This window comes from Melanerpes formicivorus, unplaced genomic scaffold (assembly GCF_026170545.1).
Source record: "Melanerpes formicivorus ecotype bairdi unplaced genomic scaffold, bMelFor1.0.p_v2 SCAF_47, whole genome shotgun sequence".
Lineage (NCBI taxonomy): Eukaryota > Metazoa > Chordata > Aves > Piciformes > Picidae > Melanerpes > Melanerpes formicivorus.
In genome coordinates, this window is record NW_027142399.1 from 1,462,292 (window position 1) to 1,743,633 (window position 281,342).

Below are 281,342 nucleotides of genomic sequence, written 5' to 3' on the forward strand. Positions count from 1 at the left end.
TGATCTTTATTGGGAGAGCAAGACCTTGTCTCATTAGTGTGTTTCCCTCTCTGCACGTGAAGCAAAGCAGTGAGAGGTGAGATGAGACCTGTCTTGCAGGTGCCTGCTTTCAGAATGGCAGCTGAAGTGTGATCCCCTTTACTCCTGCCCTTTTTGGATCCAAACAGCCATCTCTGTTGCCTGCAGGTGTGTGCAGAGGAGGAAGGGAGAAGAGGCTGGCACTGCTTTTTACCTGCTGGACCAGAGGGACAATACTTCATAGTATCATAGTATCAGTCAGGGGTGGAAGGCACCACAAGGATCATCTAGTTCCAACCCCCCTGCCATGGGCAGGGACACCCCACACTAGATCAGCCTGGCCAGAGCTTGCTAGGGTACAATGCTGAGCTGCCCCCACGGAGACTTTGCCTCCCAGCACTGTGACAGGTCCAGCATGAGGGACAGGTCATCACCTGCCTGGGTTCAGGAAGGACAGTGGAGAAAGTGTGGCAGCACTTGGGAGAGACCTGGGAACTCCCAGTGTCAGGGAAGGTTATTCTGATTTTATGCACACAAAGCAATTATTGAAGAGGAGAAAAGAGAGGCTGTGTTTCCAGCAGTGGGAACCAAAGCCCTCAGCTTCAGCTGGTTTTATCATGTCTCCCCTATTCTCTCTCCTCAAATCACTCTCTCTGGATAGCAGAAATGAGAGGGAAGCTCTATTTAAATGCAGATTTCAAATGCTGGCCAAGAGCAATAAATAGCCCTCTGCCACACTGATCAGACAAACGTTATCAAATCTCTTTGTGAGGGAGAGTTTATGTTTTCAGACTCTCTTTTGCCTTGATGAGATCCTCTTTCCTCTCAGAGTAATAGCATATTGGCCACATTTTGCTTCATTTTTAAGCAGCACTTTGGAGATGATAATGGAAGCACAATCCCACCTGTTTCTCCACTGGAGCTAGACTTGACAGCCCTTTAATGAGGAGGTCTTCACATTTCATATCCTTTGCTGTATTGACAGCCAGAAGGGTTGATTCTCTGTTCAGCAGAGGGGAAAAGTGCAAAATAAGGCAAACATTTTTTAATCAACTGACCCTCAAGTGAATCTGCAGCCTTCTGGTTTGGGGTTAATGAAGTCAGGAGCAGCTGCAGCTGGGTGGCTGCTGATGAGGGTGGTGGAGGTGGTCCAGGAGCAGGTGGAAGGGGAGATGTGGAGGTCTGAGGTGATTCCCTTGCATCCCAGGGCATCTCCTGAGGCAAGCAGAGCAGTAGTGCTCTGATGAATGGTGTGGTTGTCTGATAAACTTTTGAGGAGAAAGTTCTTCCCAGATAGAGTAATTGGCCATTGGGATGTGCTGCCCAGGGAGGTGGTGGAGTCCTGACTGAAACCTGCTTCACATTTTCAGGAGGCTGCTTGCCCAAGCCTGGAGACTCGAGCACAAGCTAAGGCTAAGGGAGCTGGGCTGTCTGCAGCTACCTGAAGGGAGGTTGTAGGCAGGGGGGTGTTGGTCTCTTCTCCCAGGCAAGCAGCACCAGAACAAGAGGACACAGTCTCAAGCTGCACCAGGGGAGGTTTAGGCTGGAGGTGAGGAGAAAGTTCTTCCCAGAGAGAGGAATTGGCCATTGGGATGTGCTGCCCAGGGAGGTGGTGGAGTCCCCATCCCTGGAGGTGTTCCAGAGGGGATTGGATGTGGCACTTGGAGCCATGATTTAGTTAGTCATGAGGTGTTGGGTGACAGGTTGGACTTGATGATCTCTGAGGTCTTTTCCAACCTTATTGATTCAATGATTTAAAGCATTCCTAATTCTGAGGCTAGGGACTGCTCAGCTCCAGGGGTGGATGTTGGATCTTCTGTGTGCCTAAACCTGATTGAACCGAGGTTGCAGCTCTTAATTTGAGAGTCTATTCATCACAGAAACAGAGAGGATTTGAAGACTGTTTACAGTATAAATCAGAAGGGGCTGTAGATGTGTTCTTACCCTGTCAGAGGAGACACCTGAGAAATATTGCAGATGGCTTTATGCCTTCTTAACTTGGAGGGACAGGTGATCAACAGTGAAATGCCATCTTTACTCAGCCAATGCTTTGCTAAATCTGCATCTTCAAGAGCTTCCCTGAGGTGGCAAGTGTGCTCCTGGGCATGGCTTTGCATCTCAGTGGTAGGAAAAGCATCTGAGGAAAAGGTAGCAATACTTAATTATGTTAGCAGGGAAAGGTCAGCTGCACCCTGCTGTAGCTGTGTATAAAGCTCCAGGTAACATCTGTTCCCTGCTTTTGGTATCAAAATGGTACTTTATTAGATCTTGGTTGCTCATGAATTAGGGAGTGAGGGGCAGTAAAAGTTGCAGGCATGTTAGCCTTGTCAGGGTGCCTCTGTTGGGAGCCTGGCTGGTGGCAGGTTGCACTCTGGGGAGCCACATGGCTTGAGGGGAATGGGAGAGTGGAGCCTGTCTGCTTTTTTAGCACTGGCTGAAACATTGACTGAGGGTGGAAAGGATTCAATTTTGGTGCTGCCTGTGAACTGCCTGCTGCACGTAATGGGATGAGTTGCTGTGTCTCAGCCCAGCTCCAGGAAGACAGCTGTCTCCAGCACTGACAGCACAAAAGCTGACAGCTCTGCCTGTCCCCCCATTCACTGGTTTGGTGAGTAGTAGGACTGAATTGCTTGAGGTGAGAAATAACTCTCCTCCCTCCTCCTGGAGAAGGTTCTCCAAGGTAGGAGGAGAAAGAAAGAGGATAAAGCTTGAGGAGGGTGTTACTGAAAACTCCCTAGGACCAATGAGGTTTAAGATGTTGCTCAGAGCTTTGTTGAGCCTTGAATGTCTCCTGGAATGGGGCTTCAACTACCTCCCTGGGCAACCTGTCCCAGTGTGCCACCATCCTTGTGGTAAAAGAACTTGTTTCAATCTATATCTGCCCTTCTCTAATTTCAAACCATTTCCTCTCAGCCTGTCACTGCAGACCTTGTAAAAAGTCCCTTCCCAGCTCTCCTGTAGCCCCCTTCAGGTACTGGAAGGCTGCTGTAAGGTCTTCCTGGAGCCTTCTCTTCTCCAGGCTGAACAACCCCAGCTCCCTCAACTTGTCCCTGTAGGATAGGTGGTCCAGCCCTCAGACCATCTTTGTGACCTCCTCTGGACCCACTCCATAAGGTCCATCCCTTCCTGTGTTGTTTCCAGACAGTTCTTCCTGATGGAAGCTCAGCCTCTACCAGTCCTTGCTGGCTTCACTTGAAGCTGTTAGGATCTCCCAGGGACTGAGAGTCAAAGCAACCCTGACTGGAGCATCCCAGGCACAGGTGCTCCTGTCTCCCTCTGAAATAGTTTCCTCATAATTCATAGGGAAGGCAAGTCCAGGTTGGAGACATTTATTATGATGGGGAAGATGGAAGTGATTTTTGAGGCCAAGAAAGTTCAAAGACTTTGCTGTAAGTTTTCAGGATGAAAGATTTACTTGCTGCATCTCCCCCTGTTTAAGAGACAGGAGGAGATGAAAGGGAATTTCTCTAAAGGTTTTCGTTCATACTTAATGCTGCAGCTATTAGCTGAGCTTGGGCACCGTGGCCCAAGCCATGAAGTTTTAAAACCCAACCTTTCTCAAACATTAAATGACCTTTCCCATCCACTAGCTTTAATAAAGATTAGTTCAGCCTCATTACCTAGGCCCTTCAGGGCGGGGGGCTGGTTTAATAGTTGGTAAAACTAAACTAGTCTCCCAAAATGCAAGTGAGCTGAGTTTTTTTTGGGCTGAGGAGACCTTTTTGCTGTCTGCAACTACCTGAAGGGAGGTTGGGGGTTGGTCTCTTCTCCCAGGCAAGCAGCACCAGAACAAGAGGACACAGTCTCAAGCTGTGCCAGGAGAAGTTTAGGCTGGAGGTGAGGAGAAAGTTCTTCACAGAAAGAGAGATTGGCCATTGGAATGTGCTGCCCAGGGAGGTGGTGGAGTCACCATCCCTGAAGGTGTTCAAAAAAGGATTGGATGTGGCACTTGGAGCCATGGTTTAGTAGTCATTAGGTATTGGGTGATAGGTTGGACTTAATGATCTCTGAGGTCTTTTCCAACCTTATTGATTCTATGATTCTATCACAAGCCCCACAGGAGAGAGGAAGCAGTGCTGTAGTTTGATTAGTGGCTGTGCTCTAGCAGTGCCACCATCCCCTCCCTGGGATTCAGGCTGTGTTCCTTTCTTTTCCAAACCCATCACTTGCTGTGAGCATTTTCCCCTCATGCTTTTTGCTCCCAAGCTGGAGCTGCAAACTTCCAATTAGAATAGAAAAAAATAGAATAGAATTAGCCAGGTTGGAAGAGACCTCAAAGATCACCAAGTCCAACCTATCACCCAGCACCATTTAATCAACTAAACCATGGCACCAAGTGCCTCATCCAAGTTCTTCCTAAACACCTCCAGGGATGGGGACTCCACCACCTCCCTGGGCAGCACATTCCAATGGCCAATCTCTCTTGCTGGGAAGAACTTTCTCCTCATCTGCAACCTAAACCTCCCCTGGTGCAGCTTGAGGCTGTGTCCTCTTGTTTTGCAGGTGGTTGCCTGGGAGAAGAGACCAACCCCCACCTGGCTACAACCTCCATTCAGGTAGCTGTAGAGAGCAAGAAGGTCTCCCCTGAGCCTCCTCTTCTCCAGGCTAAGCAACCCCAGCTCCCTCAGCCTCTCCTCACAGGGCTGTACTCCAGATTCCTCCCCAGCTTCGTTGCCCTTCTCTGGACACCTTCCAGCATCTCAACATCTTTCCTAAACTGAGGATTCAGTCACTGCTGAGCAGGGCAAGAGGGTTTGGGTTTCTTTGTTTGGTTTTCTTTTTTTCCCTCAGCTGTAGACAAGCTTTCCAGATTTCCAGAAACAAACATGGAAAACCCCACCCTGAACTGAGAGACCAAAAACCAAATCATTCTGCAAAGGCTTGTGCCAGAATGGCCTGGGGGGGGGGGGACGAGTCAAAATGCTTTGGTTTGAACTCTTTTGTTTGCAAAATACATTTAACTCTGCATGAGCAGAAGTGACTTTTGTTTCCAAACTACCAATTAAAGAGAATACTTAAAAAAAAAACCAAAAACCAATAATAATTTAAAAAGTTGCCCTCTTTAATCATTCTGAAGCTCTAAATTAGAAAATAATGAATCTAAGAATGCTGACATCTGCTTCCCCACCATTGATCTTTGCTTTTGCTCCATCAGCACCTGGAACACAGCAGCGTTCTGTGACGCTCATCAGACCCAGTCCACTGCTTTACCCTTTCCTGGAAGCAGGGCTGCACTGAGAAGTTAGGATAGGGTAGGGTAGGGTAGGATAGAGTAGGATAGGATAGAATAGAGTAGGATAGGATAGGATAGAATAGAGTAGGGTAGGATAGGATAGAATAGGGTAGGATAGGATAGAATAGAGTAGGGTAGGATAGAATAGAATAGAATAGAATAGAATAGAATAGAATAGAATAGAATAGAATAGAATAGAATAGAATAGAATAGAATAGAATAGAATGAACCAGGTTGGAAGAGACCTTTGAGATCACTGAGTCCAACCTATCACCCAATCCCATCTAATCAACAAAACCAGGCACCAAGCACCCCATCCAGTCTCCTTCTAAACACCTCCAGTGATGGTGACTCCACCACCTCCCTGGGCAGCACATCCCAAAGGCCAATCTCTCTTTCTATGAAGAACTTCTTCCTAACATCCAGCCTAAACCTCCCCTGGCACAGCTTGAGACTGTGTCCTCTTGTTCTGGTGCTGGTTGCCTGGCAGAAGAGACCAACCCCCAGCTGGCTACAACCTCCCTTCAGGTAGTTGTAGAGAGCAATAAGGTCTCCCCTGAGCTTCCTCTTCTCCAAGCAGAAGTTCATACACATCAGGCAGTTTTTTGTGTGTGAGGACCTCTCTGCCTGCTGCTGTTTTCCCAGAGAAGTGGGGAGTGGAGCAAGTTGCTTGTTGGGGCACTTCAGGCTCCCAGCTCCTTTGTGATTAAGAGCAGCATAGAATGTTAGGGGTTGGAAGGAGCCTCTAGAGATCATCCAGTCCAATCCTCCTGCCAGAGCAGGGTCACCTAGGGCAGGTCACATGGGAACAGAGAAGGAGACTCCACAGCCTCTCTGGGCAGCCTGTTCCAGGGCTCCAGCACCCTCCCAGGAAAGTTTTTCCTCATGTTGAGCTGGAACCTTCTGTGTTCTAGCTTGGACTCCTTGTTCCTTGTCCTGTCGCTGGTCACCACCAGAAAAAAAGTCTGGAACTTTCATCTGGGCACCCAGCCCTCAGATATTTATGGACATTGATAAAATCCTCTCTCAGCCTTCTCTTCTTAAGACTAAACAGCCCCAGGGCTCTCAGTCTTTCCTCATAGCAGAGATGTTCAAGTCCCTTAATCATCCTCATAGCCTCTCTTGGACTCTCTCCAGCAGATCCCTCTCTTTCTTGAACTGGGCAGCTCAAAACTGGATACAGTATTCCAGGTGTGGTCTCACCAGGGCAAAGCAGAGTGGGAGGAGAAGCTCCCTAGACCTGCAGGACACACTTTTCTTGATCCACCCTAGTGCATCAGCCAGAGCAATGTCTTAAACCCCCTGAGAGCCATGCTTCTGGCCTTAAAGGAAAGCCCAACCCTTTTTTTTCTTGCATAATGAGCTGAAGATGAACTGCCTTAGCTTTGCAGACAGTGCTGATGCTTGCATGTCTGGGGAACAGAGGGGATGGTGGTGCCTGAAGGATTGGGAATGTTCTCCAAGACATCTGTGCCTGTCGTGTAAGAAACATTGCTGAGTGTTTCTTTATCAGTGTTCAGTTCAGCTCCATAAAACTGGGGGAGGGGAGGGGAGGATAGGATAGGATAGGATAGGATAGGATAGAATAGAATAGAATAGAATAGAATAGAATAGAATAGAATAGAATAGAATAGACCAGAACCAGACCAGGTTGGAAGAGACCTTTGAGATAATTGAGTCAAATCTATCATCCAACACCATCTGATCAACTAAACCATGGCACCAAGCACCCTATCAAGTCTCCTCCTAAACACCTCCAGGGATGGTGATTCCACCACCTCCCTGGGCATCACATTCCAATGGCTAGTAACTCTTTCTAGTAGGAAGAGAGGTTCTGGGATGGATATCATTGGGATAGCATCGAACCAGCCTTGCTTCACCAGTGGATTTGGTTGCACAGATGAAGTTAGGGTAGGACTGGGAAGCAGAGGTAGGTTGTCAGTGTACAGGAGCATGGTGTAAAACTGCAGGTGGTGATGATGGTCTCCTCCCCATCCTAGGAGGGACTGTCATGAGAGTTCTGTTGTGAGAGAAGGAGATCATGCTGGTATGAGCATAGCAAGGCTGAGCAGAGCCCTAAAATGCAATGCAACTTGGTGGTTGAAACTGGGCTGTGCTTTGAGATTTGGAGTTGGTTCAAAGCAAGTCTCAGAGGCAGGAAAAGCAAAGTAAGAGGAGCCTGAACACAAGACAGGCTTCTTCAGTGTGGCTCTTTCAGAGGCAGTGAAGGGTGATTGGTGCCCTTGCACTGGAGGAGCAATGAGGACCTTCAAGGCTCTCCAAGGAGCATGTGCTGTAGGTGGAACTGAGGCTAGCAGCACCATGCTTCTCCAACAGTGGTCCCACTTAGCTGTCTTCAAAAGGTGTATCCTTGGACTCTGTTCTGCTCTTCCTCTTGAGGAAGAAGGATACCTCCCATTTATAACCACTGTGCTTCAGCTGCTGTCTGGTTTGTGTGGTGCACCCTGTCTGAAAGAGCCCCAAACCCAACTGCCCCAGCACAATGGCACCTTTCAAAGCTTCAACAAAGCACCTTGCTGTGGGAGTTTGTTCCCTGTTTCCCTGAGACACAAAGCAGCAGAGCCCCACTAATCTCTGCTTTGCTAACCTGTGTGGTGCAGGGGCTGATTGGGCACTGAGCTGCGACTCCACGCACACCTGAGCTGCTCTGAATGGCATCGCTCCCCTTGGAGGGATTTTTAAGAAGGGAAGAGAGGCATTGATGCCTTTCTAATGCACACCACAAGCCCCAGTGCTGTTCTTCCCCAGCTGCAACTGAACAGCTGCATTCTCAGAGGAGACCTTCAATTAGCAAGGATAAACCCGCCGGGGTGCAGAAGTTGTGCCGCTCGTAATGAAATGCTGTGATTAATGCTCCACTCCAGTTCCTTTCTGCCTTCCATCAAGAAAATAAAAATAATACCCCATACTATCTCCTTCTGCCTCACACAGATTTGAGTGGGCAGGCCCAGGAGCTGAGTTCAAGAGTCAAGTGCTTTCTGTTTGAAAAATATTTGTCCCTCCCCACCCACGGCTGCCTACACGCTTCCTGAAATACCCCTCCTATCAGCACCCTGCCCGGGGGCTCCCAAACGAGCAAACTGAAGCTATCTGGGGACGTTCTTCCTTTGTTGGGATGGGAGGCAGTGCCCAGACCTGGGCTGCTGGGTGCTGCGCAGCTGGATGCTCCTCTGCGGGAGCAGCCGGGGGGGGGGGGGGGTGGGTGGCTGTGCTGCAGTGGGTGCTGGGCACTGCCAGGAGCCCAGCAGCGTAGGTGGCTGTGTCGTGCTGCAGCAGCACGCTGGCAGGTAAGGCAGCTGCTGCTGCAGAGATTCCAGCACCCACGTGTCTGGCAGGACCTGGGAGGTGGGCGAGGCGGCAGGCAAGGCCAGGTGTGGGAGGGAGGAAGGGAGGGAGGATGTGTTAACAATAGCGGCGGCAGGAGCCCCGGTGCCAAGGCGGCGGCTGCTCGGTGCCAGCGGGGATGGATGGGGAGGTGCGCCGAGCCGAGCCGGGTCCTTGCCAAGCCTAACCTCTGCCCACGCCTTTTGCTCCTGCAGCTGCCATCCTGGATGACCCCATGGAGTGCAGCAGGGGGGAGAGGCTCTCCATCACCCTTGCCAAGAACCGCATCAACCGCGCGCCCGAGCGGGTGGGGAAAGCCAAAGTGGAAGTGGACATCTTCGAGCTGCTGCGAGACAGCGAGTATGAGACGGCAGAAACCAGTGAGTACCTCTCCATCTACCTGCTCCTTCCACTGTTCCTCTCTCTGCTGGCTCACAGGAGCTGTCTGGCACACTGCAGCTGCTGCAGAGCATAGCAGTGTGATAGTCGAGGGAGGTACACAGGGCTAAAAGCATCTCTCTGCTCCTCCTTTGGCACTTAGAAGATCAACATGTGCAAGCATGAGAGTAGGTCCCTGCAAAGCCCTGGGCCTGCCCTCCCTGCTGAAGCACATTCAGGTTTGGTGCAGGGGTTTGCCATGGTCTGGATGTGGGGGCAGCATCCTCCTGGGAGGGGTGTGGGACCTTCAGCAACACTCACACTGTGGCAGCACCATCTGAGGCTTTGGCATCCAATCCCTCACCACTCCTTCTGTAAAGAAATCTTTCCTAATCTCCAGCCTAACTCTCCCCTGGCACAATTCCAGGTAGTATCATAGAATGGGTTGGATTGGAAGGGACCTCCAAAGGTCATCTAGTTCAATCTCTTGCAGTAAGCAAGGACATCCTCCACCAGATCAGGTTGCCCAGAGCCCTGTCAAGCCTGACCTTAAATATCTCCAGGAATGGGGCCTCAGCTACCTCCCTTGGCAACCTGTTCCAGTGTTCCACCACCCTCAATATGCCTGGAAAATCTTAATTGATTTCCTATCCTTCTGCCACCTGATGCTAGAGCAAAGAGACCAACCTCCACCTCACTATAACCTCCTTACTGCAAGAGTGGTCAGGCAGTGGAACAGGCTGCCCAGGGAGGTGGTGGAGTCACCATCCCTGGAGGTGTTCAAGAAAAGTGTGAGCATGGGACATGGTTTCATGGCCATGGTGGTATTAGGTTGATGGGTGGACTTGGTGGTCTTAGAGGCCTTTTCCAACCAAAACAGTTCAATGACTCTGTTGTGCTGCTGTCTGGAGCAGGCTGGATTTCCACCCAGCTTTGGTGGGTTTCTTGCATGTAGCAGCAGGCATCCCTGCACCTGGGAGGCCCCATAGAGCTCAGGAGCAAGTCTCTGAGCAGCTAACAGAAGCAGCTCAACAGGGCTGTGAGATCAGCAGAGTGCTCCTTCATTTCCTGAATTAGCCTTTGCATTATTTATAGCAGCGTGCACTTAATAAAGTGCATTCCAGCAAGTACCTGCATGTCTCTTCCTATAAATAGACACCTGTCACCCATGAGACACTCTAGATTAAGATCATCACACACACAGCATCACAGAGACTGTTCCAAAGTGACAGTGCTTCGCCTTTTTTTTGCATCCCTCATCTCTTTTAGCTCTTTCCCACCCGTCCAGGGTTTTACACATCCTGCTTCGCCCTCACTTGGCACAGCAATAGGGCAAGCAAGAGCTAAAAATACCTAAAGGGTGGGTATCAGGAAGCAGGGGACAGATTCTCCTCAGTGGTCCCCAGGGACAGGACAAGAGGTAAGAGGCAGAAACTTGAACACAGGAAGTTCCATCTAAACACAAGGAGGAACTCTGTTACTTTGAGGGTGGCAGAGCACTGGAGCAGGCTGCCCAGAGAGGTTGTGGAGTCTGAGTCTCTGTCTCTGCAGACTTTCAAGGCCCACCTGGATGTGCTCCTGTGCAGACTACCCTGGGTGACCCTGCTTTGGCAGGGGGGGTTGGACTGGATGATCTATGCAGCTCCCTTCCAACCTCTTCCCAGAGAGAGTTGTTAGCCATTGGAATGTGCTGCCCAGGGAGGTGGTGGAGTCACCATCCCTGGAGCTGTTCAAGAGGGGATTGGATGTGGCACTTGCTGCCATGGTCTAGCAGTCATGAGGTGTTGGGTGACAGGTTGGACTTGATGATCTTTCAGGTCTTTTCCAAGCTTGTTGATTCTATGATTCTAATGTTCTGTGATGCTGTGACCTGCTTTAGGTGATTCTGCTCTGGCAGGGGGTTGGACTTGAAGATCTTTAGAGGTCCCTTCCAACCCAAACCATTCTGTGACTGTGCAATCCAGTCTCATTGGCCAGGCCACACAGAAGGGATGGAGGCTGCCTGGATTTCCAAGTGTATTCCCAATTCACTCCTGGTAGTATCCCAAATCTCATAGCAAGCCTCCTAGGGACTGAGAAAATTACTTATTTGCCTGAGCCTCCTGTCTGTGAGAGAACCAGCAGCATTTTCCTCCCTGGAGGTGTTCGAGAGGGGATCGGATGTGGCACTTGGTGCCATGGTTTAGTCATCAGGTCTGTGGTGGCAGGTTGGACTTAATGATCTTTGAGGTCTCTTCCAGCCTTGGTGATTCTGTGATTTTTAGACCCATTCCCTTTTCCTTTCTCATCAATCTGTGTGCAGCAGCGTTCCTGTTGCTCAGCTTTGCTCAGGAAACAGCCTTGATTGCCAAGTGACCCCAGAGCCGCGGTAACGAGCGTGAGCAGGATTCCTTTCTCGCTTGCACCCCCTGTAACACTGCTCAGAAATGACTCTCTTGGAGTGGTTTTTCAAGCAGAAGAATACTAATTTGCTGAGACTGAAGTACGAGGCAAGAAATTGTTGATTTCACCAAGCATGGTGTTTGGGGAGGACAGGGAAATGGGATAAGTGAGGAAGAGAGACTCTTGCATTTCAAATTATTCACCTCAGGGTGATTCTCTTTGTTTGCTTTGACTTAGAGAATATATGGGGAGGGGGGGAAAAAAAAGAAGCAGAAATCAGAGCAAATTGATTTGATTTTGGCAATGTGAGGATCCACATAATTTTGCAAGATGTTATTTGCCTTTTCCTCCGAGTGAAAAACGTCTTGAAGGATTTCTTGCAACAGGCAAAATCTGGATTCTGCACGGCTCTGCTATTAATGTTGCTCCAGTTGGCCTTGATTTATACTGGTAGCAGAGGAGAATCAGATCCTTTAGCTGAAATTTCAAGGCCTTTCATGGCTTTCAAATGTCTGACTTCTCAGCTTTAATACAGCTCTGCTATTTGTTATCACACGTGGCATTAATGAAAAGCAGTTGGGGTGTTTTAACCTGTGGCTGCAGAGCTGTTATACATCTGGTTAATGCTCCTCTCAAATTTCATGCCCTTTGAATCCCCTCTAGATATCACAGCTAGCATGCTCAGCTGCCTGCTCCAGGAGGGCTGTGATTACACCCCATCAGTGATATTTCATGTACAATTAGTTCTTCAAGAGAAGGAAGACTTTGGAGAGTTAGGGTTTGGTTTAGTGTTGAGCTGCTTTTTTCCCTTCCTTCCTTCCTTCCTCCATCCTGGTTGACTCAGGCATCTCACTTAGTGCTAAGGGGGGTGTGCTGAAAATTCCAATTGCTCTAGCAGGTAAACTATGAGTCAGTGCTAATCACATTCACACACAGTGTGCTATTTCAGCTTTGTATCTGAGTGAAGACAGACGTTGACTGCTCCTGCACGCAGCATCTGTGAAGTCATGGAGTCATAGAATGGGTTGGGTTGGAAGGGACCTCCAAAGGTCATCCAGTCCAACCCCTCTGCAGTCAGCAGGGACATCCTCCATTAGATCAGGTTGCCCAGAGCCCTGTTGAGCCTCACCTTGAATATCTCCAGGGATGGAGCCTCAACTGAGGAGAGGAGAGGGGAGGAGAGGGGAGGAGAGGAGAGGAGAGGAGGGGAGGGGAGGGGAGGGGAGGGGAGGGGAGGGGAGGAATAGGAGGGGAGGAATAGGAGGGGAGGGGAGGAATAGGGGAGGAAGAGGAGGGGAGGAATAGGAGGAGAGGGGAGGAGAGGAATAGAATAAGCCAGGTTGGAAGAGACCTTCAAGATCATCAAGTCCAACCTATCATCCAACACCACCTAATCAACTAACCCATGGCACCAAGCACCCCATCCAGTCTCTTCCTAAACACCTCCAGTGATGGTGACTCCACCACCTCCCTGGGCAGCCCATTCCATTGGGCAATCACTCTCTCTGTGTAGAATTTCCTCCTAACCTCCAGCCTAAACCTCCCCTGGCACAGCTTGAGACTGTGTCCTCTACCTCCTGAGGCAACCTGTTGCAGTGCTCCACTACCCTCAAGGTAAAGAACTTCCTCCTATCATCCAAGCTAACTCTTTAGTTTCAAACCAGTGCCCTTTGTCCTATCACTGCAGGCCTTTGCAAACAGTCCCTCTCCACCCTTCTTGTATCCCCCTTCAGGCACTGGAAGGCTGTTGTTAGGTCTCTTTGGAGTCTTCTCTTCTCCAGGGTGAACCACCCCAGCTCCCTCAGGGTTTTGAAGTGAGTTTGCAGTGAAAGGCTCTGGCTAGAGCTTCTTCTGCCATTAGAATAAAGCTTGTTCTCTCTTTGTTTGATGTTTCAAGTCCTTTTTATGGGGCTCCAAAAATGACTTGTTTAATCATGTCTTTATCTAAAACACCTTTCTCCTTTTGATGTCCAGGGAGGGACAGATTTTCAGCTTGTCACCCTGGCCCCTAACTTCTCATCTGTCTTTTGAACTTCTTTCTATTGTTAATGCAAGCTTCTCAGGGCAGGTCAGTAGCCAGAGCCACTGGAGGATTTTGAATTTTTATTTATTCCCACTGATATTTCAAAGGGCCTCAGACATCCTTTCAGTGAAATTGTCTCAGATGTGCTATTAACTGCCCTACTCCTTTTGTGATCTTGTTGGATTTAATGTTTGAGCCTGCCCTGGCTGTGGCTTCCTGTTGAGAAGCAGGAAGGATGCTGCAGGCAGCAGCCTTGGAGCCAGGCTGCAGCCTCTAAAATGCCATCTGTTTATGCACTTGGCTTTTCCTGTATGAGAATCTCATCCTGGCCAGTCCCTGCCATTCAAGGTCCTCTGATATGTTTTGCAACCATGGAAATGTTGAGGTAATTGCATACCTTCCCTGCTCATTTATTTTCAATTAGAGGCAAGAATCTTCTTTGCATGCTGTTTGAAACTCTGCTATCAGGTATCTGTATGCAGTGAAAGAGCTGCTGTGTCCTGCACCGTGGCTGGATGCTCTCAGCAGAGCACTGTCAGCCGTACCTCGGGCAGGGGGAGTTCAAGTTCAATGCTTGCCAGGTGCCCTGAGATGCCAGGAGGGTGAAAGGCACTGTCTGACCACTAAGGGGATGTGCAGACACACAAAATGTGAGAGCTGCTCCTAGGTTGTGGTCTTTTGTCATGTCCCAAATGAAGCACATTTCCCTCTTCCTTCAAAGCACAGCTGGCTGCTTCCTGAGTGTCCACACCTGTACCTAATTCCCAAAGGCACTTGTGGAAACCACTGAACACTTTCCTTTCTCACACACCTGCTAGTGTGAAAGGAAGGTCACTGGTTTGCACTGCTCATTGAATGCAAACCTGAGCTTGTTTGAGGGCCACCTCCCAGCTCCAGACTGTAGGAGGACAGGTGGCTCTGACCCCACTCCCAGCCTCTAGGCAAAGCCTATAACTGAGTGGACAGAGGTACCAAAGTGGGACATGTGAGCTTGCACAAGCAGCAGAGGCAGAGAGGTCCACATGCAAGTAAAAAGGCAGCAGTCATCAGTTCACATCATCCAGTTGCTTCCCCTGAGTGATGGATGGGAGGGAAGCTTCTGTCCTGTCTAAACCAATGTGGGTCTCAGCACAGTATGGTATGCTATGGGATGTTTCCTTTTCAAAGACTGAGCCACCAGTAGAATAGAATAGAATAGACCAGACCAGACCAGCCCAGCCCAGCTTGGAAGAGACCTTCAAGATCATCGCGTCCAACCTATCACCCAGTATGCACTTGCAGCCCTGAAAGTCAATCACACCTTGGGCTGCATCAAGTGAAGCAGAGCCAGCAGGTCCAGGGAGGTGATTCTCTCCCTCTGCTCTGGTGAGACCCCACCTGGAGTACTGCATCCAGTCCTGGAGCCCCTGCTGTTACAGGAAGGACCTGGAGGTGCTGGAGTGTGCCCATGAGGATGAGCAGAGGTCTGGAGCTCCTCTCCTGTGAGGACAGACTGAGGCAGCTGGGGCTACACCACTGCCTGCGATCACAGCTTGTGTGGGTCTGGAGGATGAGTTTCTGGTAAAGGGCTAACAGGTTTCTACATCCCTGCAAGTGCTTCTCTGCATCCACACTGCCCATGCCGGCAGCAGGGCTGAGCCTTTTCTCCCTGCAGGGGATAACAAGATCAGGCAATGTTCTGCAGTAGGAAATGTGTTTGCATTACAAGAGAAGCAGCTCTCCAAACATGGTTGAAACCTTTGCCTCAGGCACCTCCACTTTGTTTCCATTCATTTTCCTTAATTTTAGTGGATGTTTCACCCTCAGAGTGATAAGCCAGGTTTTCTTCTTCAGACAGTAGTTGCAACTTCGTTGCCATGACTACTTAACCCACTTTTTGCTCTCAGTAAAGCAGATGAGAAGAAAAGTGTTTACCAAACTTTCCCCTGCATGCACAACATTCCCTTCTGGACTTCTGCCCTAATGACCTGTGGATAAAGAGAACTTGGAGCAGCTCCTTATAGAATCGGTTTGGTTGGAAAAGACCTCTAAGATCATCAAATCCAACTGCTGACCCAACACCACCATGGCCATTAATCCATGTCCCAAAGTGCCACGGCCACATCTCCAGGGATGATGACTCCACCACCTCCCTGGGCAACCTGTTCCAATCCCTGACCACTCTTGCAGCAAAGAAATTCTTCCTAATCTCCAACCTCAGCCTCCCCTGGCACAGTTTCAGGCCATTTCTTCTCATCCCATCACCTGATACTGGGGAGAAGAGACCAACCCCCAGCTCACTGCAGCCTCCTTTCAGGGAGCAATGAGCTCTCCCCCCAGCTGCCTCTTCTCCAGACTAACCAACCCCAGTTCCCTCAGCTGCTCCTCACCAGCCCTGTTCTCCAGACCCTTCCCCAGCTTTGTTGCCTTCTCTGGTCATGCTTTTGATAGCTACTGCTTTGCAGAGTACTCAAAGGGTCTGCTGCAGCTGAGAGGGACTGATGAGAGCTGCTGAGATAGCATGTGGGGGTTTGAAATGGCTTGTGCTTGTATATAAAAGGATCTTCTGAGGAGGGCTAAGTGGCTGTAAATTTTTAAGTGCAGAGGAAGAGCAAGTGCTGGATTCCTTTGAAGGTGCTGCAGAAAAATATCAGTCACTCTGTAACAGATTGAGATGGTGGAGGGTGAGGGAGCATGGGAAGAGAAATCCGAGAGAAGATGGTTGCCTGTGTATGAAGTCAGAGCAATCAGCATGTGCAGGGACCCAGCAGAATGTGGAGTTTTTCCTTCAGGTAGGTCTTGGAGGCAAGTCAAACCAGTTCCCCAAAGTGACAAACTGAGCCTTTAGTGTTTGGCCTCACATCCCAGCCAGGAAGTTATGGAGGCTTGTGAAGCCTAAGGCCAGAGATGACCACTTCAGTTGGCTTTCCTGATCTTCTGCAGGAAGCAGGCTGTAGACATTCACAGAATCACCAAGGTTGGAAGAGACCTCAAAGATCATCAAGTCCAAGCTGTCACCACAGACCTCATGACTAAACCATGGCACCAAGTGCCACATACAATCCTTTTTTGAACACCCACAGGGATGGGGACTCCACAACCTCCCTGGGCAGCACATTCCAATGGCTAACAACTCTCTCTGGGAAGAACTTTCTCTTCATCTGCAACCTAAACCTCCCCTGATGCAGCTTGAGACTGTGTCCTCTTGTTTTGCTGGTGGTTGCCTGGGAAAAGAGCCCAACCCCCACCTGGCTGCAACCTCCTTTCAAGGAGTTGTAGAGAGCAAGAAGGTCTCCCCTGGGCCTCCTCTTCTCCAGGCTAAGCAACCCCAGCTCCCTCAGCCTCTCCTCACAGGGCTGTGCTCCAGACCTCTCCTCAGCCTCATTGCCCTTCTCTGGACACCTTCAAGAGTCTCAATGTCCTTCTTAAACTGAGGAGCCCAGAGCTGGACACAGGACTCAAGGTGTGGCCTAACCAGTGCTGAGTGCAGGAGCACAGTGACTTCCCTGCTCCTGCTGGCCACACTATTCTTGCTACCCTCAGTCCCCTTGCTCGCTGCATAGAAGCAGCCCCAAGCACAGCAGAGCTGCACTTCACACCCAGCCTTGATTTAGAGGCTTGAGGTTGATTGCAAACCTGCTCTGATCTGCAATACATCAGTTTGGATGATGAATTCCCTTCACTACAAAATATATGCTCTGGTTGGAATTTTTCTAGCTCCTTTTCTTTCTTTTTTTTCCCCTTTCCCAGCTGCTGAATCTTGATAACTTTTTACAACCATCACAAAAGCTCCTCTGAGGTGGGAGCCAGGGAGCTGCAGTCGGGATGGGGCTCAGCTATTTGGTACTGAGAAGGCAGTATCCTGGAAATCTCAGCTTTGCAATACAATGCCTTAGTTTTTACATAGGAAAATGTTGTGAGCTCCCTCTTGCCAGCACTGATAAGTGGTGGGGGTGCCTCCTTTCTGCCTCGTGCTATCCTCTTTCTTCAGAGAGCAGTCACTTGATGCCAGCTGAGCAAATGCAGCTTTGTCTGTCAGGGGAGGAAAGAGCAGGTGAAGGGCCTGGAGAATGAAACCTTATAAGGAGCAGGTGAGGGAACTGGGGGTGGTTAGTCTGGAGAAGAGTAGGCTGAGGGGAGAGCTCATTGCTCTCTACAGCTCCCTGAAAGGAGGCTGCAGTGAGGTGGGGTTTGGTCTCTTCTCCCAGGCAACCAGCATCAGAACAAGAGGACACAGTCTCAAGCTGCAGGAAAGGTTCAGGCTGGATGTTAGGAAGAAGTTCTTCCCAGAAAGAGAGATTGGCCATTGGAATGTGCTGCCCAGGGAGGTGGTGGAGTCACCATCACTGGAGGTGTTCAGAACCTGGATGAGGCACTTGGTGCCATGGTTTAGTTGATTAGATGGTATTGGGTGATAGGTTGGACTCAATGATCTTGAAGGTCTTTTCCAACCTGGGGTTGGTTAGTCTGGAGAAAAGGAAGCTGAGGGGAGACCTCATTGCTCTCTACAGCTCCCTGACAGGAGGTAGGAGCGAGGCAGGAATCAGTCTCTTCTCCCTAGTATCAGGTGAGAAGATGAGAGGAAATGGCCTGAACTTCCCCCAGGGTGGTTTAAATTGGGTTATCAGGAAAACTTTCTTTACAGAAAAAGTATTCAGGCTGCCCAGGGAGGTGGTGGAGTCACCATCCCTGGGGGTGTTCAAGAGAAGTGTGGGCATGGGATATGGTTTAATGGCTGTGGTGGTGTTGGGTTGATGGTTGAACTCAATGATCTTAGAGGGCTTTTCCAACTGGAAAGAAATCCATGGCTCCATGATGCTTTGAGCTGAGCATGTGGTGATGCTGAGGCAGATCTGCTATTGCAGAGTAAGTTGTAGGCAGCACATGTCCAGACCATCCTTTCCAAGTGCAGGGGCTCAGGCACGAGGGCCTCTTGCCTGCTGTTCATGAGGCTATGCCTGTGCGAGCTGCTCAAAGGGGATATGGTTGATTGGGATAGCAGCAGGGAGGTGGCACCAGCTGGGTGTAGTCCTTGGAGTGCTATTGAGCTAAATTTGTGCTGTGAATTAAAAGGGCAGAAGGTTGCAGTTTAACCCAGGGAGCTTGAGAGGAAGAGATTGAACTTCTGCATTTTGTTATGGGCTTTTGATTGTTCTACTAACCTTGGTGGCACGGAGCTAGGAGATTAACTACTGCCAGGGAAAAAAAAGAAAGATGGAAAGAAAAACAACACATGAAAAGCAGCAACAGGAGCCTGGTGATTAGTGCTGAGCTCTGCAGAGGATGAGGGAAGAAATTCAGACAAGTTTGTTTGCTGCTAGCTGATTCCCCGAAGCTAGGTCACCGCTGGCTTTAGCAACTTCCAGAGACTTCAGCTGATGTTTTGTCTTGGAGGAGAGCAGATGGAGACAAAAAGGGATGTTAAAAAGAGAGACAGGGTCCCACCTTGGAGTCAGAGATGAGGCTTTGGGGAGAGTTCAGGTGGGGTTTAGAAGGCTTGGGAAAAGATGGAGGAGAGAAGGATGTCACAGATACAATGAGGACAGATTGAAGGAGTTGGGGCTGTTCAGCCTGGAGAAAAGAAGGTTCTGAGGTGACCTAATTGTGGCCTTCCAGTTCCTGGGTGGGGGGCTACAAGAAGGCTGGGGAGGGGCTTCTTAGGATCTCAGGTAGTGATAGGACTAGGGGGAATGGAATGAAGCTGGAGGTGGGGAGATTCAGGATGGACCTGAGGAGGAAGTTCTTCCCCGTGAGAGTGGTGAAGCCCTGGAATGGGTTGTCCAGGGAGGTGGTTGGGGTGCTGTCCCTGGAGGTGTTTAAGCCCAGGCTGGCTGAGGCTGTGGCCAGGCTGATCTAGTGTGGGGTGTCCCTGCCCATGGCAGGGGGGTTGGAACTAGCTGATCCCTGTGGTCCCTTCCAACCCTGACTGATTCTAGGATTCTGATTCTAATAAAAGCCAGGAAGTGTGAAGGAGGCATCTGTGTGTCCTTAGGTGCAGCAGGTAGTGTCTGCTGGAAGCTGAGGATGAAGTCTAACTCATGTTTCCTCTCTGGTGCCTGCAGTGTGCCAGATTCTCCCCAAAGGGGTGGTAGGAGTCCTGGGACCTTCCTCAAGTCCAGCCTCGAGCTCTATTATCAGCAATATCTGTGGGGAAAAAGAGGTAAGTGGAAAAGTTCCATATCTGAGTAAGTCTATGCCTACACACCCACTGACTCGGTCCCAGTGCCCTTGTGCCCAGGGCTCTCAGGGGCTGGGAGGGGTAGTGCAGGAGCCCTGGCTCTTCCTCCCTGTGTTGCACAGCAGGCCTGGGGTAAAAGCAGAGCCAGTCACAGTGGGTGAGGGACGCTGGAGAGATCCTGACCTGTTCCCCAGCCCCACCTTCTGCACATTGTCCTTCAAAGTGCAGACACTCTCCGGGGGCTCTGGTGGCAGCAGTGCTTCCCCACTGGTTGCTGCAGGTGTTTCATTTCCCAGTAGACCCAGGAACAATGCCTGCTGTGGTGCATGTCCCATGCAGAAAGGCTTTCTGCAGCCTGGAATGGCTTTGAGACTGTGGTGCCCAGGCCAAGTCCCAGCTGCAGTTGCACAGCTCCCTGCAGCTTCCAGCTCAATGCTTCCTTCAGCCTCTTGCAGTTCTTGTTCAGATCTGGTGCTCTGTGTATGTGCACACCCCACACACCCCAAACCCTCTCCAGCTGATGTCCACAGGCCACCTCATCCCCAGTGTGTTCTGTCCTTGTGCCCCAGCTGCAAGGCAGAGCAGGGACATTGCCCCCAGCAGACAGGGGTAGGGAGGTACCTTCCTATGCTACTCTGGGAGCTCCTTGGCAAAGGTGACTTGCTGTGGTCACCTGCTGGATCACCTTTTCCTGTGCCCCACTGTGGCTTTTGATGAGCAGAGCTGACAGCTTGGTTTATTGCCCCTTCTCCTGATGCACAGACTCTTGCATCTTCTTCCTTCTCCACTTTCTCTCTCTGTTCTGCCAGCCTTGTCCTTTTCTGATCTGTATCACCTTTCACTTCAGCCAACTCAAACTCTATCCCCACTGGCTGAGGGCTGCAAAAGCCTCAGCTTGCCCTGGCAGATGCTTATCCCAGCCAAAGGTCCTGGATGTGGACATGACTTTGTGCACACCCTTGGAAAGCTGCACCCCTTTCTGTTTGCTGCTGCTCCACCAATGCAAACCCTTTTTATCTCTCTCCAGACTGTGTGCCTGATTGAATATTTTATAAGCCATGAGCCATCTTACACTGATCTGGCTCTGCTCATGGGATAGGATAAGAAATTGAGCTCTTCTCTCACAGTTCAACCCTCTTAAAGCCAGATAAAAATCTCTGAGCCTTGCAGTAGCCTCTGTCTGGAGCCCAGCCTGGAGAGAGGAGGAGAGTGCCTGGAACTGAGCACTGTAAATAACTTACATTCACCAACGACTGCTCTTCTTTGTTCCCTGAGAAGTGTTGAAGAGATCTTTTAGACCTAGTGCTTAGGGCTGTGGCAGGATGTGTCTCCTGGGAGTACTTTGCAGTGCTTCCTCCAGTTAAATGTCCCAGCCTGCTCCATCCCAGGCAAAGGCAAGTCTGCACTAAGAGACTGTGTGTGTTTCTCCCTGAAATTCATATTCAGCCCGAGTCTCTGCTCTGTGTCTCTTCAGTTATTCTTTGCATTTTGGTTTTTTCAGAGATGAAAGGTGAGTGCCACTGCACTCCTAAGGTATTTGATTCTCAGTCTTGATCTCAGCTGCCCTCCTGGTGATGTAAACCTGCAGCAGCTCCCTGTGATTTGTGTCAGAGGAGCAGCAGTTGGTGCTGCTGTGTTAAAGGTGATCCAGCACCCAGCCAGAGCTGTTGTGCTTGCAGCCATCCATCAGGTAAAGGAGAGTGTCCCATCTGACCACCGAGTGGTGGAGTGTCTGGTCTGATGGTCACCAGGAGCCTGTGGTAAGACTGATGGATGAACTTGTGCCTCTCAGCCTTTGGCACACACACTTCCTTCCCTCCTGTTTGGAGAGGGGCATTGTGCTGGCACAGAAGGAGCCTCCAGGACCAAACATGAGGTCTGAACCAGGGCAGTGATCAGCTCTGGGGCCTTGCAGGAGCTGCCTTGGTGGCGACTGCCCTCACCTCTGTCTGCATCTCTCTCTTCTCTTGTAGCACTTGTTGCTGCACATCTCAGCCTGCATCTAGCTCCCACCAGTGATCGTCCTGCTCTGGTTAAAGGACTTTGCCTTCCACTTGCAGTCTGCCTCTCTCCCTGTTGACAGAGCCCACAGCAAGGGCTGCAGATTGGAGTCAAGGCAGATAGCAGCTCAGTACTCTTTACCTTTCCTGTTGCTAACCAGACACCTTATGCTGTCAATAAAGCAGCCATCACAACCCACTTATGGCCTTTCCCGAGAGGCAGGAGATGGGAAAGGACTAATAATGGAGGAAAAGAGGACTTGACACTCCTGCAATGAAGCTGCAGCAGATATTTCCCTTTCTCTGTGTTCTATTCCTTCTAAACAGTTCCCTTAGCAAAAGGAAAACAATTTGGCTGAACCCCCAGTGTCTGAGCTTGGTCTGCCTGCCCACTCCTTCCCTCCAGGTGAAACCATGAGGTGTGTAGCAGAGACACCTCGAAGGGAGCCCTCAGGCTGTTCCCCTGTGCTTCCCTTCCCCAGATTCCCTGGGAAGAGCATCCCACTCTCACCTCCTGCCCCAGATTCCCTGGGAAGAGCATCCCCCTCCCACCTGCTGCTCCGCTGCCTCGCTGACAAGCGCAGCATTGTTGCACTCGTGGTTGCGGTCCCGCTGGAGCTTGCCTGCCGCATGGCCACCTGTTAGCTCTTTGCTGATCAAAAAAGCCCAAAGCTTCTGGCTGCTGCATCTGTTCCTCTCTCTCCTGAGCCTTACCAGAGCAGGGTCAGCTTGTTCTTCCCTTCATCTCTCCTAATTACCTGACGACAAATGGGTTCTGCAGGCAGAGGTGGATTTGCAGCACTTCGTCTATCCAGCACATGGCGAACGGCTGAGGGCCTGCAGCATGGGCTGTGGGAGTCCCTGCTGCCTGCAAAGCCTCCCCCCTGGAAGCCTGCAACAAGTGTGGGCCCAGCTACAATCAGTGCCCCAGCTAATTAGGTTGAACTCATCCAAAGTGGTTTCCTATACTGTAATCACAGCCCCCATTGCCTTCCTCTGAGTGGCCCAGCAAGACTTTTCCTGATCCACTCCTTCCTGGGGCTTCTTGCTGCTGCAAGGATGGTTTTCCTCTGCTACTGCACACCTCCCACCCTCCTCTCTTCACTCTGCAGTTATTGGGGTCCTTCACTTGCTGCCTGCTGTGCATGTCCCACCAAAGATCCTTTGTGGTCGATTTAGCTGCTTCTGTTTCTTTTTCTTCTTGAATTATGTTTTATTCCTTCCCTCCTTCCTCGCTTAGGTTCCTCACTTCAAAGTGGCACCAGAGGAGTTCATGAAGCTGCAGCTCCAGCGGTTCACCACCCTCAACCTCCATCCCAGCAACACTGATATCAGCGTGGCTGTGGCAGGGATCCTGAATTTCTTCAACTGCACCACTGCCTGCCTCATCTGTGCCAAAGCTGAATGTAAGTCCTGTGTCCAGTTCTGGGCCCCTCAGTTTAGGAAGGACGTTGAGATACTTGAACGTGTCCAGAGAAGGGCAACAAAGCTGGGGAGAGGCCTTGAGCACAGCCCTGTGAGGAGAGGCTGAGGGAGCTGGGGTTGCTTAGCCTGGAGAAGAGGAGGCTCAGGGGAGACCTAATTGCTCTCTACAACTCCCTGAAGGGAGGTTGTAGCCAGGAAGGTGTTGGTCTCTTCTCTCTAACAACCAGCACCAAAACAAGGGGACACAGTCTCAAGCTGTGCCAGGGGAAGTTTAGGCTGGAGGTGAGGAGAAAGTTCTTCACTGAGAGAGTCATTAGCCATTAGAATGTGCTGACCAGGGAGGTGGTGGAGTCACCATCCCTGGAGGTGTCCAAGAGGGGATTGGATGTGGCACTTGGTGCCATGGTCTAGTTGTGAGGTCAGTGGTGACAGGTTGGACTTGGTGATCTTTGAGGTCTCTTCCAACCTTGGTGATATTGTGAAGTCATTGCCAGGCTGGGGTCAGCTGCCCCTTGCTCCCAGTGCTTGCTCTTCCCTCTCTTGCATGTTTGGTGCCTGTAGAAGGTTCCCCAGGTAGTGTCTGAGAGCTGCCTTGCTGTTGCATCCTGGCTGGGGTGGCACCCTGGGCTCTGCTGGTAGTGGTGCCAGGGTCTTTTCTGTTGGCAGCAGGTGGGCACTCGATCAGAGAAGCCCAAAACAGCACCTTGTTTTCCACCTTGTTGCCCTGTGGAGGTGTTTGTGGTGTTTGTGGGAGGAGGAAAGGGTATGAGGAGAGACTTGGCTGCCTTCTGTTTGACAAGCTGAAGGGTGTTTTGCTTGCACAGATGGGGTTTTGAAATGGGAAGGGGAAAAAAAAAGGCTCAGGCTTGTTTCTGGAGATGATGTTAGCCAAGTAAAGGGTGGGGTTTTGAAATATGCTTTTCCCAAAGCCACGTGCAGTTGGTGGCCTTAAAGCAGGACTTGATTAATAGTCAATCCACTGCACACCCTCTTGGGCTTGCAGCCATACATCTGTCGGTAATTGTGCATCTGGGTGCTGGAGCATTCACCTCAGCAGGACCACATTCATCTCAGCATAACTCTCTTAACATGGCAGGAGCAGGCTCTGCATCATTACAACTACCTGAAGGGAGGTTGTAGCCAGGAGGAGGTTGTTCTTTCCTTCCAGGCAGCCAGCACCAGAACAAGAGGACACAGTCTCAAGCTGTGCCAGAGGAAGTTTAGGCTGGAGGTGAGGAGAAAGTTCTTCCCAGAGAGAGTTGTTAGCCATTGGAATGTGCTGCCCAGGGAGGTGGTGGAGTCCCCATCCCTGGAGGTGTTCAAGAGGGGATTGGATGTGGCACTTGGTGCCATGGTCTAGTCCTGAGGTCTGTGGTGACAGGTTGGACTTGATGATCTTTGAGGTCTTTTCCAGCCTTTTTGATTCTATGATTCTATGATCATAGTGGTTAGAGAGTGAAGTGTGTCCTGTGCTTTTTAAGGTCAATGTGTAGACAGGTAGCTGGTATCCAGCACCCACATCAGTCTGGGGTTTATTATCCTGTAGCCAGATTCATTAGTGCTGGAGTTTGCCATGCAAACAGACCCAGGAGAGGAGCTTTGCAGAAGCATCTGGATCCTGGGTGAGCTCCAGGGCTGCTGGCAAGAGCTTTGCAGTCTGTGACAGTGAGGCCAGGTACACAGGAAAAGCAGCATCCTTCCCAGCTAGCCCCTGGGCAAACTTCACACCACCAGCTGTGCTAGCCACACAGTGTTGTGGTGGACTTCTGCACAGGGCCAGAAGGAATGAGAGTGTCTTTACCTTTTCTTTTTCCTTTATGCACCCTGAGGAGACCACATCCCCAGCTGATGCCAGTCAGTAAATTGCCTTCATTAAGCATGCTCACATTTACCCCAGCAGAGGACCTGACCCAAAATGATGCAATTAAAATCAAGCAAATGCTCTCCAACGTGACTTCCAGGGCTGAAATTATTCATTGTCTGACCTTATGCCAAAAAGAAAAGGAGGAAAGAGAAAAAAAAGGGGGGAGGGAAAGAAGAGATAATTAGGTTTTCTCACCTAGCATGCAGCTTACTCACAGCTCTGTCCTCAAGCTGCTGCCAGGCATGGAGCACACACAAACACACCAGCAGGGCACCACACACCCCTGCCCTTCTCCCCAGTCCTGTGCCAAGACAAGCAGGTGCCTCCCTCCCATTGAAATATGGATCCCTCCCTGCTATTCATGTGATTCTTGATGTAACTGGATCAAAACCTTGGGAGCCAAACTGCCTGCCCCTTTTGACTCAGCCCAGTTTAGTTTGTTCTGATATTCCTTAAGAACTCAGTATTAAGGATGGGACAGGGTAGGATGGGACAGAGTAGAGTGGAATAGGATGGGACAGAGTAGGATGGGACAGAGTAGAGTGGAATAGGATGGGACAGAGTAGAGTGGAATAGGATGGGACAGAGTAGAGTGGAATAGGATAGGATGGAATAGGATGGAATGGAATAGGATTAACCAGGTTGGAAGAGACCTTCGAGACCATCACATCCACTCTATCACCCAACACCATCTAATCAACTAAACCATGGCACCAAGTGCCTCATTTAGGATGTGCTGTGCAGCTTGACCCAAGGAAGCAGTGAGGTGGGTGCCTTTCATGCATCCTGCTCTTTGTGCCCAATAAGGACCTTATCTGAGGCAGGTTTGGAGCTCTGACTACAACAGGCTGCAGAAAAGGCATAATCAGCACCATGTAGGAGCACAAGCTCTCATTTTCCCTTAGGAGAAGCAGGGCTTCTAAGCACAGCCCTTAAACAACTAACTCCTGGTACTCTGGGATTTCAGAAGGTTCCCTGGAGGCAAATAAGGGGAGCATAGGAGCTGTCTGAACCTCTGTTTTGAGGGATGTTGTTATGTGGATCCCATGAGGAAGAGGCATGGCTGCTTTGGTGTAAGTACAAGGCTGTGTGATGGGACTCTTGGGTCCTATCCTGTCATGCTCATTTTATCACTGTAAGGAGTCACATCCTTCCCTTGGGGACCAACTGTAATTTCTTCTGGCAGGAGCAGAAAATGACCCTTAAAATCAATGAACTTAGGCCAGCCTCAGTGTAATGCAGTGATGAATAGAATAAGATATTGTGACTCATTTTCTCAGCGGGGTGGAATAATTAGCTGCTTTATAAATTGCTCTCAAGTCCTTATGTGGAAGGCTTTGTGTGATTCCACAGAATCTTTCACCCAAAAAAGGCAAATACAGGGGGGCACAGCCTTCACAGCAGCTATTCTGTAGGCTCTGATTGTCAGAGGGGAGGAAACAGCCCAGGGCACTGAGGTCAGAAAGCTTCTGCACACCTCAGGGCCACAGGGAGAGGTTTGAAGTGCTGCTGTTGGGTCTAAGAGCGAGGCCGGAGGGTGGGAGTCACCAGTTCTCTTCCCAGCTGTTAGGGTCAAGGATTGCAGCAGCATAAACCCAGTGCAACCAGGGGAAGAGATGATAGTCCCCCTGGGTTCTGGTCAGAGGAGCTCAGAGAGAAGCAGCTTGTCTCTTCTGAGATTTTCCAGGTTCTGCCTTTGCTGCTTCCCAGGAACATTTCTTGGCAGTGGGCTGTAAGGTGTGCCAGGTGTTTGGGAAGGGAGGCCATACCTGCAGATGGCTAGAGGGTGGACTGCTTCTGCCAGCTCCAAACGTTTGCATAAGGACAGGATAAATAAAGCAATCCAGAACAGGACTTCCCACTGGCCAGCTCGAACCAGTGGCCTGCCTCAGGGCGTAGCTGTGGTCCCTGTAAGACTGTTCAGACAGCACCACACAGCATGTGCCTGACAGCTTCTCTGCACAAGGTGCTCTTCCTTTTAGCACTTCAGAGTTGCCAGGAGGGTTCTACAAGCCCTTGCTCCTGCTTGGCTTGCTGAGAAGCCTTGTGAAGCGCCAGTCTGTCAGCAGGAGCATCTCACATCCTCCTGTCATCAAACAAAGGGGAAATCTCTTCAGATAATAGAAATTTGCCTCCATATGCCAAAGAGGAGCTGCAAGCAAAGGCCTGATGAGGCTACAGGTAGGATCTGACATGCTGTAAATTATAGTTCCCTTGAGCCAGAGGAGGAGATCAAACAGAGCAGCAGAGATGCAGGTGCTTCATTCTTCAGCACAGCGCTGCATGAAGAGGAAGCTGAAAGTCTGCTGTGAATCTCAAACTCTTAGCAGTCAGCAGAGGGACGCTCTGCAGTTAGCAAGATTACCTTGCAGCTGAGTTACACCAACCCTTGGTGGTAAGGGGCAGGACCTAACTCTGTTTCTGCAGGAAATCAAACAGAAAAGGTGCATTTTCAGAGGGGGTGGCTGAGGATTTCCCTCCAGACTCCAGTGTCCTGAATTTTTGTCCACTCCTCCCAGATTAGGGCAGCCATGCCTTTTCCTTCAGCCCTGTCCAAAAGCCAAGTCTGAAATTTAAATCATTGTGGGGAAATAAAAGGGCAAATTCCCATGGGTTTGGGGCTTTTGTTGGTTGGGGTTTTAATGCAAGTTAGAAAGTTAGACTAGACTAGAATAGGAATAGAATTAACCAGGTTGGAAGAGACCTTTGAGATCATCAAGTCCAACCTCTCACCCAACACCATCTAATCAAATAAACCATGGCACCAAGCACCCCATCCAGGCTCTTCTTAAACACCTCCAGTGATGGTGACTCCACCACCTCCCTGGGCAGCACATTCCCATGGCCAATCTCTCTTTCTGAGGAACTTCTTCCTCACCCCCTGCCTAAACCTCCCCTGGCGCAGCTTGAGACTGTGTCCTCTTGTTCTGGTGCTGGTTGCCTGGGAGAAGAGACCAATCCCCTCCTGGCTACAACCTCCCTTCAGGTAGTTGCAGACAGCAGTAAGGTCTGCTCTGAGCCTCCTCTTCTCCAGGCTAAGCACCCCCAGCTCCCTCAGCCTCTCCTCACAGGGCTGTGCTCCAGACCCCTCCCCAGCCTCTTTGCCCTTCTCTGGACACCTTCCTTTTTAAATTGAGGAGACCAGAACTGGACACAGGTCTCAAGGTGCTTACTGCTATGTTATGTTATGAGCAATGTTATCTCTTCTCAAATGGCCTTTGGGACCACTTTTTGTCTGGAGAATCACCTGAAGCAGTTCCACTGTTTCCCCTTTCCCGCTGGCCCAAGCAGCAAGCCTGCACTGCAGCCCCAAATCCTTTCCTTAGCAGCGCACAGACCTGCAGGGCTGCTTCCTACCAGGGATGAGCGTGGGCCACAGGGGAAGTGCTGTTTGAACTAAGCATAAAACTTCAAGCTGTCAACTTGGTGTTTTGTGTTTTTTTTTTTCCCCTCTCTTTTACTTGAAGGCCTTTTAAACCTGGAGAAGTTGCTCCGGCAGTTCCTCATCTCCAAGGACACTCTCTCGGTGCGGATGCTGGATGACAGCAGGGACCCCACCCCTCTCCTAAAGGAGATCAGAGATGACAAAACAGCCACCATCATCGTCCATGCCAATGCTTCCATGTCCCACACCATCCTGCAGAAGGTAAGAGTCCAGGAGGTGTCACAGTGCTGAGTGCTGCTGCCAGGCAGTGCGAAGCTGCCTGTTGAATCCTCCCGGAACAGGGGGATGTGTGTTAGGATGCTGCAAAGGCAGTGCAGAAGTCAGGATTGCAAGAAGGGGGTTGTTGAGGGAATAGGAAAGAACTTTGCTGGCCCTTCTTGAAGGCACTGGAGGTTGTGGCTCCTGTGCCAGATAGAATCATAGAATCAATAAGGTTGGAAAAGACCTCAGAGATCATCAAGTCCAACCGATCAGCCAACACCTCCTGACAATTAAACCATGGCTCCAAGTGCCACATCCAATCCCCTCTTGAACACCTCCAGGGATGGGGACTCCACCACCTCCCTGGGCAGCACATTCCAATGGCCAATTACTCTTTCTGTGATGAAATTTCTCCTCACCTTGAGCCTAAACTTCCCCTGGCACAGCATGATTAGGATTAAATGTAAGAGTAGGCAGAGGCCCTGCAATCTCCAGTCACCTCCTGCCTCCTGAGAATGGGACACCAGCATCCTCCAGGTTGCCCAGGGAGGAGGTGGAAGCTTCATCCCTGGAGGTTTTGAAAGGCCAGGCTGGATGTGGCTGTGAGCAACCTCATCTGGTGTGAGGTGTCCCTGCCCAGGGTAAGAGAGTTGGAACTGGCTGACCCTTGAGGTCCCTTCCAGCCCTGACAGTGCTATGATTCTATGATTCTGCGAGAATGGGGTGTAAAAACTCCTGCAGCAAGGCTGGAAGTGGTCTCTGCTGAGAGGGGAATTGCCACTGATGGAGTTGCTGGGGAAAACAATTTGCAGGGTTCTGTGTGTAGGAGCAATGGTTTAATTGCTCTGAGCTGCTGTGTTTGCTTTCTACAAGTGGTGTGTGTGTGGCTCCTGTTGCCCTCAGTTTTGGAGGGCTGCTTTGGGCTCTGAAATTACTCAATCAGTGCAGCAGTGTTTCCTTTCCTTTTTTTTTTCCTCCTCTCCAAGTACATTTCTAATTTTTTTGCTTCCCCCACCCCCCTTATGTCTTCTCATTTTATTTCTTTATGGTCTTATTAAGAGAGATTTTGATTTTAACCCTGTTTATTGGTAGCTGCTCTCTTGCTGCAGGTTTGAGCTTTTTGAGAGCCTGCTTCAAAACTCAGCAGTGGCTCCAGGTGGAGTTCAAAGTTGTGTGGAGTTTCCCACATCCTGGAAGGAGCAAGAAGTGCTTGGTGCCATGGTCTGGTAGTCATGAGGTGTTGGGTGACAGGTTGGGCTTGATGATCTTTGAGGTCTTTTCCAACCTTATTGATTCTGTGCTTCCTGAATGGAGGCAGGATCCAAGCAGTGGGATCCCCCCTTGGCTGTTGGTGCAGGCATTACACACAGTGTCCTGGCTGCTGTTTCAGGGCCATTCAATGGCCTGGATAGGATAGGATAGGATATGATTGGATAGGATAGGATAGGATATGATTGGATAGGATAGGATAGGATATGATTGGATAGGATTGGATAGGATAGGATAGGATAGGATAGGATAGGATAGGATAGGATAGGATAGGATAGAGTAGAGTAGAAGAGAGTAGAGTAGAAGAGAGTAGAATAGAATAGATCAGACCAGGTTGGAAGAGACCTTCAAGATCATCCAGTCCAACCTATCACCCACCACCACCTAATCAACTAAACCATGGCACCAAGCACCCCATCCACTCTCCTCCTAAACACCTCCAATGATGGTGACTCCACCACCTCCCCAGGCATCAGTTTTACCCCTCCTGACAGCCAGCAGCAACCATCAGTGCTGGTTTTTGCTGTTCTTTCCCCTCCCTCAAAGACTTCTATTCCACTGCTTGCAGGTTTGAGGTTTTCTTGGGGCCCCTCTATGCAACAGGGGGGTGTGGGGTGTGGTATTTTGGTTGGGGTTTGTTTGTTGGGGTTGTTTGGGTTTTTTTCCTCACCTGGTCCCTCTTGCATGCTGCCTGACTTCTGAGGGCTGTCCCCCTCCTCTGTTGCTATAGTGACTTCCCACAGACACACAGCAGTGCTCTTTGGGCACCTACAGTCTGCTTTCCTGCCTTGAGCATCCTTCTGCCACCACTGATAGAGATGTCAGAGGTTGCCATGATTTTTCAGCAGCTCAGTAAAAAGCCTAATATAGCCTTCCTGGCTAGAGGATTGTAGGAATGGAAGGTAGTAAATAATGAGCTGCTCATCTGGTAACTTCTTGCAGCTCAGGAGGCTGAAAAGTAGTTTCTTTCTAGAGGTGCAACCCAGTGGAGGGGGTGAGCAAGTTGATGCATCCTTGGCTGCTGCCCACAGGTCACAGGCTCACAGAATGCCAGGTTGGAAGGGACCCCAGGGACCATCTGCTCCAACCTAGAAAGGTGATAGTGGAGTTGAAATGAGCTGGCTCAGCACCCTGTCAAACTGAGCCTTGTGTAACATAGGGGAATCCACTGCTTCCCTTGGGAGATGCTTCCAATAGAATAGAATTAACCAGGTTGGAAGAAACCTTTGAGATCATTGAGTCCAACCTATCATCTTTCTAAACACCTCCAGTGATGGGGACTCCACCACCTCCCTGGGCAGCACATTCCAATGGCCAATCTCTCTTTCTTCCTAACATCCAGCCTGAACCTCCCCTGGCACAGCTTGAGACTGTGTCCCCTTGTTCTGGTGCTGCTTGCCTGGCAGAAGAGACCAACCCCCACCTGGCTACAACCTCCCTTCAGGGAGTTGCAGAGAGCAAGAAGGTCTCCCCTGAGCCTCCTCTTCTCCAGGCTAAGCAACCCCAGCTCCCTCAGCCTCTCCTCACAGGGCTGTGCTGCAGACCCCTCCCCAGCTTTGTTGCCCTTCTCTGGACACCTTCCAGCATCTCAACATCTTTCCTAAACCGAGGAGTCTGGAACTGGACACGGGACTAAAGGTGTGGCCTAACCAACAATGTCTGACTGTTCTCATGGGGAAACATCTTCCTCTGGAGTCCAATGGACATCTCCCCCAGCAGTAACTTGACCTCATCACCCCCTGCCTTTTCCATGGGACTCCTTTTACAAAGGTCACCAAAAGCAAGGAACCTGCGCTCTTGGTTTGGAATTGCCTTGTGTCAGCACCATTGGAGAGGCCAGTCCTGGCCTCAGACAAGGAGATACATTGCAATTTCTCATTTCTTGCCCTCCACATATGGTCTGGAGACACTTGGTTGCTTCCTAGATGAGCAGCCTGTCCCTGCTGCCCACCTGCTCGGGAGCAGAGTGAATGGATGGGAGCCGCGCGCAGGAAGCGCTGTGCTGCTCGCTTTGATTCCCTGCCCTTGAAATCAAATGCACTGGCTTCAAAGTGGGTCAGAGAGAGAACTGACATTATCACTGTCCCCAGGAAGGGGAATGGGTGCCAGGTTTTATTGTGTAAGGGCTTAAAAAGATGAGGCAGCTGTCTGGAGAGCTGGCTGAAAGGCAGGTCAGCAATCCCCTCTGGAATCGTCATGATTCGGTCAAGTGACTTCCCTGTGTCAGTTTTGCCACCTGTGTAAGGGAGAGAGTGACAATGTGCAACCAAAGGGCTGCACACAGCCAGACCTGAGCCACCCTCTAGCCCTCTGTGGGCATCCAAAGCTTTCCTCACTGCCCATCTCCTCGGGTAAAGAACAGGCAAGAATAGGGAGTGGAGCAATCTAAGCCTCCTCTTCTCTATCTTCTTTTTGCTCACTTTCTGTTGTTGCCATCCTTCAGCTTTTGGGGGATATGGAAAAGGACTAAAACCAAGTAAAGAGGGGCTGCATTGGGTCCTTCCCCTCCCCTCTGCTTCCAGGTCCTCTGTGTGGTCTGAGGTGATGGAAAAACCTCTTTGCCAAGGTCTGGGAGCATTATTTGAGGCCAGCTGTGCTTGGCAGTGGAACACAGACTTTCAGGAGGATCTGCAGATTAATCCCCCACTTTCCTGAGCATCTGTTCCCACAACCAGCTCCTCCTTTACTGAGAGCTTTGGGGTTTTTGGAAAAGAACTTCAATGGTCTGCTCTGTCATCTGTAGAATAGATCATCCCAGGGAAAATGAAAACAAAACCATCTCTGTATCTCCATACACTTTTGTCCTCCTCCCTGCCCAGCCTGCTCCAGTGACCCTTGGAACAATCTTCTCTCGATGTCCAACCTCTGGACCTGCAGCCTGGGTCCTGCAGCTCCTCAAGCTCTCAGGTTCAGAGCAGCTCCAGAGCCAGCCTGGGCAGTGCAGAGTTGAGTGGTTGACCAAACCAGGGTGGATTCAACCCAAACCAGCAACCCTTCAGCATCCACCAAACCTCTGCATCGCTCTGGCTCTCTGAAAGCTGTCCCAGGGTAAATCCAACCTTCTGGAGTCTCCTCAGACCCCACCTGGGCACCTTCCTCTGCCAGCTGCTGTGGGTGAAGCTGTGTTAGCAGTGGATTTGGACTCAGTGATCTCTGGAGGTCCCTTCTAGCCCTCACGAGGCTGTGATTCCTCAGTCTCCATCTCTGGAGACATTCAAAACCCACCTGGCCATGGTCCTGGGTGGTCTTCCTGTTTCTGTGAGCATCACAACCCTGTCTAAATGCTGGAGAAGAGAGAGAGCTACTGGGTTTCATTCATGCTAATTAATTTGCAGGGCTGGAGCCCAAATCTGATACATGAGGGAAAGCCACCAGAGGGATGTCTGGCCTGATGCTGTAACTCTAGCAGGGCGTTTTATGCCTTGCTCTCTGAATCACAGTGTTTGCAGTGCAAGGAGGCAAGCCCTGGGCTCTCTCCACTGCTGCTTTCCCTCATGTTCGAAAAGATGTTGGTAGTTGAGCAGGAGCAAAGCAGCAATCCTCACCCAGCCTTGCTGTTCTCCAAACACAAGGACACCTGGGGAGCTCCTCACCCCAGTGGGCTCTGGAGGCCTCGGGCTGGGGCTGCAGGACCCCACCTTGCCTTGCTTAGGGTCTGTGCAGGCTGTTGCTGTTGGGGGTACAAAAGGTTTTGCTTCCAATGGGCATCTTCCTTGCAGGTTGTCCTTGGCAGGGTGCACCCACAGGATGGGGCCAGGTGCAGGAATCCCCAATGTCATCTGGCCCCAGGATGTAGAGGGAGCAGGGAGCCACAGATTCACAGACTGCCTTGGGTTGGAAGAGGCCCTCAAAGTTTGTCTTGTCCAACCCCTGCTGCACTCAGCAGGGAACCTGCAACTGCCTCAGGGTGCCCAGGACCACATCAAGGCTGATCTTGAATGTCTCCATGGATGGGGTCCCAGGCACATCCCTGGGCAGCCTGTTCCAGTGCTTCACCCCTCTCACTGGGCAGAACTTCCTCCTGATGTCCAACCTAAATCTGCCCTGCTGCAGTTTCAAATGGATGGCCACAGGGACCCAGAGCTGCACCCCATGCAGTGCCAGGGGGTTTGTCCCTGCCAGGCAGCCCCTGTGCAGGTGCTTTGTCAGTGCTGTGGCAGAGAGGAAACCTCAGGTAAGCTCAGACCTGCTGGGAAAATTGCTTCCCCAGCCTTTAATTTCACAGGTCAAATTGTGCTGCTGTGTCCCACCCTTCCCTGCCTGCAGGAAGACAGCAGTGCTTGCACAGAGTGATAAGGATGAAAAAGCAAATGTGGCCCAGTCTCTGCCTTGCTGGAGTGGAGGTTGAAGATTGTCAGGCTCTGGTCTAATCTCCTTTCCTCTCCTTCACAGGCAGCTGAACTGGGAATGGCGTCTGCCTATTACACCTATATCTTCACTAATCTGGTAAGACAGTTTCCTCGCCTTTTCTCTGCTGTGCATGTGGAGCCATGTTAATGGGAGCTGATCTCCCCAGCCCTGGGAGCTTTGGGAAAGAGCTCTGTGCCCATGGAGCAGGGCATTTGCAACAGAGGGGGCGGGAAGGGGAAGAGAGGTGTGCCCCTGCAAATCTTAGCATCAGTCACGGAAAGTCCTGGCCCTGCCTTTAGGAGGGGGAAGCTGTCAGGTGCCTAGCAGCAGCCAGCCAGCCAGAGGCAGGGTCTGTAGGCTCTGCCACCAGAACAGCTGCAACGAGGTGTGTGGGTCCTTGGGAGGCACCAGTGATGGTTGGGTTCTGACTGATTAAGGCTCAGGAGGGCCATGCCGGAGGTGCCAGCCCCCAAGCCCCTTCCTCACGCTGGGATAAGGGCAGGGCAGGCTGTGCTGGGGCTCTGGGCAGGAGGCAGAGCAGCCCTGTGCTTTCCTGCCATGCCTCTGAGCAGGGCTGTGTGAGACAAAGGAAGGATGATGCCATAAATGTTGAGAGGCAGAGCAGGGTATATCTTCAGCACGGCCCCCAGTGATTTGGCTTTATAGCTACTAATAACATTAATGGGGGGATGGTGCAGTTAAATCCCCGAGCACTGTGCTAAACAAGGAGTGATGGGGCTTAGGCAGCAGCAGGGGGAAACCCAAAATAAACATCAGAGAAGCTTCCCTGGCTGCAGCAGCTAGGAGGCTCCTGAACAGGCTGCCTTGTGGCATGGGGCAAACGCTGCCACCGGGGAGACCAAGCACCTGCCTGTTAATGCTAGTGTGGGCATGATGGAAACCTGAGTGTGGCTGGATGCTGAAGTGGAGGTGCCTTCCAACCCCAAATGATACTCACAGTCTCCAGTCTCTATTAATATTTATGCCAGGGGGGGTTGTGTGTGTGTGTGTGCCAGGAAAGCTGAGAGCTGAATCACGTTTTGTGTTTGGGTGGGAGAGAGACAGCAATGGATGGAGCCAAGTGGGTAGGCAGGAGAGCTGCAGTGGAGAGGAGGAGGGGGAAGGAGTGAAACAGAGGGGTTGAAAGCCAAGAGAGCAATTGGGTCAGAGAATGGGAAAAGGGTAGGGAAAGGAGATGTTAGAAGAGAGGAGGGAAAAGGAGAGAGAAATAAGAAAAGCCCCAAGCTTCCTACCTGAGCTCACAGCATTCTGAGTTCTGCTTAGTGCTTGATCCATTGGTCCCAGCCTTTCTCAACAGCAGTCCAGCAAGAGCAAACCTCACTGCTCCTCTTTGTGCCCATGCAAACAACTGGCAGGAAAGGCAAAGGAAGGAGTGCACCTGGAGGGACCAGCCAGAGGTGGACACTGAGGGAAGAGCTGTGCCCTTTTGGGAGGTGAAGGCCACTTGTGTCAAGGCAGTGGTGCTGCTCTGTGATTTCTCACCCCTCAGTGCCATCCCTGAGTCAGTGTAGTTCTGCTGTTGCTCAGCTGGCAAGGCATTTGCCATCTCTGTCAGATCCTGCTCACAAGGCTAAACCACTGCAGTCACCTCCCTCCCAGCCAGTGGCTTTCCTGTTGCCATCCAGTGCCAGCCACTGTTTCATGTTCCCCTTGCTGTGGCTGTGCATCCCACAGACTAGGGCTGTGCCCACAGTCAGGGTTTTCTATCCACCTATCACCAGCACACTCTGTTCCTGGATGGGTAGCAGGATAGCTCCCAAAATTAAGCTTCCCACTGCACCCCACCGCTGTCCAGCTGCATTTGAGCATGGGTGTGATCATAGAATCAATAAGGTTGGAAAAGACCTCAGAGATCATCAAGTCCAACCTGTCACCACAGACCTCCTGACAACTAAACCATGGCTCCAAGTGCCACATCCAATCCCCTCTTGATGGGATGGGGACTCCACCACCTCCCTGGGCAGCACATCCCAATGGCCAATCTCTCTTTCTGGGAAGAACTTTCTCCTCCCCTCCAGCCTAAACCTCCCCTGGCACAGCTTGAGACTGTGTCCTCTTGTTCTGGTGCTGCTTGCCTGGGAAAAGAGACCAACCCCCTCCTGTCTACAACCTCTCTTCAGGTAGTTGTAGAGAGCAAGAAGGTCTCCCCTGAGCCTCCTCTTCTGCAGGCTAAGCAACCCCAGCTCCCTCAGCCTCACCTCACAGTGCTGTGCTCCAGACTGCTCCCCAGCCACTTTGCCCTTCTCTGGACATGTTCAAGTCTCTCAATGTCCTTCTTAAATTGAGGAGCCCAGAACTGGACACAGGACTCAAGGAGTGGCCTAACCAGTGCCGAGCACAGGGGCAGAATGGGATGAATGGGATTGGATTGGAAGGGACCTTAAAGACTATCCAGCATTTGCTCCAAGTCAGGAGGTGAAATTTGTTTTGGAAACCCATTCATCTAGTGCAAGGCAGTTATGGCAGGTGAGAAAGAAATTAATTGTGTTGCCATTCACTGTCACAGGATATTAATCTGTTTACCCAGGCTATTTTGCCACTTAGTCCCAAAGACGAGCTCTCAGCAGAACTAACTGGATTCTTGGCAGGGACCATTAAAGAAAGGTGACACTGGGCAAAACCTGTGCAGATGGAAGAGGTGTTTAAGGAAATTAGTAATATTTAAATGGGAATGAGAGATGGGAGTGAGCAATGTAGACTAATAAACCTGGAGGGATTATCGAGCTCCTAATGAACCCTCTGAGGCTTTGCAATCACTGCCTAATAGAAAAGATAAAATCAGAGTGAGCTGCTGTCAAGGGGAGCAAGCAAAAATATGGCTTTAAATGGAGGGAGAGCTCATCAGAGGGCAAAGAGACAGGCTGTGGAGCATTGAGCTGCTTGGGGATGGGAAAATGCTTCAGGGGATTACAAGAAAACCCCCACCCATAAGAAAAGGAGGCTGCAATGCTGACTGAAACACCTGCCCTGCAGCACTGGAGGGGGGAATCCTGTTCCTGTCTTCCAGCATTAGTGTTATTTGATAATCAGAGCCCAGCCAACAGGCAGCTGTGTGCCACAGCTCTGCTCCCTGCAGATCCTCAGGTGGAGGAGAGTCCCCACCACTCCCCCGGCTGCGGGAGAGGGAGGCAGGGTGAGGCTCCTCCAAAGCCAGGCTGCTGGTTGCAGAGCAGCGTGGAAGGCAGGGAGGTGCCTGAAAGCTGGTGGCCAGCCTTGGGCAGGAGGTTGTAAGAGCAGATGAGGAGGAAGTCCTCAGCCCCCAGTGCTTCTCCACCAGAGCTGAGGCGAGCAGCCTGGTGCAAAAATACCCACAGGCTAATTCGCTGTGTGTGAATTCATTATCAGCCAGCTCAAGGAACCCTTTCTGTCAGCAGCAGAAGCTCCACAGATTTTCCAGGCATCCTAATGAAGCTCCCAGAACGCAGCAGGACTCTTGCATTATTCTTCAAGGGAGACCTTATTGCTCTCTACAGCTACATGAAGGGAGGTTGTAGCCAGGAGGGGGTTGGTCTCTTCTCCCAGGCAACCAGCACTAGAAAGAGAGGACACAGTCTCAAGCTGTGCCAGGGGAGGTTTAGACTCGAGGTGAGGAGAAAGTTCTTCCCAGAGAGAGTTGTTAGCCATTGGAATGTGCTGCCCAGGGAGGTGGTGGAGTCCCCATCCCTGGAAGTGTTCAAGAGGGGATTGGATGTGGCATTTGGTGCTGTGGTCTATTAGTCATGAGGTCTTGGGTGACAGGTTGGACTTTGATGATCTTTGAGGTCTTTTCCAACCTTGATGATTCTAGGATTCCCCATGTCCATTCCCTGCATGTGGGGCACTTGTGGCAACTGAGAATCTTTCTCTCCTCAGTCACAGCATCACAGAATGGCAGGGATTGGAAGGGATCTCTGGAGATGATTGAGTCCAACCTCCCTGCCATGTCAAGGCTGATCCTGAATGTCTCCAGGGATGCTGCCTCAATCACATCCCTGGGCAACCTGTCCAAGTATTTCACCACTCTCACTGTGCAGAACTTCCTCCTGATGTCCAACCTAAATCTCCCCTGCTCCAGAAATCCTGGAAACCTGCAACAGCACAGGGCAGGAGGGGTGCTGGATGCCTCCAAAATCCTTTGTTATCTTCTTAATTCTTGGTAGCTCCTTGCTTTTTTCTCGCTTCATTTCCCTCTCTCCTTTCAAAATGCTTCTCAGGAAGATTAGACAGGAATAACTGAAACAATTAAAATGATTACTGTAGGAAGGAAGGTGTAAAGGTGCTTTGCTAGTGCTTTGAGTCAGACAATCTATTCACTGGAAGCAGTTTTGTTCCCTGACAACATTGTGTGGAGGTGTTGGTGCTGATAAAACAGCTGTGCTGTATTCAATTTCCCCAGACTTGATACATCAGCTTTGGAGTTTGGTTTCTGTCTTGCTGTTGTTGTTTCCTTGTTTTGGGGGTTTGTTTGTTTTTTTCCCCCCTTTGTGTAGTGCTTTATAAAGAGGTTGATTTTCCTCTAGGATGAGATTTTCAAAGCCCTGTTGGAAGTGGAGGGGAGAAATTAATGTCCAGATCACCCAGACAGTGTCACATGCTTCAGTGGCAGCTTGTCATTATGGTCAGATCCTTTGGAAGGAGGGAGTGATGTCATAGAATCATTGAGTCAATAAGGTTGGCAAAGACCTCAAAGATCATCAAGTCCAACCTGTCAAGTAAAGCAGAGGGAAAGTGGGATACAGTTCAGTATTTGGCCAGGTCTGTGGAGCTTAGGTTTTTAGTCCTGCTTAGTGAAATTTGAGAGAATTGTCAGGGTTGGAAGGGACCTCAAGGCTTAGCCAGTTCCAATCCCCTGCCATGGGCAGGGACACCTCACACTGCAGCAGGTTGCTCACAGCCACATCCAGCCTGGCTGCAAAACCCTCCAGGGATGAGGCTCCCACCACCTCCCTGGGCAACCTGTGCCAGGCTCTCACCACCCTCATGGGGAAGAATTTCTTTCTAACCTCCAATCTGAATCTCCCCATTTCTAGTTGTGCTCCATTCCCCCCAATTCTATCCCTACCTGACACCCTCAAAAGTCCCTCCCCAGCTTTCCTGTAGCCCCCTTCAGATACTGGAAGGCCACAAGAAGCTCTCCTGGGAGCCTTCTCTTCTCCAGACTAACAGCCCCAACTGTCTCAGTCTGTCCTCACAGCAGAACAGCTCCAGCCCTCTGCTCATCCTCGTGGCCTTTCTCTGGACACATTCCAGCCCCTCCTGATCTTTCCTGTACTAGGGGCTCCAGAACTGGCTGCAGTCATACAATCATAGAATCAATAAGATTGGAAAAGACCTCAAAGATCATCAAGCCATGAGCTGTGGTGTTTTTCCTGGCTGCACCAGGTCTGCTGGCTACAAGCAGCCTCACCCCTCCCTTGTGCAAGTGACGAGGGTGGACTCTGTCCTTATGCTCTGACAAATTCTACCTTGCAGCTCAGCCAGCCTCCCCAATTCCCAGTAGCTGATGCAAAGCTTTGTGTAGAGCCCAAATCATTCCCTGAATTTATGGTTCATATTTTCAGTGGCGTGTGGTAGCAGGGCAAACAAATCAGGTTTTGCAGGCATGCCAAGGCAATTTCTCCTTATTCTAGTTAGCATGAGAAAAGGAGGATTTAGATGAGGCAGTAACTGTAACTCCCTGCCTTTTGCTGCCTGTACTACTTTACCTGTCTTCATTTTCTTTATGTATTGTTCAGGGTCCATCCTGTGCTTGATTTGCAGTTGTTAAGTAAATCACTGCCTCAGATACAGCCCAGACCCTCTGATATCAGAGCAAACCTCTCTCTTTTTCCTCTACCCCCATGTCATCTTTCAGGCTTCCTAACCCTTGTTTTCAGGTCCCAACCTTAGCACTTGACCTCTTTTCTCTGAGGATTTGTCACTCTTCAAGCCTCAGGCTCCCTGCAGAGGAATTGAAGTAAATTGCCTTCACTGAGGGCCTCACCAATGGGTTTCCTAAAGTGCTCTGGTTGGAAGAACAGCTCCCAGAATTTCATAGCTCTCCTTGCATGAGGAGGTAAAAAGCTTCTCCTCAGGATACTGAGACGCTTGAAGGTGTCCAGAGAAGGGCAGCGAGGCTGGGAAGAGGCCTTGAGCACAGCCCTGTGAGGAGAGGCTGAGGGAGCTGGGGTTGCTTAGCCTGGAGAAGAGGAGGCTCAGGGGAGACCACCTTGCTCTCTACAACTACCTGAAGGGAGGTTGGAGCCAGGAGGGGATTGGTTTCTTCCAGGCACCCAGCACCAGAACAAGAGGACACAGTCTCAAGCTGTGCCAGGGGAAGTTTAGACTCGAGGTGAGGAGAAAGTTCTTCTCTGAGAGTTGTTAGCCATTGGGATGTGCTGCCCAGGGAGGTGGTGGAGTCCCCATCCCTGGAGGTGTTCAAGAGGGGATTGGATGTGGCACTTGGTGGCATGGTTTAGTCCTGAGGTCTGTGGTGACAGGTTGGACTTGATGATCTTTGAGGTCTCTTCCAACCTTGGTGATTCTGTCTGCTTCTGTGGTGTGTCAGCTTGATAAGAGCACCCAGATTCTGTACGGAGAGTTCAACCTGAGTTGTCCTTGAGTTTAAGACCGCAGTTCCTCTTTAGCTGCATGAATAGCCAAACATCAATGCCTTGGGTAGATCTCCCACAGCCACTTAACCACTCAAAAGGCCACAGTTTGCTGGAGTGATGACTTTATTTCTTCCAGAGGGATTGATTTTTACATGTGGCCCATTATAAATATATTGACTCTGTCAATAGTTTATAAATAAACTGAGCCTTTCAAGAAAGCCATAAAGCACTTAACATAATATTGTCCACTTGAGTAAATAAATAAAGGCATTGTTAGAGGAGCTTAGGAATGATTAGCAGACTTTGCAGCTCAGCCCCGAGGTCAACAGGATGCAGGGAGGCTAAGGCAGGAGTCACCATCCCTGGAGGTGTGCAAACAGCTTGTGGACCTGGTGCTTAGGGACTTGGTTTAGTGGTGACCTTGCAGTGCTGGCCTGGTGCTTAGGGACTTGGTTTAGTGGTGACCTTGCAGTGCTGGATTGAAGGTTGTCCTAGATCATCTTGAAGGTCTCTTCCAGCCAAAGCTCTTCTGTGTGGTTCTGTGTATTTTCTCCACTCAGTGAAGAAATAGGACCAGGAGGGTGCCTTCTGCCCCTCTGGGCTACTTGTTCTAGTCCTGCCACCCATGGCCTGGGGCAAGACTCCCTGGGGAGAGTTTTATTTGCCCAAAGAACCAAGAGCTGAGGTACTTTATCTCCTCTGGTGAACATTAAAGTGGTGAATAATGATGCAGATTGGCCTCCAGTGACATCAGCAGTGGAGTCACCAGAGCTGTGCTGACTTTGCACTAGAGGAAGGTTTGGCTCAGGCAGCCTCAGCATGAGAACTGAACGTCACTGTTTGGAGGGTGACAGCTTCTCTGAGCACCAAATGCTCTGGAAATGGAAATTTTGCCAGAGTGAGGGTTTAATAGAGAAATGGAAGCCTTGGCCTGGTGTTCTTCTTCCCATCCCACAGAAAAATAGAGAAAGAGCAGCACAGGGTGTTCTGGACCCACAGAGCTTGTGCCTGGTGTAAATCAGCCTCCACTGCTGTCAGAGCCTGGATCCCTGGCTGGAGCTGAGGGGAACCTGAGGTCGGTGCAGCCTGCTGAGCTTACAGCACCAGGAGTTTCTCCTGCTGAGCACTGGGCAATGACAGCATCAGAGGGTGTTTTAGAGGCTGCTAATCCAAAAAGCCAATAAAGTCCTTGCAGTAACTAAGAGAGAAAGATAACCACAAGGGAGAGGAAGGAGGGAGTGGGGCATCTCGCTGTCAGTGGAGGTTTAATTGGACAAATCCTGCTCCTTCCAGGAGCTTGGAATGGGGTGAGGGTGAGCAGGGTGTGGGAAGGTCTTGGGAAATGAAACAAAGCCAACTTCACAGTGGTCTCCAGCATCCAGGTCGTGGTTGCTGTATCTCTGCTCCTCAGGTGATCTGGGTTATTAAAGATGTGATAAGAATCAAGCCAGGGAGCGAGGTTCTGCACACACAAATGGGATGCAGAACGGTATCACCAGTGCAATCAATAAAGCAGGAGGGAGCTCAGTAGCTGCTGCAGAGCTCTGAATAGCAAACTGGCCCTCTCCCTGCTGCGGGGTGAGCAATTACTGGGAGCCACTCGCTGGAGCGAGGCCGCAGCATGGCAGTGCAGGGGAGTCTCCAGGGTTCACAGCTCCACACTTCAAAAAGCACTTGCCTATCAGGCAGGCTGCTGTGGCACTAATCACCCCTTGCTTGACTGGCCTTTTCCATGCAGAAGTCATCTCCAGCCTCTTCCCAGACTTGGGAAGGAGGGTGTGATGGGTGGCAGTGGAGCGAGGAGCAAGAGAAAAGCTGGACATCATTAGGGGAGTCTACTTCAGCCTGTGAGTGGGTCACTTAGGTGCAGATTTGGAGGCTATTCATTAATTCTCTAGAAGCCCTTAAAGACAAATGCTGGCTGTGATGCTTTGCATTACAAGGCACGTTGTTTGCCCAGGTCTCTCATGTGCTGTCTGATTTTTAGTCGCTTGCCCCTTTTAGCGCTGTGCCTCAATTTCCTCCTCTGTGTTGTGGGCACAACAGCTCCTTGGCAGGAGTCCCCACAGGGCAAGGCAGCAGTGGTTCTGTACATTCCCCCAGCTCTGTACTGTGACAATGTGAGGAGCAGCACATTTGCTGTGCTGTGTTGTGGAGCCAGAGTGAAACAAGCAGGGCAGGAGTGGAGTTCCCACCAGGAACCCACCAGTGCCCTGTGGGAGCCGTGTCACCAGTGCAGGCTGAGAGCCTGTGGGTGCCAAGTCCCAGCTGGAATCAGCTGGCACATGATCCAAATGTGCAAGCTGAGAACCTTGCAGTGAGTAACACCCTTGTACCTCATGGGTTTATGCTCCTAATGAAATGGAGGCTATAGCCTGTAAATCTGATTGTAACTCAGAGCTAGCAACACCAGAAAATCCATGCTGCTGGCTTTAAAAGCATGAATTACAGAGCCTGACTGTGTGGCTTTTATTAGCCAGGCTCTCCCAGTGATCCAAACCTTTGGGTCACTGCATAGCTTTTTGCTTGCTGCTGTGAAGGGAGAAGGCAGGTCGAGTGCTGCATGGAGCATGGAAACCCAAGAGTGACTTCATCCTCTAATAAGTCCTCCAGCGCTGTCTCCCAGGGAACCCCTTTCTATTCAATTAGCTAATGTGTGCCTAGCACTTGGAAAATATAGAGTGCCATGCAATTGCTAAGTGTTGTTATTTAACAGCACATATTTAGTGGTTGCAGGCTTGTAGCAGGAAGTCAGAAAAATCTACACTGGAATTGCCTGCTGCTGCTGCTGCTGCAGAATTTGCTGGGGCTTGAGCAAAGCCTGGGGACATCTCTTCTGCAAAAGTTCATTAATTCTGGCTGCAGACCCTCAGGGTCTACTTTCTCTGAGATCTCATGAAACAGAATATTGACTTTTGGTGAGTGCTTGGGGGGAAAAAAATTGCAAAATCAAGTCTGAAAAGAGAGAGAAGGATTTTGGCAACCAGGATCCGTGTTCCTGACATTTACCTTGGCATGATTTTGGATGCTCTTAGTGCCTTAGGTTGCCCTGGTGTGCTCAATGTGCAGAGGGCAAAGTGCTGGTCAGCTATTGAAACTGTGAGAGTGTAGGGAAGGAATAATCAGCAGTGGAATAGGAAATAATGAGGGAGATGCATTTTGCACCCATCTCACCCACCACAGCCTCTTGTCTTCACCAGGTACCTTGATCTCACTTGAAAGTGCATTGGTGCAAAGCTGTGCTTGTGCAGGCTAGGACAAGGCACTGGGGCTTGGAGCCCCCCTTAAACAGAATCTGCTGACAGGAATGAGTGCTTTACCTAATGGCTCCTTGCTGTTAGTGTGCTGGCCAGCTCTCCTCTACCCTGCAACAGCACCAGCCAGCACTGCAGTTAAGGAAGAGTAATGTATGAAGAGAGCAGAGGTGGGTGTGAAGCTGTTCTGTGTAAGCACTGGGTCCACCAGCTCAGGCCAGGAAAGGTCAGGGATGTAAAACCACACTTGTGCTCAGCCTGATTCAATTTTTTCCTAGCTTAGGTGAAAGTCAGCCTCAGTACATCTCAATGAGAAACCCTTGGGTCTTGGCACTGAATCCCTGTGCACTTGCCCCAGAGCCATTCCTGTGGCTTAGTCTTGCTTCTCAAATCAGAACAGTATCTCTCTACCTGTTTGGTCTTGTGAAAGGCAATTGTGTTATTGCTTGCATGCAACACATGGTGCAGGGAGCCATCTGAGATCATGGCCAAGAGCAGGGCTTTCCACCCCTTCTCACTGGCAGCATCAGAGGCCCAGCTGTCCCTTGCTGTTGGGAGGGCAGCAGGGAGGACTAGGGGCTGATGGATGGGCATCAAACTCTGGAAATCGTTTGAGTGGTGCAGGTCTTGAATGGCAAATGAGTTTGTGTTTGCAAAACAGGGGGTTGGAAATGTCAAGCATGGTGAATGACTGCGTAGGAAGGGGAAAAAAACCACCAGATAGGAACAGAAGCTGAGCTGACAGCTACTGGAGTGCCTGGATGCTTTGCCCTTCCTAGCAAGCCTGACCTTACCAAATCTCTCTTAGCCCATTGCAAACAACGTGTGTCCCCCAAGGATGCTTTATCTCCTTCTCATTGCATAGGCAGCTCATGGCTCATTTGCTTCTTTCTGACCTGGCTCCACAGAAGCCTCTTGTGCACATCTGATGGCAAAACATTTGAAGGCAGAGGGTTGGGGCTGGAGCTGAGGGAAGGGCCAGGGAGCTGTGCAGGGAAAGGGTCATGTGCAGGCCATGCAATCCCCATGTGTCACTGAGGTGGATGCTTTATGAGCATGACAGCAGCAGAAATAAGGTTTTCTGCAGCTGGAGGGGTGCCTAGAAAAAGGTAGATACAGAGAACATTTGCTGTAGGAAAAGACCAAAGCTTGCAATGCCCAGCCAGGGCTAATGGGCACTGGGAACAAGCTGCTGTTAACATCTGAACCAGAGCTAATTGTTGACTGGGGGGAGCAGGGCCAGGTCTGCCTGCAGTCGCTTTGTCAGGCAGGGAGCCCTGGCAGCTGGGGTGTGGGAGCTTCCCCCTGGAGATTGGAGTGATGCAGGTGGGAGTCCCTCCTGAAAGCTGCACAGAGAGCTGAGCCAGGGGCTGGGATCAGTGCTGTCACTCCCCCAGCCCGAGCAGAATGGACTCAGGGGTTCAGCTTCGCATGGCTGCTGCTAATTGCACCTCTGCCTCAGTTTCCCTTGTGTGAAGTGAGACTGGGTGTATGTGTGTGTGTGTGTGTGTTATTCCCCCACTCAGGAATAACTAATTTAAGGATTAACCTGCCAGGGCCTGAGCAACCTCAACAGCCTAGAAATGTTTTACTAAATAAAAGCACTGACTTCAGCTGCCTTGAGATTGGGGTGGGCTGGCCTGAGGCTGAAGCCTTGGGCTCCCTGGTGTGGCCATGGCACTTTGGGGCATGGTTCAATGGCCATGGTGGTGCTAGGTCAATGGTTGGACTGGATGATCTTAGAGGTCTTTTCCAACCAAAACAATTCTATGATCTCATTCTCCTCCTGCATATAACAAAGGACACAGTCTCAAGCTGTGCCAGGGCAGGTTTAGGTTGGATGTTAGGAAGAAGTTCTTCATAGAAAGAGAGATTGGCCATGGGAATGTGCTGCCCAGGGAGGTGGTGGAGTCACTATCCCTGGAGGTGTTTAGGAAGAGACTGGATGGGGTGCTTGGTGCCATGGTTTAGTTGATGAGATGGTGTTGGGTGATAGGTTGGACTCGATGATCTCAAAGGTCTTTTCCAACCTGGTTGATTCCATTCCACTCCATTCCATTCCATTCCACTCCACTCCATTCCATTTCCAAGGGGGCAGCTGTTCATGTTGTGCCCCACACAATTTGCCTCCCAGCCCTGGCTGGGGGGAGGTGAATCCTTCAGGGGCTCAAAGTATCTCCTGCTTCCCTGCCTTGCATCCAGGTTCTCCTCAGGTCCAGGTCCTCATTAGCCCTCTGCCCTCGTAGTGCAGGTTGACAGGATGGAGTGGGTAAATGGATAGGCTGTCAGGCAGGCAGGAGGATAATATCATTCAAATGAATCAATAGTTCACAGGCAATTTCATGTTACCTAATGTTAATGTGGCTGTGGCCAAAATGCACTTAATCCTGTGCCTGCTCACATCCCCGTGGGAGTTTGCCATGCTGGAGCAGCCTTGTAAGCCCGTGTTTGGGAGATTTACAGACCTTGTTCCTACGAGCATGCAGGTGCAGGGAAGGTAAAAAATGACTTGCCTGGCTGAAAGCTCCTGGCCCACAGAGCCCAAAGCCATTTGTATTAGTGATAGAGGAGAAGGAGGATCCAGCAGTTGCTGGAACTATGACTCCCACCTTCTCCCTCCGTTTCAGCAATTAGCCATAGAGAAATTAGTGGGGAAGGCAGCATTATTTCCTGCTAATAGGACAGGGAGGGTTGGACTTCTCTCCAGGAAGCTGGCTTTTTCATGGAACTGCTTCCATTAACAGGAGCAGCAAACCAGGGCTCTTCCTTTTTGCCTTTCCCTCCCCTCCATGTACAGTCATTTTTCTCTCTCTGACCACTTTGCTCTTCAGCAATGCAAGAGGATAGGTCCCACTCCAAAGCACCTTGGAATCATAGAATCAACAAGGTTGGAAAAGACCTCAGAGATCATCAAGTCCAACCTGTCACCCAAGACCTCATGACTACTAGACTCTAGCACCAAGTGCCACATCCAATCCCCTCTTGAACACCTGCAGGGACGGTGACTCCACCACCTCCCTGGGCAGCACATCCCAATGGCTAACAACTCTCTCTGGGAAGAACTTTCTCCTCACCTCCAGCCTAAACTTCCCCTGATGCAGCATGAGACTTTCACATGCAGGTCCTCCTAGCTGCAGGGTCTCCCTTTCAAGGGTATACTGAGTGGTTTTGAAGCTTTTGGTGCCTGCTTTCTTCCCTAACCCTCTTCTCTGGTTTGGGTTGCTTTAGGAGTTTTCTCTCCAGCGCCTGGACAGCTTGCTGGATGACAGAGTCAACATCCTGGGATTTTCCATTTTCAACCAGTCTCATGCTTTCTTCCAAGAGTTTGTCCAGAGCCTCAACCAGTCCTGGCAGGAGAACTGTGACCACGCTCCTTTTACTGGGCCAGCAGTAAGTAATATTCATTGCTGCCACCCACAGCCTCCCTGAGCTGGGAGCTCCTGTAGACCACCCAGCAAACCTTGTGGCTGTGGGCTGGTTCTGAGCAGACACTGCCAAGGTTGTGTGAGAACCAACCAGAGGTAGAGACTCTGGTCTCAAATGTATGGGTGCAGGGTACTGACTGATTCTTTAATCCATATAACCCCTGTGCTGGAGAGCTTGTGTGCATCACCAAGCTCTGGCACTGCTGTGCCTTGGGTTGGTTTTCAGGGGAGATGATAGTGCAGGAATGGGAAGGATGGGCCAGACAGCACCTTAGTTAAGTGGTGTCAAGCTGTGAATTACAGGGGAGCCTCCCCATCTGGAGAATACTAAAGCACTCCTGAAAGCCTGTGGTTGTCCAGAGGGGCAGTGGGGAGCTGTGTGGGTGTCGAGCTTTAGAGGGCTTCTCTATGACTGAATGGCTTTAAACCCAAGCTTAATGTTAATTTGAATGGTATTTAGATGTGAATGTAGGGGATGATGCAGCCCTGACTCAGGGTTTCCCTTGTGAGGTTTGTTTCTGTATTTTACCTCTAGGAAGATGTTTGATGGAGAGGGAGGCTGAGTGCAGGGAGTATAGCGAGGGCTGGGCTTGGGTAGGTGCCAAGGGGGTGGGGTGTGTTGCATTCTCTAACATCTCCCTGACCAGTGTGTGGGTCAGCAACCTAACTAGAAAGGTTTGCAGCATTGATTTGCCATATCAGGGATGCACAGGGCTGGGGGAGGGCAGAAAGAGAGAATGCCACCAGCGAAACCCTTTACATCATTTTTAATGAACTCAGAGTCCCCTTGACAAGCTGAGGCAGCTGTGCACTCCTTATTATCACTACAAGGTGATCTCAAGCAGGCAAGGTAAGGAGCTTTCCTCCTTTATGTCCACAAGCTATTGGCTGGACATGGAGCTCTGGCCATGGTTAGTAGCTGCCTGGGACCATCCTGCTCTCTCCCTCTTCCCAGCCCTCTCGTGCAGAGGCAGTTGCAGCGAGCTTGCTTTGTGCCCTGCTAAATCTCTGTAGGATCACTACTAAGAAGCTTCCTATTTGGATGACAGCTGGAGAGGCTGTTTGGAGGCATTAAAAATAAATTTCCCCCTAATAGTAGAAAGAGCAGACAGTAGGAATAGGAGTGCAGCAGGTGTGATGGGGAAATAACTGATCTCATTGCACTTCTCACCCTGTGCTGCCTTGAACAAGCAGCAAAATGTGTAGATGGGAGGATGCAAGAGGATGTCTCATTGCAGGGTTTTTTTTCTTGAAGGAGTGAAGGAGTTCAGAGCTGTATGGAGCTGTTTGGTTTGCAAGCCTGAGCCTAAATCACCCATCAATGTAATATTAAGCCAGCTGGATGCTCCTTTCATTCATTCATAAAGTCTAATCAGCCATACAGCAGGCTGCCTCCCAGGCCAGGGAGGACATGCCTGGAGGGAGGGGGTTTGGCCATGCTGCATCACCCTCATCTAAACCATTCCAGCTGTCCTCAGTGGACCTGCCCAAGGCCTGCAATGATTTCCCAAGCACCCACCACGTGGCTGCTCTTGGCTGTTCTATGTAGCTCCCCTCCTGCTAGGTGGTGGTCAGCTGCTCAGGGGGTGTACAAAGGGGAAATTGAGGCATGAAAGAGAAGTGAAGAGTCTTGGTCAAAAGACTGTTGCTTTCTGATGATGAGAAGGTTCACTCTGTGTTCACAGCCAGCCTCCCATTATCAGTATGCCATGTCCCAGATGATGGGAAAAGGACCTTGCCCTGGCTGATGAAGTGAAGTGAAATATTCTCAGGCAGGGCATGTGTTTGCTTTCCTGTGTCTGAAATGGAAAGCCAGGGCCACTTTGCCCTGCACCATCTCTGTCAGTGGCAGTCTGGCAGATCTCCTCTCCCAGAGAGCATCTGTTTGTGTAAAACCTTCCCTTTTAGTCCAGGGAAGCAGCTATCTCGTGGGATAGCTCATACTGAAAAGAGAAAAGGAAGCTCAAGAGCTGGAAGTGACAGGAGGGAGGTTTCCTGTGAGCTGCAAGATCCCAGGGCTTTCTTGCTAGAGCTGAGGAAGTGTCTGAAGAAAGAGGAGGGAGCTGCTTGCTTCTAATGCTATTCTCATTAATCACATTGCAAAGAAAGGAAATCAGAGAAAATCATTCAAATTACAGATGGCTAGATTAGGTAATTAGAATTTAGCCTAAAACAGATGTTTGTAATTAAGTGTTTATGTCATTGAATAAAATCCAGATTGTAATGTCTGTTTCACAGGATTTTAATGGTTTTCATTCCCTGTGTTATGTTTGGGGGCAAAGATACAGCTGATAATGGGTTAGGAAGACAAGGGGGGAAAAAAAAGACCCAAACCATATGGCCAAGCCCAGACTAGCCAAACCTGTTCATGTTTCCCTGGAGATCAGCTCACCTTTAAACATGGCCTTCACGTGGGAGGCTTCCAGAAATACAAGATAAAGCAGGATCCTCCACTCAGCCACACCTCACCTGCTGTTAGTTCCTCAAGGGACAGATCTGGTGTTGGGAGGAAGGTGTGCAAGGAGCTGAGGTGGACCTGGGTGGAGCTCAGGCTCCATCCCCGCTGCTGAGGCACACCCCACCTGGAGTACTGCATCCAGTTCTGGAGCCCCTACTACAAGAGGGATGTGGAGGTGCTGGAGTATGTCCAGAGAAGTGCCACAAGGATGAGCAGAGGGCTGGAGCACCTCTCCTGTGAGGACAGACTGAAGGAGTTGGGGCTGTTCAGTCTGGAGAAGAGAAGGCTAATGACCTAATTGTGGCCTTTCAGTATCTGAAGGGGGCTACAAGAAGGCTGGGGAGGGACTTTTTAGGGTGTCAGATAGTGATAGGACTTGGGGGAATGGAATGAAGCTGGAGGTGAGGAGATTCAGGCTGGAGGTGAGGAGGAAGTTCTTCCCCATGAGAGTGGTGAAGCCCTGGAATGGGTTGTGCAGGGAGGTGGTTGAGGCCCCAGCCCTGGAGGTGTTTAAGCCCAGGCTGGATGAGGCTCTGGCCAGGCTGATCTAGTCTCAGGTGTCCCTGCCCATGGCAGGGGGGTTGGAACTAGCTGATCCTTGTGGTCCCTTCCAACCCTGACTGATACTATGATACTATGACATCTGATGGTGTTAGTTATCTTGAAGACACTAACAGGGACGGTCTTGCCTGTGCACAAGGGCTGGAGGTCTCCTTCCTGACCCTTTCTAGCTGGTGAGTTGTACCCAGGGCTTTGGGGCACAGCTGTACCCTGCAGCACCACCTTAGATCCTGGCTACAGCCTCTCCCCACGCAGCTGACCAGCATGCTGAGGGAGATGGAGCAGTGAGCCCAGCTGCCCAGCCCACCAGCTGCCCCTTTTCTGGAGCCTTCTTCTCATGAGGCAGCCAGCAAGTGGCAAAGTTCATTAGCAACTTTCCTTGTCAGGATTTAGGCTTAATGGAGAGAGCCCAAGGAACTTGCAGTGGGGATCCACTGCTGAGCTCACCAAGTCAGAATCAGATTAGATGCTAGGAGGGAGTTCTTCACCATGAGGGTGGTGGGGGGTGCTGGAAAGTGTCCACAGAAGGGCCATGAGGATGAGCAGAGGGCTGGAGCTGCTCTGCTCTGAGGACAGTCTAAGAGAGCTGGGCTTGTGGAGTCTGGAGAAGAGAAGGCTCCCAGCAGACCTAGTTGTGACCTTCCAGTATCTGTAGGGGGCTACAAGAAAGCTGGGGAGGGACTTCTGAGGGTGTCAGGGAGTGATAGGACTGGGGGGAATGGAACAAAACTAGAAATGGGGAGATTGAGATTGGCTGTCAGGAAGAAGTTCTTCCCCATGAGGGTGGTGAGAGCCTGGCACAGGTTGCCCAGGGAGGTGGTGGAAGCCTCCTGCCTGGAGGTGTTTGCAGCCAGGCTGGATGTGGCTGTGAGCAACCTGCTGCAGTGTGAGGTGTCCCTGGCCATGGTCAGAACTGGCTGATCCTTGAGGTCCCTCCCAACCCTGACACTTCTATGATTCTAAGTCTTTCTCATGCAGGCTGTTCCGTTGCAGGGGCGGTGGGAAAACAACAGGGATCTGCACAAATCAGATGATGCACACAAAGGGAGAGAATCAATTTGTTAACAGGGAAATTGGCTTCTTGTGACAGAGTGACAAAACTGTGGTTTAGAACGAGAACATAAACACAGTGAGAGATTGCATGGGTGAGATGAAGAAATTCAAGGCAAGGTGCAGGAGAGCAGTGCCAGACCCCCCTTGCTCAATCTGCCTCGAGGGAGCGAAAAGGGTGCTGCCTCCAGCTCTGTCTCCTCTGCTGGTTATGGCTTCCTCTGCAAAGGGAAGGAGGTATGCTGAGGGCATGGGAAGGATAGAATCATTGAATCAGTCAGGGTTGGAAGGGACCACAAGGATCATCTAGTTCCAAGCCCCCTGCCATGGGCATGGCCAGAGCCTCATCCAGCCTGGTCTTAAACACCTCCAGGGATGGGGCCTCAACCACCTCCCTGGACAACCCATTCCAGGGCTTCACCACTCTCATGGTGAAGAACTTCTTCCTCATGTCCAGTCTGAATCTCTCCAGCTTCATTCCATTCCCCCTAGTCCTATCACTGCCTGATATCCTAAGAAGTCCCTCCCTAGCCTTCTCATTCCCTACCTGCTCCTGCATTTCACAACCCTTTCCCCCAACCCCTAAATTGCTCTGAAAATCTGCCTGAAATCCTAACAAATTGTTCAAGGCTTAGGGAGTAAAATATTCCAATCAATAATGTCAAATGCTTCACTAAGATCTACAAGTCTCTTGCTCACCAGCTAATAAGAGATCATTAACTGCTCAGGGAAAATGGAAATGAAAACCCAACAGGAGACAATTAAAAATGCTGGGCCAATCATCTGAGCTGGTGTGGGATGTTGAACTCTGGGTTGACAGGGCTTGTGTTTGCTCTTGTAATAGTTTTGTTTGGCCAAGGGGTGTTAATATGGCTCCTGATGAAGGGAAGCAATTGTTAATTGTGTGGCATCCTGTAACCTGAATGGGATTTGAGCCCCAGGTAAAAATGAAGCATGCACTAAAGAGCTTCGTGGAGCAGGGGCTGAGGATGGGGCAGGCTGGAGAGGCCCTGTGAGGAAAAGAATTCATACTGAAGGTAAAAGAAGAAAGCTGTGGAGAAGGCTATACCTGCTCCTTTAAGAGCTCTAGAAAACGCTTCCTGGGAGAGGAATGTTTGGGTCAGATGGGGAGAAAGCCTAAGCAGGCTTGTCCCTGAACAGAAGAAATGCAGGAGAGAGGATTGCTGCTGTTGCAAAGGGACCTGTGGGATCTCATAGCTGAGGCAGGATAGGAAACAGGATACCCAGCTTCTGTTCCCACGCTGCCACCAGGGCCTCCTGCGTATTCTCAGCTGGCTCTGGTGTTACAGTTTGTCTCCTGCTAAATAGCTGTAATAAAATTTCACAGCTCTGCCATCAGTCAATCCTGATTATCAGCAGGAACTTCTCAGCATACCTGAGCAAAGGGGCAAACAGCTCAGAGGCAAGGCACAAGAGCTGCAGAGGGACTTTTATAAGGGCATGAGGTGATAGGGTAAGGGTGCAACGGTCTGAAAGGAGCAGGGAAGGTTTAGGTCAAACATTAGGAAGAGGATCTTTACTATGAGGGTGGTGAGACCTTGGAATGGGTGGCCCAAAGAAGTTGTGGACACCTCAACCCTGTTGAAGACCAGGCTGGGTGAGGCTTTGTGCAGCCTGGTCTGGTGGAAGGAGTTGGAAGTAGATGAGCTTTGAGATCCTTTCCAATTCAAGATGTTCTATGGCTCTGTGATGATTCTGTGAAGACTGAGAGATGCCACTCAGGTTGCTTAGTGTTCACTGCAGAGTCCCCAGATGCTATTGTGTAAAAACTGATTAAACTGGTGCCTAGAGGAGGAATGTGGCACAGTCAGCAAGAGTCTGTGCTGGGGCTGGAAAAGTGAGGGGTTACAGGTGCCATTAGAGCTGGTTTTGGGGCTAGCACTAGGCTGGAATCGTGCCTTGTGACTTCTGCCAGCTTGCACATGGTAAGATTTTGTTCTGCTTGCTAACTCCCCAGTCCTGGGCCGTTGTGGTCAAGGAGGTCTTGCCACTGATCTGAGTACATCAAGCAGGGTTAGGTCTGGCTCACCCTCATCAAATTAGTAACCCAGCAGAAGCTGAAGCTTTGTTGGTCTGATTGAGCTGGGCAAGACTGTCCCTGAAGGGCCACTGGCAGAAGTGACTAAATCTAATCAGGCTTTGGGGAGAATAGAGGAGGCAGACACTGCTGAACATCACAGACAGGGTAAGATGTGGGAAAGGAGCTCCAGGCTAGAGACTGAACCCAGTGCTGTGATCTGGGATGGTAGGAGGATGATCTCAGAAGTAGCAATGAGGAAGATGTAGCCACGAGGAAGATGCAGCCTTGATAGAAAGGAACTGCAGTGGTTTAATTCCAGCAAAGTCAGGAGGTGACAGTAATTAAAAGTGAAATCTTAGTCACAACAGTGAACAGGAGAGAGCAAATGGCTGATTGTTATGTAGATCAAAAGCACCAACATGGCTGTGCATGGGGTGCAAAAGATGGTTTGTGAGGCTAGATGAGCAAAACAATCTGATTAAAGGCAAAAGAAGAAAGAGAGGGGGGAAAGGAGAAAAAAATAGGCAAAGATGAGAAGCAGAGGGGATGAGCTCTGTGATTCTGCACATTGCTTCTGCAGTGCCACCACAGAGCAGGTAACAGCCAGCAGGAAACTGGAGGTTGTAGCAGGGGACCAGTGTCTGAAAGCCAGGTCTCAGTTTCTCAGGAAGCAGACCTAGCAAAGCCTCATTTCAAAGCACTGGTCAAAGAAGGAGTCTGGTGCCTAATGAAGGCTGAAGAGGCAGAGTCATCTTTCCTTCTGTGGCCCCAGGCACAGGATCTTTATTTTGCCCAGATGCCTATTTTAAGAACTTCACAAACCTGATGCTCTCAGGAGCTGTCCTCCTGTCCAGGAGGTCACCAAAGCACCAAAACCTCAGAGCTTGGTTAGAAAGGGCTCATTACTTTAGGAAACTGAGACAGAAAATAACAAGAAAGGAGGAGGGATGAATAAAGATAGAATGATGGGAGTGATGGGAGAAGCTCTGTGGAGCGAGCAAGCAGAGACATAAGGGGTAAGGAAGGAAGGAAGCAAGCAAGAATAGGAGAAACACAACAGAAAGGCAGTGGAAATAGGGCTGGCAAGGGGATTGCACTTGCACCAGTGAAGCCTACCCAGGCACAGCAGATCAGGGCTGCCAATACTTCTGTCTCCCTACCCTTGGGTGGGTGCAGATGGGGGGCAGGGTGCTGATGGAGCAGCACAGTAGGCAAGCAGGGCTTGTTGTCTGCACAGAAAAGGCCAAGGATCTCTGACCCTGGCTGAAGTTGTGAATAATGCACTCTGCTGCTTGCTGCAGGGTCCTGAAGGTGCAGTGGGAAGCTCAGTTTTTGTCTTCCCATCTCAATGTTCTTCCTCCTTTCCCCACAGCTCTCTTCTGCCCTGCTGTTCGATGCCGTGTACGCTGTGGTGACTGCCGTGCAGGAGCTGAACCGCAGCCAGGAGATTGGGGTGAAGCCCCTGTCCTGTGGGTCTGCCCAGATCTGGCAGCATGGCACCAGCCTGATGAACTACCTGAGAATGGTGAGAAGGGACTGAAGTTTGCTGGTGTGTTAGGAGCTAGTGCCTGGAGCAAAAGATGTGCGTGTGTGTGTGTGCTGGCACAGCTCTCAAGCACAGAGTGTTGGCCTGTTTGAAGGCAGCCCTGGGAGTGAAAAGAGAGGAGATCTGAGGGCTGGTTTGTCACTGGCCTTGGAACAATGAGAAACTCCTTTCTTTCTTTCTTTCTTTTGTTTTTTTTTTCAGGCTTTGCTGCAGAAAAACTGGAATTCAATGAGTTTTTAATGTTTTTTTTTTGTTAAGTATGAATGTTTCTAAGTGATTTGAGCTCTGGTTGGAGTGATGTAAGGTCACGCTGTACAATTGCTGGGAGCTCAGAGGAAAGAAGTGAGTTTCTCTATGGAAGGGGTTTGGGCTGCTTTGAGCCCAAGAGTGTGGTTGCTGGAACTGATCAAACCTGGTTCTGCCATGAGAGCAGACCCTGAAATCTCAGCTTTGTGATCTAATTGGAGTTTGTCAATGTGTATCATGAGAGCTCAGCTTGGCTGTGCAGAAGGAACCTCTTTTCTGAGTATGTCTGGGGGGCAACTGACTCTTTCCCCCTAAAGGAAGGTTCAGCTGAACTTGACCACTTTGCTTCATGTGTGTCAAGCCTCCTCCTAGCTCGCCCTTAGTCAAAGACAAGAAATTCCCTGAGTTTCTCTTGGCTCTGCTATTAGGATGCTCAGTAGCTTGCCCTCACTACTGAAGAGGTGCTCCAGCAGCAAGTGAGCAGTGGTTAAGGTGCAGAGGGAGGCCAGACACTCATCCTGGCTCCTCTGCAAGAAGCTCTTGTCTTAAAAACAGCACAAAATGGTTCGTGGAGGAATCCCCAGCCAGTGGTTCAGTGTGGCACAGCCAAGAGCCTTGGGGTGGAGGGAGGATTTGATGTGGCCCTGGGCAGCCTGATATAGTTACAGTTGACCCTGCTGAATGCAGGGTGGTTGGGCAAGATGAGCTTTGAGGTTTTCCTTCCAACCAGCTGCAATCTGTGAGGAGGTGAGGGGCTGTGGAGATGGTTGTTCTAAAACAGAGCAAAGAAATCCAGGGATCCCTGCACTGGGCACTGATGATTCTCCTGCTCTCCTCCACATTTCTCTTCTGTCCAGCAATGTTGAGTTGCTGGAAGGCGTCCAGAGAAGGGCAACAAAGCTGGGGAGTGGTTTGGAGCACAGCCCTGTGAGGAGAGGCTGAGGGAGCTGGGGTTGCTTAGCCTGGAGAAGAGGAGGCTCAGGGCAGACCTTCTTGCTCTCTACAACTACCTGAAGGGAGGATGTAGCCAGCTGGGTGTTGGTCTCTTCTCCCAGGTAACCACCAACAGAACAAGAGGACACAGTATCAAGCTGCACCAGGGGAGGTTTAGGCTGGATGTTAGGAAGAAATTCTTCCCAGAAAGAGGAATTAGTCATTGGGATGTGCTGCCCAGGGAGGTGGTGGAGTCCCCATCACTGGAGGTGTTTAGGAAGAGCCTGGATGGGGTGCTTGGTGCCATGGTTTAGTTGATTAGATGGTGTTGGGTGATAGGTTGGACTCGATGATCTTAAAGGTCTTTTCCAAACTGGTTAATTCTGTTCCATTCCATTCCATTCCTGTTCCATTCCATTCCATTCCTGTTCCATTCCATTCCTATTTCCTTCCATTCCTATTCCTTTCCTATTCCATTTCCTTCCATTCCTATTCCTTTCCTATTCCATTTCCTTCCATTCCTATTCCTTTCCTATTCTATTCCATTTCCATTCCTATTCTATTCCATTTCCATTCCTATTCTATTCCATTCCCATTCCCTATCCTATCCTATCCTAATTAGCATTGAGGGAGCCAGATTGCCTTGCTGGAGCTGCTGGGTGGGTAGTGCACGGGGCAAGTGGCTGCCAGCCCCATCTGTGCTGTGGGTGGTGGGGTAAGGCACCTTGATGGGCGCTGTAACTCATTCTCTCTTGGACAGGTAGAATTGGAAGGTCTCACCGGCCACATTGAATTTAACAGCAAAGGGCAGAGGTCCAACTACGCCCTGAAGATCCTGCAGCACACCCGCAGCGGCTTCCGGCAGGTAAGAGCAGCTGTGCTGCTCCAGCTCTTCAGCTTCTAGAGACCCAAAATCACTTGCATGAGGACAAATGGGAGAGTTATCCATAAAATAGGCCAAAAAAAAGAGCTCCATGAACCCTTCTAAACAACTGCTCCTGCAACAGAGAGCAAAGGGGACAAGCCTTCATCAGGAGCTCTCTCCCCAGCATGGTGACTGGGAGGAAGTCAAGGCAGAAAGGGACCTGGGGGTACTGGGTGATAGTAGGCTGAACATGAGCCAGCTGTGTGCCCAGGTGGCCAAGAAGGCCAATGGCATCCTGGCCTGCATCAGGAATAGTGCAGCCAGCAGGAGCAGGGAAGTCATTGTGCCCTGTGCTCAACACTGGTTAGACCACACCTTGAGTCCTATGTCCAGTTCTGGGCTCCTCGGTTTAAGAAAGATGTTAAGATGCTGGAACATGTCCAGAGAAGGGCAAGAAAGCTGGGGAGGGGTCTGGAGCACAGCCCTGTGAGGAGAGGCTGAGGGAGCTGGGGTTGTTTAGCCTGGAGAAGAGGAGGCTCAGGGAAGAACTTATTGCTGTCTACAACTCCCTGAAGGGAGGTTGTAGCCAGGTGGGGGTTGGTCTCTTCTCCCAGGCAACCAGCACTAGAACAAGAGGACACAGTCTCAAGCTGCACCAGGGGAGGTTTAGGCTGGATGTTAGGAAGAAATTCTTCCCAGAAAGAGAGATTGGCCATTGGAATGTGCTGCCCAGGGAGGTGGTGGAGTCACCATCACTGGAGGTGTTTAGGAAGAGACTGGATGGGGCACTTGGTGCCATGGTTTAGTTGATTAGATGGTGTTGGGTGAGAGGTTGGACTGGATGAGCTCAAAGGTCTTTTCTGGCCTGGCCTGGCCTGGCCTATTCTATTCTATTCTATTCTCCTCTTGGTTTCCGGTGTGTCTTCCTCTGTAGTGGGTTTGGTTAACTTCAGCTGGTTTTAGCTCAGTGCTTGAAGATTCCCTCAGTCCTAACTCCTCTTCTTGCTTGTTACTCCCTTTCTGTCCAAGGGATCTTTTTCTGGCTTCATCTTCATGTTAAGGATGATGATGTGGGGCCACTCTCCAAGTGGTGAGATTACCTGACAAGCTCAAGGAATTTGGGTTTTACAGGTAAATCCAAACTTTATCCAGGAAAACAAATGGAAGTCCCAGAAAGAGGGTTTTCATCTCTCTTGTTTCCCTGCTGGCAGCTCCACACCTGCCCTTTTCTCAGAGATTGCCACTGCTCCTACATGCTGGCAGAGAACAAAAGCTGTTGTGTCTTACTCCACACCAACAGAGCATTTTTGGCATTAGGAAATCTCTCCTGGTCTGGCAGCAGTGAATTTTAGCTTTGGCAAGGGTGTTGACTGCCAGTCCTTACCTGTCAAGTGACAGCTCAGCTTTGAACATTGCCTTTGGCTGAGTGAGCAAGGGATCAGGACAGCATTTTCCCCACATTAAGCTCTCTCATAGCACCAATGCCCTTTTAATCATTTCCCAGGCCCATCACACTCTGAGCTGAAGTGACAGACCCAAGCCCATCTGCATTAATAAGTGCATGCATTCAGCTGGAGCAAAGGAAGCAGCAGCTGTAAACCTCACTCTGACAGCTATGTGTTTGCTCTGTTGAAACGTGGCAGGGAGCTCACATGAAATGCACAGGTCCTCCTGGAGCAGTGCTTCTCCCAAAGCTCCACAGACAGCTCTGCCTGCAGCCTAATCTGCCCTGAGATGAAAGTCTCAGCTCTGCTCCACACACTTGGCCTGACAGGAGAAAATCTTTTCTGACCTGTGGCAGAAGTTTGGTAAATCAGCAGCTTCGCACTGCAGAGGTACCCAGGAAAGCTGCCTGGGACTAAGCTTCTCTAATTTCCCATTGGAGCACAGTGGTGATAAATCACTTCCAGTCACAATAACAAGGATGGAAGGATGGGGACAGTCCCGTGGTGTGTGCAGCTGCCTGCTGAGAGCCCTGTGGTGGCTGCAAGCTCCCTTCTGTCAGAAACCCATCGGGGAGGACTTAGTCTTCATAATTCTGCTCTGCATGCCTGTGACAGCCTTCCCAGCATCTGCTCTCCCCTTCTCAGGGGTCTTGCCTGACTGATAGCAATGCCTGGGGGGGGATATTATAGCCCTTCAGAGGCTGCAAGACTGTTTCATGCTGTGCCCAGCTGGGAAGGGCATCCCTGGACAGAGTGGTAAACCCAGGGCAGGGTCCTGCACAGGGCTGCCTGCCCCTCTCTCAGTCACTGCACAGGGAAGGAGAAAGCTACTTTTAAACACCCACCTTTGTGGTTACTGTCTTCCCATCAGCCTGGCTTCTTGCAGCAAGAATTACTAAATAAATAATTAACAAGCATTTAATTAAAGCCACCATGAGAGGATGGGGCAAGGAACAGAGATTCACATCCTGGAGCCAGCCTTGTTCCCAAGGGTCACATTAACTGATTTGCTCAGGCTCTTGTTTAAAACACTTCTCTTTCCTCCTTACTTTTAATCAAGCCCATGCTCTCTGCACATTACTCTTTCTCTTTCCCCCTCTCTCTTTTTCTCTTCCCCTTCATCTATCAAAGCCACAGGGACTTCCAGCTCATCAGCTCTGATAGAGAATTCACCAAATTTTGAAGCCAGCCCAGCCAGCAAACAAATGAGAGCCACTTAGGGCTTCTAACAAGCTGCTGCTTTGGGGCAAGGAGGGGCAGGGCTCTTGGACACCCAGTTTTGAATACCTTTATGTAACACACCCCAGGTGGCTTTTCCTCTTGCTGGACTTGCTGGAACGTGTCCAGAGAAGGGCAACCAAGTTGGTGAGGGGTTTGGAACACAAGCCCTATGAGGAGAGGCTGAGGGAGCTGGGGTTGCTTAGCCTGGAGAAGAGGAGGCTCAGGGGAGACCTTCTTGCTCTCTACAACTACCTGAAGGGAGGTTGTAGCCAGGAGGGGCTTGGTCTCTTCTCCCAGGCAACCAGCACCAGAACAAGAGGACACAGTCTCAAGCTGTGCCAGGGGAGGTTTAGGCTGGAGGTGAGGAAGAAATTCTACACAGACAGAGTGATTGCCCATTGGAATGTGCTGCCCAGGGAGGTGGAGTCCCCATCATTGGAGGTGTTTAGGAGGAGACTTGATGGGGTGCTTGGTGCCATGGTTTAGTTGATTAGGTGGTGTTGGAGGATAGGTTGGACTCAATGATCTTGAAGGTCTCTTCCAGTCTATCCTATCCCATCCTATCCCATCCTATCCCATCCTATCCCATCCTATCCCATCCTATCCCATCCTATCCCATCCTATCCCATCCTATCCTATCCTATCCTATCCTATCCTATCCTCACTTAGCTCAACTAGTGGAAATTCTTCCCCAGCCATATGAGAGCTGCTCTCTGTTCACAGGCTCATTCACATGGTGGTGATCCACAGGTCTGACAGGGACTGAGTTTGTACATGTCAGCTTTTTGTTGTTGGTGGTTTCTTCTTTACCTTTCTTTGCCCCATTGCAGCACACCCTCACAGTGATCACACAGTCTCAGTGTGATCACTGAAGCCAGAGCAGAGGTTTGGCAGCTTAACAGGAGAAGGCAATGCAGAGGGACCTCAGTGAAGGCAAATGTGCAGAGGAGAGGCAGGGGAAGCTGCTGGTGGGGCTGGAGTCCTGCCATGGGTGCACTGTCCCCAGCTCTGTCTGTGACCCCTTGGTCTTTTCCAGTCCTAGGTGCAGCTGCTTAGCTAAAGGCTCTGCTGGTGTCCTGAGAGAGAGCAGAGGAAGTGCTGGGGTGTCTAATTGGTATGTTGATGAGATACAGATGAATTAGCAGCCAATAGCTCAGAGACCCTCTGCAATCCCTACTCCATCAAACCTTTTTAACTTAGCAGTGGCTAATCAGTCTCGGTGGGGCTTGCTCCTCTTTAGCTGTTACCCCCAGCAAGAGTTCAGGGACAGATCCTGCCAACATCTGAATGCCTTTCACCTCCCAGGACCTGGCTAACTCAGCATGTGCTCATCAGGTCCTGCCTGGGCTGTGCCAGGTGTCCATCATGCTGTGTGAAGGGGGTGTCTGGGGAGGAAGGGGATCAGGGGGGTTGCTGCCTGGCTCCAGGAGCAGGTTGTGGTTGTACAGCTTTTAAGAGTAGGCACTCTGTATCACATGCTAACTTCTGTAGAGGAAGCTTTTGCCTGCTTGCCTTGCCATGGGTCTGGCAGACCTGTGCAGGGTGCTCTGAGAGCTTTCCTTCCTTTGTTTTATTCCCTCCTGTTTGGGCCAATGAAAGCACTATGTACCAGCAGCTACTAAATTGTATCTCCTCCTGGCATGGTGTCTTTTCCTCCTGCATTGAGACACCTGCTGGCACTGCAGGCATCATGGGGCTGGCTCTCCTTGCAGGGGGGGCAGAGGGCTTGAGCTCAGGGAGGCACTGAGGGGTGCAGGGATGATGCTGTGGGGATCTGCAGTGGACCCAGGCAGCCTGAGGACATGGAGAGAACTTTCTCCACCCAGGCCATGGGCTGTTACCTGTCACCAGGTGGTATAGTGCCTCTCACAAAGGGATTGAGGTCCAGCTTGCAGCCAGGTGGTTGTGTTGCCCTTGTTGGCCTTGTGGGGCAGTGATTCCATCACATGAGCTCCTCTGACCATTAGAAAGCCACTTCTAATTTTCAGCCTGTTTATTCCTGGCTGGTTTGTGTCTATTTATTTTTGTGCCAACGCTATCATTTTAGCTTCCAAAGCTGTTCTACCTCTTTGCTGTAGACCTCCTCCACCTGGTGTATTTATACAGACCAATCATATCTGCTACTAAAAAATCCCAGGCCCTAAAAATCTCTGAAGTCCTGGGCCAGAGCCTTAACAAAAGGATCATCTTGTCCATGCCTGCGTGGAGCCCCTTTGATTGTTTCCTAACCCATTTGGCAGATTGATGTGTTTTCTGGTTTGCAGAGGCTCTTTATATGTAGATAGGGATGATTAAAATCACCTTGACATCCATCTTGCAGGAGAGGGAGAGGTCCAGCCGTCCCAGGCATCCTCTGATACATTACACTTCAGAAACAGCAAACAGTGTGAGGAGTCAATTAGTGCCTTTATCGGTTTTAGTGCGTCTGAGAGGAGCAGTGGGGAGCTGGAGGGAGCCAGGATGGGGTAGGAGTACCTCAGCACACGGGGAGTGTTTGGCTTTGGTGCTGTGTTAAATGCAAGGTCAAACCCACTGCGCTGCCAGAGGAGGAGGCAGTCAATTAGTCTCAGTATGCCAGCAGGGGAGGGACAAATTTGAGAGCAGAGAGGGCTGTTAAAATTAAAGTTAATCTGTCACTAATCTCTGCTCGTGAAATCTGGGAGAAAAAAAAAGAATTAGGCAGCGTTTATGACTGATCACTTGCTCAGAGAGGCAATTGCAGCAGAGGGGCTGGTGCTCAGCAATCACAGCAAGGGGTGTAAGCACCTTTGTGAGGAGCTGGGGAATACAGTGGGATATCTCTGTCCCATCCTGCCAAGGCAGAGTCTGCCCAGAGCAGGTAAAGCTGTGCTTCAAGGGCTCCCCCCCCCATGGTGAATCTGCCAGTTTGGGACTGTTGCTCCCAGAGATGAGTCCTGCACAGTGGAGTTGCTGTGATGCTGCAAGCTTGAGGGCAGTTAAGCCTCAACAAGCAGTCAAGAGAGCAGGATGCCCAAGATCTGTTCCTAGTCTGCTCTGAGACTCCATCACTGTGCCTCCATCCCTCCAACTGCCAGGTGAGGCTAATGACAGCCCAGTGCCTCTCCCCCAGGGAAGTCTCCAAGAGTTCATGCTTCCAATGCATTCAGAGGTCCTTGCCATGACAGGTCCTTTTAGCAGAGCCTCATTAATGTTGGTGAAGGGGCTGGGCTGACAGCTCTGAGGAATAATCTCTGTTGTGTTACCTGCAGGGTAAACAAACCTCCCCCCGGGACACTTAGCTAGCTCTGCCTATGCTGCTGCATCCCTGTGCCTCAGCTTGAGCTGGGGAGGAGACCAAACATGCACATGACTGTCCCCTGCTTTGACTGACTTAATGACTGACTGATTTGATGACTGCCTGCTTTGCTTCTGCAGAGCCACAGAGTGTAAGCTGTTCTGTTTGCACTTCCCACTGCTCCTTGTGCCTAGAGATGAGGAAAATGGATTCAGGACTCCTTGCAGGTGGCCACTTTTGTCAGCTTCTTGGGCTGGATTTGCACTGAGAGCCGGGAGAAGAAAGGACTTGACCCTTCCCTCAATGTCCAGAGCAATTCAGCCTGCTGACAGCATAACAGCCTGGCTGCAGTTTCAGGTTGTGTTTGGTTCAGATGCATGAGCTGGGAAGTGACTCTGAAGTCCTGGAGCCATCAGTCACACCAGAGGCAAAGCACTGCCAAGAGAAGATGCTAAGTGCAAAGAGTCAGTCCTGGGGTGGTGTAAATCAGCCTGCTCCCATTCGTTTGCAGGGGTGCACCCACCTGGCCCCTAGCTCTGCATCTCCCCTCACCTCCCTGAACACAGTGAGATTACTGTTTGATGGAAATCAATTTGTTTCTACCACCCTGACAAGTGTGGCACAGCAAGAGGATAACCTGCCTCAGACCATCAGTGCCCAAGACAGCTCATGGCAGTGTGAGGGAACAGGGAACAGCTTTCTTCTGTCACCATGGCTGGGGAGGAGCTGTGAAGACACTCCTGCACCTTAGGGTCACCTTCTGAGGGCTTCTTTCAGTGGTGTCAGAGGACTTAGGCTGTGGCCAGCAACCCAGCATGCAGAGGGGCTGGGACCTGATGGGGGTAGAGAGTGGAAGGAGAAGGAGAGAGAAGGGACCTCAGAGATGAGCTGGCCTCCCCTCAGCCACCACGAAAACAACCAGAGGCTTTTTCTCCGGGAGCATGAGAGAGTGAGAGCCTGATTTGCATGCTCTGAACTGAGCTGCTGGAGGTGCTGAACTCCCTGCCCAGAGCTCGGAGGGAGGGAGATTAGGCTCTTGAAGTTAAAATTAGATTGTGTTGAATATTCCTCCCCCTGGCTGAAGGCAGCGGCTGGTTGTGTTTGCATGGCAGCTGAGTCACGATGTCCCCCCAAGAGCTGGAGGACTGCCCCCCGCCACCAGTAGTGGGAATTAGGTTTGCTGCAGTGGCACTGATGCTTGGCTGGGTGAATTAGGCTGTCCATGGAGCTGCTGGGGGGTGAATCAATGAGTTTGGAGACATTTAATCATAGTGGCTGGCATCCATCAGAGCAGAGAGAGGAGATGAGTCACGGCACAGCACCTCCGAGAACCTGGCTTCGTTTTGCCACCTGCCACCAAGGTGGAACTGCTGGTCAGGGCTGGAAGGTGTCTGCCCCAGGCCAGTACTGCTGCAGTGAGGGTTGTGATGCTGTGGAGCTTTCCCCCAGGGGGGTCTCAGTGTCCCAGCCTCTGGCTACTGGCAGTGATGTTCACTCTGGGAGGTTTTGCTTGCTTCCAGGCTGGTGAAACTTTTGTTGGAGACACCATAAAGCAGTGCAGGAGTTGGAGGAAGGAGCCTTGCCTCCTCACTGTGAACTGATGAGACTTCAGGACTCCCTGAAGTTCTTCTGGGCTGTGCCTGTGGCACAGGGTGCCTGTGTGAAGAGCCCAGTGCCACCAGTGGGTGTAGAATTGAGCCAGCAGTGCCAGCCATGAGCAGGGGCAGGTTTTTGGCGTTGGCACACAGCAGGGGCTGTGCCACCAGCAGGTTCATCTCTCTGCTGGCCTATTGTGGGGGTGCATTAGAAAGGCAATGGAGCATTGAGAAACACCTCTTGCAGGGCCAGCTTGACAGTTGTCAGTCACCAGAGCCATATGGCAAGTGGGGAGGGTAATTTGCCCTGCAAACTCCTTTATTGTGTTGTTTGTCTCCCCAGATTGGCCACTGGCATGTCTCTGAAGGACTCAGCATGGACAACAGGATCTTCTCCTCCAACATATCAGACAGTCTGTTCAACACCACTCTGATTGTCACCACCATCCTGGTAAGTGAGAGGGTCACCTACAGCTCCCATTAGCTCTTTGCCAGCCCAGCGCTGAGAGACATCAATCAGCCAGGATATTACTCCCTCTTCCTTACCCCCCTTGGCCCCCAGCATGCAGCACTGCAGGCTGATTCCATAAAGAACAGACTGGCAAATCTCTAATTACAGCACTGAGGACAATTCATGACAGTGTAATTAAACTCAAGTTGATGTTTCATATGGAAATGATATTTGATGAATTCAGAAGCAGCTGGGGAGAGGGCTGGGCTGGGGCGAAGTTGCCATTTTACATTAATCTCTGGATGATGTCCTTGTTTGGAGTACAGCTGCTAAGTTGAGGGGACAGTTGTGTCCCTTCTACCCACAGAATCACTGAAATTGGTCAAGATGAGGACAACTTTTATATCCTGCTTGAGAGGGATTAGTTGGGATGGGAGAGACTGAACTGGGTGCCCCTGGTTGTTCAGGTCCCTTCTAACCCAAACCAGGCCAGGATTTCTATGACTTCTCTACCATGAGGCTACTGGAACAGCAGCTGAGGGACCTGGGAGTGTTTAGTGTGGAGAAAAGGAGGCTGAGGTGAGACCTTCTGGCTCCCTACAATTCCCTGATTGGGTTGCAGCTAGGTGGGGGGTGGTCTCTTCTTCCTAGTGGCAAGTCAGAGGATGTGAGGAATTGGCCTCAAATTGCACCAGGGAAGGTTCAGACTGGGGGTGAAGAGAAACTTCTTGACTGAAAGAGTGACCAGGGATTGGAAGAGGCTGCCCATGGGGGTTGTGGAGCTCCCATCCCTGGAAGAGTTTGATTCTATCTCTGATTCTGTCAGAGACTTAACCTGGGCTGATGGTTGAGCTTGATCTTGGAGGTCTCTTCCAACCTTAATGATTCTATCAGAGACTTAACCTGGGCTGATGGTTGAGCTTGATCTTGGAGGTCTCTTCCAACCTTAATGATTCTATCAGAGACTTAACCTGGGCTGATGGTTGAGCTTGATAATCTTAGAGGTCTTTTCCAACCCTAATGATTCAATGATTCTGTCAGAGACTTAACCTGAGCTTGATGATCTTGGAGGTCTCTTCCAACATTAATGATTCAATGATTCTATCAGAGACTTAACCTGGGCTGATGCTTGGACTTGTTGACCTTAGAGGTCTCTTCCAACCTTAATGATTCAATGGTCTCTGCCATCCTGGTGTTGCCAGGGAGCCCACTGACCTCTCTGTCCTGTGCTCAGTGCCCTGCTGGTGGGTTTGTGGTGATTAAATCATAGAGTCAACCAGGTTGGGAAAGACCTCAGAGATCATCAGGTCCAACCTATTACCTAATACCTGACACCTCCTGACAACTAATGGGGGGCAATGATTTGAAACTGGAGCAGGGGAGACTCAGGGACATCAGGAGGAAGTTGTTCACAATGAGAGCAGTGAAACACTGGAAGAGGTTGCCCAGGGACATTGTTAAGAGCCCATCCCTGGAGGCATTCAAGATCAGCCTTGCTGTGGCCCTGGGCAGCCTGACCTAGCTGGAGGCCTCCCTGCTGCCTGCAGGGGGGGGTGGACAAGCTGCCCTTTGAGGCTGCTGCAGTCCATGACTCTGTGACACCTCGGCTAAGATGGGAATGACAGCTGCCCAGTTTCAATGCAGGAAAACCCTTACTTGATGCTGAAGTGGAACCATCAGGAGCTGGAAGGCAATGACCGCTACGAGGGCTTCTGCGTGGACATGCTGAAGGAGCTGGCAGAGATCCTGCGCTTCAACTACAAGATTCACCTCGTTGGGGACGGTGTCTATGGAGTCCCTGAGGCCAATGGCACGTGGACAGGGATGGTGGGGGAGCTGATTGCTCGGGTAAGTGAATTAGCTGCTCCCTTTTAACTCTGCCCTAGTGGGACTTGGCAATGAAAAGCCCTCGCGCTCTGCTAAGTGCTCCAGGATTATAAGGATGGATGAGGGGTTTCAGTCCATTTGTGAGACTTGGGCCAGGAGATCTCCATTTAATGTGCTCCCCCAGGGGCAAATGGATTTGTTTCACCCCTGTGACAGCGTGCAGAGCAGGAGTCAGGACCTCAGGGGCTCTCAGGGGGGCTTGCTTTGTTGGAAAGAGAGGCTTGGACTCCAGCATCCCTGCTTAAAGAGCTCGAGGCTGAGTGGATTATTTCTTTTTCCCAGTGGAAAAATTAATGATCATTTGAAACAGGCAAATGAGCAGGTTCTGGCACAGGGCTTGGGAGGAGCTGAAGGAAGCTTTCAAAAGCACAATGCTTGGGAGGGGAAGCAGGAGGCACACTTCTACCCCGGGGAAGTTTTGGCAGCTTCTTTTCAGCCCCTTGACTTTGAGAAGTTTTTGAAGAGGAACATGGTTTTTTTGCTTCCTTGGAGTGTGTGGATCCAGGGCTTTTTGTTGTGTGGCTCTGCTTCACCCTGGTGCTGCACAGCAGCCAGTCTGAAAGCTGAATGCTTTCGCTGGGTTTGACAGCACTTCTGCCTGTGTTGTGTGCTCAGGCAGCCTGGACCCCCCCTCCCTGCTCTTTCTTTGCCTCTGCAGCTAAAGGCAGTCCTTCCCCAGGGATCCTGAAGCTTAAATACAGTTCATGAAATGCCCTGAGATCCTTAGTAAAATAGGCTTAGCCAAAGCTAACATGAAGATTGATGTTATTTAAGCCATGTTTCCTCACCCTCTGTTTTCTGCCCTGCCTTGTTATTGCCGGAGCACCTGTGAGAGCCCAGCAACAGCTTCTCAGCTGGCAGCAAGCCTGCAGAGAGGTGTGTGGGTGATAATCCACACCACTGCATGAGGGGAGCCCCTGAGCATCCCACCATTCTCCTCACAGCAGTGGCACATCCTCCTGCAAAGCAGAGGAATGAGGAGCAGAATCCAACCAGGCAGGGGTCTGAGGCTCCTGCCACAGCTTTCCTCGTGGCTGCAGGAGCAGGACAAGGGAGGTGATTGTCCCTTTCTACTCTCTGGTTCCCCCAGCACAAGAAGGAGATGGAGCTGTTGGAGCGGAACCAGAGGAGGCTATGAAGATGATCAGTGGGCTGGAGAACCTCACCTGTGGGGACAGGCTGCAAGAGTTGGGGCTGTTGAGCCTGGAGAAGGGAAGGCTCCAGGGAGAGCTTAGAGCAGCCTCCCAGTACCTGAAGGGCTACAAGAAAGCTGGGGAGGGACTTTTGAAAAGGGCTGGGAGTGACAGGATGAGAGGAAATGGACTGAAGCTGGAAGAGGGGAGATTAGAAAGAAATTCTTTCCAGTGAGAGTGGTGAGACCCTGGAACAGGCTGCCCAGGGAGGCTGTGGATGCCCCCTGGCTGGATGAGGCTTTGAGCAACCTGGTCTAAGTGGAAGGTGCCCTTGCTCATGGTGGAGAGGTTGGAACTAGATGTTCTTTAAGGTCCTTTGCAACCAAACTTGAGCACCTGAAGTCAGCTGGGACAACTCTAGGTCCAAAAGACCTGCTGAGGGTCAGGGAGAGGCCACAGTGTGGACTGGAGAGCCCTCCTGAGCTAGCACCCTGTCTTGTGAATCGCTCTTCCCTGGCAGAATGAAAGCTCTCAGCACCAGCTGAGATCCCACCTCCGTCTGCTTCTTCTAAAGAGCCTTCTGCAGGGCTGTTTGCAAATGCTCTGAGCTATTGGCATGGTTCTGAGACCTCTCTCTGTGTAATGTATATGCAGACAGACACAATTACAACGCTGCAACGCTGCTTTGGGGGGCTGAGAGGGAAGGCATAGAGAGCAGTGTGTGATCTGTGCAAACAAAGGAAAGGCACAGCCATCAAATTCTTGGCCTGCTGACCCTGGCAGTGCCTCTCCATTGAATAGGAGCTTCTAGAGGGTTAGCTTTTTTTCTGTAGTGATAAGTGTTTTAACTGCATCTTCACATAGAAACCATTTGTTTCCTCTGCAGCCTGAGCCTTATTTGGGAGGATTTTTACTTCTGCTTAAGCAGGGCAGAGCTGGCAAAGCCTGTTTGAGGGTGAATCAGAAATGGGGGAATAGAAGAAGCTTTCTTTGTTTTGTTCTTCCTAAGTCCTTTAGATTTTCTATAATGGCTTCAGCCAGCTTTTGATCAGTCCCAGGGGCTGACACTTTGGATCAGGTCAGCCAGGGCAGAGCTGGCTGTGTGCATGCTATTGGGTTTGCTCTGGGCTGCTTGGGGTACTGCTTGCTGGCATTCTCCTGCCTCAATAGTCACCCCCAAGGGATTTGTCCCCAGTTGCAGCCCCTTGTTCATCCCCTATCCCACTTCAGGACCACTCAAAGCAGAAGAGCCAGCAGATCCTGTGTTGGGCACACATATTTATCCCTTGAGCACCTTTCACCACAGAGCCTTCAGCACAGATCAGGCATCAGCTGGGACCCAAACCTGTCACCAGGATCAAAACTTTCCAAATCCTTCTCAGCATAAAAGCTCTGCACCTACCTCTTTGTGCAGTGCTGTGTTACTGTAAGGAAATGATTCCTCCTTGACCCTGAGGACAGGCTGAGGGAGCTGGGGCTGTTCAGCCTGGAGAAGAGAAGGCTCCCAGGAGACCTAATTGTGACATTCCAGTATCTGAAGGAGGCTACAAGAAAGCTGGGGAGGGACTTTTGAGGGTGTCAGGGAGGGATAGGTCTGGGGGGAATGGAGCAAAACTAGAAATGGGGAGATTCAGATTGGAGGTTGGGAAGAAATCCTTCCCCATGAGGGTGGTGAGAGCCTGGCACAGGTTGCCCAGGGAGGTGGTGGAAGCCTCATGCCTGGAGGTGTTTGCAGCCAGGCTGGATGTGGCTGTGAGCAACCTGCTGTAGTGTGAGGTGTCCCTGCCCATGGCAGAGGGGTTGGAACTGGCTGATCCTTGAGGTCCCTTCCAACCCTAACAATTCTATGGCCAGCTGTCAGAAAACAAGGTTCCACTTGGTGTGCAAAACTAGAAGGTCAGCAAATTCTCCATGCAAGGTCTTGCCAGTGCTCTGTGATTCCTCCCCCCCTCCCTGTAATCCCCACTGTGGCACTGAACCTCCTCAGGGCAGCTATAGGTTATGTGGGGAAAGTGTTTCATTTTATTGCTTCCAAATTGACCAGCTATTGATTGATTCTTCAGTGCTGAAAACTCTGTTACAGCTAATTGTGCAGGGTGATCTGATTGAGAAGGATGCTGGGTAAACATAAATTTGCTGCTGACCCAAATTCACCTCTGCATATCCTATCAATCTGCTCACAGAACTCATGAAGAGCTAAGGAAGAGGGGGACCAGGGTGGTTGGGGAGGGCTTAGTGGAAGAGCTGTGAGACTCCTGTGTCTAGGTCAGCAGTTTGACTTGTCTGATCAGGAGAGCTGTGTGCTTTGTCATTTGGCTTGGGAAAAATCACTTGGAAGGTCTGGAGGACAGCTCCAGACCAGGGGTTGTTCAGTCTGGGGAAAAGGAGGCTGAGGAGAGACCTTCTGGCTCTCTACAGCTCCCTGAAAGGATGTTAGAGTGAGGTGGGGGTTAGTCTCTCCTCCCAAGGAGCAAGGAAATAGCTTCAAGTTGTGCAAGGGGAGGTTTAAGTTGGACATGAGGAATAAATGCTTCCCCAAAGGGTTGTCAAGTCCTGGAGCAGGCTGCCCATGGCAGTGGTGGATTCCCCTTCCCTAGAGGGCTTTCAAAGCCATGCAGATGTGGTGCTGAGGGACATGGTTTAGTGGTGACTTGCAGTGGTGGATTCTCCTTCCCTAGAGGGCTTTCAAAGCTGTGCAGATGTGGTGCTAAGGGACATGGTTTAGTGGTGACTTGCAGTACTGGGTTAATGGTTGTGCCTGGGTTGGACTTGAGGATCTTAAAGGTCTCTTCCAAACAAAACCATTCTGTGTGAGCCCTTTCTTTAGTGATAGATGCCACACATGCAGAAAAGACTGAGCTAATTGGTCCCTCTGGGCATATGGGGCAGGGAGGCTGAACACCAGGCTCGCTCCTTGAGTGACCAAGGGGGGAAAGCTGCTCTCCAGCCAAGGCAGGTTCCCCCTGCCAGCCTGGCTGCCTCTGGCACAGACTGCAGCCTCCAGCAGTTCGGCTGACACCACACACATGTGCCATCTGTAACAAGCAAACAAGGGGAACAGCAAATCTTCCCATCTCCTTGCTTGTGTGGCACTGAAGCCTTAGGGGACAATAGGACTTGGAAGAATTACATCTTGCTCCTTCCCGCTGCAGTACACTGTCTGGCTCCCCAAAGGCTATCTGGTCTTCCCTTTCTCTCTCTCTCACCAGCACATCCTCGAGCTGAAATGAAATTGCTCCTCTGCTACAAGCCAACAAATGTATTTCCAGAGCCCTGTGACAGCCTTCTCCTTGTTCTGCCCCTCCTGCAGCTGCTGTCTCGGTAGCGTTGTGCCGTGGTCGCTGTGCTCAGTGCCTGTGCATCAGCTCCCAGCAAGCCACCGGTGCCTGGCTCCCGTGCTCCTCCCTGAGGAGATGGGCTGGTGTCTGAGGCATCCCTCAGCAGCACTTCCTGCATTTACCCACCTCGGGAATGCCCCCAGAGAGTAAAGCTGAGCTACCAGGAGGTGGTGAGGTTTGATTTTGCCAGGAAGCTTTGTTGGCAGGAATCCCATGCTGCGGTTTCGCTGAAAGACCTCCCAGAAACCTCCCTCTGCTGCGGCTGGCATCAGTGCCCTGGCTGGCTGGGGGATGGGGTTGGGCCCCTCTGCAGAAGACCTCTCCTGTGGCAGGGTGCTAGGGATGGGAAGGACAGAGCAGCCCTGGCAGGAGCACACCTTGTGCAGGGTAGCTGTGTGTTTGGTGCAGCCTGCATCAGCTGCCCAGGCTTCCTTTGACACTGTTTAAATAGCACAGCACATTTGGGATGGGAGCACAGCAGATCCATGAGAGTTCCCCAGGGCAAGTGTCTTTGGATGAGGTTGCTGCTGCTGTAGCAGGCAGCTTAGGGTGCACAGAGTAAGGAAGGGTTGACTGGGGACAGCAAGCTCCTGCTTTCCCCTTCTGGATGAAGTTGCTGCTGCTGTAGTAGGCACCTTAGGGTGCACAGAGTAAGGAAGGGTCGACTGGGAACAGCAAGCTCCTGCTTTCCCCTTCTGGATGAGGTTGCTGCTGCTGTAGTAGGCACCTTAGGGTACACAGAGTAAGGAAGGGGTGACTGGGAACAGCAAGCTCCTGCTTTCCCCTTCTGGGTGAGGTTGCTGCTGCTGTAGTAGGCACCTTAGGTTACACAGAGTAAGGAAGGGGTGACTGGGGTGCTCTTGCTTTCCCCTTCTGGATGAGGTTGCTGCTGCTGTAGCAGGCACCTTAGGGTGCACAGAGTAAGGAAGGGTTGACTGGGGACAGCAAGCTCCTGCTTTCCCCTTCTGGATGAGGTTGCTGCTGCTGTAGCAGGCACCTTAGGGTACACAGAGTAAGGAAGGGGGGACTGGGGACAACAAGCTCCTGCTTCCCCCTTCTGCCCAGGCTCATTTGGGGAATGGGAAGTTGTGGAATAATGCTAAACCTCTGGTGTCTGTGTCAGTGGTTTGAATCTGGGACCAGTGGTGATCACAGTTCTTTGTAAAAGGAGGGAGGTGAAGCTGTCCAGCTCATGGAAAGGGTCTGACCTCAGCACCAACCACATCAAGAACTTTTAAGCTTTGGGGTGGTGTTTTTCCCCAGCTTCTTGGCAGGTGACCAGGTGGTGCTTAACAATTGTAGGCTCTCCCCCTTCAGCTACTCCAAAGATGGGGATTGGCAGGAAGGGGAAAGGAGGGAGAAGGTATTTACAAACTGGCAGAGTCCTGCTCTCCACTTGGCAGTGGGTGTTGGTGTTCAGTGAGAAAAGCTGTGTGTGGGTGAAGGGAGGGAGGGGGAGTCTGTTTGCACTCCATCCTGCTGGCAAGTGAGACGTGGAGGGGCTTGAGAGGGTGGGGGGCGAGGGGGAGCGGGGAAGTGAGGGAGCGTGGGCTGTTGAGCAAACACAGCCTGAGTATGGGCAGAGAGGTTTGCATCACACTGCTGATTTTGTCAGCTTCACAGGCAAGGGGGTGGGGTGAGCTGGTTGGGTCTTGCCACTGGTCCCCATTGCTGGTGCTTCACCTTAACTGGCTTTTGCCACGGGCACAGTGAACACCTGGCAAGAGACTTCTTCCTCTGACTCCTAGAGACAGGCCAGTGAAGAAAGGCGAAAGCAGACTTGAGGCTGACATCTGCACTGGAGGTTGGTCTTCGTGTTCCTGACCCTGGCCTCAATGGAGGGCTGCAGCCTCCAGGCTTCCAGGGCTGTCACTTTTCATATGGCAGAATTCATTCCTGGCCTTAAAAAAAACCCCAACCACCAGTTTTGAGTGACCCTTCTCCTGCCCTGCCTTTAAACCCAAGTCTCTGCATCTGAGCCACACAACCCAAAATAGCTCCTGCCAGCTCAGATGGGCAGCTGGAGCAGCAGCACTCAGGACATTGATCCGGCAGCTGAGCTCTCCCTGCAGTGCTGTGGGACAGATCTGCAGAGGCAGAGAGGGTGACCTGGCAGTGCTGCAGCCACACTGCTGTGCCATGGCTGCTGCTGCTTGGTTTGCAGAGTTGCATGGAATAGCAGAGGCCCCCTTGGAGATCCTCCACTCCAACCTCTGTGTCCAGCCCAATGCTCAGCACTGCATCCAGATGGCTTTCCAGTGGGGCAAGCTGCAGTGCTGATGCTGATGGGTCTGCAGGGGGGGGTAACAGCTGGCAATCAGGTGGGTCCTGAAGGGTGAACAATGAGTTCAGCTTTCTAGAATCATGATCACAGAATATCTTTGGTTGGAAGAGACCTTCAAGATCATCTAGTCCAACCTTTGACTCAGCATTGCAAGGTCACCCCCAAACTATGTCCCTAAGCACCAGGTCCTTATGCCTTTTAAATACCTCCAGGGGTGGTGACTCCAGCACTGCCCTGGGCAGACCATTCCAGGGTTTGAAAACCTTTTCAGTGAAGAAATATTTCCTAATATCCAGCCTGAACCTCCCCTGGCACAGCTTGTAACCATCTCCTCTAGTCCTGTAGCTTGCCACAAGGGAGAAGAGGCTGTTTCCCTCCTCACTCCAAGCTCCTTCAGGGAGTTGTAGAGAGCAATGAGGTCTCCCCTCAGCCTGTTTTACTCCAGACTGAACAACCCCAGCTCCCTGAGCCACTCCTGGCAGGACTTGTGCTCTGGGCCCTTCTCCAGCCTCACTGCCCTTCTCAGAGAAGGCTCTGTAAGCACAGGGACTCTGGAAGGAGTCACCTCCCCTGACCTTGGCCAGGCTGTCAGTGCTCTGTGGGCAGCACTAGCGTGACACTCATGTGCAGCCAGGCAATACAGCACCCAAGGTGCTGTTCAAGGATGCTCCTGCTCCTGGGAGGCATCTCAGTGTTGTGGTCCCAGAGCTGTTGCTGTCCAAGGCAAGGACTCCTGCTCCTGGAAGGAATCTCAGTGTTGTGGTCCTAGAGGTGTTGCTGTTCAAGGCAAGGACTCCTGCTCCTGGAAGGAATCTCACTGTGGTCCCAGAGCTGTTGCTGTCCAAGACAAGGACTCCTGCTCCTGGAAGGAATCTCACTGTGGTCCCAGAGCTGTTGCTGTCCAAGACAAGGACTCCTGCTCCTGGAAGGAATCTCAGTGTTGTGGTCCCAGAGCTGTTGCTGTCCAAGGCAAGGACTCCTGCTCCTGGGAGGCATCTCACAGTGTGGTCCCAGAGCTGTTGCTGTCCAAGGCAAGGACTCCTGCCCCTGGGAGGCATCTCACATTGTAGTCCCAGAGCTGTTGCTGTCCAAGGCAAGGACTCCTGCCCCTGGGAGGCATCTTGCATTGTGGTCCCAGAGCTGTCCTTCAGGCTTCTTTGACACAAAGGCAGCCCAAAGCCTTCTGCCAGTTGGCCTTTCTGCCTGTGGTGCGTTTCTGTAGCCTGACAGGAGGTGGTGAATCACTGTAGGACTGGAGCAGGGCTGGTACCCCACAGCGTGGGAGGCTTTGGCGGGCTCCTGGCTGCCCTGGCTGGGGGCTGACGTCAGGCTCCATTCATCACCATTAGCACCGAGCTGAGCCCTGTCAGCATCCGCAGCGAGGAGGCGGCTGCCTCCTCCGGGCTGGCAGGCCCTGCAATTTGCTTCCCAAGGCTGCCTAATTGTTGTTCCTCTTCAGGAGCCCAGCTCAGCCCCCGTGTTTCACGTCCCTTCCAGTGGCAGTGCGAGTCTGGCTGCTAACGCAGGCAGAACCCACAGTCAGTGCCAGGTATGGTGGTGGCAGCTCGTGCTTTTTATCTCAGACACCAGCCCACCTGGGCTTCCTCTCACACAGCCAGTTTGGCCTTGCTCAAGCAGTGTTTTGTTAAAGAAATGTCTGTCTCTACTCCCCAAGTGCTCTGGGTCTTCTTTTTTTTCTTCTTCTAAGCCTATTTCACACTGACATTTATAGCTGCAACTGTGCTGGAAGGATTAATATCGAGCAGTGTTTGCCCTCTCTCTCTCTCCCCTCATACTTTGCCTCCTGTTCTCCCTTTCCCAAGCACCCAGTTGTGGACAGAGTGCACAGAAGCACCAGGAAAAATCCATTTCTTTCCCAGTGCATTCTGTAGCCTGTGAAATGCCAACTCCAGCCTGTGCTCAGGTGGGACTCAGGTTTGCAGAGCTCCTCTGTGGCTGAGATTTGCTGACCTCAGTGAATCACAAGAATTTTTATGGACATCAGGAAACAAAACCAAAAGCATGAAATGGATGACACTCAGGCAGAGAATACATTCCCAGATCGAAGTTTATTGCTGTCAGAAATCAGGTTTTAATTTGCATGACTTCTGAGCCTACAGAGAGACAGAGAGCACAGCCCCAGCTAAAGCCACGAGCAGCCTGGGCTGGGCTGCAGGAGCTCTGCCCCAGGGGAAGGCAGATGTGCAGGTTAGAGCAGCCTGCATGCTGCTGTAGCAATGATGCTGGCAAAAGTCCTGAAAGGACACAAGTTGGCCAGGCAGAAAGAAATTGACTTTAATGGAATGACAGAACCCTCTGGAGATAAGAGAAGGGAGCTGGGCACAAAAGCTACATGCCCAGGGAAGGTAGCTCTGCTGGACTGTGTGTCTGCCCAGTAGGCAAAGGGAGGGGAGTGGATTTGCATTCTGTTTTGCTAAGGAAGAGCAGTTTTCAGGATGTGGCTGCCTACATGATCTAGAAGGACAAAGGACAATAGTTGGGGGAATAACAGAAGTACACCAAGTTCCCTGCTGGCATCCATGTCCCACCCTTGAGAAGCGGGACCCAAGCTTCTGAGCATCTCCATCCAGCAGGAAGTGTGTCCAGGCTGGTTGCTGGCCCTCAGCCATGGTTGGAGAGTTGGGGCCATTCATGACCCTGGTCTAGTGGGAGGTGTCCCTGCCCATGGCAGGGAGGCTGGAACAAGATGATCTTTAAGGTCCCTTCCACCCAAACCATTCTACGATGGGGGCAGGCCAGGGATGGTGACTGAGCTGGGTAGACCTGGGGGCAGCGCTGCTCCTTTCAGCAGTGCATTTGCTTTGACCCCTGGACAGCAATGAAAATGTCCTTGGAGCTTTGCATGAAGCACCTTTGATTGCTGGTAGAATTGGATTCAGTTTGGAGGACTGGGAGAAGCAATCCCTTGCTAGAACAAGCTGCACCTTCATGAGGGGCTTTGCTGGGAGGGCTCTCCCCAGGACTGCAGTAGCTGCAAAGCCTTTTAAAGTCTAGACAAGAGAGGTTTAGAAAGCTTTAGGCTTTTCTTGTGGATAAAATTCCTCACATGCCACGTTCCACAGATGAGCTGATCCCATCTTAGTAATTTGCTGGTGTTTACACAGGGCTCAACTGCTTACACACCACGTTGTGATAATTGGTGCCTTTTAAATACCCTGTGGGTAAACGTCTGGCTAGGCAGAAAGTCTCCCTAGCTCATAATTCATTCCAGCCTGAACCTCCTAGAAACCTGAGATAGCTGCTTGGAAACAAATGAAAAAGTCTAGCAGTGGGCTTCACAGTGAGGCAGTCCTGCATGGACTGGGAAGTGTCAGCTTCTCCATGCCCCCTCTTGCTGGGCATGCTTGCAGATCACTTTGCTTTTCTCTTCCCTTTCCTTTGTCCTGCAGGCTCCAGCAGTGTTTCTCTTCCCTCTTGCAGCTCCAGCCTTTCACTAGCCCTTGCTCCCTGCCTGCCTTTAAGTGGGCAGGTCTGTTGGGGCAGAGTGAGAGGAAAGACCTCTTGGCCAAGCTCTGCTAGGGATTAGTCCTCTTTCTCTCAAGGAGAAGAGAGCAGCAGTGTCAGAGAGCGTGGTAAAAGTGATGCACCCATAAGTTTGCCTCTGTGTGGTGTGTTCATAACTAGCACATGGGTCCAAGGAGATAGACTTCATATTTCACTAGGTCCTGGGGCCTGGCTTCTGCACAGCCCTTATGACACTTAGGGATGACCACCACGAATAGCTCTTCTTTCCCCCATCCCCTTCTCCTTTTCTCCACTTGCACAATCACCACCCTGCAAAGCAGGCAAACAAATGTGTAGGGGATTGGAGGAGGACTCCTTTTTTCCCCAGAAAGCAATCACAGACATTAAAAGAGCTGTAGTAATAAAAATAATATTTAGGATTCAAATCCCTTATCTCTATTACAAGATATTGACACTGGAAGAAACTAGTTAGTTCTTCCCTCTCCAATCTCAGCTGCTTTGCAAGTCAGGCTGGGAATTTTTATGCCACTCCTCTGAATTTTTTTCTTTTTTCCCCTTTTTTTTGGATCTGATCTGCACTTTTGGAAGTCTGGGATTGGCAGCCTTGCAAACTCCATGACTTGGAGCAGAGGGGATAATGGTGCTGCTTTGTGATGCTTGCCTCCCTGTGGCACTTGCAGGTCTTGTCTGGAAGGGGACAGCTGTGTTCCACGGGAGGTTTGGAAGGGGGGAGGGTGGATCTTCTTTGGGTTAGTACAATGTTCCCTGTCTGGATGGCTCCTCTCTTGCCAGGCATCCCATGAACAGAAGTGACAACCAGGCTGTGAGCACTTAGGGGCAGGGGCTGCTGGCTTGTTGGCTCTTAGTACAGCTCCCAGCACACTGAGCTCCCCAGGAGGAGCTGTCTTTCTTTTCCAGCCTTTAGGTATGGAGACAAAAACAGCCAGGTGAGGAAAGGAAAAATGAGGAGAATGGTCCAGAACACAAGGTGGATTAAACTTCAGAGTGTATTTGAGCAGGGCCTGTGTGAAGCCCACCCTGGCAGAGGGACAGAGCAGCACAGTCTGAACATCACCAGCAAAACTCCTTTGGCTGCCGCAGAGCCTGGGGCTTGCCCTGCAGCAAACGCACCCTTGTCCATCCCGCAGGAGCAGGTGGTGTGTGTGTGTGGCTTTGCTGCTTTCCCTGCCTCCTGCCTGTCTCAGGCTGAGGGTCCTGATCTTCTCTGCTCTCCTTTCTCTGCAGAAAGCTGATTTGGCGGTGGCAGGGCTGACGATTACTGCGGAGCGGGAGAAGGTGATCGATTTCTCTAAGCCATTCATGACCTTGGGAATTAGCATTCTCTACCGAGTTCATATGGTAAGAGACTTCTTTCATAGCCATTTATGTCCCTCCATTATTTGCATGCAAACATGCCTAGTTAGAGAAGAAAAGGGAATGACTCATAAAAATATTTTGGTTTCTCATTTAAACACAAACGAGCCTGACTTTTATTTCCTTCTTTTCACTGCCTCTCTGCCTTGTGTCAGCCTGCTGGGTTGGATTCCTCTTCTTCAACCCCTTAGCCTTCTTGCCTCCCCTTCCCCATCCTCCCCAGGCACACAACGCTTCCTGGCCAGGTGGGGGGCCCCAGGCAGAGCCCTGCCAGAGCAGTGCTACCAGGGAAAGTGTGGGCAGATGCCAGCTTCTCTGGTTCTGCTTCAGGCCCAGTAAAAGTCACAGGGTGGCTTTAGCATGGCTTTGAGCTCTCTGTGGTGAGGTGTGATGAGGGGAGGCTAGGCTGGAAGGCTGCAGCACCCAGCAGTGTGTCTGAGTGGCTCCACAACTCCACTAAACCTGGCTTGGAGTCACCACCTCCTTGCATCCAGTGGGGACACTGCATGGGAGGCTGAGCTAGGACACCTATGGGCTCACCTAGGTCATATTGGACCCAAATGCCCAAATCTCAGCTGTGTTCCTAACCTCTGTGTGAGCTAGGACACCTATAGGCTCACCTAGCTGATATTGGATCCAAATGCCCAAATCTCATCTGTGTTCCTAACCTCTGTGTGAGCTAGGACACCTATGGGCTCACCTAGCTGATATTGGGACCCAAATGCCCAAATCTCAGCTGTGTTCCTAACCTCTGTGTGAGCTAGGACACCTATGGGCTCACCTAGCTGATATTGGGACTCAAGTGCCCTAATCTCAGCTGTGTTCCTAACCTCTGTGTGAGCTAGGACACCTATGGGCTCACCTAGCTGATATTGGGACTCAAGTGCCCTAATCTCAGCTATGTTCCTAACCTCTGTGTGAGCTAGGACACCTATGGGCTCACCTAGCTGATATTGGGACTCAAATGCCCTAATCTCAGCTGTGTTCCTAACCTCTGTGTGAGCTAGGACACCTATGGGCTCACCTAGCTGATATTGGGACTCAAATGCCCTAATCTCAGCTGTGTTCCTAACCTCTGTGGTATGCAGCCTTGTTGCCCTCTCACCTCTGAGCACAAGATCAAGCCAGAAAGATATCTGGGATTGCTTTCTTTGCTGTGACCTCTTGCTAATGCTCTACCTGCAGATCAGTCTTCTGCTTTCTAAATCACAGGCAGGAAAAGGGTAAAATGTCACTCCCTGTGACCCAGGGCACTGCCCCAAGGCAGGCAGGGTGGCTGCTCTCCACTGTGGGCAATGAGGTCCTTGCCCAGGTGGGCTCTGTTTCTGTGCTCTCAGCCCTTCTCATTTGCCTCCTCTCAGTTACCCTCCCTAGAGACCAGCAGGCCCTGCAGCCCAAGGAAGGCTCCTTAATTCTGGAGTGCTCCCTGCTTTGCACAGGTGCTCTCAGACCCCCTGGCTTCTGCACTGGCCAGGGAGGAGCGAGGAGGGCACAATGCTGTTGGTTAGCAACTAGCTCTGGTTCTCGCTCTGCTGCATTCAATCATCTTCTGCAAGTCCAGTGTGCTTAGCTGCTGCCACCCAAAAGGCAGGTCAGGGATTATGTGATAGCTGTTTAGCAACTCGTGGGCCTGTGGTTGAGAGCAGAGCAGCTGTGAGCCTGCCCAGGGGATTCACCTGTGCAAGCATGTACATGGCATCGTGTCATGTCTTTGTTTGGACAACACTTGTTACCTTCAATTCCCACAGACCCTCTTGCATTCCCATCCTCTGTTGTTCTAGCTTCTTGCTAGAAGCTCAGGAGAGGACAGTTTTTTCTCCAGCTATGCCCACAATGGCCAGGCAAAGCCCCTGGTTCCCTGGGATCACAGGAGGTGAGCTCTGGCAGGCAGGTCCTTTGCAACAGCGCCGTCAGCCTATTCCCAGTCTGGGTTTTGGAAGTGTGCTCTGTACAGTGCTGAGTGTGATGCAAATTACAGTCTTGGTTTCCCATCAGCTCAACAATAGCAGCCAAAAGGATAAAAACAATTCAGGCTGCCTCTTGCAGCTCCCCCCACTCCATTTAGAAGGCTGTTAAGGATGCAGGGTTTGGTAGGGACACAAACGACCCTGTGCATACATCTCTGTGTGCTGAGTGGCTCCTGCCAAGAACAAACAAGTATTTACAATCCAGTTACAGCTCTGTTCCCTCTGCTACAATTTAGGATCAATGACTTGACTGACCAAAGAGGGCCAGAATCTTCAAGTTCCCAGAAATCAGATGAAGGACACTGAGTTGCTGGAGAGTGTCCAGAGCAGGGTAACAGAGCTGGTGAAGGGTCTGGAGAGCAGGGCTGCTGAGGAGCAGCTGAGGTTGTTCAGCCTGGGGAAAAGGAGGCTGAGGGGAAACCTCATTGCTCTCTATAACTCCCTGGAAGGAAGTTGCAGTGAGGTGGGGGTTGGTGTCTTCTTCTCAGTATGAGGTGGTAGGATGAGAGGAAGTGGCCTGAAATTGTGCCAGGGGAGGTTTAGCAACAATTCCTTTGCTGCAAGAGTGGTCAGGGATTGGCACAGGCTGCCCAGGGAGGTGGTGGAGTCAGCATCCCCAGAGGTGTTCATAAAGGTGTGGCCATGGCACTTTGGGACATGGTTTAATGGCCATGGTGGTGTTGGGTTGATGGTTGGGCTTGACCTTTTCCAACCAAAACAATTCTCTGCTTCTGTGATTTTCAGGGCCACCAGCTGCCCTGTGCCAGTTTCTTTCTCACATTCATGTCTCAGGCTGGGGGTCTGGTTGCAGTGCCTGCTCTGCCCTCCCATTTGCATCATAACCTTCAGCAAGTCCCTTAAGGAGTCACCATTCCCTGAGCAGCATGAAGCTGATGTTGCTCTCTCCAGAGGAGCCACAGGAATGTTGGTGCAGGGTTTGCATGTGATCTGCTCTGGAGGTGCAAGGCATTTGCTGCTGCCTCTGCACGAGCTCCATATAAATGTGTCTGACACATCTACTTAGAGTGGAAGTTCTTCAGGGCAGGGACCATCTGCTGCTTGTGCTGATACCAGAGTAATGCAACACAGCCACGTTCCTGCCCTTCAGGCATTTACCAAACTGAACAGGATTAATAATTACAGTCTTAAAAGTGTTTGGCAAACAGTCCCCTGCCGTCGGGCAGGACTTGGTCTTCCGCTGCCTGACGAAGGACTCAGGGCTTTGAGTAGGGAAGCTCCCCCGTGAGCCAGGCAGGCATCTCCCAGCTCAGGTCTTAGGATCATAGATCTCCTCTCAATTCTTCTCTTTTATAGAATCAGAGAATGGTAGGGGTTGGAAGGGACCTCTGAAGATCATCTAGTCCACCTCCCCTGCCAAAGTTGAATCACCTAGGGCAGGTGACAGAGGAGCACATCCAGACAGGTCTTAAAAGTCTCCAGAGGAGGAGGGAAGGAGACTCCACAACCTCTCTGGGGCAGCCTGCTCCTGGGGTTCCGTCACTCACAGGGAAGTTTCTCCTCATGCTGAGGTGGAACTTCCTGTGGTCCAGTTTGCATCCATTGTCCCCTGTCCTATCACAGGACACCACTGAAAGGAGCCTGGCCCCTTCTTCTTGACACCCACCCCTCAGATATTTATAAACATGAATAAACCCTGCAGCAAGCCCTGCTTTGGTGCTTCAGGGCTATGAGGAGTGATGGCAGGGGCAGCCTGGGCTCATGCCCTCCTTGGGAGCAGGGAGGTCTCCCCAGCAGCCAAGCTCAGAGCTCCCATTTCTCTCCCTAGCAGTTGGTCCCTCTTTGTCCAGACCTCTCCTGCTTAGCTTTGAGGAGCATGTCTGAGAGCTGTGCAGCAATTAACTTCTTAAACTGGTAAATATTTATTTAAGAAGGCAAGGCAAGACAGCTAACAGCTCTGGTGTTCCTTTAAGGATGTGGTTTGCAGCGCTCCTCCACTGCTGTCCCCTTCCCTCCCCTCCCTTGCCCGCCCCAACAAACATCTCTGCGATGTCAAAAACTGCAGCTGACGTCTGTTAATCACACCAGGGATCAGATGCAAGCCTAATACATAACCACAGATGCATCTTCTTGCTGAGGAGTTGCCTCCACACCCTGGTCTCCTCCCAGTGTGATGACACTTTGTTTTCATCGCCATGGAACTCCAGTGGTAAATGATGTGCCCCCACCCCCCGCTCCCCCTTCCTTTTCTCCTCCCCCCTCTGCCAGCTCAGCCACCACGGTGTGTGTGGCTCTTATCACACATAACCAACTCTGGCAGCTTTAAATGGGGCTGTCATTTTTCTCAATTTCACTTGTTGTGATATAATCAAGGATGGATTTCTGACGTGGGGACTCTAATAGGGCTGCCTGCTTGCAGGCTGTTAAGAGAGAGAAAAAAAAGCCTTGCTTTGTTTTATTGCCTTCCTCTCTCTGACTAGCTGGTGGCACCTGTGGAAGGCAAGAGGTAGCTGGCAGGTCCTGAGCAGTCACTCTGCTTGGCAGAGGGCAGAAATCAAGTGTCCAGTGCCTTTTCTGCAGAGGGGGATGCTAAATGTCAGGCTGGTTTGCAGCACACCCAGGCTTTTGCTCACATTGATGAATAGAATTATTGATTGATTAATACAGAATTAACCAGGTTGGAAGAGAGCTTTGAGATCATGGAGTCCAATCTATCATCCAACACCATCTAATCAACTAAACCACAGCACCAAGCACCCCATCCAGGCTCTTCCTAAACACCTCCAGTGATTGGGACTCCACCACCTCCCTGGGCAGCACATTCCAATGGCCAATCTCTCTTTCTATGAAGAACTTCTTCCTAACATCCAGCCTGAACCTCCCCTGGCACAGCTTGATACTGTGTCCTCTTGTTCTGGTGCTGCTTGTCTGGGAGAAGAGACCAACCCCCACCTGTCTGCAACCTCCCTTCAGGGAGTTGTAGAGAGCAAGAAGGTCTCCCCTGAGCCTCCTCTTCTCCAGGCTAAGCAACCCCAGCTCCCTCAGCCTCTCCTCACAAGGCTGTGCTCCAAACCCCTCCCCAGCTTTGTTGCCCTTCTCTGGACACCTTCCAGCAACTCAACATCTTTCCTAAACTGAGGGGCCCAGAACTGGACACATGTCTGCTTCTACAGCAGGGAAGGAGGACCGAGCTAGTGCATGATTCTGCCTTATCAGTCCTGAAAGTCCTTCCTGTGCCCTGCCTTGAGATGAGAAAATGTAGATTTGGTGAGTACACTGGAATAGATGAGTTTAGGCCAAGTGAACTGAGGCTTAAAGTGTTTCCACTTGATTGCCACAGAAGATACAAAATGGGAAGGAAGGAATGAATAGCTCCCTTCATTCCAGCCAGAGGAGGCTTGACAGCTGAGGCAGAGGAGCTGAGAGGAGCTGAGCGCTCCTGACAACCTGTGCTGCTCTGCCAGCGAGCCTCCCACTTCACTGCAGCAGGGGTGGGAGCAACTCCTGGCCCCAGGCATGCTCAGGATCATGCTATGGATTGATTTGTCCTTTGTGGACCATCTGGTGACCCTGAGTTAGGCTCAGAATTCACAGCTGCCTGTGCCTGGGTTTTGTTTATTGACTCCAGGGAAAAGACTCTGGAGGGAAAGGGCTCTGGACCTGCATCTGCATCAGACATGGTCCTCCTAGCTGTGTTTTGGTAATGCCAACTACACTGCAGTGATACTTAGCACTCATTGATGTTCCTGTCTTTTCAGCCTGAGCTTTCTTGCTTTCCTTCTGCTTTACAGAGGCAGAAGAGAGTTCTCTTGCCTGCTTTTTGTGAGGACCTGTGAGAAATGCCCTAGGTAGGGCTAACTGCTTCTGCTTGAGGGGGCACTGTGATCCCTTCTCACTCTGTGTGTGTGTGTGCAGGGAATCATGGACCTGAACACAGACAAATTCATCACCATGCCTCCTCCTCCTCTTCCCAGATGTCCTTCACTTTCAGGCTTTTTGGTCACGAGTATCAGGCCCAGAGAAACTGACTCTCTCTGGCTGAAAATGGAACCTTGGCAGAACGATCGAGGAGGGGTAAAGGAAACTCTCCTGCCTCCATCTGAGGATTTGCAGGAGGCCTCCATCAATTATTGGGCATCTTGAACACTTCTATTCCAGGGAAAATAGCTCTTCCAATTAACAAAGCTGTATTGGGAGCAGCTAAAAATATCTGACAGACTCCAGATATTGTCATTCCCATCTTCAAAACAGACAGATAAGAGAGAGTTTGTGGCCTCCGTGGGCACAGAATATCTTTATTCTTATCCACAACTGTGAATGAAAAGAATATGTAGCAGCAGCCTGGAAATGACTGTAGCTGAAAAGAAGCAGAACTACTACTACTGTAAAGTCACAGGAGAGAGTCATTGCCAAGCCTCAGACTTAAAGCTTCCAACGCAATTTCCTTAATGAGCATAATTTATTGACAAACTGCCCCAGAAGCGCGGAGAAGACACCAAGGCCTTAATTACAGAGAGGAAATTTGTTACAGGAGCATCTCATGAAGGAGCCACAGCCAAGGCATCACCAGTGCCTGGGAGTTTCCTGCCAGCTCTGGGATGCCAGGGAGGGATAAGCCACCTGGAAGAATCCTGAGCTGCAGAAGCTCCAGCTTGTGTGGCTGATGTCTGATGGATGTCCTTCACATCTTGCAGGTTCCCAGTGCCTCGTTCCATTCTTGAGTGTGGAGGTGCCTATGGAAGAAGAGAGGCAACCGAGTTGGTTTAGCTCTAGATGAAAAAGGGAACCAGGTGCACATGCAGCATCAGTCTCTGGACAGAAGAGCTTTGACAGTGAATGGCATGCATTAATTAACAATGAAAGGGAAAAAAAAGCTTTGACAGTGCCTACCTTTGGCTTCCTGTTGGCATTGGGAAGGCCATGATCTTCTGGGTGAGATCAGCAAGAAATGCAGAGGGAGTGCACCTTGGAACCTGCAGACTCACGAATCATAGAATTGTTTCAGTTGGAAAAGGCTTCTAAGATCATTGAGTCCAATCATCAACCCAACACCACCATGGCCATCAAACCATGGCCCAATGTGCCATGGCCACAGGTTTCCTAACCACCTCCAGGGATGGTGACTCCACTACCTTGCTGGGCAGCCTGTTCCAATGCTTTGAGCTAGTGAGAGGAGCTCCAGTAGAGGATGTTGCTGGTACTCTGAGTTTCTCCAGGATGCTGGGAGTGCAGTTTCCAGCTCTGAAGGCCCAAATGTGGGCTGTAGCAGCCATTTGTCTTTGTCTGGGTCTACAGGAAGAATATAAGGAAAAGAAGAACACAGCAGCAATTGACCTACAAAGGGGGAAGGACAAAAGAAAAACTTCATCTCTGTCACTGTTTGTGCCTCACCTGCTTACACTGAGCACAGTGAGATAAGCCAGTATGGAAGAGAGACCTTCTCTTAAGGAGAGGCTCCAGAATTGCACCCAGGAGTCTGAATCTTTGCTTGGGAAGTGACTTTAAATTAATCTGGAAATGGAGGCAGGTTCACCTGAACCATCAATGCCTAGCTCATCCATTTGCTCAAAGGCTTTAATAAGCCAGGCTCTCTAAAAATACTAACGTGGATGCCAAGCTCAAACTCATCTTGTCCTTCAGGACAGAGGGATAGGATGTTCTGGTGTGGTGGTTCTTTGCTTCATGCAGGGCAGAGTTTGCTGTGGGAAGGTTACTGAGATGTTACAGTCCCAGCTGGTGACTGGAGCTGAGAATATCACAGCCTTCTGTGATATTTTTAGCAGAGGAAGATTTTTGTGTGTGTGCAACAACTCTTGCCTTTTCTAGCAACAGCTTAATCTTCAGAAGAGCCACCAAGACCTTGTGAAATTCAGATTTCTGTGTAAGATAGGAATACTTCAGTAGTAAAACAGTGGATTTTAATAGAAATGGTATTTAAAGTGCTGCCCTGAGTCTGGGGAAGAGAAAGAAAGGAGAAAAAAAAACAACCAACAACCACAACAAAAAACCCAAGAAGCCAATAACCAACTCTGCTTCCTGGGGAAACAACAGAAAATTGTTCACTGCCTTTGGATTAAGCACAACTCTAAATTTTCAGGGCTCAGGTCTTTGATGGCTCTAGGTGTGTCGTGGCAATGGAGGTTAGGGGTTATTTGTTACCAGCTATTGGCAGTTTATGGGATGTCACAGGCAGGCAGGGTAAGGCAGTGGAAAAGGGGAAAAATGAGGCCTGTGTGTGTCAGAGATGATCCCCAGCAGCAGCTTTTGTGTAGAACGAGCAACCTACAGCAGAGCAGCTGCTGTGCTGCAAGTGCTGGGAAGCGGCTGCTGGGGTGAGCTCCATTGAGCAAACAGTGATAGATGTTTTCAGCAGAGCAAGGTGCCAGTAAGAAATACACTGACAGCCTGGCTGGGATGTGATAAAAGGCTGTTTCCACTCTGACTTTACAGTAAAAGCCTCTGCAGGAGCTCAGACTCGTGGGCAGCTTCCCGGTTACGAGTGCTGGGGGAAGCTGTGGAGCTTGAGGTTTTGCTGTGCCAGGACTGATGTTGTGTTTGGAGCAGAAGATGCAGGCTCCTGTGAGCTAAGGGCTCAAATTCCCATGGGGCTAATACAGCCTTTAGGACTGTGTTGGGAGTTGCTGGGAGTCTTTCAAACCAGACAGTCAGGAGAGAAGATGCTTGAGGCAGACGAGCATTGCTGGGCCAGCTGCAGCGTTTGGGGTGGGAGATGTGTTAGGGCTGCACAGCGCTGAAACAAAGCACTTTCTGCTCTACATGGACATCATAAATTGCACAGAAAGCAAAAGAACACTTCTCTAGTCCTGTGCCTTGCACTCTATTTTCACCTCTGCCCTTTTCCCTCACAGCTGTGTTGAGTGGAATGTGCTGCTCAGGGAAGTGGTGGAGTCCCCATCCCTGGTGGTTTCAAGAGGGTATTGGATGTGGCACTTGACGCCATGGTTTAGTTAGTCACAAGGTGTTGGGTGACAGGTTGGACTTGGTGATCTCTGAGGTCTTTTCCAACCTTATTGATTCTATGAGTGTGCTCAGAGGTAAACCAGGGGCTGCTCCTTGCCCCCTGGGGCAGGCTGCGTTGGCGAGCAGCTGCAAAGGCAGAGCTGACGGTGGCAGAAGGACGCTCACCAAAACGAGAGCTGAGCAGCCTTTGGGAGGCCTCTCCTAGAAATTAATGCTCTCTTTGCACAAACTTTGCTGCATTTGACGAGATTTCAGTGGTGGCAGTGGCCTTGTGAAAAATTTAAGGTATTCTGAGAGAAGACCCAAACCTGTTTGGTTTTTTTTTTTCCTAGCAGTGAAGCTTTGCTTTTTGAGGGGAGAAAAAAAAATAATGGTTTGATGAGAGAAAAAAATAAGGGGAAAAAAAAACCCCTCTGATGCATCTTGGAGATAAAAATACCCTGTTCCCTGAGTTAAAAGTAATAATTCTATGGAGTTTTGTAGAGAAGAAACATTTCAAGGCTGAAGAAAGAAGGCCAGAAATATTGCAAATGTCTCTCTTTTTTTTTTCTTCTCCTTGCGCACAAAAATCTTTTCTCTCTGCTCTGCTTCGTGCAGAGACTCACACCCACCTCTGAGCTCAGCCCTGCTCTCCCAATGGGGCTGCCCCTGCCCAGCACAGCAGTTTGCAGTCAGCTTGAGTGGACAAGGGCTGCAGATGGGGACAGCCCCTGGGAGGCCCTGCAGGCGAGGGTGCAGCACGTCCTGCAGTGGGGAGGGCAGAGTGCGGCAGTTGGCTCCATTTTTCTAGCAATTCACCTCCTCCTTTGCCTGGAGGATCAAAAGTGGTTGAGGTGGGGAGAAGAATGGTCTTAAGAGATGAATCCCAGCAGGGAGGTGCTGCAGAACTTGGTCATTTGTTGCATGTGCTGTCCCCTGGTTGCCTTCTTTTGCAGAGCTCCGTTTACTTCATTTCCCTTCTGTTGCTCCCATCCGCCGCCAGCGCTGGGACAGGGGTGGATTTTCTCTGCTGTTTGCAGGATGGACTACTGCATTTGTGGGAATGCAAGCAGGTCAAACTCCTTTGTGTTTCCCTTCCAGGGCCGCAAACCTGGCTACTTCTCGTTCCTGGATCCTTTTTCCCCTGGTGTCTGGCTCTTCATGCTGCTCGCCTACCTGGCTGTCAGCTGCGTCCTCTTCTTGGTGGCTCGGTAATGCTGCTGACGGTGCCTTTCCCTTCCTCACGATGCCATCTAGCGTCATGCTCCCGGACCCGTGGGTGATGGGTGGGTAGGGGGACACAGAGACATCCCCCAGGCCATCAATGTGGAGGGAGCAGAAGCATCTCAGCCCTCTGCTCTTTGCCAGCTGGGGAGCGGGGCATTACTGCTGAGTGCCCGCATAGGCACGTTGCTGGTGTGTATCACAGGATGCTAGGTCACCCCAAGAATCATCTGGTCCAACCTTTCTAGGTGACAGTGGAGTTGAAATGAGGCAGACCAGCACCCTGACAAGCTGAGTCTTCAAACTGCCCAATGTAGGGAAATCCACTGCTTCCCTTGGGAGATGATTCCAGTCTCTAACAGTTCTCATGGGGAAATATTTTCTCCTGGTGTCCAATCTCCCGGACAGTAACTTCTCCCCATCGCCCCTTGTCTTTCCCCTGTGACTCCTTGCAAAAAGGGAGTCTCCATCCTCCTGGCAGCCCCTGTTTCTGTACTAGTCCATAGTAATGAGGTCTCCCCTAAGCCTTCTCCTCTCAGGGCTGAACAAACCCAGCCCACTCAGCCTGTCCTCACATGGCAGGCCTGGAAAGGCCCTTGGCGTGGCTGTCACAAGGCAAGCAGGAGCATGGTTCAGGAGTGTGCTTGGCCACGGTGGTGGGGGCCAGTGCTGAGAGCTCTCTGAGAAGGGTGGGAAGTTTGGGAGTAGAGCTGGTGCTGTGCAAATGGTGCTGCTCCCCACACATGCCTCATCTGCAACAGATGAACCAACCACTTGTCTTGAACAGGAAGGGTGGAGGCTGCTAGATATAAGAGAATGAATTCAAAGATATTTAATGCCAACTCCAGCAGTGATGTTTGGTTCCTCTGGCTCTTTAAAACCCAGTGTGTACAGAAAAAGAAAGTTCATTAACATCTTTCAATGACCTCTTGGTTGATGTGCAGAGCCTCACTTGACAGCACTGGGTTCTGTTTCCCTATGATTAATTTAAATTAGCTTAAAAATATATCACTGAGTGCTTGTCCAAAGCAGGCCCAGGGTCCATGCTCACTGCTGTTTTCCCTGACCTCCTAAGAAAGTGCTTATGGTTGGTGACATGGATGGGCCCCTTCAGACAGAGACAAAGTGTGTCCTGGCAGTGTGTGCCAAAGGCACGCTCAGGGCTTGGCAGCTCTTTCAGGACATGCTTCATGCCCAATTCTCATTACAAAACCCTGAAACTGTGCTGTCACTTGGTCCTTGGCATGGCCCAAGTTGTCACCCTGGCAGGCCTTTAATGGTGTCATCAAATGCTGTTACAGCCTCAGTGATGTGGTTCTGGAGAAACCATTGAATAATGCAGACCACTCCCTGCAGACTGACATTTGGTGCCTCTTTAGTCCCCTCCTCGTGGTTTAAACAAGATCCTCCAGAAAGGTGCCTGTGCACAGCTTCCTGCTGGAGAGGGAGGTTTGAATGCTGCTCTCTGCCTTGCTCAGCAGGGAGGAGCTTTTGACCCTCTGAATTGCAGAAGATTCTCCCAGAGCAGTGCTTATTACTGCCAGTGCTTGATGCAGATATAGAGATCCTTCAGGAAATAAGCTCTGCCTCACTGGCATCACAGTGAAGTAGGGGATGCAGGGACAACAATAAGCACCACATTTTGGTGAATTCTGTGTGAGCTGCCAGAGCCTTTCAGCTGGATGGCAATATCCCCCAAATGACCCTCCCAGGCACTGGCTGGGTTAACCATAGCAATATAATGAACTGCAGCAAAGGAATGAGAAAACTTTCTTAGCAACCAGGGAGGTGATGATTTGAAACAGCCAGACAAGAGAGCTAGGCTACAGTCACTCCAGTGACAGGCTGCTAGTTAGTTCAGATTGCCACCTCTGTCCTGTCCCTGTGATGCTCTGAAATATCAGCACTTGGCTTCAAACTAGACCTGGGACCTAGACCTTACTGAGGCAATCCAAACCTTCTCAGAGCAAGCATTTGCAGCAATGCAATGCATGACGGTGTGCTGCAGTCAGCTCTCACACATGGCACCTTTGAGCTTCCTACTGATGTCCCTTCTCCATCAGGGAACACAGCCAGAGGTGTTTGAGTTCAGTTTCAATTCAAGGCCCTGCACATCTGGAACGATGGTTGTGGTTGTCTCTGGTATGAGTTTGCACACAGGGCTCCAGCCTCCCTGCAGCCTACCCATGCTCAAATTTTCCACAAAGCCTCTCAAAACTTTTGCAAATCCTTACAAGGCAGCCTCTGGCTTCGGAGTCTTAGAGCAAGCACTTCACACAGCTCTGAGCCCTGGGCATCAATTGACAACAAAGAGTTTCCTCCTCAGGAATATCTCCCTCCAGGAGATTGAGGGCTTCACAGCTTTGCTTTGCTTTGCTTTGCTAGTTTTCCCTGAAGTGCTTCATTTCCCAGTGAATTACCTGAACCATCCCTTTCCTGTCATTTTAGATTGACACCCTACGAGTGGTACAGCCCTCACCCCTGCTCCCAAGGCAGGTGCAATCTTCTGGTGAATCAGTACTCTCTAGGCAACAGCTTGTGGTTTCCAGTGGGAGGATTCATGCAGCAAGGCTCCACCATTGCCCCCCAGGCATTATCCACCCGCTGTGTCAGTGGAGTCTGGTAAGGAGCTCAGCCCTCCTCCTGAGAAAGGCTTCTCTGGGGGTCCATGAGAGGCAGAGGGTGGGGACAGAGGTCAGATTCAGTCTGTGGGGGAATCTCAGGTCACTGTCTTTGCTTCCCTTTCCTTAGGTGGGCATTCACCTTGATCATCATCTCCTCCTACACAGCCAATCTGGCTGCCTTCCTCACGGTGCAGCGGATGGACGTCCCCATCGAGTCGGTGGATGACCTGGCTGACCAGACAGCCATCGAGTACGGCACCATCCACGGCGGCTCCAGCATGACCTTCTTCCAAGTAAACCCTGTTCTTTGCTAACTGGGGCAGGGGGTGCAGAGGCCACCCTTTAGTCAGATCGGGATGGCACCCCAGTTTCTGTCATGGAGAGGACCTCTGGAGTGACCCTTGGCTGCTTTGGGTACACAGAACTGGCTGAGATCCACACTGGGTGATGATGGAGTGAATGGTGGAGGACAGGGAGGGCAGGGTTTGTAACACAGCAGCTGGGGTGCTCTTGAGATGCTGGAGGACTAGGGTTAGGACACCTGTGGTTGACCCTGGACTTAGAAAGCAGCTTAACACCTTGGGTGTCACCATGTGGTGACATGTGTGGAAAGTGCCTCCCTGCACCACAGCAGTGACACCACACAGTCTCCATAGGTCTCTATGCACTTCGGATGTGATCTCAGCTTTTACGTGGGGGTCTCAGGTTGGGTAAGCAAAGGGATGCTTGCAGCCCTGAGGTAGGCTGGCACATGTCAAAGTGCTGGAGTCTTGCAGGTGGTCAGTGGCACTGAGAACAAGTCAGACAAGTGTATGCAAAACTATGCAGCCCAGTTAGCCCAATTTAATTTTTTCCCTTCCCTGCTCTATCCAGAAGGGAAATAAATGAGTGAATCTTTTTCTGCTGTGCTCTGAATGCACAAAGAACTGCTTGAGGATTATTTATTTATTACTTGTTGAAATTCTGAGAGGAGATAAAGCTTTTCTCACTTTTTTTTTTCCCCCTCTGAGTCTGAACTGAATTAGAAAGCTTGAGAAATCTCTCGAGTGAGCCTGAGCTTTTCAACCCAACTTTACACCCTTCGGGGGGTTGGCAAAAAGCTACTTTTAAGCATAGCATTACATTTAAAATAAGCTGAACAGAGCCCAAGTGACTGAGGTGGTTGTATGTGAGGCACTTGCTTAGTTCTTTTCAGGAAGGCTTTCAAGTCTGAAAATCCTGACTGTGGCTCTCTGCTGCCTACCAGGTGCTGGAGTTGCTGCTACCACAGAAGGAATTAGCAGGAGCTGTTCTTGCACCATTTGCAGTGCTTTAAACTATGCTGGGATCCACTGGGCCTGTGGTGTGATGCTGGTGGGTCAAACGTAGTGAGGAATTAAGCAGATATGGCTGAGGGTGTCTTCACCACCCCTCACTTCCTGGTGCCCATGAGACATTTGTCCACTGCTGAGGCATCTTGCCTTGTAACCTGTCCTGGCAGCTGTTTCTCCTGGCACTAACACACAGGGTTAAGGTTTTAAAGTGCAGTGAATCAGTACAAACACACCCCCTGCTCATCTGTCTCTTGCCCAAGTGACTGCACCCAGAGGACAGAGCTGGACAGATGAGGGCAGTAATTAGGTCAACAGCAGATTCCCTGAGGCTCTCCAGCAGCACTGGCCAGGCACAGAAAATGAGCCTTTGAAAGTGTGGTGGCAGGAGGGGTCTGACAGCATGGCTCATAGCTACCACCTTGGCCAGGAGAGGAGGTGGTGTAACGGTTTCTGTGTACTGCAGAGATGCAAGTGTGAGGGGGAAAGCAGCAAACTGAGAAATGTGGACCTGAGTGTGTTCATCTGCAGGCTTTGTGCACACAGGTTTCTCCCTTTGCTCAGCACAGGGAAGAGACATTGAATGTAGTTGGCTTTTCTCTCCATCAAACCAAGCTGGGTTCAACCACTAGCAAAGTCTGAGGATTTGGGGGCTGGTTTGGTTTGGTTTGATTGACTTACAGTTTGAGTTCAGTCACTAATAAGACTCCAGTTCTCTTAAGCAAGTACTTTGATTTGCCTCACAAGGGGGGGAACCCAAATCTGGATTTAGAAAGCAGCAAACCCCAAGGAGCTTTAATGCTAACCCCAGCCTTCAGTGCCCTTCTCAGGGTGATGATGTCTGGCTCTGACACTGTCAAGCACAAGGTTCTGGTGACAGACAGCAGAGGGTGAGCTCTGTGGGGAGCACTGGGTGGTTTAAGGCAGGCAAGCACAAGCTGTTTTCTTCTGCCTTTTTTTGTGTGTGGTTTTGATATGAGGTTATGGAAACTTATTTGTCCAATATTGAATTTATGCAAAGAGTTTTGCTGGAACCTATTGGCATTTCATGCCCAGCTTTGCCAACAAAGTCTCACATCTGCAATGGCATTTGGGCCTCTAAATCTCATTGAAATAAATGGAGGTTAGGCATCTAAATCCCTTTTTAATCTGGTACCAAATCTGCTTTGACTTCTTTCCACAGATTGCATTGGGTTGGAAGGGACTCTCAAAGGTCATGTTGTCCAATCTCCCTGCAGTCAGCAGGGACACCTCCAATTAGATCAGGCTGCCCAGGGCCACATCAAGGCTGATCTTGAATGTCAACCACATCCCTGGGCAACCTGTTCCAGTATTTCACCACTCTCATTGTGCAGAACTTCCTCCTAAATCTCCCTTGCTCCAATTTCAAGCCATTGCCTCTTGTCCTATCACCACAAGCCCCTCTAAACAGTCCCTTCCCAGCCTTCTGGTAGGTCCCCTTCAGATATTGAAATGTAGCTTTAAGGTCTCCCCAGAGCCTTTTCTTCTCCAGGCTGAATAGCCCCAACTCCCTCAGCTTATCTTCACAGAGACGCAGTGGAGTCTCCTTCTCTGGAGACTTTCAAGCCCCACCTGGAAGCGTTCTTATGTGACCTGTGCTGGATTCTATGGCCCTGCTGTGGCAGGGGCGTTGGACTCGATGTCCAGAGGTCCCTTCCAACCCCTAACATCCTGTGAGCCTACGCTGATCCTTAGCTGAGCCTGCCCCTGCCCTCTTCCCGCCGCAGAACTCTCGCTACCAGACCTACCAGCGGATGTGGAACTACATGTACTCCAAGCAGCCCAGCGTCTTCGTCAAGAGCACGGAGGAAGGGATCGCGCGGGTGCTGAACTCCAACTACGCCTTCCTGCTGGAGTCCACCATGAACGAGTATTACCGACAGCGCAATTGCAACCTCACCCAGGTCGGGGGCCTTCTGGACACCAAGGGCTACGGGATTGGCATGCCCGTCGGTAGGCAGTGAAGAACAATTCTCTAGTCCTTCTCAGCTTGGCGGCAGAGGACCGGAGCGTTTGAAAGGCTTGAACCCGGCTCTAAAGCCAATGTCACGTCTCACGGCTCTGCTACCCAGGGGGGGCACATTGAGTTGCTTTACCTTTTTCTTTCTTTTTAGATTTAATTTCATTCTCTTTATTTACTTGTTAGATTTAATTTCATTCTATTTCTTTTCTTTTTAGATTTAATTTGATTCTATTTCTTTTCTTTTTAGATATAATTTCATTCTCTTTATTTTCTTGTTAGATTTAATTTCATTCCATTGTTTTTCTTTTTAGATTTAATTTCATTCCATTTTTTTCTTGTTAGATTTAATTTCATTCCATTTCTTTTCTTTTAAGATTTAATTTCATTCCATTTATTTCTTTTCTTTTTAGATTTAATTTCATTCCATTTATTTCTTTTCTTTTTAGATTTAATTCATTTTCTTTTTGAAATTTAATTTTATTGATTTTATTTTATTTTAAATTTTGATTTTATTTTTTATTTAATTTACAAATTTAACTTAATTTTATTTATTTTAGTTTGAAATGTGATTTAATTTCATTTTTCAATTTGATTTTACTTTAGTTTTAAATTTGATTTTATTTCTTTTATTTTTCCATTGCATTTCATGAATTTTCTTTCCTTTTCTTTGAACATTTGATTTTATTCCATTTATTTTATTTTAAAATATGGGTTTTCTAATTTTATTGTATTCTTTTATTTTAGTTTTAAATTTATTTTCATTTATTTTATTTCACTTTTAAATTTCATTTCTTTAATTTTTAAATTGTACTTTATTTTATTTTCTTTTAAAATTTCTTTTAATTTAAAATTTAATTTTAATTATTTTATTTTTACAATGTATTTTCTGTTTTCTCTTTAAATTTAATTTATTTCATTTTTTCATTTTCTTTGATTTATTTTAAGTTGTATTTTATTGTATTTTACTTTCAAATTTTATTTACTTTTACTAATCTTATTTTCCTTTTCATTTGTATTTTATTTGATTTTAAAATATGCTTTTATCTTATTTTACTTTTAATTTGTATTTTATTTGAAAATTTAATTTACTTTTATATTGTTTCACTTTTAATTTGTATTTTATTTGATTTTAAAATTTAATCTACTTTTATCTTGTTTCACTTTTCATTTGCATTTTATTTGATTTTAAAATTTAATCTACTTTTATTTATCTTATTTCACTTTTCATTTGCATTTTATTTGATTTGAACATTTAATCTCCTTTTCTTTATCTTATTCTACTTTCAATTTGTATTTGACTTTATTTTAAAATGTAATTTACTTTTCTTGACCTTATTTTATTTGTTAATTTTCTCTTATTTAGTTTATTTTTCAATGTCATTTTCTTTTATTGATTTTTATTCCCCTTCCCCCCTTCCCCTTTAAAATTCTCAGGTGGAAAACTGTGGTGGGTTGAAATTACCACCTCCCCACACTACCCCCTGGCATCATATTGCCAGCCCAGCTCAGGTGAAAGCAAATGAAGCTGTGTTTAGAAGCAAAACTGCAATCTAAAATGTGGAATGCAATGAATATGTAAAGAATAGCCAATATCTACCACTTCTAGCCAATATCTACCATTTATAGCCAATATCTACCATTTATAGCCAATATCTACCACTTATAGACAATATCTACCACTTATAGCCAATATCTACCACTTCTAGCCAATATCTACCATTTATGGACAATCTTTACCATTTATAGACAATATCTACAATTTACATGCAATATTTACAATTTATTTGTGACAGATAGATAATCTTTACAATTTATAGCCAATAGTTGCAATGTTTACCATTTATATGCAATATTCACAGTTTATTTACAATATATACAATTCATAAACAGCACAAGAAGCCCTCCCTGGACAAACCGGGGGGTTAGGAACAGCTTCCCCCTCCCCGCTCCCTTCCCTCCCCCTGTACACAGGACAAGAGAGAGAGCAGGGAGCTGCTTTGTCAGTACTTAGCCACAACAAAGCATCACAGCCAAGGTCAGCAAAGCCAGAAGAAGCCAGAGCTAGTACCTGCCAGAGTGAAGGAAAGGGAAAGAGAGGAAGTTAGTTTACAGATCTAACTTTATGTTGGTTTTCAGACCAATGGGATTATTTCTTTAGACCTTATCATTATTTTCCTTTTTACCTCCAATGGCAATTTATTTACATTCTCTCACTTTCTGTTCAAGATCTGTGGGAAATTTTCTAGGCACAGCCTAAACCTGCCCCAAACCTGTTGCATTTGCCCAAGGTGCCCACTCCGAGCTAGATGTCCAAAACCACCCTGCTTTGGTCCAGAGCCCTGTGACACGTGACTGTGGTTCTTGAAATAATTCATGTCAAAGATGTTTCCAAATTGCTGCTTTGTTTTCTGCATACCTGCTCTTTGCTGACTGTTTCCCAGTGGTTCTCAATTGTTTTGTGCTCCTTATTTTGTCTTAGAGGTGCTGTAAAAATGATGCTCTTGTAGTTTTTAGCACAAGGCTCTTAGCGGCTGGTGGGTTCCTGTGGTGGGGTGAAATGATACCACCCTCCCCTCAACTAATTTGGAGAGAGTAGAAATAGAATTAGAATTAGAAATAGAATTGGAATTAGAAATAGAATTAGAATTAGGAGTTAGAATTAGAATTAACCAGGTTGGAAGAGACCTTTGAGATCATCGAGTCCAACCTATCACCCAGCACCACCTAATCAACTAAACTGTGGCACCAAGCACCCCATCCAGTCTCTTCCTAAACACCTCCAGGGATGGGGACTCCACCACCTCCCTGGGCAGCACATTCCAATGGCCAATCTCTCTTTCTGGGAAGAATTTCTTCCTAACATCCAGCCTAAACTTCCCTTGGTGCAGCTTGAGACTGTGTTCTCTTATTCTGGTGCTGCTTGCCTGGGAGAAGAGACCAACCCCCACCTGGCTACAACCTCCCTTCAGGTAGTAGACAGCAATAAGGTCTTCCCTGAGCCTCCTCTTCTCCAGGCTAAGCAACCCCAGCTCCCTCAGCCTCTCCTCATAGGGCTTGTGCTCCAAACCCCTCACCAGCTTTGTTGCCTTTAAAAATACCCCAAAATAAAATTGCCAGGCTAGCTCAGAAGGTATTGGAAGCAAATGAAGCTCTATTGACAAGCAAACTGCACTCTTGCAATATGACATGCAATGAATGTGTACAAAATACACAATAAATGTGCAGCACAGAAATATATCTACAATTTATAAACAACACAGAAACTCCTCAGACCTCCCCTGGATGGATCCAGGGGGGCTCTTCGCCTCCTTCCCCACTCCCTCCCTGCTCCCTGTTATCTCACAGAGTAGTCAAAAGAGACAACCCCTAGCAAGGCCACAGAAGAGAGAAAGTTGCAAGCAGAAGAGGAGAAGAAACGAGAGAGAAGTGTTGATGCCTCTGCTCTATATTCCCATTAGCAATCCAATGAATTCTATAGACCTTAGCATTATTTTCCTTTTACATCCAATGGTAATTCGATTTTGCTTGCAGCCAGGGACAAGGCTAAATTTCCCCTTTCCAACTGTAACAGTTCTGAAAACTCCAGGACAGAAAATTGGGCAATTCAGTGACTATCTTTGCTAATAATCAGGTTGAACGAACGCAGAGGTTTTGCCTTTCAAATATGAGAGCTAGAAAGAGAACATCATCTCCCAGGGCAGCATGGAAAAAAAGAAGAGGATGTAGCAGTTGTTCTTCCAAGCGATCTGCTGATCTTTTGGCCAGTCTCACAGGCTCAGGAAGCTGTGCTCTTGACCTTTAAGTCCCTGCACTTAGCAATAGGGAGTTAAGGTGACTTGCGTAAGAGCTGTCACAGACACTGCAGTTTAGCTAACATGCGTAAGCTTGTAAAGTCACAGTAACCTGATCAGGAGTACAAATCCTCACTTTCAGGACTAAATTTGTTCTGACATTGTCTTGTTGAACAGTGAAACTGTAGCAGATAAGAAGAGCATAAAGCTGCTTGCTGGGACAATAGTGCAGGGTTACCAGGAGAGCAACAGTCTTTCCCACGGCCCTTCTTTGGGATCTCTGGGAGCAGACACCATCCAGCGTGCAGCTGAGGTTGGTGCTGAGCACAGGAACAAACCTCCTCTACTCCAGCTTGTGTAGAGCTTGCATTTGCTGTTGATGCAGTGCACCACTTTGAGGGATGGAGTCTTAGGGCAAGGTTGAATGACAGGAGAAGGACCTTCATGGTCTGGAGGAGCAGCAGCACCAAACTGCACAGACCGTTTAGACCCTGCCCCTGAAGCCAAAGCTCCCCCTTGTAATGGACCTCTTCAAATGGCCTGTGAGGGTCTTGGTGGACAGGTGACATTACCATCTGCAAGTGACATGCACCAGTTGGCAGTCCCAGCAGGGAGGCTGCAGGTTTTGGTGGCTTACATGGACTGAAGCCCCTTCCAAACCATTCAGATGAGCTTCTGTAGTTGGGCACACTGGCAGGGCATGGTGGTGGGGATGAGTGGGGAGGAATGCTGGCTGAGGCAGGGCCTTACCATGGTACCTCTTGCTACTGCAGGCTCTGTGTTTCGTGACGAGTTTGACCTGGCCATTCTCCAACTGCAAGAGAACAACCGCCTGGAAATCCTGAAGAGGAAGTGGTGGGAAGGAGGGAAATGCCCCAAAGAGGAGGACCACAGAGCCAAAGGTAAGCCACAGTGCTCTCTGGCAGCATGCTGAAGGGACCAAGCAGTAGAAGCATCCTTGCCAGCAGTGGAAGGATGAATGTCCATCTGCATGTGAGCACTGCCAGGATTTCTGCCCAAGAATTGTTTTTTCCCCTTCCTCTGACCTGAGATTCCTTCCTTCACAATTCAAGGAGAAAACCAAACAGCTCTGCTCTACCTCATGCTGTGTGTTTTTGCCTGGGGCAGAGATAGCAGGAACAACCAAATGACAAATATTTGAGGCATATGGAGGGAAAATTAGCTTCTAATGAATGTCTGGGAAAATGGATGGCTAAAGGGATCAGACCAAAATCCTGGGTTCCTTCAAGGGAGATGTATCTCCACCACAGGCCCACTGGTTAATGGCTCCAAGTGAGAGGGCCTTTTAAACAGCCAGAGGAAGGGACACAAGGACATTATTAGTACATCTGTAGACTGAGGAGCAAATTCTTCTGGGTAATGATATGCAAATTGCCAGAAAAGCTGCCACATTAGGCTGATGTCCTGGCGTGACAGCAGTTGCCAGCTTAATGCAGTTGCTGCATTCCTTAGATTTGGCAGCCACCCTTTCCTCAGTGAGTGTTTTCAGAGAGGCCAGCAGGTCCCCCAGATGAAAGGACAATCTTCTGACCTTTCTGAGCACAGAGATGGGGAGCCACGGTGAGTCCACCTTGGCTCTTGGGTTTTCTTGCCATTGCAGCAGGTATAAGTGTGTGTGTCCGTGCAGTTTGTGAGCTAGGCTGGATGAGACTCCATGAGGACATTGAGCCTGTCCTCCTTGTTGAGCAACTCTGCAACTTTGGGTTGTTAATCTCAAGACAGAAGGTGTTGGCCCATTTTAAGACATCAGACCTCAGGCTAAAACCTTGACCTATTACAGAAGTCACTTGTGAAGGTAACAGAGGAGTCCTTTTTTCTCCATGGACTGTGCAAAAAGCAGCTGTAAAGTCAAATGTGGTCTTTGGGCTGTCTCGAGATGGCTTTGGATGGAGGTGGCTGGGAAGCAGGCTCCTGGGCTGTTTCTGGCACTAGCAGGTGTGCTCCGTGAGCCTGGACAAGTTCTGCTGTTTTCTGCCCTCTGTTATGGTTCACTTTCTCCACCTGGGAAATGAGGAAGGCTGTAGTCTGTTGGTCTGTGTATATGGAGGAAGCAATTACTTCTCAGGTGAGCTTGGGAATGGGTGTCTGAAGTGGCACTCAGGTAGAATGGCAGAAGGATAGACAGAGAGGTTCTGGCCCTAAATTCCAATTTGAGAGCTGCTGGGAGGATGTCCTTTACCTTGGGTCTAAACTATGACTATGGGCTATGTTTTCTGCCCTGCAATTGATGTCTTGGTGGAAACATCTGTACAAAGGGCTGATTTACAGAGTCACTCCAATGCTCCAGAGGCAATGCCAAAAGAATGACAGAGGAGGAGGGAGAAATGTGGCCTCCTAAGTTTTAGAACAAAACAGGTCAGCGATTTACAAGGATTTTGGTGAGATTTTATGTCTGAAAGCCACGCAGAGATTAAGGCAATAAATCATTGATACTTGCACTTTGATTTAATGTTATAGAGGGGAGAGGAAGATTTTTATAGATATTCCTGTTGAGTAATGGCCTCATACAGTCACCTCAGTGCAAAACATGACATGCTTTTTAGTAATCAATCCAATAATCAGGGGCTCAGTCCATCTGAGACCCAAAGCCAAGAGGCACAGGAGAGAAGAGCTGTTTGTTAGACTGTGTGTGCTGAGACCAGCCCTGCTCCCTGCCTCCTCTCATGGTCCTGTTCTGCAAGGCTTGACAGAGGCACAGGCTGCATTTTGGGGACAGAGGTCATGGTGGGAAGTGAGGTGACAGCTTCAGCTCGTGAAAAGCTCAGGCCAGGTTCTTGAGGGATGCCTTTACTGTGCAGCTGGTGAGGTTTCTGGTGCACAAGCTGTGGAGGAGAGGGCTGGCAGCCGGGGGGTTTGTGTGCAATTTAGTCCCTGCTCTAAATGAAGCTCTCTGCATGCACAGCATTTGACCTAAGGTGGCTGAATGGAGCCCACAGTCAGTAGTCATGGGAGTCATCCTGTTACAAGCCAGTTGTCTGAGACAAAAATCACCCCTTGGAAGGAGCTGTTTCCTCCTCATGAGCCAGAGGGTGCTGGACTTAGAAAGCACCCAAAGATTCATAGAATGGTTTGGGCTGGAAGGGACCTTAAATATCATCTAATTCCACCCCCCCTGCCATGGGCAGAGACACCTCCCACCAGCCCAGGTTGCTCAAAGCCTCATCCAACCTGGTCTTGAACACCTGCAGGAAGGGGGCATCCATGACCTCCTTGGGCAACCTGGGCATCCAGTGTCTCACCACCCTCACTCTAAAGAATTTCTTTCTAATGTCCAGTCAAAATCTACCCAACCCCTAGGTGGCAGGGACTCCATTTGGTCCATTTGGTGTTGGGTCTTGGTCTTGGAACCTCTCCTTGCTGCTGCAATACAAGAAGCTGTAATCATTTTTCACCAGCACTTTGTAATGCAATCAAAGGAGGTTTTTTTTTCTCTTGGTGCCAGCTTCCTTTAAAGCCCTTTCTTGTCTTCTTCATCTCATCTTCTTTAACAACATTGCTCATCTTCCTTTTCAAACTTCAAAGCAACCAGAGCTGGGTGAATAATTTGCAGGGATTAATGTGCCCAATTGATCTCTCCTTTCTTCTCTCTCCTGTTTTCAGTTTGTCCACAAATTGCTTTGTACTCTCCTTCAATGTACTTGCTGTTTATCTGCAAAATCATCACTTCTGAGAAGGCTCCTTCGATTGTGCAGTTATTGCAAGTCACTCTCAGAGTCATGCAATTGGCTATTAATAGGACAGTGCTGGCTGTGTGGTTTTGGTCCCTGGCTGGGCAGATTTTTGGTCCCTAGCTGGGCAGATGTGATGCCAACTAAACAGCAAAGCATTGGGATTTCTCTCCAGTGATGCTTGCTATTTCTGTTGTGCCTACCCTCTCCACAGCACTGTCCCTTCTGCTCTGTTTCAGGCTTGGGAATGGAGAACATTGGTGGAATCTTTGTGGTTCTCATCTGTGGCTTAATCGTAGCAATCTTTATGGCAATGCTGGAATTTTTGTGGAGCCTTCGGCACTCTGAGCAGTCAGAGGTAGGAGCTGAGAGTATCCTGATGGGATAGACAGTTTTAATGGGTGTCTGCTGGGTGCTCAGCAGGGCAGTGCTCTGGAGCAGGTAATGCACCCAGGCTGAGCTGAGCATTGCTAGTAATGAGACACACTAGGTTAAGTGCATTGAGCAGGGTCTAAAATGCACCAGCTTCTCATGCACTCCTACTAAGCCTGAGGCTGTAGGCTTGCTCCAAGGGCCTTTGGAGGGTACAGGGATGTGTATCATGTCCAGGTGCACATGTCCAAGATCCCATCTTTCCTGGAGATGGGATCACCTGAGAATTCTACCTGCAGTGGGTTTGGGTCTTGCATTGATTTGGGGACCCAGAACACAGGAGGGTGTCTGGCAAGAGGCAGACTCTGTTGGGTTAAATCAGGTGTAAATGCCCAAGCACTGGAGTCAAAGCGCCCAGATCAATGAACCTGACGCTTTGGCACCAGAACACAGAGCAGGCACAGCACTGCTGGGCACAGCTGGGTGAGCAGTACATCTCGGGTCTGCCTTCCAGGTGTCGGTGTGCCAAGAAATGGTGACGGAGCTGCGCAACATCATTCTCTGCAAGGACAGTTTCCACCCTCGTCGCAGGCGAGGGGCAATGGTTCGGACTCGCCCTGTTATCCCCGAGGAGCGCCGAGCCCGCAGCACAACCACGCTCAGCAACGGGAAGCTGTGCAGCGGGGGCGAGCCAGATCCCCTGGCACAAAGACTGGCGCAAGAAGCCGCCCTGGTCGCCCGGGGGTGCACGCACATCCGGGTGTGCCCCGAGTGCCGCCGGTTCCAAGGCCTCCGGGCGCGGCCGGCCACGGGCTCGCCTGCGCGGAGCGAGGAGAGCCTGGAGTGGGAGAAGACCACCAACAGCAGCGAGCCTGAGTAACGCTGGCACCTGGGTGGGGGGTCGAGCGGGAAGGGCGTCGAGGTGGGCCGAGAGGGTCCTGTTCCATTTTACAGAACATGGACTTGTACAATGTCAACCTGTTTTTAAATTCAAAGCAGTTCCCCAGAGCAGCTTCTCCAGGGCAAGGCGGACCTTGGGGCTGGCGCAGGCTTGGCTTTGGTTTCGGTGTCCAAGAGGATGAGTGTCTGGCCACAGCCCAGCACAGCAGGGGCAAGCTCCTCCAGCTGGCCTGTCCCCAGCAGCTGTCTCGGTGCCACTGTGGGGAAGGAGGGATGTGTTGGGTTAAAAGGTTATAGCGGATGCTGCCCACCGAGGGGCAAGAGTGGTTCTTGCAACTTCTCGACCCCCCAGACCAGGAGAAAGGACACTGGTGCTGTCTCCCCATCATGCAGACTTACCAGGGGATGTTCTCAAAGGGTGGGGGTGGGGAAGGGTGGGGAGGGTCTTTTTATTTGATGTGGATAAGGGAAGGGAAGGGAGGAGCCATTCTTTTGTTTCAGTTTATTTGGGGTACGTCAGGACCTAGTCTCCAAGGCACCAGGTTTCAGGTGCTGAACTCTTCGTCCTATTCAGAGTGTGGCAGGTGGACTGAGGGGGAGGGGTGGGACACACGCCCCTGTGAGAGGCAGCATTTGCTGAGAGTCCACCTGAGGAGCTGTTCAGACACGTATATATATATAAATATATATATATGCATTGAAATATATCTATTAAAATGCCAAAAAAAACCAACACCCAACCAAGGAACAGAGTGAACTCAAAGAGGCCTTGAAACGCCTGGAATTTCAGGGGTTCTGTGTCTTGTGTTTAGTCCTGGGGTTCTCTTTTGCCATTTTTAGTTTAATTTCTGATTTTCCCTTTCTGTTTTGGGGCTGTGGGGTGGGGGAGGCTTTAGAGGAAGGCGAGGAGGGGAGGCTTTAGAGAAAGGTGAGGTAGGAGCAGGAGAGAGTGGGGAGTGCTGGGGAAGGCTGCCCTCCCTGCCCTCGAAGGCAGGTGGCATTTGCAGCCCACTGTCACTCCCCAAAGCATCCACGGCCAGCGCTCTGCACGCTCCCAACGAAGTTACTCCAAGCTCTGCCCCCCAGGCTCACAACCTCCCCTTGTCTGTGACCCATGGAGCACCCTCCCCTCGCAGGCTGACTTTACAGCCCGTGTCCTAGCAGCAACGATGCCACCCAGCACTTGAGACAACCATAAGCCCCGGGATCCGATGCAAGGAAAATATTTACTTCCCTAGCAACGACAGCAGCTCGCCCTCTGCTTGGTACAGACGTGGGTTTTACATTGATGACTTTCATTTTCTGATTGAAAAAAAACCACAAATTCTATGCAATTTCTGATTGTGAAAGGAAGGAGATGACAATGGAGAGGGGTGGGGGGGAAGATAAAGCCTTGAGTGAAGGTACATCCTGTTCTTGAATTGTTTTCTTTTCTTTCCTGTTTCTTTTTCTTTTCTTTTGATTTTTTTTTTTTTTGGTCTTTTTCTTTTTTGTCTTGAATGTACTGAAATAAAAGATGTCCTTGTATAATCATGCCTTTTCTTCCCCAACCCCGCCCCTTTCCCTTCCCTGTCCACATTGACAAAAGTCAGGAGACAGTTCCAGGCCTGTCTGCTCATGGAAAAACCCAGCAACTCCTACAGGAAGGCTGAGAGGGACTTTTCATGAGGGTGTCTAGAGATAGGACAAGAGAGAATGGGTTTGAAGCTGAGGGAGAGCAGGGTTAAACTGGAACTGAGGAAGAACTTCTTCCATACGAGGGTGGTGAGGTTCTGGAATGGGTTGCCCAGGGAGACTGTGGATGCCACCACACGGGAGGTGTTCAAGGCCAGGTGGGATATGGTCTTGAGCAGCTGAGAGGAGTCCCTCCCCATGGCAGGGGGATTGGAGTAGATGATCTCTGAGGTCCTTTCCAACCTAAGCCATCCTATAGTTCTCTGATGTTCCTCTCTCCCTGACTAGACAGAGTATGAGATGAGGGAAGGCTTTGCCAGAGCCCAGGAACTGGGGCTGTGGGATGTGTATGAACTGGAATCACCCAAGCCAGCCACGACAGGTAGAGAGGGACCTGGGGGTACTGGTCGATGGTAGGCTGAACATGAGCCTGCAGTGTGCCCAGGCAGCCAAGAGGGCCAATGGCATCCTGGCCTGCATCAAGAACAGTGTGGCCAGCAGGAGCAGGGAGGTCATTCTGCCCCTGTACACTGCACTGGTTAGGCCACACCTCGAGTACTGTATCCAGTTCTGAGCCCCTCAGTTTAGGAAGGAGGTTGACTTGCTGGAACGAGTCCAGAGAAGGGCAACAAAGTTGGGGAGGGGCTTGGAACACAGCCCTGTGAGGAGAGGCTGAGGGAGCTGGGGTTTCTTAGCCTGGAGGAGGCTCAGGGGTGACCTTATTGCTCTCCACAACTACCTGAAGGGAGGTTGTAGACAGGCAGAGGTTGGTCTCTTCTCCCAGGCAGCCAGCACCAGAACAAGAGGACACAGTCTCAGGCTGTGCCAGGGGAGGTTCAAGTTGGATGTTAGGAAGAAGTTCTATACAGAGAGAGTGATTGCCCATTGGAATGTGCTGCCCAGGGAGGTGGTGGAGTGACCATCATTGGAGGTGTTCAGGAGGAGACTTGATGAGGTGCTTGGTGCCATGGGTTAGTTGTTTAGGTGGGTTGGATTGGTTGATGGGTTGGATGCGATGATCTTGAAGGTCTCTTCCAACCTGGTCTGGTCTGGTTCTGTTCTATTCTATTCTATTCTATTCTATTCTATTTGAGGGGTAGATTCTCAGCCAAGGTGAACCAGCAAAACCTCCATCCCCACACTCTGCAAGGAGCCAGCCTTGGGCCTTCAAAGTCCTGACAGCAGCACCAGAGCCATCTGAGCGTGCCTGTGTCGCGTTTAAAGGCCGACACATTTTTACGAGCAGCAGAATATATTCATCAAAAAGCTGCTTTTTAAAATTTATTTACAGATTAGCAGAACAAAAGGCTTCATGAATCATTTATCAGACCTGATGTTTTTTATCCACCCCTTCACTGCAGCGAATAAAGAGCAATCTTGACAGAGCCAGACATTATTCCTCTGCTTCTCCAAAGACCTTGCAGTCATCTGCTCAGACAGAGGATGTCAGGGAGAAGGGAGGATGGGGGGGGAATATCATAAACCACCTGGTTTCTCAACGTCTTTGCTTTTAATCTCTCCTGTTACCTTGCCCCACCTATAAGGTATCTGGGTCTGTATTTTAAGGTATTTTTCTTCATGTCCCTCTTCCCCTCTTTTTTCTGTTTTAATTTATGGGTGGTTTCTTTTGTATCACCCAAACACAGAATGTTAGGGGTTGGAAGGGACCTTGAAAGATCATCCACTCCAAACCCCCTGCCAGAGCAGGACCACTCAGAGCAGAAATGGACCTCAGAAGAGGAGTGGATGGATAAAAGCTGCTGTCATTTGGATGTCTTTTCTAGTGGCTCTGCAGGTCCTGTGTTTTCTGCTCCCTGGTAAATGCAGGTTTCACACGGGAGGGAGGTGGAAGCAGACAGCATTATGCATATGTCTGGGTTTGTGCTCATATACATTTGCATGCCCAGATGGGTTTACATCTCACATGTTCTCTCTCGTGCCAGTTTTTGCTCTCATCTTTGAAACTATTGTGAGGGCTGTCTTGCTCAGCCAGTCCCAATGCTAATGCAGTTCAAGATCTGGAGTGGTTTGCTGTCCAAAAGGCACTTTCCCAGTATTGCTGTCTCCTGATAAAACTGGAGTAATTCTAGTAAGATATCTCTGCAAATTCCACTGGGAGCCAGAGATTAGATCGATTAAAATGTAATACTTTGCTTTTATCCCCTCTAACTGTTCTGTTTGAACCTGCTGCTGCCCCCTCTATTCGGGGAGCCCAGCAGTGGGCCAAGGGCTCACATCCCTCCCTGCCCTCACAGCCACTTACTTCTCCAAGCCCAGCTGGGTCCACAGCGGTCTGGCAGGCTCCAAACTAAAGGGCCTGGGATCTGTCCTCGTGAGCTGTGTTTGTGGTGTTGTTCCAGCCAGTTCCATTTCCAGCTAACGATAAAAAGCTATTTTCTCCCCAGAGGCTGCATGGGTGAAGGTATTAACAAGGCTTGGACTAGCCTGGGGGTATTTACTGAACTGAGTGGTGTAAGTAAAATAGAAAAGAGTTGCTCTGTGAACTGTGAGAGCCCACACAACTTTGGGAAGAAAGACAGTGAGCTATAAATAATAAAATAGAGACTGAACCCTTTGGACCATAATGGTCCTGAGGCAGGAATCTTTTTAACCAATTCAAAACCACAGAAACCTTCCCTGCTCCTGCCCTGCCAAGTCCACACATCTCCTTGAACCCTAAGTGCCTCATCAGGTAAGTGACCCAAAAGCTGGAGGAAGAGGGAAAAGGGAGCAGCTGCTGTTTTGCTTTGCCTTGTTTTTTATTGCAGAGATCTTGCATTACATAAAGGATCTGGAAGGGATGCAAGTCCCAGCAGTGGTGTGTAAGCTGCTGGAGACACCTCCAGCACTGGTAACTGCAACTGTGGGCACAGAGTGACAGGGGCTAGACACAGGAGTGTGGCTAACTGGTTATGATGGTTCTTGGGTGATAACTGTTTGAATGGTTAGGATGTCCCTTGGGAAAGGAAAGTGTCCCTGTTCATGGCAAGGTGGGGTTGGAACTATATGATCTTTAAGGTCCTTTTAAACCCAAACAATTCTATGAACTAGATGATCTTTAAGGTCCTTTTGAACCCAAACAATTCTATGGATCTATGAAAACGATGGGACCTGTAGGCAAGGTCTGCTTGGTAGAGACCTGGATGATGCCTGGTGTCAAAGCTTATAAAAAAGGAAGAAGCCAAGATGGGCTGCTTTGGTGTTGGGTTTGGGGTGAAGCTGTCACAATTTCGCTATGCAAAGGCTGGCATGAGTGATCAAAGTCCCCTCCACTGGCTCTAGTTTCATTCAGGTCTGAGATTAATTACCTGCAAGATGTGTTTCTCTCTTCCACTTCACTTGGATATTCAATGAAGGTGATGACATTTCTCATGGTGGCTTTGACTGTGTGGCTCTAACTGGAGGGGGAAAACACCACTGCCCATCAGGAGCAGAGCCTGCTCCAGAGCAAAAATAGCCCAGATGACCTAGAGGCATAAGTGGAGGCAGAAGCAGTCCAGTGATCCACAAAAGAAGCTGCAAACTGCCATGAGAAATGGTATAAAGACAGCCTGGGCTCACACTTGACACTTGCAGGTCTGCTGAGTTTTGTCTCTCCTTGCTGAATATCTAACCGGGAGAGGCCAGCAGAGCCGCCTGGAATGAGTTGCAGCAACTTGAAGAGAGAGTGAGCAGAGCAAGTGGCTCAGCATGCTGCAACGCCTGCTGAGCAGAGGATAAAGCACCCACAGTTCCACAAACCCCATTAGAGTTTCACAGCCACTAACTGATTGAAAATACAGAGCTGAACTCTTCTGGGTACAAAGTAGCACTGATGAATTCAGTATAAATCGACTCCTCTGGAACTTGAGACCACACTGAGGGGGGAAAAAAATCAGCCCTGTATCAGCTGCATCAGACAAGGGGCAGGTTTATGCATCCTTCAGGGAGATTTTTGTTTGGTTTTTTTTTCTTTTTACCCTCCAAGGGAGACTCTGCTGTGCTGCAGCTGAGTTAAAAGTCTGATTTGTGGCAGGACGACAACATTTCATCCCAGCCAGGCGATGAGGAGCGCCTGCCTCGCCTGCCGCCGATATGCAGCTGTCTGAGGGGGTGTGTGGCATGCAGTCCATCACTGGCACAAAGGGCCACACAGCAGTGGCTCTCTGGAAGCTCTGCTGAGGCCAAGCCAGGAAGAAAATGAGGGAAATGAGCTTAATTAGCAAAGGCTTTCTCCTCTGCTGCCGTTAGGTCTGCAGTTATCGGCGCAGCTGCCAGTTCTCAAAGACTGCAATGACAGTAGTTGGGCTGTAAAAGAGATAACTGTCAGATTAGGCAGTAAATATCTTCTGCCCAGGTTTTCTATATCATAGCTATCTTGAAGCATCTCCATGTATCAAAGGGACTAGTTGGCCATTTGCCTTTCAAAGGGACCCTTTGCAAGGTGATAAACGAGGGTCTATTACAATGGGAGCCCTAACATTTCTTGTTTCTTGACTCGGGCTGCTTTGGAATAGTATTTTCCACACTTTGATCAATGTGTACAGGCTAATCCCTTCTGTTGTTTCTATTTCCTGTGTCTCATGTATTGAGCTTAGAGTGCAAGGGAACAAACATGTCTGTTGGGGTGTAAAGGCAGTGAGAAAGGCCGTTCCTAGCAGCCAGAGGTGCTTCTCCTGGCCCCTCGGGACCCTATGGAGTCACATCCTCAGCTCATCTAAGTCAACTGGGAGCTGTGCTGGGCTGCATCTGCTGGGCAGCTAATCCAAAGTGCCTGCTAAAAATTCTGGCTGGTGCAGCACGGACAACAGAGAGGACTTGCTGCTTTGTATGGGAGAAAATGTCAACCGAAGTAAGGAGGAATTTCACTGACACTAGTGAGAAAGTGACAATTTAGACCAGTCTGGGGCAGGCCTGTGCCTTTTCAAACCTATTATCTTCTGTCTTCTCTATCTCTGCCTTCCAAGCACTTTTCTCTTTCATATTCATCCCCCAAATACTCCTCCTTGTGCTGCCTAGTCTCAGAAACAAGGTCTCAGATTGGCTTTTGCCTGAACTCTCAGGAAATGTTCATGACTGTGGGTTTCTGGCTTTTCAGGCTTAGCTCTTGCTGAGCTGAGATTTAAAGCAATTTATTTCAAAGCCAAAAGTGAATGCAGATGAAGGGGGGAAAAAAAACTAGGGGAAGAAAAGAAGAAAGACCTCTTATTCCCAGGTGAGCACTAAGATGTCTGATCTACCTACCTGAAACTGATTGTTCTTCCAGAATGTACAGCAAATACCCTTGCATGTTGGGGAGCAGAGCTGTAGAGAATGCTCTGATTATTGCTGCTGAACTAAACTGGGACAAGGAGGTGAACACACAGCCTCTGGTTTTATTCCCAAGCCATTGATCAGCCACAACATCTTGAGCCCTCAGACAGCTGAAATGGAGGTCATGACGTGGTAGGGAGCCAGACATTAGCTGGAGGTTTCCAAGTGTCTGCATGTCCTGTGAGTCAAGATTGCTCTCTTCTGTGTGGAAGGGCTGTTTGCTGGCCATTGCCAATGACCCCAGCATGCTGCTGGCTGTATCACTGGGTCAAATGGATGACTTTGAATGTTGAAACAGAGTTTTGTGGGGCAAGTCTGCTGATTTAGCAGACCTAATAGTTACTCTGACCAAGTTGTTTCATTACAACTCCCCACGTGGATTATGTGTTTCAAGGGGGCATCATCATCATTCTGGAATGAAGCCCTCTTTTGGTGGTTTATTTTTGGACAGAATCATCTCCACAAGGAGCTGCTAGAAAGGAGCAGCATGGCTGGTTAAAAAACAGAGCAAGCCACCAAGCCATAGCAGGCCAAGGGGAATCACAGAATGGTAGGGGGTTGGAAGGGACCTCTGGAGATCATCTGGTCCTAATGCTCTCACAGAGGATGCTGTGCTCTGGCTGGGCAACAATTAGCTCTGTCTGTGGTGGCCATTGTGTCCTAGCAGTGAAAAAGCAGCTTGCTGACCTGTTTCTAAGCCTGGGTCCCTTTCCTGATTGGGCTTTCTTGACAGTGAGAAATGGATGAAGACCTGCTGAGCAGAAGAGGATGGTGCAGGGTTCAAGGTGCTGACTGCAGGGTGGGAGGCCACAGCCACTATTTCTGCACTGGCAGTGCTTGCTGGGGCTTTGGGAACAATGCTTTACCACTCTGGGCCTCCTCTCTGCCTTGTACAATGGGTATGGCCTCAGTACTTCCCATCCTCACTGTGTTTGCTAAATGCCCTGTCAGAGAATAGAAGTGGAGGAGATTCTTTGGATGAATATGTAGGACTGGAGGGGGTCTGGCAAGGTTTAATCTGTTCATGTTTGCAAAGGACTCTGAGAGCTCTGGATGAAAGCAGGTGGAGATTTGCCAAGTGTTTGCTAACATTAATGGTTAATTATTATGAACGCTGGCAGCCTACATTCTCAGCCAGCATCGTTCTCTGCATGAGATCCAGACCTGTAATGGAGTTGTTAGCCACACAAGACAGGAAGAGACAGCTTCTCCCTCTGTTTTGCTCTGTTCTCCTAGCCAAAGTCCCATTCCAAATTCAGACAGCAACGAGCACTTTTCTCTCTCATCCTAACAACTAGTTACAAACCCAGAGCATTTGGCAGAGGAAGACTAAGGCACTTCCATGCCTGGACTCATTTCTAGCTGTTGGTGCCCTTTTTGTCTGACTGAACAGAGTGGAAAACATAGTCCAAAATGAGATGTGTCCTGAACAGGGAAGCACACAGGTGCCAGGCTATGCTGTGCAGCAGGGACAGATTGAGAGTCAACTGGAGAAGGGTACTGGGGATAATCTGTGCCCAGGTTTTCCCCTTCTTGCTGCTCAGGCTGGGTCAGCGAGCACCTGGCCATGCTGCAGCACTCCCCAACGTGAGTAATGCCATGCTGTGAGATCAGAAGGGAGAACAAGGGCTGGCACAGCAGATCACAGGTGGGTTTGGGAAGTTTCTTGAGTGCAGCAGGTCAGCTGAAGAAGAGTGAGCCTAGCCATGTGCACAAGCTCAGGAAAGATCTATGTCATGATGAAGAGGGTGAGACAGCAGCCAGCTGCGTGAGTCTAGCCCCAAGTGTGTAAGATCTGATTTGCCAGACTTAATTTGCTGGCCAGTACCACTGCAGCAGTACCTGAGGAAGCTGCCTTTATCTAATAGTAGCCATCCAGAAAATGAAATCAAATGAATAAAAGGCTCAAGGTCCATTTGGCCCTATGAACATGCCTAGCAATAGCCAAATTATGAAAATCCAATAGATCTTCAGACTGCTCCAGCACTGCTTTATTTTTCATTTGGACATTCGAATGTGCAGCCTGAATTTCTGAAGTCCAAAGCTGCATTGTTCCTATCTTTTGGCCACTGATGATATGCTAGAATTATGACCATGGAGTAATGTTTGCTCTTAAAGGTAACTTCAAGGTGCATTAGTCTCAGATAATTGACAGAGACTTGAAGTGATTTGGGAAGTGCTTAAGCGGAACCAAAGATCTCGGTGAATTGTTACCTTAAATTAATGGTGTGGTGAGAAGCTGCCTGGATTTGATTAGCTGCTGGTACTACTAAATGAAGCCAGGCTTTAAAGTTATTAGCAAAATATCTATGAGACGGCACTGCTGTGGATTTATACGCTGGCATGGTGTCTAAAGGAGCCCAAACCTGCAGTGTGCACTGAGTCCTGACTTCCCCGGGCTCAATGGGAGCAGAGAGCACTCAGGATCAGGCTCTTTAGCATGCTGGAGCTCAGGTGAGGGCAGCGTGGCTAACAGGATTCGCACCTTCACCTCCTCTCTTAATCCCCAGATGAAATGAAAGGTCTTCTCTCAACACTTAGTAAATCTCCAATTTTATTTCTCATTATTAAATCATGGGATTGGCCATAAATGTTTAAATTAAGTGAAAGGAAGAGAGATTTGTGAGAAAATTGAAGTCTCTTTGAGGAATGGAAGACTAATCTCCAAGGATGAAGGAAGTTGCGGTTGCCAAACCCAGGAGCTAAAGGATCAAAAAGCAACAGAAAAGAAGTAGGAAATTGCATGTGTTTCAAATCCAATCCCTCCCCTAAACCCTGTGGTGATTAAAATATAGGGAAAATTATTCTGATAAGCAGCAGAATCTATTAGATGCCCTTTGCTGCTGCTGGGATGGAAGCTAGGGGAGTCTGTGGCTTGTATTCTGGCTGCTAACAGTGGTTCCTCCTGGCCTCAGTATGTATGAACCCATGAACCTGTTTGGTTCCTGGGAAGGGCCTCCCTTGGCACTGGAGCAGGCTGCCCAGAGAGGTTGTGGAGTCTCCTTCTCTAGAGATTTTCAAGATCCATCTGATGGGTTCCTGTGTGACCTGCCCTAGGTGATCCTGCTTTGGCAGGGGGTTATGGACTCAATGATCTCCAGAGGTCCCTCCCAACCCCTACCATTCTGTGATTCTGTGACTGATTGTGGTGCATTAGAACCATAAGTAATGAGGGAAGGATTGTGGCTGGAATTTTTTGCAGGTACTGAGGATGTTTTTTTCTTGATGCAGTTGATCAGGTCCAGCTGTAACAGTATGAAAATAATAAACTCGGATTTGGATTGCTCTCACGTAACATGGACACATCACTGCAGTGAGCGCCTCTTAAGAGGCACTTGTTCTGCTTGTGTGAACTGCTGAGTGCCACTGCTGGTATCCCCTGCACACCCAGAGTCTGAGGAAGCAAGTAAAGAGAAGACTCCAGTTCCCATGGCCTGTTTAATCCCAGAAGAGGTGGTGGTGGGAAAGAAGAGAGCGTGCCAAGGAGGGGTCACCCAGGAAGGCCTAGCTAGCAAAAGCTGCAGCAAGGGGATACTGGTCTGCCAGGGAGGAGTAGGTTGAGACCCATCAAACTTAGTTCACTTGAACAATGAGGCAGCCAGCAGATGATAAGCACATTCAACCAGCCCTAGCTCGGGCTGAATTCAAACCAGCCCCTAGAGGTGAAAGACTTTATTGTGTTAACAATTCCCTGACTTGTCCCATCTCCCTTGAAATGGTCTTGAATGGAGGCTAGGGGATATGCCAGTCACTTTCTCACACTTCAGGACTGACCCAGCAGAGGTTAACACGGACATCTGTCATATCCACTTGATCTGTAACTATAGAAAGCAGCAACTGGAATGCATTTCAAATCAAAACGTAGCCTGCTGGTGCCAGTTTCCAGCTGAAGTGTGCTCTGTCTGCCTTCTAGCAACTAAATAGCACAGGTAAGCTGTGCAAAAACCTTGAGGATTGTTAGTAAAAGAGCGTAGCCTCTGAATGCAATAGACTTCTTTATCTCACTGAAACAGATACGAGAAGCAGTGGGGGGAGGAAAAGCAGAGACAAAGCACATGCTCCAGAATCTATTAAAGGAACCAAATAAGACATTCAGAGCATGCAGGTAGATGGCTTTTTATGAAGCAAGGCAATGTTCATCTATGCTGGCCTGCATAGGAACAAAATAAAACCAATGTTGTGTCAACAGGGTAATAAGAAAGAACACCAAAGTGTTTTTTCTCTCTGTTAAAAGGGAGAACAAGCCCGTGAAAGCCATGCACATATTTCAGTGCTGACAGCCTGGGCTGCTGGTGCTCTGCTGCAAGGGATCTGAGGACAGGGTGAGAATTAGAGCAGAATCCTGAGGAGATAATGTATGTGATTTGGACTTTGCCATTAGAAACCCCTGAACCCTTCTGCATAGCAGCAGTGGTAGAATTTGCCCCAGGATGTACAGCAGTAATGTGAGTCTTCCATAATCCTGCATCTGGCAAGGCTGACAAGCCAGTCAGGCTTTCTCCACCCAAGTCTGGAAGATACATACCCAATGCTTCATTAAAAAAAGCTGCTGTGTGTGAACCAAGACCCAGCACCAAGGAGATGCAGGGAATGGGAAACAGAATAGCTGAATTTTAGGAGCGGTAATAGCTTGCAGCACTTCTGCCTAAGCCTAATGCAGCTTTTAACTCTGCAGCTGGGGTTTAGTTAATGTGCTGATGGCTCTAACTTTGCCAATGGGTGGCCCGAGGCTCACTTTGCTTCTTGGGATGGGTATTTTCTGCTGAGATATCCTTAGTCAAACTTGTTAAGCACTGGAGGATCCCAGAAGAATTTCCTCTTTGACCTAGCTTGAGTTGTCTATCTCCTGCTTTAGCCTCCAGGTTGTGAATCTGTGGTGCAAGCCTACATGGTCAGTCCAAAGAGAGGATGGAAATAGATGGCAGAGCAGGAGTTAAAGCAGTCCCTCACCCTCTGGGCTGATGCCGAACACATTTTCTCGTCCTTCACCCGGGGTAGCACCCACAATGCTGCCATTGTATCCTGCTGCCTCAGTGGATTGTGCAGAGATCAGTGTGTAAGTAACAGGATCGAGTTGTCCCGATGATGTTACAGGGTGGGCAGAGTGTGTGGATGTGCTGCAGCCGTTTGGCCATGACCAACGCAGCTCTTCTCCGAACCTCCCGTCCAGCAGCAGGAACGAGAGGCCACGTTTCAGGCGACTTTCTGATTCTTATCGTGTAACCCCAGCAAGGACGGAGATGGGGAGCCGGGCTGGCTGGTTGCTAGGCAGGTTTGCTCAGCACGATCTCACTCCCTGCATGATTCATTACTCGTGCTTCTGAGGTCATGACCAGCCACCGCAGAAAAGATGGTGCCACCAGCCAGGGAGTGCGCAGGCTAGGCACAGGCACACTGTGCAGGGCCGGCCGCTGGCAGCAAAGGGATGCAGCTGCCTCCCCCCAGGGCTCTCTGCCGTTCCACGCCAGGGCAGCCCCAGGTACCGCTGGCGTGCGGCTCAGGGCTCTGCCGGTGAACTCTCCCCAGCCAGGGCTTCCCCGGAGAGGGGCTCAGCGCCCCACGGGAGACCCAGGGCTCAACCCCGGGGCTGCGGCCACGGGAGCGCCCCCTGTCCCCACCGGCGCGTGACGTCACCGCCGAGGCTCGGTGACATCGCGGGGCGGCGCGGTGCATGCCGGGCCGCGGGGCAGTGGGGAGGCGGCGGCGTCTCCATGGGAACGGCGGCGCCGCCGGCCGGGCTCGGCACGTGACCGCCGCGGCTCACGTGACGCGGAGCTGTTTCCGGGTCAATGCGGGACGCGGCCGCCGGGCCTGGGTGAGCGGGGCCGGGGGCGGCGGGGGGCGCGCGGGGTTGCGGCGCTGGCTGCTGCCGGCCCTCACCGCCCGCCCGTGCGGCGGGGCCGGAGCCGGGGAGGCCGCTGTCACTGGGCGCGAGCCGTCGTCCGGCCCGGCCGGGCCGTGTGAGGGCAGGTAGGGACACGGTAAACGATCGTGTTCGAGGTGGCCTGGCCGGGAGTGGCTGCAGAACTCGGAGGGAGGCCTCTCGGGGTTCGGGGCTGGGGGACCCGCGGCTTGTCGTACCCCGCCGTGGGGCCCAGCAGCCTGGGCAGGGACCGACAGACCAACCCCCCACCGGCTTCTGCGGCGGAGTTGTTTTTCCTCGCAGCCCCTGAGGGGACTGTTGGTTCAGTAGCGTAATGTGAGTGTCTGGGCCGGGAGCACGGCAGGTGGCACGTCTGGCATCTCTGCTGCGGGTTCCAACCTCGGCCCTGCCATTAGCATCGGCTGCTGTCAGCGGTGTGGTACTCTGATGGCTGATCAAAGAGTTACGCTTGCTCTGATGAAGACCCTGACAGCGTTTCACATGCTTGGGTTGCTTGCCCTGCTGGCTCAGAGCTCAGTCTGCCCACCCTGAGAGTATTCACCCCTCCATCTCTCAAGATGACCTCAAAAAAAGAATTTCCCTGAATCATGTCTTAGGAGAAGGACAGAGCAGCTCCTTTCAGGCAGCTGTTTGTTCTGTTGCATCCATTCCTCATGCTTCATTTTTCATGTGTGCAAACATGTCAGAGTGTGTTCGGTGGGTGACTGGTTAGGACCTGCTCCAAATGGCACTGGAATTCATTAGAATGCCATTAATGCTGTAAATCTCCTGAAAGGTCTCATATTTTCCTCACAGGCTTATGGCATGAGGAGAAAAATATTTTCCCTGTCATTTTTAGTGTGCTTTCACTTCACTTAGCAGTGGCAGCAGCCCGCTGGGTTTCCCTTGGATCTCGAGTCAGTGTCGTGTCATGTTTTATGTCACTGGGGCCACAGGCTGCCAGCAGAGTGCTTAAAAGTAGACAACAAAGGCTGTTCATTGACATCTTTCAAAGGCTGAGCACATCTCTTGCAATTTAGGCTGTCATTTAGAAGCCCTAAAGTTATTTTGGGGTAGGCATCGTTCCGTGTGCTGTCAAGTAGGGAAACACTCAAGAGTTGTGCGCCTTGCAAATCATCCTGTCCTGCCCTTGTGCAGACAACATGCACTTGGAATGGGGTCATGCTTGCTTTGAATATTCTCTCAACCCTGGCTCTTAAGCAATTGTTGTGATTCAAAGAAGGCAGTTGGCAGGGTGGGTGGTTGTAGTGACCGTGAAGTCTGCTGAGAAGGGAAGTGGAAAAGGTGACTGCCCACTCCCTGACATTGGCAGTGGCATTGGCATGGAAAGGTAAAGTTTGAGAGAGAAAATGTTTGTGGTTCCAAGTTGTTGAATGTAGATGTTGTGAGGGGTTTTTCTCAGTTCTGAGTTGCTCTTGCCTTGTGGCTGAAAACCACAGTTTTTTTTGCCTCTGATATGATGCTTGGCTGATGTGCTCATGTGGAATTCCCAGCTGATGTTTGCTTAGTAGATAAAGAGGAATGGAGCTGACTGAAGAGCAGTGTGAAGGACAGACAGCTTAGGCATGGGGGGAATTCCAGAATTGCCAGGCCAGGAGGTCTGAATGTTCATTTAAAAAGCAGTATCTGTCTGTCCTGCAGTACTGAGCTCCCAAACCACTCTAGAATGAGGCCTTTCAGCCTTATCTGGCAGTGCAAATTGTTCCTGAGGCATGCAGAATGCTTTAGCATAAAATTAAATGCTGTAGGAAATCTGATTGCAGCTGATTCCTGCAAGTTCATGCCTTGTGTTGTTGGACTGGGTGGATGTGGAGATCTGCAGCTGATTCCTGCAAGTTCATGCCCTGTGTTGTTGGACTGGGTGGATGAGGAGATCTGCAGCTGATTCCTGCAAGTTCATGCCTTATGTTGTTGGACTGGGTGGATGTGGAGATCTGCAGCTGATTCCTGCAAGTTCATGCCCTGTGTTATTGGACTGGGTGGGTGTGGAGATCTGCAGCTGATTCCTGCAAGTTCATGCCCTGTGTTGTTGGAATGGGTGGATGGGGAGATCTGCAGCTGATTCCTGCAAGTTCATGCCTTGTGTTGTTGGACTGGGTGGATGGGGAGATCTGCAGCTGATTCCTGCAAGTTCATGCCTTATGTTGTTGGAATGGGTGGATGTGGATCTCTCCTCCATGTTTGTGGTGGGTAACAGGCCCAGCTTGGGAGTACAAGATCCCTGTGAAACATGGGAACAACATAGTTCTCTCTACATGCATCAAGCTTGACTCCTTTATTATGCAGGAAACCATAGGGTGCCAAGTTCAGAGTATGTGCAGGAAAGCAGCACAGATAAGTGTGGTTCCACTTAGGGCCTGGCAGAAGGCTGGCCATGGTGGTATCTCTCTGCAAGTATTCTTCCAGCTGCCACTCAGTATCTTTCTAGGCACAGCAGCAGCCTACAGTGTGGTGAGGCCTTTTTCCTGTGCTGTGCCCTGCCATGTGTTGATATGAGGGCCATGTTTATCTTCCAGATACATTAAGCAGCTGCAAACTTAAAGTTGGCAAAACTTGCCATTTGGACTGGCCAAATGATGTGCTCATGTGTGCTCCAGAGTGTTTTTGTGACACAGCAGTTGTGTTCCAGTTAGAAGCCCAAGCAGGATGGAAGAACTGTAGCTCTTTGCCGCTGTCAGAGTAGAAGCGATGATGCTCCTTTCGAGGCCCAAGCTTGCTTCCAATAAAGGTGAGGGCCCTGAGATATGCTGAGTGAGCTTGCTCTCAAACTTGAGTATTTTCATGGCACTCTGTGGGCCAGAGGCTCCAGCCTGTTTACAGCATGGCTCTTGTCTTACAGGGCCAATCTACTTTGTGTGGTGCTTTGTTATGAAGTTAGGGAGCAGCAGATCCTTCTTCCTTTTCTTTTTGCCCCATGCAAAAAGCTGATCCTGACTGAGAGCCCCAAGTTAGACAAAAGGGAAATTACAGGATGAGAACACCCTTTTGAGCTCTCTTACTCATGAATGACTCTTTGCTCTTTGCCCTCCTAGCTGGAAGTGTGTTTGAGTATACTCTTGTGAGGTACAGAAATCACCTTTTGCACTCTGGGGCATATTGGGGACTGTCCTGTAAGAGCATGCTGGGCAAGGTCATCTTGTGCTTGTCCTGTGATGGTATGATTGAGAGCATGTTTGTGTAGCATGGGCCCTCTCTCTGGCTTTGGGTTGTTTTCAGTCAATGCTTTACTGTACCCAGGACTCTGAAATCTGACCTGTTAGACTAATCTGGAGTTCAGAAGTCAAACCCATGCCCCATGTGGTCACTTTCTGTCCTGTGTTCCCAAGGACCACTGCTGGAGGTGATTATTAGCTGCTGATTGTTTATATGCTCTGTTCTTTTCTGCATTAACTAGAAGTCCAAGAAGGGAGCATGGACCAGCCCAGTGGAAGGAGTTTCATGCAAGTTCTTTGTGAGAAATACAGCCCTGAGAACTTCCCATATCGTCGTGGACCTGGTATGGGGGTGCATGTCCCAGCAACTCCCCAGGGCTCACCTATGAAAGGTAGGCTGCTGGTTTTCCTGAGCATCTGTGGAGGGGGCCCTCTGTGGGATCAGATTGTCCTTGCCTGAGTTGAAAGAAGAAAAAGAAACCTCACAGTGTTTCTAAGTGAAGAGTTGAGAGACTGGCCTCTAAGGCAGAAAGTTCATCTGTGACTGAACTGGGGGCTGTGGAAAAAAAACCTAAGTAAAGTTTCTCTGCAGTGTAACAGAATCAGCATCCTGGCAATGAAATATGGAAATAAAGCCCTGGGCAGTGCTGAGGTTTGAGGATTCAGCAGTCCTTGGAGCTTATTTTCTTCAGATTAGTGATGCTGGTTTGTTATTGGGTGCAAGGAGAGGTATTTGGGCAGAGCTGGCCTAGCAGATACTTGCCTTTTGATCTGCCTTTGAGGCTGGTCTGTGTGGTGGTGGTGTTGTGCAGTTCCATCAACTTGCATCAATGCCTGCAGGTACAGGAGGCCAGCACACACAGGGGTGGACCATAAGGCCAGGTTGGATGAAGCCTTGAGCAACCTGATCTAGTGGAAGGTGTCCCTGCCCATGGCAGGAGGGGTGGAACTGGATGATCTTTAAGGTCCCTTTCCAACCCAAAGCATTCTGTGATACTTTGAGCCAAGTGATGAATCTTTATCTAGGCTTCTTTTGTGACAAGCAAAATGAATTTGTGGTTTTCTTTGGTTCCCTTCTCAATGCATCAAATGCTCTCTGACTGTTCTTGTGCTGACTTAGTGGAGAAATGCTCTCTCTCCTTTGCTTCTGACCTTACTGCCTTGAGGGAGTTCCAGATAGATGTGTCTGAAGTGCTGTGCTGCTCATGGACGTCCTTGAGCCTCCTAGGCTGCAGAATCTATGTCACTCTTTCCTGCTCTTTGACACCCTGTAGTCTTCCCTCACCCCCTGATGTTAGCATTTGGTTCTTGCTTTGTGCAGAGGAGTCTGGGGTTCACATTTATCACCCCAGAACTTTGTGTATCCTTTTTGCCCATCTCGATCTGTTAGTTTAAATTCCCATCAGGTCTGTTTGTATCATAGCCAGCCCCAAAGGGCAAAACAACTGTGGAAGTGGGCTGGATGGAAGTGCACAGTAACTGAGTTTGACAGAGGAGAGAAAAGGGCTTGAGGTCAGTTGAGGATAAAATGTACTTCATGTCACTCAAAATTAACACAGGGAGAAAATTGGCCTGCTGCAGTACTCAGCCACTGCCCCCTCTCCTCTGTGTGACTACCTGCTTGGCTGAGCTGTTTGGACGCTGAGGACATGTTTCTAAGTGTTAAGATGTGACTGAGACATGACTTAACCCCAAAGAATTCCAATCCTTTAAGGAAGCTGAGGCCTTCAAGCATCCAGGAAACTTCCAAGCTCTGATCCCTCCAAAGAATTGTCAGCTAGACTCCCTTTCTGGTCACGTAGATGACAAATAGTCATGAGACAAAGGGCCACCTTTTCAGGGAGTTGTTAGATTTGAACAGCTTCTGCTACTCCACAGCAGTGGGAGAGGTGTATTGTATGTGAGAGAGTGTAAGAGTGATGTCTTGCCTTGCCTAAATGTGGATTTCTTGTGTTGAAATGCTTTCCTGTTATAAATCCACAGTCTTCATCTTGCTTGTGTTTTTGCCTTAGGAGGTCAGGCTGTGACTGAGATCCAAGTCCTTGTCTGTGACGTTTAGTTGCATGAGAAGGATCTAGAGCCAAAACAAAGCAGAGTCATAAAATGCAGAGTAAAGACTTAGGGTTTTCCAGGATGTAAGAATAAATATTCTACATTACTGAAAAGGGAAAGCTTAGGAGCAAAATGTTGGAGTGCATCCTTGCTGTTAGAAGTCCAAGTGGGTCCAAGTACAAGAGGGGAAGGGAGTCTACCCCTATGCAAGGTCCACCTAGTCCTGTATTCTATCTGCAGCAGCAGATGCCTGCTGGGGAAGAGCATGAATTCTGGCAAGAGCTGATATGAGACATAGTGTGAACTGCAGAGCACTGGCCCATCCTTGCTGCAGTGTGGATTGAAATGCTTGGAGTAGCTGAGGAGTGCTGATAGTGAGTGGCACTCCATGGTTAGACACAAGCAGACATTCTTGATTGATGCTGGTCATTAAATCCATGCTTAGTGTGTGTAAATTGTGGAGTCCCTGGTAGATCTTTGCTGAAGGTCCTGTTTGGTTACAGTGTCACAGTATCACTAAGGTTGGAAATGACCTCGAGGATCATCGAGTCCAACCTATCAACACAGACCCCATGACCAGACCATGGCACCAAGTGCCACGTCCAATCCCCTCTTGAACACCTCCAGGGATGGGGACTCCTCCACCTCCCTGGGCAGCACATCCCAATGACGAATGACTCGCTCGGTGAAGAACTTCCTCCTCACCTCGAGTCTAAACCTCCCCTGGCACAGCTTGAGACTGTGTCCCCTTGTTCTGGTGCTGGTTGCCTGGGAGAAGAGACCAACCCCTTCCTGGCTGCAACCACCTTTCAGGTAGTTGTAGAGGGCAATGAGGTCACCCCTGAGCCTCCCCTTCTCCAGGCTAAACAACCCCAGCTCCCTCAGCCTCTCCTCACAGGGCTGTGCTCAAGGCCTCTCCCCAGCCTTGTTGCCCTTCTCTGGACACCTTCAAGTGTTTCGATGTCCTTCTTAAACTGAAGGGCCCAGAACTGGACACAGTACTCAAGGTGTGGCCTAACCAAAGCAGAGTACTTGTCACTTTCTGTGTCTAAGGCATTCAGTGCTGAGCAGAGGGCAGCTCTCCTCGTTGTCCTCTTTCAGATCGCCTCAACCTCCCCAGCGTGCTGGTGCTGAACAGCTGTGGCATAACCTGCGCAGGGGACGAGAATGAAATCGCTGCCTTCTGCGCTCATGTGTCTGAGCTGGACCTCTCTGACAACAAACTGGAAGACTGGCACGAGGTAAAATGCTTACATGTCTTCTGAACAACTTTGATGGCTATTGTTGTGCCTGCCAAGCTATGGCAGGTTGTAGGAGTGCTTTGTTCATTCAGAGGAGAGAGCTTTGCAATTTTTGTGCCTTCTTTCCCATCTTTGAAGCTGATGCTTATTTCCTTTGACAACAACTGAGCAATAAAAAGTGATGAATTTAATCTGTGGGGGCAGTTCACTCCATTTACCTCCTGACTTACAATCTTGCCATGCAGGTGACACAGGTATTTCTTTTTCATCATGCAAAAGCATCAGAAGTGGTGGTCCTGACGTCAAGAGGTTAATGAGCAGTGCAGCTTTCAGCAGAGTAAGAACTGCTTTGATAGCAACAGCTGGTTCCCAGCTTTGCCACTGCTTCTGTGATGCTGGGCAAGGTGTTTATCCTCTCCCTGCTTTGGTGTCCCTCTCTGCAAACCAGCTTGAATGATATTTACCTCCAAGGATATTTTCTGAGGCCTCTTTAATTAGTGCTAAGTGCTATTGTAAACTCCTCTGAAGTGCTTGGATGAAATAAGCTTAGATAAATGCAATGGAATGTGAGTAAAAGCAGGGCAATCTGTTCAGGTGTTGTTAATAGTTCCTCACTGCCTTACACTCTGCTTTTATGTTAGTGTTTATTGTTGGGAATAGGAGGAAGAGAGCAGGCTGTGCAACATGAATGTGTTGTGAATAAACTGTCATGTGTTTCGGTTGCATCAGACTCCTGTGCCTGTAAACAGGGAGTGAAAGCAGTGTCTGCAGGCATGTCCCAGCTGGGGCACAGGGGGCACAAAGCCAGAAGTGGGATGAGTTTCCCTGTTCCTGTTATTTTCTTGTTAGCCTGAAAGGTATTAGCTTGGTGGGTGGGAGAGGGATCTTAAGCTTGTGTGCTGAGATGAGAGCCAGGGAAGATGGTTTTATGCTGAGAACTGGGATGGTGTCTTCTGACTTGTTTTATTCTGACCCCAAAAGGCCCCTCCCACAGTGATGAGGTGCTGCTCCCTCTCCGCTCCTGTTGTGCCTCTTAGTGGGGCTGACTTCATGTCTGGTAAGCAGCTGGCAGAGCTGCACTTCCACTCCTCACTGGCAAGCTGCATGCCTCTCACTCTGCTGTTTGCTCAGTCTCTTTAGGCCACCCTGGATGGCACAATTTGCCAGCTTCTGCATGAGCCACAGTAAAGCAGGAAATTAAAAGCTTTTCCATGTACCTTTGAGAGAGGATTAAGTTCTCACAGCCCATCCACAACAGATAAATATCTACCCAACTCTTACAAACTGCCAGTGATGGAGATTCCAGATGCCTGGGTAGCCTCCTCCCATGCCTAGCTAATAACCTCATCCTCTGAACTATGTAACCTAAGTCTCTTATGCTGCAATTTAAGCCCTTTGCTCCCTGCCCTGTTGTTAGCAGGTGTGGAGGAGCATTCATCTCTTTCTTACATGACAGCCTTTTACACACACAGAGAAGAGCTTTCTCCTTTTGCTATTTTAATATTCCACTGGGGTAAAAAAAGATCTACTTCTTTGTAGGCCATTGCTTCTAAATCCTGTGTTGGTTTTGTTGCTCTGAATATCAGCCCAGTTTGTCTACTTCCTTCTTAAGGTGTGGCACCCAAACCCATGACATCACCCAAGATGAGGTGTGCAGTGAGACAGACTAATTGTCTCCAGCAGCACGTGTGCAACACTTGAATCCAGCTCTGCATGAGACAATTGTCCTCCTTTGCTGGCAGCTGGGCCCTGTTATTGACCTGTGTATGTCATGGTCTGCTCCATCTCCTCCCACCTCAATTGGTTTGTGGAGTGGTGCTCTCCAGCCAGGTGTCTCTGACTCAATTATTCTCTGGATGAATGTCCTTTTCTCCCAGTGTTAGTACTTTGACTGTCCTTGAACTCAGCTTCTGTTTTGATGGCTTCACTTTGGCCTCTGGTCTTGTAGCACAATGTCATGGCAGCCTTTCCCACCTCAGTGTCACCTCAGAGTAAGAAAACAGATAGTGTTTGAGTACTTTGGCCAATGAAAACATGATGAGAGTGCTGCCTTGGTCTGTCTGCTGACTTTTTGTGTTGAACTCTTAACTTAAACTGTCCTGGGCACTCTAAGCCCCCAGTTTGCCTACATTACTGTGTCCAGATGGTGTCAGAAGCTGCCATTCCCTTATGTAATTCCCACTGGGTCAGTTTCCCAGTCAAAGAGGAAAATTAGGTTGATCACAGAATCACTCAGGTTGGAAAAGGCCCTTGAGATCATCAGGTCCAATCATCAACCCTCCTCTACCAAGCTCACCACTAAACCATATCACTTAGCACCACATCTAGAGGACCTTTAAACTTATCCAGGGATGGTGACCCAACCACCCTTGCAGTGGAAAAAATTTGCTGTGTCCTTTACAAATTCATGCTGCCTGGTGGTTCTGTTCACTTAATGATTATTAGATAGCTACAAATTGATCACCTAAATAACTTGTCCCCTTAGCTTTCTGCGTGTCAGCAGTGCCTTGGTCAGCACCCCCCCCCAGCCACACAATCCAGAGCTGGAGACATCATGCCTGGCTTTTCTTTCTCTTCCTCAGTTTTTCTTCTTTACCTCTCTGCTGCTTTGCCCTCAGGTGCACATCAGTACACACAACAAGAGAAAGCAGCCCCAAGCAGAGTCACCTGAACATTTGGATTGGTTGTAAGAAAGGTGCTGTTTTCAGTGAGGGAATCATGTAAGAAATTCATTGTCTGTGTCCAGGGAGCTGCTTTCTGGGCAAATGGCAAGGTCTATGGCTAGTGGGGAGCAGTGGGAAGCTGAACAAGTAGTCAGAGTGTTGGCCATAAGCTCAAGAGATGTGCCCACAGCATGCTGGCCCCTCTAACATGCCGCCGCTTCAGCTTGGTGTGGAGGTGGATTTTGTGATCTCTTCTAAGAGTCTGGCTTTCTTTTATCAGGCTGCTTGGAGAGTGTAACTGAATGGACTCCTGAAGTGAATGAGCAATTAACCAATCAATCTAGATCAGTGCAGAGCTGCAGTATCAATTACAAGTAGTTATGCAGAAGTCTTTTTTTCCCCCCCATATAATTTCTTTGGCTTGTGGTGATTCCGAGGAGCCCCCCTCAGGAGCTGGGATTTTACTGCCTGGGGTCTGATTACTGCCTGATACACATTGCTTTTTCTTTTTCCTCTCTTATTTTTTTCTCCATTTCTCCCTTCCCACTTAGGTCAGTAAAATTGTGTCCAATGTTCCCCACTTGGAGTTTCTCAACTTGAGTTCCAACCCTCTCAGCCTGTCTGTGCTAGAGAGGAGGTGTGCTGGCTCTTTCGCTGGGGTTCGCAAACTTGTGCTCAACAACAGCAAAGCTTCCTGGGAAACAGTCCACACCATCCTGCAGGAGTTACCAGAGTAAGCACTTGGGGACTTTTGGGTGAAGAAAGGGGTGCTTGTTGCATTCAGGGCAAGGCTGGCTTATCAAATCCACATGCTGAGGGATGAGAGGAGCTGCAGGGTGCAAACGTGATCAGTAGAGGGGAAAAAGGATTTTCTTTCTCCCTTGGGTGCTTGGCAAGGTGAAAGCTTTACACAGCCTTGAAAGCTGAACTTGTGTGACACTGCAAAGCCTGGCTTCTACTCCAAATCTAAACCCAAATATGGATTATCATCCCCAAAATGTAGGAGCTCTCTGTACCCAAGAGAGCTGCTGTTTCTTGAGCTGTGTTGGGCTGCTGATGTGATCTTTCTCCCCCCTGTGCAGCTTGGAGGAGCTCTTCCTGTGCCTTAATGACTATGAAACAGTGTCTTGTTCTTCAGTGTGCTGTCAGTCTCTCAAATTACTCCACATAACTGACAATAATCTTCAAGACTGGACTGAGATTCGAAAACTGGGGATAATGTTTCCATCACTGGACACACTAATTCTGGCTAACAACAACCTCACCACCATCGAAGAGTCAGAAGATTCCTTGGCAAGGCTGTTCCCCAACCTGAGATCCATCAATTTGCACAAGTCAGGTGAGAGCCTGGCAGCAGCCTGCTTTTAGTGTGCTTTGTGTGCAGTGTGATGGACCAGGTCCTTCCTCCTCAACAGGTGAAAAAACACACTTTGCTTTGTGCTCTTTGATACTTTGGCCTCGGGGTGGTTGTTTCTTAGGCCTGCAAGTAGCCTGCAGTCAGCATTTCTTCCTGCAAAGTATAGAGGGAGGCAGGTGAAGGCAGAAGTGCTGAGCAAGAGCTTAAACCTTTGGGATGGTTCTGTTGCTGTAGCAGAGATGAAGATGCCCAGTGACCTCTGTCATAGTATAGTATCATAGTATCAGTCAGGGTTGGAAGGGACCACAAGGATCATCTAGTTCCAACCCCCCTGCCATGGGCAGGGACACCCCACACTAGATCAGGCTGGCCAGAGCCTTGTCCAGCCTGGTCTTAAAACACCTCCAGGGCTGGGGCCTCGACCACCTCCCTGGACAACCCATTCCAGGGTTTTACCACTCATGGTGAAGAACCTCCTCCTCCTCACATCCAGCCTGTCCCAGTCTGTTCTGGCTTCTTGGCAGAACTGAGAAGCTGTTGATAAAGGTAGTCCCAACAGACCTGTCTTACTGAAGGCCAAGTTCCTAATGGTGCTAATGCAGGGCCATGCAAGCAGAGGTCCTGGAGTGCACTGACCTGAAAAAGTTAATGTTAGGAGAGGAGAACAGGCAAGAAATCCACCTGCCTGTCTGTGTGGGCTTCACCTGCTGCTTCTGGGAGTTAGTTGTTCTCTAAAAGAGGAGTTAGGGGAGCATGGACTGGCAGTTACTCAAAGTGGGGTGGTGATAGTCTCTGACATTAGTAGTTTCCATCTGTTTCCTGTCCCTGCCTCAGGTGCTTCTAGCTGGAGGAGGATGAATAAATGTCTGGCAGTGGAGTGGATGAAAGAATCCCATTATGCCTTTTATTCCCTGTTTTATCTTGGGTAAAATGAGCATTTGTGTAGGTCTGTGGCATGTAAGGGCTCAGCATTCAGCAGCAAAAAGCTGTCTGTCACCTGTGCTCAGTTATTGGAAGCTTACCACAAGGCTACTTTAGCACTTCATCCCCAGAGGATTTTCCAGCCAACACTCCAGACAAGGAACAAGCACTTGGCAAATTGGGAAGGGCACCCTCCCCTCAGAGAGAGAGGGAGCTGCAGGGCAGCTGGGGAGGGCTGTGACGTGCTTGTGAGATGCCACTTCTGCAGGGCTACTTAATGCATCATCCTCTTTTGTTCCTCACAACTTTATGTGCTGTGCAAGTGATGGTTAAGTGGCAGCTCAGGGAGGAGGTATTTTATTAGCGTGCTCTGCAACGCAAGCATCAAGGAATCCCTGTAATGAAAGCTTAAAGCTAAACCAGGGGAAGCAAAGCCTGTTAAGCTGGGTTGGAAAGCAGTGTCTCACTGAGCAGCAAGTGCACCTGTGCTAAGCAGTTGTGCAGTTTTGCTGCCAGGTGTTTTAAGAGCTCTGGATCCTGCGTTGCATTTGATGTTCAGGGAGCCGAAAGCCAAACAGAAATCCCAAGGAAGATGTTCAACAGTTTTGTATTGTTTGGTTTTATTCCCCTCCAGGGAAAGCTGCTGCACTCCCAGCTCCTGTCATGTGAAGACTCCTAACTGGTGTCTCTTTTTAGCTCTTTTAGCTTAGTGGAGATGAGAGCTGAGCTAAAGCTAATGGTTTTTAGTGAAGTCACAGCAGAGTGGGGTCATGAGGGGACGAAGAGTCTTTCCTGCCAAGGCTGATGCCCTGGCTGACAGCAATTTCTCCTTCAGAGGTGGTTGTCTCTCAGGACTAGCTTTTTCCCAGCTATGACAGCTTCTGACCCTTTCAGAGCAGTGTGATTCAGAGAGGTACTGGATGTTTTTTGGTGACATTGCAGCCTGGAGATCAGATGGAAAAGTTCTTCTCCTGTCACAAACTGCTGCTCAATTTGTCACAGTGTGGCTGCTACCAATAGCCAGAGGATGGCTTTAGGCTTAGGTGACACTGGCAGAAGTGTTCTGAGTGCTGTAAGGAAAGGAAACCCTCTCTACCTGTCTGTGATGCTTAGAGCAGTTTTGTTTGAAACTCTTGTTGCCACTGTAAGCTTCTGGAACAATCAGCAGAGCAGCTTTGTGGTAAACATTTCAGTGGTCACAACAAAGGGAAGCCAGGACAAGTGGTGTTGAACTTGTTGTGTAGTCAGGGCTCAATCCTCAGCTTTTGTATTTTGCCCTCTCTGCTTGCCTTGTGATGCCAGCTCTCAGGTCTTGAGGGGCCTCCAATTGAGAGAAAGCCTTTTTCATTCAATGGCTGGATGGCTTCTGGGACTCTTTTACCATTGGGTTGTGAGCAGAAATGGGACCCAAGGTGGTTGTGTGTGTGAGGTAGAGCTGTTTGATGGCTGTTTAGTGATGCCTGGAATGGCCAAAGTCCTGGAGACTTTAATACTACTTGAGGCAGCATCCCTTTATAGATACAGCCATCATAACTGGTGCCAGTCAATCCTCAGCAGTGAGGCCAAAGGCTGAACAGTCCATAAAAGTCTAAGCTGCCTAATCAGCCATGGAGATCATCCTTCTAGACTCCAAGAGAGAATTGAAACTTCTGTAAGCCAATGAAGGAGGCTTTTTGCAATACAGCATGAGGAAGCATCAGACTTCTCAAAGGAACAGCAGCTGACACTTGCTTGTCTCATAGGTCCTTTGCTGTGTCTGATTATCTTGGATACATGATGCATTGTCTGTGTTTGTTAAGCAAATCTTTTCTTCTGAGCAGGGCTGCATTGCTGGGAAGACATTGACAAGTTAAATTCTTTTCCCAAGCTCGAGGAAGTGAAGCTGTTAGGAATCCCTCTGCTGCAGTCCTACACCACCGAAGAACGCAGGAAGCTCCTAATAGCCAGGTCTGTTCTTGTTTGTTCTGCTCAGCAGGAGCATGACATGGCAGTGAATGGCAGGGAGCAGGAAATGGGAGGAAGAGGCTGTTAGGAGATGGGGCTTTTATGAAGTCATTGCCCTGAGAGACTGTAGCTTTTGTTTGGTTGTGTGGGAATGTGGGGGCAGTGGAAATGTTAAGTCTAACTTCTCCTTAGAGAATTCTTTTGAGTCTCATACCTGCCTGGGTGCATGTGTGGGGAAATGACAATGCTTAGTTTTGAATGTGCTTGGAAGAACTGCCTGGAATTTGTCCTCTTCAAGCCTTGGGCAGCCAAGTCTAGTTGAGAGGCATCCCTGCCCATGGTGGGAGGTTGGAGTGGATGATCTCTGAGGCCCCTTCCAAGCGAAGCCATTCTGTGAATCTCTTTTTTTGAAGGAACTAAAGCATTCTGGCCAGATTCTCCTGCTGTGGCACTTAGCTTTTGATGGTGGCTGTCTTCTTGGTGCCTGGGTTTTCTCTTCTTGCTGACTGTATTTCTTGGGCTGTCTGCATGCAGGTTGCCATCTATCGTCAAGCTCAACGGAAGCATTGTGGCTGATGGGGAGCGAGAGGACTCAGAGCGGTTCTTCATCCGCTACTACATGGAGTTCCCAGAGGAGGAGGTCCCCTTCAGGTATGGGTCCCCTTCAGGTATGGGTCCCCTTCAGGTATGGGTCCCTTCAGGTGTGGGCCCCATCCAGGTATGGATTCTTTGTCATGGAATGAAGAGGAGGGGCAGAAGAGTGGCAAGGCAAAACAAGAGGTGACTGAACAGATGCTGTTGCATGGCAGATCTGGGCTAGGTGTTCCATGAAATAACCATCCCTCACCTTCCTCCTGTCTTGCCTTCCTCAGCCTGTTTTAGTTACTGTTGTTGTCTGATGACTTGCAGAATGACTTCTGAGTCAAATCTGGCCTCAAGTGTCCACATCAAGTGCCATTAAACAACAAGACTCCTCAGTTTGTGATCTTCCTGGCCTCCCTGATGGCTAGCTTCATAATCCACCTGTGTTTAGGAGCCCCCAAAAGCCAGTACAGATCATGCTCTCTGGGGCCAGGCCAGGCCATCTAAATCTCTTGACCATCTGGTTTGGGGAATGTGCCTGGTGACAGGAACCTGTCCCCTGACTTTCAGGCCTGCAGATCACAACTCTGATGGCTTTCCTTTGCCAGAAAAGTATGGCCAATGATCTGTTCATCTTGGTAAACTAATGAACTTTGACAGATGCTGTTCAATTGCTATCTTCTCAGTGCCAGCATCTACTTACTGCTTCTTAATGGGCTGAGGAAGGCTCATGGAGCCTCAAGGCACTGCATTTATGTGCCTTTTGCCCTAGAAGCCTCGTGCACCTCTCAGACCACAAAGCTTCACAGCCCTTTCTTTGCAGAAAGGGAGTAGAACAAGAGCATGTGTGTGTGTGTGTCTGGGGGGGACAGCCAGAGGTAGGGACAAACAGAGGGAGAGAAGGTCAAAGCTATGGCCCAGTATGGAGGACAAAGGTGCAAATGGAATCTGGTCACTCTTTGTGTTCCTAGTGGAACAATTGTGCTGCCCTGAGCTGAGGAGGAAGGATTTGGGCTTGTGAGAGAAGGTAAACAAGTAGCTGGCAGGCTCTGGATCTTTTTCTACTGGACTTGTGTCTCTGAGTGTTGTGCTGAGAGGTGCCCTGGATGTCCTGGATGTTGTTGGGAAGGACACAGTGGGGTATAGCTACTGCTGGGACAGGGCCTTTGGATCCAGGCTGTGTGCTCTTACACAGTACAGCACACAACTGGGATCAGTTTCCAGGTGGGAGCTCATGATTAGAAATTAGTAATAACTCACCTCTCCAAAAAAGGCTGGGCTGCTCTTGTGCCCCATGCTGGCTTTATGCTCTTTTGGTGTGGTACAGGAGAGTTACCTCCCCTCCTGATTCCCTAACCTTTAAACACTGGCACTGCCCCCTTCCTGCTCAATGGGCTCTTTGTCTGAATCCCTTCATCTGTGCAGGGTTTCCAGGAGACTTGTGCAGTTGCTAAAGAGGGTTGTTCTGTTCTGGAGGAGTTGTGTGCCACCACAGACTATTTTCTAGGGAGGCTGCAGATGGCTAAGAGTGTCCCCAGTGCCAAGGGCTGGGTTTCAGTGTCTGGACCCGTACGCAGCAGCCCTTGTAGGAAGGGAAGCCAAACATTCTTTGCAGAGGGGTTGTGTCTGTGCTCGTTGCTAAAGCTGCCCCTTCTTTGCTCCCAGATCTAGTGTGGTCTCTCCAAAGGTGGTTTGTAATCTGATCAGGACTCAGGCCTGTTGTTGCTGGGGGCACAAGCATCTGCATTGCAGTGCTGCCTCAAGCAGAGGAAGAAGATGCACTTGGACATGGATAACTTAGGAGTGGAAGCAGCCCCCTCAAGCCTGTCGAGGTGTAGCCTGTGATAAGTGAGCAGCATGCTCTCTCCTGGCAGCCCCTCCTGCTTGCATTGCATGTCTTGATGGGCTGCAGCTCGAAGGGATTGGGAAGGGAGGGGAGTGGACACAGTAATTTCTCTCTCTGGATGTCTGGGGTTAGAAGGCAGTGCCAAGCGTACAATCCAATACTGGCTGTCTCCTTGAGTGATGTCTTTGTGGCTGTGGCTGTTTTAATGAGTCCTCTGCTTGTCTGGCCCTCTGTTTATCTGCAGAGTATCAGAGACACTTTCAGCCAGGTTCAGTTCTTTGGCATCCTCTGCTCTGGCAAGCAGCATCTGCCAGGCTGCAAAGGGTGATTAGAAAAGTCTCCAGGGTGCCTATTATCGGGGTTCCAAAGAGGCAAATGAGCAGTTTGCCTTCAGCCTTATTGATCTGAGGGAAGCCGCTCATTCAGACTCCTCCTCATCTTTGCAGGCTGCAGCTAGCATGCAAGGAGCAGGCTGCCAAGCTTGTTCTGCCCTTCCTCAACATGAGAAAATTTAAGACAACGTTGTAGCCCCCTGTGTGTATTCACAGCACACATCTGAGCAGCCTTAGCCCACTTATACCTCTCTCAGCTTCTCAGCTTGCTTGAGATTTGTGCCCCTCTTCATACTCTTCCCACCATCAGCCCTGTTCACTGCAGTTCCCCTTAGCACAGGAATCATGACAGCACTTCTGGGTGGCACATGAGGAACTGTTACTGGTCTGCAGTGGAAACTGTGCCACAAGGAATCCCACCAGGTTGGCTAGCCCTGGCTTTTGCTGCAGGTGGGAGCCCAGTGGACACAATGTGAGGAGGACATTGTCTCCTCTCAGCACCAGTGTCTTCTCCAAACAAATAGGCCTGATCCTATCAGCCTGCGCCTGTGAGAGCAGGGCACTGGCCTGCCTTTGGACGCTCTGCCCTTGGTGAAGGCTCATTTTGTCTGTGAGAGTAGGGAAATCCTAGTGTGTTGTGGCCTTTACCTCATTTCCCATCAGACAGAAGGTCTGCTGTTCTCCAGGAACATTCTTGCCTTCAGCAGGACTCCCTGGGGTGAGCCAGCCTGCCAGGTCCCATCAGCGCTCGACAGGGGCTGTGACACAGCACCGATCGCATTCAGCTCAGTCTCAGACTGGGAACAAAAAGAGCTTTCTGTGCAGCACAGACTGGAGAGCCTCTGAAATGTTACCTTTCCTCAGCAGCTCTCAGGCTTTGTCATTTCAGTCACATTGTGTTCTGAGCTGCCATTTCAGCTCTTTCCCAGCCAGGCAGGGCAGATGCAGCCTTGCCTGATCAGAGCGATACCCGCTGGAGGCAGCAGGAGGGTGAGAGGAGCTTTGCAGGGCAGGGGATGGTTCCCCAAGAGAAACCTTGTGAAGGACAATTAAAGAACTTGGCTCCCAGGAGCAAGTGACCATGCAGTGTGTGGCTCTGCTAGTAAAATTCCCACTGTTTGTTGTCAGCTTCCAAACTGCAGGAGCTCACCTTCAGTCAGAGTCTTGTGCTCAGTGGGGTGTAGCATTTGGACCTAGATGGCCTCTTGGGAGACAGCAGGAATGCCTGAAAACCAGTCAGACTGTGAAGCCACAGGCACTGGGAATCTAGACTGAGGATTGCACCTTTTGTGTGAGCAGCACCTTGGCCTGGCACCCTGTAGTGAAGTGTTTTCACTGGAGCAGGAGTCATAGATTCCTGTCGGTGTGGTGTCCTCTCTTTCTTCCACATCCCACTGCAGCCACAACTGGAGCTTCTTGAAATGGTAGGAGCCCAGTAGCGAGCTTCACTGTTCAGTTTTGGTCAGGAATCTCTTTTGAGACCAGTCAGCTCAAATATCTTAGATCAATAATAACTTCACCTTCCTTAGCTAGTCAGATGGTCGCTTGGGTTTGTGTTGGTGCCACAGTGCAGCCTGGGGACTGTGAGACAGTGACTGGAGAGGATGGGCTTTGTGGGTCTTGTGTGCAGCATCCTGCCTGAGAAACACATTGCCCTGTGCACAATTGGCAGGTGAGAAAACAGGACTCTAACCTGTCAGATTCATGCCTCATGGATGCCTCTTTGGGTCATCATGGCCAGCCTGATCTAGTGTGGGGTGTCCCTGCCCATGGCAGGGGAGTTGGAACTAGATGATCCTTGTGGTCCCTTCCAACCCTGAATGATACTATGATACTAAGTGAGGAGATTTGGTGGCAAATGGAGAAGAAAGCTGAGGTTTCCCTTTAGTCACTGCTGGACAGGAGAGAGGCACACACTTAGGGGCTTTAGATGCTAGCTCAGTGATACTCTTTACCCAGGAGAGCCTCATCCACTCTGCTGTTTAAACTGTGAGGTGTTTCTGAAGAGCCACAGGCCAGCTAGTCCCTGACACAGAGGCTGAGGCCAGCTCATCACTGTCTGGGTTCTGGCTTTAGCTCTCATCAGGGAGTTTTGAGCTTTAGAAGAATTGCACCTTGGACCCTGCCCTCAGCCTCTTGGCATCCACTGGATAAAGACAAAATGTGGGGTATTGTCATGAAGCAGAACAGAAACCTACTTCTGCAGTGGGCTCTGGCTGTAACTCTGGGCTTGTTTGGTTTTTCAGGTACCATGAGCTGGTCACCAAGTACGGGAAGCTGGAACCTTTGGCAGTTGTGGACCTTCGGCCACAGAGCAGCGCGAAGGTGGAGGTCCACTTCCAGGATAAGGTGGAAGAGATGTCCATCCGGCTCGATCAGACTGTGGCAGAGTTGAAGAAGCACTTAAAAACTGTGGTGCAGCTGTCCACAAGCAACATGCTGCTCTTCTACTTGGACCAGGAAGCTCCTTTCGGTCCCGAGGAGATGAAGTACAGCTCGCGAGCGCTGCACTCCTACGGCATTCGGGATGGAGATAAAATTTACGTGGAGCCCCGAATGAAATAGCCTCTTTTGACCTTGTGAGTGCACACCCACGCACACACCCCCCCTCCCACCCCTCATACACACACACACACCCCCACACACATGCATTAAGGAGTTCTTTGCAAGGCTTTTATTTCAGTTGGTTGGGCGAGGTTTGGTTGCGTTTCTGTAGCAGGTGATTTCTTAGCCCGGAGGAAATGCCCTGATGTGAGAACCATGCCCACCATCCACTGCAGGGGACCTTGAGGTGACAACTGACTTCAGTGCCTGTGTCTCAGTGTGTGCAATACCTTGCTGTTTCCTTTGATGCTCCGATATACTCGTGATTTGGCATGAATGGTCACTTGGTCAAGCTAAGGAATGCTGGGGTCCCGAAGGGATGAGAGAGCTCCGGGCAGAGTTTGGTTGTTTGGTTTGCTTGGGTTGGTTTTTCTTTCCTCCTTCTACATTTTGTTTTTTTGGGGGGGGTGGGGTTTGGCTCCACCAGAGCACCCTTTTGGCCTAGCTATCTGATTGTGGCTTGAGCTTGCTGAAGTATTTTTTTGCAGCTGGGTGCTGTTTCAACCTTTTGTTGTGCTGGAGTTCACCGAAAAGATCTCAGAACAGTATTCCGCTTGATTCAGAGCTCAGGTACTTCGTGCATCCACTTAACTCTGCTGGTTTGGTTTGTAGGAGTGCACAAAAACAGGGGGATAAAGGGAGATTTTAGTAGAAAGAAACCATTTCTCTTCGACATGCACGCTGTGTGTTCTCCCTGTCCTATTCTGACTTTATAGGGGATAAAACAAAAAGCTTTGATTTCCGTACCCATCTCACCCAGTGTCTGCAAGCTGTAGCACTTGGCAGTCTGGAGGCAACAGGGCCCTTGCCAGGCAGGTTGCAAAGTGGATTTTGGAAGGCAGTGGATGGATGTTGCGTTGGAAGGGCTTCTAGAGGAAGAGAGCAGAAAGGAGCAGGCCATGATTCACCCCCACGATGCTGAAGAGATCCTCCAGTGTGCACTTAACCTTCTACCAGTTTGTACTGAAAGTGGAATGGCAAAAATTGCTCTCCTGGAAGAGAGTAAGAATAAAGCTGAAGTTTGTGTTTCTCGTTGTTGTTGCACCAGAAATGAAACCTAGCACTTTCCCCAGGGGGCCCCTGGCTGTGGGGTCCCTGCTTAGGGTCCAAACTAGGAGACTGTTGGCTAGAAAATGAGTAACAGAGCAACTAGAGTCATCTTTATTGTAAAGCAGACCTTCACTATCTGTATTGGCTTCCCCCCCACATGCACCTTGTAGGCATCACCTGCTGCTGCTTAAACTAGCCCCAGTTTTCTCCTGCAGGGCAGATTCCTTTTCTTGTGTGATGAAATCCTCCTTTCTTTATCTTCCTTGTTTCCCTTTCCCATGTCCTCCTTTGTTACTCTGCCCCCCCTGGCAAGTTGAAGACTTTTCAGATTCCTTAGTTATAAGCAGCTGCATCAAAGTTGGTGAAGCTGTGCAGTGAGGGCTCTAGTTACAGGTGAACTTCTGACCTTCCTTTTGAATTGCCACCTTCTCCCCACATGCACTTTCTTTCCCGTGATGCTTTTTGCCCACATCACCAAACTCCTTTATTTATTCTTGGAGTTGTGTATTTCCTCTTCATATTTTACCTAGGTTGTGGGCTGGGGTAGGGTGGGGAGGGGATGAAGTCTTAGCTCCTGGCTTTCAGGTTCAGAAGGTTGTGACTGTTTGGAGGGGAGTAGTTCCACATCCAGATTAATGACTAATTAATGGCAGGATTCTTAGGACAAGGTTGTAATTTGTGCCTCATCCCCATGCCAAAAATGTCAATCTCCTGTCCCTGTTGAGATGAGGACCTTGAGTACTGTGTCTAGTTCTGGGGCCCTCAGTTTAAGAAGGACACTGAGACACTTGAATGTGTCCAGAGAAAGGCAACGAGGCTGGGGAGAGGCCTTGAGCACAGCCCTGTGAGGAGAGGCTGAGGGAGCTGGGGTTGTTTAGCCTGGAGAAGAGGAGGCTCAGGGGAGACCTTATTGCTCTCTACAACTACCTGAAGGGAGGTTGTAGCCAGGAGGGGTTGGTCTCTTCTCTCAGGCAACCAGCACCAGAACAAGAGGACACAGTCTCACACTGTACCAGGGCAAGTTTAGGCTGTGGGTGAGGAGAAAGTTCTTCACTGAGAGAGTTGTTAGGCACTGTGCTGCCCAGGGAGGTGGTGGAGTCCCCATCCCTGGAGGTGTTCAAGAGGGGATTGGATGTGGCACTTGGTGCCATGGTTTAGTCATGAGGTCTGTGGTGACAGGTTGGACTTGGTGACCTTTGAGGTCTCTTCCAACCTTGGTGATTCTGTGATTCTGTAATTGGAGCAAGACTCTCCCTAGGCAGTGCAGAGGCTGTGGCACATAGCTGTGAAACAATGGAGCAGGGGGCTGGTGGCAGTGTACCATAAGATGATGCTTTTATAAGCTAGAGCTTTACTGAAGATGTTATTTTCCATTTGGGCAGAGCAAGGCTTTGGCTGCCTTAGAGCAGAACTCTGAAGCCAACACTTCTGTATGATATATACATAGGTTAGGCATTAGAAAAGTTGTGTTTAATGAGATATTTTTGTTATGAAGCAAAGTTTTATGAAGATAGGGTGGTTTAATATTAGAAGCCTATTGCTCCCCTTGACATCCACTTGAAGTAGGTTCCTCCCTCAGTCTCAGAGGTAAGCAACCAACAGGGACACAAAAATATCTCTGACCTGATTCTCTAGGACAGCTGCTGCCTGTGTGAGTGTCCTGGTGGCATTGTAAGTGGTGTTAATTAACGAGATGCTGTAAATGTTCACCAACCTCCTCAGCCCAGTTTCAGAGGAGGAAAGAAGCAAAGAGCATTAAAGCGTGGGATGGGCTGGTAAAGCAGCCTGAAGTATGTGCTTTTAAGTTTGTTTGCCCACAGATGGTTAGCCTGCCCTCACAGGGAGCAGTGCTGTCACTGTGCTGGCTCAGAACTGTCTGTACACCATGCCTTTGCTTAGGCAGGCTTGGTGGGAACTGGAAGATGGAAAAAGAGAACATTTACTGGCACGTGAGGTCAGCAAGCTCCACGCAGCTGTCAGGGATTTGGTGCTAACAGCCCAACTGGCTCCTCTGGTCTGTTTGTGTCAGCAAAAGTCATGCTGTGAGTACCACACTTTCCCACTTCATCAGGGGAAGGTTTTCTAGATGGTGTTTCAAGCCATTCAGCTTCTGTGCAGCTTAGCAGAGCAGTCATGGGGTGGAGACCAGAAAATCTGGGTTGGCTTCCCGAGGAGAAAGAGCCAGGTCCAGAACCCAGGGGAAGTTTCTGCCTTGAGATGGTGAACTTTGAAAAGCAGGGCCAAGTGCAACCAATGTGGCAAAATCTCCCAAGCTGTCTTGCTTTCCTTTTGTAATAGCTTTTGAGAAAGGGTCTTGCATGTGTGCTTCCTTACCACTGAGCAGAGGACCTTGTCTTGGGGGGCCAGGGGGTTTGGGGCCTGTTGAGAATGCAGGAGGGTCCCGAGAAGGTGAGCGGTGTGACTGCCATCGCTGCCACCTCACCAGGGGCTGTGTGCTGGTGTTGTCAGCATCTGCCTGCTTGAGCAAAAGAAAAACAAGCCAGAGCTGCAAGCTTCTCTAGCTTTTGTGTCCTGCCATCAGAGGGCTGCTCCTGTCCAGAGCTCATTGTTCCTGCAAGCTCATGCGGAGAAGTCTGCTGCGGGCAGCCTGTGCAGCGGGCAAAGCACCTGGTTCGGGAGGAACTGGGTGACAGCTATATACCAAAGTGTGGCACAGCTCCCTGTGCTGAGATTGGATGCTGTGCCATGGTGTTTTTGGATCCATTCCCGTTGAATATCCGTGTTTTGACCAGATGTTCCAGGCAGATCGCTCAGCTGGTGATGTTATGAATATGCATGGCCTGGCGACTGGCCTCTGTCCCCTCCGTGGGATTTGTAACCCCTTTATTGGGAGCTGCTTACATCCTGGTGGCAGGTGACAGTGTGGCCTGCAGCGGCTTGGAGCAGCTCAGAGGAGCTGTACTGGTTGCTGCTGCGCAGAGGCTCTGGGTTTGCCCTCACCTGCTTGAGTCTGCATCCGTGGAGGGCACGGCGGCAGCTCTGCCTCCGTCGCCTGCCGGTTCTGCTCGTAAATGAGATTCCGAAGGTTCTGTTGGTGTGAGGAGTGGAAAATGGAAAGGAGGTGCTGAAAGCAGCCCAGGGGATAAAATCCACATTCCTGGCAACTCTGCCTCCCTCAGCTGAACGTGGCACTTTGGTAGGCAGTAGAGAGACGCCTTCCCCAGAGCAGCGTTCGAGGGGCTGTAGCCGTCTGGGGCCTTTGCCTCTGTGATTGCTTTTCTGCAGTTACTGGAAACTTCACACCTAATTTAAACATGAACATCTCTTCTTGCTCCCTATTAAAGATGCATCCATATGTAATTTTAAAGGGGAAAAAAAAAAGATATCAAGAACTGTAAGTCCATCTTGGTTATTTTTTATCCTGGTTTCTCTCACAGGGAATCTAATCCCCACTCCCACGACTTGCCTTTGGTTTGCTCGCAGACTTAGTGGTGGAATTCAGGCCAAATAAGTACTTGGTTTGGATCAGTTCAATAAACTTATCTAAGTTTTTACACAAAAGAAGTGTCCTGAGTTTTGCACTTTTGGGTCCCCCTGCAGTGCAGTGCTTCCCTCTGTCTCACCCACACGCCTAAACACGCGCCTCTGGGAGGTGTTGTTTTGTTCTGCTGTCCGTTCATGCTGGCTGTGAGCTGAGGCACAGCCACCTCACCTGTGGAGATGCTGCTTGTTGAAAGGAGAAGTTGCAGTGCTTGAAGCCCTCCTCCTCTTCTGGACTGTATTTCTCTGTGGCAGTGACTCATCTCCGCTTCCAGGTGAGGAACAAGGCTCCACCTTGCTCTCTGTTCCCTGCTCTGTGTCCTCAGTGGGACTGGCTTTGGGGTCAAAATGAGTTTTACCCTCAAGCAAAGGTCTTTAGCTGCTGCTAGGGAGGGCAGGATGCCACTAAAGCAGCTGCTGTGGGCTTAGCCCATGCTAGGTGCACCAAATGAATCTGGGGAAAGGCAGGGGAAGGGAGATGCCCCTCCAGGTGAGACACAGAAGCTAGGCAAGCTCCTCACCAGGGCATCTTCCTTGACCTGAGCCTTGAAATGGGAATGAGCCAAGGCACTGCCTGTGGTTGCCCTGCTGAGGTCAAGCAGATGGAGACCTCCTTGTCTCATTTTTTACTGCTTGTTTTTTCTTGAGGTCAGGCATGGAAGGAAGTTTTCTGCTAGAAGGCAAAAAAAGAAGAAATGGTTGAACATGCAGCTCTGATGTGCTTAGCACTGCATGATGGGAGCATCCTTGTCCAAAAGAAAATAGCCTAGAAGACAAAGATGTCCCCAAAGAGACAGTGAAACCTAATCAAACATCATCAGTGTAGATTTGCCCAGGACAAACAGGAGCAGAATATTAAACTGACAAAGGAGCAGAAGGAAACCTATTCTCACCAGTCTTCTGTGCCTTACAAAGCAAGATGGGAAGAATCCATTGATTTTCCTGTGGCTGGGAATGCTTAAAATCTGTATTGAAGGGAAAGGAAGAGCTGAGTTGCATGGACTGGCAGGCTGGAAGTCATCTGCCCCTGAAAGGTCAGTCAGTGCTTTATATTCCCCCTGCTCTCCTGAAGTAGTTGAGTTAAAAAAGAGGGAAAAAATAACTTCCCAAAGCAAGCTTTCTGCTAGCAAGGCTGTGCTTGGAGGATGAAGAGAAAGCAAGCCCCAGAATTTGCTGTGGAGGTGGTGTGCTGCCCACTGTCCTCAGGTATTGAACTGCTGTGGTGAGCTGCAGCACTTTGAGGGTGAACTCACTAAACACAATTCTAGTAGCACCCAGGGCCCTGGGGAAAAAATGGTCTGGGCTTTTAGGTGCTTCATGTTTGGCTGTTGCCGTTCCTGTCCTCTCTTTGCTCCTGTTGAAGGGCAGGGAGCAGGTGTATGAGGAGTGCAGAAGGAAAAGTAGTAGTAGTAAAAGGCCCCCACCCAAAAATTCCAAAGGGAAAATCCTTGTGCCAAGACTGGGCTGTGCAATTTTGTCCATGAGAACAAAGCTGTTTTCCTAGGACAGACTGCTGGGGTTGGAGCACTGCCTGTCTTAGCTGAGCCTCAGTGCAGGCAGTGAGAGCTCTCATCAGGGTTCTGCTGATTGCTTCCTTCACCCCTTGGCCACTATTCTGCCTCTTTCTCTCTCATGAACTGAACTAAAGCAGTTCAGATCTTTTCTCAGGCTACAGATGGGGCTTGAATGGAGAGCTGTGGTCTCTGTAACAACAGTTTGAGACTTACAGCCCATGCAAACCTTTGGCAGGAGCCTCTCTTGGGCACCAGTGGTGGCTCCACACACTATCAGTGGGGGCATGTGGGAACCAACCCATCAGCACAGGTGGAATGTTCAGCATGCAGCAGCTGCCACCAAGCCCTGAGGAACAGCAAGCATCCTCAATCCTTGCTTGGGTCAAGGGGCCATGGGGCATGGGCAGAGATGGCCAGGGCATCCTCTCTCAGCCCCTTATATCCCCATCCCACAAGCATATAATTGCACACTTGCGGGCAACACGTTCTCACCTCAGCTACCCCCATAACCCACAGTTTTGAGCACCAGAGGCAGGGCTGTGGAAACTGCAGGATGTAGGAGTGAAAATTGTGGATGCCCCCTCCCTGGAGGTGTTCAAGACCAGGTTGGACAGGGCCTTGAGCCACCTGGTCTAGTGAAGGGAGGGAGGTTGGAACTAGATGATCTTTAAGGTGTGTTCCAACCCAAGCCATTCTAGGATCAATGCTTACAGCTGTGTCCCAGTGAAACTCCCCACTGCCTTGAGAGAAAACACCAGTCAGCCCTTCCAGAGAGGGTGGAAGCAGGAACAGCAGCACTGAAACCCTCCCCAGTGGAGGGAAGTGTGCTGCACTGGGTAAGTTTTTCCTCTTCCAGCTGTAAGAGCAGGAGTCAGTTGTGTCGCAGAGAGTAAAGCAAGACCTGGACTGAAAAGTAACTCCATTGAAACTTGGGGGCACTGCCTTTGAACGGTGCTTTAAGCCTCGCACTGTTTAATGCTAATGCTGTAACATTATATAGATGGGCTTTTTTTTCCCCTCACACAAAGGAGGAAGGGGCTCAATTCTTCTCAGGGTTTCTTTCTTTTTTTTCCCTTCCCCTTCAACGAGAAGCGAAGCTGAGCAGCACAGCCGCGAGCTCAGCTCTGCCCCGCTGACATTTCCATCTGAATCCACCTGAAGGGGGTGAAGAAAGAGACTTCTCTCCCTCTCCAGGCCAGAATCTGATCTCCAGATTAGCTTGTTGGTTATCAATAGAGGCAATAGTTGTGATTGCAACTCAACACTCCTCCAGCCCTGCAGCAGCATTGAAGAAAACTGACTTTTGAATTGGAGGAGTGAGGGGACTGAGGCAGCGTTTCAGTCATCGGCAAGAATTGGCAAAGGAGGACCGGCATGCATTCGCCATTGACATAGGATTTCTCCCTGCTCCACCAAGGTTGGTCTAAAATTTCAGACCAGATTGCTCTTCTAGTCTACAAAACAGGTTGGTAAATTATTATTATTGTTAATTTTTCCCCCCCATGCCTTTGACTGTGCAGTGTGAAGTAATTTACTCTTGACTGCCTTGCCACGTTTCCCAAGCAGCGCCGGGCTTGGTGGGTCTCGGGGCTGCCATAGTCTTCACTACTCATTGTCTGTCCCATTGCTGCCCAGGAATCTGCAACGACTCAGATTTGTGACTGTAGAAAGTTCTGCCACCCTCCTTTTGTCTTTCCAAGATAGGCAATGTGGTGAAACTTTCTTCCCTTGGTGGAATGAATTTTTCTCAAGGCAGAGCGCAGCTGCTGGAAGCAGGCTGCGGCCGGCGCTGATGCCAGTGGCTTGCTGAGGAGCAGGGAGGCACTTTCCTTCCACTTTTTCATGCTTTCTGAGCTCCCAGGAATGGTTGTCAAGTGGAAGTGGTGTGGGACAGACAATGGTATGTCCCATACTCCAGTCTTGGGGGCATTAAGTGTATTCATGGGTACTCTTTGGAGTTGCAGCTGGTGATCCCCCTACACTATAGGGAGAGCATCACGAGACTCTGGGGTTTGTAGCCATAGTGTTCATCCAACTGCAATGCATGGGTGCTTTCCTTCCACTTTTCATGCTTTCTGAGCTCCCAGGAATGGTTGTCAAGTGGAAGTGATGTGGGACAGACAATGGTATGTCCCCTGCTCTAGTCCTGGGGGCTTTAAGTGTATTCATGGGTACACTTAGGAGTTGGAGCTGGTGATCCCCCTACACTATAGGGAGAGCATTACGAGACTCTGGGGTTTGTAGCCATAGTGTTCATCCAACTGCAATGCATGGGCTGTAGAAAGCTGAGAAGGCAGAGGGGCTGGTGTTAAAAGTAAGGCTGCAGGTAGAGTTTGTGTCTGAAGCTGCTCATGTGCTTTTCTGGTGAGCACACACATGCTGGGAGCAGACGATGCCTTCCTGAGAGCTCTGCGTGAGCTGTGTCACGAAGGGGAACAACAGGCGAAGAAATCAAAGCAGGTGTTTTAGTGATGCTCTCATTGGATTAATAATGAGTAACAAATTGCATTAGGCACAGGAGGAATTAAAGCTGGCACAGGGTTTTGCTTGCATTTCCCAGCCCTGTGTCTGCTTCTCTGTCTATCATTGATTGCTGTACAACAAGGAGTTGCCCACCTGTGTAAATGTTTGTGCTTCTTCCACGCTCATCCAAACCAGTCAGTGGCTGTGGGGTTGGCAGCCGGCGCAAAGGATCAGCTGAAGTGGTGTCTGAAGCCCCTTAGCTGAGAGCACACCACAGCTCTTGTGGTTGGAGCCACACAAAGCTGTTCCCTATGAAGCCAGGCAGAAGCCTCCATCCTTGCACTAAGCAGATCAGGGAGCAATTGCTTTTGAGCTGTGGGGAGAGCAGAGAGCTGATGGAGAGCTGGGACCGTTCACAGCTTCCAAAGGCCGCATGAAATTAGCAGCAGTTGGAGTGGTTCTGGGCTCACAAGACCTGCAGGGCACTGTGCTATTAGCACCAGGGGAGTCTCAATACATCACTTAATGGAGTAGGGTGGGTGCAGCACCTCCATCTCTGAAATGTCTGCGTGTTGGCAGCAGTCGGGCAGCTTCGGGAAGCGACAGTGCTTGGCGTCACCCAGAGTTTACTCAAGGATGTGGTTTCCTACTGATGTGATGCATGTCTGGGTGCTTTTCTCTCCTGTAGGATGAACAAGCAATTGTTTCTCAGAAGCTGGGTGGCCCTTCTGGTGCTAACTGTACAGCAACAAGGTGAGTAGCTCCAGCCCAGGTGCTCAGCAGCTGTGCTGGGGAAGTGATCTTAGCGTCACAGAATGGTAGGGGTTGGAAGGGCAAACATTAGCTTCCAGAAGCTACCTGAAAGAAACAGGGCATGAGATGACAGCAGAGATCTGGTAGGGGCTGAAACAGGAAAGAACTCAGAGCTGGTACCTCTGCACTGGCTTGAGACAGACTTTGGCTGCTGGCAATGCTGGGGTTTGGTGCTGTTTTCTTCAGTGGCTGTGATGCAGAGTGTGGCATCATGGCCAGGTACAGGCTTGGCTGGACGCTGCTGTGCTGCTACCTCAAGTGCACAGCAGAGATTTTCACCTCCACCCTGAAGCCTCCCATGGCTTAGGGGCAGGCTGGTGGCCAGCAGACCTTTAGCCTCCCCAGTGCATCTGCACCAGGAAAAGAAGTGAGGGCAAGGCAGCTGCTTCTTTCTTCACAGGAGGTCAATATTTGGGGATGGGCAATGGCAGGGCCTCTGCAGTCAGGACTGGGCCTGGCATTGCCGTAAGGACTCTCTTCTCCCTCTCCTTCCAGCTCACTCCATGGCAAGTCTGTATCCATTCTGGCAGAACGACACCAGAACGCCCAAAGTGGATGATGGAAGCTCTCCTGAGATCAAGATCTCAGTCCCATTCATCTTTTTTGGAGCCCCATACAGAAGCATTTATGTAAGTGGAGAAGCAGACCTTCCGTTTGTTCTTTCCCTTGCCCTTAGCAGCTGCATTTTAAATGTGCTCTCCCCAGCAGAGGATTTGGAGGATTTATTAGCATCTACCTGATAAGTTCTTAGATTTCATGAACTGATAGGTCTTATGATTAAGGAAGTCAAAGGTATATTTAATGGGCTAATGTTCATTGGGAAGGAATAGAAAAGGCAATAAATTTTCTTTGCAGGTGATTAAATGATACAGCAAAGCTAAGGCCTTGACACAGAGGACATTATTCCTGTTGCATGACAAGAACCAAGAACATGTAGAGACCCACAGGGAAAAAAAAAGGGTCCAGATGATGGCACAGCAGGAGCCTAGCAAAAGGGACACCAGCTCCTCCAGTCTGGGCTAAGAAAGGATTCACCTGAGTGCATTAAAGCAGTGCCTTGGATAGAGGGTAGATCCCAAGCTTGTCCATGTTTTGTGGTAACCTGGTCTCTGTGGATGTGCCTGGTCCAAAGCCTGCCAGCCCTTCAGGAGAGAGGCAAAGACTCCCTTGTTTCCCTGCCTGCCTGACTTGTGTTTGTACACAGCAATCCTGGGAAAACTGTCATCCAGAGAGGGTTTCAAGCCCTTCTGTGGTGGAAGATTTCAGCATCCAGGGCATTAGGGCCACTTGTTTTTCACCCTTTGCAAAAACAGTTGTTTTGGGGAGCATCTTCAGCAGGTCTGGAAGAGGCTGCCTGTGTCACCCTGTGTCACCCTGCTCTTGGGGAGCTGCAGGATCTGTTGGAGATGACAAAGCCAAGGGCAGTGGTCTTGATGCTTTATCTCTTTCACTTGAGAGCCCTTGTGCCGTACAGCCACCTGTGTCATACAACCAGGCAGCGCTGCAGAGCTGCTCCGCAAAGGCTGGGTAAGGCTGAGGCCCCAAGGCAGGGTACCAGCCAAGCCAGGTGCATGCTCCCTCTCCTGTGTTGGCCCTTAGGAGCTCTGTTCTGCAGGCATTTCAGTCTTTTGTCTCACCTGGGGCTTCCTGCACTCGGCCTGAGGCCACCACAGGTGAGCTGAAGCCGAGTCTCTGCCGGGGCAGTCCGGCTGTCAGAATAGAATCCACCTTCTCCCAGAGGTCACTCACCCCATGCTATCTGACAAACCAGCAGCGTTCTGCTGGCTGCAAAGGCTGGCTGCAAAGGCTTGCTGAGGCTCAGGCGTGTCTGTCTGTGCAGGTGAACAACAATGGAGTGATCTCCTTCAACGCCCTGGTCAGCCAGTTCACGCCCGAGGCCTTCCCCCTGGCCGACGGCAGGGCCTTCCTGGCTCCCTTCTGGGCGGACGTCCACAACGGCATCCGCGGGGAGATCTACTACCGGGAGAGCACCGACCCCGAGCTGCTGAGGAGAGCCTCCAAGGACGTCCGCAAGCACTTCAAGGACATGGCCTCCTTCTCTGCTCTCTGGATCTTCATCGCCACCTGGGACGAGGTCACTTTCTACGGCGGCAGCAGCACCACTCCGGTAACGGCGATTGTCTGTGCTTCCGGGCAGGAGGTGTTTGGTGGTTGAGTGTGTCCCCGTGGCTGTGGGGATGTGGGCTGCTGAGGCCTCACCTGGACTGCTGGGTCCAGTTCTGAGCACCCCAGCTCAGGAGGGACAAAACAATTGCTGGAGAGAGTCCAGCACTGGGCAGCTGAGATGCTGAGGGGGCTGGAACAGCCCTCGTGAGGAAAGGCTGAGAGCTGGGGCTGGTTAGCCTGGAGAAGAGGAGGCTGAGGGAGGATCTTATTAATGCTTACAGATACTGCATCCAGTTTTGGGCACCCCAGTTCAAGAGGGAAGGGATCTACTCGAGAGAGTCCAATGGAGGGCTATGAGGATGCTGAAGGGACTGGAGCACTGCCCTATGAGGAGAGGCTGAGAGCCCTGGGGCTGTTCAGTCTGCAGAAGACTGAGAGGGGATTTAATAAATGTTTATAAATATCTGAGGGCTGGGGGTCAAGAAGGAGAAGATGGATAGACTCTGTTCCATTGCACTCTGTGATAGGACAAGGGGCAGTGGATGTAAACTACAGCATAGGAGGTTCCACCTCAACATGAGGAGAAACTACTGTGAGGGTCACAGAGCCCTGGAACAGGCTACCCACAGAGATTGTGAGGTCTCCTTCTCTGAAGGCTTTCAAGCCCCATCTGGATGCATACATCTGTGACCTGTGCTAGATTCTATGGCAGGGAGGTTGGACTTGATGATCTCCTGAGGTCCCTTCCAACCACTAAGATCCTGTAACCTTGTGATCTAATGGGTGAGTGTCAGGAAGATGGGGCCAGACTCTCCTCTGTGGTTCCTTCCCTGGTAGGGCCTGGGCAGAAGCTTGGGTGCAGCTAAAGAGTGAGGGATCTGTGCTGTCCTTTGTGGAAAGGGTTGTTCAGTATTAGGCTGTATAATGTGAGTGCCAAAAAGGTGGCTTCTTCTGTCTTGAGGGGTTGGCTCTGATAAACAGTTCTGCTCTTTTCCATTTGTTAGAGAGGCTGGAGATTTAATGCACTTTTCTTTTGCCACTCCTGGCAGTGCTTGCAGAAAAAACAACCACCCCAAATGTATATATATATGTATTTGCAGACAGCAGGCAATACAGAGATTCATGCATTGCCTGAAGAATGGCATTTGCAACACAATGCAATTAATTTTGTTGTAGAGCAGCCTCCCTGTTTCAGCAGGCAGCCAGGGCTCAGGGCTGCCACGTGGAGCAGCACAATGCAACTCAAGCAGGAGATTCATCGCAATGCAGAAAAGCTGCAGAGAGCAACTTGCTGAACGTGGCCTCCCCTAGCTGCAGCTGCTGTCCCTCAGTGACACCCAGGCAAGTGGGTTCAGCTTCCAAGAGCCTTGTTAGATAGCTGGCATGTGTGAGCAGTGAACAGGGAAATCATGGAATCACAGAACTGTTTTGGTTGGAAAAGGCCTCTAAGATCATCCAGTCCAACCATCAAGCCAACACCACCATGGCCACTAAACCATGTCCCCAAGTGCCATGCCCACACATTTCTTGAACACCTCCAGGGATGGGGACTCCACCACCTCCCTGGGCAGCCTGTTCCAAGCCCTGACCACTCTTTCCTAATCTCCAACCTAACCCTCCCCTGGCATGATTTCAGGCCATTTCCTCTCATCCTATCACCTGATACTAGAGGGAAGAGCCCAACCCCCACCTCACTGCAACCTCCTTTTAGGGAGCTGCAGAGAGCAATGAGGTCTCCCCTCAGCCTCCTCTTCTCCAGACTAACCAACCCCACCTCAGCTGCTCCTCATTGGCCCTGTTCTCCAGACCCTTCAGCAGTTTTGGTGCCCTTCTCTGGACACTCTCCAGCACCTCAATGTCCCTCTTGTAACGAGGGGCCTAAAACTGCCCACAGTGGTTTGTGCAAGGGCTGCTAACGAGGAGTGCCAGTCATCTAAAGCCAGCGACCAGATCAGCTCCTACCACCCTCCAAGAGGTGCCTGACCACAGGAGGGTTTGTTGTCCCATCAAAGAACAACACCAAAGTGGTATTGCCTTTCTGAAGTTGCAGTCATGAGGAAAGACTTGGCAAAGCTGAGCAAGCATTCTGAGGTGATGAACAGGACACCAGGAAACGTAGGAGGCAGAATCCCAGGGATAGAATGCAGGATTGGAATGGTGCCTTCCAGATAGCTTGCTCTCTCCCTTGCCCTGATGTGAACTGTGCCATTTGCAGCTGCCATGAGGCAGCTCTGCCCACACCTCTCGCTCTCCCTGACAGCTTGTACAGGCTGTATTGCCTCTCTGTTCAAGGTTTCTCATGGCAGGAGCCTAATGTGCCTTGGAAGTGCTATCCCTTGTGGTATGCAAGTAATGAGTGCAGCCCTGAGGTCCTCTCCTCAGTCTTCAGGCACTCATGCTCACCTCAGCACCAATAATTGAACCTGTGGGTTTGTTGTAGGGGATTTAAAGTGCTGCCAAGTGACCCCCAGCCCCTCGATTCTGGCATCTTCCTTTTGTCCAGCAGCACATGGGACCTGTTGATGCAGAGCAGCTCAACTCTCTCTGTTCACGGTGCTTGGGGGGTTGCTGGCGGCTTCCTACTGTGAGACAGTTCAGTGTCCTTTCCTGTATCACCTGAGAATCGTTTCTGTGGCTGTAGTTTCCTTCACAGCCTGCAGTACCCAGGTAGCTGAGCTCATGGTATTGCTCTTGAATAATTAAAAGAGGGGCAGCCCATGTTTTGTCCCCTGCTAAAATCCTGCTTGCTAAAAGTCAGGATCAGCAGTTGTTTATCATGGTGTGGTCCTGGTGCAGGGCAGTGTGGGATGGACAGGGATAGAGAAGGACAGGAATGTGCAGAAAGCTGGAGAAGTGATTGACTGTCAGTTCCCAGTGATGAGCCCTGCTGCTGGATCTGCAGGGACAGAAGGAGATATCTCAAGGGGAGAGGCCTCTCCTCTCTTGCTGTGCAGCTGTAAAAGGGAAGAGCTCTGGGCTATGCTGCCCTCCTTGGCTGGCAAAGCATGGCCCTCCTGCCTGGGACATGGGCTGGCAGTTGTGTGAAGGTATCTGGAATGTGGGGGCTCGAAATGTGGAGTGAAAGGAAAGAATGCAGGCAGTAGACTGAGCAGGTAGTGAGGACATTTGGCAGCCAAGCAAAGAGCATAAGATCCATGTCTGACTTGGATGTAACCCACTGTTAACAGTAGTGTAGGATGTGAATGTGGAAGGTAAGTGGGAAAGCTAACACGGCAAGGAATAAAGCTCAGACAGGGTAATGGCAGACAACCGGTGGAAACAACCCAAAACCTGCTGATTGCCTTTTTTATCCCCACAAGCTCATTCTTCTGCTGCCATCTATTGGTGTTAAATCGGACTGGAGAAGGCTGGAGAAGGTCTTGTCGTCCTCCCAGGTGGAGGTGGCAGCAGGGATGGGAGCTGGCCGGGTTGCAGCAGCGAGCACGAGTGTGTTTTGGGTCTCACTCAGCTTCTGCCTCTCTTCACTGTGAGGCTCCCACATCTCATCCATGACAGGAATGACTGTGGCAGAAGGGCCAGGCAAGCAGTGTGAGCAAAGCTGTCTCACCTTGTGAATCTGCTCATGGCTTTCCACAGGTGAACACTTTCCAAGCTGTCCTGATCACGGATGGAGTCTCATCTTTTGCCATATTTAACTACCATGAAATCAGCTGGACCACAGGGACAGCCAGCGGAGGGGACCCCCTGACTGGTCTTGGTGGGGTGATGGCACAGGTGAGGCTCTTTGCTCCCATATCCCTATTTCTTTTTCACATCCAAGCAGCTTGAAATCTGAAATTCATGAAAAGCCCCTTTGAAATTAAAGATGATGTACACAGGAGTTCTTCTGAAGGGGGCAGAGAAGTGTGGAAATGCATCTCATTCCTGTAGCAAAGATGTGTGATGACATTTGCACTCTCTCTCTCTCTCTCTCTTTGTTTTAGGCTGGCTTCAATGGTGGCAATCTCACCAACTTCTTTAGCATCCCAGGCTCCAGAACTCCAGACATAGTCAACATTGAAGAAACAACCAATGTCAACATCCCTGGGCGCTGGGCTTTCAAAATAGATGGCAAAGAAATAGATCCAGCCAATGGCTGCAGCCTGAGAGGTAAGGGGAGACAGCAGTGCTGCCTCTTCAAGCTTTGGGGTGCACTGTAGCAAAAGGTGATGCTGTTGGGCTGCTGGTGGAGAGGAGCCTGACTGCCCTGGCCTACCACATGATTTGGTTTTTCACTAAGGCGCTCCTTCAAGCTGCAGCTGCAGGGGCAGAAACACACCAGCAGGGTATGACAGGTTCCAGGCACATCTCTGAGTCACTGCACAGTCTCTGCAAAGTCCAACTTCTGTGACAGTTGTCAGTCTGCACACACAAAAAGCCCTGAAGAGTGGACAGAGAGCTTTGCCATTTGTGTCAGGGTGGGCACATCCCGTTTGGTGGCACAGCATCCTCGGCAGCCTGCATGAAGAAGCTTTCGTCAGCCACTGTGTGCCCTTTGCTGTGGTTGGCATTGCCTCTTCCACAGGGCTATCAGCACAGCTCACATGCTCCTGGCTCACAAGGAGTGTTTGCAGCAAATTCTCACTGTGGCCTGGCTTGGCAGCTCTGAGAAAACTGAGAAGGGTCCATACATACCTGGGAGTCTTCTCTCCTCTTTCTTTCAGCCAGCAGTGCACAAACCTGTCGTTGCTGCTGGCCTTTCTCCTTCCTGGCATTTTAGCAGTGTGGTGTTGCTGTAGGCCTCCATTTCTGCCCCCCAGAAGCAGCATCCCAAAGTGCTGGGTAGATGGAGCTTGAGTATTTTGCAGGAATTGAATGCCACTGAGCCATCACCTCTGTTCTTTTCTGTGATGTTGATAAGGGCAATGGGTAGGCCAGGGGACAGCAATTTCCTTTTGCTCCCAGAGTAGGACAGCTGATGGAGTGGTCCCATTTCCCTTGTTGCTGCTGGAGGAGTAGCAAAATTTCCAGGCAGGACAAATGCCATGTCCCTGCAACAGGAGTGCCTGTGTCACTGACAGTGTGGGGATATAAAGGTATTAACAGATGCACAGCATGGACACTCTGCTGCAGAGAGAGTATTGCACTACCATGAGAGAAACAAAATGATCAGGAACATTTGTTGTGCTCCAGGAGTCTTTCTAACAAGAGAGGATTGTCACAGCCACTGGAGGTGTCTCTACTCTGAGACATGTGGTGTCTTTATGTCCTAGTTTAGGACCATCCTGAAGAAGACCCATGAGGCTCCAAGGCTCTTGCAGCCCCAGTGGAGGTTTCAGCTCCAACTGCTCCAGCCAGTTCCAGATGCAGACTCTGGGAAGAAAGGCTGGACTTTGCAATGGGGCTGGAAGTCAGTCTCAGCTTTGCAGGTGACAAGGGGAGCATGGGTACATCCCACCACTGGGTTTGTACTTCACAGTGGACAGCTGGTTGCCCTCCATGAGAGGAGGAGATGCAGCATGAGGTGCTGAAGGCAAAGGAGCTCACTGGATGATGGCACTCACTTGCCCAGATCCCCTGCAGCAGGACCATTGGCACGAGAGCCCTCGTAAGTGGGTCGTGGCCAGGAGGAGATGTTGTTTGTTGCAGAAAATAGCTTTTGTGGTAGGAGGCAGGGAAGAGAACAAAAAGTTTAGAGGAGGTAAATTGAGGCAGCACACATGGCGGAAACCACGTGTGAGAGGGGTGTGAAAGATGGCCAGATGGAGGAGAGGGAACCTCTCACGGGTATTTGCTACCCTTGTTCTGCCATCTCCTCTCTGCCTCTCAGTCTCTCACCAGCTTGAGCTGCCTCCTTTTATAGCTCCTGTGTCACTCTGCTCAGTCTGTTGCTGCGCCACCACTCAGCGTTTCCCGTCGCCGCTGCTCTGTGCTGTGAAGGTTCCTTACCAACAGCTCTTTGGTTTCATGGATGCTCTCTGAATTAGACTGAATCGCCTCTGGGCTGCTGATGGTGAAGTTGCTCTTCAACCAGCAAAGTTATGTGAACACGGAGATGGCAGCAAAGCTGGAGGACAGCACAAATACAGTGACAGTGCTGGGAATGGTCTCCAAATGCTGTGAGCTTCACTGGGGGACTCTGAGAAAATTGCACTGACAGCTCCTGTGTCCTGCAGTACTGGAGCAGAGCAAGGGTGATGGAAGGAATAACGGAAGGAAGAGCCTTCAAGTTAGCCTGCCTGCATGGTACAGCACTGACCCTACTTTCACAACAGGACTCTCCCCATCCAGTGGACTTGTGGCACAAGGAGTCCCCAAAGGGGATGCGCCACACATGGAAAAGGAAGCTTGTGATCACAGTGCTTTGCTGTGAGACTCTTGCCAGGGGTCTGTGCCAAGAAAGCAGTCAAGGGGGCTGGTAGCAGGCTGCTTTGGTGGTGGTCTTGATCACTGGGCTGGCAGAGCTCTCCAAAGGCTGCTGTGGTGGTGCAAGTAGAGGACGTTCCTCTGATGAGAGAAGTGATGTAGTGTGGGTTTTTCCCTTTCTGTCTTTCTAGGACAGTTTCTCCGTCAGGGGGAGATCTTCTGGGACAACGCCAACTGCACCACCAAGTGCCGCTGCCTGGACTTCAACAATGAGATCTTCTGCCAGGAGCTGGCTTGTGGCCCCTTTGAAGCGTGCGAGCCGAAGACCAAGTTCTTTCAGTGCGTGCCGGTGGAGAGCAGCACCTGCGTGGTGTTCGGAGATCCACATTACCACACCTTCGACGGCTTCCTCTTTCACTTCCAGGGTTCCTGCTCCTATCTCCTCGCCAGGCAGTGCTGGCCAGGCTCCCAGCTGCCCTACTTCAACGTGGAGGCCAAGAACGAGAACCGAGGCGGCTCCTCCGTCTCCTGGCTGAGGGAGGTTTTTGTGGATGTCTACTCGCATAGGATTGTCCTCCCCAAGGGCAGCTTTGGGAAAGCAATGGTAAGAGCCCCACTGAAAGGGGAGAATTAACCGGGTCAGCTCCTCTAAAGGTGGCAGCAAAACCGTGACAGCAGCCTGTGCAGAGTGGGACGGCACTTCTGGGCCTGCATGTCCCTTGGGGAATGAGCATGGGTGACAGGCATGGTGGTAAATGCCTGTGGCTTACTGACAGCTGTCTTTCTGCACACATCCCTAACCCTAAGACCCCCATCAGAGGTCTCATATGGCTCCTGTCTTTGTCCCAGCATGAGAACTCTACTATTTAATGTGCCAGCTCAGTTGTCTGGTGTTGTTCCCACAGGTGGATGACTTGGTGGTGTCTCTACCCATCTCTCTGGAGCTGGGTGCAATAAGAGTCTACCAAAGCGGCTTGTTCACATCTCTGGAGACTGATTTTGGCCTGATGGTGACTTATGATGGACAACACTATGCCTCTGTCTCTGTTCCGGGCACGTACATCAACGCCACGTGCGGCCTGTGTGGCAATTACAACAAAGACCCCGAGGACGATGCCCTCCGCTCGGATGGGAGGTTGGCCGTGTCCGTGCCGGAGCTGGGCGAGAGCTGGCAGGTGCCGCACCCCGAGCGGAGATGCTCAAGTGGCTGCTTGGACAACTGCACCTTCTGTGACGCTGCCACCGAGGCCCTCTACTTCAGCCCCGAGTACTGCGGCTTCATCAACAAGAGCGGGGGGCCCCTGTGGGAGTGCAGTGCTGTCCTGGACCCCACCGCCTTTGTCCACAGCTGTGTCTACGACCTCTGCAGCATGCAAGACAATGGCACCGGCCTGTGCCAAGCCATCCAGGCATATGCTGCAGTGTGCCAAGGCCTGGGCATCTCAGTGGGAGAGTGGCGCACCCTGGCGGGATGCGGTAAGTGTTTGCGTGCTCCTGCCGGAGGAGGGAAGCGATTTCAGGGGTCTGCCTGTGTGCTCTGCAGTGCATGAGATGAGGGGGAGGAAAGCCAGGGGAAGGAGTCAGATGAGAGTCCCTCCTCTCCCTCTCCTCTTGTGCTAGCAAAAGAATGGCATGACTCAGGCATGAGGCAGCAGCTCTGCATTGATCTGCAGATGGTCAGCTGCTGTGCTGAGAGATGGAGGCTGGACCAGACAGGGACTGGCCAACACTAGTGCACCTCTTGGCCAGCCCTCCAGCAGACAGCTTGGTGCCTGTTGGCCTGTTTTGGAGAAGCCATTGCTTGCATGAGGGGAATGTCCAGTGAGGTGCAGGAAGAAAACAGAGGGGTCAGATCCACCAAGGAGGGCTCTTGGGTCGCTCTGTGTTGTGTCTGCTGTGGGTCAGTGGGAAAGAGGTAACTGCTCCCAAACCATGCTGTAATATGCACCTCCTCTTGTTTGTCTCCCCCTGCACCCACAGCGACAGTTGTGCGGTGCCCAGAGCTCAGCCACTACTCGGTGTGCACCAGCAGATGCCCTGCCACATGTTCAGACCTCACAGCCCCTCTGGCCTGCAGCTCTCCCTGCGCCGAGGGCTGCGAGTGCGACGAGGGCCACGTGCTGAGCAGGGACCGCTGTGTGCCCGTGCAGCAGTGCGGCTGCGACGTCGACGGTCGCTACTACGCCATCGGGGAGGCTTTCTGGGCAGCAGCAGACTGCACTGTGCAATGCCACTGTGAGGAAGGTGGGGAGGCTACATGCTTCAACACCACCTGCCCTGAAGGAGAGGTCTGTGCCATTGAGAATGGCTACCGGGGCTGCTACCCGAAGCGGCGGACTCTGTGCTTGGTGGGGCAGAGCCAAGTGCTGCAGACATTTGATGGAGTTGCCTTCCCCTATCCACTGGAGCACTCCTACACACTGCTGAAAACCTGTCCAGAGAAACCAGACTTCATCGAGGTGGACATCAGCCAAAAGAAGCCCGGATCTGCTCCCAACGGGCCACGTGTCATACGGATCCAGGCGGCTGGCCAGGAGGTGAAGATTGGAGGCACCAGCCTGTTGGAGATCAAGGTAAAGGTGCTGTTGTCAGGACATCCCACCTCAGGGCCAGAGTGGGAGGTGGGGGCTCATGCTGTGATCCAATGTCTCTCTGGAGAACAGCTCCTGGGTCTGTCGCCCTGGGCCCTGGTTAGAGCATCAGGCACCACAGTGGCACTTCGATGGCCCAAGCAGGCTTCCTCCCTCTGTGGAGGCCCTCTAGGTGCCTGTGAAGTCGTCACAGCACTGTTATTCCTGTTTGGTTGCTGAGTCAGCTCTGGTGGCTTCCTTGACATTGCAGTTAACTCTCACAACTTGTTTTTCCCTTGGGAGAAAAAAAATTCTCTCTGGGGCAAAAAGCATGGCAAGAGCTGCAGGCCCTCTCTCAGATGAGGCTCTGGGCCTTGGAGGGTGAGTTTGGGTCAGGAAGTGTTTAGTGTACTCAGTGCTGTGGGGCCAGCAGAGGGGAATGGCTGTGGAAAGTTGCACTGCTCTCTGTGAAGCCTCTTGATCTGCTTGTAACTTGTCAGGTGAATGGTTACGACGTGGAGCTGCCCTATTTCCACCCCTCTGGCCGCCTGGAAATCTACCGTACCGACAACAGCACCGTGATGGAGTCAGAGGGGCTCCTGGCTATCGGCTACTATGACTCAGGCCTCCTGGAGATCCACCTCTCCACTGCCTACTTCAACTGCACCGGGGGCCTGTGTGGCTTCTTCAATGGCAATGCCAGCGATGAATTTTGCCCACCCAAGGGCAAGTGCACAGACAACCTGGAGCTCTTCCTGGAGAGCTGGACCACGTTTGATGAGATCTGCAATGGGGAGTGTGGGGACCTCCTCAAGGCTTGTAACAACGACTCGGAGCTGCTCAAGACCTACAGGAGTCGCTCCAACTGTGGCATCATCAACGACCCCACCAACAGCTCCTTCCTGGAGTGCCACAGTGTGGTCAACGTCTCAGCCTACTACAGGACTTGCCTCTTCCGCCTGTGCCAGAGTGGGGGTAACCAGTCAGAGCTGTGTGACTCAGTGGCACGCTACGCCAGCGCCTGCAAGAATGCTGAGGTGGACATTGGCCAGTGGAGGAGCCACAGCTTTTGCCGTGAGTCCTCCAAAGCTGTTAAGTACCTTGGGCAGGGAGGAGGGGATGTAGACCCTGCCAGCCTCAGGCAGAGTCTTTATTTTTTGGGAGCATACAGGTGTGCAGAGGTAAAGCAGCTGTTCTTACAGGCTGCTGAAAAGTATGGACTCTTCCCCTTACCTCTTCTCTTGTCTCTGGTGGGTGCCCCTTACCCACAGAGTGCTTCTCTGTGGTCGAGCTGGCAGACACTCAATAGCAGAAGGATTGCTTGGGAGGGAGGCCCTGGTCTGACATCACTAATGGCAGCGTTGGATGTTCAAAGTCATACAGAAGGGTAGGGGCACAGATGCCTAATCTGGGGCAATTTTCTTACTCTTTCCCTAGCAACTAACCAAAGATGGACTTTGCCAAGGATGATGCCTGGTAGATCTTTCTGCCACGAGCTCCCACAAAGCATATGGAAGGGAAAGGGGAACTGGGGTTGGAATGGTAGGAATGCAGCATCACTCTAGCTCAAAGGCGAGGGAGTGCTGCTCCACATACCAGCAGGAGTTTCTGTGCGGTGCCCGTGCCAGCAAAGACAGATTTCCCAGTGAAGCAATTTCAAGGTGGCATTTCAGGAGGCATCAGAAGTTTTATCATGCAGTGTAGGAGCATTCCAGAGCTGCAGATGGTGTCTGGCAGTGCTGTATGCCACCACCAGAGGATAATTTGAATCACGCTTGATTTTAGCTGTCGCTGTACACTTGCTGTTGATGGGAAACATTCATAATTCAGAAGGCAATGTGAAAAATCCCCAGCATGGGAGATAGCCCACAGATCCACTGCAGAGGTTTGAGGGAGATGTCCATTTGGGAGACCTAGCCTCATACTCTTCAAAATGCTGTGAGCAAAGGCTGAGAGAGCTGGGTTGGTTCTGCCTTGAGAAGAGAAGGCTTAGGGGAGACCTCATTGCTATGGACTACTATTTAAAGGGTGGATATCAGGATGATGGAGACTCCTTTTTGACAAGGAGTCCCATGGAAAATACAAGAGGTGATGGGGACAAGGTACTGCTGGGGAGATTGTACTCCAGAAGAAAATGTTTCCCCATGAGAACAGTTAGAGATTGGAATCATCTCCCAAAGGAAGCAGTGGATTCCCCTGCATTGGACAGTTTGAAGACTCAGCTTGACAGCTGAGTCAGCTGGGGCAGCTCTTTACAACTACACTGTCACCTAGAAAGGTTGGACCAGATGATCCTTGGGGTCCCTGCCAACCTGGCATCCTGTGAAATAGCAGGAGGAGGTGTCACTTGGCACGTGGCAAAGCAGGGCAGTGATGCGAGGAGCGCAGTGGACAAGAGCAGAATGGGTTGCAAAAGGGATGAGAGATGCCAGCAGCAGGCACAGTGCTGGGACTGTTTCCCCTTCTCCTTTTTCCCCCTGAGTCAGTTGCTCTTCACCCTCTTTCCACCTTTCGCCCGTTCACCACCCGTGCTGCTCCAGAGCTGCTGGAGCTGGGAACTCACACTCCACATTTGTTGGCCCTGCAGCTCTCTCCTGCCCAGAGAACAGCCACTTTGAGGAGTGCATGAGCTGCGTGGAGACCTGCGAGACGCTGGCGACGGGCCCTGTCTGTGCGGACAGCTGTGCGGAGGGCTGCCAGTGCGACGAGGGCTTTGCCCTCCGCGGCAGCCGCTGCATCCCCCGCGGCGAGTGCGGCTGCAACTTCGAGGGGCGCCAGCTGGCCACCAACCAGACCTTCTGGATGGATATCTCCTGCCACTTCCTCTGCTACTGCAACGGCTCCGACAACAGCGTCTACTGTGAGAATGTCTCCTGCAAGGACGACGAGTACTGCCTGGAGGAGAATGGCCTCTACTACTGCCACGTCCGCACAGATGCCTCCTGCATCATCTCTGGCTATGGACACTACCTGACTTTTGATGGCTACTCCTTCGACTTCCAGAGCAGCTGCGCATTGGTCCTGTGCACCACAATCACCCGGCCCATGGCAGAGCGCTCGGACACTTTCCCTGCGTTCACTGTCACAGCCAGGAACGAGGATCGGGACACCTCTCTGGCCCTCTGGGTGAAGCAAGTCGAAGTGGAGGTCTTCAATTACAACATTGTCATCCACCGTGCCTACAAATACACTGTGATGGTGAGTGCAGGGGATGAGGGCTGTGGTCATTTCTCTGTGCTGTGGCTCCCAAACCACGGAGCAGTTCCCCAGGCATGAGATCTTACAGCTTATGAGGTTTTCTGGAGGTTAGGAAGGGTGCATGCTTGGGCTCAGCTCTAGGGTGCTGCCATGCCCATCTTTTAGACAAGGCTTCCGTTTTGGCTGCCTTGTTTTGGATGTCGGGGTGAAGCTGTCAGGAACATTCCTCTGAGAGCTGAGCTGCCCTCATTTGTGTCCTCCCTGGCAGCTCCAAACATCCTTCCCACTCACAGCTTGTCTTATTTCCTCACAGGTCAACGATGAGCGTCTTTACCTGCCCCTGAAGCTGGGCCAGGGCAAAGTGAACATCTTTGCCTTTGGCTTTCACATTGTGGTTGAGACAGACTTTGGGCTGAAGGTGGTGTATGACTGGAAGACCTTCCTCTCTGTCACCGTCCCACGCAGCTTCCAGAACCTCACCTATGGCCTCTGTGGCCGCTACAATGGCAACCCCGAGGATGACCTGGTGGCCATGGGCGGTGTGCTGGCCTCCAGCATCTCTGAATTCGTCCAGAGCTGGGCGAAGCGAGATGCATTCTGCCGCGTGGGCTGCGGCGACCGCTGCCCTGCCTGCGGCAAGGTGGAAGGCTTCTGGAAACCCCAGCAGCTCTGCAGCCTCATCCCGAGCCAAAGTGGCGTGTTTGCCAAATGCCACAGCAAGATCAGCCCCAGCTTCTTCTACAAGAACTGCCTCTTTGACACCTGTGTGGATGGGGGAGCCATGCAGACAGCCTGCAGCTGGCTGCAGAATTACGCCAGCACATGCCAAACACAGGGCATCGCCATTACTGGCTGGAGAAACTTCACCTCGTGCTGTAAGTACCACCCAGTCTCAAGCTCCTTTAGAGGTGCTTCCTGTCATTGTCCACCTTAGCTGTAGCACTGGCTGGAGCTCACCCTGTAGAGAGGTAGCAGAGTACCTCATGGAGCATGAATGGGCACCTGCTACTTCCAGGCCATCGACCCAGACACATCCCAGGTTCCCACAGTCAGCACCTGGAGATGGCCATGGGGATTCCCTCCTTACTTTCCAGACAAGGGAGCAGTCAATGAAGTAGTGAGCTAAAGTGGTGTGGTAGCTGTGTGTGTACTCATGGCTGAGCAAACCAGATTGACCTGTCTGCAGATGAAGGAGGGGCAGGCTGATGGGCTGGCAGCATCCCTCCCATGGTGTTCTCTTGGAGTCAATGTAAACTGTGTGTGGTACAGCACAAGCAAGGATGGAAAGCAGGAAGCATCAAGTTCAGAAGGTATCAGCCATCCCTCCATTGCTAAACAGGAATGACATTAGTCAGCTTCCAAGGCAGCAGTGTGTGTTTGCTCTAATGAACCTCCATGCTCTTGTCAATAAGATTACAATGTGATGCTCAATTAGGCTCCCAAGGATGGGAACCATAGGTCTCTCTGGCAGCAGATCTATCTGGCAAATCAGATGGAAAGCAATGTCTTAGCTAACAAGAGTGAAATTTTTGTCATTATTCCTTCTAAAGAGCAAACTCATGGCTCAGAGGGCAGCACTCTCACAAGGCAGGGGTGGTGAGGCCATCCAGCAAGGCACCCCAGATGGTTCACAGCAGGGCATGGGGAGAAGCAGCCTAATCAGGCACAGGCAGCATCCCTTGCAGGCTTCATGCTCTGGTGGCCCAGCAAAAACATGTCCCCAAACAGAGGAGGGCATGGCCTGAAATCCAAAAGGCTAGCACAAGCATCTCTTCTTAGTCTGGTGTCAGTATGCAGGAGGGCAGGGACCACAGGGAAGGGGCTCTCAGGAAACTGGTGTGCAGGAGCTCAGAGATGGTGGTGAGTAAGGAAGGCTTGTGGCTCAGCTTGGACTGGGCAGCTGGCAAGTAGTGTAGGACAGAGGGATGAAGGCTGCCTTTTCCTTCAGTTGCATGCCTAGGAGCTCTGGGTCCCTCTCTGGGTAACATGATCCCTGGTTACCACTTTGTCAAGGGCGTTCACTGCTCAGGGACACTAGCAGTGGGGATTATGGCCCCATGTATGCCTGGCTGCCAGGTTGGTCTGGGGAGCTAATCTGTGTATGTTCTGTCCTCTGTAACACTGCAGCCATCAGCTGTCCTCCCAACAGCCACTACGAGAGCTGTGTGTCCCTGTGCCAGCCTCGCTGTGCTGCCATCCGGCTGAAGAGTGACTGCAGCCACTACTGCGTGGAGGGATGCCAGTGTGACCCTGGGTATGTCCTCAATGGCAAGAGCTGCATCCTTCCCCACAACTGTGGCTGCTACTCTGATGGCAAATACTATGAGGTACGCTGCTTATGTCCTTCTCCTGGGGCTTTCTCCCACTGTCTGTCTGGTATTACTGGGCAGAGGCTGGGCTGGTACCAAGTGTTGTGCTATGTCCACTTGTCAGGGTCATAGCCTCAAGTCAGAGTGCTCAGCAGGGCCTGGAGGGGCAGGTTCTCATCAGCCTCATGTGTGTCTGCTAGTCCGTGGCCATGCTTGGGAATTGCTCTGAAGTCTGGTGGTTTGGCACCAAGGAAGAGAGGGGGGAACAAAGGGCAAAGCAGGCAGACATGGATCAAGTGGAGGCAGAGAGAGGCAAAGCAGGCACAAGAAAGAGGTCAAGGAGGTGTTTAGTGTGCTGTGATTTCTGTGCATGTCCCAGAGTCGAGGAAGGTGTGGTGGTGGTAGTGAAAACATGCAGTTGCCTCATGCCTGCAGGTAGCAGAGATGTTGCAAGGTGCAAGCTGCCAGTGTGTTCTTGGTGCCTTTTCCTCTGTCCTTGTTGCCCACTCTTACTCGCCCTGAGACAGAGGAGCATGAATCTTGGCCCAAGCATCTGCAGAGGGCAGGGCAGGGGTCTCTGGCCCTGATGGCTGGTGACAGGTGCCTCCTTCAGCCCAAGCAGCTCTTCTGGAACGGGGACTGCACGCGCCGGTGCCGCTGCTTCCGGCGCAATCTCATCCAGTGCGACCCACGGCACTGCAAGTCCGATGAGGAGTGTGCCCTGCGCAACGGCGTCCGCGGCTGCTTCAGCACCAGGAGCTCCTTCTGCCTGGCGGCTGGCGGCGGTGTCTTCCGCACCTTCGATGGGGCCTTCCTCCGCTTCCCTGCCAACTGTGCCTTCGTCCTCTCCACCATCTGCCAGAAGCTGCCCGACTTCTCCTTCCAGCTCATCATCAACTTTGATAAGTGGTCCTCACCCAACCTCACCATCATTTCCCCTGTGTACTTCTACATCAACGAAGAGCAGATCCTCATCAGTGACAGGAATACTGTCAAGGTAAGGTCTTGTCAGGGGAGTCTGTCTGCTCCAGTCAGCCCTGGAAGGCTCTGTTGGTGGCTTTGCATCCCAGTCAAGGCACTCTGTGAGTTGAAGATGGGCCTGTCATCTCTTGGGCTTTGCAGGATGCCAGCCAAGACATAAGGGCTGGCAGGAAGCAAGATGGTCTGCAGCCCAGGAGTTCATAGTTGCCTACCTGTCCACCTCTCAGTGGTGCAGGTGAGGCTGCCCTTTTAAGTGCAGGGGTACGGAGGGCTGGCCATTGCTGCAGTGTCACTTGGTCTCTGAAAGGTGTTGTCTGTGGCCTTTTCTGGTGACTAATGAGTCCCAAGCTATAGGCTCTGCATGTAAGTCAGGTTCCTTTTATGGTGCAGTCTCATGCAGGCATTTAAAGGAGGTGATACAGGATACAGAATTAACCAGGCTGGAAAAGACCCTTGAGATCATCAAGTCCAACTTATCACCCAACACCATCTAAGCAACTAAACCATGGCACTAAGTGCCTCATCCACTCTCTTTTTAAACAATTCCTGTGATGGTGACTCCACCACCTCCCTGGGCAGCCCATTCCAATGGCACATCACTTGATGTGCCCAGATGGATCCTCAGGGCTAAAAGGAGAGGGACTTGCCAGCCCCTACCAAAGCCAAGGGGCTGTGTTTTGGCAGCTGCTTTAGTGGGAGGCAGTTGCAGAGCTGTCTGTGGGTGGCTCACACTTCCATCCATAGGCAGATGGGTGAACTGTCAGCCTGCTGTCCTCTCCTGCACCAGGTGAACGGCAGCCACGTCAGCATCCCCTTTGTCACGGGGCTTGCCACAAAGATCTTCAGCCAGGAGGGCTTCCTGGTTATCGACTCCAGCCCTGACATCCAGATCCGCTACAACGGCTTCAACGTCATCAAAATCACCATCGGGGAGCGGCTGCAGAACAAAGTGTGTGGCCTCTGCGGCAACTTCAACGGCGACAGGACGGATGACTACGCCACGCTGCGGGGCAAGCCTGCGGTCAGCAGCGTGGTGCTGGCGCAGAGCTGGAAGACCAATGGCATGCAGAAGAGGTGAGCCATCAGACGACCCTTCCCAGCTAGCTGGAAGCGGGGCCAGTCACGATGAGACCCCCCACAACATATCTGATGCCCACAGCTGCAACGAGCTGCAGTACTCACAGTATGCTGCCTCCTGCGACAACGTCCAGATCCAGGAGTTGCAGAGCGACAGCTTCTGTCTGAAGCTGACAGACATGAAAGGCTTCTTCCAGCCCTGCTATGGCCTCCTGGACCCCCTGCCCTTTTATGAGTCCTGCTTTCTGGACGGCTGCTACAACCACAAGAAGGTCCAGCTGTGCGGCTCGCTGGCTGCCTATGGCGAGGCCTGCCGCACCTTTGGCATCCTGGGCACAGAGTGGATCGAGAAGGAGAATTGCTGTAAGAGAGCCAGGGGCTGTCCGGGTCAAGGGGAGCCGCGTCCCAGCGGGACCGCAACCAGCGGGAGAGGGGCAGCTTGGGCAGAGGCGGCCCTTGGCGGTTGGAGGTTCCCGCCCTGCGGTCTGAGGGTAAAGATGATGTTTGTGCTCCGTCTTGTGCTGTTTAGCAGGAGTGGTGGAAGATCCCTGTGTGGGTGCCGACTGCCCCAACCGCAGCTGTGAGCTGGACAACGGCGGGGAGCTGTGTGGCTGCATCGAGCCCCCACCCTATGGGAACAGTGAGTCCTCTGATCCTGGCCAGAGAGTTAGCATTGAGCAATGTGGGCACACCTTAAGCTGTCATCACACTGGGGCTTGGGAAAGACTTGTGCAGAGGGCTGAGATGTGGTATTGCAACCATGCGTGGTTCAGGGTGGGAGCAGGTTTTCCCTTATGAGCATCTCTGGCTTGGGACCACTTTGAGCAGCAGGGACATTGGATGGGCAGGGGATGCTGCAGGAGATGAGCCCGACCTGTTTGTGGTAGTGGGGAGGAGGGCCAGGCAGGCCAGCAGCTGGGGTGTGCAGTGCCATTTGTTGTGATCTGAGGCTGTAACATCTTCTCCTCTAGCCACCCATGACATCATTGATGCGGAGGTGACCTGCAAAGCTGCCCAAATGGAGGTGTCCATTTCGAAGTGCAAGCTGTTCCAGCTGGGCTTTGAGCGCGAGGGGGTGCGGGTCAATGACCGCCACTGCCCTGGCATCGAAGGGGAGGACTTCATCTCCTTCCAGATCAACAACACCAAAGGCAACTGTGGCAACCTGGTGCAGGTGAGCCAGGCATGAGCCACGTGGGGCTGGGAGCAGAGGTGAGCGACACTGGGGTGGGGGTTGGGGAAAACAGTCAAGTCTTGTGGAGTAAGGATGCTGCTCAGCAGTTCCTAGCCCTGCCATGCCGTACCCTTTCTGGGCAGAGGTGGTGGAGATGCAGCAGGGCCCTCGGTGTCATGTGGCTCATTCAGGAGCCAGGGTGTTAGGAGCAGGGTAGCAGGGAGGGCCAGTCTCCAGCAGCACTCTGTGCTCTGCCTGCAGTCAAACAGCACTCACATCGTCTACAAGAACACGGTGTGGATCGAGAGTGCCAACAACACCGGCAACATCATCACCCGCGACCGCACCATCAACGTGGAGTTCTCCTGTGCCTATGAACTGGACATCAAGATCTCCCTGGATTCGGTCGTGCGGCCAATGCTCAGGTAGGAAGCTGGGGTGAGCTGTGTGACCTCTCCTGTCACACAGGTGCAGGAGCAAGGGTCCCATGTGAGGTGCTGTGTTGGGGGGTTGTAGCCTTTCCTCTGTCTGAGTCAATATTTTTGTGCCCGTGTTAGCGTGATTAACCTGACGGTGCCAACGCAGGAAGGGAGCTTCACGACCAAGATGGCTCTGTACAAGAATTCTTCCTACAAACACCCCTACCGACAGGGTGAGGTGGTGCTCACCACCCGAGACGTGCTCTATGTGGGGGTCTTTGTTGTTGGGGCTGACTCCAACCACTTGATCTTGATGCTGAACAAATGCTATGCGACCCCCTCAAGGGACAGCAATGACAAACTGCGCTACTTCATCATCGAGGGAGGGTGAGTGATTGTGGGCCAAATGGTCCAGCATGCCTTGGTGGTTTTGGTCTTGTCTGTTGGGGAGGGTCCTTCTGGGGGTGGTGTTGTCATTTGAAGGTCACTGAGATGGTTGACAGAGATCTGGAAAGGGTAGGGAACAGGGCAGGTTGTGTTGTTAGTGGAGGAGGTAGGTTGCTTAGTGTAAAGGTAGCCAGAGGCCTCATGTGTAGTAGAATTTTGGCTGTGGAAAGAAGCAGCCTTCCTCATGTCACTGATGCTCTGGGCATTGGGTTGTCTATAGGAGACAAGGGGGATGTGGATCATGGTGGATGTGTCTTGAGAATTGGGAATACCACAAAGTCAGAAGTGCCAGAGGGAGGTCATGCTACAGAGGGAGGGTGGCGGTAGGCACGGAGGGATGTATGCGTGCTGCTGCAGGACCCAGGGCACAGGACCTTATGGGAAGAGGGGTGAGCGGTGTCCCTCAAGGGAGTGGTCTCGGTTGTGAGAGGGCCAGGGCAAGCATAGGTGCTTTGTGCAGGTGCCAAAACATGAAGGACAACACCATTGGCATAGAGGAGAACGGGGTGTCATTAACCTGTCGCTTCCACGTCACCGTCTTCAAGTTCATCGGCGATTATGATGAGGTTCACCTGCACTGCGCCGTCTCGCTCTGCGATTCGGAGAAGTACTCATGCAAAATAGTAAGTGGGGCAAGTGCTGGGACACAGCTTGCTGGCTTTGCAGGGCTCTGGCAGAGCATGACGAGCTAGACTGACACAGTGTCAGAGAGGTGGCTGGGGATGTAGCCCCGAGGGCAAGACTGGGAGGGTTTTGTTACTCTCTAGGCACCAGGAGGAGAGCTCTGCTAGGCACAGGTTGCCGCAGGATCTACACTCCTGGTTGCAGGATTCCTTTGGGAGCTGGGCTGGATGGAGAGGTGTGGAGGGGGCTCAGGGAGGCACTGAGAGTGATGGAGGTGGTGTTTATCCCCATGTAGAACTGCCCTCAGCACACGAGGATGGCCGGCACATTTGCTGAGGAAGCCAAGGAGCAGATCCTCTCCGTGGGGCCTATTAGGAGGAAACGTGAGTAGGTGTGACCCCGAGGAAGGCTGCAGGGTTTGTCTGTCACCCAAGCTGAGCCTGGTGGTGTGCCACGGGGCAGGAACCTGGCCATGGCAGGATGCTGGTTTGCGGGCTGCCAAGGATCAGGGGCTTGGGGCCTGGCAGCATCACTCAGGTGTCCTCCTTTGCTTTCTGTATGCAGGATCAGACTGGTGTGAGGACAATGGAGGCTGTGAGCAGATCTGCACCAGCCAGGTGGATGGACCCTTGTGCAGCTGTGTGACAGGGACGCTCCAGGGGGATGGCAAGAGCTGCAGGGGCAAGTATTAGTGATGGTGCAGGAGGAGTTGGAGTGTGTGTAGCACAGGGGCTTCTGCACCAAGCCGAGGGGCTGTAGGGGTGAGCAGTGTGGGGAGGCTGAGTGGGGTGTCACAGACAGGAGGGAGGCAGAGGGCAGGGAGATGAATGTGTGCTGTCCCCAGAGGCTCTGCCTAATGGTGAGGTGTCTGCAAGGTCATTGGTAGCAGTCTTTGAAGAGATGGCTGGCAGGCACTTGCAAGGGTGGTCATGGTGTGTAGTGTGGGCCACCAAGAGGGCTTGTTGGGGGTGGAGGAGAGGCCCAGTGATCAGATGGGGTCCCCCAGGAGGATGTGGGACTGGTGCAGTTTGGGGGGATGGTGTGAGGAGGGAGGTGTCTGTTGCATTTGTGCAGGGACCCTCAGCTCACATGAGCCTTGTTGTTGTGTTGGCAGCCTCCAGCTCTTCGGGGGAGCACTGTGCCCAAACGACCCTTTTGGTGGCAGCCCAGCTGTGGCTGTGCGCAGCTCTGCGGGACCTGACCTCGTAGGCGCGGCTCTGCCGCCCAGCCAAGTACTGTTCTCATGTCAGCCTGAGTCTTTGTAGGGTAGGAGATGGCACCCCCACAGTGGACAAGCTGCCACTGATCCATCCTGCTGCATGGAGGCATGAGAGGGACTTGACCTGGAGAGAGATTGGATGTGGACCCAGATGTGAACGTGGCACGTGGCAGATGCGGCGACAGCGACAGCAGGGCAGAGCTAGAGATTTGTTGGCATTAATGTGGGGTTTGGGATTTGGGGTTTTTTTGCAGGTTTCTGGCATTGATGTGGGACTTGGGGTGGGTTTTTTGCAGGTTTCCATCACTGATTTGAGGCTTGAGAGGGGTTTTTGTAGCTTTTTTCCAAGGCTTTTCCTTGTAGCACGTGCTGTAGGCAGCCCACACCCCTGTTGGTAACGTGGGACAGGCAGGAGCTGCCATGGTCCTCAGGACCTGCTGTCAAGTGTCTTGTGAGTGCATGGATTCGGCTTGGAGGTAGGTGTGACACAGGTCACAGGCTGGAGCAGCACATTGTCATTGTGGGGTGTGGTGGCACCTGGGGAATGTGTTGCCCTCTCCCTCTCTGGAACAGAGGTGGTGGTGGGGCATGTGGCCAAGAGCCAAGTTTGTCCCTGGGTGCCTGGGAAGCCTGATAGTATCCAGTGGGCTTAACAAGCTGGTCCCAATGTTTGGATAGAAGTGCTTTCTGTTGGGCAGGGGGGAGAGCCAGAAAAATGGAGGATGGAATTCCTACCCATGCTTGTATAATGGGCCCTGGCAGTGTTTTTTGAGGGTTAGAGGCGTGTTGGAGTCTGCAGATGTGGGGCAGCATCGGGGCACCTCTTGGGAGCTGAGAATGGCCCTGGAGTGCAGGTGGGTGTGTGGGGGGCTGTGGTGGTGTCCTGTCTTGTGTTTGTGAAATGGCTGTGTGGGAATAAAATGTGTTGTATTCCTTCTTCGTAAGTGGTGTGGTCCTGTGTGATGGTGGTGAGGATGGGGAGAGGCCAGCTAGATGTTGAGGCTGGGGATGGTCCCCAAGAGGGGCTGGGGAGCAGGGATTTCAGGGGTCCTGTGTATGGGGTATGCTAGAGCTGAACGCCTGGGATGAGGCTGGATGAAGGAGATGTGCCTGTGCTTTATCTGGTGGGTGGTGATGGGGGAGCTCCAGAGGAAAAAGAAACTGAATGATCTCTGCAAGTGAGGTCAGTTTCTGTGGGAAAATGACAGAGCTGCGGTATGCACGGGCAGGGAGAAGGTGGGACAGCCCAAAGCTCTATTAGAGTTGCTATTGGCCAGTCCTGTCTCAGGTAACAAGAGGGCTTTTTGAAGTACGTGAGAGAGGGTGCGAAGGTAAGTTTGTACTGGTAGTTTTTGAGCACAGTCAGCCAATTAAAAGGGATGAAGAAAAAGCAAAGACACTTAACATGGTTTTTTGCCACAGTCTTTACTAATGCTGGTAGACCTTGGGTTGCCTGATCCCCCGTGCAGGAGCAGCAAGTTTTCATTTGTGGACACAAACCAAGGGGCCAGCTCTCCCGGCTGTAATGTGCACCTTCCTGTAACAAGGTCACCGCCCACATCATGGGTGGTGGGAAGGCTGCGGATGTAGCACGCCCATGGCATGACCCTGACCCTGCCTCTTCCCTGCCCCAATATTGTCACGGGGCTCCTGCACCTGACTGAGGAGAGGACCCCAGGCTGCTGGCTCCAATGATGCTCCCAAGCCTCAAACCCCACCTGCAAGGACACTTGGTCTTGCCAGGCCTTTTGCTCCTTGGCATCCAGCGAGGAGGAGGGGGGACGGGGTGCCAGGAACGCTTTGCCTGTGCAGCTAGCTGGACCTCGACCGCTGCGTTACCCAGGAGCCCACCTGTGCCCAGCCACCCTCGTGAAGCCACTGTCCCAAGCCAGATGCCAGCCCCCCCTGCCCGCACACCTGTTACACGCTCGCTGTCTGCCCACACACTAGCGCCGGGCTCCAGCCGGCAACTTGCCGCACGGAGGGCAGGCTGAGCCCCGCCGCGCCGCGTTCCCCGCGGCCGCTCAGCAGCGACAGCGTCAGCGCTTCTCCCACCGGCTGTGGCTCCGCTCCCTGCGGCCAGGCCGCCGCGGGCACGGGCAGCCGGCTGGGTCGCCCCCCCCCCCGGCCCGCGAGAGGTGCCGCGGTGCGGGGACAGCCCCGCAGGCTCCGGCCGGCCCCGGTCCGAGCTGTCCCCGCCCTCGCGCGACGTCAACGCCCGCGGTGGCGCGAGCCGCTCTGGCGGTGACGTCGCGTGGCGCTACCGGGCGGTGGCGCCGCCCCCTCCCCGCCCACCGCCGCGCCAGGACCCGCAGCAGGTACCGGGGTACGGGGCGCGGGGATCGGGGGGAGGGACGCGGGACACGGCGCGGATCGGGAGCCCCGCGGCTCGACCCAGCACGCAGCTCCCACGCGGGGCGGCGCCGCGCCTGGCTGTCACCCAGCGCTCGACCCCCGCCGGACGCTCCGCTCCCCACGCCTCTGCACCGGGCCGCGCCCCCGCCTCCAAAACAGACTGACTCCCCCGCGCCGGGCACAGCCACCGCCCGAGGCTTTCCGGGTGCTGCCCTTCCTGCCGCCCGCGCACAGACCTGTCTCTGCCGGGGGCTTTCCGTGATAGCACCGGGACCACTGACAGCTCCGTTGGAATCGTCTCACAGGACCCGAAAAACAGGCAAGGGGCCCCGGACTGCCGAGACGGCTGCCGCCGCGGTCTCCAAACCCCCGTGCACATGCTGCCCGGGAAGGAGTGCTTGCTCCCCAAAGCCGTTCCCCAGCGTGGGTCCCTGCCATGCATGCCCTCTCCCGCTGTGCGAGCACCCGGAAACAGGGCAGCATCTTCCACGACCCACGCTGCATTCTCCACAACTTACGTCTCCCAGGCACGCCTCGCGTGGCTATGGTGACCTGAAGAGAGGGCCAACCTCTCCACTGGCACAGCCCTCCAGCATCCTGCTCCCAGCCACTCAATCTTCTGCACCTTCAACCCCAGGGACAGGCAGGGACACCTCCTGCACCCCTTCTGCAACTGGTTGCACTGACTCTCTCTTTTTCCTCACAGGAGTCATCATGGATCTGGTCCTGGAGGCCGCTGACCGGAACCTTCTCACGCCCTACGTGTACCCCACCAGCTGGCCTGAGAGTGAGCCCTTCCGCCAGCTCCTCAGCCTCTTTGTCATCACCAACCTGGGAGCCCTCGTTCTCTACCTGCTTTTTGGCACCCTCAGCTACTACTTCATCTTTGACCACAAACTCATGAAGCATCCCCAGTTCTTAGAGGTAGGTGTATTCCATTGCCACCACCCTGGCACCCTGCCTCACCTCAGCCCTGTGTCACTAGTGTCCCCCTTGCTGCCCTCCAGCTGAAGGCCATTCCAAACAATGCATGCCAGTGCCTGGCATGGGCTGGCTCTGCTGCCTCTTTGCTGCCTCCTCTTTCTTCAGGGATGGTTTTCTTCTATGTACCAGCCCCTGGCCTGCATGTTGCTACTGAGACCCTACCTCCACCATGCTGAGCCCTTAGAAATCCCCTGAGGACACAAGCACACTAATAACAGCTCAGAGCCCTCCACTGACCTTGGGGCTGGTGGAGATGCTAGACTGCTCACTCTTCCCAAGGCAGGGACTTCTCCCTCTGGATGTGGGCAGCCATGCTGCCTGCTAAAGACCTGGTCCTACATCTCCACTTATCACATCCTGCACACCACCCGTTCACCCAGTCCCTCACCAGCTGCAAACTGCCTTGTTCCAGGAATGCCAACAGCCCCAGTGTCTCTGGTACCTCAAAAAGCATGCCATCCCTGCATCCATGCTGCCTGCCCTGGCACCCTGCTTCCCCTGCACTCCTCACTCCATGGGTGACAGAAGCCCAAGCTCCCTCGCTGCAGCAGTCAACCCTCACACACTCAAAAGCTCAAGGCCAGGCATGGACACGTGTCTGTGTACCACTGCCCATCTTGGTGCCTCACTTTTGCAAGTCAAGGTCTGCCCACCCTCTGACAGCAGCTGCCCCTCTCAGTGCTCCAGTGCATGCCCATGCTGGGTTCTGTGGCTGGCTGGGCACAAGTGCTACCTGCACAACATCCTGGGCTCAGCAGAGGCACTACTGTAGGTGAGACTGTCCTCAGACAGGCAGCACATTGTGCCCCACGCCAGAGTGTGGGTGCCATGGCAAAGCGCTCACACCAAAAGCTGATCAGCAGCCCAAATGCCAGCCCTCCCTGCCTCTTCAGGGGCCAGAGCATCCTAACTCTTGGGTCTCTGCCCAGTTCCTGGTGCATTCTCTCCCCCTGACCCCTCTCTTCTACTGCCCCCCTGCAGAACCAGGTGCGTCGGGAGATCACCTACGCGCTGCGCTCGCTGCCCTGGATCAGTGTGCCCACTGTCGCCCTGTTCTTCGCCGAGGTGCGGGGCTACAGCAAGCTCTATGACAACATTGAGGATTCCCCATATGGTGAGCAGCCCCCCCTTACCCTCTTGCCTGGCTGGCACCCTCTCCTCACTGCCCAGCTCACTTCTCTCAGCCCCCCAGGGATGGATGATATGCCCCTGATTCTGCCAATGTCAGCATACCTTGTGTGAGCCCCCAAAAATCCACTGGGGTTCCTCCTGCCTTGAGCTGGTCCCATCTATTGATTGCAGCCTCACATTCCCTTCATGCTGACAGGGAGACACCTGTATGCCCCAGCTCAGGGACGGGGCACAACGGCCTGCTTGATCCATACCCCCCTTCACAACAGAAGGCCTTCCCTTTCTTGGGCACATCTCCCAACAGACCAGCACCCAACTCACCTTCACTGAGGCATGGGAGACTGTCTGACCCTTTCATCACTTCCCCTCAACAGGAGGGATCTTAACACATCTTCCCAGCCCCTACCTGGCCCTTGCAGCCTTCTGGCACTTGTGGGGTGACACCCATATGTCCTTGTTCCCCCAGGCTGGCCAGGTGTCTTTCTCAGCATGCTGTCCTTCTTGTTCTTCACCGACATGGGCATCTACTGGATACACCGTGGTCTACACCACAAACTGTTCTATAAGGTATGAGACCCCACAGTGAGGGCAAGAGCCCTCACACGGAATGGGGCCCTGGCTGCAGCTGAGCCCTCCTTGAATGATGGGCTGGGCTTGGTCCCCTGCCTGAAGGGTCACTCTGGCCTTGGTCTTCGATGTGGCAGGAGCTTAGAGCTCTATGCAGCATGCGTTCCTCTTCTGCCCTTCAGGCAGTGAGGGTCCCTGGTCCCCTTGGCTTCTAGGCACCTGGTCTGTCCCTGGCCAAAGGGAACCCTAAAAGGGGCTGACCCACACAGGCCCTGTGCCTGCCCCTACCTCAGGAACCAACTGTGTGTCCTCTCCTCACAGCGCTTCCACAAGCCCCACCACCTCTGGAAGATCGCGACGCCCTTCGCCAGCCATGCCTTCCACCCCGTTGATGGCTTCATGCAGAGCCTGCCCTACCATGTCTACCCCTTCCTCTTTCCCCTGCACAAAGTCACCTACTTGGGCCTCTACATCTTCGTCAATGTCTGGACCATCTCCATTCACGACGGTGACTACCGCGTCCCCCGCCTCCTGCGGCACATCATCAACGGCTCAGCTCACCACACTGACCACCACTTGTACTTTGACTACAACTATGGGCAGTATTTCACCCTCTGGGACAAGATTGGGGGCTCCTACAAGAGCCCCTCGGCCTTTGAGGGCAAAGGCCCCCACGACTACTTGCGCAAGCTACAAGAGAAGGGCCAAGGGGCACCCAATGGCTCCCCAGTTGCAAAGACCGAGTAGGGCTCCCCATGGCTCAGCCTCTCTCCAGGATGAGATTCTTGGGCTGGACCTCATCCCCTTCCTCCCCAGCCACTCAAGACTACTTCCCTGTGGACAAAGAGCCCCTGCCCCTGACAGCACAAGCAGCACAGGGTGATTCTTGGTGAGTGCTTTGGTCCCAATCCTGAAGCAGCGGCGTCAGGCCTCGCCCTACGCTGTGGACCTGCCCTTCCCCTATCAGTCCCCCTCCCGGCCGCCTTTGGATCTCTACTGAGCTGCCTGCACTACTTCAGGACTGTGCTGCTGCTTTACAAAAAGAGCAGCACTGTGGCACAAACAGAACAATGATGTGGCACAAGCCGAACAGTGACCTGGCTGCTGGCAGGGTCTCCGTCCGTGCCACAGGTCTCCGTTGGCGATTGGGCACTGCAGGGTCCCTCAGGATGAGCTGAGCTGAATCAAGTCAAGAGGCTTTTTTTAATTCTGAGCTGTATTTTGCAAAAAAAAAGCCCAGCTCCCAGCTACACCTTTTGGAGATGGCGTGGGTCTTCAGGATGGCTTGGCCTCAGGACACGGTGGGACCCCTCGGTGCTCAGCCTGCTCCCCTTCCTTTTGCCCAGGGACTTTCTGTGGGGTGCTGACAGGACAGGTCCCAGCCTGTGGGACAAAGATGTGTTTTTAGGCCTGTGGGTCCCACAAGCGCTCTGAGACCACAAGAACTCTGAGGAACAGGTGACCTGAGGCAAGGGGTGGGGGCTTCTCCTCACTTGAGGGTTTGTGGCTGGCTTTCCCCCTTAATGCCCGGTGTGTTTCCTGCTGAAACCTGGCTGCCCTGCCTTTGGGTTCTGCTTGCGTTCATTAAACTGCATTTGCCAACCTGGCTGCCTTTTGGTCCCTTTGCCCTCACTCCCGATGCTGTGTGAAGTCTGCCAGGGTGCCCTCCCTTCCCCTGCCCCCTCTGGACAATGCTTCCCTTCTCAGGGAAACCAGCACTTGGGCACACAGTCACCTGAGTGGTTGCCAGAACTGTGCTGCCTACACCAGGGACAGAGGCTCCTCTCGTGGTCCCTTGCAGTGGCAACTGTGCCCTCTGCTCCCCACCCAGCCTTAGCCCTCCTCTGGGCAGCATAAAGCTTGAGGCCATGCCATGTGGCACCAGATGATGTCGAGAGACACTGGTGGCATCCCTTTGCCAACAGCCCCTGGGGGCCTGTTGTCCTGCTGGCACAGCCCCCTGCCCAGACTGCTCTGATCTCCCCACAGCGGTTTGTGCTCTCCCATGTGCACAGGGGTTTGCTGATTAACCTGGAGCCTGCATAACTGCCAAGGGTCAAGGCAAGGCCCAATTGAGCACAGTGACAACATCACTGACATTTACAAACCACTATGCTAACCAGGGACCCAGTTCCTTCACAGCATTAGACCCTTGGGAAGAGACCTGCCCCTTACCGCACCATCTCTCTGCCTTCGCTGAACCTCATACACAGCAATGGTCTCACCAATGCCTGAACTCCTTGTGCACAAAACCATTGCAAGTAACAGCCAGGAGGTTCATGCTCACATCTGGCTTGGGATATCCAGTCCTTGGGACCACACCTGGGGAACAAGAGGCAGCCAAACCCTGCTGCGCCGGAGCCAGCAGGTGACGTGAGCCCAGCGGAGTCATCACCCTGCCCAGCTTCATGGGCTGTGAGGTAAGATGTCCTGGGGGCTGCTGGTCTCTGCCACCCTCCTGCAGGCAACCTGCCTGCGTCTGCACCCTCTTGAAATGCTGGCAGGAGGTGTGGCAGGGTCTGTCCAGCTGTGACAAATCCCCTCACTTCTATTGCAAGTTGTGCTCTGGTTTCTATGCACTACACAAGTGGCCCCTTCCTCTGCCTTGCTGGCTCCTTGGACAGCAGCTGACCCACACCAGCACTCACATGGCTGAATGTGTTCATGGACATTCTCAGCTCCTAGTGGCAGCTCCATGCCACTGGCACACATGGACACAAAGATGCCTTGAGCACCTTGATTATTGTGCTCGCCTTCTTCTTTCATCACCTCCTCAAAGAGCTTCTCCATGTTCAGCCTGTCCCACATGCCTGGTGCTGGCCCTTAGCCTTTGTGCAAAGGGCATCTCCTCACTGGGCTTTGACAACCAAAGGCAGTTTCCATTAGCTTGCTTCCCTGCAACTGCCCATGGTGGGGGACAACCACTTGGTTCTGACAGCTTGAGGGACAAGGCACCTGAGTCATGTATTCATGGTTGGACTTGACGACCTTAGAGGTCTTTTCCAACAACAAAAAACATCTGTAATTCCCTGAAGGGAACTGCCTCACTTTCCAAAACTCTGCAGAACAGGTAGGTGTAGGCCCCCTATCCAGAAGCCATAGGAAGTGGTGAATTTTGGAAGCCAGCACCCTGTGGGAAATTCTTCCAAGTGAAACCAGCGTTGTCCCATGGTGTGCAGAGACTGTGCAGTCTCCCATGGTCTGTCTCTTGGTCGAGTACAGTCTGAGCACCTCCTGTGCCTGCCAGACAGCTCGAGAGACTGTCACAACTCCACAGCACAAGGAGATCAAGACCTCCTGGTCACGCATGTGCCATGCCAGGCACTTGGAGGAGTCCTGCCCTGCAGGATTGGAGCACTGTGCCGCAGGGAGACACCACACGGTGCCTGGGACCCTGCTGCTGCTGTCACCACCAGATGGAGATGTTGCTCGCAGCACAGAGGCAGCAGGAGCTGCGCCTGGGGACAGGCTCCCAAGAAACGTTCCCCCCTGAGACACCCCCTCCAGCCAGCGAGTCTCTGCACCTCTCACAAAGCACACGCTAGGCAGCGTGGCACCGTCCTTAGCCAGCTGCGGGTCCCGTCTGCTGCAAGCATGAGACTCTCCTCCTACTCTGAGAATCTTCAGCCCTGCAAGGGACAGGGCTTTCCAACGTACTATGTCATGAATTTGACAGATGAACTGTCCCTCTCCAGGTATGGTATCCTTCCAGGCTGTGTCCCCAAACGAATATGCTGTGAACCCTCCAGAAGTACCTTCTGCTCCATTTGGCAGGCGTGCTGCCCTACAGAATCAGATGGACCTTGTGGTTATCCTTCCCACATGGTGCTACCTTCTTCTGAAGGTAGCTGTGACTGCTCTACTTTGGGAGCTATAAGGAGGCCAATCTGCTCAGAAAACAGCTCCCTCGTAAAAGCCAGCACCTTTCCATGCCTCCATCTCAAGCATACTGCTTTTACCTCTGGCTACATCACAGATTAATTAAAACTCCTCCCCTCCTGCTGAGCATCTTCAGGACCCTCATCAAGTCCATCTTGGGGAATTTGGGCCCTGGGCTTGAAATAGAGCCCATTTGTTTGGCATTTGAGCCAATCAGGGATGCATTCGCACAGGGAACCCAGCAGCAATCCATGCAGCCTGGCTTCCAGGGCCAGGGAGCAAGAGCTACATGCAGGAACTGAGATCTCCCACTCCTGCCATTGGGCTGATGCAGCTCCAAACACCCCTGGCTCTTGCCCACTGTGCTTGCCAGACATGGGAGACATGGACCTGGAGGGATGTATTGTGGCTTCTTGAGCACAGTACATGGTGCAATGTGACCTTGCCAGGCTCACGCTGCTGGCCACGCTGTCTTTTGCCCTAGTTTACATGGGCTTTATTCCCAGCCTGTCTGTCCTTCACCAGTCTGCAAGCACTTACAGGTAGGACAAAGTGATGGGTGGCTGGGGGTGACACAATCACCCTCACTGCTGTCACCATGCAGCAGGACAGAAAGGTGCAGTGACCCACCCAGGGTCCCCAGGGGAGCTGAGCCATGGGGCTGGCATAAACATCTCTGCGTTACCCTCAGTGCCAGCCAGGCCATAATCCAGATTACTCTTTTCCTCTAATCTGGTTATTAAACCTGGGACACAGACCTCCCTGCTTGCCAACCCCAGCTCTGCCCTGGAGTCCAGCTGATGAGCCCTGTCCCAAAGGTAAAGGTCAGCACTGAAGAACAGCCATGGCATGGGGCACAGCTTCCCCTGCCTGCATCTGCTGACAGCCTTTGGCCTTAGACAGAGATAGAGAGAGGGAGAGAAATGCAAGCCTGAGCAGGTCCAGCTAAGCCCAAATCATCATCAACCTGCTGGCCAGCACTATAGGGTAATGACAGACCTGGGGTTTATCCCATCCTGTCTGTCTTCCCAGTCAGCTGGTGCCTCTGTCCCTGCCATGCTCACCTCCCATTCAGGCTGTCTCCTTTCCCTCCATGGCTGTCTCAGGGGACTGCTTACCCTTGCAGTGCTAACAAGCAGCTTTGCTGAAACTCTGTGACTGGCAAGATATGAGAGCTGTAAGAAATTATTATTGCTCGAGATTTTGAGCCAGAGATTTCTGGCTTGAGAGCGCAGAGAGGAGAAAGAAAAGGATTAGTGACTGGCAGGGCTCAGTTTCTGTCCCACTGAGAGATTTGGCTCTTCTGGCAAAAAGGCTGCCATTTGTGCATGTCAAAGCTAGCAAGGCTACAGACCAATATCCAAGTGGCTGCTCAGACCAGTGCCTTGCCAAACTTCCCAAGGCATGGGCACTGTGGCACACAGAGCTCCCTGTCCACACTGAGGAGATGGCTCCCTGCATTCTGTGATGCTACAATAAGGAACAACTTCCCCAGGAGGAAGCTGCTCTCTCCCTTCTCAGGTAAGCCAGAACACAGGCACATTGCCAGCCCTGTGCAGAGCCCTGCCTGCTCAGCATACACCTTGATTTACTTGCTCCAGCAGCCAGCCACACGTGCAGGCCTTCTTCCTGCAGCAACAGTCCTTGGCATCCCTGTGCTCTGAGCTCTCCATCACACTGGGACTGAGATCAGACCACTGGGACTGAGATCAGACTCCAACAGCAGGGCAGCTGTTTTACCCCCTGATCTGATTAGAGTAACATGCAATTCATCCTTTAAATACTTCTATCTGCTGTCTAAGTGAGGCTCTGCAGGGGATGGCTGCTCTGGACCCTGTGGTCTCTAAACCCATCCAGGACCTCTAGAGCTGCAGTGAGGAAAGGCAAAGAGGAGATGGGAGGAAAAACCCAGGGGCCAGGGGCTCCCTGCCTTGCTCTCAGAGTTCACGGCATTTGATGCTGATGAAATCCAGATGGACCTTAAAATAAACTCTGCTCTGTTCCCCCTCCCCTTTACACCAGGAGACAAGCTCTTTCCTTTTTTTTTTTTTCATTTTCAAGAAAAAAAAAAATACCTTGGCAAAGGAAATGTGTACTTCCCTCTGCAAATAGAGAGCCATTCATCTGTTAGCATTTACCAGTGCTAGGTTCACCCAACAGATCCTCACTACTGCTCCCTCCCTCATGGCCACCAGAGCACCCTGTGAGGAGCATGACTCAGAGACCAGGCAGAGGATGGTGAAGCCTTCCATGCATTTAGAAGCCAGTTCCTCATGTCTTGCTATTTCTTCTTCTGCTCTCCCTGTGTCCCTTATTTTGGGGGGAGATTGGCAGGGCAGAGTGGGTCTCTTCACAGGCATCAGGATGGACACTGTGGTGCTTTTGGCCTTCTTGGGTCCCTCTCATCTGCCCACCACGTCTGCTCCAGAGAGAAAACAGCTGTAGGGATTCTCTTGCAGCAAAACTCCCTGATTGACTCTGCCCTTGCCCACGGTGACCTCTGGTCCTCCGGTGGGAAATTGTGCTGAGTCAAGACCACTAAAAGCTTTATTAGGAGGGCTTATAATTGTATTGACTTGATAATTGAAATACACTAACTAGGTTTCTAGGTGAAAGCACCTTGGGGAAAGCTCTGGACAACATTTCTGCTAGTAGAGTAAGCAAAATAAGGGGGAATGAGACTGCCTCAGGGCTGTCCATAGGATTTATAAGCTCCATTCCTTTGCTGCTGGGTCACATCAATTTTCTCTGACGATTTCCTGACAGTGCCAGAAACACTGGAATGGCTCACAAGGCAGAGAAGACACAGCCCATCAGTCTGCTCTCAGTACCTCTGACATGAAAGAGGCTGAAAAAACAGGTAAGGGCTTTTCTCAGTGCCATAGACTATACCCAGAACAAGGGCCACATGCACACATGACCTCTGCTGAATGTTTTTTTGGAGGAGCACACAGCTATAGGCACCCTGACCCTGGGCAGAAAGAGTCACTCCCTTAGTACAGCTTGAAATCTCCTGCTGGGCACCATCCTGGCAGGACTCTAAGGGTCTCTGGCTTCCCACTCCCACTAATAGCTCAGGTGAGACAGTGCTCACTTTCTCAGCTCTGCCCAGGCAGGAAAATGACAATAACTAAGACAGGGAGCTCTGGGACCTACCAGGACCACAGCACAGGTAAGTTTGTCACCATAATGTATGAAATCATTGTCTTTTTCTCTCTTGACATCCATTCACACCTTCTTCTTCCCATTCAGAGGCAGGTGCAGCTCCTCATCACACCCAACCCAGCCTCCCAGCAACAAGGACCTGAACATATGTTACTGCCCACGAAACCACCCTGCCAGCAGGTCCCTCACTAGCCTGTTCTCCTCGTGCCCCAGCAAGGAGCTCAACCTCACAGCAGATGTCAACAATTGCCAGGAAAACTGCTTACCTGCAGCAGCCACCTGGCCTTGTAGCAGTGCTGGACAAAACCTAGACACAAAGCCCTCCTGTTGACCCCCAGGGTAATCTCCCCAATGCCTATAGACTGCATGGATCTATACAACAAACATGGATCTATATAACAAACTCTCTGTTACAGGAAACAGGCTTCTACCAGCTGCTCTTCTTTCCCATGGAATGCAAGACACAGCAAGGAGCCTCAAACCAAGACATGGAAAACCATCAACACCCTTATCGTGTGACTGCACAAGGATGGTAGAGGTTTAAAACTGCCAGGGACTTCCTGGGGATGAGTTTGCATCTCAGGAACTGCCTGAACTGCCAGAGAGGCTGGTTACAGACTGCCTTGGAGCAAAGGACCAGGTGCAAGTGCTGCGTGTGGGACCTCTGGTAATGGACACAAGCAGCAGAGAGCTCCCACAAGTCTGAAAAGGCTTCAGAACCACTCATGAAGCAGATCCCACACTGTGGGACACCCTCCTCATAGTCAACAGTGGGATTAAAATGCCCAGAACAGCTCTGATCCCAAAACAACCACCTCTCCTGACTCACTTGGCATAAGACACCTGATTCCCACAGGGAGTATGCCAGGGGTAGGTAGCACTCATGGAGACCGTGGGTTCCATTTTTCCCCCCCCGGCAGGCTCTGCAGGTCCTGGTGCAGAAAGCCCTCCTAGCTCCCAGGACTGAGGCTCAGCAGGACCAGGGCCCCCCTGTTGTGACAGATTCCTGTGCACATGGCACACAGTTACTTTGTGCACATGGCACACAGTTACTTTGTGTACACACCACAGCTGCTGCCCTGGGATACATGAGTGTAAGGCCAGAGGTTTGGCACCTAATTTCCAGCATCCCAAAACTCATAAACAGTAAGAGCAGAAGGTCACCAGGACAAGCTGCACATTGCTAGGTGCAGCATTAGAGAGGACTCAGGCTTTGCTTGTTGCACCCGGACCATGATTACCTCCTGCGACCCCTTGCTTAGCTCACTCAGAATCCAGGGGTGTGCATGGGAGAAGAGCAGCCAAGGCTTTTTTTTGGGGGGAAGGGGGAGGGTGGTGGATAATCCTCATGTATCCCCCAGAGAGAAGAAATGGCAACGCTTTCATTTCATTTTACTTGTCTTTATTTTATTAACTTGCATTCTATTAGCCCTTATCTCTTGCCATTTAATCTCAGCTGACTTCACGTAACCAACTACCTTCCCTTTGCTTTCGCTGCCCATCCCAAGGAAAGAGGAGCCACACTTTGCCGGTGGCCGCGAAGCCGCTTTTCGAGGAGGGGGCCCCGGGGGGCGCGGGCGGCGGGGGCGGGATGCGGAGCGGAGGGGGGTGGCGGTGGTGGGGGGTGCCGCGGAGCCTCGCTGCTGCCCATTGCACATTCTCTCCGGGCGGCGGCGCGGCGATCCGCTCCGCTCCGCCCGGCCCCGCTCCGCTCCGCTCGGCCCGGCCCCGGCGGCACGAACATGGCGACGCCGAGCAGAGCCGGGGCACGCCGGGCCGCCCCGCTCCCCCGCTGCCTCCTGCCGCTCCTGCTCCCGCTGCTGCTGCAGCCGGCGGCGGGCGGCCATTCCGCGGTGCTGCTCCGCGCCCCACCGCCCGCCGCCGCCGCCGCCGCTGCCGCTGAGCCCCCGCGGAGCCGCCGCGCCGCGCCCCGCCCGCCGGAGCCTATCCAGGTGTACGGACAGGTGAGCCGGGCCGGGGGGGAGCACCACCTCCGCGCACCCCCTTCCTTTTGCCCTCCAAAATACCGCGTTACATCACCCTGCGGGGCGCTGCCCCCCCGCCACGGGCAGTCGCGGTGAGCGCTTGGGAGGGGACGAGGGAAAAGCACCGGCCCCGCGCACCGCCGCTCGTCCCCGGTGCGTCCCTTCCCGTTCCCGCTGCCGGTGCTGCGAGTGGGCTGGAACGGGAGTCGGCCTTCGGCGACGGCGCGACGCGCTGCAGCCCCCCGGGGGTCTGCTGCAGGGTGGGGGCGGGTTGTACACACGCTGCGCGGAAGAGAACTTCCGCGCCGTGCGGGGGTTCGAGCGGGTCCCGCGTGGGCACGGCCGGCATCCCCCCCGGCAGGGAAGGGGCGGCTGGCAGCGGCGGTGCTGCCGAAGCAGCCCTGGCTACGTCTAATAGCTCCTTAGCTGCCTGCAACTTGCCCCGTGCAGAGCGGCAGGCATCTAGACGTGAGGAGCTGCTGCTCAACGCTTGCACTCCGCTTCCTGTGTCTCCCAGAGCCACCTCAAACTAGCGGCACGGTGACATTTCTGGTTTTATGCTTGCGGGTTCCTTTCCAGCAAGATGAGCAGCGGTAGCTGCCGGGCGGCCAAGGGCACGGCTAGCGAGTGGTCACCTTCGCTTAGCTCTCCGCATGGGAAAGCGAATCCCTCCGGCTGGGAGGGCAGCAGCCCTGCACCTAGAGGTGCTCGCTGCTACTCTCGGAAGCTAAGCTGAGGGAAGTGACTTCTGGTTGAAGGCATTGCCGTCTGTGAGGCACTGTGCCCTTCTCTCTAAGCAGGGCTCCTCTGTATGTTTCTGATCCATCCTCCATTGCTCCTTAGAAAAGATGGGGAGAGGAGTTGCTCATCATAGAAAAACACAGAATCTGCTGTTTCTGAGAGTATCCCTGCTTGGGTTTAATTCACTGGCAAGTTGTGCTGGCAGGACCATAAAGGTACCCCCTTACCCCTCTCTTCCAGACAACCATCACTTCAGGGGGAATGGGGAATTACATTTGGGTTGCCCAGGTGCCTGCTTTGGAAAGCATCACCTTTAAAGAGTCTGCTTTATTTTTAAACTCCCTGCATGCTACACTGTGCTGTGTTGCCCCACTTGATCCTCTTTGTCTGTGTCACACCATGTGCCAAAAACACTGCTGGAGAGGTGGAGGGGACCAGCCCATGGTGGGATGAGGCATGCTTGAGGCAGGCTTCAAGCCTTCAGTGCCATCTGTGTTTGCTTTCTCATCTAGTGCTTTGCTTTATGGGTGCCCTATAATTGCTGCTTGTAGGCAGAGAAAGAGCCAGCCATGGGGCAGGCTGGTTCTAGAGCTGCTGGAGGGGCATGTGTGGGAGTGGTGCTGCTCCCAATGTCCTGTTCCTGTTCTCCTCTAGAGAATGGGAAAAGCTATTCTTGCTCCCCTTGAAATCTGCTTTGCCTCCTCTACCTCCTCAGCATTTGGCTGTTTTTAGCCTAACACAGCTACCCTATTTTAGAAAAAAAACCCCAACCTCGTCTCTCGTCTAGAGAGAGACATTTGTAGCACTTTTCCTTCCCATCTCCCTGTGGCTTTCATCCAAGCCACCTGCCTGGGTCAGGTAGAGAGCTGCTTTGGCAGGAGCAGCCTCTGTTGCCTGGACATGCAGCCACAGATCTAAGAGGGTGCGGTAGCCCTGGTGCTGCCTGGAACAGGACTTGGAGGAAACAGTGAGAGTTTAACTTTGCCACCTTTTGGGCTTTTCTCATTGCCTAAAGCTTTCAGAGGGGGTGTGCCTGGAAAACAGAGTCACTCTCCTTGGCACCATGGCATGCAGTTTCAGGGTAGTGTACAAACCCCAGCCCCCTCCACTGCTTCAGGGCAAGATGCACAGATTTTGAAGCCCAGATACTGGGTGCCAGCAGGAAGAGTTTATTTGCACTACACAACAGTTCTGCCTTCTCCCAAGTGACTACAATGCTGTAAGTCAGGATCTGCCCTAACAAAAAGGACAAGAGGGAGCCCGTATGTCCTAGCCTACATTACAGATCTGACCACACTCATGCCTAGGAAGTCGGAAGGCTGCAATGCAATGCTCAGGGGGCTTGTGCCTCATCACGAGCACCCAACAATCCCCATGTCTCCCCTCCCCCAGGTCTCTGCTGCTCTAATACCAGCAGAATATTATGCAGTCAGAAAAGTGCTCTGCTTTAGGGGCATCATCATAAGGGGCAGCACTTGGACAGAGCATCCTAGTGCCATGCCAATGCAGTCCCTTCGCTAGGATGCATCCTGCTCCCCTGTGTTTGACAGGTCGCTTGGCCATATGCTATGTGCTGGCTTGTGCCACGAAACTCCCTGCCCTTCCACAGCTATCAGCCACGGTCCCAACACGACCCTGTAGGACAGCTAAGAGCCCAGGCTCAGCTCAGAGGTGAAGGAAGATGTGGCAGGAGAGATTGGTGCTGCCTGTCACCGCTGTGGCTGAATTTGCCGTGGGAACATGGAGAAATGCATTGCACCAGGGGCAGAAAGTCCAAACCCTTTGTGGCTCCTTGGGAGCCAAGTGCAGCTTATTCAGCAACATCAGCAACAGGCTTAGACACCAAAGACACAAGCACAAAATATTACTTGAGATTCCTCATCCAGATCCTTAGCACTTACTGCGTCCTTGCTGGGCAGACTTGTGTGTGGCTACAGCAAAACATGTCAGGAGCCCCAGTGAGCTACAAGACTAGCAGCCTGGAGTCCTGTGCCTTTGTAGCTTTGCCCTGGCTTTCCTGACTGAGAGACCAAACACATGACTCCAGAGACTGTCAGCTTTCAGACAGAGCAGGTTTTGTTCCCTTGCACAGCCCTCACCTCTACAGGACTCTGGTGACTGTTACAATGGACAGACCATAATGAAGCAGGCACCAACACGTGACGGGTCTTTTCTAGGACGCTGCTAACAGCCAGAAGCATCTCCAGGGCAAGAAAATTGCTGCCTACACCCCTGCGGGGCTGATGTGCTCCCCAAACCCCTTCTGGCAACTGCAGCACTGCACCTTGCCCTCCTCTTCCTGGCTGCACCTGCAGCCCACCCTCCTGGGCCTTGCTTTTGCCCACACAACTCTGCTCAGACCTGGACACAGGTACATGGCTCCAGGATTTTATATTTCTAGGTCTTGTCTCCATCATCCCACATAAATCCTATGCCCTCCTGGGGGAAGACCAGCCAGGAACTACATCTCCTACAAGGACTTCAATTAATGCAACAAAGAAAGGAAAGAAAACTAGCTGCTTCAGCTGCCTAACCTGGGTTGAAGCATCTTCTGTGAGCTTGGGGTTGGCTGTCTCAGGAGCATTGTGTTGTAACCACGGTGGTGAGGAGATACACTGGGGCAGGAGGCCACCCTCCATCTGCCAGTCCTGAAGGGCAGGAGGGAAAGTCACAGTTACAGAGAGCATTTACACTGCTGGGCTGCTAATACAGACATGCACATCTAACCTTTATCTGCAGACATCCCTTTCCCTTCTTTGGAAGTGGCTTATCTGAAGCCTTCCCCAAAAGGGTGCAGCTCACAAGAAACCTTTGCCTTAAACCGTACCGGGACAAAAGTCCTCTTATCTGGCTGTGGTGCTCAGCTGTGCTGCTACCAAGAGGCCCCAAGCCTTCTAACCTGTGCTCAGCCGTTGCCTCCGTGCCTTGCTGTCCCCTGAACAGATGTTATCTCCTGCCCTAACATCAGCTCATCTCTCTCCCTTCCGGAGAGACCTCCTTTCTTTGCTCTCAAGCTTCCTGTTTCTTGCTGATAACCAGTCCTGCCTTTGAGGTAAAGGAGCGGGTTGCCATCATTCCCATGATCTTTTGTCAGCCCACCTGCTTGACCTTGACGCTTCCCACCCCTCTGCACAGATGAAGACCTAAGATGACCTCCTCCTCAGCTGCTCTCACTTGGAGTACCACATGCTACTGCAGCAGCCTGCTTTAGATTAAAACCCACACCACACCATCATGCTGCTCAGTGATCTCTATCTGAGAAGGAAGCTTTTCAAGGCAGGCAGAAAGAACGTCTGCCTTTAACATAACCTCACAGCGATGGCTTTGTGTGGGGGTTGTTAACATCCCTAGGGCTGCAGCATGCTTGCAGAGTACTGAGAAAACTGAGTACCCTCCCCCTGCTAGCATGAACTGGCACTTGGCTGGCAGCTGTGCTGGTCACACCTTCCCATAGCCCTTGTGCTGGACCTGGATTGTGCTGGAGAGCTACACAAAATACTGTTAGCACAGGGTCAGAATAGTCCCCGAGCGGAGAGGGCTGAAGCTTCTCTTCTTCTGAGGCCATTAGCACATGCCAGGTAGAAAGCCCATCAGAGCTCCCTTCCATCACAACTTGCAAACTGGCCAAAGAGCTTTTCTTCCTTCAGATAGGAAAGTGCTTCACAGGGCATATGCCATCCAGCTCTGTGAACGGAGATGTCAATCACGCTGCGTTGGAACTGAACCATGCTTAATTCTGACCTAGTTTGCCAAGCCAGCAGAAACCTTCCCAGATTAGGCTTTAACCTTCTGGGCATGGGCTGCTGGACCCTCATGGTTTTCTTCTTTGTCTGGTTGGCAAATACCCCTCCCCACTGCTGTGTCTGCCCGGGGCATGGGCATCCCTGCCCCTTTCTTGGCCACCCTGGAAATGTTCCCTGCTCCCAGCACTTGCATTTGCACCTGCGCTTGCCAGGAGAGACAGGTCTCTGGAAGCCACACTGTTCCTGCTCCTGGCACCATGGCAGCCAGGAGAGGTGTTTGTGTTTTTCCTCATTGTTTACCCTTTGGCAGGCTCTTCACAGATCCTGCTATTGGACTGAGCAAGCATTGCAGTGTCCCAGGGGCATGGCTCAGGCTCTCTGTAGCTCTAATGACTAGCTCATGACACGCTTCACTGGCAGTGCTTTAGACCTTCTCTGCAGCCTTCCTCTGTGCCTTGGTTATGGGGGAGTGACTTTCATCAGTGCTTACCCAAATATGCTGGGGCAGCCTTGACTCCCCATTACCCCCAACTCCACTCCTGTCCATTTAGAAGATGCTGCCATCTCTGGGACCCTCTTGCTGAGCAGCCTGCTCGCATCTGGCTCCTGCCTTGACCCTGATCTTCCTCCCCCACCCCCCACCTTTTCCCTTTTCCTTTCTCCTGACAACACCAGCTACCAGAGCACTCTGTTGGTGGTGGCAGGCAGCAAACAGCCCTGCAAGCAGATGATTTCAGCATTAACAAAATTAACATGGGCCTGGCGCTCTCCGAAATGAGTCACCCGTGTTTCATATCAATGATTTCAGACCCTGGCATTTTCAGTCCAAGCCACAAGCAGCGTTACAGCAGGCACAGGCTGTGTTTCAAAATACCATGGCAGGGCTAGAAACAGATGCTGGGGAGCGGAGCAGAAGGTAGGGTAATGAAGCTTTAGTGGGAGTGCACGGGGGACGTGGCGTGCCGGGAGTGCAGTAGCCACCCGTGACACTCGACTCATCCCTGATGCCGGCCTCTTGCGTAAGCCTTGCCAGGGGGGAGGCAGAGGAAACGGGGACACAAAGGCCTGGGGCTTGTCCACTGTAGCTTCCAGAGAGCTGAAATGATGAGGAGCCTGCTGAGAGCACCTTTCCTTTAAAGCCATGTGCTAACTGAGCTGCAGCTTCCCTTCTGACTCCCTTCAGCAGTAGCTTTCTTTAGCTCCATCCTCGTTCCCCCTCGCCGCTGGGTGTACAATGTTCAGCAATTCCTCTTCTGCAAGCATCTGCTGATAGCCTTCAAGCCAAGGTCCAAGCTGCTGGTGAATCTTTGATGGTTTTGAAAGCCTCAGAGGCTCATTGCTCTCCTGTACTCTGACTTACTGAGACTTAGTAATAACCTAGGAACTATAACTTGGCCTTCCAGTACCTGAAGGCGGCTTACAAGAAAGCTGGGGAGGGACTTCTTACAAGGGCTTGTAGTGATAGGATGAGAGGGAATGGCTTTGAGCTGGAAGAGGGAAGATTTAGACTGGAGATTAGGAAAAGATTTTTACAGTGAGGGTGATGAGACACTGGAACAGGTTGCCCAGGGAGGTTGTGGATGCCTGGAGGTGTTCATGGCCAGGTTGGATGAGGCCTTGAGCAACCTAGGCTAGTCGAAGGTGTCCCTGCCCATGGCAGGAGGGGGTTGGAACTGGATGATCTTCAAGGCCTTTCCAACTCCAACCATTCTCTGATTCTATGATAAGTACTGTGTGTGTTTGTAGGCATCCCATTTTCAGTTACCTGAGCAGAGAGGAGTCCTTGTTCTGCACACCCTCAATTTTACAGCATCCCTCAAGTAGTCACCTCCTGATGAATAGCAAGCACCAGGTTTGAGCTGTGGTCCATTTCCTATGGCTGGGGCACTATTTTTTTTGACAAAGCAAAGCCATTGGTGCATACAGTTAGCTCCTAAGCCCCCTCAATGCCAGGAGCAGCACCTGCTGCTGTCCTGCTGGCTGTCACCATGTGCAGGTGCCAGGTTCCATTCTGAGTCAGCAGTGTGCAGTGTCTCTGCCTGGGGTTCATCACAGCTCACCGTGGCACTGCTGCGTTGGCAACTTGTGCTTCCCACACAGAGCAGCTAGGCCTTGCTGGTGGCTCAAAGGCTGGGATTTAGAGTCCTCTGGAGATGGGAAGGCCTGAGCTGCTGCTGTTCTAGCCAGCCAGCAGCTGTGTGAGTAACTACGGTGAGATGGCCAAGCCAGAGTCGCTCATCTCCTGGTCAGCCTCCACCGCTTGAAAGCTCAGGGCTTTATCTAAAGATGCAGTTTGTCACGTGTGAAGGGTGAAGCACCACTTGCTGAGCTTGGCAACCAGATTCCTGCCTTGACTTCTCAGTGCTGGATAAACAACTGAGAGGGATGCGACAGGAAGGGGAGCTGCTGCCTTAGGCATTGCAGGTGCCAAGAAATGTTGGGTTGGGAGCACTTCTAGCCTCGTGCCTCCCAGCAGCACATACTACACTCTTGGGTCTGCTCACCTACCCATGGGCATCCCCTCGGTAGGCTTGGTGAGGCAATGCTGCTGTCTCAGTGCAGCACTGTGCATCCAGGCAGCATTCTCCTTCCCAGCCTCATCCTTTTAGCCAGGAGGGAGCTCATACTCTCTGGGGTATGCTCCCGTGGGAAGGCAGCTCCAGGGGCTCTCTTCTCACCCCATTTCTGCAGGGGATTCATTTCTTCCTAGGAAGAGACTGTTACAGAAAATAAACATAGAGTGTGAGCAAAGGTTAGCAGCATTAGCTACGTCAACTAGAGATACAGCCAGCCTCTGCTATGTCTTGGCTCCAGTTCCCCCCTCCCAGACTTCCTTTGGCACCTTACCTATTAGGAGGACAAATTAGAATTTCATGCATATTTCATATACACTTAATCACTTGGCAAAGACCAAAACACTTCCCCATTAAGTGGAATTTATGCTAAATGCTGTTTCCAACATTACCCATACAGAGGTTAAACCAGTTCTTGAGGGAGGTTTCACCCCTTAGGGGAGGCAGGGGAGTCTCTGACAGTGGGCTGCTGCCAAATGAGCCTCGTCCCGGCAGCAGTGAGGGTTACTTGTGTTGGTGATAACAACAGTTGTGCTGCAAAGCTGAGCAGCCTGGTTGGTAGAACAGCAGGTGCTTGTCATCTGAGGCACAATGCAGTGCTGCTGCACGGACAGCAAAGCCTGGGGTCCTGTTTTCCATCCCCTTCAGGTCCCCACAAAGCTCCGTGCTGGGAACTGAGAGAGATAAATGTGTGAGGGTCCTACACCTGAGATGATGCTGCAGGAGCCCTTCCTGGGGGACTTAAAGCATAAGGCATCCTTCTGGCAGCTTTGCTTTCTTATACCCCTTAGTAAGACTTGCTCCTAAACCTCCTGCTCAGCACAACCCCCAGCACTGTGGGGGAAGCCAAAACTTGTTCATGGCCTGTCTGGCCTTCACGCTGGGGCTCTGTGCTAATTAGGCTGCCTAATGAGTAAGGAGACCGAGCTGGCTCCTCCAAGCCCAAACGTGGTGGCTCTGTGCTGTGCTTTTGCTCCATTTCCTAGGTGTCCCTGCTCTGAGGAAGGGGTTTGCTGTCTCTTTCAGATCATGGGGGAAAAGCTGCAGAGGTTTCTTAGTGAGATTAATGCAAGGTGCAGAAGTTTCCTGTGTTTTTTCTGGGTTTGAAGCTGCCCTAGTGTTGGATTTCTTGCAGAAAGCAAAATAGCAAAGTGCTGCTAAAATTGCCACAGAGGTGGAGGGGGTAACAAACCCTTTTGGCTGAGGGGAGCTGGGGAGGGCATGTGCAGGGCAGGTCTGTCACACCTGGACCTTGGCTTTGCTTGTGGGGAGCAGATGATTTCCATCTGGAGGGGCTTTCCTGAGGAAGGGAGGCTGGGCAGGGTTGCTTGCCTGTCTCTGAATGCAGTGATGGGCTCCCCCTCGCTTGCCCCCTCCCCACCAAATCACATCAAAACCTTAAACACAGTCCTTGGCTTGAAGCCAGCAGCCTCAGCCCCATGGAAGCTGCACCCAAAATACAGATGGAGGAGGTTTGGCTGGGGTTGTTCTGCTTTGAAAGGAGGGGAGGGGTTGTGGGGCTGGGAGCACAGAGCTGCTCTGGATGTCAGGCTGGAGGCTGTGTGCTGTCTCAGTGGGTATCAGCAGTTCCTTCTTCTCCGTCCTGTTTCCCTGCATCCTCAAACAGAGTCTCTGCTCTCTTCCTGGTGGGTGTACAAGGCTACCACTGCCTTGCTTTGTAGCTGCTGCTGCCTGACCTACATCCCTGCTGCCTTTGCTCTCTGGGTGCTACAGCAGGGTTTGCCCGCAGGGGGGTTCCCTGACAGGGCAGACAGGGTGCAGCTGGGGGGCACTGGCCCTGGGGGCTGCTCCTTGCTGCCTCCCTGCCACATTTTGATTTCTTTCTTTTTTTTCCCCCCTTGTGTGAGCCAGTTGCATAAGAGGGATTGAGAGCTTCTGCTTTGCTTGCCCCCCCTTCCAGAATAAAGACCTTGTTTTTTCCAAGTGCTGTACTTAACTACTCAGTGCTGGAGGTTAAACCAAGCCCCTTACCCCGGGTGGAGCTCCTCACTGATGCTGGGGTCAGCAGGAGCCACGGGGCATCAGGGGCCTGAGAAAGGCTTAGTCCTGGATTTTTACAGCTTCCCCAGGCCATGAGCCTAGGGGTTACCAACCACCATCTGTGGTGGCATGCCAGGGTCCAAGCACATGTACCCACTGCTGCAGCCACTGGGGTGCCTATCCGTGGCCAGGCTGTGGCCACTGCCAATCTACTTTGCTCAGCTTGCCTGGCAGTGCTGCCTGTGCCTGCAGTCGCTCCAGGCATTGTGTTTGTGCAGAGGCTCTGCAGCTTTGGCTCCTGTTGCAGCGATGCTGCGATAGCTTCCCCATAGGAACAGGCCCCTTGCAACCAGCACTGCCAGGCCCAGGGAATGCACAGGGAGTGCTGGCTCTGGCTGTGTTTGCATTGGAAACCAGTGTGTCCTTCAGGGTAGAGAAGTCCCTGTAGAAAGGTGGCTGTTTCCCTGTGACCCTTCACCTAGGCAGCCTGCATCTGCAACCACTTCTCATTCCTTGGTTTTAGTTTTCATTCTCATTGTCCCCCAAATCCTCTGTCTTTGAGGAAGAATAAAGGGGAAAGTCAGCCCTTAAAGCAGGTGCATTTTGCTGACAGGACCATGAGAGATGCTGTTTCATGTGGGGCCATGCCAGCTCCCCAGGGAAGCTTTCTCTTTAACTGTTGGCTTGCAGTGAGTGCTTGCATACCCCACCGTGGTGGTCTTGGTACAAGTGATGGCAGCCCTGGCACTGTCACACTGGCAGAGGTTTCCAAGCCCTGTTATTCTGAGTGGCCTTTGATTTGCTTGGCTGGGCTTTAAATGAGGAGGCTTTAAATGAGACTGCAGGGAGAAATGGAAGTGGGACAAAGGCACAGCAGCCTTGGAAGATGGAGGTGGAAAGATAAAGCCCTTGACACACATCTGACAGCTGGGGGGCTGTTGCATTTCAGCACTCCAGGCTGGAGCTGAGCTCACCCCAAGTGTGTCCACGAGCACTTCCCCCAACCCCTCCAGGATCTGGATGGGATGAGCACAGAGTGCTCCTTTGCTCTTTGCCTGCTGCACTAACTTCTGCCCCTGGTTTGAACAAGTCTCCCCACAGTCTGTGTATTTCTGAGGAGGGGTGATGGGAGTGGGTATTTGCTCTCTGGCTGTGCAAGGCTGTGATCAGGATGCCCTTTCCCTTGGTGTTGCAGGTCAGCCTCAATGACTCCCACAATCAGATGGTGGTTCACTGGGCAGGAGAGAAGAGCAATGTGATCGTGGCATTGGCCAGAGACAGTCTGTCTTTGCTGGGACCCAAAAACAGCGACGTAAGTAACGCAGCCTGGCACTGGCATGGGGTGCCTGCTCTGCTTGTGTGCCAGGTAAAATGGCAGTGGCTGCTGAGCTGCAGCCTGCCTTCCTCTCATGATGGGAAGATGAAAGAAAGGCCCAAGAGTTTTGAGTTGGGAGGAAAAAAGCCTCATTTCCTATCCCCTGTGTTATCCGTGGGGTTGAGCTCTGAAAGGTTTGGCTCAGGCCCTCTCTAAGGCTTCTTTTAGTGTTCTGAGTGTTGACCAAATCTGTCAGAAGGGAACCCAGAGCTTTATGCCTCTCACCTTTCTCCTTTGCAGGTTTATGTGTCTTATGACTATGGGAAGAGTTTCAAGAAGATATCAGAGAAGTTCAGCTTTGGGGAGGGGAACAGCAGCGAGGTGGCCATCGCCCAGTTCTACCACAGCCCAGCTGACAACAGGAGGGTAAGGCTGGCCCCAGGGGGGCTCTCTGCAGGCCAGCCCCAGTTTATTCTTTACGGTAAAGGTGGTGAGACACTGGAACAGGTTGCCCAAAGAATGGATGCCCCCTCCCTGGAGGTGCTCAAGGCCAGGTTGGATGGGCTAGTGGAAAGTGTCCCTGCCCATGGCAGGGGGCTTGGAACTAGCAGTGGGGAGGAACAAACCCATTCAGCAGATTGAGACTAAAGGTCATTTTTGCATGGTCCTCTGGCTTTGCAGAAGAGCCCCTGGGGCTGTCTCAGGGGTCCCTGGGCAGAGTGGAATGTGCTGGGCACACTGCTGTACCTCCTGTATGGCTCTGCGGTGCTCAGGAGCATCAGAGCGTGGTAGGAGAGGGGGTTGCAGGCACAGGTCAATATCTCTCCTGCAGAGTTTGTCCTCCCAAAGCCCTCTCCAGGACATGTGCTTTGTTACTGCTAGGCTGAACTCTGCTCTGACCAGGTGGCTGACTGCCTGCTTCCCTTCTTCCTCGTTGGTCCCTCTCTTCCCAGTATATCTTTGTGGATGCCTTTGCTCCGTACCTCTGGATCACCACCGACTTCTGCAACAATGTTCAGGGCTTCTCAATTCCCTTCAGAGCAGCAGACCTGCTCCTGCACAGCAGGGACCCCAGCCTGCTCTTGGGCTTTGACAGGTCTCATCCTAAAAAACAGGTGAGTGCTTCTGCTTAGACAGGAGGGCAGCATCCTGCCTCTGCCCTGCTGTGGCATTTCCTCTGGCCCATTAGGTGTCCCACGGCCCTTAGAGTGGGCTGAGAGCTACCCTGACTTGCATCAGCACCACCTGGGTTTGTGCTTTGGAATCCCCAATACAAGAGAGAGACACAGATCTGTTGGAGGGGAGCCACAAAGATGATCAGAGGTTGGAGCACCTCTGCTATGAAAACAAGCTGAAAGAATTTGGGCTGTTCGGCATGGAGAAGAGGAGGCTCAAGGGAGACCTTAGAGCTGCATTTCAGTATCTGAAGGGGACCTATGGGAAGGCTGGGGAGGGATTGTTTAGAAGGGATTGGAGGGATAGGACAAAGGGAAATGGTTTGAAACTGGAGCAGGGGAGATTAGATTGGACATCAGGAGGAAGTTCTTCACCACGAGAGTGGTGAAATCCTGGAACTGCTTGTCCTGAGATGTGGTTGATGCCCCATCCCTGGAGACAATCAAGATCAGCCTTGATGTGGCTGTGGGCAGCCTGAGCTAGTTGGAGGTGTCCCTGATAACTGCAGGGGGGGTGGGCAAGGTGTCAGTCGAGGGTCCCTTCCAGCCCAATGCGATCTGTGAAGCTGTGCTTTGACCATCCATGGTGTCTGATCTTGGATTGCTATGTGCAGAGCTGTCCCAAATTGTCCAGGACACTGCCTTCCCCTATGGTCCATCTGGTTCCTGACCTCTGGAGGGATGAGGATAGAGTGCCTGCAGGATGGCTACCTTAAACATGTCCTCTCCCTTTTCCTGCATTTCTGCTGGTCCTTTATCCAGGCTGCTGCTGACCGTATTGATCTCTCTGACTTGTGGTCGTAACTCACCACCAAGTGCTGGCAGCTGAGGCAGGACTGACCTCTGCAGTATTTCATGTGGGCATGTGGTTTGGCTTTGTCTTATTTAACAAATTGCCTCTTGAAAACAAAACTTCTCTTTCCCCTGAAGCTGCTGGGTAAAGATGGTAAATAATGACAGCACCTTCCAACAGGCAGCATAAGCAAAACCTGAGGGTGAAACAGCTGACCCCAGCCTGTGAATGGGGGATATTGGGCAGTCAAGCAGGGTACACACACATCAGGGTGCATGCTGGGCATGGCTGATGCCTTTTCAGGGGGACAGAGGTGTCTGGGAGTGGTACCTTCCCTGGGTGGGCTGCTGGGCTGAGTGTTGGGGCTGGACCCTGGCTGGCTGTGTCCACACAGCTGCAAAAAAGAGGCAAAAATTGCAGCTCAGATGCCACCATGGTGCTTGGAAAAGAACAGGCAGGAAGATGAGGCTCTGGAGGGATGGGATCTGCAGAGGGGCTGGCATGTTCATGGCTGCTGCTTTGGTTGGCACAATGAACAATGCTATCTCTCCTCTTGACCTTTGCCATGCTAATGCCTGCAGATCTGCAGCAGCAGCCCTGTCGCTGTGCTTGGGGTTGTGGTGGCCTCTGAGAGGGAGACTCAGATATTGACCTTTGCTGTCCTGCTCCACAAGTTTGTCAGAACAAGCTGGTTTTATTTCTGAGCTGATGTATAACCAGGTGGATCAACAGAGTGTGGGAAATCCCTGTTAGAAGACTAAAAGGGAGTGGGTTTCCTGTTGGGGTTATTCTCCTGTGGCTGGGAAGGTTGCTGTTCCTTCAGGCAGCTGCCATGTAAAGAGAAATCATGAAAGGAGCTCATGGTTTTGTGGTAGACATAGGTCCATCCTGCTTCTGCTGCCAGAGGTTGGGTCTCTTAAAGGATTGGGTCTGTTTGGTTGCCCAGTCCCACTGGCATCTCTCACTTGTCCTTGTAGCTCTGGAAATCAGATGATTTTGGCCAGACCTGGATAATGATTCAGGAACACGTCAAGTCTTTCTCTTGGTACGTACCACACCTGTGTGCTACACCCAGCTCCTGTCTTCTCTCCCTCCTTGCCTCTTGCCTCATTATCTGCCATGCACAAACCAAGGATGTGGGTGCCAAAGTGAGCTGCAGCCCCCCGCTCTCCTTGCCCATGTGGGGGTGATGAGAGACAGCCCTGACACAAGCATCCAGGGGTACTCTGCATTGCCCCCCACCCCGGTCCCTAGTTGCCCAGCTCCTGCTCCTTGGTACCTGCTGCTGTCTGCATTGCTCTGTGAGTGCTGAGGTAATACCACCAGCACCTTTGTTGTTCCTTCCAGGGGGGTTGAGCCCTACGATCAGCCCAACACGGTGTACATCGAGCGGCACGAGCCTTCCGGGGCGTCCACTGTCATTCGCAGCACTGATTTCTTTCAGAGCAGAGAAAACAAAGAAATCATCCTGGAAGATGTTGAAGACTTCCAGCTCAGGGACAAATACATGTTTGCAACAAAGTCTGTGGTGAGTATGACACAAGCAAGGCACAGGGCGGAGGTTGATGCTTGGCTACGGCACCGCTTCAGCAGGCTGGGCAGAAGTAGGTCAGGCTGTGAAGTGCTGGGACCTGGGAAAAAAAAACAGAGGATGCCTGGGAAAAGCAGTGAGGCAGGGGACAGAGGGGTGGGGGTGGCATGGGAAGGGAGGATGTGGCTGAGCAGCTCGGTGGTTAGGAGGCCGCTTGTCAGGAAGGATTACCATCAAACGTGGCCTAGGTTCAAGCAGCCTAACGTGCTCTGTCCTGGGAGGAAAGCTGGGGTTTCAGTTTGCTTGCTGAAGAAAAGAGGATGTGGGTGAGCAAGAATGGCCTTTTGGTCCCTCTGCAGCCAGAGCTCCCCTGTGCTTGTGCTCAATTTCAGGCAAACCTGAAAGGAAGCTAGAAAGCATCTCTGCTTTCCCTGAGGGCAAGTCCTTTCTTGATGATGAGGGACGTGCCACCAGAGGGGCAGCTTCTATTCCATATGGATTTTGAGGAGCAGTTTTCTTTTTAGAAGGTGCTGGCATTGCTTTCATCCAGTTCTGCTGCCATCAAGTCTGTGTTCATGAGCAACCTCTGCCATTTAGGGGTGACTCTGCAAAACCATGATGCAGGGTGTCCCAGGCAGTAAGCAGTGAGTCACCTCCAGCCCCCTGGACAGCCTTAGTGTTGTTCTGTGCCGGCAGGGGATGTGTTTGTAGAGCACCCTCAGCTTTCTCTTTTGCAGGCTGAACAGCCTGCCACTCTTAGGGCCCATCCCTTTGGCTCCAGGCCTGATCTGAAGTCTGCTGTGGTTTGCAAAAGATTTTATCTTAGGCTTGCTGTTGGAGCTGGGTGAGATACTGGGGGTGGTCTGTGTCTCTGCAGAGAAGTCATAATCATAGAATCAATAAGGATGGAAAAGACCTCAGAGATGATTGAGTCCAACCTATCACCCAACACCTCATGGCTACTAAACCATGGCACCAAGTGCCACATCCAATCCCTCCTTGAACACCTCCAGGGACAGGGATTCCACCACCTCCCTGGGCAGCACATTCCAATGGCTAACAACTCTCTCTGGGAAGAACTTTCTCCTCACCTCCAGCCTAAACTTCCCTTGGTGCAGTTTGAGACTGTGTCCTCTTGTTCTGGTGCTGGTTGCCTGGGAGAAGAGACCAACCCCCTCTTGGCTAGAACTTCCCTTCAGATAGTTTTAGACAGCCCAGCTCCCTTAGCCTCTCCTCATGGGGCTTGTGCTTAAGTCACCAGGCTTGGGCAGGCAGCCTCCTGAAAATGTGAAGCAGGTTTCAGTCAGGACCTTCCCAGAGACTGAGAGGGCTGCTGGCCCAGCTGCAAACCCCTGGTTTGGAAACGATATCCCCAGATCTGGAAGTGGACACTTGGCTCAGACCTTGGCTGCAGCAGGAGCAGCACTGGGGAGAGAACAGGCTGTGTGGCAGAGGCACCCAGGGCTCTTGACTCCAGCTCCTTTCCGTGGGAGGCATGGTTGCTTAGCTATACAGCACCAGGGGGAAAAAAACCTCAGGCTGCTTATTTTTGGAGCCTAAATCTGGGTTTAGGTTCTTCCCATTAGCATCCTGTGCAAAATAGCTTGCCCACGGCTTTTTTATGCTTTGGGTTCCCAGCTGGTGTGTTTCAGTTTGCACAAATCATTACAAATTGGAAGGACAGGATGGACTGCTCTGCAGAAGGAGAAAGACTTAAACCCAGCCTCCTTACCTCCACCTAATTGGCCAGCAAGGGCAGTTTCTCTCTCTGCTGATGTAAACCTGGAGTCAGTCCTAGGCAGCTACCATGCTTTGCCTGCACGCAGGGCGGGTGAAGCCCCAGGCAGGAGGTTTGTGGTTTGCCCCAGTCTGCCTTTTGGCTACCACTGGGGATGAAGGTGATTTTGGGGTCAAGAGCTACTCCTAATGTCTCCCTCTGCTCTGCTGCAGCGTTTGCTAGGCAGCTCTCAGCCCACTTCAGTCCAGCTCTGGGTTTCCTTCAACCGCAAGCCGATGCGCGTGGCACAGTTCGTAACCAAGCACCCAATTAAGGTAAGTGTTGCTTGCCCAGAGGAACTCTCTCCCTGCTCTGCCAAGGACGCCTTCAGATGTCAGCAGCTCTTTTCTTGCCTTCCACCACACACTGTGGGAGCTGGAGCTGGGAAGGGATCTCGTATGACCCCACTCGTGGCGGGGGTTGGCTGAACATCCACAGGACGATCCTGTGGTTCACAGGATGGTGCTTTGCTCTGACCCTCCCTGCCTGTGGGGAAGCACAGGAAGGTGTCAGAAGGCTGTCCAGAAAGAGCCATTGGCTTCCTCCCATGCTGCCGATAGGGGCTGGCAGCAAACATCACATACCCAGAGAAGGGCTAATGATGATCTCAGTGCTCTGTGCTTTGGCTCTGCTTTTGGGAATCTTACCTCATGGTGTGGGGTGCCAGGTTGCTGAGCACACACTGGTGCCACAGGCATTGCCTGGAACATCCATCTTCTCTGCAGGCAAAGAAAGCATAGTGGGAGAGCCAGGGTGTGCAAAAAGTCAGTGATCTGTGAAGCAGATATGCTGTGGTGCCCCCAGGCTGGTGGGGATGGCAGGGAACACAAGGAGCACTCTTGGCATTCAGCAGAACAGTGGGGGCATGCTCTTGGCTGCAACATGCTCCTGGCCTCAGGAGAGATCAAGAGCAAATGGACCTTGATACTCAGTGCTGCTTCTGGGGGACTCTGCCAGTGGGTTGTGGAGGGCAGAGGAGAGCAGTTCAAGAGGGGAAACACAAAAGTAAAAGCAAAGGGAAGAATCTTAATTGCCAAGTAGAAAAACTACCAATGAGTAGAGGGAGGAAAAACTTTGAGTCATCTAAGAGGAAATGCTGAACTGGCCTAAATGTGAACCCTGCTTGTATGCCCACATCTATGAAACCTGCTTGCCTGTCATTGACATCCCAAAGGAATATTATGTTGCTGATGCCTCGGAGGATCAGGTGTTTGTGTGTGTCAGCCACGATAACAACCGGACCAACCTCTACATCTCGGAGGCAGAAGGCCTGAAGTTCTCCCTGTCGTTGGAAAATGTGCTCTACTACAGCCCAGGAGGAGCTGGAAGCGACACCTTGGTCAGGTAATGTGGGATGCACCTAACTGGCTGCGCTAAAGAGGAACATCGGCCAAAGCCTTTGTCGATGCTGGCTGGGGTTGCTCAGAGCCTTGCCGTGATCTGTGGGCTTCGCAGTCCCTCCATCCCCAGATCCACGGAGGCTGCACCTCCCTGACCCCTTTGGCATTTCCTTGCAGATATTTTGCCAACGAGCCCTTTGCGGACCTGCACCGGGTCGAAGGCGTGCGGGGCGTCTACATTGCCACCCTGATTAACGGCTCCTTCAGCGAGGAGAACATGAGCTCCGTCATCACCTTCGACAAGGGCGGCACCTGGGAGCCGCTGCAGCCCCCGGCACAGACGCGCTACGGCGAGCAGATAGACTGCGAGGTAGCGTGGGGCAGGAAGGGGCAGGGCTGTGGTGGGTTGAAATTCCCTCTCCCCACCCCGGCCCAACATTAAATTGGCCAGACCAGCTCAGCTGGAAGCAAATGGCAGCTGTGTTTACAGGCAACACTGCAATGGAATGCAATGAATATGTACAAAATACACACCTTGAGTACTGTGTCCAGTTCTGGGCTCCTCAGTTTAAGAAGGGCATGGAGGCACTTGAACATGTCCAGAGAAGGGCAGTGAGGCTGGGGAGAGGTCTCGAGCCCAAGCCCTGTGAGGAGAGGCTGAGGGAGCTGGGGTTGCTTAGCCTGGAGAAGAGGAGGCTCAGGAGAGACCTTCTTGCTCTCTCCAGCTACCTGAAAGGAGGTTGTAGCCAGGAGGGGGTTGGTCTCTTCTCCCAGGCAAGCAGCACCAGAACAAGAGGACACAGTCTCAAGCTGTGCCAGGGGAAGTTTAGGCTGGAGGTGAGGAGAAAGTTCTTCCCAGAAAGAGTAGTTTGCCATTGGAATGTGCTGCCCAGGGAGGTGGTGGAGTCACCATCCCTAGTGGTGTTCAAGAAAGGACTGGACATGGCACTTGAAGCCATGGTTTAGTTGTCAGGAGGTATTAGGTAACAGGTTGGCCTTGATGATCTCTGAGGTCTTTTCCAGCCTGATTGATTCTATGATATTTGCAATATTTTCGGGTATTTACAATTAATAATTAGCACAAGACCCCCCCTGGCCAAAGGACCAGGGGAAGCTGCTAGCTTCTCCCTCTCTACCTCTCCCTTACTCCCCTGTACAAAAAGGAGAAGAGAAAGGAGCAGAGGGACGTTAGACTTACTCAAAACAATGCAGCCAAGGTCAGGCAGAAGCAAGTTAATATCTCTCCCAGGGTGAAGAAGCAAGAAGAGAGAGAAACTGATTTGGGAACTAAGTCTTCTGGTAGATGTGGGATTGTTTAGAATGATCATTATTTTCCTTTTTTACACCCAGTAGTGGTTTGTTTACATTTTACTACTTTTCTGCTCAAGATCTGTGGAAATTTTTCAAGGCATAGCCTGAAACTATCACAAGGGGGCAAGAGGGGGAGAAGCCTGCAGCAAAAGAGGCTGCAATGGCGATCCCACCACGAGGGAGTCCTTGCTCCCTTTTCCAAGTGGAGAGGGCTGGACTGGGTGGGATGAAGGCATGGGTAAGTGAGGGGCAGAGGGGTGATGCTGCTGTGTTTTGCTTTTCCAGTTTTCCCAGGGCTGCTCTCTCCACCTGGCCCAGCGCCTGAGCCAGCTGCTGAATTTCCAGCTGCGCAGGATGCCCATTCTCTCCAAGGAGTCGGCGCCAGGACTCATCATTGCCACCGGTGCTGCTTTCCTTCTTGCAGCTTGGGGGGTGGGGGGGAGGGTTGGGGTGCACTGTTGTCCAGGCAGGACAACCTTGGCAGAATCCAGTTTGTGCATGCAGCTTACAAAGATGCAGCTAAACTCTATGTTTTGCTGCCTTTTCTCCCTGTTCAGTAGCTCCAGCATCTCTATTCTGCTGCAGCACAGTGATGTGAGAAATCCTGCCTGCTTTATTTGGATCCTCTTCCCTGCTGCTGGGTTTTTTTGAACACACAGGCAATCTGATTCCTGTTGCTCTTGTACTGAAGAAAATGTTTGCACATTTTGCTTGAGCATGCTTCCAGCCATAGGTTTTCCCCCAGCTGCATTTCAGGCTTGTTAATAGTCTTACAATATTTGCTTTTGAGGGAATTAGTTTATTGTGTGGAGAATCAGCTCCTCAGTCACTGTCATTTTGCTCACAGATAAAAATAGCTTAGAGGTGTCTGGCTTTGTTTTAAGCAATCATTTTGCTTTCCTCACAATTGCTCCCAGGCTCCATTGGCAAGAACATGGGAAGGAAAACCAACGTCTATGTCTCGAGTAGTGCTGGAGCAAGGTGGAGAGAGGTAAGGCTGCTTTTCTGCCTGCCAGCTCAGCCAAGGCAGTGGTGCAGCAAGTAGAATATTGGCAGCAATGTAGCTAAGTGATATGTAGCCTTAAGGCATTAAAGATCACCTCCAGCTGGAGGGTGATCATTATCCCTTGAGACCAAGGCAAAAATAGATGAAGGCCTAGGTGTGTGTTGGCATGGAGATGGGCCTCATGGTAAAGGTGGTGGGGTCCAAATCCAGGAGAGCTCCCTCCTCTATTCATCTTCTTCAACTAGCAGGACTTGCCTCTGGCTTGGGGCATCTTTTAGACTGTGCTGACAGCCAGGGTTTTGTATGTGAGAGTAGCTGGAGAGGCTCCAAGGTCTTCCAGAAAAATAGGATGTTGCCCTCGGTTTGTGGGGAGTCTGATCCTGTTTACTAAGAGGTTCTGGTCTGTGGCAGTACTTGTGGTCTGCCTGTGCCTTCTGCTGTGAGTGTAAGACAGTGTTTTGACATCTGCAAGCTATTTAAATGCTGTGAATTAAGTGACCTCCTTTTCCTCCCAGAAGTGCTGCGCGGTCTGCGTTAAGGGCTGGGCAGCTGCAGCCAAAGCCGACCGTGGTTCAGAGGCTGGCCCTGGCTGAGAGTGGCTGCCTCTGAAATTCAGCTGGAGAGTGACTGTAGGGAGCTGTGGGTCTCCCTGCAGGAGCTGTGTGGCAAGACAGGAGTGCTCAGAGCCTGGAAAGCTGAGGCTTTGTGGTGCCAACCTCCCCTGGCTTGCAGGCAGGTTTGCATTGAAGTGCAATTAAAACGTGCTGAACACTGACCCGTGGTTTACAGTGCCAAGCTCCTGACTTCTTCGGGCCCTTTGTCTCATGAGTGGAGGTGCAGAATGACCCAGCAGTGTAGTTCCTCAGCTGAGCAGCAGTAACACAACTCCCTTCTCTCAGCTTTGGCAAGCAGCAGACTGAAAGGCTCGCTGCTCTCCAGATTGCTGGGGTGATCTCACAGCACAGAGAAGAAAGAAACAATCCATTCAGTGCCCCACCTAAGAACGTCCCCAAGTGCATTAATGTGTCCTGAGAGCAGGGGCAGGCACATTTGTGCTTCCTCTCTTCATCCTGAGCTGCACTGGGCTCCCCAGATAGGAAACCAGAGGTGTGGTGGTCACTAAACAGAGCTGAGAGTCAATGTGGTATACAAGAAGTTTCTTTCAGCAGGATGGATGAATGAACTGTCTCTGGGGCTTGTTCCTGCACTCCATGGATCTGATCTGCAGTCTTAGGAAGGCAGTGAGTTCAAGTGGAGTGTTGGGAAAGCCTCACAGGCATGACAAAGAGCTGCAGGCTGGGATGGGGAGCAATGGACTCTGATTTCATGTGGTGGCTTTTTTTATACTGATTTTTTACCTGCACATGGCACAGGAGGAGTCTGAGTCCAGGGCACAGTGCTGCTCCTAAACACAGCTACACCTTTAAGGGGTTTGGGCTGGCTGCTCATGTCTACAGGTGCTGCCCCATAAACTCTTGAATCTGGTGCCTCAAGGTACTTGGCTCAGCCTAGGCAACCTGAAACATTAGCTCTGGTCAGGCAGCATTTCTGACCAAGCATGCTTTCCAGCCAGACTTTCCCCTTATTTTGGCACAGCTCTGAGGTACCTCTCAGCACCATTTCTCTTCCAGGCACTGTCTGGACCCCACTATTACACCTGGGGTGACCACGGTGGCATTCTTGTGGCCATTGCACAAGGCACTGAGACCGACCAGCTCAAGTAAGTGGTAGGGGAGTAAGAAGGGGATTGTCAGTGACGCTCAGGCTGGGGCTGAGAGAGTGCCCTGTGATGGGTAGCACCTGGCCCTGGCAGCCCTCCCAATCTCCTTTCTCCAGGTACAGCACAAATGAAGGGGAAACCTGGAAGACCTTCACTTTCTCCGAGAAGCCAGTGTTCGTGTACGGCCTGCTGACCGAGCCTGGCGAGAAGAGCACCATATTCACCATCTTTGGCTCCTACAAAGAGAATGGCCACAGCTGGCTGATACTGCAGATCAACACCACTGACGTGCTGGGTAAGGGGACAGGCGGCATGGCCGTTGTTGATGCCGGTCGTGCAAGCGGCAGAGCCACCCTGTCTGCACCGCGCAGCTTTGCAGGCTGCACACACTGATAACCCATCCGCTCCCCACGCTGCACAGCCTGCCTCAAGCAGCTCTGTGTGTGCAAGTGAGAGCCTGACATACCCTCTCCAGGGGGCTGAGACTGAGGAAGGAATGTGAGAGAGGTTTTTCAGATGCCTAAACTGACCTAGAGACCTCAGGCTGTGACCCAAGCAGTCGAGTCCTCTAAGGCTTAGATTCCCACCGACTAGCATGGGAAATTGGGCACATAAATATGAACTGGGTGCAGGAGCACCTTTGCTGCTCTTACCCTCTGCCCTATTTTCCAGAAGGGACTCAAGAGAGATGCCCTCAAGTCCTGTTAGCAGGAGACTGACCTCATTGACCTGGCCATCCCCTAGAAGTTAGAATAAACCTTTATTAGAATAAACCAAACCAGGTTGGAAGAGACCTTCAAGATCATCATGTCCAACCCATCAACCAATCCAACCCACCCAAACAGCTAACCCACGGCACCAAGCACCCCATCAAGTCTCCTTCTGAACACCTTCAATGATGGTGACTCCACCACCTCCCCGGGCAGCCCATTCCATAGCACAATCACTCTTTCTGTATAGAACTTCTTCCTAACATCCAACCTGAACCTCCCCTGGCACAGCCTGAGACTATGTCCGCTTGTTCTGGTGCTGGGTGCCTGGGAGAAGAGACCATCATCTGCCTGTCTACAACCTCCCTTCAGGTAGTTGTGGAGAGCAATAAGGTCACCCCTAAGTCTCCTCTTCTCCAGGCTGAGCAACCCCAGCTCCCTCAGCCTCTCCTCACAGGGCTGTGTTCCAAACCCCTCACCAACTTTGTTGCTCTTCTCTGGACTCGTTCCAGCAAGTCAACCTCCTTCCTAAACTGAGGGGCCCAGAACTGGACACAGGACTCAAGGTGTGGCCTAACCAGTGCAGTGTACAGGGGCAGAATGACCTCCCTGCTCCTGCTGGCCACACTGTTCTTGATGCAGGCCAGGATGCCATTGGCCCTCTTGGCTGCCTGGGCACACTGCAGGCTCATGTTCATCGACCAGTACCCCCAGGTCCCTCTCTGCCTGGCTGCTTTCAGCCACTCTGACCCCAGCCTGTAGCACTGCCTGGGGTTGCTGTGGCCAATGTGCAGAACCCGGCACTTGGATGTGTTCAATCTCATGCCCTTGGCCTCTGCCCATCTGTCCAGCCTGTCCAGGTCCCTCTGCAGAGCCTCTCTGCCCTCCAGCAGATCAACTCTTGCCCCCAGCTTGGTGTCGTCAGCAAATTTACTGCTAATGGACTCAATGAGGGCATCTCCTGTGAGGGCTGTGGTTCCTCTGTCCACCCTTGGGTGCCCTGTCCCTCGTGTCCACACGGACGTGGCTGCTGAAGGCACTCAGGTCCCCTGTGCTCTCCCTGTGTCACTTCTCACTGAGGGCTTTGTTGAAAAGGAAAAGGGAAAAGAGAAAAAAAAAAGAAAAAGTCCTCCTGAAGGCTTGTGCCTATGAATGTTTTATAACCCATTTCAGCTTTGATTGCAAGGCAGCATTTTAATCAAAGAGCAGTTAAACCCAGCAGAGGAATTTGCTTGACTACAATTTATAACCAATTCCCCTGACATGCTGCTGGAAACAGATCTGTTTGGTAACCAGAACGACTTCATTAAAGTGAGGCATCACAGCTTCACTGTCACTGCCACAGAGCTGCTTGTTGCCTCCTGTCACCGAGCGCTGCTGCACGCTCAGGGATGCTTTCTGCTTTGCCTTTTCTCTCAGGGCAGTGCTAGAGCCTGGCAGTCAGGGGGAAGCTGCTCATTTTGTGCCATGGGTGGCAAGAGGAAAGGGGCAGTGGGCATTATTGTGGTGCATGGCTGGGTGCCAGGGTGCCTGCTGGGTCTCGATGCCACGATGCCAGTAGCTATGGCAAGAAGCTGAGGTTTGATGGATTCCCTCAGAGGCTGGGCTGACTGCTTGGCTCTTGCAGCTGCCCCTGGGAGGCCTTTTGGACCTCTTTTGAGCTCAAGGCTCTCTGCACCCCTGCAGTCCCTGCAGTGCAGCGCTGGTGCAGGACGTGGTGCTGCGCTTTGCACAGTGCTGGGCACGCACCAACAGCAGAGACTGAGGAACATCTGCAAGCTCTCATGGTTTTAAACCCTTGGTCTAGGGTGCCACAAGGACTGCACCTTTCTTTTATCCCAACCCTGCTGCTTCTTTTAGGGGTCCCTTGCACAGAGAATGACTACAAGCTGTGGTCACCCTCCGACGAGCGAGGCAACGAATGCTTACTGGGGCATAAAACCGTTTTCAAAAGGAGGACTCCTCATGCAACCTGCTTCAATGGGGAAGATTTTGACAGGCCTGTCATGGTCTCCAACTGCTCTTGTACAAGGGAAGACTTTGAATGGTAAATACCAATTAATGTCTTTTAGTCTGGGTTGAAAGTCTGAGATTAATATCTGTGACCGGTCGCTCAGAGTGAACAAACATCCAATTTACTTAGCTCTGTGTATTGCTGCTGGATTTTTATAGCAAAGGGGAAACTAAATAGACTGAAAACATCCTTTCATTAATAACAGGGCATGAGACTTAATTAATGCCTTTAGAGCCTTTTGGGAGCCTCTGAAAGGTTCCATAGAAGAGCAAAGTATTGTTAATCCATCACCACCTTTCAAGTGACGGTGGACAATTTCCCGTCACATATAGAGATCCTCCACTAAAAAACCTTTGTGACCCTTTAGCCACAGGGGTGCCACAGGCTCTGCCATATCATTTTTTCTGCAATTTGCTCATTACTGACACTGCACAGCTCTCAGGATTTGGAAACATGCTCTGGCAATCTGTTGCAAAGGTTTGGGGTTAGCAAGTGAACTGCTTTTCAGGGACTGGGCTTTCAGCAGCGCTCACAGCCAGACTGCTCGAGTGCCCAGTACATGCAGCTAAGGACAGGGGTCCAGACCTGCCTGGCCAATGCTGAAACAGAGAGGTGAGTCAAGCTTGTCATGAGCAGGCTGAGAAGAGGGCTGGTGGGATCTGATCTCTGCCACAGAATTGCAGCCCTGGGCTCCCTGCAAAATCAGCTTGACATAACCTCTTCCACAGCATTTTGCAAAGAACAGATGCACTGCAACTCCCATTTTACCAAGAGGAGAAGCCAAGAGACAGAGCAGTGACCTCAGCCAGCTAAGCAGGAGAAATGGGGCTTGTGGCCAGATTTTCAGGGCACACTGGCTCAGCTGTGCCTTGCTTCCTCACCTGCCCATGTCTGCTCAGGCAAAACATTTACAAAATAGTCTTGAGACATCCTGGAGACAGAAGCTGTCTGCCTACAAGCTATCATTATGCAACTAAATACTGCTAATGGACCTCTGAGATTCTTAAGGTTCTTAAAACTTCTATGCAAAACCAGAGCAGAGTAATAAGAGAGCATGGCTGCATGTTTGTCCTTCTCCCCTGTCCCTCCCTCCTTACATCTCTTTTTCTCCTTACACCTCTTTTTCTCCTTACACCTCTTTTTCTCCTTACACCTCTTTTTCTCCTTACACCTCTTTTTCTCCTTACAGTGATTTTGGCTTTAAACTGAGTGATGACTTATCACTGGAAGTTTGTGTTCCTGACCCTGAATTTGCTGGGAAACCATATGACCCCCCTGTCCCTTGTCCTGTTGGCTCAACTTACAAGAAGACTCGTGGGTATGTGTTGTACTTGGGAGGGCAACTTGGTCTTCTGATGCTGAGATTTGTCCTATTAGTGATGCAAAAAGCCCCAAACAACCACAAAACCTACACACCCCATAAATGGCAGTGAACAAATTATGTGTTTGGATGTATGTCACAACATCTAATCTATAACTAAACACCATCTAGCTGCTCATGGGGGTGTGTTAGCAGTTGCCATGGAATAAACTGCCTGGCTGTGTCTGTTGCAGCTACCGAAAGATCTCTGGGGACACTTGTGCAGGTGGAGACATTGAGTCACGGCTGGAAGGGGAGCTGGTACCTTGTCCACTAGCTGGTGAGTCTGAACAGGATTGCTTCAGGCACAAGGGCTTCTTTCTTCAAACCTTTGGCTGGTGCCTGAGGGACAACACAAAATTTACCAGGAGGCTCTCAGACAAAACCTATGGTGCAGGAGATGAAATGTCTCTGTGGGTTACAAATTCATCATCTCCTGGTCATGTCTAGGGGCCAGAGAATTGCTGAGGGACCTGCTCAGTTGCAGCCTCAGCCTGCAGTGCAGAGCCTTCTCTTGCTTCAAAGTCCTCAGAGCAGGCTGAAGGCAGGAAGCCTCTTATCCCCATTGCATCCTTGCTGTAGCAGGCTTGAACACAGCTAGAAGGACAGGAGATCAAAGATAAGCCCATCCCAGAGAAACCCTTGGGAAGGTACCACCCTAAGACAGGCCACCGTATACAGGTGAACGACTGCTTGGGGCCAGACTGAGGCGGAGGCTGCCCTTTGGTCTTCATGCCTATGCCTGCTAGACTACACCTCCGTCCTTATTTCCTCCTCAAGCACATGAAGCACTGAAACAGCCTCTTGCTGCTGTGCTGCCAAGGTTATTTGCATTCTGCTCATTAGAGCTTTAATTTAATCTGCCGTCACGAGCTGCGTGATTAGCATGCTCCACACAGCAGCTCCACACAGCAGCTCCACACAGCAGCTCCACACAGCAGCTTCACACAGCAGCTCCACACAGCAGCTCCACAGCCAGCCCAAGACAGGGAAGCAGAAGGGATGGGGCGGCTGAGCCGGTGCTGCAGGCAGGGTGAGCCCTGGGGCTGTAGCTGAGCAGACCCTTCAGAGAAGCCAGCCCTGCCAGCAGGAGGTTTCCCTGCACCTACCTAGGGTGCAAAAGCTATTCCAGGTGCAAAATGTCCTGGTGGGTGCCTGGGGAAGCGTTCCCTCTGCTGGGATTCATGCCAGCGTTGTGCTTAGTTTTCCTCCTCGTTCAGAGCCTGACATGTTATTCACCCCTCTGAGCCCTCTTGAGCTATTTGGAGAGCTGTGTTAGTCATGCCGAGAAGAGCCCTGCTGATTGAAAAACAAACCTGCAGTCCCCACCGGGCTGGGCTTTGAAGTGCTGTGCTCCCAGAGTATTTGCTGATCATCCTCAGATACGTGTTGGCTTGCACCATGGTAACACTTTCATGTACAGTATCTGTTTCGTATCTCCGTATAATCTCATTAGGGATGCACAGCCAGAGTTACTTACTGACATTAGCTTTACTCATTAATAGCATTATTGGACTTCAGTGGTGGTGTGCTAATGCCCAGGAGACTTTGTCCCAGCCCAGGATTCCATTACATTGGATTCAGTGCAATTTAGAAGCAAAACCTACTTTGGAATATTTGCTGCGGTGCCGCTGTGCCCTCGGACTCGCAGCTTTACATCACTGCCATCATTCTGGTGAGCTTTCTGAGGGACAGGAGATCAGTGTTTCCTTTCTAATTGGCAGCAGACTAATGTGTGAAGAAAAAGGTCACAACAGCTTTTGCTGTCCTGACCTCCTCCTCCTGCCCCTGGAGCAAACAAGGGCCGCAGTGTGTTCCCGGGCACGAGTGTGCGCAGGACCGCGTAAGGCTATTAGCCTGCTCTCATTAACCTAATCCCAGAGACAAAGGGCCTTTGCCTCCCCTATGCTGAGGTGCTAAAATGCATGGTCAGAGTGAAGAAAAAATACCTGGAATTCTTCTTTTGCCCCTTGAGTAGCCTAAACAGGCCAGAGGTGTCTAAACAAGGCGCTCCCTGTTCTTGCAGAGGAGAATGAGTTCATTCTCTACGCCACTCGCTACTCCATCCACCGCTACGACCTCGCCTCTGGTGTCAGCGAGGAGCTGCCCCTGGCTGGGCTGCGAGGAGCTGTGGCCCTGGACTTTGACTACGATCACAACTGCTTGTACTGGGCTGATGTCACCCTTGACATTATTCAGGTGAGCCAGGGAGAGGAACGGTGCCAGCTGCCCAGGTCATCGCTGCCCTGCACCAGGGGTGGGTGCTGCATACACACCCTGACAGGCATCTACTCGAGAGAGTCCAACCAGGGTGATTAAGGGACTGGAGTACTGCCCTATGAGGAGAGGCTGAGAGCCCTGGGGCTTTTTATTCTGGAGAAGAGAAGACTGAGAGGGGATTTAATAAATGTTTATAAATATCTGAGGGCTGGGGGTCACGAAGGAGAGGACAGGCTCTGCTCAGTTGCACTGGATATAAGGGACAATGAATATAAACTACAGCACAGGAGGTTCCACCTCAGTATGAGGAGGAAGTTCAGTATGAGGAGGAAGTTCTTCACTGAGAGGGTCACAGAGCACTGGAGGAGGCTCTCCAGAGAGGTTGTGGAGTCTCCTTCTCTAGAGACTCTCAAGACCCATTCCTGTGTGACCTGTGCTGGATTCTATGGTCCTGCTCTGGCAGGTGGGTTGGACTGGATGATCTTCAGAGGTCCCTTCCAACCCCTAACATCCTATGATCCTGTGAACTACCCATGTTTACCTTGGGTATGGCTTGCCTTGCATACCTGATGGCCCTCACCTTGAGGCTGTGGAGGTTCCTCATCCTTTTTTTCTCTTGTTTCCTTTTTTTCCCAGCGTCTCTGTCTCAATGGCAGCTCTGGCCAAGAAATAATCATAAGCACCGGGCTGGAAACAGTGGAAGCTTTGGCCTTTGAACCTCTCAGTCAGTTGCTCTACTGGGTCAATGCTGGGATTCCTAAAATTGAGGTACAGTTATGGCCACTCATGCTACAAAGAGGTGTCAGTACCTCTTTGGGACAGCCAGGCCTTGAGCTGGCTGCTGCCCTGATGTCTCATTGCTGGTGGAGCATTACTGAACACCAACCCTTGCCCCACATGCCGTTTTATTGGATCTAAATTGCCTCATGCCGCTTTATTGGATCGAAGTGCAAACAGTGGATGGTAACATTCGGCCCTGTATGCCTAAAGCAGGGTCAGGTTGTGAGGTGGAGCTGTGCAGCAGAAATGGGGAGGAAGAAAAGCACCATCCACGCCCAGCACGCTCAGCCGGCATGGGGTGCAGCCTGAGTGCTGCAGCAGCCAGCTGTGTGCCCAGTCCCAGGGCATATCAGTGGATGCACCAATCTGGCCCCCCTTGTCACCTGCCTCACAGGATGTGCTCCCTGTGCCCATGGCAGTTATGTTATGAACCTGTGCAGCTGCCCTGCCTCTTGCCTGCAGGGAGCACAGCCCTCTTGGTTTTGCTTTCGGTTCTAGGTTGCCAATCCAGACGGAGACCTGCGACTCACCGTCCTCAACTCCTCCATACTTGAACGGCCCAGGGCCCTTGCTCTGGCTCCCCAGGATGGGTGAGAAAGCATCACAAGCAGTCAAGTGCCCTGTTGTTCCCCAGGGGAACCACACCGGTGCAGTCCCTCCTGAACCACTACACCTATTAGAGGCAAACACAAGGAGGGTGCTGCATGGAAAGCTTTGTGAGGCTTGGCCCTCAAGGGTGTGATGAAGGGACAGGGGTGGGGGTGGGGTACAGCTCACAGTCCTGCCCTGGGTAGCCCACTCCTGCCATTCCATGCCCAGCTAAGGCACCAGCTGCCTTGGAGCAGAGGTCACAAACTGGTTTGTACTGTCAGTTCAAGTGCTGTTTTCCTACCCATACATACCTACTAGTAAATAACTATTCTTGCCAGTAAAAACTGCTCTGGTCAGGGGAGAAAGCTGCAGTGATGCACGAGGAACTGAGCCACGCTCAAATCCAAGAGCCAGATGCAGTTTACATCTTCCTGAGCGTGGTTTTGTGGCGGCTCCTGCGCTGCAAACGTAGCACTGCCAAATCTGGGCTGCCTTCAGCCGGCGTGCACTGACGCAGAGCAGTTCAGCACAGGGTAACCCGCGGCTGCACTCTCACCACAGAACCTGAGGCTAAATCAGCCTCGCTGCTGCTTTGTAGATCTGCTGCTGGCCTTCATTAGAATTGCAAAGAGCTCCTTCTCCAAAGGCATGTCTTGCAAGAGATGTGGAATGTAAAGCCTTCAAACCTCTGCTTCCTAACCTGTTTCCTTTTGATGAGCTGCTTTGCTATCACTTGGAGTAACTCCCCCTCTGCCTGTTGGCAGGCTGATGTTCTGGACAGACTGGGGAGACTCCAGAGCTGGCATTTACAGAAGTGACATGGATGGGTCAGCAGCTGGGTGCATCGTTTCAGAGGGTGTGAGGTGGCCAAACGGCATTTCCGTGGACGAACACTGGATCTACTGGACCGAAGCCTACATGGACAGGATCGAGAGGGTTGATTTCAATGGGCTGCAGAGATCTGTGATCCTGGACAGCCTCCCTCACCCCTATGCTATTGCTGTATTTAAGGTAGGTATGCAGGGACTCCTTTCCTCTTGGCATGTGTTTCCATGGCATGCTTGCTCTGAGGTTGGTCTGTGTAAGAAACAGGTGGCAGGGGGGTGTTGAGCATGCTGGGTTTGGAGGGTAGGAGTGGGTGTGATGCTTGCCTGTTTTCTGCTCCTGGCACCTTTCCACAAAGCCCTGAAATGGGCAGGCAGGTGCAGCTGAAACTGGGACCAACATCCTTGGGATGCTCAGCATGCCCCATCAGCAGCACTGTGCTGTCTTCCCCAGACTCTGTGCTCAGCAGATGCTGCTTCCCCTCCTGCTCAAACCCCAGTTCTGGTTTTCCTCACCTTCTTTCCCTTGGGCTGGGGAGACTTCACAGTCTCTATTGCCCCACATACCTAGGTGGTTGGGGTGCAGGTAACCACTGATGGCCCTGGCAGTGCTAAGAGCAAAGCCTGTGTTTCAGAATGAGATCTACTGGAACGACTGGTCACAGCTAAGTATTTTCAGAGCATCCAAAACCAGCGGCTCAAGAATGGAGATCTTAGTTGGCCGATTAAATGGGATCATGGACATGAAGATCTTTTACAGGGGAAAGACAACAGGTAATGGCATGAGTGTGCAGATGTTCTTTCCTGCAGTTTCCACAGGTTCCCAGGCCACTGGGCCCTCCTGGCTCATGTCTCATCAGGCTGAATATGTTCCTGCAAGGTTTGAAGTGCCCAGGTGCCATTGTAAGGCATGCATTTCATGAGCAGCACACCCTGCTTTTGGGCTGCCAGGAGAGATGCTCCCTGCCAGGGACAGAGCCTGTGGGGCAGTTGGCTGTAGTGGCACCTCATAGTTTAGGGTACAAACCCTGGCCTTTCCATGCAAGGTGCAGTGTGAGTGGAAAAAAGGAGGAAAGGAAAAAAAGAGTCTCAGAGCTGCACCACCTTTGTCCTCCATTTAGTCATGAGTCTGGGCTGTGATAAGGAGGCTCCTGCACGATGAATCCGCTGAAGGGATTGGCTTCATTGTCAGATGGTTATAAGACCATCAAAGGGCTTTGCCAGTCAGCAGCCTGCAAGAGAAAGGGAGGACATGTAAGGCACTTGATCTCCTTGGAGCAGATGGCTCTGTGTGTTTCTAAAGCCAGCCTCAGCACTCAGTGCTGCAGAGCTGGCTCCTGGCAGGGGTGTGAACACAAAGCCTGGGGTGGCAGGTAGAGCTGGGCTTCCCGCAGCATCTCCAGCTCTCTGTCTTGACAGTGTCCCCTTCCTCTTTGCCCTTGTGCCAGGAGAGAATGCCTGCATCACCAAGCCCTGCAGCCTGCTCTGCCTGCCCAAGTCAAATAAAGGCAGGAGCTGCAAGTGCCCCGAGGGGGTGTCCAGCACTGTGCTGCCCACAGGGGAGGTGAAGTGTGACTGTCCTCATGGCTACCTCATGAAGAACAACACTTGCATAAAGCAAGGTAAACCCCTGCTTGATTCTTAAGGTTTTTACCTTTTTGAAAGGTCAGCATGACCTCTCCGCTGCCCTTTGAGGGAGGAGGGGTAGGGCCTGTCTCCCGAGAGCCTCTCCTGCCAGCTTGTTTTTGTTTTCCCTTTGGCACCAGAAAACACGTGTCTGCCCAACCAGTACAGATGCTTCAATGGGAACTGCATAAACAGCATTTGGCAGTGTGACAACGACAATGACTGTGGGGACATGAGCGACGAGAAGAACTGCCGTGAGTGTCCTGCCTTGCTGCTGGCCCCTCCAAAGCTGGAGCTCTGCTGTGTCTGCCCTGCACCTCAGCCCAGGGGCCACGCTCCCTTCAGAGTCAGTGAGCACCACACTGAATCATAGAATCAACCAGGTTGGAAAAGACCTCAGAGATCATCAGGTCCAACCTATTACCTAATACTTAACTCCTCCTGACAACTAAACCATGGCTCCAAGTGCCACATCCAGTCCTTTTTTGAACACCTCCAGGGATGGTGACTCCACCACCTCCCTAGGCAGCACATTCCAGTGGCCAATTACTCTTTTGGGGAAGAAATTTCTCCTCACCTTGAACCTAAACTTCCCCTAGCACAGCTTGAGACTAGGTCCTCTTGTTCTGACACTGGTTGCAGGTACAACTTCCTCCTTTCAGGTAGTTGTAGAGAGCAATAAAGTCTCCCCTGAGCCTAAACAGGTTAAACAACCCCAGGCTAAACAACCCCAGCTCCCTCAGCCTCTCCTCATAGAGCTTTTGCTTCAGACCTCTCCTCAGCCTCGTTGCCCTTCTCTGAACATGTTCAAATATCTCAATGCCCTTCTTAAATTGAGGAGCCCAGAGCTGGACACAGTACTCAAGGTATCCTCCTTTGGTAGACATCCCAAGCTGGTCAGATGAGTCTTGTCCTGCAAGGACCAATCTTTCCCCATGTACATGTCTAAAATTGAGAGAGACTGGTGCCAGCTCTCATGCAAGGGCAAATCTTTGTCTCTTGCAGTAATTGTTCTGAGGCTGATTGATGGCACAGCCAATGCTGTGGAAAAGAGTGCAGATAAAAAGTGACTTTCTGTTCTGCTTCATGTGGATGTGTGCCTCCTGCTGAGCTGATCCCCAGAGAGGTGGCTAGCCCCTCTCTGCTTTGTGCCCAATAATGTCATTGAAATACAGTAATAGCAACTGGGGCTGCACTGACAGCAGCTGGCAGGGTCTGCTCCTCTCCCTTCACTCTCCTGCACCAGGTACACAGCCTCAGGCAGCAGGAATCGTTTTCTAACCTCCACTTTCACCACCTCCTCCTTCTCTCCCTCCCTGCTGCATTAGCCACCACCGTGTGTGATGCCGACACCCAGTTCCGCTGCCAGGGCTCAGGGACCTGCATTCCACTGTCCTACAAATGTGACCTGGAGGACGACTGTGGGGATAACAGCGATGAAAGTCACTGTGGTGAGTGCCCTGAGTCAGACCTGCAGTCCTGTCCTGTGCAAGGGCAGAGAGCCAGCAGTGTTTTAGGGCAGGGTGCTACTCACAGACACTGCTTTACCTGCTTATCCTGCCTAACAGCCACCTCCTCCCATCCTTTACTGGGTCCTGGGAAGTGAGGGATGAGAGAAGAGAGAGAGGCCATGTGCTAATTCTGCCCCTTGTTGTGGTCTGGCAGGGACACCTCTGTGTCAGCTCTCCCACTCTGCTTGGCTACTGCTGCGACCTGACCCCAAATATTTGGTAGAGGTTACAAGCTGACCTTAGGCAGCTGCCCAGCAAGCTCATGGGTTGCTCAGTGGTGCCATGTTTGTGGCCATCCACCTCCAGCTTAGCCAGTCAGAGAGCTGGGCTGTTGAACTGAAAGACAGAAGAGGCTGGGAGTCAACTCTTGGTCATTCAGGAAACCATGCTGTCAAGATGAGTCTGCTTTGCAGGGCAATTGAGTCTCACTTCTAAGACACCAGCCTCCTCTCCTCAGTCAACAGCCCATGTGAAACTTTTTCTCCTCCTCTCCCCTGGCCCTGACATCTGACCTGGCTGTGCTTGTTTGCAGAGGCTCACCAGTGCAGAAATGATGAATTCAGCTGCAGCTCAGGGATGTGCATTCGTCGCTCCTGGATGTGCGATGGTGATAATGACTGCAGGGACTGGTCTGATGAAGTGAACTGCACTGGTAAGCCCTTTGATGTGATCAATAGTCTGTTGCAAACATTCCTTACTTGCAACCTGAGGTGCTATAAGGCATCAGACGATGTCTTGTGCCTCAGTTTCCCTGCTAGGTAGCTGAGCCACCCAGCAAGGTAGCTGGGCAGCTTGCAGCTCAGCTCAGGGTGGTGTCATGCTCTGAAAGTGAAAGGTTTCTTCACTCCAGTGCCTTCAGCAGGCCTTGGGGCTCACTGTGAATTTGCTGACAGCTTTGTGATGCTCACAGAGCGACCCAGCATTGCCTTTTTGCTGACAGCTTTGTGATGCTCACACAGCGACCCAGCTTTGCCTTGGACTTGCAAGATTGCACTGACAGGCGTGCCTCGCTGTGTGATGGCCACAGGGCCACCCACCTTCTGTGCACCAGCCAGCAGTGGCTGTGCCTCTGAAGCTCCCTGGAATGGGAGAATGAGTCTGTGGCTGCTGGGCAGTCAGGGAAATCTTCTGTGCCTCAACCTCCCTGGGCAGCCTGTTCCAGTGTTCTACCACCCTCGTAGTAAAGAACTTGCTCCTGATATCCAATCCAAATCTCTTCTCTAGTTTGCAGCCATTGCCCCTCGTCCTGTCACTGCAGGCCTTTGTAAACAGTCTCTCTCTGTCCTGGGGCTCTGGCACAAGGAGCTAGGGAGATCCCTTTCAGGCCTCCCAGCTCCCTTGTGCTCACCCCCTGTGGCCTTTGCTGTGCCTTGAGCTCACACAGGGTTTCTAGCACGGCGCTGGAGCTCCTGGTCGTTAGTATTCCGAGCGCGCGGCTCCAGGAGCAGGTTTAATTTCTATTGGTATCACTTATCTCTCATATGAGTTTCTCCAGAGAGAGAGAATTACTCAGGAAAGGAAGCTACTTGAGGAGGGAAGGAAAAAAAAAAATAAGAGCCCTATCAGGTTTGTAAAGCTGAAAGCTGAAATTATCTAAGAGGATCACAATTATTTGAGCAACATTTCATTTGACTTCACCGGCTGCAATTATTGCTCTTATCTCAAATAATTACATTTCACACTGCATACCTAATAGAATATTACTGCCACCAGATTCTGCTATTTTGAAATATCTGCGAGTGCATGTCACTCTCAGACCTGAAATTCCGTAGCAGGCAATTTAATTAAGTTGAACATGGCTTTTCTTCTCGGGAGCGACGAGTGCTCTCCTGCCTTGAAGAGCGGCATTTGTCTGCGAAGTGACAACGCAGGCTAGGCGTCAAGCGAGATGTCCCACAGGCAGAGAGTTCCTTGACAGGAGCTTAAGGAAAGCCAGAGCCCTACTGCCAAGGAAAGCCAAAGGGAATTGTATTTCTAATGCGTGTTGGCCACACGGAACAGCCTTGCCTGTGTTAATTAAAGGCTGTCCCTGAGTCTCTGCTGCCCTGCACAGGGCGCTCTGATGCTCTGCCAGGTCTTGCAAAACTGGATAGGATAGGATATGATAGGATAGGATAGGATAGGATAGGATAGGATAGGATAGGATAGGATAGGACAGGATAGGATAGGATAAGATAGGATAGGATAGGATAGGATAGGATAGGATAGGATAGGATAGGATAGAAATTAGAATAGGATAGAAATTGGAATGGAATGGAATGGAATGGAATGGAATGGAATGGAATGGAATGGAATGGAATAGAATAGAATAGAATAGAATAGAATAGAATAGAATAGAATAGAATAGAATAGAATAGAATAGAATAGAATAGAATAGAATTAACCAGGTTGGAAAAGATCTTCAAGATCATCAAGTCCGACCTATCACCCAACACCATCTCATCAACACCAAGTGCCTCATCCAGGCTCTTCTTAAGCACCTCCAGTGATGGTGACTCCACCACCTCCCTGGGCAGCACATCCCAATGGCCAATCTCTCTTTCTGGGAAGAATTTCTTCCTAACATCCAGCCTGAACCTCTCCTGGTGCAGCTTGAGACTGTGTCCTCTTGTTCTGGTGCTGGTTGCCTGGGAGAAGAGACCAACCCCCACCTGGCTACAACCTCCCTTCAGGTTGTTGTAGAGAGCAATAAGGTCTCCTCTGAACCTCCTCTTCGCCAGGCTTGCTTGCTTGCTGTGACATTTCTTGCCATCTCTGGCAAGGTGCTGCCACCATCACCTTTGCTCTCCCACACCAGGGGCTGAGATTGAAGGCAAAATGCCTTCTGCCTTTGAGAGAGCTCAGGGAGGACTTGACTAGCCTCCAAAAGCCATTGCTGAGGCACAGCAGGCTTGTAAGCGAGCATGGCATACAGAGACAAAGACCCAGAGAGAGCCTGGACCCCAGCAACCTCTTGCCTGGGGCCCTTGGGATGCTCTGAAGCTGCACTCAGAGCTGGACCCTGCCATGCTGTGCAGTCCTGGTACGGATGTGCAGCAGCAGGGCCTGGCTCAAGGTATGCCACAGTGCATGGGGAGGCAGTGGTGCCCCAGGCTCAGGCAGTCCCCCTGGCTCTGGTTTCAGCAGTATATCACACCTGTGAGGCCTCCAGCTTCCAGTGCCACAATGGCCACTGCATCCCACAGCGCTGGGCCTGTGACGGCGACGCCGACTGCCAGGACGGCTCCGACGAGGACCCTGCCAGCTGCGGTAATTGTGGAGGGGGCTCTGCCACGGGGTGGGAGGCATTCCTTCAAACTCCCTGAGGTGAGCCTGCAGCAGACTTGGGGATGATTCACAGGTTGCACTGGGTTGGAAGGCACCCTCAAAGCTCATCTTGTCCAAGCCCCTGCAGTTGGCAGGGTCACCTCCAGCTAGATCAGGCTGCCCAGGGCTGCATTGAGGATGATCTTGAATGTCTCTAGGGACAGAGCCTCAACCACATCCCTGGGCAACCTGTTCTAGCATTTCACCACTCTCCTTGTGAAGAATGTCCTGCTAATGTCCAACCTCAATCTCCCCTGCTCCAGTTCAAACCTTTGCCTCTTGTCCTATCACTCCAAGTCCTTCTAAGCAGTCCCTCCCCAGCCTTCCTGTAAGTCCCCAAAAGCAGGCAGACACAGGGAGAAGGCACCTGGGGCTGTGCCGTGGCTTTTTGTAGCCAGATAAAGGCAGCTTTAATAAACAAACCAACCACAAAACTTCCTCCCAATTCTGAATTTCAGAGAAGAAGTGCAATGGCTTCCAGTGCCCCAATGGCACCTGCATCCCAACCAGCAAGCACTGTGATGGCATCAATGACTGCTCTGATGCCTCTGATGAGCAGCACTGTGGTGAGTCCTGGGGCCATGGGGAGCTGGTGAAGCCCTGGCAAGAGAGGGCTGACAGCTTCCATGGTCTGCCAAGCCTGTCTCTGGCTCACTGGGAGAAAAGCCCTGCTAGGATAATGGGAAAGCCTTAGTTAGCGTTCCCAAGCCCCCTGGGAAATCAGCTGGTCTGCAGATGTCAGCGAAAGGCACAGTAGGCAGGGCTGTGAGGGCTGGGGAGGCTGTGCTGTCAGGAGCTGTATTCAGGGAGGTCACCAAACCCTTCCTGACATCTGTGCCAACCCACTTGCACCCCAGTGTGTTACCTGAAGAGGGCAGGGACAGAGCTCAAGCGATTTGTGTTGGGAACTTCCTGTAACTTCCTCAAATCCAGTTGCTGCACACAGGTCTGTGCAGATCACAGCGAGTGGCATTCCTGCTGCCAAGGACAGCAGGGGTGCCATCCCCTCTCCTCCTCACCCCCCATCTCTCCAGAGCCCCTGTGTACCCGCTACATGGATTTCGTGTGCAAGAACCGGCAGCAGTGCTTGTTCCACTCCATGGTGTGCGATGGCATCATCCAGTGTCGAGACGGGTCAGATGAAGATGCCAACTATGCTGGCTGCTGTAAGTGTGATCCTGGGCATCTTGGTGAGATGAGGCTTGGATAGAGCATGAGACCAGAGGCACAGAGAGGAGAATGCACTTGTCTGGTTATTTGAAAGCTGCCAGATCTCTGGCTCTGAGCTGTAGTGCTCTGCTTACAAATCCATGATTGCCTCTGAGTGTTCTGCTTCCTTCCTCCCTCCTCAGCAATAAGCTTCCCTCAAAGCTTTGCACTTTTCACTAAATCTCTGATGTCTCCCTGTGCTGTCCTGCAGCCCAGGACCCCGAGTTCCACCGGACCTGTGACCAGTTCAGCTTCCAGTGCCAGAATGGTGTATGCATCAGCCTGGTGTGGAAGTGCGATGGGATGGATGACTGTGGAGATTACTCTGATGAAGCAAACTGTGGTGAGCAGTACCTCAAGGTCTCTTGAAGGCATAGCTCCAGCCTGCTTTGAATTTCAGGAGCACAGAGCACACTCTTGTGTGTGTGTAGCATTCTGCTTGCACATTGCAGGGTGTCTTACATGGAGACCAGTAGCATTTTCCTCATACTGCAGGTAGGTTAACTAAAGCACAATGAACAATCCAAAACAGCTGGCACATACTGTGCTTGCCTAAGTCATATGTGACCATATTTACTCCACAGATTCCCAGCTTAAAGCAGACAGGCAGTTTGCAGCCAAACTCAATATTTGCTGCTGTTCCCTGGGTAGCTGCAGGAGCTGTACCCAGCCAGATGAAGCAACTCTGTCTTCATTTCAGAGTTGCAGGGGTTGCTTCTCCATTTCTGCCATGCTCTGTCTGGGTTTTGCTCTGGTTCTGAGATCATAGGCAGTATCTGGCCATGAAGCACCCAGCACGCAGACATAATAATAGTGGTGGCCACAGGCTGGCAAGGGCTGGAAGGAGTGGGGATGCTGAAGATAAAAGGGAAGGACCCTGCCTGTGCTGCTCAGGCAAAGAGAGTGATGCTTTCTGGGCTAGCTGTAGCCCAGCCTGAGACACTCCCATGCCTCAGCTGTGTTGAAGACTGGTGAGGTGACTCTGGGGCTCACAGGGCTCTCCTGTCCTTGTCAGAAAACCCAACAGAGGCCCCGAACTGCTCCCGGTACTACCAGTTCCAGTGTGGGAATGGGCACTGCATCCCCAACAGGTGGAAGTGCGATGAGGAGAACGACTGTGGGGACTGGTCTGATGAGAAGGACTGCGAGGGTAAGGGCGCAGGGCACACTGCTCTGCTTGTGGGAGCCCAGGCCAAGGCTGGGTGGTGGCACACAGAAGGACCACTCTCAGCATCTGCTGCTTGGGACAGCCTGTTCCAGCCTGCATGGCTCCAAATTCTCCACATCAATGAGCTGTGTGCACTCTCATGCCTCTTTTTACTCTGTGTTTCTGGCAATCCTGATCAGGAGCTGTGCAGATAGCACACAGGTGAAAGCATTGGGCCTGCAATGCCTTACCTGCTGCCCCACCTCCCTCCGCTGACAGTGGCTCTTGTTCTGCTGGGAAGAGCACAGCTTGGAGCAGGTGCAGCAGAGCAGGCCTCTCAGATCAGCTCTCACTGGTGTACTTTCAGGCTCTCCAGTTCATCCCATTACTACCTCGACCCCACCGACCTGTTTGCCCAATCACTTCCGTTGCAACAGCGGTGCCTGCATCATGAACAGCTGGGTCTGTGACGGCTACAAGGATTGCACCGATGGCTCGGATGAGGAAGTCTGCCCTACTTCACGTAAGTTTTTCTCTTCCCTACCCCTTCCCTTTTTCTTTGGGATCATAGAATTGTTAGAGCTGGAAGGGACCACCTCAGAGATCATCTAGTTCCAACCCCCCTGCCACAGGCAAGGACACCTCACACTAGATAAGCTTTCCCAGAGCTACATCCAGCCTGGCCTTAAAAACCTCCCGGGATGAGGCTTCCACCACCTTCCTGGGCAGCCTGTGCCAGTGTCTCCCCACCCTCATGGGGAAGAATTTCTTCCTAACATCCAATCTGAATCTACCCATTTCTACTTTTGTTGCATTCCCCCTAGTCCTATCACTACCTGACACCCTAAAAAGTCCCTCCCCAGCTTTCTTGGGATCACATCTGCAAGGCCTGTCAGCCTTTCAGTCTCAGAGTGTCGACAGATTACAGGGCTAAATTACACTGTGGTGTAAAAGCCCTCCTCTCTCCCTTAAGTCAGACCCTCTGCCACCTGCTGGGATGCTGCTCCAGCTTCACATGTGGTATGAATTACTGCTGCAGCAGATCCTTGCTTTAAATGTCACATTTTAGACTGTATTGGGTCATGGGGAGCAGGGCAGCAGAGGGAGTTTCTAACCCACACCTACGCTGAAGGTCAAAGAGAGTTTATCCTCGCTGCAGTCCTTGCTAAGGCTTTTAGAGCTCTGAGCTGGAGGAGGACATCCCCTGCAAACCAAGTTGCTTTTCCATCCCTCTGCAGTCAGGAGAGAGGATGGCTTAGGCTCATCCCAGCCGAAGCCATCCACCTGCTGGATGGGAAGAGATTGCCATCTAGTGGAGTTGGGACCTGGGGACAGGTTTTAGTCCTTGCTGGAAACAGCGGCAGCCTGGCTGTGCCATGGGTGGTTTCCTCACTTGCTGCTGTGCACAGGACCCAACGCCACAGCCACCTCCCCAGCACTGCCAGGACGCTGCAGCAGGTTCGAGTTCGAGTGCCAGCAGCTGCACAAGTGCATCCCCAACTGGAAGCGCTGCGATGGGCTGCGGGACTGCAAGGACGGCACAGACGAGAGGAACTGCCGTAAGTGTGAGCAAGGGAGAGCAGGTCACAGGATGTTAGGGGTTGGAAGTGACCTCTGAAGATCATCCAGTCCAACCCCCCTGCCACAGCAGGACCACAGAACCTAGCACAGGTCACACAGGAACACATCCAGATGGGGTTTAAAAGTCTCCAGAGGAGGAGACTCCACAGCCTCTCTTGGCAGCCTGCTCCAGTGCTCTGTGACCCTCACAGTGAAGAAGTGTTGAGGTGGAACCTCCTGTGCTGTGGTTTATATCCATTACCCCTTGTCCTGTCACAGGGCACAACTGAGCAGAGTCTGTCCCTTCCCTCTTGACACTCAGCCCTCAGATATTTATAAACTTTATTAAATCTCCTCTCTATCTTCTCTTCTCCAGACTAAACAGCCCCAGGGCTCTCAGCCTCTCCTCATAGGGCATGAGCTCCAGTCCCTTAGTCATCCTGGTAGCTCTCCATTGGACTCTCTCCAGCAGATCCCTGCTGGGCTCTTTCCTTTTGGAAGCCCTTTGTGATGACAGGGAGGACACCAAGGAGTTCACTGCTGGTGAAACCCTTACAGTAAAACAGAACTACAAAGCCCAAACAATTGGTGCTATTCCCATCAGAAGTCCATTTGTTGTTTTCTGTGGGATAAGCTCCAGGTTCTTCTGATGCCACCATGCCAGAAGATGCAGCCAGAACTAGACAGCCCCATCACTGACACACTCTGCCTGAGTTCCATCCCTGTCATGTAGCTACCAAGGTGTCTTTTGAAGCAGCACTGGCCTTGCTAGGAGCCCTGTGCTGGTAAGGGAACTTTCCTGCCTCAAGCCCTAAACCCATTCTCCCATTTCTGCCATTTCAGCTACACACAGCACCCTGTCATGCCCTAATGGTTATAAATGTGAGGATGGAGAGGCCTGCATCCTGCTGACAGAGCGCTGTGATGGATACCTGGACTGCTCGGACAGCAGTGATGAGAGTAACTGTACTGGTAAGCAGCAGCCCTCTCCCATTTCTTGTGCCCTGCTCTGTCCTGGATACCTGACCTTTCATTCACAACATCCTAGATGTATCTGCCTCTGTTCAGTTGTCCAAGGAACCTCCTCACCTAATCATCTGGGTGAAGCTTCCCTAACACACGGACAATTCGTCTTTGTGCAACCTCATACAGAAAAACAACTTTAGGATGGGTAGGAGCAAAGCTGCCTGATTTTCTGTGGCCCACGAGTGAAGCAACAACCTCCAGCTCTGCTCTCCTTTGCAAGGTGACCCTGGGAGCCATAGCACATGTCATGCTGCCATCCCTGGCCCTCCCACGCTGGCCTTTGGTGGCCCTGCGGAGGCAGGCAGGAGGCAGGCAGCAGCCCGCCCTGGGCAGATAACAGCAATCAATCACTGCCTCTGGCCAGCCACGAGGTTCAGCCGTGTGCCTGCTGAACTGCTTGGGGGTTTGAGCATCAATCAGGGTGTAGTTCTTTAATTAAGTATTGATTGGGACAAGCTAGCAGGTTCAGGGAAAGGGGAAGGAGCTGCCAAGATTCACAGCTCAGCTGCTAAGCCAAGGGGAAACCATCTCATTTCCCTTGGACAGCTTGTTCTGCCGCGCCAGTCCATGGACCTGCATGCCTGCTGGGTTTCATTTCCAGTTGGGTAGGGAAAGTGAAGCAGCAGCAGCTTGGCTTCACTCCAGTTGGTTTCTGTACAGCACTGGGAATGAAGCTCAGCACCCTTGCAGGGCCAGGCCACAGCACTTGGATGCAGGCTCCAACATGCAGTCCCCAAAGGGAGAGAGCAGGGAGGGGTCTAGCAGGAATAGGGCATGGGTTTGGGCCATTTCAAACAAACACCTCCAGTATCCCCCACTGCCAGTGCTGGACTTCATGGTGCTGTTGTCCCCTAAATGCCTTTCCCAAGGTCAGATGGCAGATTCAGCTGCAGAGCTCATGTCAAGGCAATCCCCAGACTACTGCTTAATTACCAGCTTTTGCCTGGATCCTTCTGCTGCACACAAGATATGATAAGGAAAACCACACAAAGGCCCTGGGTGGCTTACAGTGACAGCACAGATTCAGTGCACAAGCAGAAGATTACCTTGGTTTGCACTGATCAGCCTTCACTCATGTACTTCCAAAATGATGTTTAAAAGTATTCCATCAGCAGCCACACTTTATCTTTCTGTAAGGGAAAGGGCTTGCTTGCATGCTAAAGCATAAGGGCAACCAAGATATTCTGGGGAGAACCAAGCTCCAAACTGCCTTCTGATGAGCCTGCTCTTCTACACCCACATAAATTACACATCTAATTTGAACGGTTCACATACTCCAGTCACACTTTCTACCTCTACAAGTTGTTTGTGCCATGAACATAGCTTCTGTTTCTGTTCTGGGCAAAGAGCTTATTCCTTTCCAATGGAATAACTTTCCTCATTGCCTGCTTAGATGACACCATCGTGTACAAAGTCCAGAACCTCCAGTGGACTGCTGATTTCTCTGGTGATGTCACTCTGACATGGGCTCGCCCAAAGAGAATGTCCTCAACCTCCTGTGTCTACAATGTCTATTACAGGTACCCTGTACATGTCTATTGCATGATCCATTGCTATTTGTATCCAGCAAAGGGTAGGAAGGGCACAAGCACAGGCATCAGGGTGCCTGCATTTACAGCAAAGCTCCACACAGAGCCGGGCCTGAAAGACTGCAACCCAGTTCTGCTTGGAAAATCTTTTAGTACTTGGTTGCAAAGGAGATCCAGAATAGCTGTAACTAGGGGGCATTTGTGAAAAGCTGTGTTTGTTTCCTCCCTGGTTGTTTACTCAGTCAGTAATGCAGCTATATTTGGGGTATTTTTCCACTCGGGTCTTCTCTTTGTGGGATGGTTAACAATGAGAACAAAGTCAAGAAGAAATTAGAGCACAGCAGTTACAGAAAACCTCAGAGGACAGTCACTAAGCTATGTTTAGTTCAGGCTGTCAAAGAGCATCTTTTCCAGCCCTTGGTGTGGCCTTACTGAAAACTGAGCAGCAAGCTCTTAGGGTGCAGTGGATGGTTTCACCTCCTGACTGGAGGGCTGGGACTCTCCCGTGCAGGTTGGTCGGTGAAAGCATTTGGAAGGTTTTGGAAACCCACAGCAACAAAACCAACAGCATTTTGAAAGTCCTCAAGCCTGACTCCACCTATCAGGTGAAAGTGCAAGTGCAGTGCCTCAGCAGAGTCTACAACACCAATGATTTCATCACCCTCCGGACACCTGAAGGACGTAAGCAGACCTGCGTGGTCCTATCAGTCACCTAATGCACTCCACTCCAGCTCAGAAAGTAGATCCCTGTTATGAACAAAAGGAGTCTTTCCACAGGCCTGGGAATTGTGTTGGAGCTGGGGGCTCCCTGCCTAACGTCAGTTCTGCACTGAGTTACCAACCTGCCCATGACTTAGTGGTTTAATGTCACTGGAAAGTTCATCTCTTCTTACAGTGCAGTGAGGAGTCTGTGGGGCTGTCAGTACTGCCTGCTAGGAGCAAGATCTTTCTAGCTACAGAATGGAAGTCAGGCTAAGGAAGGGGTGCAAAATAAAGCAAAGAGCTTAGTGAAATTCCAGCTTCACATTATGAAGAAGGTTTCCTTTCTCCAGAGCAGGGGAGAAAGGAACTTGGGACACAGCTGCAGGAGTGAGACATCTCCCATGAGCCAGAACCACTTGGCCATTCCCACACTGTCTCTACTGTTCAGGGAGACCCTGCTTTCCCCTGTGTGATCCAGACACACACATATGACTAACACCTCTGTTTCTCTTCCTAGTACCAGATGCTCCCTTTAATCTTCAGCTGTCCCTGAAGAAAGAAGCTGAAGGAGTGGTGATGGGCTGCTGGAGTCCCCCCGTGAATGCCCATGGCCTCATACGGGAATTTATCGTGAGTCCTGCTGCCCAGCTGGGGCCGGTCCAGATTGGTGGCGGGACAGGGAAGGCTGGTGGGACTCACAGCAGTGTGGACTGGTCTGACTGAATACAGCTCTCTCTGCACAGGGGTGCAGGCCACAAACAGGGCATTTTGTGTACAGGAAATCTGCTGAGAGCATTGAGCAAGTTGGGAGAAGAAATGCTGCAGGGCTGTAGGTAGTGATGCAGCCCTCAAGCTCATCATTTCATTTCTGTCTTTCCATGGTGGGAACGGAGACAGGGATGACAAGACTCAATATGACTGATAGAAATCATCCAACTTTATTGTTCCACACTTCATTATTTATAGTCTTATCTTATGCATAGTTAATTCTATTCTAATTTAACACATACAATTGGTTTATCTCTGAAAGGTTACATTTGTTTATTTCACAACTCTGTGGTTTTTTTCTACTCAGTCTAGTTCCTCTTCTTCCCAGCTTTTGCTTCCTCCTTATCTTGTTTGTCTCTTCTCAAGGTCAGCCTGACCTTAGCATGCCAGGCAATCAGCACTTTTCCACAGCCCCTACTCCATTGCTGTATTTTCAACAGAAAATCCTTCAAGGCCTAAATTACACAGATGTGCCTGGGACTCATGTCCTTTGCCCTTAAGCCAATCCTCAACATTTCCAAGCTTTCATACTTCTTTCTACTGCCATTTTGACACAGAGAGAGAGCTGTAACCTTGTTGACTATGGAGCCTTCATTCCTTGTTTTGGTGCTCCTAGGTGGAATACAGCAGGAGTGGGTCCAAAGAGTGGTCATCCCTTAGAACCACCAGGAACTACACCGAGATCGAGAACTTGCAGGTCAACACCCTGTACACCGTTAGGGTGAGTGTTTTCAGAGCTGTGTCTGTGCATGCTCTCATCACTGTTCACTAATTGATACAAGCCCTGCACTGTCAAGTACTTGCTAAGAAATTATGTTGTTAAAATCCTGCCTTTACTGGCAGCCCACAATGGGGGCTTGGCATTTGCTTTGCTAACATACATAGTTTCAAGGCCTGGACTAAGGCCCTTGATTTTCTCCTTTTCCCAGAAGGCCAGGCTGTATTAAGAAATCTGCACTGCTAATTGCCCATTCCAATGTCACTGCAATTGCACTGGATCTAGGCCAGAGATAAATTTGGTCCTCACTGTGGCACTGGGAAAAGAAGCAGATCTGCCTGTGGGGAATGCATGCATATGGGAGAGGCTGGGTAATTATAGACAGAAGTAATAAGAATAGGAAATGAAAGCCTGCACAGTGAGCCCTGGGAAGTATTTGCTGTGCCATTGTCCATCCTTCCTGTGCTGCATGAGCATGGGTTGTTGGGGGAGGTGGGATAGCAGCCCCCCACTCCCCAGGAATCACTGTTATTCTCACAGACAGTTGGAACAAGTCCTTCTTTCCATGGTATTCCTTCCTGTACTAATCCCTTCCTGAATAAAGCTTTAGACCTGGATTCAGTGCACAGGCTACTCTGGCATGGTTCTTACCTATGCTATGGTCATCAGAGTCCAAAGCTCCTTATCTTGATGGACCCCTCATAAAGATCTCATGAGAGAGCAGTTATCTGCAATGAGGACACACCACCCTCCTCTTAGATTCCTTTAATTGACTTAAAGTAGTCTGCTTTATCTCTGTAATAAGCATTTTATTGCCAAGTAATTAAGCTATTGTTTGCTTCAAAGTCCTTTTCCCAAGAGCTCTGCCACATCCATAACCTTGCTTTAACCTCCTCCTCTGTTTGCATTATACAATGTTGGCTCATGTTAACCAACCTTCTTCTTTGAAAAGGTTGCTGCGGTAACTAGTCGAGGAGTGGGGAATTGGAGTGATTCCAAATCCATAACCACCATAAAAGGCAAAGGTAAATGTTGCTGTTTCAGTCAACTTGAACAACAGAGCAAAAAGGCAGAATGTGTGCCTGAGGTGTTAGCTTCAGCATGCACAACCACCTCCTGGTCCTTTATTCTTCCCTACTGAGCATTTTACACTGTTTAACACCTTGGCTGTGCTATTTCGCTTAACTTGGGCTGCCTCAAGGTTCAGTGGCAAGTGTGAATGGGTTGCTGACTCTTCCTCTGAGCTCTGCAGCACATTGGGTGGAGGTACTGCGCTGGAAGTGGGTGAGAAGCCTGTTCAGGATGTGCCCCTTTCTCCTAGACTGCAGGTGGATTCCTTCTGACTCATGTAGGCTAGATCCTACCTTCAGATAGCCAAGGTGTGCTACCATTAACTCCTTTGCTGCCTCTGGCTGAAAGGCTGCTTCTTCATTCTTCTCCTGTGATTCTCCCATCCCTATGATGGTTTCTGCATCTCACATAGGTTAAAACATCACAAGAGCCCTCTAGCTCCCAGGTGCTATCACAGTATTGCAGTCTGACAGCAGGTACATTCAGACAACACAGTAGATAATTTCTTTCCAAACTGTTTCTAGAAAAGCCATTTGAAGCCATTTGTATTCGTGCCAAGTTCTTCTTCCAAACCTGTATCCTGATGTCAAAATAGTCTGCTAGTTTGTTAGATGAAAGGGCATCCTCCCTGTGGTGGAGGGAAAGAAAACACCATGCAACCTGAATTGCAGGATTCAGATAATAGGAAGTACAAGAGTACCCAGTGCTCAGAAAAACAGAGGTAGAAAGAGGCATCCTAACTTTCCCCTCAGGTTTTGCATGAGCATTTGGCAGCTAGCCCCACCAGTAGCTCCTGACCTCTTTCACCAGTTCCTCAGAAGGCCAGAGCTGTTAACTGGGGTATGGGCTTGTCCCACTGAGTTCAGAAGTAAAACTCCTGTGCCTTAACCTCTCTGCTTCCAGCCTGTGCCTAGCAAGGCACAGATAAGGCAGGTTTTGGGTGGTTGACTGAAAAATGATGGAGGAACAGCAGCATGCCAATGCCTTCTCTGAGGGACATGAAGACAGGCAAGGTTGGGGCTGGAAGGATGGATGATGCCTGGTCTGAGGGATGGTTGTCATAATGAAAGCCTGTATTTTACCTGTCCCCTCTGACTAAATATTTCTCTGTGCTGCACTAACAGCTACTTCTCTTTTTCCTTCCAGTCATTCCTCCACCTGTCATCCACATTGAGAGATACAGCGAGGACTCCATAAGTTTCAGCCTAAAAATGACTACTAGTGTCAAGGTAACAGTTTTACCTTTACTTCTGAAATTAAAACAGATTTAAAGAGCAGGCCTGCATTGGGTTAACACTGGATGGGATAACCTATCACCTAGTTAAGTATTGCAGTTACTTCTCTTGAAACTACTCAATTCCTGCCAAGTCATTTCTCCCTACTCATAAACCACCCCAGCTCTCTTAATTAGGATGGAAAACACAATGCCAAGGCTTTCAGCAGTGCCTCTTTCCATGCATTCAAAGCCAGCTGAACTGAGAGTTTGCATTGTGGTGCTCTTGCTGCTTGACAGGTCAGCGGTTACGTTGTGAACATCTACTGGACATTCGATACACACAGGCAGGAGAAAAGGACTCTGATCATAGAAGGAGAAAAGTCCATCCAAAAAGGTAAGTGTTAAATTCTGCTCTGGTCAGCCCCAAACAGAAAGGTTTGTGGAAGGCCATAGGATTATTTCCCCCCCTCTCACTGCAACTGGTAGTTTCTGTTTAGGAAAGAGGAAATCGTGAGAGGACAAACCAGCAAATCCTTGGCCTCTCTTCTTAGGACCTGGAGATTTCAAGGGGATTTGGGATTTATCCCCCAGAGCTGCAGTAGCCTTTTTTTCATCACACAGGATTTTGTTTGTGGTTCCTTATCTGCTCTGCAAAAGGTCAACAGTTTCTTGGGCTTGTATGCAGAGCATGTCCCTATTAATCAGATTACTTTCTTGTTTGGAAAAATCACTGGTGTGTACAGTCTAGATACGGGAAAGCATCCTGGCACAGGAGAGCACAGGCTGGGTTAGATACCAGAGTGCTTCTGGATGGAGGAAATTACTCAAAATGAAGGCAAACACAAACCAAGAGAGGCAGGCTCCTGTCTAAGACTGCTTGATGCTGCTGACCATTTCATAGCGCTCTCACCCTGCCTTGGCAGGACTTTGCCTCACCTAATAGTGCACGTTTCTCTTCTTGCTCAGTGACAAATTTGACAGCACACACCCCCTATGAAATTTCTGCTTGGGCTAAGACAGAGCTGGGTGACAGCCCTCTGTCTTTTGCACATGTGGTGACCAGTGGGACAAGACCTGCATCACCGAGTCTCAAAGCCAAGGCCATCAACCAGACTGCGGTGGAGTGCAGCTGGACGGGACCGAGGAATGTCGTAAGGCACCAACGCTCTTTTCTCAGCAGCTAGGATGGGGTCTAGCTCTGAGCCTCTAAACACAAGGAAAACCTTGAAATCAGGATTATTTGTAGGGATTTAACTGAGAGGCCCTGAGAATGGTATGCTCAAAAAAGAAAGGAAAGCACCTACTGCCCCTTAGACAGAATCAAGGAAAGTCTTCTCGCTGTCTGTTTGTTCAGCTTCTACTCCAGTGGCTGAAACACAGATAGCATGATGCTGTGATGGGTGTTCAGCTGACTGCTGTGTTGCCAGAGCTTAGCCCAGGATTTTAGGGTGGGGAGAGAGAAGTGAGTGGGTAGAGTGAACCTGAACTTGGACAGGAGAGAGTGCCCACAGGAGAAAGGGTCTTTGTGTCCTGTCCCTATAAAGTGACAGCCAGTGAAAGTTTGGGCTCTGGGTCATGCCAAACTCTGTATTGTCCCTGTTGTGCTCTTCCTCCATAGGTCTATGGTATCTTCTATGCAACATCCTTCCTAGAGCTGTACAGGAGTCCTCACAACATCACCACGACCTCCCACAACATCACTGTGCTCGTGCAGAGGGACGAGCAGTACCTGTTTCTGGTAGGTTCCTTTTCTTTTCCCCCTGCTACCTGCACTGCGGGCCCTAGTTTGGTACTGAAGGGTGCAGGCACAGGCTTAACTGCTGTGTCATCCCTTCAAGGTCCGTGTGATGTCTCCCTACCAAGGGCCACCGTCTGACTACGTTGTGGTGAAGATGATCCCTGACAACCGCCTTCCCCCTCGGCACCTCCACTCGGTGCACACCGGAAAGACGTTCGCCGTCGTTAAGTGGGAATCGCCCTACGACTCACCCGACCAGGACATGGTAACACCTCACAGTGCCTTCTCCTGCCCCTCTGCATGCAAAACCCTGGCCCCAAGATAGATCCCTCGCCTGCTGCTGATGGAGAATGGAGCCTGAGATAGGTCTGCTCTCCATCTAAGTAGCCATCCTCCAGATACTGACACCTCCGAGCCCTGTGTTTCCTCTTCCCTTAGTTCAGGCTTGTAACATTCACAGTGTGTTTAAAAAGACTCAAGGTCTGGGACTGACTGAGCCTGGAAGCAAACTTGGGCATGTGCTAAAATACTTCTCTGGGCTTTGGCTTTGCCCTGGAGCCCGGGCTGGCAGCAGGACAGGCGTTGGGCCAGCCGGGCTGCAGGCTCTGCCTCCCTCTCCAGCCATGCCCATGCAGCCCCAACAAAGCTGGGTTCTGTTTTCTGGCGCGCTGGCGTTCAGTCAGGTCTCGCTCCATTGAAGGAGAGTCATTTTCTCAGCAAGCTTTCTGCTCCCAGCCTGGTCCAGAGACTTTAATGGCAAAGATTTAAAGGTATAAATCTTCCTAGCAAAACTGGAAACTTTGACAGGGCAGGAGCTTGCATCGCCTCCTTGTGATTCATTGAGGAACACAACCTGAGAGATTTCCCTCCTGCCCTCCCTCAGCTGTTCCAGTAACTGCATTTGCTGTATCTGTAAATACTGATCTTGGGCAGGGATCCAGCTGGGCTGGAATTCTTACTTCCCAGGCTTTCTGCAGAGTGCAGGCATGGTTTAACTCCCGGGTTTGTTCCCTCACATCTCATGCCCTGCCATTGTACGAGATTGCCAGCACCAGCGTGCAGGAAGGTCAGGGCTTTCACTCTGTGCCTTTCCTCTCCCCCCCCCCCGCAGTTATATGCTGTTGCAGTTAAAGATTTAGTAAGAAAAACAGATAAAATCTACAAAGTGAAAACCCGGAACAGCACAGTGGAGTACACCATTAAGAAACTGGAACCGGGAGGCAAATACCATGTGATTGTTCAGCTGGGAAATATGAGCAAAGAATCCAGCATGAAGATCAACACAGGTAAAGGAAGGAGCACTGCGAGGTGGGTGCCGGGGCCAGTCCTTGCAGCGCTGTCCACTAGAGGGAATCCAGCGTCCGTCCAACGCACCTCGCATCCCACCCCTCTGCTAGCTGGAGGCTGCTGTAGTGTTGCTGCTTTGCTTAGTCCTCTCCCACAGCCAAAGCCAAATTTCTGAGGGGCCTCCCGGCAGCTTCCTGGGAAGGCAATTAAACCCCCACAGAGCAGCAGCAGAGAGGAAACCTCTCAAATGATAGCTGGGGAGTTTTTCTCCTGCCTAGACGGAGATGAGTAAGACACCTGCTTGGCTGCCTGTGTAGTGTAGAATAGAATAAAATGGAGTAGAATAGAATGGAAGGGAATAGAATGGAATGGAATAGAATGGAATGGAATAGAATGGGATGGAATGGAATAGAATAGAATGGAATAGAATAGAATGGAATAGAATAGAATGGAATAGAACAGGTTGGAACAGAATAGAATGGAATAGAATGGAATAGAATAGAATAGAATAGAATAGAATAGAATGGAACAGGATGGAACAGGATAGAATGGAATAGAATAGAATGGAACAGAATAGAATGAGATTCTAGATTATAGAATAGAATAGAATAGAATAGAATAGAATAGAATAGAATAGAATAGAATAGAATAGAATAGAATAGAATAGAATAGAATAGAATAGAATTAACCAGGTTGGAAATGACCTTTCAGATCCTTGTGTCCAACCTCTCACCCAACACCATCTAATCAACTAAACCATGGCACCAAGCACCCCATCCAGTCTCTTCCTGAACACCTCCAGTGATGGGGACTCCACCACCTCCCTGGGCAGCACATCCCAATGGCCAATCTCTCTTTCTATGAAGAACTTCTTCCTAACATCCAGCCTAAACCTCCCCTGGCACAGCTTGAGACTGTGTCCTCTTGTTCTGGTGCTGGTTGCCTGGGAGAAGAGACCAACCCCTACCTGGCTACAACCTCCCTTCAGGCAGTTGTAGAGAGCAAGAAGGTCTCCTCTGAGCCTCCTCTTCTCCAGGCTAAGCCATGAAGGACCATTGTGGTCCTACTGACAAACTCCCACCAGCTCAGATGCCACAATATCCTCTCCTCCAGTACAGCCCTTCCCTAAGCAGAGTACTGTGCTGCTGGCTCAAAAAATGCTGTTCCAGAAGTGCCCCCATTGCATAAGAAGAGTGTCACCAATGTTGCAAACCTGCCCTTTTTGTCCTCCTTTGCAGTTCCCCTGTCTGCACCAGACGCCTTAAAAATCATAACAGAAAATGACCACATTCTGCTGTTTTGGAAGAGTTTGGCATTAAAAGAAAGTAATTTCAATGAAAGCCGGGTAAGTTGTGCTCCCTGCCCCATCCCTGCAGGCAGAGGTTCAGAAAACCCTGGGCTGCAAGGTCACTGCAAGGCTCCTTTCACAGACACCTTCAAACGCTCCAAGTACACTCTGCTCCCCTGCGTGTCCTTGAGCAGCCCTCTGTGCAGAGCTCACTTCAATTCCTGTCACACCTAAGGCACTAAAGCTAACAGATCCAATTGGGCACCTGTTAGGAACACAATTATCCTCCAGGAAAAGGTCAACTGTCACACATATGAAAGGCCTGGGAATGGGACACTGCCCTGCTGTGCTGGGAAGCACATAAATAGCATCTGAGAATTGTCATTGTTTAGACTTTGATGGAAAATGTGAGATATGTTCTCTCTCAGGGCCTGGGCAGGCAGCAAACTCCCCCAACCCCCACCCCTAAAGCCCTCACTGGTACTGGACTCAGTGTTCTGAGTGGTCTTGGGTGGATGCTAGGAACAGAGTGAACCAGACAGACCAAAATCTTCTCCCTGAACTGGCCAAGGGTAATACACATTCACAGGGATGCCTGGAGGAGGCTCCACATTGCTCCTTCCTGGCTGATAGCCCAACACATCACCAGACCTACACGCTGGAGGAGAAACAAGTTTCAAAGCCCTGTCAGAAGAACCAAACCCATCCTCTGCAGCTGAGTGATTTGGGGGTTGTGTCTTTGTTTCCACAACTCTCAGGGCTACGAGATTCACATGTTTGACAGCTTGATGAACATCACAGCTTATCTTGGGAACACCACAGAAAACTTCTTCAAAGTTTCCAACCTGAAGATAGGTCACAACTACTCATTCACTGTGCAGGCCAGGTGCCTGTATAGTGGGCAGATGTGCGGTGAGCCGGCCACGCTTCTCTATGATGAGCTAGGAACTGGTAAGCCCCTGGTATTTCCCCCTCCCTTCCTTACCAGAGGGTAATGAAAGCCTCACAAATTCACTAGAGAAATGTGCTGTTGGTTGCAAATGGCACTTACAGAATCAGAGAATTGTTGTGGTTGGAAAAGACCTCTAAGGTCGTCCAGTCCAACCATCGACCCAGCACCACCATGGCCATTAAACCATGTCCCAAAGTGCCATGGCCACACATTCCTTGAACACCTCCAGGGATGGTGACCCCACCAGCTCCCTGAGGAGTCAGTTCCAATCCCTGGCTACTCTTGTAGCATTGACATTTTTCCTAATCTCCAACCTAAACCTCCCTTGGCACACAATTTCAGGCTGTTTTCTCTCATCCTATCACCTGGTACTAGGGAGAAAAGACCAACCCCCACTCACTCCAACCTCCTTTCAGGGAGATGTAGAGAGCAATGAGGTCTACCTTCATCCTCCTCTTCTCCACACTAACCAACCCCAGTTCCCTCAGCTGCTCCTCACCAGCCCTGTTCTCCAGAACAGCTTTGTTACCTTCTCTGGGCACCCTTCAGCACCTCAATGTCTTTGTTCTAGTGAGGGCCCCAAAAGTGAGCCCAGTATTTAAGTTGTGGCCTCCTTAGTGCTAAATACACTTCTCTCCCTCCCTGCTCTTAGGGGAAGACTCCTCTGCAGCAAGAGCTGGTAGATCTACAGACGTTGCTGCCATCGTGGTACCGGTGCTGTTCCTGCTGCTGGTGACCCTAGGCATTGGCTTCGTGCTGCTGTACATGAGGCACAGGCGGCTGCAGAACAGCTTCACTGCCTTTGCCAACAGCCACTACAGCTCCCGTCTGGGCTCGGCCATATTCTCCTCAGGAGATGATTTAGGTAAGTAAGTGACCCTTGGTCTCACGCAGGATGGTCTTAAGGATGTGAAATCAGCACAAGACCTAACTCCTCTCTCATGCTTTTGGCTGTGTTGGTGAGACACTGGAGGAGGTTGCCTAGGGACATATGGATGCCCCCTTCCTGGAGGTGTTCAAGGTTAGGTTGGATGAGACCTTGGGCAACCTGTTCTAATGGAAGTGTCCCTGCCCATGGCAGGGGGATTGGAATCACAGAATCAATAAGGTTGGAAAAGACCTCAGAGATCATCAAGTCCAACCTGTCACCCAACACCTCATGACTAAACCATGGCACCAAGTGCCACATCCAATCTCCTCAATTTAAGGACATTGAGACTCTTGAACATGTCCAGAGAAGGGCAATGAGGCTGGGCAGAGGCCTCAAGCACAGCCCTGTGAGGAGAGGCTGAGGAAGCTGGGGTGGCTTAGCCTGGAGAAGAGGAGGCTCAGGGCAGACCTTATTGCTGTCCACAACTACCTGAAGGGAGGTTGTAGACAGGTGGGGGCTGCTTTCTTCTCCCAGGCAACTAGCACCAGAACAAGAGGACACAGTCTCAAGCTGCACCAAGGGAGGTTCAGACTGGATGTTAGGAAGAAATTCTACACAGAGAGAGTGATTGCCCACTGGAATGTGCTGCCCAGGGAGATGGTGGAGTCACCATCCCCGGAGGTGTTTAGGAGGAGACTTGATGGGGTGCTTGGTTGCATGGTTTAGTTGATTAGGTGGTATTGGGTGATAGGTTGGACTCGATGATCTTGAAGGTCTCTTCCAACCTGGTCTGGTCTATTCTAGTCTAGTCTAGTCTATTCCTAGTCTATTTCTATTCTATTTCTATTCCCTTCTCCTTCTCCTTCTCCTTTCTCCTTTCTCCTTTCTCCTTTCTCCTTTCTCCTTTCTCCTTTCTCCTTTCTCCTTTCTCCTTTCTCCTTTCTCCTTTCTCCTTTCTCCTTTCTCCTTTCTCCTTTCTCCTTTCTCCTTTCTCCTTTCTCCTTTCTCCTTTCTCCTTTCTCCTTTCTCCTTTCTCCTTCTCCTTCTCCTTCCTATTCTTTTTTCCCTTCCTATTCTTTTTTCCCTTCCTATTCTTTTTTCCCTTCCTATTCTTTTTTCCCTTCCTATTCTTTTTCCCTTCCTATTCTTTTTCCTATTCTATTCTATTCTATTCTATTCTATTCTATTCTATTCTATTCTATTCTATTCTATTCTATTCTATTCCTAGTCTATTTCTATTCCCTTCTCCTTCTCCTTCTCCTTCTCCTTCTCCTTTCTCCTTTCTCCTTTCTCCTTTCTCCTTTCTCCTTTCTCCTTTCTCCTTTCTCCTTTCTCCTTTCTCCTTTCTCCTTTCTCCTTCTCCTTCTCCTTCCTATTCTTTTTTCCCTTCCTATTCTTTTTTCCCTTCCTATTCTTTTTTCCCTTCCTATTCTTTTTCCCTTCCTATTCTTTTTCCCTTCCTATTCTATTCTATTCTATTCTATTCTATTCTATTCTATTCTATTCTATTCTATTCTATTCTATTCTATTCTATTCTATTCTATTCCTATTCTACTACAGCAGTCTGGCTTTGTGTTTTTTCCAGGAGATGAGGACGACGAAGCCCCAATGATCACTGGATTCTCAGACGACGTTCCCATGGTCATCGCCTGAAGCCTTCCTTCTGACTGTAAAAAACAAAAACCACAAAGGCAAAAAGAAGACAAAACAAAACCAAATGGTGTAAAGATTTTATTTGATAAAAAATAGTCGATGGTTTATTTTAAAAATGCACTTTTGAGTTGCAATATGTTATTTTTATATGGGCCAAAAAAAAACCACCCCCCACCCCCCCAAACCCCAACGACGAACAACCAACAAACTGAAACAGCAAAGAGGATTTTGCAGCCACACTTTGTAGTAGTCAGCTGTGAATTGCAGGCTAGGTTGGTTCAGTAACAAATTGCTTTGGTTTAACATTAATTTAGTCTTACAAGGCTTGCTGGGCATGCTTTTAAAGTCTGTGAGATCTTTTCTGTTGACTAAAATTGGCTACTCCTTTTATTTTTCTAAGGCAAGAAGGACTTTATTTAAAAGGAAAAGAAAATTCAGGAGATTCTATATTGTAGAGAGAGAGAGAGATAAGTAATATAGTCCCTGAAAGTTTTGCTTTTACTTTAAAAAACAATCAAACAACAACAAAATAATAGTAATAATAATTCCTTGGGACTTTGTTTTCTATGAAGGTATTTTTGTTGTGTTAATTTATTGGGAAGTCTGCTCCAGAACAGGTTTCCAGAGTCGTCAGGCTTTGTACACATTCTTGTGTAGAACATGTGCCACTTTATCTTGCAAGGCAGTAGTATCTTGGCATCTCCAGCATTGTTCTTGCCATGGTAATAGAAAGCCTTATTTTTACATCTTTTTTTCTTCTTTTTGGGTTGTTGTTCACCTTATTAAAAGACCTTTCTGCCCTCTCAGAGCCCAGGTCAGGATGCTGCAGCACGTGTGTTTAGCTTCCTTGCTGCTAGAAGCGGCCAGGCACCACCACACCCTGGTGCCAAGGGTCATGTAGACCCTTGCACATGAGTGTGACACTCCAAGAGGAGTTCTGGGGCTCCTGTCTGCAGGACAGGGCTTACCCCTGGGCAGCAGTAGTGGCTTTGTGGCTTTGGCCCTCCCTTTCAGGTGTGCAGTAACAGCAGTGCATGCCCTGCCCTACCCTCTGCACCTGCAGTTACCGAGCTGCTGCCCCTGCCCATCACACGTGGCCTAATTAATCTGTAGCTTACATCAGTAACATCAATGGGGGAAAAATCTGCCACTACTTGAAGTGCAAACCTTAAAGCACAACTCCCAGCTGATCAGGACCTCTGTGGAGCTGCTCTAGCTGCCAGTCCATCAGTGGGACAGAAGGGGGAGCATCCTCTGTGTGCAGCTAGGAGGCAGCTCCACAGACAGATTTTTCCACAGTCATACAGGGCAGTAATTACTAAACATCTAAATTCATTTGGGTTGCAGCAGGGACTCCATCCCCCTTCACTGGCATTTTCCTGAAAGCACCTCCAGTTGTCCCTTCAGCTTTAGAAGCAACAAATAGATCCACTTAGGTCTTATTTTCCCATCACTAGTCCTGTCACGTTTCCAGCAGGCATAACACTGGCTACAGAGCTAAGCAGCAGAAATGTTTGGCTATCAAGATCAAGCTTTTATTTATCATTTTGTTTTTCCTTTTGTGATAGCAAAAGATGTGAAATCTCACCACCAGTCCAACTACTTGCCAACCCAAGAGAGGGTGTTCAGGGGGTCTGTGCCTGCCTGTGCTCTATATATGCAAACCTTTGCCCCAGTAATGTGAAAGTCTTCTCACACCCTTTGTTCAAACCTGACGTATTTTTGCTGGGTCAACTGAGGTACAAATGCAGTCTTCCTACAGATGAAAAGAGTGAGGCCAAACCTATGTTTTGATACACAACTGATCCCTTTAGTTTCACATGCAGAAAATGGTATCAAAGGTTCTGAGTGGTTTGATAGGCTATAGAAATATTACCTCTATTTTCAATTACTGGTGTTAGCATTCCTGGTGACAGGTGGAGGGGATTTTTTTTCCCCCCTCCCCTCCTCCCCCCACAAAGCTGGGACCAAACTATAATCAGACTTTTATAACTAGCAGCAAGCTTGCAGAGCAGGAGTATTTTTACCTTGTTAGTGGCTCAGGTGCTGTTCAGCAGTCAAAACGTTGAGTAAATCAACCCAGCAGGTATAGCTCCACTTGACTAGAATTACAGCTGCATAGAGCAGAACCTGACCCAGAGGCCAAACTATTGTAAAGACAAAAATAACAAGATTTTATGCAAGAGGGGAAAAAAAATAGCCTAAAAACAGAGGTAAAGAATATTGAATCCTTTCCTTATTAAGCAAATTTATGGCACAGGTAACTGAAAAGTACAGGATAGTATCCTAGGAGCTGGTACCTCCCTGGAGAGAATTACTGTTGGTTAAATCCTGCTGCTTTCCTCCCCTCAGGGTAAATCCTGCTTCAGTTATGCAAGTAGAATTTAGCCCATCTCTGTCTGGAGGAGAGATGCCAAGAGGGACCCTTTGTAACTTTATATTCTGCAGAAGCCCCTTGGTTGGCTGCTTTTGGGCAGCAGCCTGGGCACTGGTCACTCTGCAAGGCTTGGTAGCCACGGCTCAGTGATGCTGATGGAGCTCAGTGAGGCATTTTGTTGTAACACTGCACTCAGAACACTTTTGGTTACCTGTGCCTCACCAACACGACCTGGGCACAACAGAGCAGAGTCACCCAGCATTGCCCAGGGCTCTGGGGCCCTGCAGCAGGCAGGCTTTGTGCAAAGCTGAATTCACCTTCTGTGGACAGTACTGTAACCCCACAACGTGCCCTCCACTCCCCTCCCCTCCCCTCCCTGACCTTCCCTTCATTGCAAGGATCACCACTGTGCTCTCGGCAAAGCAACTTCACAGGGCTAGCGTATTTTATATAGAGATAGAGAAGTCTAAAGCCCCAGGCAGGCAATGAGCAGGAGAGATGCAGTTCTGGGTAAAGTGTATATTTTTTATGAACTTTTGAAGCACGAAAATCTTGTTCACAGAGATGTATAGGGGGTGGGAGGGTTGTGGTGTAAATATGGTACACGGATGGGGATGCATATTTCGTTCTGCTTTTGTTTCAGCGGCCTTATGCCATGGACGTGGTACCCTAACTTGTGGCGAGTTGTGTCTTGGGTTTCACTTTGCAGGAGCCCAGGGAAATGTTTGGATCCATGCAGAATAAAAGGAGTACAGGAAGTACCCTGGTTAGAAGGAATTTCTTCCAGTTAATTTGTGTTTGCATCCATTTCAGAGCTCACTGCAGATGCTTGCTGGTAATCTTAAGTCCATTTGAACAAGAGACTAAGGTTGAAAACTAAGATCTGGTGGGGCTTTGGGCTGTGAGGCTTATTGTACTTTGGCTTGGGGGTTTTAGGCATTTGGAGGGGGAGTGTCAAAAAAAAAGAATCCCTTTCAGCCTGGATAAATCCCATCACTCCTTTGCTCACTGGCATAAAATGGCTGTAGTGAGCTGCTCACCCCAGTGCCCTGCACACACAACCCCCTCCTCAGAGTCCAGCACCCACTGCAGGAGCTGGAGCAGGAGCAGGAGCAGGCTCCTTGGAAGCTTGGCTGATGGCCTGAAAGGCATTTCAGAGAGGAGGGAAGCTTTGTTGTATTGACTGCAGGGGAAAGCTGTGCATGTAGGTATTTCATCTGCAGAGTAGCTGGCGTGCTGCACGTTCATGGCCTGGCTAACTCTGCCATAACTTGTTCCATGTGCTCCCACCTTGACACAGCATTAGCAGGAGAGAGCTGCAGATTGAGTACTTGGAAAAGACCTAATTTTCTTGGCCAGAACTCAAGTTCCATATGGATGTATAGGAGCACATACCCGGCCAGAAAGGGGAGGAGAGTGTTTGGGAGCGCGTGCTGTGGCAGTGCTGGCAACCAACATCCATGCCATTGTCTTTTGGCCTCATGAGCAAAGGATCTTAGTCCTTCTAGGTCACCTTGGTGGCCACAAAATGCTATTGCTTCCTGCTGGCTTCTAGAAACTCTGTGAGAAGTGACTTGAGGGCTCCTGTCTGGGTGGAAAGGGACAGGCAACCAAAGGGACAGGATTCTTTGCTAATCCTGTTTCTGGAGTCATCTAAAGCAGCCCCAAAGTCACATTAGCCACCAGGGAATCCTCACCTGATACAGCACACTGTTTCCTTGCAGGGCAGACTTTCAGTCCTAGCATCTGCATGCTTGAAATGTCTTTGTAGAGACAGAGTGCTGTTGGATGGCAAACTCCACTAATTTGCTGGTGGAAGTGTAAAAGTGTGTTCAGGAAAGACCAAAAGAACATTTTCCAGAGCAACTTTCAAGTCTCCTTCAAATGGACTTCAGAAGGGGAAATGGTGCAATTGACTTAGTTACTCTTGGACCCAGAGAGCATCTTCATTACTGGAACTAGCTGTAATATTTATCATTAATCCTCCAAACTGTGCAGCAGCCTACAAGCAGCCAGTCTTATAATGAGCTCTTTAGAGGTAGTGTCAACTTCTAATCTGGTTCCTTAAGTGGAGTTTAATACTGCACCATTTGAATTGCTACTCTATGTCCTTTTCTCTCTCTGTTTTTTTAATCTTATTCACCTATTTCTGTTATTATTGCACAATTTGGAAGGAGTTTTTGTCTGTCAGGTATTGGTTTGGTTTTTTGTTTGGTTTTTTGTTTGGTTTTTTGTTTGGTTTTTTCCCCCCACATACTTCATGATAATAATAAAAAAGGACTGGGTAAACAAAACAATTCCTGGTTTCCAAAGTTATTATCTAGCCTCTCACTGCCTAGTGCAATAAAAAGGAGACTTTTCTGAGCTGGATTTGATTTATGTTTTGCATTAGAAGGACCTAACAGGGTGACCAGAAAGAGAAAAACCCTGAGCTTTCTGCAGAAGGAGCAGCAGAGTCCTACTCAGAAGGTGCCACTGACATTCATAATGCAGTCACGTATCTGGCTGGTTCTTCCTTCCTTCAAGGTCAGCACCAGTCAGCCAGCAACACCCTCAGCCACCAGACAACGTTTTGAGCCTTCCTGTGCTTCCCCTCCATGTTTGCAGAACAAGGTCTCCGGTGCTAAGCCCAGCTTGCTGCTCACATCACACATTATTTCCCTGGTTAAAAATCCATTTCCAGCACAGCCCCATCCCCACTGCTGCGTGGTGTGTTTGCACTGGTTGGCTGTTGCTGTCTGAAACCCTGTGTGTGCAGGTACACCTGGTAGGAGAGCAGAATTGCTGCTCGCAGGGAGAGGTAATGAGCAGGCAGCGGTTTCCTCACACGTACCTCGTTTTTTAACCTACATAATTGGGAAGGCAATGTGAGCTGGGTGGACATAATTGAGGCATGCAAGCTTCTTAAGTGTTGCACTTCATTAATGCTTAGCTTAAGGCAACATTAACAAACAGCCATTCCTTCCTCCCCGTTGCCCCCTTCATGAATGAAGCTGATTTTCCCCTACTGTTGCTGAAGTAAATTACTCCTCCAGGAGGTGCAAGGAGTTAACACCTCATTCCCATGCACCTACTTTCTGCTAAAGCAGACGACCTGCCTCTAAAGCTTCAACACTAGGTGACACAGGGAAACTCTTAACAGAGTAAAAAGCTTGAAGGGAAAGAGACATGTCCGTGCCTCCCATCCTAACAAAACTTGCAGGTATTTGTATGTATAGGGAAGATTCCTCCCCCTTAATCCTTCACTGCCTTTGCCAGACCTGTGTTTATCAATTGATCCTGTGATGAACTGAAGAAACATTGCTTTGAGTGACCCAGCTTCTCTTGCCCACTGTCTCACTCCCAAACCTTTCCCTGGGCTGCCTGTGGACTTTTTATATCAAGACCCCAATGGATCTCACCTGATCCTCACCTTCAGATCCACTGCCTGGAGAGCAGCCAGAAAGTCACAGGTGCAGACTAAAGCCACCTGCCCTGGATGTCTGCATTGGATTTTTTCTCCCCTGTCTCTTTTCTTTGTGTCTTCTCCCTTTCTACTGATTTTATGACCTTTCCTTATTGTCTATCATCTAAACACCACAAGCTCCTGAAAGTTCAGCATGATGCACTCAATGGGAGCATGATGCTCTCAGGCACTTCAGAGATGGTATTAAGCAATGACTCCTAACCAATAATGGTATCTTCAATACTACTGAGCATGTTGACAGCTCCCAAATAAATCTCCCAGCTTTGCTCATTGTATGACTTCATCTTCTTTTTGAGACCCCAGCTGTCTCTTGTTTCGGGTCTGAACCCAAGCGTGTCACAGGAAGCATCCAGCTGCCTTTCCCTTGCTCTTTCCACGCTGGAGAGTCAGGGTTTCATGAAGAAACACAGTTAGGTGTGATTGCATTGCTCACACATGTTTCTCCAAGCTTCTCTTCCCCCTAGCACCCTCTGAATGAAGGACATTTGGCAAAGAGAGAGGTCTCAGAAGACACCACTGTTCCACAGCGTTCCTTGAAAACAGGCAGCTATGCAGGGAGAGATCTGAGTGAGCTGCAAAGCATTTTTCCCTACTATGACACACACATGAACCCCTCAAGGAAGAAAATTCCAACCACCAGAGGAGCTTTGGTTGAAGCACATGGCACAAATACAGCTCAGAGGCCTGGATCCAGGCTCCCTTTATTCTGCTGCTCCTGAAACTAATCTCTCTCTGCCACAACTAATGTCAGGGCCCTCATCCAGTGGACAGAACACAACCACTGATTTAGGACTTTGTGAGCTGCCTGCAGGAGTGAGGGAGCCAGGTGGAAATACAGCAAGGCCAAGACCACAGAAGCACTTCCCAGCATGGGTTAAGCATTTCAGCAAATAGATCTTGAGAGAGAGCAGCTGAAGTTCTGGCTCACTGCTCCTCTTTTGAGTAAGCAATCCGAGTTTCTTCTGCCAGACTCCTGAACGTTTGTGTTTAGCCTTTCTCAGCAGGAGAGATGAAATGACTGAGGATATTTCACAGCAAAACTCAAGCTGGAATTTGGGATGGAGAAGCCAAGAGCTCCCAGATAGCCCAGCCTCTGCTCTAAGGAGGAAAGAGAGGGTCTGTGGGAAGGAAAGATTCATGCTAACCATCAACATCTTGGCTCCTGGAATAAACCTCTCAATCTGCCAAATGTGGGATGCATGAAAAATGGCAGACCAGGGCTCTTGCAGGATATGTGGTTTGTTCCTTCTCTGTAAATTATAGCCAGCCAGAAGCCCACATCCCCCAAAGCCTCACAGTTGGGCTCATGTGATGCCCAGCAGATTTGCTCTCTCTGTGCCCTGCAGACCTGCAGAGCAAAGCAGGAAGTGGACCTGACCTCATATTCAGCAAGAGCACCTGTGTAGGCTTGGGCTGGGAAAAATCCCACTGCTTTGGAGGATGATAGAGGGCTGTGAAAAAAGAACTAGACAGTGATTTGGGAAGGAAAGTCAGGAAGGGAGTCAGTGAATGGCAAGTGAGCATGTGAGCTAAGCAGGTGTTAATTAAATGCATCCTAAAGCTGGCTACAACCTGACACTGGCTACCACTTGACACTTCTACAGGAGAGGATGTAGAGATGGAGGATCGGAGGCACAGATGCACAAGATGAGCAATTCACATCACCAAGCCTCATATCTCCAGGGTTTCTCAGCCAAATAGGAAGGTTTATTTCCCCTGGATCTTTCTGTAACCTGTGGAGGGAAGCACACCCTCTCCAAGGAGAAATTCAGAACCTGAAGGAGCCATTCTCAAATGTTTTCCTACACTTTTCCATTCCCCTCCCATTGTGAGAATGGCTGCCTGCCATTTTGTGTTTCCCTGAGTCTGACATCCCAAAGAGGACAGATAAAAGGCTGGAGGCACCTCCTGGCCTGGACTCTATCTAATATTAGGCAGGATTCATCTTGCCTGAGCTGAGAGGGTCACTATCTGCAGCCAAGGACAAGGCACATCAGTTCAGAGAGTGCTTTCCCTCATCTCAAAATAGGTCAGGCACTCTTTTCTATAAAGGGAACTCAAGGTGACTACCTCACACTGAGTCTTATGACTGTAAGACACCACAGCCTACATGAAATGAATCTTCAAACCCATGATTTGTCTAAGAACAGTCCCCTACCCAGGGGCTGACAGCAGCCCCTTTCTGTTCCTGCAGCACATGCACTGCCTTTGGATCCATACACCCCATGCTGCAGGCTGGAGAGAAGACCTTGCCAAATATCTCCCTTTTTTTAGCACCCCTTCCCCAGGCAGCTTCCTGAGACTCCCCTCACACTGCTGGTGGAGAGCAGCATGGCAGCTCTTCTCTTAACACCCTCCATGCTCTCCCTTTGAGGGCAGCTGGCCCAGCATGGGGGCTAGGCTGGCTTTCTAAAATTACACAGCTTTCCTTTCCCCCACCCGTGGTTTTCTGAGAGCCCTCGAAAAGCCAGAAACAGAAGCCCAGAGGCCAATTCCTAGCTGTATGTTCAGTCACAAGACCAGCTCCATTTTCAACCTAGTTCCACTTTGCAGTAGCTGTCTGTACCTCATAGCCAACGCGTCTATGTACCCAGGAAACTACCAGGGCAGACTGGGAGCTGGTAAAGACAACAGCAGGCCGGGCTCATTCACTTGGATCAGCACCCACTCCAAATGTACTTTTCCTCCTAAACTTATTTACCCTCCCAACCGAGAGCCACGCCGATGGCGAAGCTGTTTGTTTCCAGACCAGCTCTCCTGGGAGAATAGGCACAAAGAATAGCAGGCAGCCTGGAGAGATGGAAGAGAGAAAATTGAGAAAAGGGATTCGAATGCATCGCCCTTGGAGACCGTGCCAATGACCTGCTGGAGAGTCCAGCCATCATAAATAAATAGACTCCGTTTATTGTCTCGCCAGTCCGGCAAGCACGGTAATGCTTGAGCCGCTTCCAGCGGGTGGGGCCACCGACCGGCAGCGCTCTTTTCGTGCTGCGCTGGCTGAGACAAAACAGATGTCGGTCACCCAGCCTGGGTTTTGTCGTGTGATTTGCGATGCAGCCACTTTTGCATGCAGCCGATGAGGGGCTTTGTTAACGGCCCCCCAAATCGGAGCCAAAACCTTCTTCCGTGGTGGTGAATCCTAAAAGCGAGCGGCGACACAATGCCAAACCTGCGGCAATTGAAGCGCCCTGGTTCTGCTCCCTCTGGCACAGACCCCACCAGATGCTCCGCAGTGGTTAGGGAAAAGCCCGAGCCAGATCCCAGCTACGCTCATGCGAAGGAGCTGTGAATCTGCTCCATCCACACCAGACCAGAACCGATAATTTGCTCTTTAACCTGTTTAGGGACTGGTGGGCTTTTAAAGCGAGCAGCTCCCAGCTGGCCTCACTGCCACCCGTGTGCAGTAGATGGCAGCAGCAGCTTTAGTCACCGGCCACCAACCTCACCAGGATTCCTTCCCCCTCCTCCTCCTCCTCCTCCTCTTTTTTTTTCTTTCACTTTTTACTTTTGGTGGCCTCAAAAATTATTAGTTCCAGATGAGCTCCTGCCATTGTAATAGTCCATTTAACCCGATCCACTCTGAGCAGAGTCAGTGCAAGTTCAAATGCAGCATTTTCACGTGTAAACTATACATCAGAGGCATATTTCTGCACGGCTTTGGGCATTCCTTGCACAGCCCCCCCCCCCCCCCAAAAAAAAAGGGGAAATGCAGAAGGTTAAACCTCACACACACACACACACATGCACAGCCCCAGCCATGGGCAACAATGGCACTTTGTCAAGAGAGCGCTGCCAGAGCCCAGCTGAACTTATGAATTGAACCAGGAACCTCAGGACTGCTTCTGCCTTTGAAGATTAGTGCTAATAAGCCAAAGCAGTGGGTATTTTGTTTTATAAGGAAAGAGCATTTCAAGTCACGTAGGCTGCTATTGTTGGACACAAAACATGTACTGTCCCTGCCTGCAGTGACTCTGGTAACCACTCCACGCTTGGCTTTTGCTGGGATTACCTTTATTTTTATACTATATTAAATTTACCTCCCACCATCTCTCAGGCCTATTAAAAACTGATGACGTTGCCCCATGGCTAATTACAGAGACACACACACACAGAGTTAAAAATCCTTTCTTCTTCATTTTTTCCCCCCCCTTCTTTTTGGTACTATTTTCCCATCCTATTCAAATTTTGTGCCTTTATGTGGATTATGTATTCAGAAGCAATAATCAAAACTACCAGCTTTCCCTCCTACTGGAGTAATAAGCACAGCCCTATATAAACAAGTTACATGGGAGAGGTACATTAAATGATTTGTTTCTGGTAAATGCAGACAGGCTCTAGCACAACACATGGAAAATTTCATGTTGTTTGCTTTTTGCAGCTCGCTCTACACCCAGCCTTTAATCTGAGAACCTCCAAGCACTCTGCACAGTTTAATCAAGCCCCACAACTGCCATGGTGGTGGAAGTGCATTAAGTGTTGCTATGCTGATTCTTTACAGATGGGTAGATACAGAGGCTGAGCTATGTGCACCAAACTCTTCTCTCCCCGTTTAGAACCGGTCCTTAAAGCTCATCCATGTGTCCTTCCCAATGACAGGCAGGGAAAACATGTGAGGTTAGAAGTCCAACCAAACAAGGAAGCCCTGAGCCTCCTGATGCTGTGTTGTACCTGCAAAGCTGCACCCCCACTCCACCAGTGCTGGTGGAAGCCCGTGCTTCTGCCAAACAGATCAGCACAGTGCTCTGAGCTGGGCTATCTTAAACAACCCTTTCACCAGTCTATATGCAACGGATTAAACCTTAAACCCATGTATTGACATGACCTCAGTATCAGGTCAGGAGCCAGACTCGATCGCAAGCTTAAACCTGCTGCGCTCCAGATCTGCGCTTTCGCTGCAGAGCTGGAAAGAAGAAAGTCCCAGTATCTTGGCTTCCAAATCCCCATTTTTCCACAGCATGCTCTCCTGTGGGATCTGTATGGAAACCACTTGCACTGTCAAAGCCACAGGACAAATGAATAGGAATTCACCCTGCCAGTGATATCCATCATGAGACACAACTCTTCACAGGGAAGGGGCACGCTCAGCCCTAACCAGCTGCACATGTACAGCATTTGCCTCATCCAGCCCCTCAGCTCCAGAATCAGTTGCTGAACCTTGGGAGTGGATCCCAGCGCTCCCAGAGAGCAGCCTGGGGCTCCCATGCACAGAAGCAGCCAAACCCTGTGTTCCTGGCTCTTGCCCTCACACCTAATCCTCTTGAGGCCATGACTTCCTCGATGGCCTTGGGAATGGGCGAGCAATCTGTTTTGGCCAGGGTATGAATAGGTGCTGAAGTAATTCAGCTTTTCCCAACATTGTTTTAGCTTTGGCTGCAGAGCAGAATTCCATCTCTCTCTTTTCCTTGTTCCTTCCCCCTCTCCTCTGCAAGCTCCTTTGTTCTTGTGTTTACAGCATCATCGATTTGCTGTCAGAAGGCAACATGGCCTTGGAGTTTCTGTACACATAGTTGAAATCCAGCCGACTGGAACCTGCCCCTCTCACATCCTGACTCCCTGCAATGGGCTGCACTCACTGTTTCAGGTGTCAGTGCCCTTTCCCACTCCCCTCAAACTCCTGCAGTGCTGCAGGGGAAACAACTGCTCCTCTTTTTGGCTGCTGGGGAAGGTGAGGGGCAAAAGCCACAGCCCCGAGTCACACCAGACCTTATCCCAGGTGAGAAACCTAGGCAGGGTCTGAGGGAAATGTCACAATAGCATAAACAAAGGGAGTCCAGGACTGACTCTGCATAGCCATGTTGGTTTTCAAACATTTCTGGAGAAGGGTGCTAGGTTAGCAGCCCCAGTACTGCAGTCCTCATGTATCTCCAGGACAGATGCAACACATCCCCTTCTGAGCCCATCCCTCTCCTGCTCTGTCAGGTTGTGATCCAGCTTCTGGATGTCCTCAGTACATCCATCCAAGAGAAAGGGGTGACCACTGCCAGTCCTGCTAATGCTTTAAATGGGGCCATAGGCTGCATTTCACCTGCCAGCCTTCTGCAGGAAAAACTTGCCAGTAGTCCCTGGATGCTGGGGCAATTTCCATGACCTGTTCAAAAGTCCCTGGCTTCCAGCAGGCATTGCACCCAGCTTACATGCCCCATGTCTGAGAGCACCAGGCCTCCACTCAGCTCTGTTAATTGCCAGCACACATCCATTGAACCTGCAGCAAAACCACCTATGGCAACTCCTCTGGCATGCAGTAACTCAAGTCCCTTTAATGGCTTCTTGGAGGGCTGCATCCCCCATTTTACTGGGTTCCAGTTTCCAGAGCCTCTCTCTCTTCCCAGCTCCACTGCTTTCACCTTCTTTTGTTCTGCTCTCCTTTGAAAGGAGGGATTTGAAGGGGTGACAGGTCTGTAAATATATTGTATTGTCTACTGGCAAAAAGAAAAGGTAGAGCAGAAAAAGTGATGGATATACTCTTCCCCTCCCTACACTTGGGACAGAGGAAGGAAGATGGCAGATAATTGCTCTTTATTGTGCCCTGGGTTCACCTTAAGATGAAGGAAGTGATAAGATTTCAATTAATGTCATTTAAGATTCCCTGCAAGCTGTCCTGTTCCTTTCTTGCCTTCTTCCCTTCTCTGAAATCATGGTCCTCAATGCTGCTTTTCTAATCCCATGGGAGCTCCCTAAATGGGCCACATCCTCACCTGGTGAGCACTGTCAAGGCACCATCAACATCAGCAGAGCAATGCTAATTTAGACCAGATGACAATCCCCTTCCAACCCCTCTCTCGATTTATTATAGGGCAGGCTAGATAACATACTTCATTATACAAAGCAGGGATCATTTTCCAGCTTGCCCAAGAATGAACCCAGAAGCTTTTTTAATCAGCTTAAAGTGATCAAGATACCCAGGCACAGATGCCACAATATCCAGGTTTCTGTGTTAGCCACCTTGCCCTGAGAATTCTTACTTTCCTGAGTAATTGCATCAAATTCCTTGGGACTGCTCTCTTGGAAAGAGAGAATACAGGGAGCTGCAGGCCAGGAAGCTGGCTTCTTGCAGAGCAATGTAGACACATTTGAGGGGAATCTTTGTTAGGTATTTTTTCTTCTACAAAAAGCAGGGGGGTGGGGTGGGAAAGGAATACTAAAAGAAATGGTCAAACAAAGCCAGCTGTATGATTTTTAACCATAAGAAACACTTTAATTGTGGTCTCCTCTCATCTCAAACCAGCAGAAAGCATTGACTCCCCAGGGTATGCCAGAACAAGCCCCAACCTCTTGATAACACACTGATCACTTCAGGTGTTCAAAATGTCGCCTTACAAATATCTACTGGCACTCAGTCAGGGCATCTTCCTTTCTGACTGGGCTGTTTGGGGAGAGAAGCAGAGGTTTCATGCAAAGAATGACTCCTGGGTTGGACAGAATTACTAATTCGAATAAATTCTATCTATCTATCTATCTATCTATCTATCTATCTATCTATCTATCTATCTATCTATCTATCTATCTATCTATCTATTCTATCTATCTATTTATCTATCTATCTATCTATCTATCTATCTATCTATCTATCTATCTATCTATCTATCTATCTATCCATCCATCTATCTACCTATCTGCCTATCAGCTCTCTCTCTATCTATCCATCTCTTTATCTATCTATCTATCTATCTATCTATCCATCCATCCATCTATCTCTCTATCATCTATCCATCCATCTCTTTATCTCTCTATCCATCTCTCCATCTCTCTCTCTCCTCTCTCTCTCTCTCTATCTACCTACCTATCTATCTACCTACCCACCTACCTATCTCTCTATCCATCTCTCTCTCTCTCTCTCTCTCTCTCTATCTATCTGTCTATCTATCTATCTATCCATCTATCTGCCTATCTCTCTATCATCTCTCTATCCCTCTATCTATCTATACATCTCTCTCTTCCTTCCTTCCTTCCTTCCTTCCTTCCTTCCTTCCTTCCTTCCTTCCTTCCTTCCTTCCTTCCTTCCTTCCTTCCTTCCTTCCTTCCTTCCTTCCTTCCTTCCTTCCTTCCTTCCTTCCTTCCTTCCTTCCTTCCTTCCTTCCTTCCTTCCTTCCTTCCTTCCTTCCTTCCTTCCTTCCTCTCTCTCTCTATCCATATCTCTATCCATCTTTTTCTCTCCATCCATCCATCTACCTATCCATCTACATACCTACCTACCTAGCTATCTCTCTATCTATCTCTCTCCATCCATCTACCTATCCATCTATCTACCTACCTACCTACCTACCTACCTACTTACCTCCCTCCCTCCCTACCTAGTTTATTTGAACGAGTGTATTATATATTTTTTATTATCTGCATTATACATTATTTTGTCATAGGTATAATTCTTATTTATCTTTTCACAAGCACCAGTGAAAAACCACTGCCAAAAAGGCACAAAAGCAGTGCAAATAGCTGAAATTCCCCCACCCCAGCCCTGCAGATACACTAATGTTTATTGTCCCCAGGAGCATCCATTTTCACTCCTCTTCTCTATATACAAGCCTGACGTTTCCATATGTTCTCCAGCTTAGCTCCCTGGTAAAATACCACCCTTCAGGGGAGGGAGGGGGGAAAGGCTGCAAGCAGGGCGTTCAACAAGCAGCCCCCATGCGATGCAGGACCAGGAGCAAGGTGAGGAAGGAAATCATGGGCTGAGCTTTATGCCTCCTCCTCATCCTCATGCACCTGACCCACACCAGCCCAAGCCTTCCTGCTAACGGCAGAGCCTGCAAGGAGGACCCGACAGAGATGCTAGAGTGAATAGTCATTTTCCTGCCGCCTGTGCATCCACTCCCCCAGCCCAGCCCAACCCAGCCCCTGCAGCCGGCTGCCTGCCTTGCAAACCTTCTCCTCCTGCCTGAGCTGGCAGCTCCTTTTTTTACAATAGCCATTACCAAGGTGTGAAATCTGCGGGAGGGGGGCAGCCTGGGGAGGGGGTGGTGTGTGTGTGTGTGTGTGTGTGTGTGTGCATCTGTGAATATGATTACAGGCTTAAAACGTGTAAAGTCTTTTCAGATTTAATGAACCAGAATGTGCCTTTCATTTTGGCTGTGCATATTTTGAACCCTAATATATGTTTATTTAGCTTAATTAATTGCCTTCCCCCCCCCCCCCCCACCCCCCCAACTCCCTCCTTAAAAGATACCTGCTCAGCTCTCCCAAGTATTTTTCAGTGTCTACACGTTGTGCCTTAACAAAGACTGCAGTACCTGGGCTGAGACCTCATCTTTCCTGGCTACTGCATTGCATGATGGTAGGAGGAGGGGAATGGGGCTGATTTGAGAAGAAAACAGCGTCTTCCACAGATTAGAAAGTCGTTTTTCTCCTCCCAGGTCAATACTGAGGCGTTACATTTACCTGCTCTGGTTTGAGCAGATACTGCTGTTGGAGATGGCAAAGTCAGATGGGGGGAGTGTGGAGTTATGCAGCAAGGGGAGATTACACCGAGACACAGAGATTGTGTGGATGCCTCACTTGTGACCCCGGGGGTGAAAGGCAGGCTGCTGTATGGGATTTGCATTTGCCCTCCATGATTTAAGTCTTCCAGCTAAGCACAGGAAAATAATATGGCAAAACAAAACAGGGGGAGGTCCTTGAATACCAGCAACAGATATCTACCACAACTGACCGAGGAGAGAGTGGTGCAGGCTGGCAGTTTGGAGATGGAGGAGCTGGGACGTTGGTGAGGGCAATCCTTCCCAGCAGCTCAGCTTTTGTGAGGAAAAATAAGGGCAATGCCAGCCAGAGCCTGGGCAGGAGATGTGAAGATGCAACTAAGCCACTTTCCTGTGCAGAAGTTGATTAGCTAGGTGATAAGGTACACATACAGCATGTATATAGTAGACACATAGCATATAGACTGCATACAGGCTTTTGTCTTGAGATCATAGTATCAGTATCATAGTATCAGTCAGGGTTGGAAGGGACCACAAGGATCAGCCAGTTCCAACCCCCCTACCATGGGCAGGGACACCCCACACTAGATCAGGCTGGCCAGAGCCTCATCCAGCCTGGGCTTAAACACCTCCAGGGATGGGGCCTCAACCACCTCCCTGGACAACCCATTCCAGGGCTTCACCACTCTCATGGGGAAGAACTTCCTCCTCACCTCCAGATCTGCTTTTTATTCTAAAATACCTTTGTCCTAGCTCAATGTTATTATTTTTTCTACTCTTTGTCCGTCATGCTTTGCACCCCTCGAGTACTGAGAATGAATCGATGCTGCCCATCATTGATCACAAGCAGCAGAGACCCCTGACTGCTCTGGTGCTTGGGAGGATCCATAAAGCCCCCTCCCCTCCCCCCCTGGTGAGGGGAAAGCAGTTGGGTGAGGAGGGATTTGGAGGGGCACATCCTTCCTGCGCTCACCGCGGACCAGGAGCTCAAATCTGGGCCTTGCATTGGGCAGTTATTGATCACATTTTTCCTGCCCTTCAAACTCTTCACCCAAATGGCACACAGGATTTTTTTTTTTCATTTTTTTTTTTTTATCTCCCCCTACAATGAAAACTTTTTTTTTTTCCCCAGGACAGGAAATGGTTTTCCTGTCCAGACCAGACACTGGCTTCCTGCGCGCTCTTCAGCAGATCGTGTAATCCTATGCCCCTGTTTGTAAAACGAAGATGATCAACTGCCTTTGTCTCCCCTGCTGAAATGTGCAAGCTGTAGGCCTTCATGCACACGTGTGGGCAGGCCTGGCCCTGCCCTGATCTCACACAGCACTCTGGCCCTGCTCATAAATAACGACAGAGTTACGAAAGTAGGGCTTGCAGGAATGCGTCAGAGCGGGGAGTGACGCCACTGCCTGGGTTTACTCCTGATTTACATCAGAATAAACAAGGCCAGACTTTTGCCCTAATTCTGCAGCAGGGCTCCAGCTCCTTCGTCTCCAAACCCTCTTCTCCCCCTCCCTCCCCCCCCCAGCTCTCCATGGAAATCCAGATATTTTAAAAGAGTGAACTTGTGGATGGAAGTTTCCTCCGGCCACGCAGCTTTGTAGGCTCGGTTCAGGGGTAGTCAGGCTGTGGGTGATGGATGGGATGTGATCAGAGGGTGCTGCCATATGCACAGTGGGCATGACCTGGCCAAGGCAGGAAAGCTGGGCAGAGCAAGTCTGTGGCTACCTATACACACCCATGTGCATGCAACAGGGTTGGGGCACGTGGTACACAGTGCCCTTCAGGGAAACAGATACAAACCCAACTAAAAGCCCTGTGAGGAGAGGCTGAGGGAGCTGGGGGTGTTTAGCCTGGAGAAGAGGAGGCTCAGGGGAGACCTTATTGCTTTCTACAACTACTTGAAGGGAGGTTGTAGACAGGTGGGCATTGGTTTCTTCTGCCAGGCAACCAGCACCAGAACAAGAGGACACAGTCTCAAGCTGTGCCAGGGGAGGTTTAGGCTTGAGGTTAGGAGAAAGTTCTTCCCAGAAAGAGTAACTGGGCATTGGAATGTGCTGCCCAGGGAGGTGGTGGAGTCACCGTCCCTGGAGGTGTTCAAAAAGGGATTGGACGTGGCACTTGGAGCCATGGTTTAGTTAGTCATGAGGTGTTGGGTGATAGGTTGGACTTGATGATCCTTAAGGCCTTTTCCAACCTTACTGATTCTATGATTCTATAAAAGAGCTCCTGCCCTGGGAAGAGATTCTGTGACAGAGGAACTGAAATGGTTAAAGAGCTACTTCAAGGATGAGGTCTGGTTACACAGAGGAAAAAATTTCTTGGTACATTTTGGACATGGGCCACAAGTGTAAATGCTTTGAAACAGGACCTGGTGTTGGTTAGACCCAGTGCTTCTGGGATGGTATCAATAAATGCACTGCTTCATAGGCGGTCCAAGGACTGGTGAGGATTCTTCCTGGGCTGCAGAGCAAGCTGTCCCTCCTGGCAGTGCTGGATTCTGAACCCAGGAGCAGTGCTGGGGAAAGGGGCAGGTGATGGCACTTACTCCTTCCATCCTACAGCCCCAAGGCCTTCTCAGCAACCAGAAGCTTATAACATGAGCTGGAGCTGGCATGGGAGGTATCTCTTGCCACTTCAGTGGGCAGGACCAGAGAATGAAGCCCTAAGGAATGCCAGTCCCTGCCTCAAGGCACTGGCTCTGCTCATGGCCAGCAGTAGCCTCTCTGACCCTGGATATGACAGGGATTCTTGAGAGCAACCAATGGCTTCTGGCCCTGCTGCAAGAACATTGCTGCCCCCACACTGCATGCATGACACAATTCTGTTAACAGGGCTGCTGACCTCCCCTGAACCACCCTGGGGCATGCACAGCTTTGCAAAAGCATCGCGGTGGTGGCCACAGAGGGGGACTATGTGCCACTGCAGAGCCGTGGGAGGCAACAGATACGTCCTGGTGGCACATCCAGGCATGTGACAGGCAGGAGACAGGCTGGGGTGACTTTCCAGGAGGAGTAACAACAGGGAAGAGATGGGAAGAAGAGGCAGCAGCCCCACAGATGTTGGAGAGGGAGCTCCAACCCTCTCTGAGAGAAGTCTGAGCACTGTGGAGGCGGCAAGCCAGGGACTGGGTTCAGTGACCCAGGAGGTGCCCTGCTGCCATGGGCAGGGGATGGCTGCAGAAGAGCCAGGAGGTTATGTAAGAAGAGAGCCTCTGCTACAGCGGCGTCGCAGGAGCGCGGCGATAGCAAACAGTTAAGGATGACAGGCAGGCAAATCTGCTTAGCTGGCGATTCCTCTCTCAGGCAGCCACTACTAACAACTGAAATAAGGACACTTTTTTACAGCTGGGGTCTGGAATAACAGAATCACACTCAATTACACTTTATAAAGGCACACTTTCTGCTCAAAGCCCTTTGCAGAGAGCAGGGTCCTGTCGGGTTTGTTGGGGTTTTTTTTGCTGTCACTGCTGCAGTGCTTACTCCTGCGCAGGGTAGGAAACCAACCTTTCCCACCAGCTGCTTTCCCCCTTTCTCCATCCTCTGACATGGAGTCACTGCAACATACTGGTCCTTTATATTTTATTTTATTTTTTACTTTTTCTCTTCACATGATGGACTTAAATGATGATAATTACAACAAGGAGAGGAAACAAACCCTACCTATTCTGTTTCTGCAGGCGAAAGGTAATCAAAACGTTATGTGATCTCCTGAGCCATGCAAATGGGGAAAAGTCCCCTTTCTGCACTAGCCACTCCAAGCTGCCAACTCAAACAGAAGGCAGCATGGCTGCTAATTGCCTCAGACCCAAGGCTGGTCCATTAGGGCAGCATCCCCAGCCTACACAGGGGAAGATTTGGGGTTTAATTGTACCCGCACCGCGCTTTGCGCCACGATTTGCTCTTGACACTGCAAACACATTAATTGTCTCAAGCCAGCAGCTTTTCTGCTTCTCATTTCTATGCCGACTGCTCCTGCAGGATTGGATGGCTGGCAAGTCCTCCCCAGCCAATCAGCTGCCACTTTTCCATTCATGTCCTAGCAACAAGGCCTGTTCCAATCTCGCTCCAGCAAAGTGACACCTGAAAAATGACATCATGAAGAAGCAGGGCGGCAGTGGGGCCAGGGCGCTCGCTTTTTTTTTTTCAGCTGTCTGCTGTAGAGTTCATTTAAGGTGTTTCAGTCTCGGTTCTTAAAGCCACACCACGCTGCACGCCGGCTGAGCTTTTCCCCCCTTGCTTCCCAGCCCCACATCTAGGTTAACAGCCTGCAGAAAACCTGTTTCAGTCCTCTCCCTGCCTTCCCTCCTGGCGCGCTCCCTCCCGCCAAGTGCATTGCCATCGAAACGCCTTTCCCGCTGCCTGCTGCAAACTCCAACTCGCCCAACCCAAACACCCCTCCCCAATTCCCTACAACTGCTTAAGCGCTAAAGGACCTCTTCTGTCTTTGCTCTCCAGGTAAAATAAACCAGTGGGGATAGCTGTGGCCACACCTACAGGCCAGACAAAAAGCCTTGTGAGGTATTTTCTCTACCTCTTTACCCTGGGTCTCACTGAATGCCTCACATCCCTTGGTGCTCCCAGGGTAGGGAGGCAAGGGTCTAAGGTACAAACAGCACAGGATGTGAAAGGAGAGCTTAAATCTGTTGCTAAAAGGTTTTAGCAGGGGCTGCCTATGATTTTTTTCTTTCTTTTTCAATCTACAGATCAAAACCTTTTGCTTGCTTTCCTTGCTATCATTTTTAATTAATGAGGGCAGAAATGCCTGCAGATACGGAACGGGAGAGAGAACGCCCTCCCCATCTCTGTATTGCGTTTCCTTTGGGGGGGGGGGGGGGGAAGAAAAAATCATGATCAGCAAAGATTGTAATCATACAACGGATCCAGGTGATTAACCACAGCATTCCATCATTTTCTGAGGCATTGCAGAGCGTGGGGACGAGGGGGTTACGTCTGAGGAATGGTCTAGAATTCATGTAGAAGCTTTTTTAGCGCACCGGAAAATGTACAGCAGAGAAAATCCAATTCCAGATGATTCAAAAAGGCACAAAGACAATGGAAGCAAAGGACCAAGTTCAGCTCATTTAAGTGTTGTTAATTGTTCATTCCCATAGTGGAGAGGGTTCCTTCTGCAAATGAGGGAACAAACGCTTTCGCATTTTTTTCTTCTTAGCACCGTGCCAGGACTGAAGTGAACCCAAATAATCTTAATCACTGAATAGTACTTGCTGGTTTATGGCTTATTGAAAAATATAAAAAAGAAGGAAGAAAAAAGGGGAGAAGAAAAAGAAGAAAAGGCACAGATAATGCCACACTGGCACAAAGAGCTGGAGCCGAGGTTGGAAGTCACTGCAATCTACGCCCAGACCTCTTGGAGGTCTCAAGCACCACTAGAGACCAGCAAATAGGAAAGGGACCCACATGCCTTTCCGTGGAGAACAAAGTTTCCTTTATTGCCCACCAGTGAGGGCTGCAAGGCGGTGGCTGTACCTCCAGCTACAGATCTGCATTATGCTCTAGGTGTCCACACCTTCCTTTCTTTCTTTTCTTGTCCTGGATGATCACACAAACAATGTCTCATGATGCAGCAAATAGTCACATTAGAGCCACAGCTCTGACTAAATTTTCAGCTCTTGAGAGCAATCAGCGTTGGCAGGGGAGGTCAGAGGCTCTGGCAAGCTGCCCCTGCTCCTTGAAGCCATGCCTTGCATGACTATATAAGGCAAGAGGAGGAAGAAGAAGGGGCACAAGAAGAAGCAATGTTGCACATATAAATATGAACATTTAGCAGAGACAGGAACTCATCTAAATCCAGGCTGTGGCTGGCTGAGGTCATGGACCTGACTGCCAGTTTGAGGCACTCCTTTGCAGGCTCCCTGCACAACACTAACACTTTGCATCTCTTCTTGGCCCTTGTGTCCCAGCAGTGGACCCCTCCCTCCCTTATTTGGCTACATCTCTTGTTCTTGAGCTGGGGAAAGTCAAGCAAAATGAGGTGGTTGTGAGGGTTAAGGACCTTCTTTCTAGCTTGGTGACTGTGCCCCTACATCTGTCTCATCTATAGTCTTGAGATCCCCACAAAACATGACTAATTCCCCTTCCCTCCTGGCTGCTCATTCCTCTTCTGTCTTGGCCTAGCCTCTGCAGAGCAGGAACAGCACCAGCAGTCAGCCTGGTTCAGGCAACACTGCTTTCCCCATCAGCAGCAGTGGTAAATAAATACAAGCAAGGTAAAGTAAATTTTCCAAGCAAAACCAACACCACCCCCACCCCCCCACCCCCACCCCCCCAGGCAATTGTAGTTGGAAAACACAGAGAAAAATAAACTCTGCTTTGCAATTCCTTGCCCTCCTATCTGGGCTCCAGAAGGAATTCCCAAGTCCCAGCCTCATGGGCACAAGGGCAGGGGATGAGACTCCTGCTAAAGACCAGCCACAGGCTGGGACTGTCCCTGCACCGTGGCACATCACCTACTTGAAGAGGCTCAGAAGCTGCCAACGCTTAATTTTTCCTGCTCTCTTCCTGGAGCACTCTGCTGTTTGGTGTGGCCTGAGGTCCTCCCTACCATGGCCTTTGTGTGAAGGAAAGAGCATCCATTTTCCTATCAGGGATGATGCTGGAACTGAGAACATGACAGCAGCTGTATTCTGCCTGTGGTGCTGCTAAGATAACTAGCCCTGTGCATTTAGGCTACAGCAGAGGTCAAGGCTCTAGTTCTTCTCCAAGGATCTGGCCATCTCCAGCAATATTCCATGTTTCAGTTTCTACCACTCCCCTTTAAAGTGGAAATATATTCAATATTAGCAAATGATGGTGCTCTCAGAGGGATTGCTGTCATTAACAGCTCCATACATCATGGAGAAAACATTTGCTTTTGTCATTAGAAGAGACAGCCTCTGCAAGCTGAGCTGCAACATCTCTGTTGTCTGCCTGACAGTGGTTTTGCCCCGATCCAAAGCATGCTGAGGGAAACGGGAGCCTTTCAGTTCATTTCAATGGACTTTGGAACAGGCCCCTCATGCAATATGCATTTAGTCATATAGTGCTGGCAGAAAAGGATCCTGAATGAGACAAAATATCTAATCAACTGCATTTACCCCATGCTTCACTCACCCACCTGCACCAGGATTATGTTTGATAGCATGCAAAGTGTACCAGAGTTTTCTCTATAGCATCAATCATGACATTATGCTGCCGTGTTTTGCATTGGGTTAGAGAAGCAATTTATAATTTGAGAAGACTTCAAGTTAGGAAGCAACTGATTACAGAACAAGAACTTTGGGACTCCACAGAATGATAAACCCCTGGCTTGAGTGAATCATGTGCAGATTGAGATGGGGCATCATTAAAGTGAATGCCGTGCCCCACGCTGGAGGTAGTAAAAATACGCCAGTGAGAGTTGTGGTGGATCCCCCAGATCTTTATGAATGAAAACCCTCATCTTCAGTACATATGTGGTCCAATTACTTCCAAGTGGAAAGGTGCTACTAAAAAAATCTCAAAATGCTTCAGTTGTGTGGGAGAGGTCTTTTTTTATTCCTTTCTTTTTAAGGTGAAACACAGATCTGACAGCAAAGCAGAGCTGGAAGAATTTGGGAGAGCTGCAAGTATTTGGGAGAGCTGCAAGTATTTGGGAGAGCTGCTAGCTTGTGATCTCCCAGGCAGAAATTCCCTTTCCCTGATGCTAAACCCAGCACAGTTTGGGGAATGTTTTGCATAGTGGACATCAAAAATCAAGTGGTTGCAAGGCCTCTGTTTCTGTTCAGCGTTTTCTGCAATGACCTCGACAGAGATTGTGTTTATTAAGTCTGTGGACAGCACAGATCTGGGAGGGACTTGCAGTATGGTAAGGGCAGAATTAGCCTTCTAAATGATCTGGATAAACTGAGAATTGGTCTCAAATAGCTGTCTGAAATCCAGTAGGGATATAAGTACTAGATACTCTACATTGGCTATGTCCTGCCTATGCTACTAGCTCCACAGGTGACCTTGAGCATCTTCCCTTGCCCATTCCCCTCCGCCACAGAGGGAACACCACCACCAGACCAGTGTGAAACAGATCCTGCAAGCACTGTGTTATCATTCTTCATCAATAATTATCCTCATTAACTGTCAGATCACCTCAGCATTTCTGCTTCCTCCTCTGGAGGGTAAAATCCTACTTGCAAACATATACAAGGTGATGAAGGTTTTATTTCTCTCTGGCATGTTCAGACAACAGTTGAGGCAGTAATGGACAAATCCTTCAGGGGTGCTGCTTCCAGGAGTTGAAGGAGTGCTTGATTCTCCCTTTATTCCTATAGAAAACCTGCACTGTCCCAATATGAGGCCTATGGTCCTGCAGAAATAAAGCACAAAATGGCAAATTCCTGCTAAACACAGCCAAATACCTGAGAACTGTACTTGTGCTACCCTGTGCCACAAGCACCTTAATGGCTGAGGAGGGCAAATTAATGTGAGATCTGCTTTTTCTCAAGGCATCACCATCACCTCAGAAGTGAAATACCATGAGGGAGACCACAAATGTGTGGCTTGAGGTGCAAAAGAAAGGCAATGAAAAATGTGAGCATAAAATAAAAACATTGGCTTAGGCTGCACACCCTGAGTATTAATTTCCCCCTCTCCCCCCCCAAACTAGAGTCTTCCTTTTAAGCTTAAAGATATATTGCTTTAGAGGTAGCAGCTATTCTGACACTGCCTGATAAATGTAATCATGACCTGGGGGCTATTCTCCTCCAGAAAGTGTTTAAATAATATTCATATTAACATTATTATTATTCATAATAATAGTAGTAATGGCAATAATAATAATAACAACAACAAAGAGATATTGTTGGGAGGTTTCCCAGGGGAAACCCTACCACTTTGGCAGGATAGTTGGCTTCGAGGTTCTGCACCTGAATTTCACAGGTATGCTGAGATCCAGCAGCTCTGCCATCGGGAGCCAGTGGCCAAGTCCACCCTACCTGCATTAGCCACAGCCAAGCTGAAGCTCAAGCTCAGGTTCTCCAAGCCAAAACACTCAAAGCCACTTGTGGCAGCACACTCTGCATTTCCTGGGTCACAAAGCCATTGTCCCCTCCCAGGCCACAGCCCAGGTGAGTGACAGCTCATCTGTGGCATGAAAGATTGGCACAAGGCTCAAGCCCTGAGCAAAAATGGAGTGTGACTGCTGGGTGCCTGTCACCTCTGTGCTGCCCTAGAAGTCAAGAGGCCTTAAACCACTTGATCCAAAAAGTCTCTGGCTCTGAGAGTCAGAAAATAAAATGGGACTGACTTTCCCCCTTTGGCTGAGCTTTTGTGTTAGAACAGTTAGAAGTGGAAGCTTCAGAAAAGTCACAGAGAGATTTCTTTCCTCCCCCTTTTGAAAAACACCCTGCTCAGGGTTGGCTTTATTTATTTTTTCATACCTGACACTGGACTTTGTTAAGAGCCTGTTGTCTGGCTGCAAAGGCAAGCATTTGAGAGCCCAGCATGCCAAAATCCCAACTGCCCCTGCAACTCAATCCACCTCCCTCTGTGCCTATGCATTACCCATGTAAGCTTTTATGGTCGTCATAGGGTTGCAGAAGAGGAAGTATCAGACAGGCTTAATGGTGAATTAATCATCATTATCATAATAGGCCCCATCCATAACACACACACACACACACACACACACACACACATTCCAAATTATACCAAGGACTGCACTCATTCTGCACTCACTGCTCCTGACTCATTTTATGCATGAGCCATGGCATGAAGAGGGCAGGGGAGAATAAAGCACAAAATCCTGAGCTAAATCCTAAAGACCAGCTCCTGCAAAATCCATGCTGATGGAAGCATTGCCTGCTCCAGCAGCTCAAGATTTCTGCAGGCAGTAACTCCTCCAGGGAGGGAGAGGAGAAGCTAAAACCCCCAGCAGCATGTTGAATTCTGTGTGGTGGTATAAACGGGGAGGGTATGTGGCCAGCCCAGGGAGCTCGGGGGGCAGTCAAGGAGGTGAAGGGCGCAGTGGAAAGGCACTGCAGCGTTTTCTCACAGAATGAAAAAGCCTGGCCTAGGTCCCTGTGCCAGAGCCTGCCTCGAGTTTCCCTGTCCCCAAGCATTCATTAGTGATTACATGCCCCCCGAACACCTGCGAGAGTGGCTCATAAAGCCAGCATTCATGGGGCCTGGCAGCGCCAGCATGGGAACGGCAGGCTACGGGGCGACAGTCATTGTATCTCCAGATAAAAACATTCTCTTACCAAGGCCTCTGAAAATAGACTCTGGCTGCAATTGCAGTTAGGCACCACAGGGTATTAAAAAAAAAAAAAAAGAAGAAGAGAAAGAAAAAAAGCAAGCAAGCAAGCAAGCAAGCAAGCAAGCAGGGGTTACTTCGCTTTGGTCCCTTTTAAAGTCAGTTAAGTGCATGGCTGTGGTGCTGTCAGGAGGCCTCTGGACAGCAGCAGCCCCTGCTACGCAGCACTGGGAAATCACAGGGCTCCAAAAAAAACCTCTGTTTGCTTGCTGCAGCATCTGGCAAGAGTGCCATTTCTTTCCTGAAAGCCGCTCGTGCTCGCTGCTGCTCTGACAGGGGTTACTGTGTCGGGGTGGTCAGCGAGTGCAAGGTGAAAAAGGAAGGTGCTGGCTTCATTAGTCCCGCTGGAAATATCAGAAAGCTTAAGGAAAATAGAAAGATCATTAAAAAAAGGCCCTGCAACACTTAAATAAATGCACACCTAAGAGGCAGAAATACCAGCAGTGAAATGTTAGATTACAATGGTGCCTCACATAGACCTGTGCTCCTGGGAAGGGTGTGCTGAGATAGGTTGCAGCACTGTGGGTAGGCTGCTGTCAGAGACTGGCTCCAAGCATGCCCCCAGGTGTGTGGGCTTCGTGTTGGTGGGATGCTGCCCAGACTTACAAGTGCTCACTCTCTACCTCCAGCAGGTCCAAGTCCCACCTGTCCCAGTGCACGACGTTGAGCGTTAGTGGTGCAGGGAAAGTTACTGCCACAGGGGAGTGCTGCCATGAGAGGGAGCCCTGCAGTTCAGGAGTTGATGAGCATCCTGATGAAAGCAGGTCTCATCTATGCTTCAGCTTTGGGAGTCCAGAAAGCAAGAGAGCAGTATGAATCACCTCGCTCTGAACAAGACTTCAAGCCTGTGACACAGTACAAGGTCAGGGAGGATGCCTGCTAGCTCAGGCATCTGCAATAAATTCAGGGACACTGATCACTGGGACATGTTCAGTACTGGGAGATGTTCAGTACTGCCACCTCCTAGCAGAGGTTTGGGGTGGTGGCTGTAGTGCCACAGGCACTATGAGTGCAAGGAAAGACACTTTCATTTGCTGAGCAGGGATCTGGACTCACTATGCTGTGGAGCACAGCCCCAGAGCTCAAACTCCACGTGAAAAGTCTCTGCTTTAATCTCCTGCACTGGGCCCCTGGAAAGCAATGAAGATGAAAAATGCTTCACTGCAGTCTCTGCCATTATTGATACTAAGCTGCTTGCTGCTTCAATTGGTAGAGGGCATTGCAGTGTAGAAAGTGAGAAATAAACTCTTCAAAACCACCTGTATTGGCTGCTGACATACAGCAAAGTCAGGGGAGATGGGGGCACTGCTGGAAGAGTTTGTGGCATCCCTCAAGGCTGCAAGAAGAGCAGCAGAAGTGGCAAGAACCTGCAAGAGACCCCTGCAGCCTCGCTGCAGTCAGTAGGATGGACTTGGGGTCTTGTGTCACAGGGGTGGCATTCATTGCTTACAGCAGTGTAATACACAGGGAAGATGACTAAATAAAGTGAGAACTTTTGGGTGGGAAGACTACTGGGTTATCCAGACTCAGACCCCTGCATGATGGCAGGGCTTACCAAGTAATCCCCTGGCCAGGCAAACCCTGAAGATGCCACAGTGCTGAGACTCAGAGCCTCCTCATTCAACATTTCCCCCTGCCCCACAAAGATGCCACCTGTACAAAAGGCAGGGCCAAAAACCAGGGAGATACAATCAAGGAATCCTTGTACACTGAGTCCCAGGCTGATGGGAGATATTTTAACATTTATGATTCTCAAGGACACTTTTTAAACATCTGGATTCAATGTCTAGCCTGAAGTAGCTGTTTAAACTCCCACTCTAGCCAGTAGAGAGGCATCACTACCTCCAGAGGGTTATTCCTCTCACCCCAAGACCTTCTAACCATAGGATTGTAGCAGCAAACAGCTGTGCAGTGGAAACATGTCAGGACCATTGCAGTTAAATGGCCATTCCAGAGGAGCTGCTGTGGGAGGCAGGGTGATGCTGCAGTGTGCCTGCCCTCTGCCCATATGGCTGCTCTGTGGACAGCTCTTGGATGTGCTGAGAACAACATTCAGGAGGCCCCAGGTTCTGGTGGGCACGCTCCTGGCCAGTGTTGCCCTCCCAGGCTGGCTGCACAGCAATAAACACCAACCTTTAGGGTCACTTTGGTTCAACATAGTCCTTGGGTCCCCAAGGGTTGCTTTGGACAATTTAGATTGTCCCTGTTCACACTGTGACTGTTGGGACTTGGGGAAGATGTGCCACATGAACAGAAAGCTGGAGGAGGCTGCCAGGCACAGTGACCTGCATTTCAGATTGAGATCCCGGAGTCCTTTTGCAGAGGGGGAGGAAGAATCTAGGAGCTACAGTCACAGAGCTGGAGAGACAGCTCTCCAAGATCAGGAGCTGATATCCTACATCCTGAGCTGTCCCCAAATTCTGCCATTTCAATTCACATGCTGTTCAAGAAAGGGAAGAAAATAACATCTTCTTTCAAAGAAGGAAAAAAAAAGGAAAGGAAAATATGCAGCAAGCTCTCCTGTGTGTGTTTTTGACTTAGTAATATCTGTAGCCAATTTTCCCAAGAGACACAAACAAACACATGCTGAACCAGAATATCAATGAGGTATTTTTTAGAGCAGGCACATTAAAATGCAAAACAGGAGATAATGAGATAAAGCAGCAAGTTACAGGTTTCTTAATTCCAGATTTTTAAAGCCCATGAAGTAGCTTTAGGAATGGAGCTGGGTTAAACCTAGTGGAGGGCTTGGCTGGGGGGCAGCTTCCTCAAGCTTGTGAGGCTGAATGAATGAATGAATGAATGATTAAGGGTGGAAGAGCAGAAGGGAGAGAGGAAGGGGAGGTATTCAAGAGGGGATTGGATGTGGCACTTGGTGCCATGGTTTAGTAGTCATGAGGTCTTGGGTGACAGGTTGGACTGGATGATCTTTGGGGTCTCTTCCAACCTTATTGATTCTATGATTTTATGATTCTATGATATCAGGGACCCCAGGAGATGTAGGTAAGAACATTTATTAACTATGAGGTTGAATTCTCTTCTAAGGGATGTCATCCTTCACCTGCATACCTTGGATCTGACAGGGCAAATCCTGACACATACAGCAGCAGCCTGGGAAGGGAGAGAAGAAGCCAGGAGCACAGGGTCAGCTCAGTGCCCAGCTCAGAGCATAGCTCTGGCTCAGGGTGATGCTGCCTGTGGCAGAGCAGCAGCCAAACCCTCACACCATGCATCTCCTCATAATGCATCATCTGTCTCAGACTACTGGTCTTGGTTGTTGTATCAGTTTAACACAGATCACAACACTGAAGACACCAAGAAGCCTGTGCAGCTACATTGGCACTGCTGCTGTAGGAGAGGGTAAAAGCTCTGCCCCCAGGAAGGGTGTCAGAGCCTGCAGGTCCACAAGGAGGTCTGCACAAGGAGATGGTAAAAGCTCCATCCCTGAAGGTTTTTAAGGCCAGACTGGATGTGGCTGTGAGCAACCTGCTGTAGTGTGAGATGCCCCTGCCCATGGCAGAGGGGTTGGAACTGGATGGTCCTTGAGGTCCCTTCCAACCCTAATAATTCTATGATTTTACAGTTCAGCCTGCAGCCTCAGACTGGACTCAGCATGGCCATGCAGAAAGGTGGTTTTGTTCCTCCTTTCAGAGCTCCATCCCCACTGAACAAGCGCTGCATTCCCCCCACCCCCCTACATCTGCCTGCCTGTGCTCCCGCAGCCCTGTAGGTGACACTGTAAAATTCAGGGTCACTCTGAGGAGGTGACATTTTGGATGCTGGTGCCAAAAAGATCATGAAAGGAAAATGAAAAGATGAATGAATGGGAGGAAATGGGGAGAGGGGGGTGGGGGGGAAAGTATAAGAAAGAGCCATTATTTAGCCAGACCTGGCCAAGGGTAAAGGTTTTAATTCTTTCCAAGTGCCATATGTGGTTGCCTGTGGGGGAAAGGCAAAGCCATATTTATCTGACTGAAACAATAATTCATATCTGTTTCAGAAGCCGACTTTGGTGGATTGTAGATCTACAGCTGTTCCTAGTCTAGGTCCAGACTTTCCCGGTGGGAATCACTGTAGCAACACGTCTGACTTATAGAATTCATATGGAGGGGGAGAGGAGACCCAGAACTGTAAATTCAAACCGGGTGCACGTTACTCCGATGCGTTCAATTCAAAAGCATTTAGGGCTTTGCAAAACAGCCCCTTTCACTACAGGAAAAGCACTCCCCCACACTCACAATTACTCACAATTTAAAGGGAACAGATCTTTCATGTTTACCCTTCCTGTTTCTTGTAGGAGGTCTTGAAATCAAGGTAAGAATGCCAAAGCCGGTTTGTGCTTTCCCAATAAAATTCGGAGCGGTCGCCCTGCTGCAGAATGTTTGTGTGTGTGCATGCCTGTGTGGAGGGAGGGGGGTGATGGATGTGTTACATGCTGCTGGGGGTGGGGGGAAAGAAAAAAAAACCATAAAACTCACAACCTAGTGACTAAACAAAGAAGGGCTAAAGGAATACTTTGATTTCCCTCACACCCTTCCAAGATTTGGGGCTGTTCGGTCTGGAGAAAAGAAGGCTCCGAGGTGACCTCATTGTGGCCTTCCAGGATCTGAAGGGGGCCTACAGGAAGGCTGGGGAGGGACTGCTCAGGATCTCAGGTAGTGATAGGACTAGGGGGAATGGAATGAAGCTGGAGGTGGGGAGATTCAGGCTAGATGTGAGGAGGAGGTTCTTCACCATGAGAGTGGTGAAACCCTGGAATGGGTTGTCCAGGGAGGTGGTTGAGGCCCCATCCCTGGAGGTGTTTAAGCCCAGGCTGGATGAGGCTCTGGCCAGGCTGATCTAGTGTGGGGTGTCCCTGCCCATGGTTGGAACTGGCTGATCCTTGTGGTCCCTTCCAACCCTGACTGATACTATGATACTATGATACTACTGTGTTTCCTCTCCTGAGGTTGTTTTCCAGCCCACGAGGCTCTCAGGGCTTGCACACGAGTTCAAGAGTGACAAAACTAATTTGTTTGGGACTGAGTGCATCACAGTTTGCCATCTGAAGCCTTGGCATGTTCTTTTACCTGGATTGTTTAAGCAGACCCACTTCTCTCTCTGGGGATGCTCAGAAGAGCATCAGAGCCCATGTAACCAGACACCGGGTCTCCATCACCAGACACTTCTTGCTAAACCCGCCCAGGAGAAGGGGAGGCACCAACCCGAACACAGAGACAGGGAGAAAGAGATTCTTATCCAAATCCCATCAAGCTGACTGTCCTCAGGGCAGCTCAGGAAATTTTGAGGAGAAGCATGCACTAGGAACATATTTCTCTTCCCAAATCTGCAGTTAAATCCATGGCAGAGCCCTGCTATTCCCAGCTATAGATGCCATGGAGGGAAAGCAGCTCTGCCAAGGGCTAGAGCAGAAGTCTGTCCTAATACCAACTTCCATAACAGTTATTCTCCATTGATCATAGCAGCAAACTGGGTGTCCCACAGCTACTGTAGCAGCTGCAGTTAGGCAGCATGCATAGTCTTGCCGTGCCTGGCTTAAACACCCATGCAGCCCCTCTGCACATGGTTACACAGTGGCTGTGTTTGCGCCTCAGAATGGTGGCTTTGCTCCTTGCGGTGGTGAGCAAACACTTCCCCCTCTCTTTCCTTCCAATGGGTGCTGGGAGGCCAATTCATTTAGCTCTGTTTGCTACAGCACACTTGCGGGTCCCGGGGTGGAAGGTGCAGGAGGAGAGCTGCTGTGCTGGCTGTTAGCAGCAGTAGGCAGGTGGTGGGTTGCCCGGTACTGCTGTGTACCCTGGGCATTTCATCTCGGTTTTGTTTGCTTTCTGCCTTTTCACTTGTTTCATGTATTATGTATGATTGCCATGTTAGGGCCCTCCTTCTCCCCATGTCAAGGAAAATAGAGAATTTTGAACTCTGAGTTAATATGTGCTCTGTGTGTTAGAAAAGAAGCACTGCTGTGCTGCTCCCCAGGCCAGATGCTCAGCGTGACTGAAACCTCCCCAAAGCGGGACTGCCTTCCTCCTTTTACACCACTGAACACTTCAGCCTGGCTCCTTACTCACTCCTGCTCTTCCCTTTGCTGAATCATCCTGCCTGTGGGTTCTCCCCCACTTCCCTATGTATTAAATAAACATAAGATTAAAAAGGATGCAGGCAACTCCACAGATTCCACAATGCAAATTGGAGTTGTTTTACTCCTTCGCACTCAGGACTTTTTTCCCCTCACTGCAGACTGGCCAGAGGTAGGACAAGGGGGTACCCAGGAGCATGCTGCAGCACTAAGGGCAGACAGACTCTCAGCTGCTCTGGTAGAGGGCTTTCCTCATGCCTTTAGCAAAGTGACATCAACCTGGTAGATGATGAGACATGCGCTTCTAGCTCAGGAAGAGGTAAGGACTGAGATCTTCACAGCATGAGAGAGAGAGATGAAAGATGGACATGGACTGCTGTGCATCTTCTGATAAGGATTCCCAGGCTGAGCTCACTATAGAGGTTAAAGAAAAAAAAGGATAAATGGAGGAGAGCTGAGATGATCATCCAGAAAGTTGTATTTACAGCACTGTTCAGACAGGTAGGAGAGAGGCAAGATGGTAACTGTCAAGCATTAGGTTTAATGTTAGGGGAGTTTTTAAACCTAAAGGTAACTTAACAGCACTGCAGTTTTGATCCAGCTGTCAAATCTCTGCTTCCTGTAATAGTGGTTGCCTGCAGTCTTTAGCCTGGAGAGGCATGGGGCTTACTTGAAACCATATGACAGAGCTGTTGCAGTCCTGAGACTGAATGCTTGAAAATGGAACATGCCATGGATAATACAGATGCATTTTAACAGAGGCATGGAACTCTCATAGCTGCAACATACCCATTGTCAGCCCAAACCTTCCCTTTAGGCAAGTGGCACTAAAGTCAGCAATTCAAAGGAATACTTAGGCATGCAGGACTTGGAAGGATCTATGAGATTGTAACTTCAACATTTGGATGAATTCTTTCTTTTACTGATCCTGAGCCCTCTCCTTGAAAGTATCAGCAAAAAGTGGTTCCTCTGTCCTGGTAAATTTTCTTTGCATGTCAAAGGGAGGTGCAGTGGCAGCAGGACTGCTCAGCTGCTTGGACTTGGATGAAAGCTGGACCACATCCCTAGGTGAGGGGGCAATGCAGGACTCTCCCTTGATCCTCACTAGAATCAAAAAGCCTGATAGCACTGTCGGCCTGGGAGGAGAAGGCTGGGTGATGGAAGAGAAAGAAGGCAAATAGGTCTAACTGTCTCTGGGGCACAGCACCTCCTCCAAGAGAAATGTCCTGTTGCATTTTATACAAGAGGTTTTTCATCAAGAATACAGTTATTTAAAGCCCTGTTTTTCAAAGCCTTTCTGTCTCTTTATTGGTAAATTGAAGCTGACAGAAAACTGCTTCTTTTTGAATTTCCCTGGCTGAGGTGTCATGTTGCGCTGCGTGATAGACGGGACAGGGAATGACAAGTTGTGGCAATTACTAGATCAGTGCTGCCTGATTCCGAAGGAGGAGCTCCCTGCAAGAGTAGGCATTTGCTGTGTGCTGCTGGAAGGCTGGATTAAGAAAACCAAACCAAGTCAGGGTTGTTAGCAGTAGGGTCTTGGCACTAACACCAAGCTGCGGGTCTTGGCTCTAACACCAAGCTGCGGGTCTCAGCACTAACACCAAGCTGCGGGTCTTGGCTCTAACACCAAGCTGCAGGTCTCAGCACTAACACCAAGCTGCGGGTCTCAGGGGCCACGCACACTTGTGTCCCCACACAAGATTACTGCAACTGGCTCTGATCATAGAGCAAAATCCAGGCATGAAAAGAGAGATTTCATCTCCTGCTCTGGCTCCTAGAGCTTGGCTGAACACAAGACCATTTCCTATGATCGAATCATCCATCTCCCATGTGATGCAGCAAAGAGGGCTGCCAGAGGTATGAGCTAAAGAAGGATCTAATGCCACCAGCTGCTACTTTGCACCAGTCTGGAGGCATATTTGAGAAGTTATTTGACAATGTGTCCATACAGCAGTGCTGTGTGGGCAACACCTTTTTCCCTCCACCTGCCTTTCAGCTTGGACTCTGGCAGGGCTGTGTTTCACTACAAGCAGCAGCCCCAGTGGATTGTGTGTAGCTTACACATTCCCTAAGCCACAAAGAGAGAGCCACTCATCAAAATATTGAGCCAGCACCCTGCTCTCTGGATAGAAACCTGCAATAGCTTCCAGTGGATGTATCTTCCCATCATTCTCTGGTTTTCTGTGTTCAGCTTTTTCTTTGTTAAATATATTCTAGTCATATTTTATTTCTTTTGGGGCTAGAGCTTAGAGACCTCCAGAGGTCTCCTCCCCCTCTAGTGGTTTTACAACTAAAACCCTGGGACAGAGCTAGGAAAACATGTTTATGTTCTTTATATGGGAGGTGATTTCCTTCAGATGCTGGGCTGTGCATATGCTCTCCATCATACAGATCATGAGGGGATTTGCTCTGAGTATCTCAACAACTGCAGCTGCAGTCAGCCCTCCCTGTGGGAGCTCTGAGTGGATTGTGAAAGCAGGGGGCAATGTGATGAATTCAATGAGATGAGAGTTGTACCACCTTGAATAGGAAAGGTGTCCAGATGTGTACCTTCTGTTCAAGAAGCCTCCCTGAGCTCTTCAAAATGTGACTCTCTGATGTGATTTTGTTCTCTGCGGTGCAGCACTTGCAGAGACCTGTAAGTGCTGGGTGCATGCACTCAGCAGCCATCCTCTGCCTGCAGCTTGGCACTGCACCACCACTGCTTATACCTTGTTATGCAAAACCCCTGGGGATCGGTGGCTGAGAAGTGTTAAACAACATTTCTATAGAGTAAGGAATCAAATCACACCACTGAGGATCTGTCCTTTGTGTTGAACCTTGTGAGGGCCTCCCATGAGGTCCCCATGTGAAGACTCTGGTACCTCTGGACACTGTGCATATTGCACTCCCATGTGCTGACCTCCAGTGCAACATCTCACACCCAGGCTGGGCCAGCAATGCACCAACAGCATCTGCTTTCTGGTTTGCAGGGACCCCCTTCTCACTTCTCCAGGTCTGCAGCCTGAAAAGGAAGCTGCAGAGCACAACACAGGATCTGTCCCAGAGCACCTAAAGGCTGCTAGGAACCGTGACACAAATTAAGAAAAGGGATTAAATGGTTTTCTTTCCCTTACAGGGCTCAGCTACTCCCCACCCCCTGCCAGGACTGGCCCTGGAAGTGGTTTTTGCCTTTGCCTTTTCTCAGGTGATGGGGGAGGGATCTGGCGGTGGGCCGGGAGGCCCCAAACCCTTCACTGACTTTGCTGCCTGAAGCACAGACCTCTTAGAAAACACAGATGAAAGGGAAGCTGGGGGAGGGCTTCAGACTGGGAGAAACAACCCTCATGGCAGGTCCTTTGGCAGGGGTCAGGCTGCAGGACACAGAGGAGATATATTAAAAGGGGGAAACTGGAGGAATCTAAATAATCAGGCTCCCCACTGGATAATGCCTTGACAAGAGGAGATGCTGTGAGAGCCAACGAAAACTGACTCACACAGAGGGGCAGCAAAGTAAAATGCCTTTTCTGAGGGGCTGGGGCTGGTGATGGAGTAGGGGACCTGAGAGGCAAGGGGGAAGGGCTGAAATGTGGAAGGAAATTAAATAATAGCCTGAAATTCCCAGGTGAGGAACAATGGAATTAAAAACAGAAAGGCCCCCAAGAGATAAACAAATCAGGACTGAAAGGTGAAGCACAGAGAGCAAGACCCAGGGGCTGCAGGGCAGTCCACAGCGTTGGCTAAGTTCTGTGCCCCTTTCCCATACCCTAATCACACCCAGGTGTAGCTCTCACGGAGCTGGGGCACAGTCCTGCCAGGTACTTGACAACATCAAGAGAGAAGCGAGGTGCCTACCCTGAAAGTCCTTACAACCTGGCCCAGCAAAACCACATCAAAAGTAAATCAGTTGTCCTCATTTTACAGAGCTGAGACAGAGACATTAAACCAAGGTCTCCTACACTGTAAGGCTCTTTCACCCTATGGCATTCTTCTGAAAGTACTTTTAATGTCTTTAAAGTTATTTAAATGCCCCTGCATGCTGTTTTCACTGGGGGCCCAAGCACAACAACCAAACCTCCCCGTTCTACCACACCAGCCTGGGTACCTGTGGGATCAGTTTGGCGTGCCTCAGCTGAGTCACATCAATAGTTAGACATGGAAATGGAGCTTCCAAAAATAAAAGCATTACTGTTGGGTTTGTGCACAGACCTAAGGGGAGTTTGCAACAAGATAAGGAATTAAGGCTATGCCTGTGAATCTCAGGAAAGAGCCCTGAACGTGCTGGCCATTCAAGAGGCAAATCCATTAATAAACAACTTGGGAAACAGAGACTAGAGGAACAGCTTTGATAAACTTCTGACATAGGTGTTATAAACTGATGGAGCCTCATTGACTGCAACAGATGTGTTTTGATTGAGGACATGGTCCTTAGGGAGTGGGAAATTATTGACTTGGAACCAAACCACAGATATTTTAGTTTAGTTTTTTTGGCAATTCTGCTGTGTTTTAAAAATTCATGGACAAGCCTGCCTGAAAGCACTTTACCAATGAGCATTAATATTCCCAGAGGAAAAACTGAGGCTTAGGAGTGGGAGTTACTGCACCACAAAGTGACACGGTGCAAGAATGAGGCAAAGAACCCAAGGAGCTTCCACAGCATTTCCTTGTTCTTGGTGCCCCCAATATCCACACAGTGCCCTGCAAAGAACCCAAGCAGCTTCCACAATATTTCCTCATTCTTGGTGCCCACAATATCCACACAGTGCCCTGCAAAGAACCCAAGCAACTTCCACAGCATTTCCTCATTCTTGGTGCCCACAGTATCCACACAGTGCCCTGCAAAGAACCCAAGCAGCTTCCACAGCATTTCCTTGTTCTTGGTGCCCACAATATTCACACAGTGCCCTGCAAAGAACCCAAGCAGCTTCCACAGCATTTCCTCATCCTTGGTGCCCACAATATCCACACAGTGCCCTGCAAAGAACACAGAGCTTCCACATTTTCTTGTTCTTGGTGCCCCCAATATCCACACAGTGCCCTGCAAAGAACCCAAGCAACTTCCATAGCATTTCCTCTTTCTTGGTGCCCACAATATCCACACAGTGCCCTGCAAAGAACCCAAGCAGCTTCCACAGCATTTCCTCATCCTTGGTGCCCACAATATCCACACAGTGCCCTGCAAAAAACTCAAGACAGCTTCCACAGCATTTCCTTGTTCTTGGTGCCCACAATATCCACACAGTGCCCTGCAAAGAACCCAAAGAGCTTCCACAGCATTTCCTCATTCTTGGTGCCCACAATATCCACACAGTGCCCTGCAAAGAACCCAAGCAACTTCCACAGCATTTCCTCGTTCTTGGTGCCCACAATATCCACACAGTGCCCTGCAAAGAACCCAAAGAGCTTCCACAGCATTTCCTCATTCTTGGTGCCCACAATATCCACACAGTGCCTTGCAAAGAACCCAAGCAACTTCCACAGCATTTCCTCGTTCTTGGTGCCCACAATATCCACACAGTGCCCTGCTGGAGGAACCTCCCTTCATTCATAATGAACCTGCTTTGGTAACTGCCTTGCAAATGGAATAAATCATCAGGGATTCCTCCCCCACATTCTTCAGAAAGCAAAGATGTAGATCTGAATTTTTGCCTTCCACTGCTCCCTAATATTTAGTCATTTTTCTTCCTGCAAAGGGAGCAGGGCTATCTGCAAACCCCTGCATTCTTCTAACCCTAGTCCAGTTTGTGTTCAAAAGCCTTCCTATTTCCTTTTCCAGTGCCACATGCTGCTGTGTCAACATAATACAGGGTCTTCCTAAACAAAGGAATGTGTGTCTAGAAACCATCCACAGAGAATGATAGCCAGAACCCTGCCAGCAGGACAAAAAAGAAAAGGAGGTCCCACACTCCTTTCTTACAGCACAGCTTCAAAAGGGAGAGCAGCACAGGGAGACATCAATTCACTTGTCCCCTGTTCAGCAGGCAGCACCAGCACAGAGCACTAGGGAACTGTAGCCAAAACTCTAATCACATTAAGTTGCAGGATCTCAAGAACATTCATTACTCAAAGGCCATCCTTCATCTCTGGATCAAGGTGACACAAAAGATGTGCATTACCACTGCTGGCATCTCCCAGACACAGGATGGATGACTGAGTGCTGCACAGCTGGGGAAGTCCAACACTTTGGAAGTGCTTCCATGGGGGAGCATAAGGATTATCTCTGTGATGTGCAACACCACAATATGCATAGAGGAGGCAGTTTTGTTCCTTCTTTCTGCTCATCAGAAACAAATGAGCAGATGAAGGTGTGCATGATGGGTTGACATTCACACTGTGCTCATCTCAGCCATAAAGAACCACCCTTGAGTCAAGAGATCCTGTTCCAGTCCCAGCTTTGCTACCAACTTGCCATTTCATCTTGGCCAAGTCATTTCCTCTGTCTCCTTGACTTAACTCAAGCTGGTTATGAGGCTGCAGCCAAAAAGGTTTTCATCAGAAAATATGGTTCAGAGGGGAACATATGACCTGCAGCTGAGCTCTGTTGGGGTGTGAGACCATTGGATTGCACAGTGGCATGCCAGACCTCATCATTACCATGTAGGAGATATTCAAAGGACTGCCAAGGAACCACAGGAAGCATATGCATTTGTTTAACATGGTGGTAGCACTAGAAGGAAGCTCAGGAGGCATCAGACCTTGTTGCAAGAGATTTTGCCCTTGAAAGCTTGGATGGAAGTACAAAGATGACCCAGCCTGAGCCAGGAGGAAGTTTTTCCTCAGGTGAGTAGTAGGTGCCTTGTGGCACCCTGTAAAGGAAACATGAACTCAAAGTCAGCATCCCTCATAACTGGATAGCCTCTACCTTTTGTGCCTTGCCTAGCAGTATGAGATCTAAGCCAAGCAGAAGGGAAAAGATGTGACTCCTACCCAGGAGCACGGTTAGCATCCTCTCCCCCTGGGCTTTTAGAGTTTCTGTAGTCCTTTTTGGGTTTTATTTAGGACCAGCATGATTTTTCAAATTATGTCTGTGACCTCTGTACTCCTTGAATCTTGCTGTTTGCATCTGTCATGAGAGCAAGGGAAGCCTCTCTGTCCCTTTCAGATTCACCAGATTCCCCTTCCAAGGCCTTGGCCACTTCATTTAGAAGGAGCCCTAAATATTTGGTTTAATAGCGAAATGGATTCACATAAAGCAGCAGGCCTGTGTGCTATCAGGCTTCAGATTGCATCAACCCTGGCATGTGGGCTCATAAGGCAGATGGTCAGGGAAAAGCACCTTGGCACAGTCTTCACTGGCATCTTTTAGACAAAGGGCTGCACCAGGGACTTTGCTGCCATCGCAGCGCAGAGTATTTTATCTTTCATCGCAGATTTTGAAATGCTGGATCCAGCAGGGTGCTAAGCTTCTGTCAGTCTCTGTCAGCCCTTCACTCCCAATGTCTTTCTCCCCACAGTCTGGCTGGTGGGGGAGTGAGGTCTCTTGGCAAAACCCAGAGCTGTGGTTCTGTTTGCAGGGCTGCCTGTGTGGCTGCAGGCAAAGCACCATGCCTGTCTGCACCTCCCCACGCTTTTTCTGTCTCCCTTTCCTAGAGGTTTTGACTGGCTCCATCTAGACACTGGCTAGTTCCACCATAAAAAAAACCCAACACCCCAAACAACCAAAAAACCCCCAACCACCCACCAACCAAAAAACCCCAACCAAACAACCACCAACCAAAAAACCCCAACCAAACAAAACCCCCAAAGAAACAACACACAAATCAATCCCCAAAGCTTTTTCCCTGAGTACTTAGTCCTGGCTGAATTTGATCCCAGATTCAGTATCTCTAAAACTTCCCATCCTGATCTGCTGAGGTTTTTTTTGTAAGGGACAGTGACACTTTCCACCCTGCTGCTTTGGTGACAGGGAATGTGCACCCAGTATTCACAGAGGTTTACCTCTCCCTTCATGGAGCAGAGGGAGCTTCTACCATTTTCAGTGTGGAGCAGTAGCCTCCCGTGGAGACAGAGGAAACCAGGAGAGGGTTTTACTCGCAGAGTGGATGAGGAACGCTGATGAAGATTGAATTTCTGTGTAGCACAGGCTGGACAACTTCTGCATAGTTTTCCAGGGAAAAAAAATTGTCTCTTTGAAGGATGAGTGCTGCACAGTCATAGTGAAAATAAAGCAGATTCCTATGGGTGGAAATGATATTCCTCCCTGTCTTTCCTAATAGCTGCTCAGATGAACCTCAATCTAAAATGACATCAGAAACCTTTTTATGCCTCCTTCTACCCAGCATGGCCAATTTAGCCCATATTAGAAGATCCAGCACAGGCATTGTCACAAGCACAGGCTGTTAAAGTGCTAGCATTTGAAGTATTCATTTAGCCCAGCACATTAAATCCACAGATCTTTCTGTTAATTATTTTAGGTAATTGTAACTACCAGCAAAACCAGTTTGAGATGTACAGGATCTGCAATTATCTGCATTTCCCCCCCTCTCCCCTTGTAAATGAAAGGGCTAAGAAGTAAAACTGTCAGGGAACAACTTAAAGCTTCTGTTTGCTTGGGGGGGGGGAGAACATCTGAACAATTTCCCTGCCAGCTTCAAAAAACTGATTGTCTAAGGAGAAAGGGGATGGATGGTGGCAAATTTATTTGCCAACAGACTGAAAAAGGGGCCCTAGAAACTGGAGAAAGTGCTGATGGAGAAAATTTGAAGAATGGGGGGAGAGTAAATCAGGGGAACATGGAAAACTGTAGAAATAATTGAGCAAAGAACAAAGCCTAGCCAGGGAAGCCCAGGTGTTTATTGTATTATAAAACTTCAGAGTTGTTTCCTTTGCTTACATGGGTTCCCACCAGCAAGCCTGGACATGAAAAGTCATTTTAGATGCAACAGGGGAAAGCTAAATAGACAAGAGTCACCTCTCTGTCTTCAAAACCCCTCTTCAGTCCTGCTGAGCCAGGAAAACAGCCAGCACAGCATCCTGCTCACAGGCAAGCACAGAAGGTGGATGCTTCACCTGGCACACAGAGACCTGGAGAGGCTGTGGCTCCAGCAGCACCTTTCAGACAAGAAAAGCTGCCACCAGCTCACAAGTCCCAACCTGCCCGTGCCCACGTTGCTCCATGCTGGGGCTCTGCACCCTGGAGCAGAGACATCATTCAGCTGTGGTGAGGGTGAAGACCATGTCTGCTTCCCAGGAAAAGAAAAGGCTGCAGCCAGGAATGATGCGGCAGCACGAAGCACAAAGCAGGGATGCAAGCAGTGTAGCTACATTAGTTAGAGAGGGGAATGCCTTTAAGAAAGGGGGGCTGGCACCAGGGGTGTGTAAGGAGGGGTGCAGGACCCCTTTACCTCTCAAAACTGGTAGCAGACCCAGTAGGCTTCTGAGGAGCCTTGCTGCGGTTTCAGCCTTATTCATAGCACACTTGGTCTCCTGCTGCTGCTCGAAAGGGCCCGGGACAGGATGCAGCAGGTGTCGGGCATCCTGCTGGCTGGCTGTGGCTGGCCACCGTGCCGGCAGTGGCAAGTGACACAGCCCTAGACTGCGGAACCCGAGGGGGAGGAAGGCTGAGCAGATGGAGCCAGGAAAGCCACTAGAGGGCCCCTGGGCCAGCGGAAAGCCTTAACCTGCAGTTGGGGCTCGTCCAAGCCACCGGGTTTAGACACCAGATAGTTCTTTGCAGAGACAGACGGGTGACCTTTCAGCAAGCATAATGACACAGAGCTCGGCCCCAGCCTTCCCAGCCACGGTGCCACCGGTGCGTGACCTTGTCACACCCCCACCGTGCCCTGGCCCTTACTGCCCTGCTGTTGGCTGAGGTTCCGCAGGAGAAAAGCTCCTTAGAGAGCCTCCAGCGCTGCCCTGGAGGTCTTCCATCCAGCCCCGCACCAAAACTGAGCCTATTTAACATCTAATAAGTCAAGCACAGCCTGGAGAAGTCTGATTTTCAAGCCAGAGTAGCATCTTGCACCCATTTGAGATGTCCATTTGGAAATTCAGTGTGAATAACACAAACATAAGACAGATGCTGCCACTTACCCAAATGTCTTGGAGGAACAAATGGGAACCGAATTTGAAAGCAAACGAAGCAACCAGATTGTAGCTCTTAAGTGGACTATGAGTGAAAATCTTGGCAGGAAGGAACTAAATGTTCACTGCTTTGCTTGATCTACATAAACCATAAATGCACATGTATTTGTTAGCTCTCAGGCTGAAGCCATAATCAAAAGCAGGTGACAGGGGCAGGAGAAACCCCCAGTTTTGAACCACAGCTTGCTCCAGGAAGCCATAGTGAGGTGGAACCCGAGGGGTACGACCGCCGTGGGTCCAGGGAAAGCAGTGGCAGCTGCTTTGGGTCATGCAGCAGCAGCAGCAGGTGCACAGGGAAGGCGCTGGGCACCACGGACGTGCTTTCAGCACCACTGCCTCCTACACCAGGCTCCCGCTCGGGGATGCTCTGATGTTTGCCAAGGCGGCAAAAGCAGCACTGCGCCACTGCAGGTCGAGGCTGCGCAGGGAGCAAAGGAGCTAGAAATGGTGACCGACTGGAGAGGCTGGTTTTGTGTGAGAGCTATCAGCCACCCAGACACTGAGCATTCACTCCGAGAGCACATTTAGTGCAGCTGGCATTGTGTCAGACTAGACTTGCTTCGTGCAGGAAATACTGAGCACTTGGCCGCGCTGAGCGAGGGCTGGGAAGGCGTCCAAGATTATGCTTCACATCTGCTCCTGCGAAGCCAGTGCAAGCCCTGTTTTAGCATGTGGTGTAAACAACAGCATCACTAGTGAAACACAAGCACAAGCAAACGTGCATATGCTAGGGGAGCCATCTTGAGCCCAGCACCTTCAGCAGTGGAGATGTGCCTGGTCTGGCAACACCTGGGGAGGAGCAAATGTCTCCTGATTCTGCAGGGGAAGGTTTACCAAGCCAAGCCCTAACGAAGGTACCGGTGGTTGGCATCGTGCTTACACACAACTCCTGGCCCCACGCACACGTGAGTTCAAACTGTGTCCCCTCTGTGCTAAAGAAGTTAGCTTACCCCACCTGCTTGGTGCACGGGGGGACAGTCATTGCATGTGCCAGCAGTGGAGTCCCCCAGCCCTTCCCTCCCTGAACAAATGCTCTCTGAACAAATGAATGCAGCATTTCAGCTCCCGCACAGGGTCAGTTCCTCAGCAGAAGAGCTCTGCTTCTTCCCTGGGTGCAGCACAGCAAAGATGGAGGCAGTACGTGCTCCCTGTGACTGAAGGCAAAGCTTTCTGAAGTTTGAACAGTCGTGATTCAGGCTCACTGACCACAGCAAACAGCTGCAGTACAGGTCAAAGGTGTGGCTTTAAAGTCCAATGTCTCATCAGCAGTGCAAACTCATTGCATTCATTCCTAAAAATCATCTTTTCTATCTTCCTCTCTCTCCTTCTTTCTTCCTCCCTCTCTCTCCTTCTTTCTTCCTCCCTCTCTCTCCTTCTTTCTTCCTCCCTCTCTCTCCTTCTTTCTTCCTCCCTCTCTCTCCTTCTTTCTTCCTCCCTCTCTCTCCTTCTTTCTTCCTCCCTCTCTCTCCTTCTTTCTTCCTCCCTCTCTCTCCTTCTTTCTTCCTCCCTCTCTCTCCTTCTTTCTTCCTCCCTCTCTCTCCTTCTTTCTTCCTCCCTCTCTCTCCTTCTTTCTTCCTCCCCCTCTCTCCTTCTTTCTTCCTCCCTCTCTCTCCTTCTTTTTTGTCTTTCCTTTCTCTCTCTCTCTCTTTACGTCTTTCCTTTTCTCTTTCTCTCTTTTCTTTTACATGCACAATCCCAGCCACATCCTGACTTCCCTGTGCTTTTCCTCATCATCACTGCAGAGCACAAGCTCATTAACTGCTTCCATTCCTATTTCTGGCACCAATAAATCTAAATTTTTGAGCTTGGCAAACCCAGTTATGCAACTGGCATAGAGATAAACGATTCCTCTAAGATAATGTACAACTCTCATTACCTGATGAATTTCCCACCCCCACCCCCCCCCATCCAATCCCTCCCCCAAATACTGGCTTTAAAGTCCCAGAAAAACCACAGCTTTCTCCCAGAGAAATAACAGCACCAGTTTAATAAAATGGAGCATTCCCTGCAGTGCGGTGATGGATTCTCAGCCCCTGCCATAGAAAATGACTTTGTGATATGGCAGCTCTCATCCAAACTGGGGGAAGCAAATGGTGAGCTTGAAAAATGCAGCTTCCCCAAACAGCCTACAGAAGAGGGGGGGAAAAAAAAAATCTTTGAAATGAGACTTAGCAGCCAGCACATCCTCTAACAATCTAATAAACAGCATTCAGCTCAAACTCTCCAACCCTGCGAGGGAACAGGAGAACAAAGGGATTTGAAGCATGGATTAGATCATTCCAAATGGTCTCAACATTAGTGGTTCAGGGGTTTTCTCTTTCTTTTTTCTTCCTTCCCCCCCAGCCTTGTGGCAAAGGCTGGATTTGAACCTTTCAGGACAATGTTTTGACACAAATATTTAAAGCTATTTAAAATAAGTAATAACCTTCAGTTCCCTTCAAGAGCATTATATTAAAAACAGAGAATGGGATTAAAACAGATTAGCTTCCGACGTGCCTTAATGTGGCAAACAGCATCAATCAGATCATATCAATGAAAGCTGACAGCTCAGGGAAATCCAGGGGAACAGATTCTCTTAGAAAAAAAAAATGAAGTATGAGATATTTGATCAATTTTTCAGAGTTCTTTTATTCCTAAGCTGTTAGAAACTGCATTGCATTCATAAAAGTGTAATGACAGCTCAGCCTTTGCTTAGCATAACATCCTGAAAGTGCAGGGGAACATTAAATTAAGGCAACCTGGTAACGTTGCCTGCAATATAGAAGTAAATACTCTCGTCAATTTACTGTCCAAATACTATTGCCCATTGATTTTCTACTTGCTGAAGTAAGTGGAATGCCTTGCTTGGAATTCCAGCTCTGAGCTTGTAGCTCAATGCTTGCAGACAAACTGGTGCAGAGCCCCAGCGAAATCCATCGAGCCACAAGGTATGAACTGCAAGACGCAACAATGCCACTGTGAGAGCAAAGTGGAAGCAAGCAGAAATTCTCCTTCACCTGAAATTCCCTTCTCACTGCCCACAGAGAGTCCTTCTGCTTGGCTCAGCTATCCCAGTCCCTGTCTCCCACTGGATGTGGCTCTGCTTAGCTGTCCATCCCAGGCTAAGCACAGTGATGGTTTTTCCTACAAGTGCTTGTTGGATGAGGTTGCTTCAGGCAGACTTCCAGCCAGTTTACAGTATCACAGTATTGCTAAGGTTGGAAGAGACCTCGAGGTCACCACAGACCTCATGACTAGACCATGGCACCAAGTGCCACGTCCAATCTCCTCTTAAACACCTCCAGGGACGGTGACTCCACCACCTCCCCGGGCAGCCCATTCCAATGACTAATGGCTCTCTTGGTAAAGAACTTTCTCCTCACCTCGAGCCTAAACTTCCCCTGGTTTAGTTCTCTTCCTCATGTTTTGGAGCCATCAATGAGCACCAATGCAGATGCTAATAAAGGACAAGTTTCAGACTTGTGTTCTTTATGTATTAGCCACCACAACTTTGCATACAGGCAGCACTTGCCTTTAGCTCATGAGGAACACCACCAGAGCACATCTGGGGGCTGGTGAGGATGGTTACAGTATCACAGTATCACAGTATAACTTAGGTTGGAAAGGACCTTGAGGATCATCAAGTCCAACCTATCAACACAGACCCCATGACTAGACCATGGCACCAAGTGCCACGTCCAATCTCCTCTTGAACGCCTCCAGGGACGATGACTCAACCACCTCCCTGGGCAGCACGTTCCAATGATGAATGACTTGCTTGGTGAAGAATTTCCTCCTCACCTCGAGTCTAAACCTCCCCTGGTGCAGCTTGAGACTGTGTCCCCTTGTTCTGGTGCTGGTTGCCTGGGAGAAGAGGCCAACCCCTTCCTGGCTACAACCACCTTTCAGGTAGTTGTAGAGGGCAATGAGGTCACCCCTGAGCCTCCTCTTCTCCAGGCTAAACAATCCCAGCTCCCTCTCAGGTTGAGAATGGAACAGCATGGCAGTGGCAATGTCAGGCAGGAGACCCAGGTCATATCTGTGCTGCAGATAAAGCCAAGCTACAGCTCACTCCTGCAATCAAATCAAGCATGAATGCAGTAGAGCCCAGTGCTTAAAATGGCATTATCAGTGCTCTCGGTGGGAACCAGAGATCCAAATCCCTTTGCATTCACTTGGCATAATCTTTGAGCAATCTCTTCCCAACTGTTTTTAAATAAATCCTTTTAAATTCTGCAGTGAATTGTCCTTATCTCTCCACAC

The 281,342-nt window shown here is 50.6% G+C and overlaps 5 protein-coding genes across 11 annotated transcripts; all 5 read left to right on the forward strand.

Annotated features, from left to right (window-relative positions):
• Positions 1-8,789: 8,789 nt before the first annotated feature.
• On the forward strand, positions 8,790-103,710 carry GRIK4 (glutamate ionotropic receptor kainate type subunit 4; the record flags this gene model as incomplete). Its single annotated transcript, XM_068159896.1, has 18 exons — positions 8,790-8,976; positions 19,421-19,518; positions 22,777-22,942; positions 28,293-28,471; positions 34,133-34,186; positions 47,166-47,327; positions 54,845-54,997; positions 56,958-57,062; positions 64,923-65,030; positions 66,675-66,878; positions 78,404-78,517; positions 88,519-88,628; positions 91,090-91,263; positions 91,393-91,558; positions 94,324-94,549; positions 99,124-99,252; positions 102,279-102,397; positions 102,926-103,710. Coding segments are annotated over 18 exons (2,820 nt in total), but the record flags the coding sequence as incomplete, so codon positions are not given.
• Positions 103,711-116,057: 12,347 nt separating this feature from the next.
• TBCEL (tubulin folding cofactor E like) lies at positions 116,058-139,430 on the forward strand. Of its 5 annotated transcripts, none has more exons than XM_068159982.1 (8): positions 116,058-116,092; positions 119,556-119,705; positions 122,467-122,606; positions 125,821-126,002; positions 126,352-126,608; positions 129,368-129,494; positions 130,026-130,142; positions 134,498-139,430. In XM_068159982.1, exons 2-8 carry the CDS (start codon positions 119,573-119,575, stop codon positions 134,814-134,816), a joined length of 1,275 nt encoding a protein of 424 aa, XP_068016083.1. In that variant the 5' UTR covers positions 116,058-116,092; positions 119,556-119,572; the 3' UTR covers positions 134,817-139,430. The 5 variants fall into 5 exon arrangements, with proteins under 5 accessions (XP_068016083.1, XP_068016084.1, XP_068016086.1 ...); XM_068159983.1 differs by having other exon boundaries at positions 116,061-116,092; positions 119,559-119,705; XM_068159985.1 differs by lacking the exon at positions 116,058-116,092 and adding an exon at positions 116,230-116,247.
• A 637-nt stretch (positions 139,431-140,067) lies between these two features.
• TECTA (tectorin alpha) lies at positions 140,068-168,133 on the forward strand. The gene is made up of 25 exons (XM_068159979.1): positions 140,068-140,440; positions 142,194-142,385; positions 144,072-144,136; positions 144,692-144,825; positions 146,037-146,324; positions 149,921-150,058; positions 150,268-150,433; positions 152,821-153,233; positions 153,535-154,105; positions 154,610-155,202; positions 155,700-156,273; positions 157,787-158,397; positions 158,711-159,272; positions 160,525-160,724; positions 161,320-161,703; positions 162,475-162,761; positions 162,847-163,127; positions 163,294-163,404; positions 163,736-163,938; positions 164,200-164,363; positions 164,496-164,744; positions 165,265-165,427; positions 165,724-165,811; positions 165,993-166,109; positions 166,543-168,133. The coding sequence occupies exons 3-25, from the start codon at positions 144,073-144,075 to the stop codon at positions 166,635-166,637; spliced, it is 6,456 nt and encodes a 2,151-aa protein (XP_068016080.1). The 5' UTR covers positions 140,068-140,440; positions 142,194-142,385; position 144,072; the 3' UTR covers positions 166,638-168,133.
• A 766-nt stretch (positions 168,134-168,899) lies between these two features.
• On the forward strand, positions 168,900-173,290 carry SC5D (sterol-C5-desaturase). 2 transcript variants are annotated; one of them, XM_068159987.1, is made up of 5 exons: positions 168,900-168,965; positions 169,709-169,926; positions 170,968-171,100; positions 171,584-171,684; positions 172,006-173,290. In XM_068159987.1, exons 2-5 carry the CDS (start codon positions 169,717-169,719, stop codon positions 172,429-172,431), a joined length of 870 nt encoding a protein of 289 aa, XP_068016088.1. In that variant the 5' UTR covers positions 168,900-168,965; positions 169,709-169,716; the 3' UTR covers positions 172,432-173,290. The 2 variants fall into 2 exon arrangements, with proteins under 2 accessions (XP_068016088.1, XP_068016087.1); XM_068159986.1 differs by lacking the exon at positions 168,900-168,965 and adding an exon at positions 168,983-169,321.
• A 7,179-nt stretch (positions 173,291-180,469) lies between these two features.
• SORL1 (sortilin related receptor 1) lies at positions 180,470-240,090 on the forward strand. Of its 2 annotated transcripts, none has more exons than XM_068159988.1 (48): positions 180,470-180,692; positions 190,967-191,083; positions 191,387-191,512; positions 192,040-192,201; positions 194,032-194,099; positions 194,402-194,582; positions 196,536-196,637; positions 197,537-197,706; positions 197,880-198,072; positions 199,299-199,416; positions 199,931-200,004; positions 201,651-201,739; positions 201,856-202,034; positions 204,310-204,496; positions 205,653-205,781; positions 206,018-206,103; positions 207,850-208,022; positions 208,680-208,811; positions 209,322-209,413; positions 210,179-210,425; positions 210,874-211,012; positions 211,687-211,860; positions 212,005-212,118; positions 213,193-213,315; positions 213,908-214,027; positions 216,499-216,624; positions 217,140-217,247; positions 217,716-217,847; positions 218,102-218,233; positions 218,906-219,040; positions 219,405-219,560; positions 220,447-220,596; positions 221,441-221,569; positions 223,017-223,143; positions 223,664-223,833; positions 224,372-224,484; positions 225,239-225,343; positions 226,293-226,365; positions 227,558-227,640; positions 227,925-228,021; positions 228,594-228,778; positions 229,246-229,365; positions 229,466-229,630; positions 230,477-230,651; positions 231,891-231,997; positions 232,699-232,891; positions 233,545-233,757; positions 235,349-240,090. In XM_068159988.1, the coding sequence occupies exons 1-48, from the start codon at positions 180,471-180,473 to the stop codon at positions 235,414-235,416; spliced, it is 6,579 nt and encodes a 2,192-aa protein (XP_068016089.1). In that variant the 5' UTR covers position 180,470; the 3' UTR covers positions 235,417-240,090. The 2 variants fall into 2 exon arrangements, with proteins under 2 accessions (XP_068016089.1, XP_068016090.1); XM_068159989.1 differs by having other exon boundaries at positions 216,502-216,624.
• Positions 240,091-281,342: the final 41,252 nt, after the last annotated feature.

Coding starts and splice junctions, on each gene's coding strand:
- TBCEL (XM_068159980.1), top strand. CDS start 118,850: ATGATGCTCCTTTCGAGGCCCAAGCTTGCTTCCAATAAAG. Junction 122,607..125,820: donor AACTGGAAGACTGGCACGAG/GTAAAATGCTTA, acceptor CTTCCCACTTAG/GTCAGTAAAATTGTGTCCAA. Junction 129,495..130,025: donor AGGAAGCTCCTAATAGCCAG/GTCTGTTCTTGT, acceptor GTCTGCATGCAG/GTTGCCATCTATCGTCAAGC.
- TECTA (XM_068159979.1), top strand. CDS start 144,073: ATGAACAAGCAATTGTTTCTCAGAAGCTGGGTGGCCCTTCTGGTGCTA. Junction 144,137..144,691: donor GCTAACTGTACAGCAACAAG/GTGAGTAGCTCC, acceptor CTCTCCTTCCAG/CTCACTCCATGGCAAGTCTG. Junction 150,434..152,820: donor CAATGGCTGCAGCCTGAGAG/GTAAGGGGAGAC, acceptor CTGTCTTTCTAG/GACAGTTTCTCCGTCAGGGG.
- SC5D (XM_068159987.1), top strand. CDS start 169,717: ATGGATCTGGTCCTGGAGGCCGCTGACCGGAACCTTCTCACGCCCTAC. Junction 169,927..170,967: donor AGCATCCCCAGTTCTTAGAG/GTAGGTGTATTC, acceptor GCCCCCCTGCAG/AACCAGGTGCGTCGGGAGAT. Junction 171,685..172,005: donor ACCACAAACTGTTCTATAAG/GTATGAGACCCC, acceptor CTCTCCTCACAG/CGCTTCCACAAGCCCCACCA.
- SORL1 (XM_068159988.1), top strand. CDS start 180,471: ATGGCGACGCCGAGCAGAGCCGGGGCACGCCGGGCCGCCCCGCTCCCC. Junction 180,693..190,966: donor CTATCCAGGTGTACGGACAG/GTGAGCCGGGCC, acceptor TTGGTGTTGCAG/GTCAGCCTCAATGACTCCCA. Junction 217,848..218,101: donor TGCCAACTATGCTGGCTGCT/GTAAGTGTGATC, acceptor GCTGTCCTGCAG/CCCAGGACCCCGAGTTCCAC.